The sequence below is a fragment of the Pyrgilauda ruficollis genome, unplaced genomic scaffold, assembly GCF_017590135.1.
Source record: "Pyrgilauda ruficollis isolate IOZ18807 unplaced genomic scaffold, ASM1759013v1 scaffold54, whole genome shotgun sequence".
Taxonomy (NCBI): domain Eukaryota; kingdom Metazoa; phylum Chordata; class Aves; order Passeriformes; family Passeridae; genus Pyrgilauda; species Pyrgilauda ruficollis.
Genome location: NW_024527044.1, coordinates 3,800,281 through 4,088,638, shown reverse-complemented (window position 1 = coordinate 4,088,638; position 288,358 = coordinate 3,800,281). Strand labels below are relative to the sequence as shown.

General features: G+C 42.8%; 3 protein-coding genes and 1 non-coding gene across 6 annotated transcripts; 1 reads left to right on the top strand and 3 right to left on the bottom strand.

Annotated features, from left to right (window-relative positions):
- Positions 1 to 46,623: 46,623 nt before the first annotated feature.
- On the bottom strand, positions 46,624 to 249,997 carry EVA1A (eva-1 homolog A, regulator of programmed cell death). Of its 3 annotated transcripts, none has more exons than XM_041480873.1 (8): positions 249,843 to 249,997; positions 192,499 to 192,713; positions 182,191 to 182,314; positions 164,632 to 164,784; positions 150,312 to 150,455; positions 59,098 to 59,262; positions 55,186 to 55,371; positions 46,624 to 48,021 (listed from the first exon to the last, which is right to left on the bottom strand). In XM_041480873.1, exons 1-8 carry the CDS (start codon positions 249,940 to 249,942, stop codon positions 47,651 to 47,653), a joined length of 1,458 nt encoding a protein of 485 aa, XP_041336807.1. In that variant the 5' UTR covers positions 249,943 to 249,997; the 3' UTR covers positions 46,624 to 47,650. The 3 variants fall into 3 exon arrangements, with proteins under 3 accessions (XP_041336807.1, XP_041336808.1, XP_041336809.1); XM_041480874.1 differs by having other exon boundaries at positions 55,186 to 55,368; XM_041480875.1 differs by lacking the exons at positions 150,312 to 150,455; positions 164,632 to 164,784; positions 182,191 to 182,314; positions 192,499 to 192,713; positions 249,843 to 249,997 and adding an exon at positions 112,075 to 112,306 and having other exon boundaries at positions 55,186 to 55,368.
- On the bottom strand, positions 126,039 to 126,110 carry TRNAC-GCA. The gene has a single exon. It is a non-coding gene; the product is annotated as a tRNA-Cys (tRNA).
- Positions 249,998 to 262,800: 12,803 nt separating the features above from the next.
- On the top strand, positions 262,801 to 267,710 carry MRPL19 (mitochondrial ribosomal protein L19). The gene is made up of 6 exons (XM_041480925.1): positions 262,801 to 262,873; positions 263,074 to 263,185; positions 264,870 to 264,988; positions 265,534 to 265,668; positions 266,422 to 266,603; positions 267,368 to 267,710. Exons 1-6 carry the CDS (start codon positions 262,816 to 262,818, stop codon positions 267,581 to 267,583), a joined length of 822 nt encoding a protein of 273 aa, XP_041336859.1. The 5' UTR covers positions 262,801 to 262,815; the 3' UTR covers positions 267,584 to 267,710.
- A 136-nt stretch (positions 267,711 to 267,846) lies between these two features.
- On the bottom strand, positions 267,847 to 284,733 carry GCFC2 (GC-rich sequence DNA-binding factor 2). Its single transcript, XM_041480839.1, has 19 exons — positions 284,489 to 284,733; positions 283,946 to 283,976; positions 283,549 to 283,656; positions 281,943 to 282,104; positions 281,221 to 281,439; positions 280,185 to 280,264; positions 279,157 to 279,272; positions 277,243 to 277,429; positions 276,651 to 276,774; positions 275,342 to 275,420; positions 274,023 to 274,135; positions 273,071 to 273,270; positions 272,527 to 272,677; positions 272,132 to 272,253; positions 270,951 to 271,027; positions 270,710 to 270,776; positions 269,838 to 269,984; positions 269,379 to 269,503; positions 267,847 to 269,167 (listed from the first exon to the last, which is right to left on the bottom strand). Exons 1-19 carry the CDS (start codon positions 284,705 to 284,707, stop codon positions 269,053 to 269,055), a joined length of 2,442 nt encoding a protein of 813 aa, XP_041336773.1. The 5' UTR covers positions 284,708 to 284,733; the 3' UTR covers positions 267,847 to 269,052.
- Between the last annotated feature and the right edge of the window lie 3,625 nt (positions 284,734 to 288,358).

Here is a 288,358-nt window from a genome sequence, read left to right as displayed (position 1 = left end):
CTTTTGACACAGACTTCTGCCAGAAATGGTGTTTAACATGAGACACGTCACATATATTTCTTCACATTGATTCCACTTGTCTGCTTCTGCTTGATTAATTCCAAGATATATTGTGCATATAAACTATGTGTTTTAAATTAACTCCCTTGTTTGTAATTGCTGTGTACAGATTCATTAAGGACATTAAAAATGTATATTAACCAATGCCTGTGTGGTTCTCTTAGTTGACAATTTTTAAAATGTTAGTGGGCTATAAATTCCCCCATAGCAGAAATTGTATTTTGTGAAAGATATCCTGCGGGGCACTTTTGCCTGATGAAGGTAATAAATAAGATAAGTAATAAAAGGTAAGTAGTATTGAAGAGGAAAATGCATGTGAGTGGAAGTACTGCACTAATGGGCCCCTCACTGAACTGCAAACACCCAGCAGAGGTTACAGGTTCAATTCCTGCTTGCAGGTACAAGTGTGACCTGCTCCCTCCAGCTGCAGGCTGCTCCCCACCTGCTGCTTCAGTGCCTGATCAAAGACACCAAGGTGATGTCTGCAGAGCAGCAAATTAAGTGCTTTGGGAAGAAAAGACATCTGGATTCCTTTGGGAAGCAAGATCAGTACTTACCTGGCCACCACCCTGTAGGCTGGTCAGGAGGACATGACTTCTCTGGATGCCTTGGGATGAAAGGATGTTCTTTGAGAAAGTCAAGCACCTCTTTGAGAAAGTCAAACATTTAAGGTTTTTTCTAATATGAAATAGTTCTATTTTATATTTTCCTGAAATTTCTTTCAGATGTCTCCAAACAAATAAAATCCAAAGTCATGCTAAGGACAAATAAAACTTTTGCCACAAATCAAACAGAGTGTTCTCATCAGACCTCATATAATTTAACTTTTTTTCAATGTATTGGGGTTTTTTCCACATAAAAACTTCCATTCACTCCTTGCATTTTTATTGAGATCTTTTTTTATTGCTATCAAACCCAACTATCACAATGTCAATCCCAGATCTGATTCAGCTTTTCACAGAAAAAAAATGTTCATTTACACAAAATAGTGACAAATCAAACCTATGCTTTTGTCAGAAAATGTATTTTAATCTTTTAAACCATTAGGGTGGCACAATTTTTTTGTTTTCAAAAGGATTAATTGCAGATAACAACAAATATTTAGAAATTTGGCTATGAAATTGCTTCTAAGGCAGTTCAGTATACGACCTGGACATTCACCTTGTGATGTGCAACCAAAAACAGATGCCAGAAGGCAGATTATGATCCCAGTGACCCTGGAGCGAAGCTGAAACCAAAATGAAGGTTGTCCTGAGTGAGGGATTGGAATTTCCCACTGCCATGTCCCATTCCTAAGCAAAAGGCAACACCCAAGATTTGTAGATGCCTGTGGTCAAAATAGAACAGCAAAAGCCAGAGGGATCCAAATGACTTTACAAGTTTTGTTAGCAAGTTACACATTCAGCAAGGAAATTGGTATTGTTTTGTACCTAACTTTGAAAAGTAAGATAAGTAAAAGAATAAAAAAAATGAAAGGACACAGAGAGAGAGAGAGATATCAGATAGGAGAGGAAGTAAAACCCCAGTCCTGGGGTGTTCAGGGTCTAGGGCAGCACCTGTTTTTGTAGACATTTTTCCCTGCTCAGGGGCTGGCTTTTCACTTCTCATGCAAATAAGTTATCATGCACAGTCCATTCTCCTGGATCCTTCTGGAAATGGGTTGGAAAGACCTGAAATTTTCAGGGTCTTGGCTGGTGTTTTGTCTAGTCTGGCCCACTCCTTGGCCCCGTTCCTGCACTTGCACTGCTCTGTGCTGTGCAGTCTCCATGGACCAAAACAGGGAAACTGATTCCAAGAGAAGTGCTGCCTTACCTCTGCATGGCCTTTTCTCCAGCCAGATCCTGTTCTCACTTGCCCTTTTCCACAATAATCTTTGGGTTTTGAGACATTGCAGTGCTTAAACTCCTGGTTACTCAGGCTTCTACACCCACTCACTTCAGTTTAGATTTTTTCACAGTGTGCACAATTTCCATTTGGCATTTGATTGGCATTTGCTGACAGCTTTGCTGTAACAGATCAGCAGAAGCAGGTGAGATTTCTGAGGAAAGGTGAGAGACAAGTTAAATTAAAAATAACACCTGTATGAGCAATGAAAACCTTTCATCTACCCTCACTGAATGCATTTCTAAGATGTTAATATATCTTCTTTAAAGAGTTGTGAGTTTCAGAAAAGTTAGTTATTATATTAGATTTATATTAGATTTCAAATAGTATCATTGTGTTAATATTATCATTGTTCAATTGAAAATTCTACAATAGGCTGACTTGATAAATAAATCAAGCTATGTTTAAACATGAACAAAAATATTCAGGATATACTAATTTTCTCCTTCACTTTCCAAGTCTGTTACACATGTGCCAAGTTAATTGACATCAGTGGAATGTGTCAAGAAATCTGTCCAGGGAAGTGGTGGAATCACTGTCTCTGGAAGTGTTCAAGAAACATGTAGATGTGGTGTTTAGGGATATGGTTTAGGGGTGGGTCTGGCAGTGCTGGCTTAATGGTCAGGCTTGATGATTTTAGAGTTCTTTTCCAATCTCAATTATTCTATGATTCTAAGCATTCTGTCCTTATCCTCAGAATTTGAAAAGTGCTGGAGCAGAGACAGGCTGTGAATGGATGGTGAAGTAAAGAGAGCATGAAACTGCCTGAACTTCAAGGAGTCACAACTCATTGAGAAATAACATAGACAATATAAACTCCATACAGTCATCTGCCTCAGTTAACCTCCAAACTGAGGCAGCTGAAATTCCCTTCTGGATGCTTCAAAAGTATCTTCCTGTGTTTCTAAAAATGCACTCACATGCTTGTGTCTGCGTGAGTGTTTCCTCTGCACATTCCTTTTCTCTAGCTAAGCCCTTAGTGAAACCTTAATACATAGAAATTAATCTTGGGTAGGTGTTATTTGAGATAAGAACTGGACAATATTATTTGAAATAACAGCTGGACAATATGATTCCTTTCTATGACAGCACAAAAGATAGGTTTATTTAGGAGAAAACAATATTCTTGTCATCTTTGTCAGTTGACAGGTATAAGGAGCATCTTCAACAATAAAAGTGCTTCAATGCATGTTTAAGCATGGTGGGCAAAGTATGGTGAAGGAAACTTTGCCATCACAGCATTTAGTGCATAAAACCTTGAGATTAACAATGGATTACTGTCTTTGTATTTCCAATTCAGCCCTGCTCAACAATATTTAACTCACTTCTAACTCAGAACCCAAAATCTGACTTAAATGAAAATAAACAGAGCTATCACCTTACATCATGTTGGAACCTGCCATGGACACAAAATTGCACTGAATTGTTCTTAGATATAATAGAAAGAAAAAAGATCAGAATAGCTCCTTTATTCAGGAGCCATCTTAATGCTCCTTAAAGCCAAACTTATTATCGTAATATCCTAATGAAAGTCTTAGCAGCACACATTTCATACTTCTAGTCTGAACTTGGCACATTTTCTTTCTATTGCAGAAATACAAGGAAAGACATTTGCCTTCCTAGATCAGCAGATAAGGACCTGGAAGGACAGTGCATTGGTCTGTGTATTTACTGGATTAGCAATTCTGCAAAGTCATCTTAAGAAATGCAGAGAAATGCTTCTATCTTGCTTGGCTTGATGCCTTGCTATTCATAAAAACAGAATTCCTGACCCTTTCATTTAAAGGCTTTTGCCTCCTGCCTAAATCTTACATCAATCTTGTTGCCTCTGATCACTGCACGTTTAATTCTTAACATCTCTTCTTGAATTTGCCTCAAATTCCTCAAAGTCAACACTGCCTGCACAAGTAACCTCTTTCTACCTCAGTGTCTGAAAATAATAGAAACCCATGGTCTAAGAGAGGTTTCTCTTGTGTATCTACAGAAATCACTTTGGGGTTTGCCAGCCTGTCCTGTACTGCCAAGTGCCTCAGCTCCCATAAATCCTGAGACTCCAGCATTACCATGCAGGAGGAAGTTGTTTTTAATTATTAATGAATCCAATCAGATTGGGATTGTAGCATATGCCTTTGAACAGTAGCAATGTTAATACACACAGGTGAGGACTGAAGAAAGAAAGTGGAAGGTGTTACTTGTGCTTATAAGTGATGAAGAAAAGCAGGTAACCTATGAGATATGTTTGGACAAGTGTTTTGGCTGTCTAGCTCAACGTGGGATGTCTCACCTCCTGGAGACACCCACCTCTAAGAGATTTTAAAAGCTTATATGCCTTTTATAGACCAGTTGCCTGCTTTTAGCTAAGCAGGCTAAGCTTAGCTGGGGTGATCTTCACTCTTAATATTTTAGTAAGCATGGAAAGAGGAGGGATCAGTCATGGTTTCATCCACGTTTAGTAACAGGCTAAACAGCTCAGGTGCAATAACAGCTGGCACATCTGCAGGTGAAGGAAATGAATCATGGAAAGGATGGGTTGGAAGGGGTCTTAAAGATCATGTCATGGGCAGGTACACCTTCCACTATCCCAGGTTGCTCCAAGCCCTGTCCAACCTGGCCTTGAACACTTCCAGGGGTGGGACAGCCACAGCTTCTCTGGACAACTGTGCCTGGACCTCATAACCCTGAAAATGAAGAATTTCTTCCTACTATCTAATTTGACCCTGCTTTCTGTCCATTTAAAGCCCTTATCCTATCACTTCTTTCCCTCTGCAAAACACCCTCACCAGACTTCTTGTAGCCCCTTTAGGACTTTAGGTCTCCCTAGATCCTTCTCTTCTCCAGGCTGAACAATATTTTACTTTCAAGTAAAGGTTTACTGTTTCAATTCACCAGGCCACCTTTTAGAAAATAACGAAAAATATTTTTTCTTGAAAGCTACATGCATTTTGCAGGTTAAGAAATGTATTTTTGAGTAAATTATATTCTAGTGTAAGTTTATTATAATTTATTGTGTTTTTGTTTGTTAGGCATGTATTTAATACTTTAATCCCTTTGTGTCTTAACATGCTTAAAATATTGACAAGCTCCATGACCTAGTTCCATTTACAGAATGAAATGCCATAGTTCTAAAGGAGGAATTTGCATAGAAAGTTTAGTTTTGCTTCAACTGAGCAACTGAAAATAGGTATTATAAGAAGCAGGACAAAAAAGCATGGTAACAGGTGGGTGATGGGTGCAAGTACCTGAAATTAAGGAATGAAACATTAAACCAATAATCTGAAAAGATCCACAGAGCTCTGTCATGTAACTTCTAATCCCCAGAAAAGATGAGTAGCTGGGAAAACTGCATAACTCCAGGTAGGTGGAGATTTCTAGAGACTTGAAGCAACTCTGCTCCTGAATATCACAGGAGTTCCAAAACAAACCACTGCTTTAGAAATATCCTTGCTTGAAGTCCTAAAAATGGATTAGCTGACATGAGGACTTGAGTACAGGAATGAACAGATTCTTCCTGAGAATTTGTGGAAATAGTGCAATTAAGTGCAAGCACTCCTGCTTTCACTGGAAAGGCAGGTGCTCATTTTGGAGAGCAGATGAAAGAATGAGCATAGAACAGCTCAGGTGGAAATTCTTTATTAGGAGGGTGGAACAGAGAGTTTGTGGATTCAGCACTCCTGGAGACTTTCAAGGCCAGGCTGGATGGGGCTCTGAGTAACCTGGTCTGGTGGACATTCTTGCACATGGCAGGGGAGTTGGAACAAGGTGATCCTTGAGATTATCTCGATGATCTTCCACCCCTAACCATTCTATGATTCTGACATCCAGACTGACACTTCTATGGAAATGTCTATATCCAGGTGACTTCTGGCACTGGAAGTGTCCAAGCAACTTCTCCCATCTGCACAGTTCTCAACTCTGTTGCTTAAGCACAGCTGCCTAGCATGATCCAAAACACCTGTGGGTATCCAAGACATCCCACAGGTCTGCCAGATATGTGACAGGACACACAGGAGAACAAAACCTGACTGGTGACTCTGCTCTCCTGCTTTCCAGTGTTGGTGTGTGGGCAGTTCAGACAAGTCTCGAGGTAAATAAATGTATCATCTGCTTTCTTTTTATATGTTGTGCTGTACAAGAAAATAAAGTTGCAAAGCTATGATGGATTGTGAAGAAGCATGCCAATAGCTGGCTCGCTTTCAGCAAAAGTCACTTCCTTCCTGGCATTCAATTAAAAAAAGAAAATTACTGCATTTCAAATGCAGTCTATTTTAGAATTTCATAAACAGCCTCAGATTCTGTGGCAGTCATGAAATCTGCTTTCCTTATTCAGATATTGCAGTATATTCTGTTCCACAATAAATTCATTAGGCATTTTTTCTATATCCTGTCCCAAGTGTCACTGTGCAGCTGAGCTTTATCATCCCATTAATCTGGAATTGCTCTTTCATCCGAAACACTTAAACATGTATAATTTTAAATATTGAAGGAATTTTCATTGATTTCAGTAGGATTCTTTACGTGTTTTAAATTATGTGCATGCTGAAAATAGGGGAAAAACTAGTTATTAGACTCCAACAAGACTTTGTTCCACTTTGTTCCACTGATCACCATCCTGTGAGCATGACCACTCAGACAGTTTTAAATCCACTGTCTGCTTTCATCCATCTAGTGCATCAACCTCTTTTCTAGGAGGATCTTACTACATTTGGCAAATGAAGTTATGGGACTGATGAAAGTGGGAGAAAAAATGTTTGTGTATAAAGATCTGGTCCCAGCCCTCATCTGGTGAGAATGGTATACCATCTAATTCCCTTAATATCAGTAGAATTACTTCTGAATTTCATGGAGAAGAGAGTCTTCAAAATTGACCAGGTATTTTAGATATTTGAGTGTGGTGGAGGCCCTAATGTAAAAAATTTGGAAACATTTTGCTCATGCATCTTGTTTCTTTTATTCTTTCTAACCAGTTCTTGTTGATCCAGATTTGTAAAAAATCCAGCAGAGTTTTGGACATTCATAAACATAGTGAGAAGTTAGCACGGAAATGTCATTTCTGCAATCACATCCCATTAATATTTTTATAAATAAAAAGAGACATTATTTGTTTATCAGACAAGCAAAATTTTGAGCTAATAATGAGGTGATTTTTTTTTACTTAACTGAGTGGTTTATTTACTTGGAGTCATATAACTGCCTTTGCTCTCCTGGTTGTTTGATGATCCTCTATTTTTTTCTAAAACTTTTGTAGCATAGTCTCCTTTCAATTACCCAGAATTTCTTTTTCAGAAATTTCTGTTTTCAGAAGATCCAGCAGCAGTTTGAAGTAAAATCTTTCCTAATTTCCTATTTTAAGCATTTTCCTCAGCTCTCACATGTCCTTGCCATTCAAGAATCTCAAAGCCTTTAGAAATTGTGTCATCTCAATTTAATGTAAAGGCAAATGAAGACTCAAAGCAATACAGGGACTGGACCCATACTAACCAATAGGCAAATTATCAGTGGCACTGATATCTGCTATATTTCTTTGCACAGATGCTTTCACTAAGCCTTTCACTTCTTTTTTTTTTATTTCCCAGGGAATAGTGGAAGGTCCCTAAGGACTTCACTTCTGTTATTATGACACCCTGCTTAGCTGTGTTGGTCTCAGGAGGGAAACCTGTATGTTTTGTGCACTTTCCTGCAGCTTGTGTGAGGACTCTGGATAATCAAGAGGGAGCATTTTCCAAGGGCAATTTTCAATTCTCAGAGAAATTATGGTACTTATGACAGATACCAAGTAAAAAAGCCTGACACTTGGGTGGAAATACGCACAATTCAATATTAAGACACCTTAGGTGGCCTTTGGAGACACCCAGCATCATGGAAGGACATGGAAGACACCAGCCAGTGCTCAGACCTACAGGAAAGACTTCTCCATCTGGAATTATTGATAGGACATCCTAGGGCATCCTGACTGACACAAGACACAGGTTCATGCCACAGCCCCAGTCACTGGGCACCTAAATGTCTCCAACTCTGATGATTCCAGCTCAGCTAGGATACCTGGAGAGCCTATACACACCCCTATGTCAGTAGCTAAATTCAGACACTAAACTTCAAACTGTTTACATTTAGTTTAAATTTCAAACTCAATCACATCCCTAAATTATTGCACTTGACATGCCAAACGCATTTTGAAATGGTCTGAACATGACTTCTCTGGAGAGAGGTGTTTCTTTGGTAAATTGTTATGGAACTAGTTCAGCTTTGTGCATGTTTCTGGTGGACTGATATATGGCTTTTCTTTATTTAGCATCACAGTTTTTCTTCCACTTTTAATTGTGCTCCAGATGTTCCTGACAGCTGCTAGAAGACTAGGCCATCTGAGCACTCATCAAGCACACACACAAAAACAGCCAGAGGGGAAAGAGTTCCTCTGCCTGCACGAGGACATGTGCAATATGAGCATCCACGTCTGAGCTAATCACTCCCTTTTCTAGGCCAGTAAAAACAGTTCATAGAGAGCCCCTGGCAATCAGATCTAACATTGCAGTTAGTCTTGCTTTGAGCAGAGGGGTGCTCTAAGTGACACCCAGGAATCAGCTCCAGCCTAGTTTTCCTCAGTTAATTTTTCTGGTGTTTTCTCATAAATATGCACTTAATGGCCTGTGAGTCATCTGAGCTGTTTTGGAAATTTAAGTGAGAAGGAAGGAGATTAGAAGTACTTGCTTTTCTCTATTATCTATGAAAGAAGCCTAGAAAATCAGCTCATATGTAGACATTTAAACTGAAAACATTTGGATTCATTAGATTAGCAGACTCCTACAAGCATTCTTTGGAGCAGTGGGTGGACAGACTCTCTAAGCTCTGACTCTCTAAGCTCTGCTTAAAACTCGTACAATCTGAAAGCTTCTTCCCTGTATGTTTCAATAATATTATTTAAGACAAAAACAATAGTTAATTCTTTTTGATGCCATTCTCAGCTATGCCCTAATTTAGAAATATTAAGATTAAAGTCGTGGAGAAGCTGAATCAATAGCTCTGCATCTCCTGGCACAGTCTTGCATTTCAGCCTATCAAGCCCTATGGCATCAGATGAGTGTGTAAGGAAGTCCACTGCTGTGAGAGGCAGCTGACATCTGTGCTTCTGAGCTAATTGGTGACATTGATTAACTGGTCCAGTATGACCACAGACATGCTATTAAATTCTCATTTTATATATAGTAAAAAAATAAAATAAAATAAAAGGGAGTAAATGCAACCAAAATGCTTATTATGGAGGATGTACAGCAAATAACAACTCCTCATCATGCACAGGAATCACATGAGGAAATATCAGGGGTCTCCTCTAAAGGTATTGGACAGTCAAGTACCAATGCCCAGCCCCTGGCACTGTTTAATTTAAAACTCCAAATATAGCTGTAAAATACCCCACGTTTTTATGCATGAATCATCTCTGCAGCTATGGATGATATCCCTTATTTTTTAGAAAAACAAGTTTGGTGCACACTTTGAGATAAATCTTTCAGTAATTTCAAAGAAACATTTAGATGTACAGAGAAGACGTCAGGGACATAGAATATGACTCAGGAAGTACATTTCCCCAGAATCTCCCAAAGAATAATGTTTCTCTATAAAGTCATAAAATGCATTTTGTGCAAAGAGTATAATTTCATTGCAGTATCTGTTATTGAAACAGCCTAAAAATTGGGAGCTTTTGGGTATGCATTCTAGCAGTCTTCATGTTTTAACATTCTGTTTCTCATCTAGCTGTCTTAAAAGGTTTAATTGCAAAGGATAGAACTAAATTAAAGATAAACTTTCAAATGTGTTTTAGCTATGGGAAGTAATTAGACTCACTGAAAGCAAATTCCAAAATGGCACAGTGTCTATACTGTTAATTACTCTTTGCTCACAAATACAAGTTTAATTGTCCATATCAAATGGCATTGTCACGTTTAATTATGTAAAATATTGTAAGATGTACAATAGCATCACTAATTCATTATATGAACTGAGCCCTCCTGAATATGAGAAATGCCATCTCTGGACCAACTACAAAACATGCACATCTGCTAAAGTCAGCAATGGCCTTTTGTAGACGTTCATAATGTTCCTTCTCACTGCAGACCAGAGTATTTGATGGTCACCTAGAAACAAACAGGGAAACTGAAGAACTGCACATTTGTCATAAGAAGATATTAAAAGGAAGGTTAAAACTCAAACAGTTGCAGTGCAAAGAGAGGTATGTGCCTATAACCATCTGTGTTCATGGTTCTCTAAGAGTCAGGAGCTGATTAGAAGAAAGGGTGAGGTAATTAGGGTTTCTTGCATGATTATAGCTTGCACAGCCTGTGTTTTATGGCTCACAACCTGTTTCTTCCTATGGCAGGAAGGGTTCCATGTGTGGATCTGAATGCATGAATGTAGTACAACCTGGAGAAAAGAGCAGCTCAAAGACTGCTTGGTCCCCCCATTCAGTGGCAGCTGAATCAAAGCCTCCCAGCACTCTGGGCCAGGGACTGCCGACTGCTCTCTGTAGGAGCTTTGAGAGCTCCCTCAGTCCCAGAGCCTTGTGGCTCCCCTGACCTTGTCCTTGTGCTTGTCCCTACCTGGCAGCAGCAGACAGACTCAGAGGGGTCCTGTGCCACTGTCCCCCAAAAAATATCCCAATGGAGAAGTCAGAGGCTGCTGCACAAGATGCCACATCTGCTGGCTAATGCCTCTTTTAGCTGTGCTCATCAGCCTCAAGGAGCTCCATGCACTTTTAATTAGAAATCTTTTATAAAAGAGACTGGGAGCGGAGAGCAGAGCCTGCCATTTCCCAATCATACCTCATGACCAAATTTTCACTTCTTGTTCTCTCTCTGTCCTCATAAATTTTGTGGTCTTGTCTTCAGTGTTTCAAGCAGTAGGAACTAGGGAGTTCCTGCAGATGTTTTTAGTTAATAGTTGGCTTGTTCAGGCACTTCTAGCTGAAAAAGGAGTTTCTGAACCCGAAGAACTTCAGGCTCAGGAGATCAGATGTTGGTTATCCTAGCTGAAAACAATAACCAACACAGTTCTTATAAAAAAGCAGGCTCCTTTCTCTATTTCCTCTCTGTTCAAATGGAAAATGAGTCAACTTGTCTGCATCCAAAAGTAGAACTTTTACATGAATCTAACTTTTTTACAGGTACCTACATCAAAGAGAGAAGGCCTTTAAAAAGCACTACTTTAAAAAGCACTAATTTAATAAATATTTCCTGCTTAATATATTTTACTTCAACATACAAGTGTAACATGTGTTGCCTTCCATTTTACTGGGAATTATTTATATACAAGTTGGCAGTAGAGTCAGTGACTCCATTCCCCTTTCTGCATGTGGATTTTACCTGTTTTATTTATTTACCAGTAAATAAATCTCACACATTACTTTTGTTGTCCCCTGTGCCTACTATGTCATTGGGAAGGAAACACCTGGACTTAGAAAAGAATTCAAAGAGAAATCAAGTCTAGTAACAGCAGCAATCATCTGGGGGGAAAAAGGTTTGCAGAAGCCCATTGAGCATTGAATGGTGCAGCTGGATTAGGATTCCTGAACAAGCACAGGGATGTAATCTTGAGAGGTCATGGTGACAGCCTGGACACCAGTACTGCCAAGAACAACACAGGGACCCCATCAGACACGGATCGGGCCAGTGGCTCTAGAAGGCAAAAGTGACACCCAGCCAATAGCTCTCAGTAAACAAGAAAACAATCTTTTAATCATGACAACAAGCTTGTTGTTAAAGACTCAGCATTTAATTTTACTATTAACAGTAGCTACAGGTCTGTTTAGGACTCAAACACAAAGCAGAAACCAAATCCATCTTGCTCCTTATATCACAAAACCACAGATTGCCAGACCCAGAGTGAATTCCAATACTGAGGGTATTTCCTCTCTTTTTATTTTATATTTCTAAGCATTTATTTTTTATTCCTAACAGAGATGTGCAAGTGCAAGGATTAGAACATTAAACCATCCTTGATGTTACAAAGTTTGGACATGGCCACTGCTTTTGAAAAGCAGGGAGTTAGAAGGATTAGCTAAGTGAGTGAAAATGAACAGTCCGCACTTAATTTACTAGCTAAAGCTATGGCTATGAGTATTTGGCTTGGCTTGTTATTCTTACATTTTAAAATCCATAGAATCATGAAAAATTGGATGAAATGGACTCCTGTGTATTGCATACTTTATATTTGTTCCAGAGCAATATCAGCATTACATGAACTTTTCCACTGGTCCTGTTATTATTACACAGCAGTATAATGCAATGACATTTCTGCAATCCATTCATCAGAGGCTTTTCATGCAGGAAGAACTGCACTTGGAAGAAGTTCCATAATGGTGCTGAACTGCTTTTTAATGCTTCTTTCAATGCATTTACCTGTAGTCAGTTTTCTCCAAGTCATCATCTCTGGTGAGCCAACAAATACTTGAATTTTACAGGGAGGTTTTAATGTGATGAAGCTTTGAAAGAGTGCAGGGGGGAATGTGATGATGGCTGGCTGGACCTGGATTCAAGACCAAGGCTAATGTAAAGTAGAAAAGAAGCAGATATTTCCTAACAAAGCTAAGAACAAATCTGCTTAAACATCCGTTGTGGTTACATAGCTGGAAAAACAAGACACTTCCAACTTCCCAGATTTGCTGAGGATGCCAGTGCCTGCAGTAAGAAGTGGTGAGTGGTCACAGTCCTGAAACCTGTGTTTTATTCTGCTGCTGTTGTATTCTGGAAAGTAGAGTTATTTGCTGTCTCAGGCCCTGTAATATGCACCCAATCTTCATCAAACACTTTTCATCACAGTTTCAGTCTCAGAATGAAAACTACCTTGAAAACCACAGTTGTTTTTCCTCCTGCAAAAGAAAAAAGTCCTTTCCCTCCCTTTTTACTTGGGAATCAAACTCAAAAATCGCTCTAATTTTCATTCCAGCCTACCTAGAAAGGCAAATCAGACTATTGTTAAAATTTATAAGTCAATTGTTAAATAAAAGTGATTTAGAAACAAATCATTTGGGAATAGAAAAAATCGCAGGTTTCCATCCCAAGAACATTGCCAGTAATAGTTGGAATTGAGAACATTGGCTTTGGTGTGCTTTTTCTGAGTGTAAAGTAATCTAATCGATATGTTCCTATGGAAAGTTTTTATATTGATGAAACTGCAGTTTCTCATTTGAAAAATGCTAGGTCTCATCCTGAGCACATGGAGTGAAGTTTTTTGCAGCATCACAAAATAAAATTATGGATTGGCGTCCATCTACTGAAGATGATTTAGAGATAATCCTAAGATCAGCACTAGTTCCAGCATTAAAAGTTTTACAACATCCTTCAGCAGCTTGTGCTTTACTGATTCTGTCCCCTCATTTGACACACACCTTGCAGTGGGACCAAACCAGCAAAACCCCTCTGTGCAAAGATGTATTTAACTCAAGTTCAAAAGACTTTTGCCTGCATCAGCAAAATTATGGGGGAAGGAAAGCAAAACAAATGAATGTAGGATTAGAATGAATGTATTCATAATTCTCCTGTTGTTGAACATACCATTGATGAGCAGGTGCAGAAAAGATCTGACTGCACACATACACCAGAACATTTTATGTCAGCTCAGCAATATTTCTGTGGTGTTCATATTTCCTTCAAGCCTGTACACTTCTAAAGTGATGGATAAGTGGAACCGCAGTTCTGATTGGAATTGCAGCTGCCTGTGCCTTTGCAAACTCCATCCTTGCTTTTCGAGAGACAGCCAAAGGCGCTGGGCTGGTGGAGCAGCAGCTCAGGGCCACCAGCAGCTGCCGAAGAGAGCTCATGCCACCGTGTGGTGATGCAGCCCCAGCACTGCAGTCTGCTTTCACCGCCGCACCGCTGTGACAGAGCACAAATACACGGGGAGGGAGAGCCTCCAGAGCCTCCAATTTCCCTGCTCCCTCTAGTACTTTGAAAGGTGTCTGACAGGACGAGGAGTAATGGACTCGATTTGTGCCAGGGGAGGTTCTGATTGGATATTGGGAAACATTTCTTCAACGTAAAAATGGTAAAGCATTGGAACAGGCTCCTCAGGGAAGTGATGGATTCTCCATCCCTGGAAGAGTTCAGAAAATGAGTCGATGTGACACTTCATGATATGGTTTAGAGGACACAGGGGTATTTGCTCAAAGGTTGGACTTGATCTTGGAGGACTTTTCCAATCTTTGTGATCCTTTGATTTTTTTTGTCTGAAGAGTTTTTGCGTGTCTGCGGTATTGTTCCATTTGGTCAGAGCTTTTGGAGGTCAGCACCAGCAAAAAGCACACTGAAAATGTGACAAAAAGTCACAAAAAGTGACTTCCTGTGATGCAGAAGGGACCCCTAGAACTGGTACCACCCTCTCAGAGCCTTGCCAGCCTCCTCACCCTCCTGTGATGAGGGTGGTTTCTCCATTCCACAACTTGGCCAGCAGAAGGGACCCAGGTCTATTCACAGGCAAGGCCTTTGGCTTTCCCACCCCCACTGCACCTGCTGGAGCTGGGCTGAAGCACGCAGATGGATCCAGGCAGGAGCACAGAGCTCTGCCCTCTGCACCAGCCCTTAGTGCTGAATCTCGAATATCACAGGGATGGGGGTTTCAGCTTCACCAACACAGCTCTGCAGAGAAGCTCTGGACAAAGTGAGTCTTGCTGGGTTCAGAGCTTCACTGTTGCTGTGGATGGGGCTGAAGTGTCCTGAGCTTACCCACACTCACCTGCACCCCTCTGATCTGGGCTTCTCCTGGCTAAGTAGGGTCCTTCCCAAAACACAGAGCAGGGGCACTTCCATGGGAACCTACACAGGGATGCACAGCACCCCACAGCAGCTTTAAGTGCACAGAGCTATGAGGATGACTGATGTCACAGTGTAAGATAACTCAGGAACTACATTTATCCTGAGATGCACAAGCTCTGAGAAGCAGCCAAGCACAGATGACATCACTCATTTGTAAACTGGACATAAACACAAGGTATCAGCTCATCCTGACAATGTTACTGGTTTTCACACCATAGAATTTCCAACACCTAATTTTGGCATTTGGCCACAGTTTGATTATAACAGAGCTTCTTAGAAAGGTGAAAAAACGTTTTGCACACTGGAGAATGTACAAGGCAGGAAAAGGCCACAACAAGGTATGGGTGTCACCAAAGAACAGGTGGGAAGGATTGCCGGAGGAAATCACCACTCTTTCAGTAAGTTTTTGGAAGTGAAAGAGCTGGAAAGAAACAGAGAGACTGTTCAGACTTTTCAAGAGGCTGGCACAGCTTTAGAGGATGACTTCCATGGATATTTTTTTGCCTGCGACATTTCCATCATTTCCAGACAGATTGTTTCAAATCTAATCCTTGAGCCACTGCACTATTGATTGCAGGCAGCCACAGAGAAAGTAATTGGATCTGTTTTATTCCTCTCACAGTTCCCTCTCCAGCCTCAAAAACCTGCCCTCCCATTTCCCTCCAGCCTATCTCCATGTCCATCTGATCCTTCAGGTAACAGCACTCCTCACAGAAGGAGATGAAACGCCACAATCCAGACGCTCCAGTGTTTCTTTCTCCCCTCTAGATGGAGCCGTGGGCTTTTTCCTGGATTAATACAGCTACTTTGCTCTGAGGTCGAGGCTTTGGTGGAGAGGGATTCAGCCAGCTGCAGGTAGACCCCAGTGGCTACTCTTGCAGAGGCTGTGCTGCCTTATGGTCAAGAGACAAGATGGGGACAGAAAACATAGCTTTTTTATTATTATTAATTGAGTGCAGTCTGGGCTAGCTGAATGTCCTTCACTGTTGCAAGATCTTTGATCTCTTGCCTCCTTTATTTATTGTATTTTATTTTTTTGCCAGTCTTTATTGTACTGAGTGGCCTTTCTCAGTGGAATATAAACAAACCATATGAGAGCATTAAACTGATCTCTGATACACAGGGAGAAGGATTTGTCTGTAGATAATGTTGTCAGAACTGGCCAAAGATATTTTATAGTCAAATTAAGGGAACAGAGGTGGTTCCTCCTGATCTGAGGTAGGTATCTGAAATAGAACAGTAGTACTGGTGCCACGAGCAAAGCTGCATTTCTTTCCAGGTACTGGAAAAGGACCCTCCACTTTAAATAGTTCATATGTGAGTTAAGTATTTAATATGTGTGTCTTGATGATTGACACCTAAAGTTAGGGGAGATGAAAAACATTTGACGTTTCCAAAGAAACTAAAAGGCATCAATTTGCTCTGAGTACCAGGCACAACACAGTCAAGACACAGACAGAAAAGAATAGCATCATTTTGTTGTGGTAAGCCTTGAAGGATGTTGCATTACCAGCACAGGAGAGTGGCAGATTCTTTTTAGCAATGAAAATATTAATTCTGAACCAAACTAATCCTGGCCTGGCATGGCTCAGGTGTGGCTCAGAGTCCAGTTTCAGTGGCTGAGGATTTCTTTGCTGGCCTGAAGGGGAACTACAGTGAGACCCACAGGATTCACACTTGAATCCCCTCATTTACCCCTGTGTAGAATTGTCCTATTTTGACAAATTATTACATCCAGAGAAAAAGATGACAGAGAACCAGGTTTGAGGTCTGCAGATTTTTGAGTCTGGGCATCCCAGTGTGTAGCAAAGAGCATGAAAAATTTTTTCAGAGCTCACAGGCAGGCCTGGGATGGTGGCTGCAACAATTCCCACTAAGGGGTGCACTTTGCCACCACATTTATTCCTCTCCCCTCCTTCCATAGGTGTTATGGGGAAATAAAAATTAAGGTATCTTTCCAAGAAATAATTTGCAAGCATAGCATTGCACTGGCAATGTGCAGCTGCAGTTTTAATAGGGAGGCACAGTCTTCCCTAATCTTTCTCTTTTTTTCCCCTGGGAAACACATAAATTGCTGTTTTCTATGTCAGTCTACAGCGATGTCATCTGCAATTTTTCTCTTTTACTATACGTGTGGGAGTAGGAGGAAATTGCTTGTCACCCAGTGGCGATATGCAGCTTTTATTTACATGGGAGAGCAATAAAATGGATTGTTTCTGAACTGAACATGTCACTTGGCTGGAGTTCAAGGCAAAAGGGCATTTGGGCAACTCTGCCTTCTAACCCAGAGAGGAGGGACCGCTAGGCACCAGTCTGGCCCCCACCTTGGCCAGGTCACTTGCTCACCCACATTTTTACCACATGAAAACAAGGCTCTACCAAGAATTAGTTTGATAGAAATCTTGTGATATTTAATTAGATGGTCTGGTAAAACTCAAGAGAGTCTGGACAGGACAGTGGAGATATCTTCATCTGATGGGCAAGTATTTAAGCAGAGATATCTCTCTACAGATGGCTGAAAGAAGTCTACACATAGCTGGGGTTAAAATCATGTTGAAAAAGCAATGGCAGCAATGGGCCATTGATTCAAAAACTAAACACTAAAGAACTTGGACTGGAACTAGATGATCCTTAAGGTCCCTTCCAAGCCAAACCACTCTGTGACTATGAAATTATATTGTGTAAAATTTTGGAGAGTGAGAGAACCAACATTTTTATGAGCAAACATCAGAAAACACATCAGCACTGACAAGCTTTCAGAGCTCTTAAGGTCATAGTAATAACTAGTTCATGGAAACAAAGCTCAAACAACCTGCCCTACTGAATCCAGGCTGGGTTAAGAAAATGAAGTTTCAAAGCAAACAGACACCCGGCTCTCCCTCCCTGAGAAATGCATTCTGTGGGGGAACACAGTGGGACAAAGAGAAACACAAGTTATCTAGTAACTGTCCTCAGTGAGGAGTCAATTCTTAGCTCCATGGAGCTGTGCAAGGGAAGGCTGGTAGAGATCACTAAGGCTGCACCATCGGTCACTTCAGTAATCCACTGGAAACTTGGAAAATCAAGTTGAGCCATAGAAAGATTAAAGGATTTTCCTTCCCACTCTGTGACCCAGTAATGAGAGATCAGGGCTGGTTTACTGACAGGAATGTTAAGTGCTGTGATTTTTGAGTGAGACAAGTCTTGCAGGGCCAGTTAAGATCTCTGTCCACAAACTCTGCCCCAGTCATGTACTTAGATCACAACCGCTCAAACAACTCTGTCCTTGGAGACTTCAAAGACCATTTTCACTTCATTCAGCATCTCTTTCTTCCAAGTTAGGTATTTATTTACACAAAAACACCAGAAAGAACAGGATGGGTGGTTTTCTCCGTTGTGATATGAGCCCCTCAGTAATTCCCATGGGTTAACTTTGCTCTGGTAAATGCCATCCCACTCCCTCTGGCTGAATCCACTGCATGCAGTGTGAGGCCAGGCTGGAGCAGGAGCACCCCAGCCCAGCTGCCTGAATAACTGCTTTGCAGGTAAATTCACCTTTCCATGAAGCAGACAAGACCTGATGAGTTTGTGTGACTCGGGGCATGGAAGTGTCTGGGTCTGGTCTCATTTTCTCTGTGGATTTCCAGCCCCTAGGATGACTCTACTCAGGAGCACGGCTTTGTCCCACAGAGAAATGGCATTAAATATTTGTATTCCATGTCAAGCATCCCCTGAATTTAACCTCATGCAAGGCATTCAACTCTTTATAGTGGTCTTCCTCCCCTCTCCAGCTCACCCAAACTCTTTGAAAATGTGACTTATTGCGGTCAAGCTCCTCATAAGGAGAAAGATGCACCAAGTGTGCCCTGTTACAACCACAGCATTCACATTTGTCAGTGGCTGTCAGAAGAATACACAGGCGAGCAAAATACCCACCTGAATGTAGCTACTGTATTTTCTGGGGGACTATTTCTTTCTGCAGAACCCATAAAACATGTGCTGCAGCTGTTGCAGACCTCCTGAGAGGGGAATGGCATTCTAGAGTAAAACTCCATGCAGCAGCACTGCTGGGAAAGAAAGTTCAAAGGCATTCAGCTCTCTCCAGAGGACACAGCTATGTAAGACCCTGCTGGATGGATGACTAGGTACCTGTTTTTTGCACCAAAATATTACAAAGAGCTTGTTCTGCCTCCAGGCAGTAATTTGCTGAAGCACGTAAGACACATTTCCCATTGGCAGGATGAAAAGGAAACTTTCACCCCTTTTTTTATTTTTTTTTAATTTTTTTTTTTTGTAAAACACTACATTATGTAATTTCTGAAAACAGCTCTATTGTACATGTGGGCCAGGGCAAATATTCATGGAAGAGACCTAAAATGACAGCTTCTGGTGCTTATATAAACACACATTAACCCTGCAGGTCCCAGGTTTCAGTTAACTCCAAAGCCTGGCATGTACCAGATGCCTTGAACTGCAATCCCCAGGTACTGTGCAGATTTCTTGTTGTGCTTTCTTAGCCTGAAACTGTTGAAGTGCCTTGTCCATTTTTGTTTGCTTTATAGCAAGTCTGGGAGGTAGAGAAAAAGTCCTGATTTTTCCACTCCTAGACAGATGGTGTGCTGTGCTGGTTTCCCATTTGTATACATTGGTGAATATCTTTAATCTAGCTTGAACTTGGAAAGACAGAGCACAAGAAGCAAATTAGATTTTTCCCAGGCTAATTCTTCTCTCATTTCCTCCAATTTTACACCAGTGGCATTAAAAGGGTTAGCTTTTGATTTACACTGGTACCAGGAGAGAAAAACGGGCTCATGAAGAGCTGGCTTTAATTCAAAGCAGCTGGGCAGAAAAAGGTGGTGTGGGAAAATCCTGTTCTCCAGGAAAATGAGAGCTGACATAGCATTTAGCTGTCCCTACAGATACCTGTTTTAATTTGCATTGCTTTAGAGGCATAGCTAGTCATTCTTGCTGGATCTAAACCCCATCACGAATGAGTGGCTTTCTTAAATCAGTAAGTCAGTGGATAGCCCAAGGCAGGCTAAAAGATGCTCAGTCTAACTAGAATTCACTCATTTTTCATCTTCCCCACTTCTCACTGCCAAGCCTGGATCATCAAACAGGAAAAATTGTTTATTATTAAACCACTGAACTACAAAAAATAATGCAGCAGGTGAAACTTAATAAGTAAAATCATGGATGTTATTCTCTATGAGCTAAGAAACAGTTTCTCATGTTTTCTGTCACAGTCACAGCCTTCTCAATCTGGTAACTTGCTGAAAATTGCTTTTAGCTCTTAATAAGACCTAGGGGAACAGAGTAATTTGCTCTGTTGAATAACATGCATTAAGTATAGGGACACTAATTATTTTGCAATAGAAGCTGTGATTTAGCAGATAGGATCACGATCAAGTAGGTGTTCAGCTCTGTTTGAATCTGCACATCAGTTTTATATCATCCTCTTTCATGGCCACTTTGGATGCTCAATACCTTCAGCTGTGAAATCATTCATTCAGGTGCCTGCATATGGATCTCAGTGCCTTCCTCTAAGCACTGGATTTTGATATTTTCTAATTTTTTCCTAGTCTCTTGGCATCATTTCACTGCAGTGCTGGTTTCCACGCTTTGGATCTCTGGGTGTCCAGGTGGCTTCTGAGGGGTGTTGTCATGACGCACAGCACAGACCAACAGCTTTTTGTTCCCCCTGGACTACAGATAATCCATATTTATGCATCTGGGAGCAGGCTTTTCTCTTGAGTATCAGCTATTCTGTAGGTTGATCAGAGCCATCTATTGCAGAGGGCATTTCCATGAGCAGCAGAGCAGAGGATTTTCTGTTTGGATATCCCTGCCAGGGAACTGCTGGAGAAGGGTGCAAAGACAGCAACAGAGAGGCAGAAAGTGCTGATATGGCAGGCAGGCAAACACAAAATGGGAGAAAGCTCTTGGGGTTTACACAGACCCCGGTAGTGCCACCAACAGGGACCACCTGAGGTCAGCAGTGAACGGAGGAACCCCACTGGTGCATGGTCAAAACCATGCTAACAGATATGCTGCCTCCTGCAGCCAAAAACTTGGACATTTTGGGTGAATTTCCTCTTTTTTCTTTGTTTTTTTGTTTGGTTGGTTGGTTGGTTGGTTGGTTGGTTGGTTTTGAATAAAGGAGACATAACACAGTCACTCATGATTAAAGGCTGCTAGAGTTGGAATTGTTCAGCCTGGAGAAGAGTCTGGGGACACCTTATAGCAGCTTTCCTGTACTTCAAGGGGGTCTACAAGAAAGCTGTTGACAATTATTACCAGGGCCTATTGTGCTAGGACAAGTGGTAATAGTTTTAAACTGAAAGAGGGGCAATTTAGATTAGATATAAGGAAGAAGGTTTTTACATTGAGGACGGCAAAACACTGGCCCAGATTGCCCAGAGACGTTGTAGAAATCCCCCCATCCCTGGAAACATTCAAGGCCAGGTTGATGGAACTTTCAGCAACATGATCTAGCTGAAGATGTCCGTGGTCATGCAGGGGGATTGGACCAGCTGTTCTTTAAAGGTCCCTTCCAACCCAAACTATTCTATGATTCTATCACCAGCCTGGCATTGCAGACTTGGAAACAGAGATATTCCTATCAGATCCCAGCTCTGAGAGTCAAATGTGCAAATGGATTTCCCAGGTGGTTTCTTTGGTCATGAGCAAGCCATATACCATGGGTTCCCTCTTTTGACAGGAATACGCAAGAGGAGCTCTAGCCATGAATGACATTGTTCAAAGGATTTAGTTAATTTGGGCAGGGTCACAGAGGACAAAACTTCTCCAGGGCTTGCAGAGTTTACTGATCCTGTTTGGTGGCCTGTCACACACTGGCAGAGCACTTTACAGTCTTTCTTGCCTGGTATGTGCCCCAGACCACCAAGAGGCCAAAGGAAGCTGGTCAGAAATGGACGTGCTACATGTGGTATATATCAGCAAATAGAGGGGTTCAGACCCCGTTGGAAGCCCTGTGAGTCCTTAATACTGAATTTGCTGTGGCAAGAGCAAAGAACAGATGGTTCTAATCATCGTGCAGTCTGTCTTCTGCAGCAGACCCTTTAACAGCTCAGGCAGAAACACTGGATCTTTCAGGCACCTGAGGGAATTGTCAGAGCCCAGATCCAGACCTTATCACTCACCCTGCTCACTTCCTATGTGCTACAGCCCATTAACACCAGGGCTCCTGGGGCTCAGCACGTTCAGCTCTGCAGTGGGATGAGCTGCACGGCCAGTTCCACTCCTTCCCCCTCTGCACTGTCATCTGCTGAACACCTCACCTGAAGGATTATGCAATTCAAAAGCCAAAAATAACTTTTTTCCACATTCTTTCGGGCTTTACGGTTGGCTGATACAGAGCAAAGCTGGGACCAAGGGACAGAGCGCTGATTAAACTGAATTTAGGCAACAATTATTCTTCTCTTCTGCAGAAGAGATGCACAGGGAGACTGTATTTTCTCACCTTTGTTTGGCATGCGCTGTCATTCCAAGGAGGAGAAAGGATGTATCAATGCCTCAACAGACCTCAGGAAACAATTTGTTATTTTATTAAATTTAAATCACAGTTCATACAACCCTGAAGTGAACGAGCTGCTACCTGAGGGGTCACGGCCTCCATGCAGCTTTGTATTTTTGGCTGCTTGGCCAAATGTCTTCTTGCTCCTAAAATATTTGCAAGGGTTCTTAGAGTGAGAATAGGGAGTTCTAAAAAGCGGTTGTAAAACATGAACCTCCATTTCAACAACACTTGCAGGTCTGTCTTCTTAGCAGCTCTCAAGCTCTAAAGGAGGCATTTGCAGCCTCCAAAGAAATCCTTGACTGGTGACATTCAATAGAAGATGTTATAGAAGATGTTTGCTCCTTCAGAACTGAATGGAATCCTCAGCAGAGGGTGAAGCAGATGACAAGACATTTTTCTCTAGCAAAAATTTCTCACAATTTCTTCTTTTTTTTCCAGTCCCCTCTGGGATGAAAATACAATACTCTAAATTTCATAACGGAATAGAAATTGCCCAAATTGTTTCTCTTTGAACAGCTCTAATCTAATACTCTCTGATACTCTTCACATCAATAACTCCTCACTTCCCTGGCACCCAATCAATGAAAAATGCAGGAAAACAAGGGGGAAAAAACCCACTAGGATTTCAGGATGTTTTTCCAAACGTGACTGTACCATTTCTTAATACTAGTAATACTCGCAATATTTTCAGGAGAATTTAATGGGAAATTGTCTTCCTGAAGAGCATGCATCCACATGGTGTGTAAGCCCCAGGTCCCTTATCAATACCCATCTAAAATACCCATCTAAAAACTCCTGGCACATTTAGCTTCTTTAAGGACATCCAAATTCATTAAACAACAGAATATTTTGAGTTGGAAAGGACCTTGAAAGGTCATTTAGTCTTGCAAAGATCAGGGAGGAGAGATGTGTCTCTGATAGTATTTTACTAGTGATTTACTGTGAGTTTTCTCAGATTGCTTAGATACTTACAAACTGGAAACTCCAGACACCTACAGATGTCCTGAAACCCTGAAGCAAAGTCAGAAAGGGACCTTCAAAATAGCGCAATTTTTTGCATTTCCCAAACTCCCATATGTAGCTCCATGGATATTAGTTATCAGGTAAAAACTGTTAGCTGAAAACTGCAGTAACAGTCCCAAAATGCAGAATGAAAAAGCCCCCAAGGGTTTTGCACGTGACTGAAACAGACGAAGCACAAGAGCCAGGTGGGGGTCAGTCTCTTCTCCCAGGTAACAAGGGACAGGACAACAGGGAATGGTCTCAAGTTGCACGAGGTTTAGATTAGATATGAGGAAAAATTTCTTCACTGAAAGGGTTGACAGTCATTAGAACAGGCTTCCCAGGGAACAGGCTGAGTCACCATCCCCAGAGGTATTTAATAGATGTGGATGAGGCACTGAGGGACGTCATTTAGTGGTGGACTTGGAAGTGCTGGGTTAATTATTGGACCAGATGACCTTGGAGGCCTTTTCCAGCTTTAATGATTATATGATTCTCTGCTCAAATATGCCATAAGCTGACTCTTCACAGAACCATGGATGCTGGAGGAGACTACCCAGAGGCTGAACCCAAATTCCCAGCAGGACAATGACTCACAAAGCCAGGACTAGACTTGTCTAGGTCTGGAGCCTCTGCACTGCCCTTAACCTCTCATTCCCAGCTATGATTCCAGCCTTAGGTCTAAGAATTGCCACCACCCCATTATTTTCCAAAAAGAGAAGAGCAGCAACAACCAGTTCAGGAAACCAAACACTAGCCCAATAACCCAAATGATTCCTCAGCTTGCAGTCAGAATAAAAATCTTGGCCAAAATCCCTTCTTCCTATTCACACAGAGGCCATTTTTAAAGGTCTAAGAAGGTCACGCTACTAGCTGGATGCTGTAGAAACAAAATAAAATGAAATGGGGCACTGAATTACGTCAGTAATGGAGAATATCCAAATTGCAATGGGCCCAGTTTGCCTCTTGTTTGGAACCACTAAAACCCTTCAGTTTGTTTTCATTCCAAGCACTTGCCCTCGAAGGCAGTGGAGACACAGCCTTTTCCCAGGGGTTCTGTCCATGCCAGAGCCTGGCAGATTCCTCCTCTAGACATCAGCCCTCCTACGTGATGTCTTGAGAAAGAGCTGCTGTTCCACAGTACAACTCATACTCATGACCCTTCCCACATACTTTTGTGCTCTTTGCTAAAAATACCACCACAGTCCCTTTCAACCCTTGTGCCCTGCAGAGGGAGGAGCCCTGCACAGGCTCCAAAGGCTCCAGGCTGCAGCTGAGGCTGCTGGCCAAGCTGAGGTGGCAGCACAGTGTGTGCTTTGATGGCCTGCAGCTCAGGGATGGATGAACCAGGAAAGCTGTCCTCCCCTTGGCTCTTCTGCTCTCCTTCCTTTGTACTCTTGCATTGCTTCAATCCACTCCTCCTGGCCCTATTTGTAACCATGGTGCCATGTCCTGGGGCATTTTCTACCTCTGGCATCATGTACCCCTCAAGGAAAACAGTTAATGCAGAAAGCAAGTATCCCCTGGAATTGACTAGAGTAGTCTAATCTGGGTCCTTTTCTGAGCCCAGAGGTGAAGTAAAGTGCTATGGGTATAAGATGTTTGGCAAAGTACCAATGCAAGCACCAAGGGCCATGGATTTGCAGACTTTGGGAGAGCACCTGGGAGTTTCTCAGGCTTCCTTGGTGAGTGCTGGTGTTTGGAGAGCAGATGGTTACAGGAGACTGGACATGGTGCTCACACATCTGCAAAAATGTGGAAACTCAAAGACATGTAGAAAGTAGATGCTTTTCTACCCCTTGGAGAAGGAAGGACAGCTGAGTTATCCTAATCCCCATCCCAAACGAGTTAAAGAACAGATCAGCTCCTTACAGGAGCAGAGGGAATTGGGAAAGCTTCCGGGAGAGAAAAGCAATAAAGCTCAGTGAAGCAGGCTGGGTCCGAGGCCTTGTAAAGAGTGACTCAGCCTCACAGCTCGGGTAAGACTCCTTGCCATAAAGAGCTCCTAAGCAGAGGTGCTGAGTGATTGCTTTATTGTTCCTTACAAACCTTGCTGTGAAATCCCTGTAAATATGTTTATGAGCTTGTTGGGGCGGCTTCCCTGCTGCTGGCAGTACTGTAAATAAACACGCGTGCCTTTGATTCGCGGAAGTTCGTATTCTGGACTCCATTACGGGCCTGGCTCTGCTTCCAGCCCCGACGTGAGGCCCTTCCCGCGCTGGCTCACAAGGAGCACGACATGTCTGCTCTCCAGTGAATAACTGGAAAGATCAGTGCACGTGTTTAGCATTAGACACATCCCCATATGGCAGCCTGACTTGCATCCCCCTCACTGCTCTTCCCCCCGGCAGAGTTCTGTGAACTTCAGCAGCTCCAAAAGAGCAGCCTGTGGAAAGGCCACCATGCCTGGGGGAAGCTTCCATCCACTGACCTCCTTTCTCCCACATTGCAAGGACATTTGGATATGACCCTCTGAGCTTGCGTGGCAAAGCAAGTTTTGAGGCATGCATGTTGCCTGCATCCAAGAATGATGTTTGCAAGCATGGGGTGCATCTACATGTGAGGGCAGCCTCAAAAAACTCTATTTCGGCTTCCACCCTGCAGTGTGCAGGAGCGACTGGTGCCAAAACCTTGTTGATCAAGGTCAGACAATGAGCCCACCTGAAAAATCTGCCACCCTGCGCTGCTTGCCCTGTCCTGCACAGCCGAGCTGCCTCCGTGTCATCACAGCCTGGTGTTCAAAGCAAGCTGAATTTGCTGCTGTTTTACCCTGTAAGCCAGGGTTTTGTGATGCTAGGAATGTTCAGGCACTGCCAGATGAGTGGCCAAGGTGTCTGTGCAAAGGGGATTCAGCACAGAGGGGTGCAAGTCACAGAACCATAGAAAGGTTTGGGTTGGAAGGAACCTCAAAAATCACCTCGTTCCAACCCCTGCCATGGGCAGGGACACCTTCCACCAGACCAGGTTGCTTCAAGCCCCATCCAACCTGGCCTTGGATAATCCCACGGATGGGGCAGCCACACTTCTCTGGGCAACCTGTGCCAGGGCCTCACCACCCTCACAGGGAAGAATCTGTTCCTAATAGCCAAGGAATCCTCTGCAGCCATGCCATTGCAAGCTGCCCAGCTCTGAGAGAAAGGTTCTCCAAATCTCAACCTAAACCAGAAGATGGATAATTTTCACATATAGTAAAAGCTAGCTCCCTGCCATTCCAGTGTGTCCATGTGATCCCTGTGAGCACATGATTCCTGCACACTGGACATACCCATGAACTTCAGTGAAACCTCCTCTTTGCCTTTCAGGCATCCTCCTGTCCCTAACCAAAGTAAAACCCAGTCAGGGCTTCTTCAGTATCAAACAGTGTGGCACTAAATGTGGACTTCCTAACCACAATATAAAAAAAAAACCCAAAACCCAAGCTGAAGAAAAAAATCTCAGAAATTCACCAGCAGCAAAAGGAGATTTTATCAGTTTATTTGCTTCCACACACTCTCCTGTTATGGAGCTAAAATATGGGATTGGTCCAGGAAACAATCTACATCAAAATAAAAGAACCAGGATATTTGCCCATCAATATAAACTGAACGAGAGACACGCCAAACATGACAAAGAATCCCATGCGCAAAGAAACATCTTGTGCACTCAGCAAGCAAAATGCTCCTATTTTGTGTAATGCCTTGCAGCCCAACTGTGATCCGAAATGTTTGAAGCATAACTTAATAAATTGCAGTAGGCATAGAGAAATATTTCTTAGCTGGCTTTTGAACTGAAACAGAACCAGTACTGCAGCTCCAGAGGACCAAACACTGAACAGGAGTTTCTTGCAGGGGATAAAAAGAGAACCTGTTTGTAAGCAGGGGCCATGAGATGTCTTAGTGTTACCAGAGGCTGAAGCCAAGCTGGGGTGAAAGGTTCAGGCTGATGTGCACCTGTGTGTCAGCATGGCCATATCTGAGTGCCTGTGGCATCGGGTCTGTGTACACAGAAATTGGGGCTTAACCAAACAGCAGAGAGTGACCCCGCACTGGGCACTGGGCCAGGGCTCTGCAGGTAAGCTCAGGTCAGGATGTATTTCAGCTTGCTGTTTGTTTTCCATAACACATAGGCACTGAACTTCCACACATACCAGCGGCAATCAGGTGCTGGTTTGTCAGCAGGAACGTGGGTCTCTGGTTTGCTGAGTCCTCCCAGTCGTTTGGATCCAATGTATTCATGGAATCACAGCATGGTTAGGGTTGGAAGACACCTTAAAGATCATTAATTTCAACCTCTCAGGTTACTCAGAGCCCCTTCCAACCCAGCCTTGAACATCTCTCGAGCAGCCACAACTTCTCTGGGTAACTTATTCCAGTGGCTCACCACCCTCACAGGGAATTTCCTAACATCCAGTCTAAACCTGCTCTCTGTCAGTTTGAAGCCATTTCCCCTTGTCCTATCACTCCAGGCCCTTGTAAATAGTCTGTCTCCTTCTTTCTTGTCAGTTCCCTCCAGGTACTGGAAGGCCACAATTAGGTCACCTGAAGCCTTTTCTTTTCCAGGCTGAACAATCCCAGTTCTCTGAGCCTTTCTTCACAGCAGAGGTGTTTTATCTATCCAACCATCCTCCCTCACAGAGCTGTCCTACCTCTGGACTCTCTCCAGTGGGTCCATTGTGCTGGGGACCCCAGAGCTGGTTCAGCACTGCAGCTGGGGTCCCAGCAGAGCAGAGCAGCAGATCCCCCTCTCACCTGCAGCCCCCTGCTTTGGATGCAGCCCAGGAAACAGCTGGCTTTCACCTTGTGGGTCTCCTTTTCCTGTCCATAGGGTAGGAATAAAAGTCCTGGTTCTCCTGCCTGCCTTGGGTATTTAGGTTGCTGCTGCAGCTGGGATGAGATTGTCTCTCACTACAGGGTCCTATTAAATAGCAGGATAAACTGAGAGTCCAGGAGTGCTGTGGCAGACACCCCCACAGCTGGCAGACCCTCCCTTTGCCCAGGCAGGGAAAAAGTTCATCAGGATACCAGCCTGGCACCAGGAGCAGTTGAATCTCGTTTGGACCACCTATGCATTGTGAGGATAAGGAAACTGTCTCCAATTATATTCTGAAAAAGAGTCAGAAGGAACCTCTCAATTTCTGCCTCTGCAAATTTGTTTTTGTTTTTGTTTTTGTTTTATCTTCCTTTTCTATTTGTGGTTTTCAACTAAACTGCAAGCCTAATGAAGCAAGATGAGTGATGAAGAGGTTTGGTGTTTGATAGTTTAATGGTTTGACCATGGGGTTTCCGCCTGGTATCTACAACACAAAAGTTCCCATCAATTCCCAGCTGTCTGTGAGACCTTCCACAGAGGAACAGAGCAGGAGGGGAACTCTCAAGTAGAAGAAAAAGCTAATGGGGCACTTCTGAAATCCTGTGGAACGAGCAGAATTTGTCAGTCTGGCAATTTACAGTGACAATGAACATTTTTCCAAAATAGATATCCAGAATATATTTCCTGATATGTTCATTTCTTGCATCTATGTCTCAGCCTGCCTCCAAACACTCCCATGTTTTGGAGAAACTCACATCCTGCTCTGAATTCTCTGGTGTAGTCCCATCCTTAATTTCAGCTTCCAGTTATCTGGACTATGTGACTCCAGTGAAAGGGAAATGAAGAGGATTTCCTTCTCCCGGCATGCAGTTGTCAATTGATCCCAGAAACAATTCAGATTTATTGCTCCAATGTGATGGCTCATGGGAAAGGAATTGGCTCCCAGCAGTAAGTCAAAGATGGGAAGAGACAGTAGCCTGAGCAGAGTGACTGATGGCCAGAGACAGAAATACTTTCTTCACTGCTTTGCAGGTCAATTGCTGCACCTTAGACCTTAAACCAACAAATGGTGAGTGACCTTCAGATACTGATCTGGAGCTTCACCTTTCATTTCCCTCCACTTCTCAAGTTTTCCTCTCTCAATTCTCATCCAAGCCATTGCAAAAATTAATCTTTTCTTTTTTGCCTCTCTTTGCTTTGGCTCAGCCAGAGCCTGAAGACTCAAGACAGGAATCATTCAGTGTAACTCTACACCCTGTGTTGTGGAGATAGTCAAGTGGATCCAGTGGCCCCTTCTGGCTTGAAAGTCTCTTCAGACTAAATTCATAATAGTAATGTTAATGCAGACATTTTGCAGATGCTTATTTCAGGACATGGAATGTTTATGATTCATTTTGTTTGGTGTCCCAGAATATTTCATCTCCCAAACTAGCACTGACAACCATGTTTGTTAATTTAGCAGCACTTAATTCAGTTCTAAACAAACTTTGAAATTCTTGTCCATTTTATTTTAGTATGCATTTTTCATGCAGGCCTCAGAAATGGGAGTTTTGCACAAGCCCACTGCATTATTTAGCACATCTGGACATTTGCTTTTAAATAAATTGTTTACAGCACATTAGGTAGCGAGGAAATGTTTAGTCCTTCTCCCCTAATCAACAGGACTGGAGTGTCAAAAGAAGCCAGATCAGTACTTCCAACCAATATGAAATTTGCCTCAAAAAACTATAAATCTAATAGCTTCTCTAGCTATGAAAGATATTTGGTCATGATGTTAAGCTTTTGCAAATGATGACTGTTCCAGAAGACGACCATCCAGAATCAGATCTCAAACAGCCTGGGTTTGAGTGCCCGTTCACAGACAACAGGATTATGTGGCTTCCAGGGTTTGTCTTGATTGTAAAAAGAAAGCCTGAAGCAAGTAATGAATTCACATTTTTCACAACTCCTTTAACTTTGGGTGATTCATCCCCCTTCTGCCAAAAACATCTGCCAAAGATCAGGTGCCAGGCCATCCTCATAACTGAATACAAAATCCACCCCAAAAAAGAGAGAGCATGAAAGGAGAGGGTTAATCCAAACACTGCTTTGTCCCTCAATCCAGATGCTTAAAAGATTTAACAAGGGGAGAGCTGCCATGTAGCCTGCACATACATGTTAGAGAACAGTTAATGTGCCTTAAAGTTTGATAATCTGAATAAAAGTGGATTTGAGAAATTTATTTGGATTAACATGATCTGCTTTTTAGTGAAAAGATTTGGAATCCTCAACAAGGAGCTTAGCCACGATTAACTCATTTAAACACTTTCACAGCTAAATGTGGCCCCAATGCCCCAAGCAGTGGGAGCTTTATCCTTTGGGGATTAAGCTAAACCTCATCTGGTGGTTCTCCTACCCTTCTCCTCCACATCTGCTTATTCTGCAGGAATCTCCTCATGGTATCACTTCTATCCTTGCTTTCATTGTAAGGGGCTGAAGAAACCAAGACATGGGAATTTCTCCCCATTCTTTCCCATCCGGCTGTGGTTTCCTCCCCTCATTGTCTGGAGGCAAAAAGATGATCTGAGTCACACTCAAATTGCTGGGTCACTGGAGAATCCCAGCCATGGAGAGTCACCCAAGCAGCTGCTGATGTGCTACCCTGCCAGGGGAACAGGGTCTGGGTTCACCTCTCTCTTTAGAGCTTACCCAGCAATAGGAATTCGTGCTTGAATTATACCTGAGCATCCAGAGCAGTTCTGCTGCCTTTCCCTCGTCTCTGCACCTGTCAGGAACTCGTTCTCTGTCTTAATGGACTACATGAAATGAGGACAAGGGCCTCAAAAGTGCCACTCAGCCATCCACACTCCTGGATTATTGGCACCCCTTGGCACTGGTCAGACCTGGGCCAGTCTCAGGACTCGAGGCACAGAACAGGGACCAGTGGTCTTTGAATGCAGCAATCCTGGACTGGGGATTAGAAGGATTAATACAAGCTTAAATGGCACAAATTGGCCTCAGCCAAAAGCAACTCCTCCCCCAATTTATTTACTGCTGTGGGTGGAGCTGCTAAAGGCAACTAAGGATAGCAGAGTATCCTTGGGAAGTCCAGGCACGGAGATTCCCCTCCCTGTCCCACACCTGAGAGGATCTGCCCGTAAAACTCCTTCTACTCCATCAGTTGCAGTCCATGTCTGTTGTCTAGGGGTGAAGAAGGAGGCTACTTTCTCACAGGTACCTCAGGAAAAGTTAACACTGAGAGCTGAGGAGTTCTCCAAAGGTGAAATATTTTCTGCCCATTAGATAAAATGAGCTATGAAATTCCAGTGCCAGAGCTCATCAGAAATAATCAGTTTTTCCCATAACTTTTTTCTTTTTTAATAAAGTACTATGATTTTTTTTTTTAATCTCCACAGGAATGTTCTAGGGTTTTGTTTTGTCTTGTTTAGTTTCTTTCCCAAAGGAGGGGGAAGATCTGTTTTCAGGACTAAAAGCACCTGGAAATAAAAGGCATGATTTATAAAAGACCTTAAAAAATTTATGCTTAGGCTCTTTGCATTTCTTGAGGCTTACTGGTGAACACTGGCATTTTGTGTCCAGACGCAACCTATTACAAGGCAGATGTCTAACCTTAAACTGCTTCTCAGCAGACATGCAAGCTGTGCTTTCTCATCCAGACAGTTTTGCCTTAATTTTTTTTTTTTTTTTGCTTTACTGCTTTTTTTTCAGCTTTCATTCGTTGTTTTTAAATATAAAAAAAAAAAAATTAGAAAATTAAAAAAATAAAACCACAACAAACCATTTTTAAAAAGAAAGTCATAAAAGATGAACTAAAACAAAGTGATGTGAAGAAAACATAGCCTGAGCCTCTCTGGCAGGATTAAGCTGCTGTTAGCACTAAATGGCAAAGCCTTGCTCCAAAAGCCCAGGCAATACAAGATATGGAGAAACTCAAATCTAATTAGAAATGCAGCTTAATTTAGTCAGAATTAATTATGTCACTTATGTAGAAACTCCATGTTGCTACACCAGCCTGGTGATTCAGTGCAACATCTACAACGTTTTTCTCTCTTTTATTTGCTAAAATATTAATGCAAATGCAACATTTGCCAAAGGCATTGGATTCAGTACCCTCTGGGGTAACATGCTGCAAAATGTGAGGTAATGGGGGCAAGAGCTGCAGGGAGAAGTAGGTTCCTACCCTGACATTTAACTTTACTCATCCTCAGGATATCCTGGGGCTGTCTCTGAACCACCTCCATCCAAAGTTCTCCAGAGCCCCAGGTTTCTCTCACTGACCCTAAGGCAAAGTGCTGAGACACTGCATCGGCCTCTTGGACCAGGAACAAACCAGACATTGAAGTCTCAAGGGCTTGGTGGTGCCCAGAAAACTCCTCAGAGAATAATTAATCTGTTCTACCCTGGATACCCACCTCAGGATGAGCTGAATCACCTTCCAGAGGTTCTGTTACACTTGGACAGAATATCTAAGGACCACATAGTGTCTCTTGTTCTCCCAAAATAGGCACATGTGACCACCCCTGTCCAGTCCATGGAGCAAGATCAGAGGATGCCACAGGGCAAGGACCACAGCAATCAACTTCTGACTCTGAGTCTTTGCAAGATGGTGCCAGGCATCATATGGCAGCAGACATGAGTCAGACAATGAGGCAGTCCCCAAAGTATATATATTTTTTTGAACATGGAGTCCTGGAGCAGGTAAGCAATGAGGAGACAGTGCTGCAGATGGATACCTTGTTAGAGACCTAGATACCTGCTCAGGGCTGGGAATTCACCTAGGTTTTATGTCATCTAAGAGCTGGGCATTGCAATGCCCAAAACACATTATGGCTACATCTTCTAGACCCTTCACAAGAGGAGAGTGGTAAAAACAAGGAAAAACTTTCCAACACACTGCTACAAGCCACAGCTCAATCTGACTGAACAGTTACAGACTGAGAGTAACTCTCTGGTAAAGTATGTTCCCTGCACCAGCTCAATTTCAAGGTTATTTTTCAGAGCACTTCACTTCTTTCAGCCTAAACAAAAGCACTGATCACTTTAAGTAGTGCCCATAACTTCTTAGTTCTCTTTTTACACTTCTGTCTTTAAAATATTTCTTTTTCCCCTTTAAAGCTCAAGATGAGCATTATAAATTGCTTCCTACACACAGGGAAATGCCCCTAAGTTGTGTACATGGCTCTGCCTTTGGAAAAGTTGGAAGAGAGAAAACTCAGGAAAACAGCCTATTTAATGATGGCCATTCCAAGTTTTTTCTGTTTATGATTAACACCGGAGAGCTGACACTGCTTAGCTCAAATCAGCACAGATCTGAGAAGGGTCCAAAGCTTCTTTTTGTTAATTTGTCAGAGTGGATTAATTTTTCAGCAGCCCATTACTTGCATGCAGCCTGCCCAGCTTCAGGCTTCATTGTGAGAAGCCAGTGATGCTGAGCTGAGAGCAGTCGTGGGCAGGCAGACAGAGCCCAGATGTGGCACAGAGCTGCAGGAACCTTTTGAGGACATCTGGAGATCAGCTTGCTGCTCATGAGTAAGATTCAAAGGATGTATCTCAGACAGAGCTTACTTACTTCCACAACCAAGCAACATTTCCCAAACTAATCAGCGCCAGAATCACAACTTTTGGTTCTTGGGAATTATCTGCCCTTGCCTCGCAGCCCAAATGGGACACCCAAAAAGACAATACACAGCACAAATGCCAGCCAAGCACTGGATACCAATCCTGAAATACTTCACTAAATATGCTCCTGTTCAGCACTGACTCTCACTTAACACCAGTAAGAACTTGTCATGAGGATCAGGAACTGCAGACAACTGAGGAGAAGCTTGGTCAAATTCAAACTTTTCATCACTGGGGTAGTGAAGGACAGAGGTATCAAAACAAATGGTTGCAAAGAGCAGGTCTAAGACTTTTTCAGGCAGATACATACTGTCTCACCCCGGCTCTGAATTAACCATCTCTGTCCCACAGTGCAGAACTACAGCATAAAAGCATCAAGCTGCTGTCTCTGTGTGACTTTTTATCTGTAGGACAGCACAGAAGAAACAATCTCAATATAGCACAGAGCCCAGATAAAAGGTATGGGAAAATGTGCTTGTCTGTCCAACACGTTTTTCCCAGCTAGATGAATGTTGCTGTAGCAGAGACACTGTCCCCAGTCCATGCACATCCACAGGGTGAATTCTGTGTCCCTGCTTTCTGCCCCGACTGCAAAGCCACAGGTGAGTCTACACATAATTCTGTATATGAGGTAAATGAGAAGACTAGGTCTGATCCAGACATAAAGGTGGGTTCCTTTTCAGCAAAACCAGAACATTGTACTTGTCACTCCTGCAGATTCAGTAATTGCAGTGGAGGTTTTGCTGATTTCATTGATGCAATTATTGACTATTTTCTCTTGTTCAACCTAAATCAACATAACTCTACTGAAGCCAGTGCTCAGATGTGGCATTTATGGACATGGTTTAGTGGTGGAATTGACAATGCTGGGCTAATGGCCAGACTTAATGATCTTAGACATTTTTTCCAACATTAATGATCTTATTATTTGCTTGCATCCTGTAACAGATCAGTGTAGAAGCTCCTCTATAGTTCATTTGCTTTTAATTAATGGATTAATAGCACAGGACCTTTTTAACCTCTTATGTATACATTCACAAAACAGATGAAACATCAATCACTAAAAATAATGTGATGGGAAAAAGCAGCATGAAGTGGAATTCATGTTCCACTTGAAGCGCAATTCATGTTCCTTTGCCATCTGTTCTCCTCATTGCTCTCTATTCAAAAAGATCTGCAGCACACTCATCTGCTTTACCTGAACAAAGAAATGTTTGCATAAATGAACATGGATGTTGGGTGGATTTAGTCTGAAATTCATGAGCAAACCACAATGACAATTGAATGAAAAATAACAAAGGAATAATTGGCAAGACTGCAATATTAAACATGATGGAACAGCTTAACAGCTTGCAGAGACCAGCAGTGAAGCCCTGATTTGGACTTTTTTTTTTTTTTTTTTTTTTTAAATGCAGGGGTACATTCTCAAATGCTGCAGATTCATGTGGCAAAAAATAGCTCCTTACAAACCTCAGCAGTCTTTGAGAGGAGAGTTGTTGCTGCTGTCCCAAGGAATGCTGAGGTACAGAGTCCTGTTCCATCAGAACTCCCCATCCCAAAGTAACTGATGCTCCTGAGTTTTGGTAACAAACTCTTAACTTGTTAAATTTTGCAGCTTTACAGTGCTGAATGCAAAATCCTTAAGCACAATCATGCAGAAAAGCAAAAAATCTTACAAATTATTGGAGATTAAGCTCCAAAAAGTAAAATTGAGTTGTTATTATTGTGGTTGAATACACAGTGCCCATTTTTTAGAGGAGTGGCTGACCATCAGGCATTGCTCAGTTTTGTGTGTTTCTTTGTACATATGTGTACATGTGCATGCATTTTCATGTGCTTCCAGTTCTCCAGCTGAAATTTTCCTTTCTGTGTGGGATAAGAGTTCTCCCTGCAAGAGAAACCAGGAGTGATCTCAAAAATGTTTCTAAGGTTCTCTGAGTGAAATGTGAGAATGAACAGTTATAGCAATCACTGAGTTGTGCTCTTCAGACTGCTACAACTTCAATATTAATAAATCACCTCATCTCACTCCAAAAAGGAAGAGCAACAGCAAAGGTTGGCTTCTGTCTGAGGTGCAGAGCCTTTCAGTGCTACAGAGATTCATATGCACAAAGGCAGAAGGAGTAACTTCTACAGCAGCAATCAAGGTGAGGACTTTAGATATAAAAGACACCAAAAACGTTGCTAATTCTCAGATCTTTCTAACATGAGTCACAAAATAATTTGTAGGCTGAAAAATCAGAGACACTCGTTATTTTCAGGGCGTGGTGAGCTGCTGCACCATTCACTGTGTCATGTTTATAAAATATCTTTGCTCAATGACTGCTCTAAATACACAACACCATTAAGTAGTTTTGCCTCTGCTGCTATGAGGCAGTGAAGGACAATGTGCCCTTTGAAATGTAATGAATTCACTGATAGAAGGTCAGCAAGGAAATTATGGCCATGTTATGAATAAACCAAAGATAAAATACGACACTAGAACCACATGACATGGAATTAAAGTTGAAAGATTAAAAAATTCACAACCAAGGCAATCTTGTATTTAGAAGTTTGCAATTATAAATCACATTGCAAAGGTCCCTCTCTCAGAGGAGATAGTTGGTTTTGAGATAAATGGCTCTAAAGCAATATTCAGAGTCCTGCACTGAGCTAATCAGTGCAAGTCACTTCACTGGACCTTGAGACCATCAATATTTCATACACTCAAATGGAAGTTCTACCAGCTTTTATAACTGTTTTGCCCTAAGTAGTTTTATTTTACACAAGAATGTACTTGTGCTTCTGTTATTTCCATAGGATCAGCAATAAATTCAGAACCTTGCTTAGAAATAAAAAATATCATTCTTCCACAGCATCAATACATTCAGGAAATATCCCACAATCATCACAAAGAGAACTTGGTTAGAGTTGTCCTGAAATATCTGGAGATTTCTTCAGCTCTGAGCAGTAGATAGTGCTTTTCCACCCAAGCATACTTAGGAAAAACCTCTGCTTGATGAAACATATTAAGGCTGGGTTGCCATGACCTAAACAGGACCTGTCCTAAGCTTTATGGTTGCTCCATAGATATATGCTCCACTCCACAGACTTCAATCTATGTGTCACATTACTCTCTGGTATTTACTCATTCCTGTAGCTTGGTCATCTAAAGGAGTGTTGTGAAACCAGAGAGACCTGAGTCTGGGCCTTTGTTTCCATCAGCGGACCAAACCAAGAGCAGAGCTACAGCAGCCCAGACCCACCTTCTCCCAGGCCAGTGCTCCAACCCCTGTGTCATTTCGAATGAGCACAATGCCTGCACAGTCAACACACTCAGTGCAGCAGATCTCACAGGGCATTTGGATGCAGAGAAGTTCTTCAGTTATTCACAGTGCTGCTGCTGAATCTTAAATATCCAATACTGGCCATTGCTATACACTCAAGAGAGAGGTAAGCACCTCTGAAGTAAGGAATCATAAATAAGAGAATCATAAATAGGAGATTCAAAATGCACTGCTCCTTTCCCACCTACACACTGAAATCACCTGACGTTCGTTATCCCCCTCCACACCTGAATTCCCTTTCTCTGTTCTTTATATTTGTCTTGTCTGCTGAACTTGATGGTCAGTCTCTCTGGGTGGTGGCCAGGCACTAGACACAATACCATTTCATGATGCCATGCCCAAACAAAGCTGCAGAGATGGGGTTTTTTCCCTGCTTTCCCCCCAGCTCTGAGATGGGCTGAACAACACCGTGCTGTCCTTTCAGGCACATTGGAAATCTTCTATTGTAAAGCACCCCAACACTCCCATGACCTGAGAAGAGGAAGAAGGAGTGATTGCAGCCATGATTGGCTTTGATAGGGTGATGGCACTCAAATCCAGAAAATGAAGCCTGAGGGAGCAGTATCTGTACAGAAAAGCCTCATTTTTACCCTCATCCTGGTTTTGTTTTGAATGCCTGATCCAAACAGCCTGGAGGGCTTTCACAGAGGTTGGGGGGCAGGACAGCTCCTCACTAACAATATTCCTCTGCCGCACTATCAGTCTCCATGAGCGAGGATGGTTGGAGAGGCTCCATCTCTGAGGGGTGGCAGAGTGCTCCATGCACACCAGCTTCCCTCATCCTGCCAGTCTCTCACAGCCCCAAAACAAGCTTTGGGCACAAGATGTCATTTCTCCTCTCTGAGCTCAGTGACTGATGGCTACGAACTCCAGCAAGCAGTGATGGACCCTGGTCCCACCAAGGGCCTCCAGTGAGTTTGTCAGCATGATGCCAGGGAAGTGAACTCAGGATTTCTGCTTCTCAACTCTTAAATAAAAGGAAAATCTCCTGTGACAACTTTCATAACAAGCCAGTTTCAATTAATTGGGACAACTACTGCTCAGGGACAGAAGTCTCACCCGATGGGCAGGGCCATCACTTGAAGAGGGTATTGATAGCTCAGAGTGCTGATAGCTCAGGGTCATTGATAGCTCAGGCTATTGATAGCTCAGGATATTGATAGCTCAGGATATCAATAGCTCAGTGTCCTAGGGTGAGGTTATGATGCTTGTATCCCCAGTCGTGTGTTCTGGATGAGCTCAGGGTATTGATAGCTCAGGGTATTGATAGTTCAGGTCATTGATTACTCAGGGTACTGGTAGCCCTATGCTATTTCTGGGTACTGGTAGCCCTATGCTCTATCTCCATCATGTGGGCCAGAGCACACCCTGCATTTAGCCAGTGGAAGACACTCAGTGTCACACATTATACATTTAGCAGGAGCTGTCCAGACCATCTAATACCCCTTTCATATCACTTACATCAAGACCTTCTCTGAATTTCTACCTGATCCAGAAGGAAGAATGTAATTCAGAAACCTCCTACACTAATTAAAAATTTCACATAGAAACCATCACATGTTCATTTCTTCCAATACCCAATTTTTGTTGTTATCAAAAAGGTCTGGTTTTATGTGCAGCCTGACTTTAGCTTCAGCTCTAGCATGTGGGATTAGCTAAGTAGTTTCCAGCAAAACATTTGTTTTCCAAAAAAAAGAAAAAAAAACCCAAACAACTTCATCCCTGTTAGGCAGTTTCTAATTGAAGTATTCCAGATTACAAGTCAAGAATTATGGGGGTTTTTCTGTCACTATAATAGCTTGATATGAACTAGAAATGGCCCAAATCAAAATGGCACATTCAGAAACCATTTAGTCCTTCATCCTTTCACTGGAGGAGATCTGTGTGGGTGTGTTAGACATAAACACTGACTGCTCTCAGTGTTTTGCTGCTTTTGCTTTTCAATGGCAATTTACAGTAAGGAAGTAAATATAATTAGTTCACATTCAAATGGCATCTTTCCATCCTGGAAAACTGAGCGTGTTTCATTGCCAGTGTATAAATAAGCCTGTGGTAAATCACATTCCACTGGTTGGCCATACAGCTCCACCACACCAAGAAGAAATGAGATTTTTCTTTTCTGGAAGGTAGAGACGACTTACTCGTCACCAGAAAAAGTTTTCATTGATGAAAGTGGCTCATGTTATGGAAATAAAGCTTTTGAGGCTTGAGCTTTCATCCAAAAGGAATGAGTAACCTAGTGGAGCCTTTGCCATGGCTGTGTCACCAGGCAAAGAAGCCTCCAGAAGGAGGCTATAGCTGGGAGGGGTTTTGGAATGCCTGGATGTTGGGGAGAGGGACCTGGGAAGCAGGGTGCCTCGATCCAGGAAGTTCTCTGTTTCTCAGATCTCTTGCTCCTGTCCCTCTCCTCTTCTCTCCTGTCCTCTCCTCACCAACGAGCCAGAGTCCATTCCCTGGTGGCCTCCAGCCCTCAGGAAGGGATCTGGGGAGAGGCTCCTCCTCACCAGCCCCATCCCTGCTGGTGCTGCTGGTGTTTGTCCTCCCCTGGTGCACAAGGGACAGCACCCCTGGGACTGCAGCCCTGACCCAGGCACAACAGCCTGCTGAGATGCTGATATCCTACAGGAAACATCAGGGGAGTCTCAGAAGCACTCCAAGATTGTGAGTGGCAGCTTTCAGGGTCTTGTCAGACAGCATTAAACCTTCCCTCGCAGGAAAAGCATCCTTGTGGCATTCACATTTTCTGAAAAATCCCTTCACCCAGGGTTTTTCTCCTGGTGGCTGAGATGCCACGAGGGTCCCTGCAAATACAATACATCCTCTGGAGCTGCTGTTTGGGGAAATGTATTGTCTTCAAGGCACTATCAGTAGCAATTACTTTTTCTGCTTTTTCAGTTAGTTCTCAGAAGAAAACTTGTCATTGCCAAACCACTTCCAGTTCCAGGAGAAAAATCCTGCATTGGTTTGGATGCAAATTCACCCAATTTGACTCATATTGGTTTGCATGATCCCTCTTGAACTTTTTCTCTTAAATTGTCCTTTTTAAAGATGCCAGGAATGCACAGATATATTACTGGTGCTGTAATCACTTTGGGAGCTTGGACACCCAGGAGAGCCGTGGCCTGAAACAGCAACACACAGAGGGCTCCAGTTGGGTCTGTTACTTCAGAGCAGCCAGCAAAGAAAGAAATTAATACAAAGAACAGTTCTGAAAAACCATCAAATGCCTCGAAACTCTGCTGATCATGGGTGGTCTAGAGGCTTCAAAAATGCAGGAGGAAAGAGAACTACTTCTGTCCCTTCTAAACAATCCATTCATTTAAAAAGTCCCCTCACACCAGAAATGAGGAGAGGACCATTCCTCATAAAAGGGAATTTCAAAGACTTTTACAAGAAGTGGAATGCACAAATTACTGCCTTTTCAAAAGCCAAAGGATGTTTTTCCAGCATGGCACCGCAGCCCCAGAAAGTGCCATGGGGAGCTTGGGTTTCACTCATGATACAGAGTAACATCAGACTCCAAACACCACCAGAAAATAAACAAGCCAAGGGAATGCTCTGGCAGAAACTGCAAAGGAAGATACCTTTTCATTTAGATGTCCCATTTCAGGGCTTTTAAATGCCAATTTCCATCACATCCTTATAGCTTATATTTCTTCATGAAGTCATAATGAAAAGGGAAAGGTGTTTTCTTATAGCTCAAAGAAAGAAACTTGACTTTTTTCCCCATCTGCTGTCACTCTTTGTCCTCAGAAAGTTTTTCCTGTAGAAACATAAACCTATTATGCAGGAGAAGTGATTGAAGCTCTCAGGAGGTGCCAAAGGGGCAATGATTGCATTTGGCAAAGGACACAAAGCCTTGGCAGAAACCCCCAAAACTGTGTTTCCCCTGCTCAAGCTCTGAGGATTTCCTCTCCTCCTCAGCCACCCAGCTTTGCTCAATGTCCTTTGACAGAAAAAACTATCCCAATCCAAGTTTTCATTTTTTTCCCTTCCACCACCCCTGCACCCAATCCACATATTTTTCAACAGAAAAGTGGCAGATGAACTATTGAAAGCCGAGGTCCATCCCAGTGGCATAATTCAGTGTTTTCTCAGTAGCTGGCAAAAAACAAGCAGCACAGGACCCCAGCCACCTAGGAAAAGTAAAGAACAAAAAACCAGTCACAGGAATGTGGTCTGCCACAAATTACTGCCCTGGCCATAGCTGGGTAATTAAGAGGTGAAATGGGAGGAGGACTCTAAGAGGTTGCTGAGCAAAGGAGTAACATAGGAGGGACTGGGACGTGTCAAATTAAAAATGCTTCCAAAGAAGGGTGGATTGGGCACTAGCACAGTAGCATACCCCTCCCCACTGATTAGAAGTTCCTCTAGTAGTACAGCTGATAAGAAAATGTCACATACTCTTCAGAGAACTCTCTTTTAAAATTAATGCCTTTAAATCAAAAAGAATAAAAATCCCCACAGGAATATATTTCCAAGCACTTTATTTAGATTTTATTATTGTAGAATGAAATAAAATAAAATAAAATAAAATAAAATAAAATAAAATAAAATAAAATAAAATAAAATAAAATAAAATAAAATACACTTGGATATGCTTAGACCTTGGGAGGGATCCTGAGGCTTTAGTTTTACCAATTCATTTTTTCATTAGGGTGGAAGGTGAAAAGACAAAGCAGGTGTAACAAAATATAAAATCAGGTGGTGAATTTCTGGAATTAAAAATGCATCCATATTGTTAAAGGCACTCAGCCTAGGAGGAGCAGCAGAGGTCACTTGGTCTGTTCAGCCTGGAGGAGACTGAGGGGAGACCTCACTGCAGTTACAACTTCCCAGGGAGGGGAAGAGGAGGGGCAGGCACTGATCTCTGCTCTGTGGTGACAGTGACAGGACCCAAGGGAATGGCCTGAAGTTGTGTCAGGGGAGGTTGAGGGTGGACACTGGGAAAAGGTTCTTCAACCAGAGTGTGGCTGGGCACTGAACAGGCTCCCCAAGGCAGTGGTCACAGCACCAGCCTGACAGAGCTCAGTTTGGACAATGCTCTCAAGCACAGGATGTGACTTGTGGGGTGTCCTGTGCAGAGCCAGGAGAGGGACTTTGATGATCCTTGAGTCCCTTGCAACTCAAGATATTGATATCATTCTATGACTTTGAAATGTTTTCTGGATGATTCTGACAGTCCTGCATGGTTTGGGAAGCAGCCACATATTTGCAAGTGCACAGGTGCAGTGTGAATCCATCACTGACACATACACGTAGGTGGGCAACTTGCCACCAGTCTACTCCCACCCCTCAAATTAGTGTCTTCTTCAGCAGACACTTCTCTTAGCACCAAAAAATCAGACTGTCCCTCATGTCCCTCAGGACCTGGTTCCAGAGGATCAGGCCAGGAAGCCTTGGCATTTTTGGCAGGTTGCAGTAGGAGTGGTGGGTGTCACGTTTGCCTGCCCATGCTCATGGTCCTGACCCCAGTGTCCCAGTACTGTGTCAACAACCTTTGGTCATCAAAGAGTGGCCCCTTTCCCCTGGCTCCTGGTGAAGCCTCAGCACCAGGGAGCTTTGTTTGGGGGTTACAGGTGTGGTAAATCAGCAGCAGGAGTCCCCTGTCCCTCGCTCCCAACCATCCAGGGTTCTGATCAGAGATTCACTGTGGAGCACATTGGTGCAGCACCTCCCTCATTCCAGGGACCTTCCTGAGCTCCCCACCAGTGATCAGGCAGAGGGAAAAGAGAATCAGTGTTGGCATCCATTAAACCTGACTCTGGAGGTATTCTGTCCATATTTCCAGGAACCTGAACAAGGAATATATCTTATCCCTCCCCTCAGCAAACACAGACCTCCCAAGGGAAACAATGGGCCAGTTGCACTCGAGTTTGTTTTGAGGACAAAGCCATCCATCCTTCTGGAGAGATCCACCTGGGAAACTGGCTGGCTCTCATGATATGAGCAAGTGTGCCCCTAGATTACCCATGGCACGCACCCCTCCAAGCAAATTCCATGGTGGTGGTTCAGCCCACACATCATTCATTCCCAATGACATCACCTCAGTGCTCCCTGGTGCAATAATCCAAATGGTGACATTACATCACTGTCACTGGAATAGATCCATTCAGTGCCCAGCAACTGAAAACCTCCAAAGCAACTGAGTTGCCTAAATATTTGTTTAAATACTACTAAACCACCACATCACTCAGAGCAAGAGAGCGCCTTCAGCTCAGGGGTGTAGGAAAGCAAACAATGGTGAGCTGCCCTCACCAGTGTGAGGAGCCAAAACCATTTCTGCCTTTTTGATTGGTTGTGTTTAACTGAGAGTCCTTGAGACAACTGCAAAAAATAAAGGAAATTGTGTGAAGGAGCAAGCTGCACCACTTCTAATGAGTGTACAAGCAAAGGCAAGCAACACTGGGAATTATTTTTTTGGGGTATCTAAGGACAGTAGAAATTCAGATCAGATTATTAAAACTTCACTGTGAAGAAACCTTCACAATGATTCTTAGCAAAAGGATTTCTGAGCCAGTCTTAGATGATTAATTGCTTGTGACACCTCCAGAAACTTGAGATGCTCCATGCAGCACCAGAGGAAATTCAGATTCCCTGCAGCACCACAGGCATATGCTGTACATCCTGGCAGTACCATGGCTCAGGGAGCGCATTTTGTTTGTGTAGCCCCTGGGGTGCTGGCAAGGATGGCAGGCAAGGGGTTAAGTAGTGGCACCATGGTTTCTGGAAAGGAAAGGCATGCCTCATTAACCAGCTGGAATTCATCGAGGGTATGAACACCAGGGTGGACATGGGAAAGGCAGCAAACACCATATTACTGAGATTTTCAGGGTACATTGAACACAGGTCCACAAAGGAGGTCAGTGCCGCTGGCCGGATGGTGGCAGGAGGGGAAAACAGCCCTGAGAAGTCAGGGGCCATGGGAAGAGAGCAGGAGACCAGGGTGGGGTCTGGCTGGAGCAACCTTCACTCTGCCACCTCTCCATGCACAGCCATGGCTTCTGTAACCAGCCCCATCTGCCCCATCAGACAGGAGGATAATGAACGTGCAGTTGTGGCTCTGAAAGCCTGACTCTTCTCTTCCCTGTGCTCATCTTCTCCCAGCAGTGCAACCCTCAGATTTCCAACCCGTCACACTCATTCACTAAGCTAACATGGTACAACTCCGTGGCTCTCTTGTTACTAATCCAAGTATCCTGCAGTTGCAAGAGGTGTCAAAGTGTCCAGCACAGGCACTTCACTGTTCACTGCCCCAAGCCCTGGGTCCAGCAGATGGCACGTGGCAAATGCAATGCTGCTCCTTAAATATAATGTCATGTGCTTCCCTCTATAATCAGCTTCAAGTTCTGGATTACTCTGTTGTCCTTTTATAAAATTCTAAAGTTAAACTGAGGCACAAAAACCAGATCCACATCGAAAATGAATTCAGCATCTCTTCACCCAAAATGTAAATTAGGAATTTCATTCAGAAAACAGGAAAAAAAAATATTTCAACTCCTTTATCTGTCCTGCAGAATTTGAAGAGTGTTATTCTGGAAATAATATGTCATTTCAATGTAAGAAATTAATTAAGCATGGAAATAGGAGAGCAGAGCTATGCATAACCTCCTACAAGAGGGATTCACAGTAGGCTTGTAGAAAAGCAATGAGTGTTTTAATATTCACATGACACATTGGGCACAACACAGAAGGTGGAAAACAGAGAAGTCCAAACCTCTGTATGCTTACGATATTCTTTTTCAGGGTAAGAAATACAGATATGACCCCACCCCCAGTGAATCTGGCCCTTCCATACTCCAGGTGACTGGTTTTGCTCCATTGCTAGAGCTAAAGACGAATCATCAAACTCTTGCCCCATGAATTTTGACTGTGTTTTTTCCCTCAGACAAACTATTGAGCACTTCTGAGACAAATTGAGAAATAGCTACCCAATGACTTAAAGTCTTTTCCATAGCTCAAAGGATTGCAGTTTTTGTTTTTCATTAGTCAAAGTTTTCTTAGAAATGCAAGTCCCTGAGACAAAATAGGAGCTAGAAAGTACATGAAGGTATTGCTCATGGAGTGAAAACAGTAAGACTACTTGTATTACATTTTTTTACCTAGGGCAAGGCTGTGATGGGCTTGTCTGCTCAACCTTGCTCCTTTTTATTTCAAACTTCATCTGGAAGATTTACAGCAGCACTAGCAATGCTAAGGGAGGACTGTTCATCCATTTGCAACTCGAGTTTGGCTGTGATTTACATTTGAAGTAGATATTTTAATCCCACAGTTGCATATCAGGTACACCTAGATTTATCACAGTTGTTCTTTCCTCTGGTCAAACAAAAAGTCATTTGGGAAAATCATACACATAAATGCATTCATTTATAACATTTTTAAAACCAGTTTTGCAAGCTGTGTCCCAGGACAGAGTCTAAATCTGAAAACATGCTGTCCTTGAATCACCAGGGTTGAGGAACTGTATCATTGTAGGGGAAAACACATGGCCAACAGAACTGACCCCACTGACCTCACCCTGTCTTTGCTCCTCAACACCCTCAGAGTGTGTTCAACATTCCAGCTAAAGCACCTGGCAATGAATCAACGCTTGGGACCTGCCTCCTGCTTTATTTCTACATATTAAATGCAAAAATTCCATTCCATTCCAACACTGAGCCTTTCCATTCAAATCTTCAGAGGACCAGACCCAGAATCACTCCACAGTGCTCGAATTGCCTTCCCAGGTGAAGCCACCCTCACCAGGCAGCCTGACCTCAGTGCCACCAGCTGCAGGTACTCAGCTTTGCTCTCACCCTGCAAGAGCCATCAGGAGTATTTGTGGGCACTCTCAACCAGCTTTCCTCATCAAGGGAAAAGCCCCAGTGATCCCAAAGAATGCCAAGAAGCCCCCAAGTGCCAGGGGTCTGCCCCACCATGCAGCTGTTTGGCACAGCACACCATCCCTTATAACATCCTCAGTCATCTTGTGGGCAGGTCCACCCTCTTCCATCTCTCCTTAAAGCTTGGGAAAACGTCAGAGCTTTTGATCTTTATTTTCCTTGAAAACCCTAAAGATTCTAGAACTAATATTTCCCTGCCTAAATGACAGAGGAGCAGATCCCAAAGCAATGCAGGCTACAGCAATGCCCTGCAGATGTGAGAAACACCAAGATCTTCAGCTGAGGTGATGTGAACTGCTGCTTGGGGAGTGAAGAGGGTGGAGATATCCCATTGAAAACTCCAGGGTACTACTGAAGAAGCACTAAAACATTGCACCTTTTCTTCCACACTTTTTTTTTTTTTTGTTTAGTTCATTTAACATTTGCTTCTGGCCCAGATATGACGTGAGTATGGGGGACAGACTCAAAGCATCATGAAATCACGTTATGAAATCACGTTGAGGTGACCCCTTGAGTAACCAACATATTGCTCAGCTCTCCTGCCCATGTGCACCACAGAAGTTGATAGATGGGCTGCAGCCAAAAAAAAAGGGGCTGCCACTTCCCTGCGTGCAGAAAACATCAACCTTGATTGCTTGCAGAGGTGTGCTGCTCTTCCAAAGATCTCCCTCAAGCAACACCTATGCCAAAAGTGAGGATGCAAATTCAATTGTATTGAAGCAAGCCAGAGTTTATTTAGCATTTATTACCCATTTTGTTGTCAGACATGGCTTCTTCTGTGTTGGTTTTCCTCTGGTAAACACAGAATTTTTTTTAAATTTTATTTTTTTAATAAAATATATAAAACATTGTGCATTGCTATCCATAAGAAAACTGTAGTTTAACAACAATAACAACAAAAAAAAAGAATAAGGCACATTCCTGTGCAGCATCTTCAAATATATATATATATATTTAAAACAAAAAGAAAACCTTTTTCAACCTCTTTGAGGTTGTTAACTTCTCACTAGTGACTGACACATCTCTTATATTACCAGAATTTCACTGTTGGAGATGGGTTGGGTTGTGTTTGACAGGGGCCAGCAGGGAGAGCAGACTCAAAAAAATAATAGGATTTTATCCCTGAGGTGTCAGTAAAAAAACTAAATGTTCCCATTGAAAAGGAAGATGAAAAGACAGCCATAAATAACTGAACACACTATGGCAAACATCCAAGCACCGAGATGATTTCACAATGGAAGAATCCCCCTCCCTCCCATCCCCCAGTTCTTAACAAGTCCTATTTGCTGTTGGGTTTTAATTAGGTTAATCTCATGGCTTCCGAAGTCACAAGACAATCGGTCAGGATGCACCTCCCCCAAATCATCTTTCCAGAGTTGTCATTTTGTTCACAATTCTCCTACAGTCCTCGGGAAAGGGAAACCAAAAAATCCTAAATGGAGACGTCCAGCCAAGAAAGGAGCACTCGCACCATGGTGTGCCCAGTGCCACATCCCACATGGGGGAGCTGCCATTGTCTCCTCCCTGCCTGTTACTCGGAAATGAAGTTGGCAATCACTTCTTTGAAACCAGAAAGTGTCTGGGAAGAGGGGTGATACCAATACGTCAGGGAGAGAGAGATGGGGAATCATCACGGCTGTCCATCCGCACCGCTCCAGGTGGCACACCTGACAGGAAAGGGGAGATGCCCGTGTTGTATTGTCCCCTCGCTCTCCTCTCCAAGGTGTGGGCAGCCCCAGGGGAGCAGGGCAGGAGCGCTGGAGCCCCCATGGCTCAGTAGTAGCGATTGAGGCTCCTGGTGCCGGGAATGTCGGGCTGGCCGTTCATCCAGATCTCGCGGATGATGCGCTCCCGCTCCTCCAGGCGCTGCGCTCGCTCCAGCTCCTCCGCCGAGGTGAACACGTTCATGTTCAAAGTCCTCTCGAACCTGCGGTGCCTGCGGGCAGACAGGTCCGACGTGGTGTCCGAGTCGTCGTCGCTGTCGCTGCTGTCGCTGTCGCTCTCCCGCTCCCGGGGAGGTTTTTTGGAGGAGGAGCGCTTGCAGTCCGTCCGGCAGGACACCCTGAGCACCAGGGCCAGCAGGGTCAGCACGAGTCCAATGCACACTCCGGACACAAAATACAGCGCAGCCCGCTCGGGGTTTTCTGCAGGGAGAAAGGAAACGATGGAGGAAAAGAACCCTTTAAAAACAGAACACACACAGCCCCTCCATGCACGCACCACAACAGTTTCTGCAGGGGCCGAGTTTCCAGTCTTACTTCCATGCCCTCCTGCCTCCTCCCCCGTGGGCAATCAGGAATTTAAACCATGGATTTGCTGCCAAGGCATTTGTCTACATGCAGAATGAGGGTTTGCTACAGTTGAGTTTCGGAGTTGGCTGGAAGAGAAGGGAGCAGCACACAGAATTAAATCTGATTCCCACGGGGCTGCTGCACAGCCAGCTGCAGGTAAGTGCATCTTGCTGTCGCATCCACTGCCTTCACACCAGCCGTAAGGATGATTACAAAACTTTATGTGCCCCGTGCTGTGGCCCAGCTGAATGGGAGGCTTGGCAGCATGACAAAAATGCACATTATTTATTCATAGACTTCATTTGCTTATCTAAGGCAAGAGTGCTGGCTCCCTGCCCAGACCACCAAAATATCTACCTGTGCTCCACAGGCAGAGCTGGAGTCAGTGCACCAACAGGATGAGTCCTGCACAGCCACATTTCTGAGGTGATATAACAAGACTCCAAAGGATCCACAATGCCTTTCAAACTAGGTCATCTTGTTTATGTACCACCTCCTTTTTTTTTTTTTTTTTTTTTTTTTGGTTCATGGAACTACTTAGACGTGTAATTATGATAAATGTTGTTACTGCCATTCCCCTGGGCTGAATCATCCTGGTTTACTGGTGCACTAAATGGGTAAAGGTGAACTGAGCAGAAGTGTCAAGGCCAGCTCTACTCTGCAGTGTCTGCTGGGTGTCTTCAGCTCAAGGATGGAGTCAGTTCCTCAGATGAGTTTTATTCCTTGAACCCAGAGATGGATCCATAACCCTGCCAGATGAGACCCTGACATTTGGCCCCAAAAGATCTCTGTAGCTAAAAGGCTTCACTTCCCTGCACAGTGCTTTTAGAAGTGCCCTTTCCAGTCAATCTCCTAAAGCATAGTTTGTCAAAGGTGAACTGGAAACTATTTGGAAATGCTCAAAACTCAACAGGGCAAGACCCTGCTCTAATTTCAAAGCTGGCTCTAAATTAGAAGTTTGCAATGTTCTGACCAGGAGATTGGACCTGGTGACCTGCAGAGGCCTCTTCCAACCTAAATTATTCTTTGACTCCGTGGTCAGAGCCCAAACACTGGCTTGTGCTGTTCTAAGCAGCGTGTAGTTCAGTGCCTGGAGATGTTCATGGAGCAGCTACAGAGATTAAAGCCTTTGTGCTTTTCACTTCTCTCCCAAATGAATCTCAAAGGTGTCTGATGAGCCAAGGTGGAAGAAGATGTCAAGATCGTCTGAAAATTGGCTAATAAATCATTAGACTGATCCAAGAGTGGTTGGTGTGGATGACACAGGGAAAAATCAGGCTGAAGATAGGACAAAAAAAGATGAGGAAAGTGCAGCAGATAAGTCCAAAAAAAAGAAAGAGGTGGACTGGCCTCCTGCAAACTCAGCTGTAATGCAAAGAACAAGCAGGACACAGAACTGAATGTGCCAGTGGGCCCATGAGAGGGGGTTAGAACTGATGGTCTTTAGGTCTTTAGATGGTCTGTAAGGTATCTTCCAACCAAACATCTCTATGAAATGCAGCAGTATTGGAAGGCCAAGTGAGAGCAAAGCCACAGGCTTTAAACTAAGATATTATGACAAAAGCAGGACAGCATAATTCCAAAGGTAAAAGAGAAGATACCAGAGCAGGCAAGGAGAATGTGCCAATGGCCCCTGCAGCAGCCTGGCTGAGTGAAATCCTGCCTCCATGGGAGGCAATGGCTACTCTGAATGCAAGGGTTAGGACTCAGAACTGCAGCCTCCTTTGTGCAGTAGGAGGAAAAAGCAAAAGCTGCTGCTGCCCATCCAGTCCTATGTGAACAGTAAAGAAAAAAAAAAAACAGGAAAAGCAGAGTCTCTACCTGATAACACTTTTACCTGCATGTGCCATTTAACTGAGGTCAGTAATCACCCAGCTCATTTTGCAGGCAGCCTTAAGGGCTCTGGGGACACCTGGATCATGGGAGTGTGAGCAAAAGAGCAGAACTGGGATGTTTGTACTGGAAGGCACTGTGTGCAGTCTGCCTTGGCTCTGCCTGGCTGAGAGGATGCCACGAACACTTCCCTGAGCACCACATCCTGCACACACATGGGTTTGATTTGGTTGCATTAGTTCCACTGCCTGCTCCTTTAGAGCAACTCATAAAAAAAGCATAGATTGGAGCCTGAGACACAGACACATGTGGATTCTCTGCCCCCACTTTTGCCCTTGTCTTGCCTTTCCTTTCTCCTCCACACTCCTTTTTCCATGCTACTGTATCCAGTTCATGAGCAATTTTACCTCCATTGCTACTTAAGCAACCATTTTTCTTCCCCTGCTTGTGCTCGTCTGTGCAGCCCTTCATGCAGTGCAAGAGTTGTAATTGAATTTTTGGGCTCCAGTGGCATTTATGAGCTCCTACAGCTACTCTGTCAACATCTGAGACACTGTCTGGACTTCCTCACAGAGATGTAACCCTGTGTTCAGCTGCAGCCTTGACATTTATCGTACATACAATCCACTTGCACAGCAGCATCTCTTCTTTTTTTTTTTTTCTTTTTTTTTTTTTTTTTTCACAGCAGAAAGAGCAACCTAAGCTAAAAACCACAGGCTCTGCTTTTTCTCACTTAAGTAGCCAAATCAGCAATAGCCTAGATTTGGGGGTTTGATGGCTGATTAGTTATTTTGAGAGCCTAACCCACTGCATGTTCTACTTGTAAAGCCCAAAACAGGCACCTTCTTCAGTAAATGGATGCTCAGCACCTTCCAAAAGCTCGAAGGTGGCCCAGATTCATCACACCAACAGTGAAGTTCCTCAAAACGCTCACTATACTTGGAAAAAAGTTCTTTAAAAGTGTATGGACATGAGTACCAGGAGTTAGCACAATTTTGATATGCATTCTTGTGTGCGTTTGTGTGTATACACTTATTAAAACATAGATTTTGACCACTGAAGTTTTTTCCTCCAATGCTGGAGATGACAGCTCCGAGCTTCCAGCAGAACCCAATTTCTGCCAGTCTCTTTGGCTGGGGCTACCTTTCTCCTTCCTTGTTTTTCTCTCTCTGGATTGGAAGCATTGATAAAAATGTCACTGATTCAAGCCTAAAATTAGTCCAGGCAGACAAAAGATATATGCTCTACATAACCCTCTACACAAAAGCCACCATTTTCTAGGCACTCAAACTGGACAAAAAAATTAAAAACACATTTTATTTTATTTTTCCAACCAAACCAGCAGCAATTACAGTGCTTGTTTCCTGAGGGCTAACAATCTGCTGGGAGCATCAGCCCAGACTGCCATTAATTCCCCAGGAAATGCCCCAGGCCAAGGCTGTTATTGCTATTATAATAAATTGTTTCAATAAATAAAAAACAATCTAGGCATTAACGCTGCTGGCTTCCTGTAATGGCTTCATGCATTCTGAAACCTCAGTGGGGAGGAAAATTTCAGAGGGCCCCCAGTAAAAGGTTCAGCATTAAGCATGGCCAGACAAACAGTAGGAGCAATATCTTCCAGGGAATTTGCAGTCAGCCCCACAGGCTGCCGAAATCCCCTGATAGAACACAGGAAGCTCTCCAGGAGCCCCTTATTAATAAGGCTCAGGCCAAGCAGTCTAAAATTTGGAATGATCTCCCCTGGGCTGTATTTTGGAAGCCCCTTGTTAATAACTTGGCAGCAAAGCTTTGCTTATGAAAGAAGACTAAAACAGGAATTTGTGGAAGTTTCCCTCCAATTGCTTCATCCTAAATGCAGTGACAAAACTGGGATAAGTTTCCTGTCCAAAAGGAGGCACTGGAAGAGCTCTGATACATTTTGAATATTTAATATTTTTATAACCAAGAGGGACGTTTCTGGTCTTGCTGACAGTCTGTGACTGCAAAGACAGTTCCAGCTGTCACTGAGACTGGTGAAGACTTTCCAAACACTCAGGAACAGGTCCATAACAAATAACAGGTCTGAGGTTTGTAGGCAGAAATAGCCTCTAATTAAAAACCTAATTTTATAAAGAAAAGCAGCTTTCAGATAAAGGGTGTCTCAGTCCTTTGCAAGACTGAACTCTAAATAATATTTATTTGTTGGATCAGCTACTAATTTCATTCCTTATTGACATTATTCACACTTTTTCCCTGTTCCTGAAGAAATAGGTTCTAGAATCTGGGATGAGACTGACACCTAACTGGCTCTGATACCTCACAATGATAGCTGCAAATCAGGACCCTTTTGCTTCCTGCTGTGATTTTTACTGTTCAGTTGTCCATAGGAAGATTCCCAGCTCTTATGTCATCATCATCAGTCCAAAATTTGGTGGAAATGAGCACAGAGGCTTTTACCAATACTGGCACTTCTCTGTGCACTGCAAGACTGTACGTGTGTGAGTGATTGAATCTGCAGACTCTTCACCTGCAGCTGCCCACCCAAAACTGCAGCTTTGTGCACGAAATGTGAACACCATTGAGCACAAAAGGGATTCCACTATTTGTGGATGTTCTCCTCAGGCTAAAAAACACCCCACTGCCAACAGAGAGGAAAGACAATAAAGAGGATCATCCTTTCAAGCCTGCACTTTACCCATGAAATAGCAAAAACCCACAGCTTCATTTCCCTGCAGTGGATCTGAGAGTATCCACCACCCTCTGCCCCAAGAGAAAAAACACTTTTTTTATATTGCCCCTGCCTATTTACAATTTTCTTTTGCAAACTCCTATTCTGAGACAACTCATCAGCATGGGGAAGCCCTGAATGCAGCACTTTCAGTCTGCAGAGAGCACCTGAGGGACATTTTCAGTGTCATGGAACAGAGCAGTTCTTGCACTGCTGTTTCTCTTTGGCACCAGAGCTGTGGTCAGGAGCAGTGGGAAGATGTGTGACCCAGAACCAGCCCTCCCTGGCTGCTCAATACCTTGATTTTCCTGAGCCACTATAATGGATCCTCTATGGACATCAGCTGTGGCTTGAGCTGCCTTCAGGGCCCCAAACTCAGGGTCCCAAAACACAAGAAAAAAAAAAAAAAAAAAAAAAAAAAAAAAAAAAAAAAAAAATCCAACTGCTCTGCTGTTCAAAATATGCACTATGAAGAGGGATGGCTTGGCAGTGCTCTAGTTTTATGTAAATTATATTTGCACCCTGTGACACAGTTTGTCTTTGAAGTCATAAGCTAAAACATCTCCATACTCACATATAACAAAATAAATCATGACAAATCCATCATTTCCACTAAAAGCAGAGGCTAAATTACATGCAGCAGATAAAGATGGTTTAGGACATCTGCTGTTTCAATCCAAGGGTCAGTCATCAAATATTTTTATAATAAATAACAAACTGGACATATATGTCACTGAGACTGAAACCCATCTAACAGCCATGGTGAGGAGCCAGCTGATCTTTAAGGGCTCTTCCAACCTAAAACATTCTGTGGCTCCACGATACATTGGAAAACATAAGCAACCAAGTCCTGAACTCAGCACGTGAAACCAAAGTTTTGAGGTCTGAGTTTTCCTCTTTGACATCCAGCGGATGTAAACACAACACAAGGAAACCACAACAAGACAGGGCAGACAAATCCCACAGCAGCAGGACAGTTAAAGTTGTTTGTGCTGCATGCAGTAAAATCTGGAGGCTCCTGCCAAGGCTGACACCTTGTGACAGGGATGAATCAAGACCCTATGCCCTAAAACCAACACAAAGAGCTCTGCTGTGGGCAGTGGAAGCAAAGTCCATGGAGCTTTGTCAGCAGCCCTGAATCACAGTCCCAGATATCCTGGACCATTAATCCTACACCTTTCTCATCCCATTACTGTTCATATGGGGAACACAATATTAACAGCATTTTGTTTTATAGTAGGGATGGGAAGGTAGGTATTCTCATGTTAAAAAAATGGTAGCTGTAGGTAAGGGGGAAGAAGTGGGATAGACAGAAGACTCCTTTTAAGCTTGTTTGTTTAACTTTTCCTTGGAGATACCCGTGCAAGAAAACAAATCTATCCTACTCAGCTATCTTCTGTGAAGAACATTACTAATCCCATTTAATCTGCCTGACTCTGAAGGCTGTCATGAAAAAATGCATCCTGATGACAGGACTGGGTGTGTAGAAGAGCAGAAATTTGTATAACCCTTCATGGTCCTTTTAGAAGAATGCTTCACTAAATAATCTGCAGAAACATTCTCACTAATCTACTCAGGGGTTCCAAGTGCAAAGCCCAAGTTAGCTGCTTCAAATCCAAATACTTGGATTAGCAGCATGGGGGCATCTCAGCAAGACCAAGAGCATGGCACCAAGAATGCACACTGTTTAATGAATTAGAAAGACTGAATTAGCTGTCAGACATGAAAAAGTAGCTCACATACTGAATACTGAAGTTTTAATTAATACAGCCTTGAACACTTCCAGGAATGGGGCAGCCACAACTTCTCTGGGCCACCTGTGCCAGTGTCTCACCATCCTCACAGTAAAGAATTTCTTCCTAATGTCTAATCTAAACCCACTCTCTTGCAGTTTAAAGGCATTCCCCCTGGTTCTGTCACTTTTCTTTCACCTTTTAAAGTGAATTTTTTTAGAAGACTGCTCCCCCGTTACTTGAAAGATGCACGTGGGTGAAAGATAAACTGTGATCCAAGGAAATCTTACTCTAAAGTAGATTTAAATATACAATTAAGTAGACTCTCAAGTTACTTCATCTTCACACTTCTACTGAAGATAAGCCAAATTCTCTTAAGCAGTGTAAAGATTTGAGTGCTGCTTATTTTCCAAATTACAGAACAACAAACTCGCCTCCCTAATGAGCCAGGCTTTGATCTCCAGGAAAATGAAGCATTAGGAATAATACCACATGTAAGATTCCATTGTGTTTAACTGCAGATGAGAGCAGACCCAGTGGAAAGCAGTGCACAATAAACTCTGTTGTACTCTGCCTGCTAGGGCTGCCCCGGTCAGGCCTTTCAAGGGAGAATTCACTGAGAGAAGAATGAAATACACAAACAGCTCAGAGAGGCAGATTTAGCCCCAGGTGACTGTGAAAGGAGGATCTACAAAAAGCTTGCAGGAGCCCGGGGAGGTGTGAGCCAGCAGACACAAGTACCTGTGATGAAGGCATAGGCTGCCAGGATGTTGCTGAGCAGAGCCATCTCCGTGCCGACGCCCACGGGCTCCATGCTGCTGCTGCTGCTGCTGCTGAGCCCCGGCGGTTCTGTCTCATCCACAGGGAGCAGGAGGGGGGTGTTGTCTACAGGGTAGAAAGTGGCTGACCTCCCCTTCTTCTTCTCTGCTTTGACACAGAAAGAGAATGAGGAATGAGGAAAGTAGAACGTGATCCAGCCCTACCGTCTTATCCCCACCAGGTCAACATCTGTGTTCAGAAATCTGGAGCTGCTTGACAGGGAGCCACCCAAATTTGTCCCTTTTTGAGGGGTAGCTAAACCTTTTCAAGCAGCTTCAACTGAGCACATACCCCATCTGCATCCAGGTGTCATCATCTCTCCCCCATCTCCTGCTCTTTCATATCACCACTTAGACACACCCACCTATGCCACAGCAAATACATAATCAGGTTTCTTTTCTCTTATGTTAATCAAAGGAGCCTTTATCAACAGTGGGTTCAGCTAAGCTTGTAAGCAGGACTGGAAAACACTGGCAGAGCCCACAACCCTCTGCTGGTGTGGTGCTGTACTGATCCATCCACAGCTGGCAAACAGACATGCTTTCTCTCCAACCTTTGTGGGGAAGGGCAGACCTGAGTTTATGACTTCCTTCAGAAGCCTGCTTATATTGTGTTTCACCCAGACACCATTTCCCCTCTGGAGAGGTGAGTGAACATGGGTTAATGATTTGATTTTATTTGTTGAAGACTAGAGCTAAGGAGGCAGTTCATTCCAGGAGGCTCAAAGAGACCCTTTCAGACCTTATCAGTTCACTGTTGAGGGCTCCCCACACCTTGATCTGCAGGCAGACACCCCCACTACTCACAGAACAGTAATTGTTTTCAACACATGAAAAAGCCAGTGCACAGGATCCAGCTCCATCATCCATGTGAGTTTTTAACTGTATCTATTATATATTTCCAGGCTCCCTTCTCTGGGTGTCTTGCTCTGGCCAAAAGCAAGCACCACCCTGAAAAATCACAGACTTGCACCTGGCTTCTGCTTATCTGCAGGTATTAAATTCAGGACACTGCCAACTCCATCTCCAGTGATGCCACCAGTGCCATGCAAGCAAAGGCATTCTGTCAGGAGTGGTGATGTGAGATGGTCTCTGTTCCTTGGCTGCCTGATCCATCTCCTTTCCCTGCAAACCCAGCAGCGCAAGCCATCACATTCAGCTTCCTGCTGTGGGTGCCAGGAAGCAGTTCAGCCCAAGGAAGCAGTAACAAAAAGTGAGGGGTGTCAAAGAGAACAGGTAATACTGGATGGAGAGGGACTGAGGGCAGGAATGTTTGTGCAGTGATGCCAACTCCTAATCCGCCTCAAGGAGAACCAGCGGGGATGGATGTCCAGGTGTCACTGTGAGGGATCAGCCCCAAGGAATGTGGGCACAGCTGTACCTCTGCCACTGAATAGCTGCATGGCCTTGGGAAAGCCACATGTTCAAGGTTACCACGGTGTTAATGACTGGACTTCAAGCAAAGTGTTTAAACATGAGTGCTTGGTTGTCATATCCCAAAGTGTAAAATATCCCAGGAGCCTTAGGAGAATAGAGGTTACTGCAGATCCCTTGTGCAAAAGGACACAGAAGGTCCAAGGGCACATTTGGCAGGAAATCAATAGCAACACTTCACAATTTTTTTTAGTTCAGAATTTTTCAAAATTCAGATTAACATGTCCTCTAATATCTCCTTTATCCTCCCTGTCTGGTAAATCTGCCTGTACAAGTGTTCAAATTTTTTCCCTAACGCTGTTCCAAGGAAATCCACAGATGCTGGGTAAATATTTAACTTCTAAAAACTGAACCTAAAACTTGTATATTTCAGAGCATCTCAAGTAGCCCCATGGATCTAAACTAAGGCAAGAGAATCCTGCTATTAGTTGATGGATAGCAGAGAGTCATTCAGCTCTCCCCACAGCAGACACTTGAAGCTCATACACAAACATCTAAGCACCCCGGGGTCAGGAGGACATCCATGCAGAGTTGGCAGGTATGAGAAAGGATGCAGGGGAAATGCCCACCCTTCTAGAAGCCAGGTGAACACCCCAGGTGATCACAAATGACCCATTTATATGGGGGTAACTGAATCCTGCCTGAGATGTCTCCTGACTGAGGTCTGGCTCTGAACTAGTTAATGTAAGATCCCTTCACAATGAAGGAAAATGAAGGGCACCACCTCATAATCTCATATATATTTCCTATGTCAGAGGGACACCATCTCTGTGGGATGTGGAGCAGCCCTTGTAAACCATGTGCCACAACAGTGTCTTCAGGAGACAGAGTTAGGGATAGCTCCTCTTGAGATGTGAGATGTAAGAAGAATCCTGTTTTGTTTGTTTTTTTTTTTTCTTTTCACTTCTAACTTGTCAAATGAACAGATGCAATCAAACATGTTTTTTAAATTAATACTGGCCTGCATACACTAAACTCCAGCAAAGAGCACCACAAAACCACAGAACTGGTTTTATCATTGGCAGGATGGTGCAAGCACAGACACGGAAGACAGAAAATGACTGGACTTATGCAGGAAGGAAAAAACAAACACACACAATTTCACAACGGCCATGTGTTGCTACACTGTGTGGTTCCCTGGTCTGCCATTCCTTTGAGGATCACACTAAAAGATATTCCCTTTCCTCCTTGCTGGCTTTGAAGACTTTTCAATGCCTAATCAGCTCACTGCTACTGGTTTTCTCCTCACCACCCTTCCTTAGTTGTTGCCAGTCACTTGAACGGTTTCTCTGTGAGTTTACAAAAAAGCTGAGCAAAATGCTTTCAGCCAGCAGTAAATTTGCCCAACACCCCAGTACAAACACAGGAGAGGTTATTCATGATACCAGGCTGACATTAGCAGTTTTAACAAAAGAAATAAAACAGGAAGGGAGAATTACAGAAATTTCCAAGTATTTTGGGTTTTTTTGAAACATTCTTCTAGGTTTTAATTTCAAAATGACATCTTTGTTTGAAAAGCGGTGCATATTTTGAAAGTGAATGAATAAAGTATGTGAAAACTAAACAAAAGGTTTCATTCATAGAAGTAAAATGTTTAGATGAGTGGAAATGAGTTCAGGATATTTTTCCTTGCTTAAAAGAATCTCCAAGATCACAATATTTATTTGGAACTAACTTACAACTCTTTTCCTTGACAGTTTTTCAGTATGGCCTCCAAACTGACAAACCTGCTATTGCCAGTTCGTGTTTATTTGTGAATTGACTATCCAAGCTGTGGATTAACTTTGCCAGGAGTGCAGACAGAGACAAGCTCTGCTCATACCCACCCTCAAGCTGAATCTCTGGGAGCACAGACCGGGATTTCCAGTAGTGTCGTAAACCATCTCCTCCATACAGGGAAACAACACAAAACCACTGAGGAACCCAACACGTGCTCACCTGTGCTTTTCCTTTATTCATACACCACCCCTTCCTCCTACTCACCTATCCCTAGAGATGGCTAAGATCTGACTTCATTCATATCTTTCCACTTTGCATTTTATGAAAATAGCATTGTATTTCAAAGCTCAGTTGAAAACTTCTCTGTCCCATGAGGCAGATCTACTGTCTCTGCCCTTTTTTTTTTTTTTTCTTTGCCACTAGACAGGTCTGGAAAGTATTTCTGTGATGAGTTTGGACATGCATGGCCATGACTGCTATCCCAAGAAACCCTGTGTTCCTTGAACAGTTTCATAGTTTCACTTTAGCCAGTCGTTGGTCACATCTTGAAGCTGTCGCAGCCCTTTCTGACTGTGACGTGGATGGGATTTAGGAGCAATACAGAAATCCAGACAAGAGGAGATGAAAAGGAACAGTTACAACACTGTGAAGTTTGGGCCAACACCACAATGGTCACAGGTACCTGGGAGAGCTCGCTCTATGTTGGAAGGAGAGACATCCGAAAGGAACACGCCGTCCCCTATAACATTGGGGTCAAACACTCTTGGCTGCAGTGGGAAATGTGGCTTCTGATACCCTTGTTGATTGGTGGGTCCTGCCTGAGTTTCATGCAGAAGTTTCTTGGGAACTGAAAGAGAGGAGCAAGAAGAGCACAGTTGTTAGAGTGAGTTATTTCAGCTGGTCAGAATGAGAATTGTCACGTCATGCTACGGGCTCAGCTGATAGTTAATTATACCACGTGCAGCCCAAACAGACACTCATTTTCCACTATGATGAATGCTCTCCAAATGCCAGCACAGAGACATTCAATGAGAGAATGCTGGAAACCTTAAAGTAATTAAGGTACTGTTTATTTACAGTTAAGCCTTGAGACTAGGCTAAGGATCAGGTTCAGATGTTCTATTTAGACACTCATCTCAGAAACAGAAACAGAGGTTAGCAAGCCAGGCTTTGGCCTCAGCTCTAGGCTTCAGAGAACTCCAGTTACAGCTCTTTGTTCCTACCACGACAGCAGGCTGGACAGGATGCCCTATAGCAATGGAAGGTATAGCTGTGCCTGAAATCCTGCCTCTCTCAGCCACCAAGCTGCTGGCTCAAGACTGAACATCAGATTCACAAAACCAAACTCTAGAGGATCCTGTCCACGTGAAAACATAAAGCTTAAATAATCCACCACAAAAATAAGTTCTTGCTGTAATAAACCCTCCCCACCCTGTGAGATCCAAAATACACTGTTTCCCATTGAGTTGTAGGCTGTAAGATGGGGAAAGCCCATTCTCCATTCCCACCATCCCGAGGAACACGAAGACTCAGCTAACCCCTACTACTCTCTGTTTTGTCAGCCACAGCATGAGCAATATGCAGGTGAAATGATGGGTTAATACTTGACAGATATTTTGGACATCTCTGGTCTCTTCTTTGGACCAAAGCATGCCCTAATAACAGGAGTGTCTTCTTCTCCTTATAATGCCAGTTCTTCAGCTGCACAACCAGGTAAAGAAATCAAAGCTGGTGTAGCTACCTCAGTGCACACCCACTGAAGGTGAATCCACAAAGTGAATTCGCTAATTTCCCCTGTAGGGACAAAGAATGGAGTCATCTATGGAGCTGAACCAGTTCTCTTCCTCAGCCACAGCCAACACCTGAGGCTATTTCAGAGCAAAGTGCTTCTCCATACAAAGAGAAGAAATATGTATACAGGTCATTCTCTTCAGAAAGTAGAGGAATTGAGTGATGAAAGACAAAAATAAATTAAAACTTCCACAGGAGAAAGATTTGTTTTTTTCCTGTCAGTGACTATACATTAACGTCTAGCAGACAAGCACAACTTCAGTGTGCTTAAGACACAGACTGTTGAGCACTAGGCACAAGTTCAGTAGACCAACATGAAGTTCAAGAGAAGATTTCTGGGATGCCCATGTCCGCTTTCTCCAAGTCTAACATCACTTTCCTCTCTCATTCCAAGCAGGCTGCCCCCTCCCAGTGCCTCAGTTTCCCCAGGGCTCCGCTTGGGATCATGCTATCTCTCATCTCCACCCTCACAGGGGCGTGAAGAAGCACAATTAAAAATGCAAAGCACTTTGAGATGCTTGGCAGAAGCTTGAAGGAGAACTTGGAAAGAGGGCAACTCTGGATCAGAAAGGAAATTCCTGCCTGCCCCCTGCAGCTAATCAGCTGCCAGACTGGAACAGGAGATTTAATCACATCCATTAAATTTGCCTGCATCACCCACCACATTACTGGTGGGTGAAGTGATCCAACCACTTTGTTTACATTATGTTTGACTTACTGTCTGCTGAGGCAAAGAAAATTGTAACTAGATTTACAGACTGACCTCCTGTATTAGGCTGCCAGGACATCAGCACTGAAGTTCTTGCATTATTAGAAGAGTCATGCTAGGTCAGGAAACAGACAGAAAACCCCTCAGCTTCTGAATATCAAAGAGCTGGCACAGAGATTTCTAGTGAATTGCCTGAATTGGCAACAGTTGGAAGGAGCAAAAAAACACATTCCCTGTAGGAACCAGGCAGGAATGAGGGGGATACCTGTGCCAGGGAAATATCAGAAAGTCTGGAGAGGGAGTGGGTAGAACAGAGATTATCCTGCAAACCACAGCCAGGGAGAGCTGCAGTTCTGGGTGCCAAATTTGAGGCATCCAAAAGGACGAAGAGTTCATAGGGCTCAGCACCCTCCAAAAATAAAGAGTCCTATTGCTGTATCTCAGACTGAGGACCTGATAAGTATTTAAAAGACACAGGACATTTTCCTTTATACACTTTCCACCCAAACTGCATCCCAGTAACCTGTTGATAGGCATCCAGTGAAGAAAATGAAGCAAAAGGCTTTAATGTTTCAGACTTATTCTTCCTAAACATCTCCTTTACCTCTCAGCATTCATGACCATCTCCAGGGCACAAGACAGGCTGGATGAACCTGCATCTTTCATAGAAAAAGTGACACTACCCAACACTTAAACATTTGAGTGAAGCAGGGGAAAGAAACACCATCATTTCTGGGTGTTCCTAAGCATGCCCAGCGAACTGAGATGTGGCTTTTCCATCTTGGCATCTGTGCCACCACACCTGAATGCTACCTACAGGACCAGGGGAGGAGTCAGGTAAAGCAAACCATTGCTGAATCAGTCAGCAAGTGGTCAACAGTACCCCAAGGAAGAGTAGAGATGGAGAAGTATTCAAGGAGAAGCATTGATAGAGAGTGTTATTGTCACAGCACCTTATGGAGTAGGGCTGTTACCTCTTTGGGATGGTGAGGACATAAGAACACTATCTGGTAGTCATTTGGTGCCTTGAAACAGAGGTGGCTGTGAGGACAAAGAAAACAGAGGTGGCTGTGAGATTCCCAAAAGCAGGCGCGTGCTTAACACCTGTGACTAGCACACACTTTGGTACTTTCAAAAATTCCAAGAGATGCTTTTTTTCGCATCAGCATCTAGATCCCTTTAAAACTCTGGAAGCAACTTAGAGCAGCACAGGATGTCTACAGCACACAAACTTGGACTTTTCCATTTCAAGGGATCATTTTTCTCTGTGGACTCCATAAACATCTCGAGTACATTTTGCCAGGAAAGGGCCATCTTTATAAAGAGTACACAGAGAGATGGCATGCAGCAAGTCTGCTCTTTTTCTAGTTTATATGATGCTCAGCTGATACACAGCTTTCTTTTGATTTAGAAAGACTGTGAAATGGAAAGCATTTCTCAAGTGTAAAATACCTCACAATTTCCAGTTAGCTCCTGTGTGGCAGCCAACTCCACAAGAAAGATTAAACATCTGGTTCCTTTGAAATGCCCTCCTTAAATTCTCCAGAGAGGAGTGCATCTGACACAAAGCATGGCATGAGTTGAAGCAAAGTGTCAAGGAAAGTTATTTATTATTAAAACCACCAGAAAAAAAGTACCAAGGATTTTAGTCTTATCTCAGTATTAAGCACAGAAATCCTGGTAGGGAAGGGTTGGCACTTGTCCTGCTCCATGCAACTGAGCAGAGAAGTTAAATCAACTCAGTCAGCAGAATGAGTGATGGATCAAGAGGGGAAGAAACAGCTTCAACCAAAGTGTTTACACACCTCATGGTCAGGAACCCTGCACTTAAAAATGCACATGAGAAATGAGCTTGGATCATCCAGAAGAGAGGAGATTAGTTGCTCTGGGGGGCTCTAGGGACTTTCAGTCTCTCAGGGGGTAGCAGTCAGCACTGAAATGTGGGTATTTATCCAAATTATAAAATTCTACAGCAGCTTGGGCTGTGCATCTGAGACGCACAGGCAGAGCTGTAACTTTTTAGATGGCAAGCCCTGCTCAGCCACTCACTCTGGGGTTCAACTTAAATGCCACCACATGGATTCCATGCCAGGCAGGACTTGATCTGGAGACAAAGTGTCACCATCTCTGTGACACTCCATGAAGATGCCTGCAGAAGTTTGTTCTAGGTTATAAATCTGCAATTCTTTTGGATCAGCAGGTTCATTCCTCTTCCATTACAGGCTTTCAAGTCTTTACATAATCCCTCTGTGTCTGCTTTAAAAGCAATCCCAGCTCCCACTGCTCATCTCTCCGAATCAACATCATGCTAGCAATAATTTATACCAGTTCCCAACCCAAGAGCTGCATCACCCATTTGCAATGAATTAATGGCACCAATCTCACAATAAAACCTCTCCTCCACTGCCTGGCAGCCTCCCCCCAGAAGGGAGAAGAAACAGGGGGGGAAGGAAAATCAAAGCCAGAGTGTGCTCTCATGGGCAGAGCAGATCCATCAGAGGCGGTAGGAGCAGCCAGCAGGACAGTGTGAAAAGGCACATGCTGGTGCTGCTGACAGTATCCTTATTTGTACTCGGTGGAGACGCCTTCTGCTGGAATTTTCACACAAGCAGTTTCTTGTGTGGCCAGAAAATCCAGGGCTAATGAAAAGAAAAAGTTACTGTGTCAACAAGCAGCAGCATTCTGAATTGCAGTGCTAAGAGATGGAAAAGGCCAGTCAATACCTCTGCACTGTTAATTATGGGCAGAGAATCTCAGACTGGTTTGGGTTGGGAGGGACCTTAAAGAAGATTTTGTTCCAACTCTCCTGGCCTGGGCAGGTACACCTTCCACAAGACCAGGCTGTTCCAAGCCTCGTCCAACCTGGCCTTGGACCCTCCCAGAGATGGGGCAGCCATGGCATCTCTGGGCAACCTGTGCCAGGGCCTGTACGAGGCACCCTCACAGTCAAGAATTTCTTCCTAATACCCAGCCTAAGCCTACTCTTTTTCAATTTAAAGCCATTCCTCCTTGTCCTGTCATTACATGTCCACGTTCCTCCTCAGGTTTCTTGTAGGCCCTCTTCAGGTATGAAAAGACCATAATGAGATAATTTGCTGTGTTTCCTATGTTGATCTCTCTAGTTTTAAACACTCCAGTCCGGGGGGTTCAACCAATTGCCACAATATATTATTTTCAGAGGAATACTGCTCTTTCTGTGTAATTATTTTCCAGCGTTGCTGAGTGTTTCAATTTAAGCACATATATTATTCCCCTAATACAAACAGTTGATGCTATAGCCCCCATATTTTATGGATGGGGAATTGGCTCAGGGACAGAGTTTTGAAAGTGTTTAAATACCAAAATTATTTGTCCAATTTCACAGAGGGAGTCTGTGCCAAAGAAAGGAAACAAGCTCAGCCTTGCACTCAAACCATTCCCTCTTTTTGCTAATTTGATCATTTGGTGTTTTCTGATGCTTGCTCTGTCCTGAACATGCTTAAAGACTTCCACTCCCAGGAAGCAATTATCCCCTGACCTCCATCTTCACTGGATATACACATCAGTCAACTGGAGGGGATCAATGAAAGCTCAGTGTTTAAAACACACATACAAGGGGCTTGTCATTTTCCAGTCCCCTGCTCTATATTCTCCTGTGCATTTGCTCCCAAAGCTCAGCATGGTTAAAGCAAATCTGCAGGATCTTCAGCAAACTCTCCTGAGCATGCTTGAAGCAATTTGAACAGAAACATTACTCCCTCGCCAAGGAAAATTACAACCAAGCCTTTTATCTGGGCAGGTTGAGGCCAGGAACTGTTGGTGCTCAACATATTTTTAAAACAATAATAATAAAACAATTACTCCTGTGAGTAAACACCCAATATAAACTACTGCATGTTTTTAGAGGTAGCATCTCTGAAGGATTCTTTTTTGAGATGTGAAAATTCACAGCATTCAGCCTGAAATAGGATCATTCATGATTTCATTTTAAGAAAGCAATTCCTTAATACATGTGTATATGGCTCTCTCAAACTGCAGAACTAACAGTGAGTTTTGTGCAGTAAAACCTAAATTCACTAAGCAGTCAGTCAACAATACCTATTAAAATAACAGTTTTTGGCTGTGCCAGACCATAAAATATCACAGAACAGTCAGAGAGCAAGAAAGAAAAATCCCATACAAAAGACTCTGCACCTGGTGACAACAGCAACACCACTGTGTAGCTGGAAACATGGGGGTGGAAGATGATAATTTGATTAACAAAAGTAAATTGAGGCACAGCCTACCCCCTTGGCTTTATCCCAAGGGTCTTAGACATGGCCAAAAAACAAGTTGAAACCTTTTCCAGCTATCCATGCTCCATCTAGCTCAGGGCCTCACACAGAAAGAGGCTTTGCCTCTTCTCATGATCACACGTGTTGTGTCAGACATCCAAAGCTTACCTTCAAGTCCTACCCTGACACCAGACATTCTGGACTTTTGGTCAGATAAGAGTATAATCACCTGATAGGAGATCATCAGATCCCGCAGCTCTCAGATCTCTCCATGAGCCTTGGAAAAGGCTGAGTGCCCTTGACATCTGCTCTGTACCTTGGCTGCAAAGGCATGTCATACCATCCTATATTTTATTTAGAGTGACGGTACAATACCATTTAAACAGGAAGTGTAAATTGTCCCAGGAGACAACAAGAGACACGAAGGGACTTTCTGCAACCGACCATAAGTCTGAAAGTTGGGATTTGATCAACAAACGGCCATGAAAAACCTGCACTCTCATAAGAAAAACCCCAAACACCAGATCAGAGATTTAACAAATGCAAGTGGTCCAGGCCTCCGTTTCCATCTCCTTCAGTTATTTTGAAAAAAACTTTTTTTCACCCAGCATGGAGCTAGGCTGCAATCCTGAAACCGAATGCAAAGCCCAAGAGCAAGAGGGAGTTCCTCAGCCTGCTGCAGCCGTGTTTTCCATGCATGGTGTTCCAAACCACCAATAACAAGGAAGTGAGTCATGCCAGTTACAGTAAGGCCACTTCCAAGCACCATACAGAAAGCAAGTGAGACTGTCTGGGAAACGAGCTCTGTCACAACCAAAGCCACCTACACCTCCCTGAGCCTGCAGCCTGTGCCAGGGCCCTCCCTCCAGACTCTGCCCAAAGCAGGAATCTGTCTGTTCTGCTGGTGATTTGGGGTGGTGGGAAGTGGTACAAGCTGGGATGTCTAACACAACCCATAAAAACTTTCAGATCACTCTGCCAAGACTCCTCCTGAGACAGCCCCGGTGCTTTGCCTTTTACTGTATCTCCTGGCAGCAGCCAGCTAGAGAAGTGTTGTGCAATAAGAATATAAATATAATACACACAACCCTTTCTCTTATTTGCCCTCCACAGAAAAGGACATGCTTATCCTTTCCTCGTGCAGCTGCAATCAGAGAAGTGATTTCCGAAGTGGAAGCAATTGCAGTCCAGAAACAAAGCCATGAAACACAAATCAGCTCAGTCTCACCACTGTTCCCTGGGAAATCTCTTCCAGGTAAAAGGCCCAGTGATGTGAGAGGCTCTGGGAGATGAAGGAGATTTAGGAAACGCTGCACATCCAACTGAGACTTCACGGGGAGGAGACAAAAAGGAGCACCATTCCCTCCCAGGCTCTCCTCCTGCACAGGGCAACAGAACACTTTTCCCTGACTCCTCTGACTTCTGCCTGCCCAGAAATGCAATAATCTTATTAGAAGATCCAATTCACCTAATCTGGGAACTCAACCCATGCCCTGTAGGTACCTAAGGAAGAAGTCCTCCTTAAATAAGCTATGTTCCTAAGCTCCCTGTATCATCAACAGTGAAAGGTGGGTGCCTTTGAAAGCCTCCAGGGAAGATTCTGTCTACTTAAATTTAGGAGCCTAATTAGGGATAGTTAATGAAGCATAATGTTACCTTTGGATTTATTCTCCTGAGTGTATCTGAGTTGAAATCTTACTAACTGCCTCACATCTTTTATTCAGATATTTTTCTGCTATCTTGAACTTTCCAAATCTGAATTTGAAGCTATAAAACACCTTCATTTCTATCCAGTGATGCATGTGCTCTATCTGTCCACAGGCAGTTTTCCTACTGCTTTTATAGCCATGAAAGTCAGTTGTTCTTCTTTCATCATCTGAAATGTAATAACAGAATATGAAGCATCTATTGCCAGCAACTCATAAATCTCCTGCTTGATGTGGCTTTTGCTCTCCAAAGGGCACAGGGGAAAGCATCACATGCGCCGCTCTGCTCCCTACATGTTCTATTTGGAAAGAAAAATGGATCAAAAGGAAGAAAGCCTTGTAAGAGATACCTGTAGATACAAAGAGTTTCATCTCTTTCATCTGGTAAATTTCTGCCTGCTCCCAAAGTCAGGAGAGTTGTGCATTTTCACAAGATAACACATCTTGAGGAGGACGAGACTCAAGCTGATTCTTGTCCAAATTCCAGCATGCTCAGCTAAATCCCACCATGGCACCTTTGCCACCCGTAGCTGTAGGACCTTGTTGGTAGTACAGCTGCATCTCATCTCCCCCAGGCCCAGAAGAATCAGATTAACAAGGAAGTCAGGCTCATTCTGCCAGTCTTCCCTATTTCCCCTCTTTGGGCTGCATTTGTCACATACTTTCATTGGTACTTTGCAAACCAGCCCTGGCTTTCTTAGGTGTTTAGGGAATATTTGTTTGTTGGTTTCTTCAGAGAGACTTATTACAAGCTGGAATTTTATTCAACGCTCTGAATATATCCACTCCACTTTGGATCAAAGTAGAGTTACACTAAGTTTCAGACTTTGACAGAACTCCTATTTCTTTTCATCATCTTCACTCATTTTAGTCAAACATTTAACACTGCAAGACTTTAGCTGAGTTGGTCAGAGCCTGGTGCTAAAAATGCCAAGGTTGTGCCATTCAATTAAGAGCTGGAATTGGTGATCCTTGTGGGTCCCTTCCAACCCAGAGTACCGTGATTACTCTTATAATACAGAGCTGTTTTGAAATTTAGGCTATAGGGCTTGGCAGAAATTCTTTTCTGAGGCTTATCTATTTTTCAGGAAATATGTGGCACAACATGTGGCTCCCAGGAGAACACTGACAGAGCAGTGAGTATTATGTGTTCAAGTGTGGCTGATCCAGAGGCAGGGCATTGCTCATGCGAGGAATTGCTCACCAGCAAGGGAGAGTCTCTGTACTCAGGATGCCAGCCCATACCCAAGTGGTTCCAGCCCTGCAAGTTATCAGGAATCAGCTGAGTCACAGCAACCAATTCTGTAAAACCTGGGCCAAAAGACACTCCCTTAAATTTCAGTGAAAGGTGTACACGAACACTGTCAGAGAAAGTGGCCCTTGGAGATCTTCATGACTGTGTACCTAAAAGCAGTGTTTGGGTGAGCATTATCCATCATTTGAGACAATTAAATGAGAGGCAGGGCAAGATATCCAAGATAAAGTAGGGAGAAAGGGATGGGGTAAAGAGCTAGATGTCCTGAAACCCTCTAGAGCTGATGGGGAGCCATGGCAGCCTCCACCAAGCACAGGAGAGGAACAGCTGGCAAGCAGAACCCAGGCAGGAAAGGAAGGTACCAGGGAAAATAACATCTACATCTACATTGCACTGCCCAAATATTTTAATAAAGAGTAAGTCTAGTGCTTCAGCATCTGAGCCAACAACTAGCCTGGTATGATCCAATCATTATATTCCAAGAGTTAGGAGTATAATTTCCCCTCCAAGACTATTGACCAAGATAGATATTTAGGGTATTTTCTGTGCCTGTCTCTGAAGCAATGTCACCCACCCTATAGCCCACTGACCACTTATGACTTCTGAGACACCAGAAGAGCAATCCAGAAAAGAAACCTAATTCAAAGAGAAACCACAACCAGCACATCTCTGGATGTTCCCCCTTGTTTTGTCTCGGTGTCTGCTGACAGGCACAGCTTGGAGATTCTTCCCATCTGCTCTCCTTGCATAATTGAAGTGTTGGTAATTACGGCAGCAAAACTACGCTGTGTACAAAAATATTTTCTTTCTATCCAAGTGCTACTTATCCAAAAGTGTGTGCTCGTTCTTTATCAGTTCATCAGCTTTTCCTCTCTGCAATCAAACAGCAGAGAACTAGGCAAGGGGCTAGAAGTTTTTCCCAAAAAGAGCAGTGTCTTGATAGCAGGAGATGAGGAATGTCATCAGAAAGCAGCTGGTAACCTCTGCCATTAAAGGCTGTGACTTCTTCTGGTCACATGTTTGACTTAGTGTGGCAATTGCCAGGGTCCCATGAGATGCCCAGACTGGAAACCCTGCACAGGGAAAGGTTATCAATTGCATTGGAACAAAGTTTAGGAGTGAACAAAACTGTGTAAGGCAGCTACAGGGCTAAGTGCCTTTCAATTATACACAGATGAATGCAGATCAGTATTTACTGAACAAAAACACAGCTTAGTTGGAGACCAAAACTCAGTGTGGGGATCACTGGCTCCTCAGTGGTTCAGCACTTGGGTTATAGAAACCAGGCTACACTAACAAACTTGAAATCCAAGGATCTGTGAACAAAGTGGCAAAACTGTTTTCAATATAAATCCTTCCATTCACATGGTTATAACCTGTGATACATCCTCCTTTGGGGCTGAGATTTCCTGAGCACAGTGGAAAGTTTGAGGAAAAACCCTATATATGTTTTTTAATTATGAGTATTAAGCCTCCCCTGTTTTTTCAAAGTACATTTACAGGCAGAACCTCTCTAACACAGCCTCAGTTTCAAATAATCTGGCTTGGAGACTGTGAAAAGTTCTTTGCATGGTTTATGTATTTTATTTTATTTATTTTTCTGGTGGAAAAACACGTAGCATGCATCATCTTGCTTCTATGCATACCCCAAGGGAGCAGTAAGGACTGCAAGCCCAAATCTTACTACAACTGCTACTGTGAGTAACTGCCAGTTTTGTGAAACAGCAAATTACAGTCACTTTCCTGACCCCACATAAAAGCAGATACACACCATGAAACAATGCCAGGGTTTTGTTACAGCCCAGTAAGGATGTTCCTGAGCACCTACCCCACGCTCTTATGCAACTTGCCCTGCAGCTACAGTCTGGGAGCACTGGGAAGAAACTGTGGGAATACTCAGTACTGGATTCTTGTGGCAGCTTTCCAGTACTTAATAGTGGGTTGGGTTTTTTTAAGAGAACACAAGGTTTTTTAAAGCTAAGTGTTTGTTTCTATTAGGCTTCATGAAATGTTCAGCAGGGATATTTCTTGCACACCAGTCTGTTCTTTCCCACTCTCCACACATGTAATTAAGATTATTCATTTATATGAATATCTCAAATGATACCTGGATTCACACCACCTGATTGAAGGTATTTTACTGGGATGGGAGGGGGTTAATTTGTCTCTCTATCGGTTAGCCTATACAGATAGGCTGACTAATCCCTCAGTTTAACCCCTTCAGTTAAATACCTGCATTAGTGCACGTAAAGCTTTGCAAGACTGAGCTGCAAGCTTGCACATTATATATGGACCTACATTCAGGTGTAGGACAGAAAAAAGCTTCTCTCATTTATTCTAAAATTAACAGAGGTAAACAATCCTGAATCAAATCCTACCTACCTATTAATACAGAAATTATTCCAGGACTCCTTGGGGCTCCCTTGAGACCTCTCTAACAGGCTGGCAGGTCTCTGAAGACCCTGCCTACCTGCAATACTTGATTCACCCCGGCCAAGCCCCAGGGGGTCATTCTGGGAAGGTCAGCAATGCTCTTCTTCTGGTGGTCTTTGAAAAGCCCTGCCCAGTTTCTGCCTGTTTGGGTAGCAAGGCCCATCTACTGGCATTGCTCCCCTTTCAGAATTACTGAATTCAATCAGTTAAAATGTGTAAACAGAGACACAGCTTATCCTGCCATGTGTTTGAAAGTGTTTCTTATCACATATTCCAAAGGAAATGCAGGTTGCTAACTCAGCCAAAGAACTCCATACTGTAGGACCTCTATTTTTAGGCTTCCTTTTTGAGGCTCTCAATAAAAACATTACTTTAACACATACCTTTGCTGCTAGCAACTTGAACCCAGGGCAGAGCCTTTATCTGACACGCACTCAGTTTAAGGTGCCACTTCTTTCAAGTGGACTATAATGCTCTGTACTGCAGTATTTGTTCCCTCCACTGCATATCTTGAGCCTACCAAGCCTGATACCTTATCATCAGATAAAAGGATTAATCCAGCACAAAGAGGCTGTGAACACCTTTTGAACACGTAAACCTTTAACAAACAAATTTCCTGGATGGGGGGATAAACAGGGATGGTTTATGAGACCCTGTAAACAGCAGAGAAACTCATAAATACAGTCCCTAAAGTACCTCTGTCCCATGCTGGGATGACCCCACCTCATACCACGGGATCCACTGCCCATCTCTGTAAAGATGGCAGGATTGCCTCATGCTGCAGGATTGGCTCAGCTCACAAATTGGAGCTGCCAAAAGAAAATTAATCCCTATCAATGCAGCTGCACAGGATAAAATCTACCTCACAACCTGCTTGGGTTATAGTGACAAGATGTTACTAATTGCAATTCCAATACCCATCCACATTACCTAAAATCTGAAGTAATCCACCTTAATTACCTTAACTCTAATAACTGCATGGGATCATAACAGCTAGAGGAGAAAAATAGTTGTTAACTTGTTCACTGCCAGATGCAGACTGCTGATATGAGATATATCAAATATTATAGTATTAAAACTGACCTCAGCTTGGCAGGAGAAGGCTGTGATTCATGCCCATAACTCATGGGCACAGGGGCAATACAACAAATAACTGAACAAAGATCAAAGCATTGGCTGTTTCAGTGGAATAAGACAGGAGATTAATCTCATTTACACTCAGGTAAACCTCCTTCCTAACTTTCTCCCACTTCAGTAAGAACTGCAGCAACTCCACTGTACAAGTCTGTTACATCACTGCCTTGTTTAGACCTTTACCATTCCATTAAAATCAATGTTACAGTAGAGGGTGAGAACTGGATCACTATTCTGTCTGGTCTGAGCTTTCCACCTTTGAGCTGACTTTTCTCTGTGAGAAAATAAAGACCCTATCTTAAAAATCTGTATTTAAAAAAAAATCTTGCATCAAAGCTATTTTTTTCCACCTTTGAGCAAATAACTCACTTCCAATTATGTTCTAGGTAATGGAAAGTCTAAGACAAATCAAGTTGGAAGTGAGGTTCATTGTGAAAGAGGCACACTAATCACAAACACTGTATGGAGAAGAAATGGCATCTTTGTGCTTGTACAGCAGCTGGTGCAAGGAACTGCCTGCTCAGTTTCCCAACAGCAACTCAAGCTCCAGAGGCACCCAAGTACCAGATTGCAGCCAAGTTTCACAGAGCTGGAAATCACAATCCATCTTCAGGCTGGTCCCCCTACAGCAGGCTGATAAAAGGAATGAAATGGCTGGGACATTATTCAAATTCAGGCATCTAATGGGACATCAGATGAGCAGTAACTCTGATCTCTCACTTGTTTCCCAGGCTCTTCCAAGGGGAATCACAGCAGTTTGCACGGCAGGGTCTTGCACGAAGCCTCATGCAGCTCATACCACCCTGTAAATCTGCTGTGATGGGACTGAAAGGACAGAGGTGAGATGAATGGTCAGATGACTCTTCAAATAATCATTAAATGGCTTGAGTTGGAAGGGACCTTTAAAGGTCACCTAATGTAACCCCCTGCAATGAGCAGGGACATGCACCTGTCCTTGAAGACCCAGCCTCCCTGATTCCCTGCAGGCCAAGCAGGCAGTGAAGTGTTGGTGCTGCTTGTTATGCATGAAGACAATGTCCACCCTCAGATTTTGTATTTCCCCAGATCATCTTCAGAGGCAGAAAATATTCTTCCTCAGTGGTGTCTTGATGTCATCTGAAGATGTGTTTTGTTAGCTTCTCCTGAAAGGTCAGAGTCTAAATACCTAATACCTACAATTATCTGCAGTTAACAAGCACCTGGGTGAGGAGGAAGAGGGATGCTGTGATCTGAAAAGGACTCCACGCACAGAAGTGATGACCCTACCCCCATCAGCAGACCCTGACCTTCAAGTAAAGGGTGCCTGAAATCATGCCACAATCACAGAACAGTCAAGATTGGAAGGGAGATAAATTAGTCCAACCATCAACCCACCCCCACCATAATCATCCCTAAAATATACCCACATCCAGACACCTCTTGAACATTTCCAGAGAATGATTCCACCACCTCCCTGGGCAACAAATTCCAATGCCCAACTGGTCTTTCAGTGAATTTTTTTTTTTCTAATATCTAATCTGAACCTCCCCTGGTGCAACTGAAGGTCATTTCTTCTCATCCTTTCACTTGAGACATGGTAGAAAAGACTGGCCCTCACCTGGCTACAACCTCCTTTGAGGGAGTTGTAGAGAGCAGTGAGGTCCTCCCTGAGCTTTCACACTAAGCACCCCCAGCTCCCTCAGCCATTCCTCATGTTTTCTAGATGTTTTCTAGACCCTTCACCTTCAGCTTCATCACCATAATCAGGAAACCTGGGAAGGAAAATGTGTGTGGTCCTTCCAGTGTTCTGTTTAGACCTGTGAAGATTTTGTGATAGATAAAATAAAGATCACCTGATCCTTGGAACTGTTTACAATGACACAAAGAGCATTAACGTCCACTTTTGTATGTTCTGGAAGAAGTAAACTGTGGTTGCTGTGATGCAAGAAAATTAAACACACCATTCACCTGGTACAGTGTGACCTTTGTGTCATTAAACTCTCTTCACCCTCAAAACAAGGTGACTCCATCCAAAATGCCTGCTGGACTAGCATGTGGTCCCTGCTGACTTCTGAGGCATGTCCAGATCATGCAACATAAAATGTCATTTCTGTAACTTAGGAGGAGGTCCACAGAGTCCCAGTGTCACAGATCATAGAATTACAGAATCATAAATGGCTTGGGTTGAAACAAACCCTAAAGACCACCTAGTTCCAAGCCCCCTGCCATGGCAGGGATGCCACCCATTAGATTGGGTTGCTAGGGCACTACCAGCCTTGCCAAGGTGTTAAGAGCTGGTCTTTGGCACTATTTTGTTCTTCAGTACAGAAATGCTCAGTGTAGTCCAGAGGTCAAACACAAGGACAAAGCAGCTGTCCAAGCCTGGGAGGTCACTGCTGCTCCTCAGGGCTCAGAGCATGTGGGACATCACATCACAGGTCTGTGGCAGCACAACAGACAGAGGACCCAGTGATGACCTGGAGATGTGTCAGGCCAAGCAAGGAGCTGAATTTGCTGCCTGTTCACAGCAAAGAAAGCTGGAACAGCCCTGTGGGACTGTACCCAGACACAGGGCCATGACACATATTCAGCTCAGGGATGTCATCAGCTGTGTTATCTGAATGGACAGCCCTTTAGGAACACTGAATGCTGAAATGCTCCACAGGCAAAGATGGCTGAAAAAATTTGCCTGTACTCCTCTGAACTGTCCCTGCACACGTTCCAGCCACATCTGTGGCAAAAATACTGATTGTATACAGAGGTACCTGCTCCAACAGCCCATCTCTGCTGCACCATCCACCCTCATGGACCAGGACACATCCCTTCAGCTTGTCAGAGCTCCATGGAGAGCAGCTCTCAGCCTCCTCCAAGGATGAAGGGATTGAACTCAGCCAACCCAAGCTGAACACTCTTATCAAACTACTTTTATCAAACTACTTTGTTAGCACAACATAGAGCTGCCACTGCCCAGAAACAGGAAGGAAATTAATTACCATATCTTTCCCTAATGTCCTCTTGTCCTTTTAAACACAAGGAACACAATAGTTGTGTTGGAGAGTTCAGCAGGCTCATGTGATTGTGAAAGGATTTCATACTGGACATCTCATCCATCAAGGACACCAGAGGGTTTAAGGGAAAGATGGTGGGATAAAATAGTCTCCTGGGTCAAATTCAAGCCATAAATGTTGCTCCTTTTTTATGCCAAAGGGAAGTCTTTGACTTTTAATCTTTCCCTATCTCAGTTAAATGATGCAAATCACAGAGAACTAAAATAGATGATAGATGCACAGCTAAACTTCCCCCATGTTCTTGGGTTCCCAAGATTTCTCTTGTAAATGCCACTACGACCACTTTGTAAAACTACAGTGGAACTTTTTCTTAAGCCATGCTTGTATCAATCATTTGATTTAATGAGCAAAGATTGTTTCCCATTAGTGTTTTTTTTTTCCTGTGATAGAACCAACTGTAGAGATAAAAGATAACTTCCTATTCTCATACTCTCAGCCCACAAACATTTCCATCTAGACAAGGCTTCAGAGCCACACTTGGACACAATGAACCATGACTGCATTTTTCCAAAAATGTAATGTTATAGTCAGATATTAAAAATTCTCTTCCCTCACAGTTTGGCTGAGTGAAAACAAAAGTCCATTTTCTGATGGAGCTCCCTCAAGCCAACATCTCAAGCTCTTGAAAGAAGAATGCCCTACCTAAAGAGGGTAGATTTAGATTGGATACTAGGAAGAAATTCCATACTGCAAGGGTGATGAAGCCCTGGCACATGTTGCCCTGAGAAGTTTTTGATGCCCTATCCCTGGAAGTGTTCAAAGCCAGATTGGACAGGGTTTGGAGCAGCCTGAGACTTGGAAAGTGTCCCTGCCCAGGGCAGGGGGTTGGAATGAGATGATCTTTAAGGTCCCTTTCAATACAAACTGCTTTATGATTCTATGATGCGACTATGTTTTAATCTCTTACAGACATGTTTTGCATTTATATATTTTCTTGTACTTTTATTATTATTTACTAGGTGTTTTTCAGCACAGAAGACCCTGTTTGTATACTCAATAAAAAAATAAAAAAAAAAAAACAAACCAGAGGAAACAGTCCTAGAGAAATAAGTCTCTGTCAGTACTGAGCATGTGAAGCAGACATAGAACGCTAGCAAGGTGATTACCCACAGACACAACAAGCTGTATCCTCTCACTTCCAAAACAGTCAGAGATTACAAGAATTGCAGCTCTCTTGAGACAGAAACCTTCTACCCAAGCTAAATACAGGTACAGCTTACCATGGCTGTGCTCCCAGCCTGGCTCCAATTCTGGAGAGCATAAACTCCTATTAGAATTAATTATTAATGGAAGTCTTGCCAAAGACACCTTGACAAAAAGCTCAATAGGATGTCTTACACTGGCTTCTACTACTGTTGGCACATGAACACAGATGGACACAAGCCACCATGAAAGATGGACTGTCAGGAGAGGGATTAAAAGCTGCTGTGCCATTAGTCCTGACCCAGCCTTCTTCTCCTCTGTTCTGTGCTCCAGCTTTAGCACTAATGGCAGCAAAGCTGCTGATAAATGTGGGCCTTAATCAAACTAAGCACTTTTAATTATATAATTAGGAATAATTTTATTTTTACAATATAGGGAAAATTCAAAACAGTTGAGCCCTTCTACATCCATAAGGTGGAAGTGACCACTGTGGCAACTGAACAGAGTTTGCTGAAGTTTCTGACTGCCAGCAATGCCCAGATGACTTTTTGCTTTTTCTTTTCTATGCCTTTTATACAACTTCTATGTATCCTCAGTATTTTTAGCATGCATACTTGTAATTCCTTAAGTCTGATAACTTAGCATAGCCCTAGTATTTTGTGAGGCCAGGAGACCAAACATCCTAAAGGCCTCATAGTACGAAGCTGGAAAACCCTACTCTATCTTGGGAAACCAAGGTGCTCTCTCGAACATATCCTGTAAACTGGAGATTTGGCCCATCCAGGGGGGAATTCCTCAGATGGGGGAATATCACACCATTCACCCAGGCTTCCCACTGGGGCATCCTTGTTAGATATGCTAATTTGCAGGGTCTATAAATTGTATACACGACCTACCATGTTTGTGCATTGGGGCACATCCCACCTTGACAAAGTGGTGCACCAATAAGGATCCTTGTTAAAACACAGAGGTAAAAACCCCTTATCCCTTACCCGTGCCTGGTTCTCAATTTTCTAAGACCAGGAAAAGGCATTGCCGGCCAGAGTGAACCAGACCACATCCCAGCCTCTTGGGAGGAATGTTTGGATACAGGAATTGCTCTTTTCCCCAGGTGGACACAACCAGTCAGGCATCAACAGATTGGGATTCAAGCACTACACAGATGTCAGTCAAAAAATATGCCAAAAAGGCAAAAGATTATGTCTGAGTGATGAATTAAGTGAAACGAATGTGCTACTCTTGTTTCAGCAGTCAGCAGGAAAAATCACAATTACCAACAACTCTAAAAGGAAGACTTGTTGGCTCTCATGGTTTGAATACCAAAAACTTAATGAATGTCCTCCCTCCCCTGGGATGGCATGGTTCTCATATCTAGACGTGGTCCTTCCAAAGCAAGCTTGTGACAGGGAGGTGATGTGTGAAGCTGACATCTGTGTGATTTCTGCTGACAACCAGTGCATATCCACCCCAGGCAACAGGGCTGTCAGCTCCACAGCCTTCACTAGTCCCCATTTGTAAATCAAATGCTGAACATTATAAACTGTTAGAGACTGGTCCTGTGTGGCTGCCTGCAACAGACTCAGAGAGTGTAGCAAAGAATACAAGCCTGTGACCCAAAAAAAACAAAGTAAATTTGATTTGCATATTAGATTAAAAGATTCATTCCAGTGCCATACATGCACTACCACCAAATCTGATTTAATGTATCCTCTGTCAAGAAGAAAACATTTCATTTTAAAGTCTTCAGACAGCTTTGGTCCACAGCTGACAATTACCAACTGTTTCTCCTCAAAAATGAACCCAACCAAAACATCTCTCAAATACATGGTACATTGAGTCTACAGGCATGTTCCCCCCTGCCACCAGGTCTTAGAGGTGCACTGGCTCACACCACAGGTGCTGTCAGCTCTCAGAGCAACCACAAAAGATGAGGTTAGAGCTGGCACCCCACCTGTCTGGGTGCTCCCAGCTGAGAGTCTGGATACCTGACCAAAGCACCTGGAGCACAGCACGGAGCTTTGTCATGAGTTTAGAAGAAGGTTTAAACACTGGATTTCTGGTGTGAGTCACTAATTGCTGCATCAGCACAGGCTTCAGCTGAGTGACATGCTGTTCTGCAGGATGGAACTCCAGCGCATCCTACAGAGCTCAGATGCAGGGTCCTCCCAGCACTGAGCTCCCTGGTGTGCTGGCACTGCTGCTGTAGGTCCTCCTTGCAAACTGAGGAGGCCCAGGGCATTGGTCCAAGCACAGCAAATGATCATTTGTACTCTTTAAATGTTCAAACAGTGCTCAACAGCAACTTGGCCCATGCCAGCTAGCACTCTCCCCAGTCACAGCTGGCCATAGACTGGATCGTTGCCCTCGGGTAGTTGGGATACGTGTGACTGCCTGTTTTGAAGGAAAAACATCTGGCTAGATGCAAGTCCTGATGTGCCACTCATCCCTAGGACAAGAGAGGCTTTGCCACATTTTATTTTACAGGACAAGTGCAGTCCCTCTGCTCTGAGCAGTGCCCATTCATCACCATTCATTGACACCTAACTCCAGGAGTTTTGGTAAGGAGTAAGACCCCCAGCACAGATGCTCATACCTTCCCATTTGCACAAGAGAGAGCATGCCAGAGCCTGAGCTGATTTAAATTGTCCTGAGAAATCTGGCAGGGACTCCTGTGCTGTAGAGTGAAGCCAGCTGGAACGTAAGGCTTTCCACTCCACACTCTGTACCCAGCCAAAAATCACATGTGGGTAGCGTCACCAAAAACCAAACACCTTCTCCTGTCCTGCCTCAAGTTCTGTGTGAAAACAAACATTCTCCTTCACGGCTGGAAAACTCATATTTCAAGGTAGAGTTTTGTGCTTCAGGAAAAAACATCCCAAAGTGAAAGAGCAGCATTAGCTTTGGCACTGCTGAGGAGAAGTCCATGGAGAGTTCGACTGGCAAACAGTCAGAGGAGAAGCACAGCAAATCCTGGCCCTCAGAACAAGACACTGCGTGGGTTTAGGAAAGTCACTAGTTCAACCTGAGACAATTGCAAATCAGAGCTGAATGTCACAGAGAAGCAGGGCTGGAAATGAGTGTGCTGGCTCATCTAGTCTGCCTTTCTAGACCCATAGTAGGATCCCATCTAGCTTGCTTTTGAAGACCCTCAGTGATGAATACCCAGTGATAACCATTCCAGAACATCTCTCTTTTCACCTCTATAACATTTTATTGAATTCAGGGCTTGAATTCCTTTGCTACACTTTATGCTCTTAGCCTCTCATGCAAGGTGATCAATAGGCCATCTCCACATCTCTGCCACAGCCTTTAATGTGTCTGAAAATTCCTAACTTACTCTCTTCCCAGACTTCTAATTTTAGGATAAATGACTGCAAATTAGGATTCATTTTACAAATATACCCAAAGGCAAAAACAAGACTGATGTTCTCCCTGGAACCACATAAACACAGTTTAAGGGGGTTTCTGCTCCAAAATGTTTGTAATTGACATAGAAAATCAAGGGAGGATGAAAGCAAAAACGTCAAAGAAATCTGTTATTCCTATTTTAAAGGTAGGAACTTGGTACAGAGAGACACGTGTTTAGTCTTTTCAAGAACTCCCATAGCTGCAAAGGAGTTTACAGAGAGCTTAATACCTAACCAAATTATTGCATTTGAAAATGGGGTTATTTCTGTCTCTACTGAGCTGCTAGATAAACTATTTTGAATTACAACCTGAAGATATATGAATGTTCGTGACAGATCTGGGAAACACAAACCAGATTCTCCAAGAGCCCCTCCAAAGCCCTAATCTCAAAACCATTCTTCCTTGTGGGTGAAGCAGAGATGATTAATGGATTTTTCAAAGCTCTCCAAAGATCACATTTTTCCTACAGGAGCTTGAGACAAAATGATCATTACTTGCCTGACACACATTCAAGGCAAACCCTAACAATGAATATAAGTTGAAAATATTCTGCATATCAAATTTACTGTACATGCAAATTTCTTTCAGACAGAACCATTAATAATTGCCTGAATGGTAAAACTTAGGATTTTCTAAAAAGGTCTTCTGAGTATGTATGTGCATTCCTTATTGTCCATCTGCTTCACTGAGCAATCAGCATTTTAATTCTTTTTTTTTTTTTTTTGGACATTAGCACAGACATAAATTCCCTGCTTGTTGCCATTTTATGCTGTAGCAACATTTTACATGCCCTGGACTGCCATGGTTTCAAATTCAAATAACTCACACAGGAGAGGCAAGTATAATTCCAGCATATCCACAGAATACCAGACTGTTTGTGCCTATCTGGAGCAATATTAGAATTAATTAGCCCCTGAATATATTGTAATAAATGTGAAGTTAAGTCTAATGAACAACAACAACAAAAAAGCAAACCAGTAATAAAAACAAAAACAAAAAAAACAGTGAATAGCATGCTTCTAAATAAACATAAACACTTCATAGTTGGTTTTGTGGCATGGTAGGAAGTTGCATGTGAGGATGGAGTTAGACAAACAACTTGAAAAAATCTGGGTCTAAAAGAACCTCAGGGGAAGCAATAAATCTTGAATTGTTCAGATATGAAACATCCAAATAGAAAAACTGTTGCTGGTCATTAGCCACAGGGCGTGCTTAGGTTGATGACCTCAGTCTGCTCGTGCCCACACAACTGTGGCAGCAAACCATCAGGCAGCAGAGCAGCAGAGCCAGGAGTAGAGTCAAATCCCATCAAAAGGATGGAGTTTTGCCCCACTGAAAGGGTGGACAGGCATTAGAACAGGCTAACCATGGAGATGGTAAAATCATTCCTGGAAGCGTTAAAAAAGGTGTGGATGTGGCACTCAGGGATACAGTTCAGTGGTGAACACAGTGGTGCTGGTTTAACAGATCTCAGGGGCCTTTCCCAATTTTAATGATTTTATGATTCTTGCAGTCCTTTTGTTTTAACTTGAAAAAAGATTAATGAAGACACAGAGATGAGTTTGTCGTGTTGATGCCTTAAGATTTTAGCCTTTACATTTTTCAAATCCTGTGCTGCATTAGTGCATAACTCTAAACTTCATATAAAGTGTTAACTACTGTCTTCCCACTTTGGTCAGACAAAACAATTCCTTGGGCCTGGAACCCAAGGACATCCTACAGCCTCAGGCTCCAAAAAGCATAAACAAAAGTGAATTGGGAGGAGCGAACTGAGAGAATAGGCCTTTATAACCTGAAGCTGTAATTGGAGAATTAACTCCTGATATGCTAATACACCAAACTTATATCTATCTGAAAAACTCATGACTATCATCCATATTGGGTGTAGCCCCTCTCAGAGGCTTTTGACTGCCCAAGGTGTATCTATTGAAGGCCTTTAATAAATACCCACTTTATTCTCTTAACTTTGTCTAACCTCTATTCTAGGTAGCCACTCCAAAGCATCAATGTGATTAAAGACCTGAAAAATGTTTTATGCTGGAAAATTGAAAGAGAATGCTGCTTACTATATCAACATGGAGTCTGTGAAAGATGCCTGGATGTATGAAGAGAAGGAAACTGCCAGCTTCCAGTGAACATATCAGTCATAGCACACTCCCCAAATTATAGAAACACCGCAGATTTAAACAGTCAGGATCACTAATCTTTATTATCACTGCTACACGTGCCTTGTCCTTCTTATGGGTTCTCCAGACAAGGTCTAAACCCCAAGATGGGATGTGTTTATTGTACTGAGCTTAGTATAAAGGTACATGGATAAGATGTAATTCGATTTGTATGTATTACATCACGTTGGATGATCCCACGGTCTCTTCTGGCTTTTAAACTCCACAAATGAGCCCATGACCTTTATAAAGCACTGGATGTACTGGAGAAGATATTTAAATGTATGTGTAATGAGTTTCCCATTATGCTAAAGCATGCATCTTCAACTCTGCTTCTAACATCACTTAACCTCATGTCTTTCCAAACATGAACCATACTCCCATACTTTCAGCTCCTGCATTACTATTACTATTTATGTGCACACAAAGATAGCATTTCCTGTGATCTCAGCACCATCAGACTCCTTTCTTTTCTGTTAGAATTGTTCTGGTCCCCTCCCAGCTCTTCCCCTCGTACTCATGCAGCCAACACTCTTCCTTCTCCTGTTCCCCTGAGCTGGTGTCCCCCTTGCTGTTCCACCCTGCTGTCTCAAAGGAATTCCCCAAATTGGACATCACTTCTTAAACTCTCTGTCTTACTTTGGGCCAGTCCTCCAGGAAACCATCTTTCTCCCAGTACACTTAGGGATGACTCCTCCTTAGCTTTTAATACTCTCTCTTTTCCCACCCAGACCTCCCAGACAGACAATTTAGGGCATTTTGCACCAGCTGTCCTGTATCCATGTCCATGTGTATGGTAGTAGCTGAATAGGACTGTAGGGTAAGAGTTGAAAGCTCTTTAATTGTGGTTCAAACAAAAACATCTAATTTAAAACCAAATTGGGCCAAAGCTAAAGGCTGAGATTTTCACTATGCAGAGAGAAAGGCTATAGAACCATCTCAGCATTTGTCCTGTTTCCCAACATCCTATATGCTGCCTGTTGCAAATCCCTGAGCAACCCACTCTGCCCTGCAGCTGATCCAGCTTTGAGCAGGAGGTAGGACCAGAGCCCTTCAGGGCTCCCTCCCAACCTGAATTACCATATGGCAAGTGATCCTATGATCCTATTTCATTGCCTGTTTGTGATGGAATTTTGCCTGCAGCCACTTGCAAGAATCAGGGTTTATTTTACCTGGTTTGGCTCTGGGTATGTTTCTGTTCCAACACTGTGGATCACATGCTTGGGGGACGAAAAATAAATTAGCAAAAAGGCAGGAAGGTCTACCTGACCAGGCATATTAAAGTAGGCAATGGACTCTTATGCATAGTTCTCTCTCCAAGATGAGCTAATAAGACTCTCTAACCTAAATAAATGCATTTTGCATGCGTTTATTTCATGTTGATGCTGATTTCTCACATTCCTGACTCCTGAAGGCTACTTAAAACCCTCCTGAACTTGCATCTGTCCCATGGAGACAACGTGTAAGTCAGTGTGTCTCACCCTGCCACCTCTGAAAGCTGTCCCGTGGTCCCTTGGACTCAGAGCCCTCTTTGTTCACTGCCCTGTTGTTTCCCTTCCCTCTCACAGAGCGAATGGTTAATGGCAATCACATGTGAGAGGGGTGTCACCTCCCCCCAGCTCAGGCCTGCCTGGGATTTATCACCCTCCACTTCCTGGCACTCGAGGCAGCCCAACATCTGGTTGTGACTAGTGCCCCATTTTGGCCTCTTTCCTCTTCTGAGAGCACTGAGAACCAGCAAAGAGAGAAGGGGCAAACCACCCCACACTGTGCTGGGACAGGGTTTGAGTCTTCCCAAAAGCAAGCGGGGAGCAACTTTCAGCAATGTGCATCTACAAAACACAGTCTGTTTAATTCCTGTTTACAGCTTTATATGACCAGAGTCTGCTCAATGTCCTGCTGACACGCAAGATGTGGTTTGCAAAGCACTCAGGAATGGCTTGTTAAGGAAAACTTATTTTTATCCTCTTCACCTTTAAAAATTTGAGAAGCTTCCCAGTCTGCTTGCACAGCACGCAGATGGCTTGGAAAATAACAACTTACATGGTAGAGGGTTAGATCAGAATGCCCATTTTCACTGTCCAACTTAGACATCTTAATTATCATGAAATCTAAATTCAAGATGATGATGAGCAATTCAGAGAATTGCCAGAGGCTCAGAGCTTGTCTCATAACATCGTTAACAGAGAAAAATAATCACTGATTCTATGCTGGAAACCTGTAACAAGCAGACCTCATAATTGCCAATCAATCAGAAGTGTGAAAAAATCAACCCTTAATCAACATCATGGAGCTGGTAAATCTTGATGGTGGACCAGTTCCTCTTGGAGCTGCTAAGGACATTTCAGAAAGTTTTTTAATTGGCATGATCAAAGTGAGGACTTAAGAGAGACCTGTCTGTGAACTTTCAGAAGTATCATCTGGAAGAAAAACAAATATTCCAATACAATTCCACCTTGCTCCATGATGTAATTCCCCTGGTAGTTCATATGCCTCATTAAAGGTGCTGGTGTGACAGAGCAGGTGCTGGTTCATAGGGCCATTTCAGAACCATTATTGCACAAAGCCAGAAGAAAAAGCAGTTTCATCCCTAGTCTGGAGACCTGAAATGGCCTCTCAAGGCAAGAACTGACAGACAGTGCTGACAGCTGCAGTACAAGAAATGACAGCCTGGGAACAGTGGGCCAGTGACTGAGGTTACCTTTAACACACCTGAACTCCAAACAGAAACCACTCTTCTGATGAAATGTTTCCCACTGAGGTATCCTTTGTAGCTCAGGAAGAGTTATTCTCTGTTTCACATTTTGACTTTGAATGCTTTCCCAGACCCCCTTCCTGACCTGACAGGGACACTTCAGAACAACAAGCCTGAAATCCAAGCAAAAGAGCAAGAAGCAATGGGCAGAAACTGATGCCCAGGAAGTTCCACACAGATATGAAGAATTTCTTTCTGTGCAGTGACCAAGCACTGGAACAGATTGCTCCTAGCTTACTGGAGGTGTTCAAGACCATCTGCACACAATCTTGTGCCTTGTGCTCTGGATAATTCTGCTCAAGCACATCATTGACCCACTGAGGTCCCTTCCAACTTGACCCTGTGATTCTATCATATCTATAAAAGAGAGTTGCAAAGAAATCTGGTGTATAAAACAAACTAAAAACCTCTCAAGTTATGTTAACAACAGTCCAAATCACAGAATCACGTAGTGGTTTGGGTTGGAAGGGACCTTAAAGATCACCTAAATCCAACCCCCCTGACATGGGGGCTGAGGTCAGGTTGCTCAAAGCCCCGTCCAGCCTTACCTTGAACACTTCCAATGATGGGGCATCCACATATTTTCACTGGGCAACCAGGTCCAGTTTATCACCACCCTCATAAGATATTTTTTTTTCCTTATACCTAATCCCATCTACCCTCTTTCAGCTTAAAACCATTTTCCCTTGTCCTGTTCATGGATCTTGAAAAAAACTCTCTCTGTTTTCAATGCTGCAAGTCCACCTTGCTGGCTCACATCCAATTTTCATCCCCACAGCCTTCTCCACAGGGCTACTCTCAATCCCTTCACCCTCTAGTCACTAATGATACTGGAGATTACGCAGCAGGACCTGTTGTTGAACTTCATGGAGACTGCCAAGGTCCCTTTGGATGGCACTCCTTCCCTCACGCTCATCAGCTGCATTGCTCATCTTGGTATCATCCACTGGCTGACAAAAACTAGGCACAATATCCAACATGTCTGGTGTGGGACTGTGTGGTGACCAATGGCTTTTAGCAAGAAGAAATGCTTCTGCTAATCAATATTTGCATCATTCAAAGTACAGAATGTTAGCTCCACTGCAGAAGGGATAGAAACCTGGATTGAGACTAAGCATACAGAAATGTGAGGCTTTATCTTTGTCTTGACTTTTTAATGTCAATAATTACATGTGAACTGGTCCAATATCAGGCTTCATCCAATATCAGTCTAAGATTAAAAGATCAGTTTAAACTAGATTATGAATCCCCTATGTCACTAACAGGTGGAGGCAATTCACCTTCCCAAAGCAATTCAGCCCATCCTGCAATAGGTGCTATTGATTCTTGAAGTCACCTACCCTTCTCCATCACCTAGAAAAGTGTTCACCAAAAGAGTTAAGCCAATTAAGAGCCTTATTGTTGCCAGAAAGGGAAGGTTTAAGTTACCCTCATCTCTGTCCTGCTTTTTCTCCTTCTGATTTCCTCCCTTTCCCCTACTTCTAACTATCTCCACACCCACACTTGATCTCTTCCCCTGCCCAGTCAAAAGCAAGCTGGTTTTACTTGCAAATCCAAGCAGTCACTTTTTTACCTTTTCAATTTTCTGCCATTTCAGTGAATCAAATGAGCCAATTTAGCAAACAGTTGGCAGGAGCAATCAGCCAGGTTTGTCCTGCTTTTGTGCTCAAGAGTTTGTAATTAGCTCCAGCCATGAAGCACATGTGTAAGCATCCTTGTACGTTCAGCTGCTTACAGAATAAATTTAATGAGTCAAAAATCCAAACAACAAACTTGTCTTTCTCTTTCTCCGTACCATAAATAAGGTATGAATGAAAAAAAAACTATTTTGAAGACAAACCCATGGCTCGTGAAGTGCAAAGCCTCAATCACAAAAGAACCTTTGTCCAAACAAATTCAGGCACATGTGAATGGTCGTGAAACTCACCTATGTGCAAGTATTAGCATCTGGACTTAAAAACAAACCTGGCAGAAGCACAAGGGGAAGGAGACCTTGCAAATAAATGAAAATGTTATTGAAGTATTCTGAACCTTTTCGTACAATGCAAGGGTTCTGCAGCCTCTATGTCTCTGCTTATAAATAAGACAGGTCAAGGCTCATTCTCTGACCCCCAGGGCAACAGGCACAGCACAGATTGTGTCCATATGGCTAAACTTTCTCCCTTGCACCCTCCCACATGGTATGGCTTCATTCTTTTTGCTCACTGGGAAGAGCCATGCTGGCTCCCAAACCATGTGTGGATGAGGGTTCTGTAACAGGGGGCAAAGCCAGGGCAAAGAGCACAGAAACAATTAAACCATTTGGATGATGCTTGAACCCACACCTTGGACCTGTGCAGTTTGCTGATGTGGATGCAGCCAGTGAGGGCAGTCAGAAACGCAGGGAAAAAGCTTGTGTCTGTATGTTTTTAATGAATAGTTTGATCAGAAGGGAGCTAAAGTCAGAATCTGTGATGCAAACAATGTTGAAAGAAAATTAATTTTTACCCCTCTTCCAGCTAATGCATCTGCACTATAAAAAACAGCAAATTCCTACTGAGCACCTATTTATATGCACTATCATAGAACTGCAGAATCACGGAATGGTTTGGGTTGGAAGGGACCTTAAAGAGCATCTCATTCCAATCCCCTTTCCATGGGCAGAGATGCTATTCACTAGGCCAGGTCACTCAGGGCCCCATCAAACCCAGACTTGAGCAATTCCAGGGATGTGGCATCCACAGCCTCTCTGGGCATCCTGTCCCAGTGTCTCACTGTGTTATGAGTACAGAAATTGTTCCTGACATCTAATCTAAACCTGCCCTCTTTCAGTTTAAAACCATAATCCCTTGTCCTGTCACTGTCTGCATGTATAAAAGGTGCCTCTCCCTCCTTTTCATAACTCCCTTTAGGGCACTGGAAGGATGCAATGAGTTTTCCCCAAAGCTTTCTCATCTCCGGGCTGAACAACCCCTGACAGCTCTCTCAGCCTGTCTTTGCAGGGAAGGTGCTGCTCTGATACCTTTGTGTCCCTTCTCTGGACCCACTCCAACAGGACCACCTCCTTCTTGTGCTGAGCACCCCAGACCTGGATGCAGTACACTAGGGTGGAATTCATAATATATTCTTCCTGCCTGTATCTCATTTATTATTGTTGGTAAGTATCTGATTCTTATGTTTTAATCTTAAAAAAAATGTCTTTGCAAACCAGAACTTGCCAATTCTACAAGTAAAATCTATTTTCCAGGCAGAGGCTGGCTGCTGACTTCCAACTGTGCAGCTCTTCAGAAAGGTGTGGGAACACCAACACTCATCCTAGACAGTATTTCCCTGTCTTGGGAAAGGTGTTTTGGAGAGGAAAAAATTCATGTGCCTCTAGTAGGAAATTCAGTGGAATGTTCTGAAAGATGCACTGTCTGCCTTGTAGCATCAAATGCTGTGTGGTCTTGAGAGCTGTGCTGCTGCTCAGAAAATGAGGGGGGAAAATGAACAGTAGCCTTCAGAGTGGCCACTGTGTGTTCTAGCATTTCATTTATGGTCTGCCTTCACCAGAGGATTAATTTACTGCTAATCTGAACCTTCCCTATTCAGAGGCTCCACATCAGCAGTGTTCTGGAAAGAACAGTGTCTCTCAGGATCTTCTCATAATCAAACTACAGAAGCACAGTGTATTCTTAAGGCAGAAATCAAACTAGCTGGAAAAGTGTTTATGTAGTTATCAAGGATTCATTTTTCACAGTGAAAGAATACATCAAGCAGGGTTTTGCAGAGGTCAGTTCCTAGATCCGGTTCTAATGAAAATATTTTCATTTTCCTGAACACAGAGTACCTGGATGATGACCAGGATGATGGAATATAGATAATGTTTATTACATTTTCAGATGATACCATGCTAGGAAGGGCTCCAATAAAATGAGAGGAAGAGAATTCAAACGTGATCTTGAGAGACTGGAGATACAGGCAAGTCCAAGATACCAAATTCAGCCAGGAACATTCCACAAAAAAAAAAAGATACAGCATGAAAATCAACTTTCTGCATAGCTGTCCTGCAGATCAGAATGATGAACAAGAACCAGTGATGTCACTGGCTGATGGACCTCAGACCAGAAGACCTAAACCCTTTCCTTTTGCTCAGCAGTAGTAAGATTTCAGCTAGAGTCCTCTGCCTGGTCTGGTGCTCTGAAATGCAAGTGAATCATGGAGCTCCATGAGAGATTCCAGAGGGAAGGGAAAGAATGATCACAAATTTTAGGCAGCATTGATACTGTCCCTATAACAGCAGGAGACTGAGGAGGAACCTGGGAGACATGAAAACAGCCTTCAAAAATACAAAGGTTGCTAGACAACAGAAAGAAAAAATCTGTTTTCTGTACTCATTTGGACATGTGACAAGTCATGGGCTAAGAAGTTACATCAGGAAAACCTTGATTAGTCACTAGGAAAACACTTCTAATGGAAAGCAAAGCAAAGCATGGACGTGCATTGCCAGAAGAGTCTCCCCTGACCGAATGTCTGGCAGGAGTGGTCAGTGTCCACCCTGCCTGGTGACTAATAGGCTTCTAAGAGGAGCTCACAGTTGCATGACTCAAGAGTGAGCACTTTCCTCTCCACATGAACCAGAAGATGCTGACAAAGCCCACCTGCATCAGCAGCCTTTAATTGTCTGCTGGTCTTAGACACAGTATTATTAAAATCATTCCTGGCTTCCCAGTCACTTTCCCCAGAGGTCCAGAGACTTCCAGACTTAATCCAGACTAATTCAGTCAAAGTTGCTTGCTTGAACATCAGATCTCTTTACCTGGATGTGACAACTGAGTTTTGGTCACCACAGTTTCAGGTGGCAGTGCCAAAGTCTGTAATAAGTCACTGAGGCATCATGTTCCCAAATGATCAGGAGCCTTTCCCAAAGCGTGATTTGGGAATGGGAGCTTCCACATGCAGCATTTCTAAAATCATCACCCAAGTGTTGCAGAGAGACAAAGCCTGAAATAACTGAGCATTCAGGGAGTGACCAGCAGTGACCTGATTCTGGCAGCCAGTGGTGTCATTCTAGCAGAGGATGTTGCTTGACACCTAACCCAAATAAATACATCATCCTGGCAAGGCAAGGAGAAAAAGAAGAGAAGCAGAGGTGGCTTTTTTCTGCAGACACCACAACAGAGGAGAGCTCCAGAACTGTGACCACTGGCATAAAGGATTTTGTTGGCGTTATATCAGCCCTAGCAAAGACAAAGTCCTAAGGTTGGGCTCTGCCTGCTTTCTCTTTGCCCTCATTTTGTTTCTCACCCTGGGAGTACCACCAGAGGTAGGATTCTTGACACAGCAATCAGGCACAAGAATTTCACTTCAGGGACAAGGTAAGTGGTTAACACTAACAAAATGAGTCACAAAAAAAAATACTGATTTCCTGCCCAGGCACCTCACTAAATTCTTTCACACCTAGACTTACTTTGACATCTAAGGCTGGCATCCTCTGCACATGCCTGGGAATGCCACTGGCTCAGATACTCACTCCTGAAGGACTCATCTTCTCCAGGAGGATCCTGTCACAGTGACAGCCCCAGCTTCAGAGCAAAGCCCAGCAGTCACAGCCACTCTCCATCAAGCAAGTGCACATAAAAGCCACCTCCTGCAACACTGCCAGTGGAGCTCAGGGGACAAGGGCTGCCCTTCCAAACCTCACCTCAGCCTCAGGAGGGCTTGATAATTTCCACATCCTGAAGGGAGCAGAGACCCCTACTGAAGGAGTTGCCTTCTCCTCCTGGGGAAGCTCAGCCCTACACAGCCCTGAGCCCCAAAGGCACAGGGCAGAGCCTTGCTGTGAAGCTTCATCACCACATGGGTGGATTTGATTTTGGCAACCCCAGGCTGTTTCCCTGACAGCAGCCACGATGGTCCACAGTGCTGCTTTTCTCTCAGGAGCATCAGTAACAAGAGCCTGGCCATCCTGGTCATCCCGTCTAAGTAAATATGAGGAACTGTTCCTTGCTTCAGACATCAGCAACACAAGGCAGACAACTACTGGGTGCCTCCAGTGGGACTTGATCAGGGAGGCAGAAAAATTGCTGGCAGCATTGAATTTGGCTCCTGCAGCCTTCAAGATGGGACTGGGAGAATGAGTGTGTGGTCCTGATTCCTGGCTCATGAACACTAGCACCTAAGAGCTCGTGTAGGTCAGGATTTACCCCTCTCCTGGCCTCAGTCCTGCATTCACCACCTCTGTGGGGCACTGAGGGCTGACATCAAGCTTTTCAGGGACAGTGAGTGGGACCTGTACATTGTTCTCACAGACAGGACAGCCTTTCCCACTGAAAGCACTACAAGAGGAAATGAGTTAAACCATGTCCATGTTCTCTCCAACCTCCTTAGTGAAGGTTTCTAGCTTGGAGTTTTCATAGCAAGAATCCAAAATCATCCTGAGGAAAGAGGAACGACAGCTCCTACAGCCCCATCGTGCTCTCAGGACTGTATCATGCTTTCACTGGCCCCCACTACAGTGTTTTTACGGGTTTCTTGCTTTCCTTTCTGCTCTTTTTCATGGTCCCCCAGAGTTTCAATCAAAGTTGCATTCCTCTGCTTCTTGTCCCCCCCAGCCCCTTGCATTCCTGGAAGGAAAACAAGGATAGACAGAGCTGCCTGGCTGTAAAAAGCTGTTCTTACAATGAAAGCAGTGCTTTTCAATAAAAGTTAAACAGTCTGGCTGCATTGCCTGTGCTCTGCTTCCCTGCTTTGGGGCACATCTGCAAAGATAGAACAACCTCAGATGGGTGACATAAATAATACAGAATCATTCTTAATAATCAAGCAACATCAGCCTTGCCAAAAAAGTAGCCAATACACCCAATCCAACTACTGCACACTTATAAATATGTTGATCTCCAGAGCCCCCCTTCCCCCAGAGTTGATGACTGAGCCAATCCCAAGCTTGATTTTTTTTTCAGTTGGGTTGTTTATTACCAAATTCCAAAACAAAACTAAGCAAAACCCATACACACAAAAAAAAAAGTCACTTTTCAAATGTGATTTATGAAGTGTCTCTAAGTAAATGCATGCATCACACATAAAAACACCCAGGGCTCGGGTTCCAGCTGTATGGGAAGAGTGGCAGCAGGAACTCTCACTGCATAATAAACTACTGAGCAAGCCCTTTGCTTTGCCTCTGAAGGCTTGGGGACAGATCTTCAGGGAGAGCAGCACTTCATTACCTTCCTTCAAGCTGTGAAATTATGCCTTTTTTGTTTCATTCTGAAAACCTCCTTTTATAAAAGAAAGGCAACTATCAGCCTTCAGTCAGTTCATACGACACCATTCCTGCATGTCCAAATAGTGTAACATCCCTAACTTTAAGCCTTTACCAGTCTCTTCTGTCATAGAAGAGAAAGGCTGCCTAATTTTATCTTAAAGGAGGAAAAGCACATTAATCTTCAGCCCATCTTTGGTTAACAACAGTGCTGTGTACTCTGTCCCAAAGCACTGTCCAAGATACTCTCTCAGCTATTGGCACAGCAGAGGCTCTTATATCACTCTCTTGTAAACTCAGTATGTAAGCCACTTAGAAAAGTGGCTGCAAAACAGCCTTGGGCTGCAAAACAGGGTTTTCAGCAAGGACAGAGGTCATCTGCTGCAACGTGCATGCTCTGAGTGGCCAAATTGAGCAAAATATTATGAGGCTCATGACACACCCCAGGGTAGTTCCTGGTCCAACAAGGGTGTTGTGGCAAAGTGTTGGAGACCTGCAGCTCTTGCTCCAGAGGTCTGTGCTCTCTCTGTGCTTTACCCTGACTCCTGCTCTCCTCCCCAGGCCTGTGGAAGTTCAGATATTTTTATCCATTTGCCATGAGTGAAGGAATGTCTTTTCCAAAGTTACCTCATTCCTAAGGGCAGCTCTGCCAAGACAAACAGGTCCTAAGTGTGATTGCTCCAACTGCAGCCAGGGGAGAGAGCTCACACACAGTAATGTGCATGCTCGAGTCCTAAGTACTTGGAATTATTAGTATTTATGGTGCGTGAAATTACATTCCTCACTTCCTCACCTGGCCACACAGATAGGAGGGGAGGCAATTTCAGATCCTTCCTCTCCTTACGTGGCTGAGCACTTCTGAAAGCAAAGGGGCAGCCCTGAGAGCCCCAAGACAGATGAACAGTGGGATTTATCATGGGATGCTCTCTGGACTGGGGCCTTTTCAGGAATACATGCCAAAAGGAAAGCCAGAGGCCAACAGCAACTCAGTTTCTCACCTGGGGAACTCTGTTCTACCCCAGGCTAGTTTTGTTAATCACACACTCACCTCCATATGCAGTTATTCTCATCTCATTAGGGCCGTCCCAAAAGAATACAGCAATTAACACCCTCCAGAGCAAAGGGACCAAGAACTCAGTGAAAAACCCCTATGGAAAACTATTGTGCCTCAAACACCAACTAATTAATTCTCAAAAACAACGTAAATGTTTTAAAGCCAGCATAGCATTTACCTCTCACAAGTGAGAAAGCTGAACCATGGAACTTAATTTACTTGCCCGTGGCCATCCGTGTCAGAGTAAAAAGGCAGCAAAGCTGCCTCCTTGCTCTGCCCACACTGCCTGTGTGATCAGAGGGCTAAAAACAGAACTTCTCTGCTTCTGAGGGCTTTCAGCAAACCCCTTCAAGGTGTTCAGACACAGCTTTACCTGCAGATACCACATAATGATGGCAACTGCTTGGAATTCTGGGCTTATGCACTCCAGCTGTGCCAGGTGGGCAGATTTAGATATTAAAAACTCCAGCTATCTACCACTTTATCTGTTTAAAAAAAAAAATTATCTAGCTCCACCCCCAGAAATATAAGAACAGCTAGCTCAGTGCACAGAGTGCTACTTCTCATGTTATCCACCACTAGCAGGAGATACCTGTTCCATTGATATGCAGTCCCTCCCTTTATCCATTTTGGACACTGCCTCAGAATCACCAAGAGCCTTCAGCCACAGCCTTAGAGCTGCTCTGCACTGCCCAAGTTGTTGCACTGTGATCATTTGCTGGCTTTTCATTAACAAAAACTGCAATACAGGTGATGATGGGCAAAGAGACAATAACATCCTCCCCTAGCAGGGACACGAGTTGCTCATGGTGGGTCTCGTGCACAGCATTTATCATCCTCTCAGCAGTGACAAACTCAGGAACAACAATAACAACAACAGCCAAAAGGCTTAATCCCTTCCCAGGGAGTTCTTGTCTGTAAAATCCTCCTTATGAAAGACAGATGTGAACCTGCCAGTCCAGTCAGATGCAGAAAACTCTGGTATATGCAGGAATGAACATTCTCACACACAGAATTGGCAAGGAATAACAGGGAGATTCAAAGAATGAAAGAAGTAAATCATTTCAATATGACAGGCTGGATTTGAGAACAATTTCAGGCCATGGACGTAGAAATCAAAGACCATCATCTTGGGCAATCCCAAAGGAAAACAATCCTTTCCTTTCCCCAGAAAGTTAAGTTAGAAGTGAAGGTGAAGCAAATTGAGACTGAGGAAGGGAATGATCCTGATCCAGCAAGGCACATTGCAATAATCAAAGCACACACGTTACCGGTGATATAATTCAAAGCAGAGATCAAATTTTACAAAGGAAAAGAAAAAAAAATAGTAAAGGAATTCTATGAGCAACAGGAAACCTCAGCACTGACAGGGCTTTGCTGAGCATTACACAAACCATACAGCACAAACTGCACCTGAGAGGACCTTTCCTATTGCACAAACTCCCTGCCAGACTGTGAGTGTGATTTTGTTCTGCTTTTTATTAGCCAGGATCAAGGTCCAGCATCTAATGAAAGCTCTAAGTCTCTCTAACCAGCAGGAATAAGAGAGATGCCAGCTGAATTTCCTGGATTAAGACAAAACAACAGGAAAGCTTGGGAGGTCTGAGTCTTATCTTGGACTCCTGGCAGCAAAGTGGGACAGCACCACATCTGCTTCCCGCATCAAAGATAATGCCAAGCCCACTTTAGGGTGATGTGAACAGCACCTTCCCAAACTAAAAAATCAGCATTGTTCCGAAATCCAAAGCACCCAGGTAAAGCCAGGGACGTGACAAGTGGCAGCTCAGCCAAGCTCAGCTCATTGCTGGACATCACAGCACGGACACACCAACCCCATGGATCACTCACCCGTGGGGGGAAACTCCCCACTCTCAGAATTCCTGTTCAGGTGGTGACCTGAAAAGCCTGAAAAATGCACCAGGATGGAGAACTCCAGTCCCAAAGCAATGGTCTCTTCTTCCACCAAATGTCCCATTCCTGCTTACCAGCACTCCAAAGATAGGAGATACTCGTATTAATTTTCAGCCTCCATGTCTTGTCTTCTTTTTAAACAATTTGAAACCGTGTCCCAATTCTCCCCTCAAACAGATTATTAGTTTAATTATTTTCTTCTTTCTTTCATTAAAGTGTTCCCAAACTTTCTAATCAAAATAATAGCAATTAATTTAGAAATCTTGATTTGTAGGTGACTAAGGTCCATTCACACCTCTCTGACCTGCAAGCCAACCAGCTTTGACTTCACAATACATTTTGTAAATCTGTAGACGTATCTGGAGGGATATTGTGGTTAAGAAAGGAGAAAATATGTATAACGTTGTTTGCTATTCTTTTACCACCTCAAAATCATTTTGGAGTTGTGTGGCATTTCTACACTTGTCTTCTTTGCACCAATTTTCACGTCTGGAGATGCAACACTTCTTCAGTCTTCCAGTTGTTTTTCTCCCCCAGAAAGATGACAAATCTTTTTTGCAAGCTGCAGGGATGTCCTCACAAGTTTCTAATCACAAGGGTTTCTGCTGTGGGTCACTGCAAGTGACAATTTGAACTATGCAAGTCCTGTCCCAAGACAAGACCAGCTGCTGCTGCTTGGGACATGGCAACTGCTCAGCAGAGCACAACCACCCCGTGCCTTCCTGGGAAAAGCAAGAGGGAGTGTAATTTGTGCAGCAAGTGAAACATTAGGTAAAGCTGGGGAATTTACAGGTGAAGAAGAGATGGTGATTCCAGCACCATCAGCTTGGCCATCAGTGCAATACTGACTCCTGCAATGACCCCCACAGCTCTTCCTTAATGCTCTCTTCCTTCTTTAACTCCTATAAATTCCCTGGTGAGACAAAAAATTCAGGAGCTGGCTTGCTGAAACAATACATGCTCTTAGTGAAAATTGCCTTTTTTCAGGTTTGGTTTTTTTTTGGTTTTTTGTTTTGTTTTGTTTTGTTTTTTTGTTTTTTGTTTTTTGTTTTTTTTTAAATAAGGGTAGTAAAACACTGGCACAGGTTGCCCAGAAAGGTGGTAGATGCTCCATCCCCAGAAAATTTCGAGGTCAGGTTGGACAGGACTCTGAGCAACCTGGTCTAGCAGAAGATGTCACTGCTTATTGCAGAAAGCTTGGACATCATGACCTTTAAGTTCCCTTTCAATCCAAACGATCCTATAATTCTATGACTCTGTTCCAAAAAAATGCCTGTTCTCTCCCTTCCACCCAGGGGTGTCCCACACACCTGCAGGCTGCCATAGCTAAGAGGAAAGCACAGGCACCTTCACATAATTTCTCTCTTTTCATAGTTCTTGTTCACCTGCTCCCAGCTTCCCATATTTATCACTGTGAAATCAAGTTACATATTTGAAAATATATATCAACTGTCTGACATTTGAAAAATCTATTTACAGCACTTTTCTTCCCATTACCTTGTTTACTTTACAACTTTGATTTTATTGAAATGCCATTTTGGAATATTGATTTCACTTGAATTGCAAATAAAAATGGGCTTTCTTGAAGAAAATTAAATATATATTTCATATGCAACAGACAGGAAAATCTCTCTGAGTCACTCTTGCATAGAGAAATAATTGGCCTATTTAAGAGGGTTGTGTAATATTGTGTAACTCAGGAGACTGAGGGCTAAATGCTGGTATGCTGGGAAAATTGAGGTTTTAAAACCTGCTCACAGTCCAGCATCATCAGACCCATTTATTCAGTTTGTGTTTCCACTTGTCAATGTCCTGACGAGGAAAATCTCTGCAGCAAAACTTGGCATTTGACTCATTCTGTTCTCTACTGCAGCTATCACCAGCTCTGCAGCTCTCTCTACAGAGCTTTTAGTAAAAGGTGGGTGAGCAGGACTGGGGAAGGTACGTGACATTGGCTCCTTCTGTACATAAACACTTTGTCCATGAGATGTGTGAAAAATGGCACAGCTGACAGGGCTATACAAACAGAGCAGCTCATGCTGGGGCCAGGAACTCTATTTGCTGCTTAATCTCTTCTTCTAAGCAATAGTGTTAAACAAAAAAAAATTTTGTCAGAGACTAGCTTTGTCTTTACTGGGAAAATGTATTAGTAGAGTTTGGTTGATAGAGTTGTAAATCAAGTTAAGTAAAGGAACTCCTGTATTTGAGGAGGAAGAAAAAAGCGTCATTACAAAGGATGTGCTCATTGTAGGGCTGTGAACAGCCACTAGAGATGGATTCACTCTTCTACCAGAGGGAACTCCTAAAATCCTCTGTGACATCATCCAAGTGCTTTCCCACCCCAAATGGAGGCTTATTGGGAGCTAAACCATGCATATCAATCCTTGCCCTACCACAGGAGAAAGTGTCCATGCATTCAAAGGACAGACCTTTGCAAGCACTTCATATGTTGAGCATTCCCATGCAGATTTTTGCTTAAAAGAAAAAAAAAAAAAAAAAAAACCAAAAAAAAAAAACATCCATGAGAAGTGTTACAGAAAGAATCAGACCTTGGAAACCTAAAGAGAAGAATTTCAGTCTCAGGAGAGTCTTCTACATCAAAGAAAATGGGACAATTGGAAATGCAGAAGCAACCCAAACTTGCCACAAAGGGGTCTCTGCAACTTGCTACAAAGCTGACAGACATCTGCATTTCCTTGTGCTCCTCCTGTGCTAAACAACAAAATAAATCAATAGCTGTAGTCATCTGTCAGTCACATCATGTGGCAAGTCCCCCCAAGGTGTCAGGCCTGAAACTGGGCCCCAGAGAGCCCAAAAGGGCACAGCTTCACCCCTTGGGCTGAAGAACCAGCAGTCCCTTTCCATCCCACACATGGGGTGCCAGGCTGTGGTGACAGAATGGCTTCAGGGGAGCCAAGCTGCTCCCAGGCAGCTCAGCAGAGCTCCACTCACAGCTGCAGAGAAGGCTCCCAGGAGTGGGATGGCATGTGCTAGGATAGCATAGCCCTGCAGGACCTCATGGATTTACATCTGGCCCCTACAGCAGGTGGGCTGGAGCTAACGCCTCCAGCCAAATCTCCAGCTCAATGTCTTATTAATGCAAATCCCTACATAACCCTCCTAACTCACTGTGGCAGGTGCCATTTGCTGCTCACAAGAGAGGAGACAGAAGCTTCTGGGTAGGAAGGTCCCCTAAATACAAAACTTGGCGATAACGAGTGATGTCTGACTGTTTCAAAAGAATATATATTACCAATGAGCCAAACACCAAGAGGAGGAAAATTCTGAAATTTTTGAAGCAGCTTTTAATCATAGAATCATTTAGGTTGGAAAAGACCTCTAAGATCATCGAGTACAACCATTAACCCAGCACTGCCAAGCCCACCAATAAATCAGTCCCTAAGTGACACATCAACACATTTTTGAACACTCCCAGGGAGTGATTCCATCTCTTCTCTGTGCAGTCTGTTCCAATGCCTGACCACACTTTCAGTGAAGAGACTTTCCCTCATATTCAACCTAAACCTTATCTGGTGCAACCTGAGGCCATTTTCTGGGAGAAGAGACTGACTCCACCCATCTACAAACTCCTTTCAGTGGGCAGGTGAAGTCACCACTTAACTTACCAAGAGCTACCAGAAAGACATGCAAGACGATTTCCCTTTTAACTTTCCTATAGTAAACAATGTCCAATAGCCAAAGTTGCCTTTGAAGTGACAGACAGGATGTACACATGAATCTCAATGTACACAACAGGAGGATCAGGGAACAGGTAGCCTACACTGTAGGTCCTTGCTTTGACAATGCTGTCATTGCACTGCTTGCATTGCCTTCTAATCCTTCTGCAGGAAACCTTCAAATACAAAAAGTTATTAAATCCAGAAACAATAAATTATCTACAAGGAAAAGGGAGAAGCAGCAGCTCCTTTAATCTCCCAATAAAGAAGTAAAGGAAATTGCATCATCCCCAGATGGGAGACCAGTGTGGCTGGCCAGGCAGACAGGGATCACTGTGTTGGCATCACTGACACTGCTTGCACAGACACAGACAGACAGACAGACAGCTCTAGAGGAGAGGGCTGAAGGGAATGCCTAGACCCAGCTCCCTCCTGGCCATCTAAGAGTCTTGACACAATCTTTGTATCTGGTTACTCTTTCTCATATACAGCACATCAATTCCCCAGCCCTAACACATGGGGCGAGTGAACTTTGCTGCTCAGACACATTTCTGATGCAGTTCTCAAACAATGTGGGAAAGACAAGTTGTAGTTCTCTTTGACCAAGTGTAAAACCCACCAACTACAAAGTGAAACCTAGGTGTAAAACTACAAAAACTACACTTGTCTTAATTTTCAGAGGAATGTAAAAAGAAATGAGAAACAGATTTTGACCGAGGTTTGTTTTTTTTTTAAGCATTACAATTTTTAAATTTTTTTTCTGATCCATTATCTCATCAGTAGCAACACAGTTTATTTTCTGGCCTCCTTCCACAAGCTCTCTGGGTCAGATAGAGGTATTTGTTTTAATGTAATAAATATAAAAAATAAATATTTTGGTTGTTAACCAAAAAGAGGCAGATGTTTATCCCCAGAATGTTCCCTACACGTTCTCAACCCCCTTTCACTGAGATTATTTCTTGTCTAAATTAAGTGCATTTAAAAACCTGTCTGAAGTAACTACTCCAGAGGCCAAAAATTACTGTTCCTTAGTGGAGAACCGTATCTTGTGGACTTCATTCCTTCTGGTCATGCCCCTCACTGTTTACACCTCCCCAGAGGAGAGTAAGTGTTGACAAATTAGAGAAGCACCATTTCAGACTTTGTCTCAGAATCACAGAATCACAGAATCATAGAATGAGTCAGACTATAAGGGATCACAGTGATACATCTGGTCCAACCTCCCTGCTCAAGCAGGGTCATCCCAGAGCACAGGGCACAGGATTGTGTCCAGATGGGTCTGTAATACCTCCAGTGAGGGAGGCTTCACATCCTCTCTGGACAATCTGTTCTAATGTTTGGTTACTGCACAGAAAAGTTCTTCCTCACATACAGGTGAAACTTCCTGGGCATCAGCTTCTGCTTGTTTCCCTATTGCTTGTCACCACCAAGCAGAGCTTGACTCCATCCTTTGACACCCTCCCTTCATATACTTATATGCACTTATAAGTCTTTCCTTCTTAGTGCCAGGTAAGAGGTTTTTCTATGGCTCAGCCCCTCTGAAGACTTAATGCATGGAGGCCCTTACACCATTAGCCTTGATCCAGTGGTAGTGACTGTGCAAAAAAAAAAACAAAAAAGGAAAAAAAGAGCAGAAATCCACAAGAAGCCAGGTTCACAGCTGACTAAGTGAAGGCAGATTAATCTGCTATTGCCTGAGACCAAGCTCACAGCCAGTTACTACAGAGCCACTGAGAAGCAGCAACTATTGCTTGTCTGAGCCCTTCAAAGCCCTGAAATTCCATCTGCTTCTGCTCTATCAATCATACAAACTGAGCTTTGTGCTCACTGGGGACCATCCTACAGCTCTGACAGCTGAGGTGTGGCTGCTCACTCATACAAGATCCAGTTTAAGGCAGCAGTTCCTCACCTTACCTAAACTGGCCTTTCCCAAACATCTGATGGAAAGCTGGATGCAAGATGAAAGCCAAAGGTATATCTAACCCCAGAGAAGCAGAACAGACATCAAAAGCACTGACAGGGAACTCCAGATTTCAGCAGGGACTTCAGCACCTACCTATCCGCCTGAGTGACTCAACCAGGAAGAAGTTGACTCAAAGAACCACAGAAGGGGACAAAAACATTTTAATATAGAGGCAGGCATATTTATCAGCTAAAAGAAAAACCTCCCTCTCTGTTGGGATTTGCCTTGGTAAACACAAGTCAACCAAATCACCCGGCCAACCCTCACCCCACATCCAGCCGACACTCAGAGCCAGTCCCCTCTGCTCGCTCCAGCAGGACGCTCTGCAGCTCCCCTCCTCTGAAGTTTGCTTACATTACTGCCTCCCTTTGCTGACATTGGCAGCTTTATCAAGCTTTTGCATAACTATTTTTTCTTGGATATACTTAATCTATCTTATTTTTATCCCATCTGTGAGAAAAAGCGGCTGCAGCGCAAACCGATCTGCTCTGGCAGCGCCGCCAGCCCTGCAGATCCCATGGCCCCCTCGCCAGGCTGCTGTAATGATTTCTGTTTATCTGGTGCTGCTCTTGGGCACTCACCCATGTCCTGTCCCAAATGCACCCGTAATGTGCAAGTCCTCCTAAAGGCCTCTTTCAAGGTGAATTAACCGAGCCTCATGCATACAATATTGCTGAGCGTGGACTTTCAGACTTTCCTTTTTCCATATAAAGTTTTAAATGGGTTTAGACTGAAAATCTTCCTGAAGGATCTCATGTGTTCTGCACACACAGGTCCTGCAAATGAAGTTGGAGGGAGTCCCTGGGAAAATCTACTACAGCTCAGGGGGTTCCCAGCAAGCCCAGGTCAGCTGCTGGCAGTGGTGGAAATACCACTGCCAAGGATGGTATGACTTGAAAAGTAGGGGTGGGATGCCTGTTGTGATTGCCATGGGATTTAAGCCAAGCTAGGTCTGTGGCTGCTGTTATCCAGGAAGTTGGCCTAAATGATCTCACTAGTCCTTTTTGAGTTTTTACTTAGGTGCTTAAGCAGTTGGGTTTGCCTACTTTGTGAGATGGTGTCCAGAAGGATGTGAGATGATGGCCAGCAATAGAGCTACACCCTGGACCGTGCTGGCTTGCCAAGTGCTGAAAAATTCTCCAGGATGCAAGGAATCATACAACCATTTAAGCTGGGAGAGACCTCCAGGATCATCAAGTCCAGCCATTAACCCAGCACTGCCAAGCCCACCACTAAACCATGTCCCTCAGAGCCACATCTACATGTCTGTTAAATCTCTCCAGGGATGGTGACCCCCCCACTGCCCTGGGCAGCCTGATCCAAAGATTGACAATCCTCTCTTTGAAGAAATTCTTCCTAATATCCAATCTAAACTGCTCTTTGTCAACTTGATGCCTTTTGCCCTTGTCGTCTCACTTGTTTCCTGGGAGAAGATATCAATCCCCCTGTGGCTCCAACCTCCTGTCAGGGAGTTGTAGAGAGCCAGGAAAGTGAGGCCGTTTCTCTCCCTCTGCCACCCAAGGTAGAACTGTATTGGTACTAAGCCTGCATGAACAATATGTCATTGTCACAACGAGATCTGCAAAACCACTTCAAGCAACTGTTCGGAAATCCATTTGGATTTCTAGGTCCAAACATTTGTAAATCCATTCCCACCAGCTGGGAATACGTGGGTCAGTGACTATCTGACAAATCTTCAGTTATACAGGAAGGCATAAAGACACCATCCTTTTTTTAAATCAGTATTTTTAATCAAAAATTCCTGAAGTAAATGAGTAAAACAAAGATTGTTATAAAAGAACCTAACTAAGTACTTAACTCTCCCTTCCACTGTCCCCACTTCTGAATGAAGGAGCAGGACACAAAATGGTCTTTTTATTAACAAGGACTGACAGGTCAAATTATACTGTTATATCACTTCACCATCTTATTTTAAAATATCCATATCCCATCTTGCACAACATTAGAAAATTATTTTTATTTATACATAATTTTGTAAACTTTGAATATTTACCTCTTTATTTTTATTCCCCCCCTTTTCTTCACTAGCTCACTGACCAGCTTAGAAATGTACAGGGATGGGTCTTCTTCATTTGTTTGCAGAATGCTTCAGACTTGGGGATTAATTAATTCAAAAGAATAGAGTACGTGGAGTTCTTGGGGAGAGGGGATGTAATTACTGCATTTGAAGTTCTCCAAGAAGAATGTTAAAGTGGCAATTTTTGGAGTTAATGTCTTTTCCTGCTGCTCATTGTGGCTGGAGGCATCCTCCTGTCTTTCCTGACAAGGATCCATCTATTCCTTACTGAAATGCAGGAGATGCCCTCTGTGAGACTGGGTGGGGAAGCTGTGGTCCACAAGTAGTGAAGGAGGGAAACACAAAAGACCTGGAATGCTAATTTTCCTAAGGATTTCGCTTAATCAAATTATCACCAAACTGCAAGCCATTTCTAACCACTAATTACTCACCGCCTGGAAACTATTTTGAACAAATGTAAATGTACAAAATTTGGTTGATGATAGCCTTGAAATGTAGATCCTGGGAAGCCTGTGAACTTTAACAACTGTGGAGAAACAAAACCAGAGTTTCTTTTCATGACTTTGATCCTGTTCTAGGGGCAATACACGGGCACACATAATGGATCTTGCCTTCCTCTCTGTTTTCTTGCCAAGGATGGTCTTTGGAAACAGCACTGTAGCTGCTCCATACCATTTATCCTCCAGAATGCATCAAATGTTGTTTAAGTAAATGCACACTAGAACTTTTCTACAGTGCCTCCTGGTAAACTGCAGCCATGAAGAGCCTACATTTAGACTGAAGGGGCCAAAAAAAGCTGAAGTCAAACAGAACAATTCCATCTCATCCTGCAGTACCAGACTCTGCATGATGATGTAACAGATTAAACTTAGAAGAACTAATGACCGATCACAGGTGTTTCCCCACAAACACTGCAGCCTGCATTAGCACTGACTTCTTCTTCTCCTCCTTTGAACCTCACAGGAATGACTTGTCACTGTGTATTACACCACAGCAGTGCCACAGCTGGATCAACGAGCCAGGCATGGACCAAGGGGAAACAACCCCTCAGATACCCTTGAGTAGTCCATGGCCCAATGAAAACACAAAGGTAGAACTAACTCCTTTAAAAACTATGTAGATTTTATTTTAAGTTTTCCCATACTGAGTTTTTAATCTGAGTGTCCTTATGGCCCTCTGCAGATTGAAATCATCAGGTTGTTTTCTGTAGACCAAAGTTCAAACCCTTGTGGAGGTTCACATTTTCCATGTAGCCATTTAGTCCCTACAGTCTCCATCACAAAATTTCTGCTCGAAAGCAAGACCCAAAGCTCAGGATTTCAGTGAAAGAGAGGATGAGAGTATAGATGCAACTCCTCAGCTGCCTACCTTGCAACTGGCTCTTGAAATTATAATTGCCCAGAAATAAAGTTTATGCAGATTCAGAAGATAAGCAGGACAAAACCATGACACAGGCAACCTGCATCCAGTAAAGCAAAAGCAAATACAGATGGAACCACAGATTTTTCTTCCTGAGCTTCTGTTTGGAATCTGCTTTTTCTTCCAGGGTCAACAAAACCTCCAGTTTCAAACTTTTGCATATATGCTTTAACAATCAGCATGCTGTGAGGTCTTGCTGCAGACAGCACGTGTTTTCTCAAGCAACATATGAAACAAAAAGTCATGGAGGTTTTTCCACCCTTTCCTCCTTATTAACACTAGCAATGACATAGAGCTTTTCAGTTTTCCAGGGTACCACAACAAAAAGGAATGAAACCTCTGACATATGGCTTTGAGGTAGCACCCCCACTTGCAATTGGATAAGATGACCTTCCTCATGTCATAGGTGTTGGACTGGGGGAGGTCACAGGCTTCATTGCTCTTCCATCTGCACTTGGTCTCCTCCTCAGGTCCACAGTGGTCCTGTGTGGCACATTGGGTCCCAAGAAGCCACTGAGACAGGAATATAATTTAGGGTGCTTGTGTCAAGCTGTGCTTTTTTGAAGTAACTGTAGGCTGTCCAGGAGACATGAAAAGTCAACATAGGAGGTTTTGCATCCACTTCACAAGCTTGCTTCTCTTTAGTGGGGGGTTTTTCTCATATCTTTGCCTGCATTCCTGTATTTCACAAAAAATACCTTCCTCCCTCCCTAGGTCAAGTTTTCTTTCACTGGTTGCTGTAGGCTTTCACTTCATCTCTGAGCTGATTCACACTATGTGATCTCTGCCATGAGGGGAAAGAATCAAAGGTCAAAAAAGCTCTAGTGGTTTTTATGTAGCAGTGAGTTCTGTAGCAATGAACATTTCAGGTTCTAGAACTTCACCATCTCTGCTATTACACACATCTCTCACAAGATTTGTGCTTGAGTATTAGAACAGGCTGCCAAGGGAATTGGTGGGATTCACCAGCCCCTGGAAGTATTCAGAAAGGGTGTAGATGTGGCACTAAGGGACAGGGATAAGTGGTGAACACAGTGGTGTGAGGTTAATGGTTGGACTCAATGAAAGTGGAGGTCTTTTCCAACCCTGTGTTTCCATGATTCTGTGGTTTTAGTCCAAGCCTACTGGCAGCCATCAGATAAAGTTCAATGACCTGCATGTGTCAAGTGCATGAACCACTGGAGCACTCAATGTCTTCAGACACAGGTACTTCAACCTTCCTAACATTTTCCTCCAACATCCATTGTGGCCACCAGACATCAGCACTTTGTCCTAAGCACCTGTCTCAGAGGGTGAGACAATCATTTAGTTATTCATCTCCCCACAAAAGTTTGCAACACATACTCACTTCAGAGCTGGGAACCTATTTGTCTCATTCTGAAGTCAATACCATTTACACTTGCTTTAAGGACATTTTATATAGTCAGGAGGGGGTGAAAGCAGCTTAATGTACCTGAAAATTGGTCACACAAAAATCTCCACCTATCCTGTAACTGCTATTGTCACACAAAACGGGAACAGCAAATGTTTCAGAGAACAAACCATACCGGTTCAGGGCAAATGGGTGCAGAAATTTTATCATTGTTGCAGTGCCAGGAAAATGAACAAATTTGCCCCCTGGGTTGAAGCTAAAGAACAAAATTCTTGAGCCCTGCCTAAAATCACATGGGTCTGTTTGGCTCGTCTGATGTTGTTCCATGGTGATTCACAAGCATTGCTCTGCCTTGCTGTGTGATGCTTGGCAGCCAGCTGCACAGTCAAAGCTGTGCAGAGAGCAAACAAGGGCCCTGGTGCTTTTGGGGTTTTTTTTTGTTTTTTGGTTTTTTTTTCTTGCAAGAAAGCTCCTGCCTCAGAGACAGCTCTAGAAAACTACAGTCAAGGTCCGGACAGAATCAGCAAGTATTTAGTGTTGTTGGAAAATAAAGCCAGATTGCACGGCCTGATAGCTCTATGATCCCTTTCTAACATGCATCATTTCTCTTAGTAACAGCAGGCAGTGCCTCACACACTGCTTTACAAATAATGATTAAGGTCAAGGATACTTCCTCAGATTGTGGTCTGCCTTTTGCACCTGCAAAACCTGAGTTATGGAAAGTTGACTTGAGGCCACATTTAATAAAAGCCTTACCCACATGTCACAATAGTGAACCTGCAGCCATCCCACCCAGCAGTGTGACCTGGAGCACCTATTTTAAGCATTGAGGCACTCAGCAGTCAGAAGGAGTCAGGAGCACTGAATTTCTGAGGAGTGACTCAGAACCTGTACTGTACATGTAGGGTCCAAGGAAACAGGGTGTCTGGGAAGTGCAATTAGGTGTTCCCTCATGTGTCCAGTGAGGAGCTGCTAAGAGCCAGCCAGCTGGAAACACCGGGGATGTATCTGAACAGGGACCTGCCTCCTGGCTTGCTCCTCTCAGAAGCTGGCTGACATGGCACAGAAGCATTTCCTAAATATCAGCTGGAATTTCTCACAAGTGGTGCATGAGATATTCACCACCTGGCACAGCATCCTCCTGAAGGACAGGTGATGCAGACCCATGCAGGGAAGCACAGCCTGAAGGTGGAGGTTGACTTAAATATGGCCAAGGTGTACTTCTGTGTCTCTGGGTAGGGTTTGTGCTGCACTGTTGCTGGCCTTCCGTGAAACTCATGTTTTGAAGGAGTTTGTCAGGAAGCATTAGCATGCCTGGCGGGTTTGCCTAGCTTGGGCTTCTTCAAATAAGGAAACTTATTTGTTTCATTGAAGGGAATGAAGGGAATTCCCAATTTTGCATGTTTAAACGGTAAGACTGAAAGCTATTTAGAATCCTGCTGACCGTATCTCAGATCTTGCAGGCTCAGTGCTGTTCAAGCCTCCTTAGCAGGCTGAAGAGCATCCTTCTGACTTCTGAATTGCAGCAGAGGAAGAAAACACTTACAGAGATCTCCAAGAAAAAAAGGAAGGCCTTCAAGAAAAAAAAAGGACTGGCCACTGACAGTTGATCACTGTCTGCTTCCACCTCCTGCCTGTGAGAGAGAGGTAAGGGATCTTCCCTACATTTTGGGCACACCTTTACCCCTTTGTTCCTGTGCACACCTGGCACCACACACTGCTGTGACATTCATGGCTCCCCGGAGAGCTTTTTGTACTTGCTCTGCAATCCAAATCTACTAAATAAACATTAATCTAATTGTAACCATTGTATCAAGCAGAGGAAAAGAATTAAGAGACTTCAGCTTACAATGTGCCAACTATTCTAAAAATCAGATAATTGTGGATAATAAACAGTGAGAAACAACAAAATAGGAGTCAGAGGAATTGGAGTCTTTAATGGTCACTGGTGTAGTAAATCAGCACTGCAGTTTAACACAGACAAATGTAGTGTAAAGTAATATATCTGAGGGAAAGAACTGGACTTGAAATCACATATTTAAATGTGACATTCATGCAGTACACTAGCCAGGAAAATGAGGCTGATTTCATTAAAGAAAAATAAATCTTTGAAGACTATGCAGTCCATGGATACTTTAATAAAAAGGAAGGGAAAAAAAAGTAGTCCAAGCATTAGGCTATGTCAGAGGGGAATCAAAGTGACTAGTAAAATAAAAGAAGAACAAGATAGATTTTATTAAGTTAGTGAAGTAAGTCTGGATGGGCAACTCCAAAAGACTATCTTACAGGTAGTGTGAGAAGTACCAGTGAGGATTACACGTCAGATTCAGCTGCTGTCTCCATCCTTAGCTCTGGGTCTGATGACCAAGAAGAAAACTCAGATTTAGTTAGTGAGCTCCCAGGATATATTTAAGATAGCACCTGCATATTTAAATTATGGCAATTTCAGATGTTCTCAGCTTTTCACTGCACCAGCCCCTACGGAAACAACCCCAACTTCAAGGACAGGCAAAGAGAAGAGAGCAGGGATTAGTGGTCTTTCCATTGCCAATGGTCAGTGAAGGAGGAGAATGCTGGGAATCGTGATCACAGAGGAAACCAGAGGCCAGATCTGTGTTCATACCATAACCACAGAACACTTCTGAGAACTCTCCCAGGTGCAAGTACACAGACATATTCACTCCAGAGAAAACCAGCCCCTGCTGGTGTGGGAGGGGACAGACTGCCCCGTGTTCCTAAGGTTAAGAGCAAACTAACTCTGGCCAAGGACACTGGAGGGAAACGCCTTGTTTTTAGGAAAGCCGTGGTTCTGCATGGGTGCAAATGGCCTGTGATGCACCCAGAGACCCAGTGAACTGCTGGGAACTTCCATCAGGAAGATGAGGTCCAAACAGCTTGAACTGTGATTTCCACCAGTGGCTCTGTGGAAATCAGGTATCTCAGAGTGAATTCCACAATGCTGACCTTCCTCAGAAGCCAGATTTATTCTCAGCAGAGAAAGAAAACTTCTCACAGTTGCCAGATTAAGCTGATCAAGAACTAACAAGAACTGGAGGAACAACAGGAGTGGCCTCCTCCACTCTGCCTCCAGAGAAAAATCTGGCCTTTATTACAAAATTCCAGCCTGGAGCTTCCTCCCACAGGATAGACCAAGGAGGCCCAGACTTGTATGAATTAACCAAAAATAACACTTCCAGGGAGGGAGAGGATGATTGAGGGAATTGCTGATGGGATACAGAGGCCTCTCACCTCCTTCTCACCAGTTCAAGTGCAGAAGTCAGGAGGAATGACTTTGAGAAGTTTGTTGCCTTTAGCTGAGTTCCTGGGAAGCAAGTGACTGCCACAACCACCATCATGTCAGGTAGCCTCAAGCCAGTGGACAGAAGAACAAAAACTTGGGAACTGTCCTTCCCATCTCCACAATAATCCATTTTAAAGAGCTGTGGGTTGCATGTGGCAAGGCTCAGATTGATAGTAAGCTCCAGGCTCCACCAGCAAATATGTTTAAAAATAGCCAAAGCAAACAGGATTCTGTCTGGGGAGGGAAGGAGCCAGGCACCTTTTTGGCTGTGTTTGGCCAGCAGCAGGGATATGGTCTGGTTAATCCTGACCGTCTCCGCTACACATCCTCATTGCTAAGGCAATGTCCCATAAACAGAGCAGGGATCAGCAGCTCCCTGGAGCAAGGAAGCAGCACTGTCCTCAGGTAGTGGCACTGCATTAGAAGAAGGAAAACAAGAAATTTGTGCAGGCGAGCTGAAGACTCACTAGAGCGTGTAAATGTTACCTAAATTTGTGCATCAGCATTTAAATACCACAAGAACTGGAGCTGGAGCTGAGCAAGAGCAAAGCAGATGAACACAGAGTGTGTGATCCAGTCTGGGGAGATGGGGAAGCACAGGGAGCTGGGAAGCACCCACAAACTGGGCCAAGGCTACCCCAAATGCTGCTGCTGTTCCCCAGGAGAAGCTGTGAGAAACTGAAGCAGATGGCAGCCAACATGCTGGTGGGAAGCAGCACAGAATCCTCAAAGCAGCCTCGGGCAGGACAGGGAGCACCACACCAAGCTCAAGCACTGAAGCAGGAAAAAGCAGCTCACAGAAAAGGACCACCAGCACCACAAGAAGCCACAGCAATGGGAGATCTCTCCTGGGGCTCTCAGTGGCCATTGTGGGTTTGTGGAGCTGCAGAGGGGTCTGGCTCAGGGACGAGAAGTCGCACAGACCCGATGTTAAAAAGCAGGATTTGTTTGCCCTGCCCTTGTGCAAGATGAGAAAGGGGAAGGGAAGCATGTGCCCACCCCACCTTCTTGCAGAGTCTCACGCCCTGTGGCCTCTTAGAACACTGGTTCCCCCACTGCAGTGGAGTGGCTGCTGAGAGAGGCTTTACTCAAGGTAGTACTTTGGTGAGGTAATCTAAGACAACAGGATTAAACTGAAAGAGACAATTTATGTTGTGCAACAGGAAATATTTCCAGACAGTAAAGTCTGTTGGGCTCCAGAACACTTTCCCAAGGTAAGCAGCAGAACAGGAATGGCCATCCCTTGGCTCATCTGTCAAGGCAACACGAGCACTGTGTGGTGTGGAGAGCACGCTCGCACAAGGAGAGAGACAGGACAAGCACCCTGGGTTTACTGCTGTTACAGCAGTTCTGTGTAAAAACAGGGACCCAGCATTTGCTCAAACACAGAACAAATTTCTATTGACAGAAGAAAAAGCTGAAATGTAGGGCAAGTATGAAAGAAGAAAAAAAAAAAAAAAAAGCCAGAAAAGTCTTGGTGGTATTTTAGACCCTTCAGATCCCATCATGATCTCACTCTGAGTGGGTTTCTCTTGTTTTGCTTTCTCCTTTGCAAGTATCAGGAAAAAAGCAGATATTAAGGGATTGATTCTTACCTGCCTTCCACTGCTGTGAATCAAGAATAAAATCACTGGAATCAGCAGGGTGATCTCAGCTTAAAATGAAGTGGGTTCACATATAAGTCAGAAAAATTAAGGATGAAATTATGTTCACCTCCCAGCTGGCACATAGGTAAAGCTTTGGGATAGTTTAGAAACCCATTCCCAAAAACTGCACTGGAGACAGAGGTTCATCTCTCAACAGCTGTATATATGGGTGGATTTCCAAAGGACTGGAGGTTCTATGTCCCTTTCCAGCACCCAAAGCAGCCCCTGAAGCTCAGCTAGCCCCAAAGCCATCTTGCACAGGCAATGATTCCATTCACCTCAGAACTGACTTGCCTGTTGAAGCCTTATGAAAATGCCAGTCTGTCACCCCATTTCCTTTCACATCCAGAATACAGAGCACAGCTCCAGGTAAATGCTGTTTCTTAGGCTCCTAGGAGGTGCTGAGAGCAACTCCTGCTACAGTTTCTCTCCTCCCTCTGTTACACGATTCAATTTTGGCTATGTATGTCTCTGCTAGTAAACTAACCCCTGCCAGAGCCCATTCTTCAGCCCTGAAGCAAATTGGCACGGCCTGATGCCTACATATTATTAAACTCTCTTACATTCTGAAACAAGGTGACTACATCCAAACTGCCTTTGGAGCTTCCTGGCCCTTCCTGAACTCCAGCAACACCCAGAAGTTGTCTCAGATCAAGCCATGTGTGGCAGCACAGACCCTCGAGACCAGCTCACTAGTACATGTATAAGCCTGCTGTGAGAATACTGAAAGTGAATACTTTTTGTCTCAGAAAGAGTCTGGGAGACTGGAAGACCCAAAAAAGGATTTCCTACTCAACTTGATTTAAAAAAAAAAAAAAAAAAAAAGTGCCTTTCATGGAAGAGCTGTGAAAGAAGCTTTGAGCTTTTACCTAGAAACTGGCTCCAGGCAAAGCTGTCAGTAAATGTCTCCTGGGTCCCCCTATTGCTTATGGCAGCATGACAAGGGGTGCCAAGGCTGGACAAGGAGCTTGAACTTTCCCCAGCCATGGCAGATGTGCCTTGGCTGGGGGCAGGGGAGAGGGACTGAAGTGCTCAGGGTGAGCCCAAAGCTCCTTTCCTACATACCCATCTTGTACCTTTTTCCACCACTTTCTCATTAGGGAAGGGGACAGAGAGAACTCTACTGCCAAACCAGCATAAAATGAGAGGGAGCTGAGGGAGCACCATGAATCAAGCAGCGACTGGGAGGTAAACACAGCATACACAACGCCTGGGGATCATTTCTCCTGGGGCCAACTCCAAGGCTTTTATTGCCCCACTTACAATTAGCTGGTAAATATTGTACATATAATTGACCTTTCTAAACGCTGCTGGATAGCTGGAGGTGTTGGGAGCTAATCCTGCCTGTGAAGACCCGAGGTTGTGCAGCACCAACTCTGTCTGCTGGTGTGTAATGCTCTGCAAGCTTTTTTCCCTCGCTTACTGACACATTGAGATTTACTGCCCTGTGTCAGTGAGTTCAAGAAAACCTTTTAACTCTGGAAGCTCCGGGAACCGGCTCCAGCACATGCTTCAGGATTTATCCGTCAGTTTGTTATGCCTTGTTTGTCCAAGAAACAGTCAAGACTGAACGAGTCAGGAATGACAGAAATAGTACATGAAGTCACAGTTGCTCCACTTTAAAGCACAAGCATTTGTGTCGTTTTCCTACCAAATATACGTGTGTTCAGCGAGCAAATAAGGCAATGGCAGAGGAAAGCCAACACAGGCAGGATTTTACAGATGCCAGCTGAGTTGTGCCCGCTCCTCCAAGCGAGGGTAACACAGATTTCTACATGTATCAGCTCTTTCTGCTCAGAAAAGCAATCCCCGGGACTGGACACACTCACAAACCCCGTGAACGCTGCCGCAAGCCAGCCCTGGGAAAAACCTGCGAGCACTAAACTGAAGCTGAAAGACAAACATGTAAGAGAAAAGGCTGAGCAGCCGCTGCTCTTTGCCTCACCTCCGCTCGCTGCCTGCCCGGCTTCTGTGCATCCCCGTGCCGCTCTGCCCCTCTGTTAAACAGCCCTTTTTCCGTCACTCACATCAAGCCACCAGCACAGCAGCACCAATGCCAGCCCTCGCAGCTGACCTGTCCTACGGAGTGAGATGCTCACGGGGCTCCTGTCCCCTCCCCGTCCCCTGCCCGTCCCCCCGCAGCCCCTCGCCCACCCAAACACCCAGCACCGGCATCCCCTGCAGCCTCGCTGCCCACCACCCGCACGGACAGGAGGAGCGGGCGGCGAAGTTTGCGGGAGAAGGATGGGTTTGCTCTCACCGCCTCAGGTTCCCAGCAGCCTGGGACGCACAGCGAGCTGCGTGCAGAGAAGAAAGTTCTTCCAGCGTTCTGTTTCTTGGCGCTCCTGGCAGCGGGCTGGGAGCTGAGCCCGTGGGGACAGCAGGAGCAGGAATGCGGCTTGACAGGCGGGAGCGTGAGGTGTGCCCAGCGCTGTCACATCCTCCCCAAAAGCCGCCGGCCGGGAGGGCGGACGCCCTGCGCGTCTGCGGGAGGGCTGGAGCGCGGAGCGAGTGCCGGGGAGGGCAGCAACAGGAAATGACACAGAAACTTCACCAGGCTCCAATCCAAACTTGGCCCCTGACATGAAAGAGAGGGGAGGCAACTGGGGGCGGTGGGGGGGAAGAGAAATTTTTCCCCCTCATTAACCAGCGTAAAATCTGCTGACTGGAAAAAAAAAAATCACTGTGACAAGTTTTATGAAAGCAAGGAATGAAGGGGGTAGGGGCGGGATTCCCATCAGAGTTTATTTACTTGAGCAGGAGTGGTGCGATGATGTTAGACACTAAGAGCAAAATGCCATTTTCAGCAGTTTCCTGGCTTTTCTAAGCTCTCGGATGCTCCAGCCTGTGCCCGAGTGCAGCAGGCAGCAGCGAGGTCCCCTTTGCATCCTGTGCGGCAGCTGCTGCCCCTGGAGCCCCGGCACGACTGCCCGAGGCTGCAGGAGTCACTCCGAAATGCAGCACTGCCCGCAGCTCCCGGGGCTGCAGGAGTCACTCCGAAATGCAGCACTGCCCGCAGCTCTCGGGGCACAGGGGACGGGCCGGGGCTGTGCCCAGCCCGGAGAGGAGCACACGGCCCCGCACGCCTTGGGGACAGGACAAGTGGCAGCCCAGGCACCCGCGAGACGTGCCAGAAGCAGAAAATCACACTGAGTGCGTGGTCAAACCTTTGCTTGGATGGATGCAAGAAACTGCCTTTATTGAACAAAGCTGGATGGATACTTCAGAATCATACAATCATAAAGTCATTAAGGTTGAAAAAGACCTCAAACATCACCAAGTCCAACTAGCAACAACATGCTCACCACTAAACCATATCCCCAGCTATCACATCTACACATTTTGGGAACACTTCCAAGGATGATGACTCCACCATGTCCCTGAGCAACCTGTTCCAGTGCTTGACCAACCTTCCAGGGAGCAAATTTTTCCTGATATCCAATCTAATGGATTTTCTAATAGCATTATTCCTAATCTATTTGGATTATTTTCCTAATATCCACTCTAACCTTCCAGCAAGGCAAACCCTCTGAACACCTCTCTATGTGCTGGGTGCACTATTGAACTTGGTTGCAGTTTTTAAAGCATCCTTTAAGCCTAAAATGTGTCCTTCTCAGGCAGCCCAGACCTAGCCTGACTCTGGGCGCTCTGCAAATCCCACCTGCCCTTGCAGTAGGCAGTGCCATAAAATCTTTGATAGGAGCCATGGGACTTTCTAAGGGGTCCTCTTCTTCATGATTTGGTTCCCACACCACTGCTGAAAGGTGGATGAGATGCCCACACAATCAGGTCACTGTAGATTGAACAGAAGGTCAAATGCTGTTTGGAAGAAGCTGTATCACTCCTCATCCTGCTGAAAGATGTCCTACCAGATATAGTAAACCACAGGGACAGTTGGAACCCAGGTCTAAGCTCAGATTTAACTCTTTCCTGGAAAGCAAATATAAACATAGCCATTCTGCCTACAAATATGAAAGTGGTAAAATATTTTTTTCCTAAAACTTGACCTTTCTCAGGATAAAGATGGCCTCACTGAGACTTTTCCATTCAACGATCAGTTTTATAAGAATGTAACATTCCCACTAAAACAAGAATTTTTAAATATTCCTATTTAATAGTAATATTTTAAGGCCAGGTGAGATCACTCATTTGATAATTTCCATCACCTGGCCTGATTACCTGCATAGCTGAAGCCACAGAATGGTGTCCAAAAGCAACACCTGAATCATTAAAAATTATGGCACATCATGCAAGGACGCATCCCCCCCTGAATCAGGGACTTTCAGGGAAGGACAGTCCACCCCAGATAAATTATTTCAGTGACTATCATGAAGAAGGGCTCAAGAAGGGCCTCAAGAAGAAGGGCTGCCTTTCTGATCTGCATTTGTCTGGTCTCACTCTCCACCCTCAACCCTGGCCACCACTCATCAGTCTCTCTAGGAAGCTGCAGATCAGGCAAGGACAGAGAAGGCTGCAGCCCATCAAGGTACAGCCCATCCTCAGCTTACCCCCAGAACAGCAGGAATATTTCAAGCCTAGGCATAGCTGGGGACCCTCCAATATTTTGGTTGAAAGCAGCCAAGCCATGCAGCTCTGAGTGGAAACTGGAGCCTGCTGCTCCCTCTCCATGCAAGCTCAGTTTTACAAAACCACAGACAAGTCATCTCATAACCTTGTCCTGAATAAATAAAAATAGCTGAGCATTTTTAGTCTCTCACGGTAAGGCAGATTTATGGACAAACCACAAACCGTGCCTGTCACTCTTTCAAGATCCATTTCCATTGCATTAAAGTTCTTTTTCAAATGTGCCTACCAGACCTGGATGTGGTATTACCTCACCTATACTGTAAATTTTTAACAGACTTGGACTGCTATCCAGTTGCTCCAGCAGATGCATCCCTCTCTTTGCTGTGCCTTTGTGAATGCGGTAGCAACCTAACAAGCTGAATTGGGGATTTATTGTTATAGTATCATTTTACTCCAAACTTCAACCTTAAACACAAAACACTTTCAGATTTGGCATTTATACAGTGTTCAACATATGCTTTGATCCAAACAAGGGCTTTGACCTGCCTAACCTTTGATGTATTTTTTTTTGCTCCTGTGAATGACTTGAGCACAATCGTACGGTATCGCTTGTCACTTCCCTAATGAGAGGTTATTTTCAATTAATCAAAGAAATATAAACAGAGCCTTGTATCAAGTTTAAATAAGCTCAGAATAGTTCTGCCCTTAAAACAGATGTCTAAAGCTGTGTGTCCTTTCAGATCAGAGCTAGTGCACTGTCAAGAAGAGATCTTGCAGATCTGTTTGCTCAACCAGCTCAAAAAACCAAGTATCAGCTCAAAATCCTGACACAGTCCAGTGTGACCCATTGAAGTCAGTGAATTGGGCAGCCCATGATGCAGATTAGGGTAACCAGGCCAAAATCAGATTTGTGAGGTCTTTACAGATTAGAGAGAATGGCAGAAGGGAATTAGATAGCACCACATTATTTCAAAGTAAGGCTAGCCCTGCATCAAGCCCAGCACACCATAGCTGCTTCCCCATGGTTCTGATCGTGAAGAGGTCAAATAATAAAATGACAAGAGGAAGAGATTAACTAAACAGGGTCAGGGCTGCTCTTTGGTCCCAGGGCCATCAGGCACAGCCTCATGCACAGTGAGGGCTAAATTTTCCTCTAAAAAAGAATGGCCCCATGCAGACTTCCTGTTGGGAGCAATCTCTGGGTCTTGCTACTGGTCAAGCTGTTGCAGAGAGCTGGCACTCCACTTTGGGATAAACAGGGACCATGATAACATTTAACACCATATAAGTTTTCCAGTGGCAGGGCCCTGGTGCTGTTTAATTAACTTAACCAATAAACTAAATATAGCTAATTTCAGAATGATAAGTTACCCAAAAGACCCACAAGACTTTTTCTTCATCCTGAAGCCTTGGGTAAATACAGGCTTGCCCTGTGAGTCTCAGACTTTTCCACAAAACTTTAACATCCTTATTTCTTGTACTTCAGACACTGGTTTTTGTTTGGAAGCTCTCCAAGGTAAGGAGCACATCTATTCCTTGAGCTTGGTCCTTGCTTGTCATTCAAAAAACCAGTATTTTAATCCATGGGGTGGGATGTATCTGTACTGTGCTTTGCCAGCTCAAGGGTAGATCTGAGCTAAATATGTGTACTGATTCTCTCTAGTTAATAGAGACTGGCCCTTGTGGAAGATAATTTATTTTATCCAAACACAGTTTAAACAGGTGAGATTAATCCCCTCTGTGTCTACACAAAACACCTAATTTTCTGTGTCTAACAAGGGGGTAAAAAATAAAGTATGTGTTTACCTGTCAGAGCAAAACACAGATAATTTCAAATCTATAAGATAAATATTATAATAGTATTGTCACAACTTTTGATGTCAGAAACAAGTCATCTTGTGTAGTCTCTAAATGAGGTAAACTCTATTAGGCCATTAAGTTTTCGTGCAGTTACCGTTGGAGCCCAAGATGCTGTGTGGCACTAAAGTACATCTTCTCAGCAGGGATCCACTCTGAGTTACAGCATGTCAAGGGAAGGGGAAAGCCACCATGTATTTTATTAACTGACTGTCCTGAGAGTAATAAATGACTTTTCAAAGGGAATTAATCTGGAAGAGCTTCCTGTACTTGTTTTTGTTGTAATATACATATATACAGTTAAATATCTCTGCACTAGGTGCCATTTTCTCTTGCTAAAAATACTCACTATAATCAGTCAGCTTTTCTGAAAGTGTGTTCTGATAACCTGAGCTCATTCACAAATAGCACCTGCAGCAACATTCAGTAGAGGTAGGGGAACACATTTGAGAGTATTCACTCTTGGCAACGTGTTTCCTTGAAAATGAACATCACTTTTCCATTTCTACCTAGAAATAAGAGGAGAGAAGTGAAATGGCTTGTTGCAAATGGACAGGTTTTGATGTTTATTTGTGAGGATGCAACTACTGAGATTCTAGGGTGAAACTTATGCATTTAGCTGCTATATAGAGAAAATTTATAGGGGTTTTCTTTTACTAGTTTGTCTTTGTTTGTCTTGCTTTTATTTACTTTTTATTTTTCAGTCCAAAGGGCACCATGGTCTCTGGTGGAAACCAGTGGGATCTGTGGCTGAAGGACCTGCACAACCCTGGATAAGCATAGAGGAGGGGAACCAATCTTTTTTTATCCTTTTGGCAGATCTATAACTAAAACCACAACATGAACCATGTGCCAAAATACTGGGTTTATTAACTATACTCTCACCTGGGGAAACTATTTCTGTTTGAAAGAGTACCTTAAAATTCTTACAGCAGCAGGATTAAGGTGTGGTGAATTCAAACAGAAGGAATAATCTTATATAACTTTTTTTTTTATTTTTTTGCTTCAGTACCTTAATTTCATTCTAGATTGTCTGAATCCACAAGAAAAATTACAATGCCTCAGAGATGTATTCTTTTCTGGCTTTTTCAGGTTTCATATGTTAACATTAGATGATCTGCTATTTTATAAAAAAAAATGTGAATAATTTCCATGCATATCTGCTCCTCCCCATGCTATTTTTGGCATTTATGAAGCCAGCTACATAAACTTCAGGGGCAAATGACCTTTAAAAACTAATGAAGATCTGTAACATTTATGTAACATAACATCCTATGTATTTTACAAAAGGAGAAAAGCTGATTTCTTCTTCTCCCCTCTCCCTGCTTCCCCTTACCCCCAAACAGGTAAGAATTGTTTCTCTCAAGTCTGTCTCTCTCCAGAAAAATCTGACCTATAAATGGCTTTCTCATAACTCAGCAGACTAGTTCAGTCCTCATATGGATTTATCATTAACCACACAAGCACATGTTGTCCATTTTGCCCAACCTAATGAATGTGCTATAAATAAAATAACTCTAAAAGCAGGTTTCACCATTCTTATCCAAGCTGTTGCTGCAAGTCCTTGTAACTCCCAAACCCACTTACATTAGAAACATTAATCACTTGATTATAATTCAAAGCATCAGCTCTCTACAGCTGAAACTCCCTAGCACTTGACTTTGGCTAGACCTCTAACCTCAACTTATCACTTTCAGGCGTACTCCACATTTTCTGCTCCAATCTGTCACTGATGTAGGAAAGACGTGGGAAGTTGCTTTCCGAAGGTATTTTTAACCTAGGAGTGTCTCATTAAAAAGAGAGCTTAGTATAGAAACTCTGAAACAAAACCTTTCCCACTTCACTAAGCACAGCAACCTGAAAGTACCAGAGGCGTATTTCGCCACAACTCATGTCATTTTAAACCACAGCAACATAAAGAAAAAGGAAAATCTTTTGGAAAAGATGCTGTTGAGTGTAATTCCTATCTACCCCACAAATATTTTTATATGATCATAGGATTATCTGTAGAGCTTTGTATTTTCCATCTAGAATGAAAGAGGCTGAATCAAGCCATCTATTATTCTGACTTGCCTGCTCATTTGTTAAGAGTGTATTTGTACAGTTTGGGTTGTTTCTACTTATTTCAGCTGACAGCATGCAGATCATATTGCATCTTGACCAAAGGTTTTAAAAGGCGAGAGAAACAGAAGATTAATCTTAGGATATTATTTTTAAGCCTCATGTGCTTTAGTCTGGAAATAGAAAGACAAAGATAAAACTCCCAGAAGGACAGCCACAGCTAATGAGAGCCTGAGAGGAAATGATCACACATTCTTAGTTCTTCTGATGGATGTCCTTCTAGCCTTATTAATCAGAACTTCATGATGCCGATAAATCACCAAAGTACGATAACAGATGAAGGTGAGTTTGGATGTAAAATGATCCATGGTGAAGGATTACTATAAAGGAGGAAAAGGAGGGGGAGCACATACAGTTTTATAAACTGCATCCTCAGCTTGTAAGGACTTGTAGATAATAAATATCATTCCTTTTCCACATTATCTAGGAGATTAAGAATGTTTCTTGATGTATAACTGCTGGGAATCCTCTGTAGCACCTTCTCCAGTTACCAGGAGGTTTATATTACATCAATTGCTTTAATTTTCCATCAATTATGATTTCATTTACAAAGAGGAACTTTAAAGTACCTTTCTTCCTTTCACCTCTTTTTGAGGAAGTAGGCTCTGGAGGCTGGAAAGGAGAATGCATGCAGAATATTGAGGGTTTTGATCTTGCAAGGTTTGTCAGATCCTGCTTTGAGATTCCTGCATGTTTTCTGGTATGACCTTATCCTGCTCAAATGATCCTGTGTCACAGAGGTGTCAGCAAGGTCTCCATACCTCCAATGACTCTAGATACAGAGTTGTTGCTTTCTATATTCAGCAAAAACCACAAAAATCAATCCACATGTGTCACAGTTTGTGGTTTTCAAGCAAAGCATTTCCCAGAGCACTTAAGAAATAAATAAATGCATTTGAGATGCTATTACTGATGAATCAGTTCCACTCCCTGCTTTCTACCAGTGGTTTTTATGCTGTGGAATACAGCCCTGGCCATCTGAAGCAAACCCAAGTGATGCTTACGTCATGCAAATTCAAAATAAAAGGTTATTAAAATGAGGTAGCTTGCCAATAAGGCAAAATTTGCCTTAAGCCATGAGAGCCAGAGGTGTAACAGACACCTAAGAAAGAAAGGACAGAAGTGCACTGAACACCTTTGAGGATGTTCCCAAATGAAATACAAATTTGGATGCTGCCCTGTAGCTTCAATTTGGTTTGTGTCACAACACAGAGAGGTCTCCAACCCTACCAAGCTTTGCTAAGTCATACTGCAGGACAGCACTTGGTAGGGAAATGTACCAACTTGGTCCAGATGCAGTGAAATTATGGCAGGGACAACTGATGGACCCCATCCAGAGGCACAGGAGCTTGGAGGTTCCATGGGTGTCAGTCAGACTCCGTGTGGAGCCAGCCCAAACATGCCCATGTCATACTGTACTCTGTATTCTCTAGGAATAGAAACAGAGACATAGGGAATATAAACAGGGATAAAATTGAATTTCATGGCACTTCTCAGAGCTTCCCTGGCTGGGATGACAGCTGAGGTGTCTCTGACACCATCTGCCCAAACACTCCCAATTCCACAGGGAGCTCACAGGGAGACCGAAAAACTGGGCAGTCAAAGGGAGAGCCTTTGAAGTGATTTGATGTCCCTGAAGAAAATAAGGCAAATTTGTCCCTGTAATGCCTGCTTTTTACTCCCTGGAATAGTGAGGACAGCATTTCTCTTATCTCTGTTCTTGCCAACATTTCTCCATGTTGCTGTTTAATGGGAAGTACTGAAAACACACATGAATGGACACTAAATTACAGAATATCCCTTCAGGCTTTCTAAGCCATCATGAGCACAAACAGGAGACAAGTACATGTGAACATAAATTCTAAGCTGTGTCATTTTACCCATATAGAAAGTGGAGTGGAGAAGAGAGAAAATTAAGAACAAAGGACAATGAGGAAAGAAAAGAGAGCGGGGGAAAGCCCTATACATAAGCTTTAGCATCTGAGAAAAACCAAGCAGAATACCTGGTGCCCAATCTGCTGTGTATGGATGCATCAGTCTGTGGCATGGAAATGAGTCAGAATTTCTGTCCCAGGGAACACACTCCACTGGTGCAATCTAAACTCCTCTCAGGGGGGTATGTTGGACTTACAGATCTGATTCTTGCCACATGATTCTTGCCAGATGTCTGGTCATAGACAGCAGATTATTTTAAAATAGACTTCAGCTGAGACACATCACTTCCACCCCAAGAGCACTTAATTCTTAAAATTCAAAAGAATTGAGTGCATGAAATCAGCAAAGGACTATCCTTAAATTACAGTTTCATGCTGCAAAGACTATGTTCTTGAAATATGGAGGCAGGCCAAAGAAATCAAGGTGTGTCCAGGCCCTCTTTCCACTGTTCTTGAATGAAGTATGGTATGGATTTCTAGACCTGGATTTAGGCCTGGAAGCACATCTGGTGGGTGTCTATTACTGCATATGTTAGATTTGCACTACGTTAAAGAAATCATGGCTTCCACAAACATAAATGATGAAAAAAATTCCTGGCCTGAAACTAAATATTGTTGTTTATTATGTCACATTGAAACTGACTCCCGCAGAGATGATGGCACCAAAGCTGTGAAATATCAGCCACAGAGCCTTGGACTGCTGCAGCAGTGCTCCTGATTGAAAATTATTGAATCAGTTGAATCAGTTGAATCAGGCAACTGATTGAAACTCCACCATCCTGAGCTAAGGCATCAACTCTTCCCAACCCACACGGTGAAACCTACCAAACAGGAGTCACCTCACTGCAATATTCACCTTTATCTGCTGGGGAGGAGGAACTGCAGCACAAGAAAATGAGAAGTTTTGGCAACAAAGAACAAGACAAAAGAACAAACAGAGCCCTTCTCAGCAAGCTCACTTGATGCAGGAGTTGGAGATAAAACACTTCTGGCTTCCAGTGCCCATGATATGCCCAGAAAGAAACCTTCTCCTTCCTGGCATCGCATCTGTTAAGTTGAATGGCTCAAAAAACCTTTAAAATTGGATGTGGAGCTACCTTTGGTCACAGGAACAGCCCTGTCTCCAGCAGCAGCACTGCTGCTGGGGAGCATTACATAAACGAGTTCATGTCAGGTCACAATCAGAAGACAGGCAGAGGCAGAAACACTCCAGCAGGCATTATTTTTCCACAGCACAGCCAAAAGCAGGCAAATATTTAAGAACAGTAAAATGCCACTGTGTTTGCAGACACCATTTATTAATAGCAGGATGGATTTTCAGTCAGTTTGTACCACAAATACCAACACCACCTTTGCTGCACTAAGTTGATGGAAGTGACATAAATTTTCAATGAACAATTATTTAAATCAAGGTGCAAAACTGACTGGGCAACCTGCAAAATTCTCCACACTCTTGATTCTGAAGATCTGTTCCCAAATCCAAATCCATCCAGTAAATACTTAGCCATAAGTGTGTCCCATGTGCTATAGAAGAAAACAGGACATCAAGGATCCTGTTTTTGAAAATTGAAAAGGTAGGAACAGACAGAGTGATTAAATCCTTCCTCTCTCTTGCATTGCACTGCTGATGTTTTCTCGTTTTTAATAAAGGTTATAGAAAGACTGTGACCCAAGGGGTTCAGCAAGGAAGGTGTTTATTCCCTACAGGGCAGGAACAGGGGTTTCCAAACCAGGATGGATCCTGAGTCCCAAACTGGAAATTATCATAGACTTGGATTTGCAAAGGGAAACTGTACTGTGGTCCCAAAAAGGCTTTTAAAAATAGGAAACTTTGGGATTTGCTGATCTTAAGGAGTTTAGTTAGATGCCTATAATCATGTCATGCTAAGTTTTAATTGTTTTCAATATCTCAGAGTTGCATTTCATTCCTCAGGAAGGTGATGAATTTGAGCAAGGGGCTTTGCATGTAAGCAAGCTGAGAGAAATGGAAAATAAATTCATTAATTAATTAATTTTACCCCAACCTGTTATCCATCTGTATCAAAACTAGCCATTGCAAAGAAACACAGTCATATTCTGTGAGAAATAACACAAGTCTCTCCATTTATAATGCAGCTCTTCTTAGGTTTTAGCCATTAATCATTGGCCCATCTGCATACCCAGAACTCAGCTTTGCCAACATGTTCCAGACTCTGAGCTAAGATTCCTGAATCAAATATTCCCCCTTCCTAATTTATGCCACAGTAACACTTCAACCTGAAATCCCCAGGGCCTCAGAGAAGGAGGGTTTCTTTCCAACAGTCAGTACCTGAGCTGACAGGGAATGCTGATGCTAAGCTCCCATCCTCTGCTATTTTTGAGTAATTGTCTGTCATGTCAGGCTGGAGAGATGGATATATCCATGGGACAGGTATGGCCACAGAGATCTCTGATACAAGAAACTCATCTGGCTGAGAGCATCATGGCACAGCAAATCTCTCCTCCACTGTCTATTCCAGCTTCCTGAAGAACTCTGGAATTCTGTGCCTGTATCTTTGTGGTCCGCACTTAGGACATCTCCAAGACATAGTCAAAGACCAGAAGAAGACAATGGTTAGCAGCTATGATCCTCTGGATCCATTGGGGGGAAAAAAGGGACTTATCAAAATGGTGGAATTAATTCCTTTAGGAGCTGCAGACTACTTCAAATTCCATTCCCTTTCACTAAAGGTACATGGTTCAATTCTCTTGCATCTGTTATGTGAAATAAAAGTGCAGCGACGGCTGTAAAAAACAATAAAAAATGTTTCTATAAATATATTACCAACCCAAGAAGGGTCAAGAATCTCCATCCTTTACTGGAAACAGAGGAGAACATAATGACAAGGAATGAGGAAAAGGCAGAGCTACTTGCAAGGAAGTTGTAGCAACCTGGGGATGAGTCTCTTCTCCCAGGTAACAAGTGATAGGACAGGAGGAAATGGCTTCAAGTTGCACCAGTGGAGGTTTAGATTGAATATTAGGAAAATTATTAGAAAAATTGTCTTAACTGAAAGGGTTGTCAAGCACTGGAAGAAGCTGTCCAGGGCAGTTAGTGTGGCAGATGGTGGAGTTTCCATCCCTGGAGATATTTAGAAGATGTGATGTGGCTTTGAGGGACATGGTTTAGTGGTGGACTTGGCAGTGCTGGGTTAGTGGTTGGATTTAATGATCTGAAAGGTCTTTTCCAACCTTAATGATGCTGTGATTCTAAAATATGTAAGAGGATACACATTTCACAAAAGTCAAACTGCCTTAAAATCCTAAGAAAATAATATGCTGCACTTCAAAACTCTTCCCCAGAGGAGAGGTTATAAAAACAATAGTTGAAAGACGTATGATCATTTTGACTAATGCACTACCAGAAGATGCTCCCATGCTCATCTGATGGGTGCAGGAAAAGAATGGAAAATAACATAGTTGGGTTCAGACCAGGTCAGGTGGTCTTTCCAAAGATTCCTCCTGTCTCTTTTCTCAAGAAGCACATACCCAAGAGATTCTGTATGCAAACAGCTACTCAGAAGGGAGCATGATACAATAATAAAAACCAACAGACACATTTAGAATAGTATTAAAAATTAAAATCCCACTGTGAAATCCAGTAGTTGCTTGTTATGTATGTTATGTATGTGTCCAACTCACTGCAACACAATGCTTCCCTGAAACTTGAGGAAGATTTTAAGAGGTAAATAAGTGAATGTTCTCCATACACCACACACATTAAAAAGGGGTAATTAGACCTATCATCATGGGCTTCTCTGCAGCACATCAATCATGGGCAAAATCACAGAACATCCATGACAGGGCTCAACAAATAAATAATTACTATACATTAACAAAAATGTGTAATGGAAAAGGAGTCATATTAATTAATCCAGTCCCAGATTTTGATGAGCCTACAAACAATCTTGATAAAAGTAATAGTGTTGAGGCAATGGGCTTTTGAAGAGCACCAAATTTGAATTCTTGAGAAATATACTTGGCTGGTTTAAAATAAACATAGTACAGTGTAGATTAATTGGAGATCAGGTGATAGCTTTCCAAATTAAATAATAAATGGCAAATGTTCACTCAGCAAGTGAACTTTCAGCCCCCTATAGATGTTATCTTACCAGTTGCTATTTAATGTTTTTATTGCTGACAGAGAAGAAAAGGTTAGACTATTATTTAGTAAGTTTGTGGAATTTTGGGAAGCAGCATGGAATACAGAGCACAAAAAGCAAACCAATCCAGAGACAAATTCAGTAAACTGCACACAAGCAAAGAGTACGAATTTCAGTAAAGTCCTGAATGTAAGATTAAAGAGTGGAGAACTTGCTTCTTGAGCGTGAGAAAGGAGGCCAGAAGCAAACTGGAAAAAGCCTAGAAAGTGATAGAACCTAAGTGGTGTAACACAGATGTCTTCAGCAGCATAATGCATGTACTAGAGATGTAATACCAAGTAGAAGAAGCAAAGAAATTATATAACAACCCAACCTGGCATTGGTGCAACTGCTGCTGGTATTCAGAGCCTGTTCTAAAGGCTGCAGGTACTGAGGAACTAAAAATAATTGAGGGGAAAGACACAAGAATTAATAAAGAATTGGGAAACCTCATTCTGAAGAAAGACATGAGAAGATTTACTTATTTAGTTTTACAAAGAAAAGGCTGAGAGGTTTCTTAATCACAGACTGTAAATATTCAAAGAGAGAGCTGGAATTAGCTAATGAAGTTTCTTCAACCTTAAAAGATCTCATAGTGGACAGTAGGTAGAAATTAAATCTAGACATTCAGAACAGATAGAAATCTGGTTTCTTTGACAATTTGGCAAGGGTTGTGGGATACTTACAGTCACTGGGAATCTTCAAACCAACTTTTTAAATTTTCTCCGTGAACTCCAGTTCAAAGACCAATTAATTTAGGGAGGTCTTATGGCCTCTTGGCCTCAGTAATTTATCTGTTAAGTGACAGAGCTTCAAATGCTTCTGTGGGAGGTTATTTTACTACCTAATAAATGTCATCTTTAGGAATAGTTTCATGGGATTCTGCATTTGTCTTTAATGCACCACTAATAGACTACACTGAGTAACTGATTCCCTTGTTTTCTCTTCTCATCAAAGCACAATTAAAATAATGATCTTTCAGCAGATAATAACACCTTTTCTAATACTTGCAAAGAATAATCAGAGAATTAATCAAGCAATTAATTCTTAGTCCTTAGTCATTCCTCCCACTCAAGACCCAAACCAATGTTCACTTAAGCACAGGAATATGTGAAGAATGTTTCCTTCAGCCAAGCACTGGAGAAGAAGAGGAAAATTTGGCATTTGTGACCCTAAGATTGTGGTATCTGTACCCAAACCAGAAGACTATGCAGAGAAAGTGGAGATTCTTGCAGGGGCTGAAATAAATGTGCTCCTGTGGTTAACACTCACTCCTTCTCTCCATCTTTACTTGCTTTTTGGCTGTTGCTCATGCTTTAATTTCCTTCATAATCTCAATCCTGCTACTCAGTGTCTAAACACTGTGTTTCCTTAAAACCACAAAAAAAAAATCATAAAATCGTAGAATACTTTGGGTGGAAAGATACTCTAAAGATCCTCTCATTCCAATCCCCTGCCATGGACATCTTTCACTAGACCAGGTTGCTCCAGACCCATCCAGCCTGGCCTTGAACACTTCCAGAGATGGGGCATCCACAGCTTCTCTGAAGAACCTGTTCCAGTTCCTCACCACCCTCACAATAAAAAATTGTTTTTCTAATATCTGACCTAAAAAGCAGCAGCTAAGGGGGCACCTGGAGTTGAACCGGGGACCTCTTGATCTGCAGTCAAATGCTCTACCACTGAGCTATACCCCCATCTGACCAACCCTGCTCTGTAAATGAAATCCATTAGGACATTCCCTGCCCCAGGGAGTTCACAGCATGGAATATGAACCAGCCTTGCAGAACTGGTCCAGCACAGACAACCTCACTGCTGCATTTTTTCCTGAGCCTTGTAGAAGACACATATAGGGGTGTAGGACTTCTGGGATAGCCCAGCAATGTCTTATGAACAAATAAAAACTGAACATTACAGCTAGTGCTGGACAGTGCCAGCCAATGAATTGCAAAATTATGGGAAAATTGCTCTGCATTCCCTTATCTCCTTCTATGCACTTCTTTCCAGATATAACAGGAACAGGGTTACCTGTCCAGCTTCTTTGACCAGATGTGCACAGCAAGGCCAGCTGCATTGTCCATCCCTTGTCTCAGCCAGCACCATGCCCTTGTCCCCTCAAGCAGGGTAGCTGAACAGCCACAATCAGAGGTAACAGTGGCCTGGTGACTCCAGGGACTGAATCCCCATCTCAGAGCAATGGTGATAATTCCCAAAGGACAGCCCTGAAGTTCAGCTTTCACTGAGTAATTCCCAGGCTTCTGGAAACAGGCTGGAGAACAGTAAATTTAGTAAGGAAAAAGAGATCCTACAGGTCCCTATTACCTCACCAGCCCTCTGTCTGAAATACTTATTAGTATCATGATTCTTGCTGGAATCACAATACGTGTTCAAACACCAGGACAGTGAAACAGCATGTCCATGGGGTCAGCCAGAAAGCTCTGGTTTGGAGAATCCAATGCAGGCAAAGTCGGACAAACATTAGATAAATGAATGGAAGAGGCTGAACCCTAATGGAAACTAAGAGAATTTGTTTGCTCTAAATGGTGGACCACATGGACTCAGATTTCTGTAGAAAGCACCTACAGACAGGTACATTCACTGGGACATTGGGTAAGGTCCGCAGACTGAACTTTTTGGCACCATTTTCTGTGATTTTGATTCATCCAAAGTCCACCACATCAAAAGTTATTAGTATGAGTACTTTGGAAAGCATGATCTCTCCCAAGATGAGCACCATCCCACAATGAGCTACCATAGCCAACCCTCCTTCCAAACCATTAATAAGGATCTTAAACAAAAACAGTCTAACATTGTTCCCTTCTGTTCCCCTGAGGTATCTTCCACCAAGTCTTGGCATTTATTCATTACTATGTGTTTCTGGTGCCTCCAGCCTGTTTTCAGTCTACTTTATAATCTTCATCTCCAGTCAATTTAAATTAAATTTTCAGCTCAGTCTTTATGAAACAATACTTTAATTGCCTCAGTACATGAATAGACATCTTATTTACACAGGTTAAATGACCATATTATTTTCATCTATTTGGCCTGCAGTTGGATCAAGCTAAGTGATTAAGTTTTGTCTGGATTTCCTTCCTACACATCTTTGTGTGTGTCATCCATGTTCCTTTTCAATGGTGAAGTCAACACGTGTAGAGGGGCAGCATATTTCCTACATGCCGCTAAAGGAATCAAACTAAAGTGTGCTCTGAGTCACACAGAAAATTCAATAAACTCTTCTTCACCAGGGATGAGGTTTGCTTAAACTGCTTACAGATTTACTTTGTTTAGTCTTTTTTCCAGTATTCCATGACAACAAAATTCATGCCCTCCTTTTTCCATCATTTACATTCCATTTTGGCAACTCTCTTGAGGGTTAGCTAACATACATAGGGCTCCATGTGAATGCATGGCACAGCAAATTCTTCTTCCTTCCTTATTTAGACTCCTTCACTAGACATGGAAGCCAAATTTATTGGATGGTTACTAACTCTTTTAATGACTGCTGCTCACTTGTAAAGATCAATACAACATATTTTCCTCTGTCCTCTGGTTCTCATTTGATTTTTCTGGTTTTCAGAGACAACTTTGTGAGCCAGTTCCTTGACTAATTGCATGACAAACACAGCAGGCAGATTTGGTTTCCCAAGTTTCAGTTCTACAATTTCCTGTTTCCCATATCCCTAAAAATTTGCTCCATTCCTGATGTATTCAGTTAATGTTAGTGTCAGGAGACAGCACAGAGATTCAGTAAATCCAACAGTACTGACTTCAAGTTCTCATTCTGTGGGGCCTCCTAATGCTGTTAGACAGTTTGCGGTCTAAAATGGGATGAAAGGAGACAAGGCGAGGTAGATATGTCACTTCCACTCACGGCACTCTGTGGATGTTCCCCAACTTGGTGAAAGTCAGCTAACCCACAAGAAGTGCAGTAAGGTATATTGGCATGTGAAAAAGTTTCTGTCTGTAGTGTCTACAGACACCCTTTCACAGATCAGAACTCCTTTTCCACCATGGATACGGGGTCACCCCAGTACAAGAACAGGATTCTGTATCAGCTTCATGTCTGAAATCTTTATTTCTTTGTGTTATTCTACTAAACATAAATACAAATTTTCATCACCAGTCATGAAATAGCTGTTTCAACAGAGTTCTGCAAGTTTGAAGACATACACACCCCAAAAAACAACCAAACATCTGAGCAGCAAAATGATGTAAATTGGAGAAAATGAAGTGTCCTCTACATGGGCCCTACCCTTTCAAAGCACAAACATTTCCAAACTCTAATGCAGAGAGAAGCTTGTTCCAGCTGCTGTGTGACTCAGACTGGCACAAGTAACTGGCCAGGGCAGTTCTGGGACAGCAAAGTAGGGAGAAAATAAAGGTCAAATACTGCCTTGGTTCAGAAGATGTGAAACTTTCAAGTAACTGAACACCAGACTATTGAACATCCTTGGCTCCCTACTATGTCCCACCAGTTCCAGCATTCTGCTGCACACACAGGCCAGTGAAGCACAAGCAGCAGCCTACATCAAATACAACAGCCAGGACTGCGTCTATAATGCTTCCATCTGAAGTGTCTAATACTTCCACCTCATCACTTACTCGGGTTCTGAAGAGAGATGTGAGCAAAGCTGAAGACACGGTGAAGATCTTCAAAATGGCCAGTTCTTTAGGGAGCTTCAGGCCGGGGCTGTGGGTCCTAAGGAAGGATCTCAGGGAGACACAGTTGTGGAGTACAGCAATAATTGTTTGATGAGATGAGAAAAGCAAAACAAAAAAGATCAAAATGGACTAAATAAGTCTCTTGGTATCAGCATTTGTGACTCGCTTGCTATCAGCACTGTGACATTGCATTACTTTCTCCTGTTGTCTTGCCTAAGAACTATTGAAATGAGAAGCAGCACATCTCAGACAATTTGCTGAAATCACTTCAAGTCTCTGAGTGATGTTAATGATTAGTGACCAAGGGTGGAGTGCAGTGAGGTGAATGGCAGATGAATGGCAGATAAGAGCATCCACCTTCATGGAGAACTTTTATCTGAGCACTTCCATGGATTCTGAATATATCTCATCACATCCTGGTCTTTACCTTACTTACCTTCATCACTCTTCTGCAAAGTATCCTCATATTTTATTTTTTAAATGCAGAGATGAAGAAATGAGTTAGTAATTGACCTGTTTAAGGTCACTCAGGCCTGTCCAGGCTTCCAGGACTGGTTCAGACAGAGACCTCAATTGCACTTTTGGAACTGCAGACAAATCTTATGGGTGGTTGGTCCTTAAGGATGTGCTTGGAGCTCTGCTGCTCCCTCCCCTCATGACACCAGCTCTGCAAAACCTGTCATGAGCTGGCAGAACAGTTAAGGGCACAAGTACCAGTGTCAGACCTTGGGAAGGTGCTTCATGTTTGGTGCATGCGCTCTAGGAGCTGCCAGATTTAAAGAGACTCAAGATTTTTGCAGAAGTATCCACAGAGACAGCCTGTCTCCACATGTCTATCAATAATGCTCAGGTGTCAACACTTCCAGGCTTGGATCTGAAGATGCCCTCACCTGCTATAGGTTTGCTAATGGCCATTATGTGGTTCATAAATGGGGAAAGTCAGGCACAAAACAATAAAACAATTCTTCTGCAGTAACTCAGATCAGAGCTGGAATATTAAAAAAAAAAAAAAAAAAAAAAATTGAAATCCTGGCTCAAGTATCCTGTATTATCTACAAAGTGATTGAACTGCTCCTCTCAGAGTTTTCTCTTTCATTCCTTTTCCATCACTCCCACTTCTCTCCCATTGCCAACCGCGTCTCTAATTGCCAGTTTCCCTCCTGTAGTCTTTTCCCCCATTCTTACCCCAGCAATGATCCCTTCCTCCCAGTTCTGCTTTTGTGCTGTGGGTCTTTCCAAACACCATTGCATCAGACCATCTCCCTGGGACCAGAGTCACCTCTCCGGAGGGGAACGTGCAGCTGTTGGTGGCTGGACAGCAGCCAGAGGGCCCCCACTCCCCTCAGCTAGGCTGCAGGAGGATGCTGAGTGATGGTGTCAGCAAAGAGCAGTAAGAGGCCTTGGCTGCCTGTTCAACACCTGAAAGCAGCCCCTACTCACTGGAAAATGGATCTGAAGGAGGAAAGTTCCTCTCCCAGCCTCAACCAAATGATATTTCATCCAGCGTGAAGGAGATGTTGACAGAAGGGTCTGTGAAATCACATATGAGAGACTTTTGGCTGGTAGAGGTATGCCTCCACCAGTCACCTCCACTCCAGCAAGAGGCAGGTCACTGTCAGAGGCTCCTGCTTGCCCACAGCCAGAGGTGAATGCACAGTGTTCCAGTCTGCTCATAAAAAGAGCTGTCAGGGAGGGCACAGGCAGGACAGCCAGCTCCTCTGTGTTATGTGTAAGGAGTCAGGGTTAGAAGCAGCTTTAATTAGGGCATTGCTGATTTGATTTGAGAACACAGGGGTTTGAAAGTGTATGGGTTTCATGTTAAGTTCTTTTTGAACTCAGGAGGAAGGGTTGGACTTGCTGTTTGTGGGCATCTCACTGGATCTACTCCTTGGGTCTGTCAATCCATGGTGTCCTCCTCCAGTGCCTCTCTCCCAGGATATACTTCATTAGTTCAACCCAACTACACACAATTTGCTCTCAGAACACACAATGGCCAAATAAAGGGACTAGTATGGCATGCAGCCACAGAAAAGGGGTTTGAGCAGAGCACAGGTACTCTCCAAGCCTGCCTTCCCAAGCAGTGTGTCTCCAAGTGATGAAATGCAATGCTATCAAATATCATGACAGAAAGCACAAATATATAAAACATGAGGGTGCCTCTTAAAAATAAATGTTGCTCCATGATCTTTTTCCCAGGAGAAGGAAGTTTCCAGAGTGCTGGCTCTCTGCGTGTGGTATCACATTTTGCATGGCCTGTTCCCTATAAGCTCTCGACATATGCTACGAATCTGCCTCTGCACTACAAGTATTCTAAATCAGATGCTTATGCCTTCTTCTGATCTTTTGCAGTCACACGTACATACATTGGATTTTGCCACAGGCTATCCATCATTCCTCCCTTTCCAGCATCTGAAACGCATGACTTGCAATTTGGTTTTATGTGTGTTTTACTGCAGTTTCCATATAATCACACAGGAAACTTTAATTCTCACCTTATGAGCCCAAGTCTGCAGTTCTAATCCTTGTCTCTCACAAGTGTCATGACTGAATGTCTGATTTCCGACAGTCTGTATTTCCCACAAATGAAGGAAAAATCAAATTCAATTGCAATCAAAGCCTTACTTCTCACAATAATTTTTCACCTTCTCTCCCAAAGTAACATCTAAAGCCCTTGGGCATTGTCACCCTCTGCCTCTGAGTTTGCTCATTTCAATTGTGGGCTAAGCACAGTGGTGCTGCACGAGGTGGACGTTTTCCATCACCACAGGACAGACAGCTCTGCTAAGGCACCCGTCACCCTCTAATGACCCAGATTTCCTGCAGGCATCCAGGGGAAGCTGCCTCATTCACTGTAGACCTGTCATGTCTTAAGACTGTGACTTGCCCCTCATTCCTCCCTCTCCTTCCTTTCTACTCATTCACCAGGAATTCACCATGCCCATCCCCTTCCCCATCCCAGACTGGAAGTGGCAGCCACAGCTGTCTGGCATCATCCATCTTCCAGCTGCCTCTTTCAAAGGCCATAAAAAGGAAAAGGGGCTGCAGGTCAACCCAGCCCCCAGCTTACCCCAACCCCTTACCAGCTGTACAAACCCTTCTGCCTCAAGGGCTGACATAATTTGGCACAGCACTCACCAGAGCAGTGCTGTCTGCACAAATGCATGTACAATACCTCACCAAGGGATCCTGATCCCAGAAGGGCTCACCCACCACCCTGTGACATCATGCTGCATGTGCCTCATCCCCTGCAGTGACACATTTCTGTTTACGGTCAGGGAATGTCACTCTTCCAGGAGGACATATCCCAGGCAGAGGGAGATTTCTAGCACAAATATGTCCTTGTTGGTTGGGTGAAAGAAGATGGAGGATTTTTTAGCTCTCTGGAAAGGGGCTAAGTGGGAAGGGTTGACAGAGAAGTGGTCTGGTAAGATGCCTGCCCTGTGCATGAAGCAGATGGCACAGACACATCAGAGAAGCCCTATAAACAACCAGTTAAGCTTCAGTCACAAGCCTTTTCATCTGCTTCAAATATAGGCTCTACCACCTTCCAGCTGGGGCTGGAAAACATCAGGTCTGCTCTGCCTGCAGGGCTTTGTGAGTTTGTATGTTCTGAACTCCTGCCAGGAGTAACTTTGGTGCTGGAGGGATCAATGTTGGGCCCTGTGCAATGCATCCATAATGCAGTGACTTATGCATGGAGGAGGGAAGCTGGGGAAATTCCCTCCCACTATAAACTATTTCTTGGCTCTTTGCATTAGTTGTCAGCCCTTGGGAGTATACTTTCCTCTATTCCCATTTTTCTGTGGTCTGCATTATCATTTGCTAAATATTAGTGTGTGCTATTTATCATGAGGTCCACAGCCCTTGTCCACTCCAGGGAGTTTACAACTAAGTCACAGCAATAAATTTTCTGATATTCTATGGGCTTTACAGCGCTAAGAGGCACACAGCTGAAATCATTATCTCAGAGCCTTCATCCCCTAATCTCACAGTGAAACACTCATCACCAAAGGCAGGGAGGATGCACATGCACACAGGTTGTTTATACTCACAGCAGATTCAGACTCAGGCTCCAAGTCTGCTTACTAATAATGATGATTACTGCAGCTCCTCTGGTTTTATAACATGTTTGAAAGGCTCAGGGAAACCACATTATCTGTAACTCTCTTTCAACAGCATATTTGGTTCACAGGATCTGCTGGGCTAGCAAAGGAAAGGGTGTGTTTGTGGACTGGGAATCTGTTATAATAATATCATGGTGACCAAAATGAGGACCATGGTCTACAATTACTGCTATGTTTATTGCAGAACAGAGTCACCCGAGACCTGACTCAAAACCTGTTGACTCCACTGAAAGTACTTTGCAGCAGGTCCTAGGAGCCACTTGGACAAGACATCCTCTCTTACTGACTTTTTCTGTCCACTGTGTTTAGGGAGTTTGGACTTTCTCCCTGCTGTTATCTAAGAAGGGATTCAAACTTTGACTGGAAATGTTACTTCAATATCTCCATACTTCTGATCCCAAAGCCCCTTTCAGAGTCATTCTTGTTAATGACTAGAAATGTTCCAGCTTCTCTTGGCAATAGGATCTGATCCCAAGAACCTTCAAAGAAAACCAGAGTTCAGACTCAACTGGTAATATTTAATAAAGATTTGGAGGGGTAATTAAAGAAATAAATTAAATGCTACTAGAAGGTACATGTCCAAAAGAAACACTGGTCTGAGGAGTCTGTATTTTTCAAAGTTATCAAATTCGCCCAGTTTGGTTTCCACTGCCAGTCGAAATAATGATGGATGTTGTCCAATTGCTTTTCCTTCCACTTAGGCTGAGAAATCATGGACAAGGTCATTAGTGTGAGAGAAGAGGCATCTCCTGCTCTGAATGTCTCAGACAGAGGTGCATGGAACACCTGCTGCTTTCTCAGAGAGGGAGAACAGCAAAAGGAGAAGAGGAAACTTGAGCAGCCAAGTGGCCGTGTCCTGTGGACAGAAGGAACAACTGGCATTAGCTTGTTTTGCTTTGCCAACCTTATGGCAACAAAAATGAGAGAAAGAACTGGAAAAAAATATTTGAGAACACCCCAAAACCAAAAAATGGGGCAGCATCCCCTGCCGTGGCAGGGCACAGCCCTCACCTCTGTTCCTCTCTTGCTCTCTCACTATGATGGGAGCCAAGTTCAGGGTTCACTGGCCATTCCCTGGCCAATGCCAGACTCACTGTCCAGCTCACAGGGCCCAGACAGTCTCAATATTTCCCCCATATTTTTTTGCAGCCCCATAGCCCTTTCTGACAGTGAAGCTGTGTTGATCAGTAGCAGGGATGCTTTTTAGCATGCCAGGCTCATGAATGCCATAGCCTGTTATCCCAGAAAGACTGAAGAATAAACAAAGAGGGACAGGAAGAAAAAAGATCAATAAAACTCCTTGATCTGAGCTCAAATACAGGAGATAGATATAGATACAGATATAGATATAGATAGATATAGATATAGATATAGATATAGATATAGATTAATAAACTAAAGGGCTCAAGCACTGGCTTGGAATTGCACACAGCTTGTAACTTATAAAATTTCCAGAGATATTTTGGTCCATTCTCTGTCCTGGCATGGCTCAGGAGACAGCACAGCCAGGGAATTTTCACTGCAGTTTGGGTATGGAGATTTCCTCTATTCAGATGTGAGCCATGCCTTGCCACTTGCCCTTTGGGCCAGAGAACATTTTTATTGTACAACTGTAACCCATGGGGACTCTCTCCAAAACACAGTTAAATCTCCAGTCTGGCTGCCCAGGATCAGTATCAGGGATGCCTGGCAGGTCATAGCTGCCTCCTTGATGTATTCAGACTCATTCCCTGCCCACTCTGCTGCTTGGGAGACACCAAGTGCATAGGAGATGCTGGGAGCTGCAAGCTGTGGGACTCACCCTGGCACAAGGATTTCCCACCAGTAGGCACCAAACCAGCACCAGTAACTCCCAGGACACCTCCATGGGACAGGGACAGTGGAGTGGCCAAGCATGGCATGCTGTAAGACTGGCTGATGGTGCCAGTGGGTTTGGAGCCAGCTGGAAAAGGCTCTAATTAGGCTGTGTTGGCTTTTGCCAAGATCAGGGCTGGGTAGTTCCTGGTATAGCCTCACAAACCACTGGACCTAGTTGAAGCTGCATGCACTGAATGCTCTGCTTAGAATGGAGAGTTTTCTTGTGTTCCTGGAGGTGTTCACTTCACTGCAGGGGCTTGGTCCCTTCTTCAAGTGACACAGGTTGTCCAAGCAAGCAGCTCCTTGCAGGCATGGCTGCAGCATGTCCTTCACACCAGGCAGAACATCCCCTGCAGAGCTGGGCAAACAGGATGGCTGGGCAGTCAGGAAGCAGGAGGGTTTGGAGGTGCTCATGGACCTGCTGGTGTCACCCCAGATGATTCCATGAGGACAAACATCACACAGAGCTGGTGAAACTGGATCTGCAGGAGCATTCTGCCTGATACAGTGCATAAACACCACCAGGAGTTTTGACTATGGGACAAATTGTTATTCTTGTGCTGGTTCAAGGCATTTCTGGTGGAGAATTGTCATGTTTTCAATGTTACAAACTCTAGCCCTAACAGCAAACTCCTGCTTCTGCGTTGGATAAGCTTCCACTGAAACAAAAGATTGGGAAAAATTTTCTTTTTTCACAAATTGGGGAAAGGAAATACACTTCAGAAGGACAAGGATTCCTTTGATGTCCCCAAATAAAAAAGAGAATCTTTGCTTTTCTGTGCTGTAAGAAGGACATCATTGCCATATCCATTTTTAGGATCCACTGTTTTCAAAGACGGATAAAAACAAGAAATAAATAGCAACATGCCTCTCTCCTGCATTCTTGTTTCCTTCACAGGAACAGCTGCCAGAGCAAGGAAACTATGTTAAGACCACTGCATCCCTCAGACAAAGATAAACTCTTCTCAAGGTTTCATCTTTGCACAGTGACAAGAGGCTGGGAAGTCAACATGCAACTGTCCACATGGGCATTCTGTGTGTGAGAATCCATTATTGTCAGCAGTGATCCAAGAATAATCCAGCTGGTCAAATACCCATGATCCAGTTAAGTATGACTGTTGAGTGCTTTTGAATGGCCCTAGGCTGAAACATCAAAGACACATTGTGCAAATATTAGGCAGAATCTATAAATAAACCAAATTGTCTAAAATATCACTTTATGTGTATATACGGGGTACTGAGCTCCATGTATCTAGCCAGTACAAAAACAAATTTCCTTGGCTACAGCAAGAGCTGTGAAACCTCTAGACGGTTACAGAATTCAGAATCAGAATCAAAACCTGAATCCCATCCTGCAAAACAGGGTTCAAACCCACTGAAGGCTAAGAGCTCTTCAGAAGAGATGTTATTTACACAAAGCAGATATAATTTAACTGTGCACTAATTTTCTACTTTTCTGGTAATAAGATGTGAAACTGTCAAAGACTAATATTTTTTTAAAAAAGAAATTATTTGAAGCAATTTAGTAAATCAACAATGTTCTTGAAGATAATTTAGACATCGTGAGGTTTGAAGACTTAGGAAAGTAATGACAAATAATTATTGAAAATAGATAATTTTCTATAAAACATATTCAAGATAAGAACTATCTGGCCTAACTTCAGATGTCAACAATGCAGATATTCACATCTGGTCCCATCACCACAGGTTCCTTTAAAAATGAGAGAGAAACAAACACTTGTAAGGGGTACCTGAGATACCTACTTGAAAATGAGATGAACTTCAACCTAGAAAAGCCTTTTTCTTTTCAAATACTGACTACAAAGGGAGGCCAAGGTATCTAGTCCATATGTAGCTGATTATAGCATAGACAGCTGCATCTGGTCAGCATTAGAGCATGTTTAATAACACACCTATTTGCAAATGCATTTCTATTCAGATCAGTATGTCTGTACACTCAGTACTCCAACCTTCTACTTAGACTGCAGGTCACTAGTCCAAACCTTTAGTCTTGTACTTTAAAGTGGGTTGGACCCAGCTACACTGAAACCTACAACTTGCTAAGTAAGGTCCCTCAGAAAAACACAACTCTCCAAGCCAGGATGAGACCCCTGAGACACAGAGAGACAGAAATCCCTTCAGGAAGTCTGCAGAGGAGCACTTACAGAGAAACAAATGGATCATTACAAGTCCCTCTACACAGGAAAATATTTTTGCCATAACCAAAATGTCAATGCTAATGGTTAAATACATTTCCTTGAATTAAATCTCGTAAGACTTCAGGAAAAACATTTATCAAGAGCAGTCATGCCACAAAGTAAAGCAGTTTGTATGATCCTGGGTTCAAGACCCCCATATATGTAAAGAGCTGGTGAACCTTTTCACTGCCTTGGACAGGTAAATCATTTTTTGCACCAGTCTGGCTTGAGAGCCCAAAAGCCTGGCTCAGCCATGAGTGTGTCGGCATCCCGGGTGTGGGGCGCAGTTTTTTGGCCAGCTGTAAAAAGAAGGCAACTCAGCCAGCCAGCCAGGTCCATAAAGCAGCAGCTCACACTGTTATTAGAGGCCTGCCTCCCCATCTGGAAATTAAATGCAAACATATGCACAGGCCTAAGTGTTGCTTAAGAGAAAATCACTACCCTGACAACAATGAACGGGAACAGGAAGGAAAGAAAAACAGAAAGTACAAACCAGTATCTGTGCCTTCCCCATTTAATTTTCTGTACTGTCAGAGGTACCCTCATATCTAATTCAGCACAACTTAAAGGACAAAGAATTATGAGGTGAGGAAGAAAAGAAAATCCATTTGTTTGTTAGTACTGTAACAAGCTAAGAAATATCTGACAGAAAATTTACATTACATGTGCTTCAACTCCAGTTTACTATGTGGTTCAATCCTCCCAAAAGAGAGCCACAGCATTGCACCAACATCCTATACTTCATTCTTCATTGATACCCAAGGCGTCTGCAGAAGGTTTTGATCATCTCTAATAGCACAGAGGAGAAAATTTGCCTTTCCTCCCTGTGGGAATCAGATACATCTTTCACACAGAAGAAGTCAGACCCTTTGATCAATATGCAGTGTGTTAAAAAATGTGTGTTAGTATGTAATCCTGAGGTATATTCCTAGTCATTTGATTTTTTTCGCTGGAGAAAAAGTAGAGAGGAAGAGAATTTAATATTAGCTCTTTTTCATAGTAATGAAAATTATAACAATAAGAAACAATAAAAAAGTAAGATAAATGTGAGACTGTCATTGAATTCATGACTGAGAGAATTATCATGACAGCAATGGACGTGTCAGGCAGGAGCTTAACACCTGATCATTCTGAAGCTGCGTGTCAATAAAGTTCAACAGCAACTGTAGGCACTGAAAGCAGAGACTCCTCACATCTGTGTGATCATGTCTGCACTCGATGCATAAACCAAAATGCCAGGGAGGTGGGGAGGCTGCTGCTCTCCCCCGCCAGATGCTGAGCAAACAGCCCCAGGATCTAACCACACCAGGCAGGAGGAAGCACAGCGACTGCCCAAGGAGCTGATGATTGATCAGGGTTAAGCAGAAAACCTCTTGCCCTTAGGCCAGTGCCCCTCCACTGGGCCATGCTGACTACCATGCCTGGGGAAGAGATGTAGTAGGGTTTGCCCTTTTTTAAATTGTTATTTTCTTTCTCATTTTTCATGGACCCTTTTAAAAAAAGACATATTTTGTCCATTCCAATAAGCATTTTTTTTTCTTCTAAAGAAAATACTTTGAGAATTTCATCAAAGCTTGAAGCAAATATGATCCAGGGACTAAACAGTGCAATCCTCATTTACTCCCTGGGTCCCTGCAATCTATGAGCTTATCAGGCTCGGGCAACTTTTGACCCAAAACAGGTTTGTTGGACTCCAAATGAAGCTGCATACCAGTTTTCTGCTTCTCCCTGAGGCTTTGGCTTGAACCAAAATGGAGTGACACCCATTAAGAAAGAGACCTCCAAGACTCTGCCCTCCCACCCTTGCTCCTTCCCCTCCAGGCACCAACACCAAGGTCCATCTGCTGGGATTAGCCAGCCTTCAGAGTCTTTGCAGGCAGCTGTGAGATGGCTTTCAAAGATAAAAGATGGCCCAGGGTGGGCTCATGGGTAAGGAATTTAGTTAAATATCTTTGGAAGGGATCTAGTAGGATTTGCTTCCTTGTTTATATTATGCAGTATCAGTCATCCTTAAGACCCCAGGCCTGTGTGTCAGTAAAGCTGGAAACACAACCAGCCAGCAGAGGATCCTGATACTGCTCCTCACAATCCTGTCCTCCCCATGCAGAAATGTTTCCCTACTCTGACATTCAGAAACTCCTACATTTTTTGGCTCACTTCACCTAAATGAGGGATAATAAGGGAAACACTGAGCAGCAGGATACTTGGGACTGAAACTGCAGAGAGAGAGTCAGCTTCTCTTTCTGGGTAATGGTGCTGCTGCTGCCCAATGCTGAAACAACAGTCATGGCTAATATATGGCAAAGAGATTGTAAGTCCCTGCTGGCCCCCAGGGAGAAAATAATCATAAGCCTGCTCAGTGTTTGTTAAAAGATACAGGTAATTGTGGAAAAGAGCAACAAAAAGACAATTGAGTGGCTGTGCATGTTGATTTATGAGGGAAGATTAAAGGAGCTGAACATGAATGGCTTAGCTAAACAGTGACTAAAACAGGACATGAAAAGTAGCCACTGTCAACAGTATTTGAAGTGTCTGTCTGAAGGGGCATTAACTGTTTGGGTGTGGATATTTTGAATAAATGGAGGGCTTGAAAAGGAGGTCGGAAATGCGAGTGCTGGATGAATGTTAAGGAAAGTTTCCCAAAGAAGAAAACTTCCATGGCAATCTCCTCCCCACTGTAAGGTGGGGTGCTCCCAAAATGTCATCTGTGCTGAGCAGAAATGACCTAAGGAACTTCTGGGAGGTGGCTACTCTTAAATGGCTCCCTGGCATCCCAATCTCTAAGCACCAGGGCAGAGACAACCAGACAGCATTACAATAAAGGCCCATTCCAAAACTTACCTACAAACAGAAGATAAAATACCGATGCTTTGGGCTTCAGAGATCAAGCAGAAATGGAAAAAAATATCCAAAGTGAGGGGAAAGAGTGATTCCCTGGAGTTCTCTTATAGTACTGAAGGATGATGTAGGGCTGGGTTTGATCACAGGTAGTGACATAAATGTCAGCCTCTACACTCTGCCATTATTTGGCCTTTCCCAAACAAGAACTTGAAGTGGATAAAGGAAATTATTTTTAGTAACACTAAAGAGACCCAGGTTGGCCATCATTCAGCTGTTACAAATCACATAATTCACACAAGGCACAGCACCCTCCTCCCTGCCTAGTCCACACAGGACTAGTGGTTTGACCATGGAGAGCCACACCTCAGTTCAAAACAGCAGTAAATTAGAAATTAACTTGCCAAATCCTGCTGCTTTCTTTTCTTTCATGTAATCAAAGACTGGGCAGCAGACACTGCATGGTGAGAATTCCACATGGAGAACGAAGCATGTATCTACTCATCTAAAAATGAATATACATTGCACAGAATATACATTGATAAGAGAGTTGACAGTTCTTCGGCTCAGCTGCCATGACACAAACCCCTGTGTAAATGTTCTCCACAACCAAAATGAGACTAACACTTTCTCCCAAAATTTGGCTGGCCCTGCCTATGTAACATCACCCATAGCAGGAAATACTTCTTAGGAAGTGAGTGCATTGCACAACAATCCTTGCTGATTCTTGTAGCTGTGGCAACATTCATTAGTGCACTTCCCAGCAGTTAAATTACACATTTGATCATAGAATCATAGAATCATTTCAATTGGAAAAGGCTATAAGATTGAGTTCAACCATTAACCCAGACAAGTTCACCAGTAAACCACATCCCTCAAATGTACCCATGCCCATGTAGCTCTCATCAATGGGCTATAGACACCCCTGAGTGCCTATTACATTGATTTTCTATTACAGCAACAGCTCACAAATCTCAGTTGTACCAAGATGCCACTACAGAGGTCACGTATATTTGCACCTTTGGTGACTTTCAAAAACCTGCTATTTTTTATTCTTGTTTCTGTCCTGGTCCTCTAATTCTCATTTCATGGTGAGGAATAAATTTTCCAAATTTTCATTTCCCAAATCCCAGAGAATTTCCTATTTGTTTCACATTAAAGTGGAAAGAGGGCAGTAGAAACCAGCAGGACAGTTGTAGGTGCACAATAGAGAAATGTGTCAGAAGGGCACCAGCCATGAATCCTTCTATAAAGGGTGGAAAGAAATGTCATTGTCTTGATACATTTTTTAAAAGGGAAGGCAAATATACATTAATACAAATATATCTTAATTGGTCCTGGTGTCAAACACTCCCTTTAAATTTCATCTAATGCATGTTTCACGGAGCTGTCAGCAATCTCCAGTAGCCTCAGGCACTAATGAGTGATCATCAAGGTGTCAGTGCTTCTGGCATTAACCTCAATTAGGAGGAGTTAGGGTGATCTCTGAATCAAGGGTCAGCCTTTCATTGCTGACACATTCCTCTGGCTGCAGCTTGCAGTCTCCTGCTTGAAAAGGGCTGGCAGACTGGCTGCCAATCTCCTCACCAGTAAAGAAGTCTCATACCTGCCAACATTACTGTTAATTACTATATTTGAAATCTGCACAGGTCTTAACAGGCATGGAGACACAAGAGTTACCCTATTTATGAGGCTATTCAATGCGGTTCCCAGGTAAAAAAAATAAATTGTGGTATTAAAATTATAAATATCTACCACTTACTCATGGTCAGAATTTTTAAAGCACCATTAAAGGCATCGATATGACAAAGAATAAAAAGTCTATACAGCAGGGTTAAGCTTACAGGGGAAAAAAATCACCACAGAGATAAGCCATGTAATTTTAATTCTGCTCCACTTCTCTCTCTCCAGAGTTCCTGAAAGATTTTCTTTAGATGTATGACAGTCAGATGTCATCTTGCACAATCATTCTCGGGTAGATCTGCTTCTCTGAGGTGAAAGCATGGATGGATCATGAGTGATTTTGAGCCTGTACCCCTCCTATTCAAGCATGGAGATCTCAGGACAGCCAGACAGAACCCTCCAGATCCACCCCAGGCCTGAAATCCATTCTCTAGATGGCAGATTGCTGTTCAGCCTCAAGGACATGGGTATATTTATGCCAGAGGAAATAATTCCATGAGAAAATCTATTTAGTAACCTCAAAGTTGTGTCAGCCGCCATAAAATCTTGGTTACATTGCAGTTTAGCATTACAGCTATTGCAGAGGAAACTACAAGGCCATTATAAAACATTTCTTAAATTTTTAATTTATAAAACATATGAATAATACCAGAATGAAAAACAAAAGTCCCACCTGCCTCCTTCCTGTCACCACTTCACTACAACAGACTGACCATTCTTCCCTGCAGTCTTCCCCTGTGACTTTTAGGCTGCAGTCCTTACCAAATGAAACAAAACAAAATAAAACCTACAAAACACTGAGATAAAAGAATTAAAGGTCTCAGATGCACACATCTTATGAACAGTGGAGCTCAGGGGTTGCAGAGTACTTTAGCTAACTCTTTATGGGACTCTTTCCATAGCAGAAGCTCCCCGAGAGCTGAAGGACGACAGCAGCAGGCTTGAAAACCTTCCCTAATTGTAAGGTAGCACTTGTCTTACAGCTCATTCTGCTTAGGATCGTCATAAAAAGTGTCCTTTGAACTCCCTCTGTGCTTCCTCCAGACCCATCTTCTTTCCTCCCCATCCCCAAGGCAATGATTTTTATCTCCAAGCATCCATTATTTCTCTGGAGGAATCAAAGGGGTTTCAAGCCTTTCCCTTGAGGTGACAGCATTACCTGTTCATCCTCCACCTGAGATGCAGAGCTCTGCTTCCTCAGAATATTTATTTACCCTAATCTGCATCAGACACAGGCTCATTCTGCCCTGGAAATGAAGAGTTGCTGTGTCTGGGCCAGCCAGGCCCAGCGTGTTTGGACTCTCCTGGGTCGATTCATATCAAGCTACAGTGAATGGTACACTAAGCAAAGACAAACAGGAGCAGCACAATGACAGTTTTCAATTACCTGATTTACCAACCTTCATCTCAAAACTAATGAGGCTGTTTGTGTCAAGTTTCACATCAGTGCAATCACTAGTGTTAAACATAAACAGCTCTTTGTCCCTGTAGCATGTTCCTCCTTGATGCAGGATGGCAGAGCTGCTATGGCCTGTTATAAGCAGGTACCTCCAAGCCCATTAGTAAAGCATGTGCCTCACTCTCTTCAGCACTGGCCAGCAAAAGAGATGGCATCTTGTCTTTACCCTCAGGTAATCCATGAACTCCAACAGATCTGTGCCATGAATCCAAATTATGAGTCTCACTGACTGAGGGGTTTCCTTGCTTCTCTCTGAGATGCAGGAAACTGCATCCACAAAAATTGTTAAGTCACCATCAAAGGTGATAAAATCACAGCCTCAGAAGTCAGAAAATGTCAGCCTTGAGCTAGCTGGACACCCATCATGGTGCAGTTTTTAGTTACACTGTCACAGCTTTTTTAACAGGTTCTGTTGAAGTCTGACTAATTCTGAATCTAAGAATCTAAGATCTAAGGTTCTGAAATCTGAGATCTAAGTTTCTGAAAGGAAAAGAAGCTCTTTGCTTTTCCTTCACCTGGATGGAAGCATGCAGAAGTCTGGACGGAGGTTCAACAAATTTGTTTGCAGAATCTGGTAACAAATGTTACATCACCAGGGAAAATCTACTCTGCCCCCTCTGCCACACCACCAGATGCAGTCCTTACAGTTTAGAACAAATCTGACCTCGAGAACAAAAGTCTAAAAGAACAACCAGCCAGTCAAAGAAGTCAGCAAATATATTGACCCCATCCTAGATCCTGGAAACATTTAGGGACTTAATAAAGCTGAAATGCGGAAAATGGACCTCAATCCCATGCAAAACCAGTTAATAGGAAAACCCCTCTCCAAACCCAAGTGTAGAGATTGATATAACCACGAGCTGAGGTGCCAGACACCAAGCTGCTATTTGAGAACTTTTTCAGCATTAACACTCATGGCTAGAGGTAATTTCTCAAAAACTTAAATAAACACTATGTTCCTCTCTTACTTGAATAAATCTTTAAAAGTTGGAGATCTGTCAAATAGTGGGAGTGGAAACCAATAAATATAAGGACAAAACACTGATATTATCATTACGTAGAAATGATAATTTTTACCAAAATAAACATTTGCATAATAACATGATGGTTGAAAGCATCTAGTTAGATTATGAAACCACGGAATCCCTGAATGGTTTGGGTAGGAAGGGATCTCAAAGTTCATCTAGTTCCAACCCACCCCCACCATGGGCAGGGACATCTTCCACCAGAGCAGGTTGCTCAAAGCCCCATCCAGCCTGGCCTTGAACACTTCCAGGGGTGAGTGGATGTGGATGTAGATATCTGCATTGTAGAGGCTCTACATATAGATAACAATATGCCAGCTAAGCACCAGGAGCCCCATTTACAGTCAGTACAGGAGAACTGTCACTTCAAATATGCAGTTCATCTCTTTCAGGCACTTGCTTTAGGATGAGATGATTTGTGCCTCAAAAGCAGCTGCTTCTCCACATTACCTGTAAAAGGGGTTTTTCTCAGAAGGGGATGTACACACTATAAATCTCTGTGGCTTATATGTCTACACTTGGTCAAATGAATCCCACTTCATGAATATTTCAATATTTGTAGTCATTACATGAAGACTGGATAGTTTTTTTAAAAATACTCTATAGCTTGAAGAGAAGCATAGGCTTGATACAAAAATTACTTGACAAAACTCTATTAACTGAAAAAAATGTGACAGAGGATTTGAATAGATTTCCTAAACTGTGTCTGAACTCAGTGTCTTGACAATAAAAGTAGCCACATGGAATTATATCATATCATTATTCTGTTCTTCATTGATTTGGTAGGTCAAACCTATGTGGACATGCATTTCAAATCTACATGTTCATGAATTCTGTTTCACAGCATTATACAAGAAGCCCAGTTAAACAAACATTATCAGACATTATACATTCAGTGGAACATCCCTAGAGGTAGATTGCCTAAAATGTTTATTTGTTTGCAAACAGAAATTTTATTTCAACTTTTGAAGAAAGTCTGCATTACACATTCTGTATGTGTCTTTCCCTAGCAAGACCCTGACTGTATTGCCCTGTTTCAAAGGGGTGTAAAAGGCTTTTGTTTTTTCTTGGAAGTGTGGAATTGCTCCTTTTCTATTTTATGTGGGTCTTGGAATTGAGTTTTATAGCAACAGAAAGTGCTTTTGCAGTGATAAAAATACATTTTCATGAATTCATAAATTTTAAGAGCAAAAGGAACCATTACATTCATCCAGCCTGAGGCATTGATAGATTTACTGCACAGGAGCTAATGGACCAGAGCACAGTCCCTTTGAGATGACAGGAGAGAATTTGTGCAGCTTTTTTCCCTTCCTCCTCATCATCATCATGAGAGCAACCACCTCAGAGCTGCCTAGTTCAACAAAGATCTTGCCTATAGTCAGACTTGAAAGAACATTTCTTTAAATACATTTTAGAGAAAGCCAGGCTGCTTTCCCAAGCACTCAGAGAAAGCAAAGGTCAGCACACCCCCATCACCCCAGAGCACCTCAACCACCTCTCCTTGACCCCATCTGTCTCCCAGCAGCACCAGACACCCCAAAGCAACAGTAGCTGCTGCCCCTGTGCTCAGGCTTTGTTCTTTACCTGCAACAATTCTCTCGTTGGGATGTGAAGCACTTGGCCCTTGGGACTCAGCTTATTGCCTCATAAAGCAGGATGGCAGGATTATTAATGTGGCAGAACTGCAGGGTTTTCCAAGCAATTTATGAGTTACCATGGCAGTTCATTAGCTCTCAGCCCAATGACCCCTTCCTGGCAAGCATGAATCAAGCAGGAGGCACGCACACATCTAAATGTACGACAGATATTCACATCAAAAAAAACACATCCAAGGCCATATTTCCTCCATTTTGTTCAGCACATGTCCAGCACTAAAAAGTCACCAGTTATTAGGACTGATAACCAACCCACTGAAACACATCTAGACAAAAAGAAATTCACAATCCCTTTTTTTTTTTTTAATTTATTTTCACCAAGCCATTTCTGATTGATACCTGCATTTAAAGAACAGTAGGTCCTTAGAAGAGGGTTTGTATTTGCAGCCTGCATGGAATGCACAGGGAGGCAGGTCTGGCACTGGGGACAGTGGGCACTCTGAATGGCTCACTTGACTTTCAATGCTCAGAATAAGGTTTCACTTTACACACAGACAAGCCCCTCATCCCCACTCAAGGAAGAATTTGAGAAAATATTTAACTTTCATGGTAATTATCCATAGGTCTTAAAATAAAGCACACACTTCAACGCTTCCTTGAGTCCGAGTGGCACTGTGTGTGTGAAAAAATTCCACAGGTTTTAATGCAGTGCTCAGTTAGGACTTCAGCACAGGCCAAAAAAAACTAATCTAGCAAACTAGAGAGAAAAGAGATATAAAGCATTAATGGGAACCTTTGAATTTATTAACTGGATAATTAAGAAAATTAAAAGATTGTGAGCACAGTACATTTTATCAATAAATACAAAACCACTACCAAGCTACTCATAGATATTACAAAAAAATTGCAGTGTTTTATACCAAAGAAAGACAGAGACAAAGGAAGATGTTTGGGGGAAGAGGAAACAAGGAGAGAATAACTTCTAGCAAGTCTTTATTGCATTATTTTTCTTAGTTGCATTAATGCTTTTTTATTTTCTTTTCTTCTCTAAGACTTTCAGGGTATTTTAAAGAAAAGGCAGAGCTAAAATTTTTCTATCTGCCTCTATTACAGCTGCCACACTCAGAACTCAACCTCACCATGCCTTATGTGCTTCCCAGAATGAACTTGCCTTTTTCTTTTGAAAAACTAATTAATATATTTATTAGTACAGTAATGGGACCCACATACTGGAAAATCCCACCTTCCATACCTTTCCATTAGCTAAATGTGGCTTTGGGCCAAATTTTTGTATTTCAGCTCCTGCCAAGGTTCAGGATTGGAATGTTTTTACGTTGGAGGTATTTTCATATGTTTCCTTGGCTGGGCTAATGGGACCCTCATGCACACAAGAGATCTCTATCACCAGGTTGCTGGGTGCTTGTTTGCTTCAATCATCTCATACATACTCACAAACTGGTGGCATTTCCCTCTCAGCTAAATGATGCCAACAGGCCTTGAGCCCACGTTGCAAAGGGGCATAATTTGATATAGAGAACTGCTGACTTGAAACATTCCCACTGGCTGGAGTAATTACAACAAATATTTTAAAAATATACAGCTGGGCAAAAAGTTACATGACACCTTTATTTAAGAACAGATTCATCCATAAAAACTGTGTGTGTCTGGCAGGAATTCTCATGTCCAATAAAACATGGAAGCTAGAGGAATGAACCTTCAAGAAATATGGATATGGCTTAAAGAAAGCAAAGTTGTTGCCTCATCCATTTACCTCTTGGAGATTTGGAATAGGGCCCAGGTCCTGCTGTCAGGCTAGAGAAGAACAGTGAGGACATGATGACCTGAGAGACCTTGCAGACATTCTCCTGCTGGGACTGGGAGATAAAACACCTCACCAGCTATTCACTAGGCCTTGGTCTACATAAATCCTACCAATCTGTCACAGGGTCCATCTCAGCTGTGATTTCTGCTAACAGCTCATGAGCTTTTCGTTAATATTACCTTTTGTTACCTCATAAATTACTTACTCAGCAGACTTTGTTTCGTGAGTTGCTATCAGAAGAAGACATATTGGTCTCCTTCCAGTCCTTCCCATGCTTTAGCAGCAGAAGCAGAGCTCAGCTGCTCTGTCCCTGTAGTTGCTGAAGCTTCTCACAAAGGAAATGTCTGCATGACATTGCATGCACCCACAGCCACGTCCATCACTGCTCTTGCTCTCACCAGCTCTTCTGAAGCAGTGCAGCAGGTCAGTAGCACTGGCCAAGGACACAGGGCAGTTCTTCTCACAGGTAAGAGCAGTGACACATGGCAGGACGTCTCTGCCACAGTCAGGCAGGCAGGGAGTGACAGAAAGGAGCAGAGTGACTGCACTGCCTGATCTCAGAGAGTGATGGGGTCACTTACTTGAAGCAGCAGCAAAAAGGGTTGAAGTGATGCTTGGAGAGACCCCTTTGTACACCCATCACATTTCCCAAGCTATGCCAGGGTCACTGCATCTTTCACTGATCTCCAGAAAACAGCAGCAAGAGACAACATGTTTCCAAGTGCGAGAGGTGGGAAACAGGGATATGTATTGAGATACAGGCAACAGAGAAGTGCAGTCATGCCCATTTGTCCCAGCCTGTCCCCTTTCACTCCCACAGTGAAAGCAGGAGAGCACTCTACCAGGAGCCATAAAGTGTACAGCTTTAAGGAAACCTGAAACAAAGAGATAGACAGCAGAAGGTTTTCTGCACTGATATCATTCTCTAGGTCACGAGAATACCAAAATGTTTGGTTTTATCATTTCTTCTAAAAGAATTCCAGGACTTAGTTCTGTCTGGCGCAAGCACATGGAACTGGAATTTGATTTCTTGTTTATTTCATTTTCACATGTTGAAGGACTTTGCTATTTGAGGCGAGAAATATGTGTCTGTTGATCACAAAATCCAGTTCAGAGACATGTCTGAGATCATGGTTTTGAAAAGGAGCCATGGCCACCTTCAAAGGATGAGGCAAATTTTACCCACAGAAAAGCAAAACATGCCATTTTGTGCTCTCAAGTGTGACTCATTTCCTGATGCAGTTAGACTTGGACTAGAGAGTTAAGGTCAGATTAAGAGATCATTAGTGCCTTTTATAGTGGACTTTGGGACCAGGACCACAATTCTAGAATAAGGCTGTGGAGGCCTTTGAAGGATAAATCCTCTTGGAAATACATCATGGGTCTCTGTTTGTTTTCCCTGGATTTTTGAGGGATGGAGCTCCTATTTTGCCTTCTACATTGCCTTCATTTCTGTCAAATCCCCATGAGGATAAGCTTCTCCCCAGTCTTTTTATGAGAAAAGTGATATTAAAACATCACCTTCCTGACTAGAAAACTCACAGGGCTTTGCAAGGATAGGCTTGCTACTTCTCGCTGCATCACTTCAAACAAAACCCAGCCTTTCTGCCAAATGAAACAACAGCCAGACGAGCTGAGAGCCTGATGCTCCTGCCTCAATGTCTCTGCTCCTCAGGGTGCTGCACATCCACCATGCTGTAACAACTACAGAAAGTGTTACAGTGACTGCATCTCAAATGCTTTCTGTCACACTCAGCATGCTGCAGTTACACACAGAGAGTGGCCCACAGACACATTGCTGTCTGGGGGCACAGACAGCTTCTCCTTCACTACATGTCCCACTGTCTGCTCAGCACATTCAGTACAGCACCAAAATTTGCACTTCCAGATGGATGCAGAAAGGAACACAGAGAGAGACTGAGCGGATCCTAGCGATAACTATGTAAGCAAAACCCTGAAGGAAATATTTTCAAATATGTCAGCTACAAATGACCAAAACATCATCACAGTAAGAAGACAGATGTTGTTTTTATACTACAGAGCTCAGACAAGAACAATTTTTCCTCTGTTGCAAAATAAGATGACTAGTCAGGTAAGACCACAGTGTCTGCTCAATGCTATGACTTAAGCTCCCAAGTGAGAGCAAACTGTTTACTTTTTGTTTAATAACAATATTTTGTTAGAAAAATTGTTGCAATGTTTACCTGAAGATTTTGGGAGTGATTTTCTACTAACGCAGTGAATGAGTATGGTTTGGTAACCACCTGATTCTATGGTACAAAATGAAATAAATACAGAATAAAGTAATAAGGATCCTACTGATAACCACAGCTTTGCTGTAGGATGCCAACATTCAGAGTGTAAATGTCCACTGAGAGGATTGACTTCACTGCCAGATTTTTCTGCCTTGAAGAAGCAAATGAATGGGTTAATAAATAACATTTCCATGTTTTTTGTTATACTATAGAGCCAATGAGTACAAAACTACTCTGGTGATCCAAAGCTTTCCCTTTCGACCAAATCAGAACCACCATGGGCCAACTGGAAGTTCAACAACTTTTTGCATCTTATTCTCCACACACCACTGCTCAACAAACACAGACCCCAGTGAGAGTTGGAGAATTTTGTAACTTACCACAGGTGTAGATGACATTAAGATGCTTTTGGATGCCTGGGTAACAAGGATCTCCAAATTCATAGGTGCTGGCATATATGCTGCAGCTTCTTTTCCCATGACAGCGCTTGATCATGAGCTGGAGAGCAGTAGCTGACTGACACTCTAAAAGGGAAAAACAATACCTATCTGTGAATATTTGTCCATTCACAACTGAAATTTCCTAAAAATAATTTACCAGTGGCAGACTGTGAGAGCACATACAAGATTTCCATATTTAAAAGTCTTTGTGTTTACATGAGAAAGTGTGTCTGACTCTAACACGCCTCTAATAAATTGAAAGAACATTGAAGAATCACACATCCATACAAAGAAGGCTGAGAATAAAAGATGCTTCATCTTTGTAACAACCACAAGAGGTGTCTCAAATCCCCCTCTCTGGCCCCTGTTGAAGACAAAGGTGATCAGTGTCACTGTCTCCTCTTTGTTGTTATACTTCAAAATCTAATGAAAATTACTATGAGATGTAATAATTACAATATTATCATCTACCATATAAGTAGAAATATTGTTTTAATCACATTAATTCCACGCAAGTAGAAACATTTTTAATATTAGAAACTTAGAATATGGGAAGTTCCAAAAGTGTTTTCCCATATATTTTTCTCTACCAGGTGGTTTTGCCTGTTTTCTTACTTAGAATTTGCACACAAGTCTTGAGCTTTTAGGTGCAAGACTGACAGTTTGCTTTCACTGTCCAGTCAGGACCAAGCTCAGGGGGAAACTTGCAAGGAGACATTTCTTCAACATCAAATCGTTGCTAAAAGGAACAGGACAGCTCCAGAGAATGGAATACAAACGCCTTTTGGTCACTAATTAGGAGGAAGGGAAAGGAAAAATGGACCTCAAAAGGTACTGAGTGCTAGAACCAGCATAACAATAAAAGCCATGAGAGACACAGGAAAGCCACAGAAAACCAAGCCTACAGGGTCTTTTTTCTCAAAAATGTCTCAAAACATGTCTTTTTTCTCAAATCAAAGGCAGCATTTTATTTCACATGCTGCAAATGACAAAAGAAGAAGGCTCCATGTGAACATTTTCATACTGAATGACCCACACTTCCTTAGGGGATTTCTGATCCAATGTGTCAGAGGTTTCAGTGGAAACATCTGGCATGCAATAATCCTGATTCATTGTCTTTTTGCAAACGTCCAGCTAGAGAAACTCAGCAAATCTAAATGCTGCAGAGGATTTCATGGAGGGTGCCTATTCTTTTTATTTGTTATTGTTCTCACACATAACAGAGAACATCCCACAGCTGTCTGCTTAGAGGCCTTGCCCTCTGGCACAGGATCATAGTGTATCCATGGGGAATTACACATTGCTGGTCCTGTGAGAGGCACAACAAGGCTTTTGCATCCAGCACCCCCAGAGATGGGCAGCCTTTGGAACCTTCTTCATTTAGGAATATGTATGCACTAACAAACTACAGACTCTACTCTCTACCTTAACAGTTCAAATTGACTCTTCAGGTGCCAAAGCTGTAGATTCATCAGACTGAAAATCCTTCTAGGAGTTTTATTTGTCATATACCCTCACACTGACATTGACAGCTTTTCTAGCCATCACTACTCATGTCCTGGTATTAATGGCCTCCTTCCTCCTTCCTCCCACACAGTTCTGAGCAGGCCATGGTTCCCACCCAAACTGACTTTAGCAGCAGCATCTGTGTCAGGAAACCAAAGAGGGCTAAATTATGGACACAATTTTACTCCCTTTGTTAAAGTGATACCCTGTACCTTGGAATGATTTTGCCAACTAGTGTTACCCCAAACAGGTAATACAGCCTGAGATATAACAGGGCTAGTCCTAACAATCAATTTGCAAAAGGCCCCCCCTGTATCTTTGGGGCTTTACAAAAGCTGGTCTAGTGGCAGGTGTTCCTGCCCATGGTAGGGGGATTGGAACAAGATGATCTTTAAGGACCCTTCCAATTCAAACCATTCCAGAATTCTATGAGCTTCTGGACTGGCTGGGAGAGTTATCTCAGCCAAGACAACAGGCCATGGACCATGCTGCAGTTTCACAGTACAGATCTATTTCCAGTACCTGTGCCACTGATACTACTCAATTACCATTACTCAATTACCAGTACACACGTAACCCCAGACACCCAGCTTCTTTGGGCACAGACCAGGCCACCACAGTCAGAAATACCCATAGTGAAGTCCTTAACTCTTCAACTGCCAGGCTGCTCCAGCTCAACCTGCACCAGCCAAAATGAGCAGAAGAGTAGAAGGAGCTTTCTATGCCTCAATTACATGTGAAGATGAAAGTCCCTCACATAGAAAATAGGGCATCAAGATTGTAAAAGCCTCTTTTACATTAACTTCTTGCAGACCATAGGATGAAAAACTATATCCAGGGCAAAACGTTGCCTGCTGGGACTGCAGCACATAAACCATTCCATAATTTAGCTGAAAGCAATATCTGGAGCCTATCCACTCCAACCTCCTGCCCAAAGAACAGCCAGCTTTGATGTTCCATCAGGTTGCTCAGGAATTTGCCCAGGCAAGTTTTGTAAATCTCCATGGAGAAATATTTCCTAAAGTCCTTGGACACTTGATCCTGGGCTAAGCCCCTCTCCAGGTGAAGAATTTTTTCATTGTGTGTAATCAGGTTTCTATTGCTGCAACTCATGCTCACTGCTTTTGATGTTCATCTGCTGTTTCCTTCTGTGCATTCCCAAAAAGAGTCTTCTGTAGAACCACCTTAGTAAAAAAAGAAATAACATCCCACCCAGAGATTTCTCATCTGAAAATTGAACAACCCTGTGTCCCTCAGTATACCCCATGCTGTATGCTCCAAGCCCCTGACCAGCTTGGTGGAGCTCCACTGGGCTTGCTCCTGTTTTCCAACATCTCTCTCTACCTGGACAACCCCAAACCAGACACTTCAGTGTTCCAGTTAAGCTGTAACAAGTGTCCTGCCCAATTTGGTACCACCTACAAAGCCTGTCCCAGGTTATTACTGAAGATTTCAAGCAACCTCTGACTGCTTTTAAGTGGCTGCCTGTGACTTCAGTATAGCCCAGTGGAGGTTTCTTGTAGTGCTCTATTTCCATGGCTCTTGCTGCAAACAGTCACAATTTTGGCAAGTCTTAAAAGTGTTTCCCTGATCTCCAGACCCAATGAACACCAGAATCTGGTGAATGCAGGAGTGGCAGAAAGTCATCTGAGGTATCCATGTTACAAGATCCAGCTAAACTCTTACTGACAGCAACAGTCTTCCACATGGTAAATTAAAATACTCTTCTCATTTTCCCCATGGAAAGACCTGAGCCATTCTCTTGGAAACAGTAATATTTTTCTAGCCCTGAAAAAAAAGAAATGGGGACTAGGCAAAAATTCTGACCAAGTGTTCACTTCAAAGACTTCCTTTTGCTCACAATAGGGAATTTTCCCTGGTTTTGCCTCCACACAATTTCTAAGCAAAAGTGCCTTGTACATTCCCATAAAGGCCAGGGCAAGCAGCTTGCAGTGTTTTGAGGGACGACTACACCAACACTGAAATTAGGTTTGTCTCCCATCTTGGATTTCTTGGTCTGTCAACATGTTCATCCTCCACATAATACATTGAACTGGAAAATGTGATAGCAGCAACCAAAACCTCCAAATGGGATCATCTTCCATACACACTTCAAAGGGTTTCTGACAAGGAGGTCATTTAGCTGGGTGCCAAAATGTCATATTCAAGCATCTTTATTCCCTCACTAATGAGCACTGAATATGTCAATAGTATATCTGAGAGGTGGCTGAGTGATAGATGAGACTACAGCACCTTCATAAATCACAGTCATCGCCATGGCATTTGGAGATCTAGAAGGGACAACATGGTATTTTCTTTTACCCCTGTGTCTCAGGCTTATAAAAACAGTGAATTCACTCCTGTTAGATGCTATGGAGTGCACGTAGGTATTTTAACTTCCAAATGTAGATAAGTCCTCGGGGAGCTCATTGAAGTGAGAGTTCCAATTATATTAGTACCTCTTCAGAAGGTGATTCCAGGCCAGAAGTCTTCACCTCCAGGTGCCCATCCTCAGAGCTCAGACAAGCAGGAAAACAGAGGGGTTTTATCCATAAATCATGCATTTATCCTGCCAAAAAGATGCAGAGAAGCCAAGCCCAGCAATGTGGTGGAGCAGAGTTGGGCTGTGGTCCCCTTCAGCTGGCCAAATTCATTTTTTCCAGGTCTTCAGAAGTGGAAGGCTAGACATGGCACTTATTGTACCAGATGTCATGCTCATTCAGGGCAGCATTACAGTTGGATTAGATGATCTTAAGGTCTTTTCCAAACTTAATGATTTTATGTTCTACAATCTCCTTTCTTCTGCTGATTGTTTGCTTGCTAAATGCAAATTCCAAATGTTTTATGAGATACCACCCTGGCACCAGTTGCAAACAAGTGACTCCATGTGTCAGAGACGTGGGAAGGACGCTCACAAATGCCAACACCATATCACTAAGTCTGAGGTAAGTACTGCTAAGCAGAGCCAGGCCCCTGCTGAGAACCTCTTAAAGCCCACAAAGCTCAAATCCCATGATACAGCAATAAAAACTGCTTTAAGACCTCATAGATGATAGAGAGCCCTCTTGGAGAGGTTGGGCCAGAGTTACCCTTGGCTTTCATTAGTCTTGGATTGCTTCAGTACACTGCCAGAGAGCGCATACGAATCCTGGCTATGGTGAAACTTTCACATGTGAAAGTGTTTAAAAGTACCATCTGTGCTTTTCAAATATGGCATTTTCAGCTAAAGTTGGGGCTGTGGGGGAGTGGGATCAGCTCACTTTATTCCTTTTACCTCTGGCCCCAATTTCTAGAAGTTGCACGTCCCTCCAGCTTTGCTCCTAGTGCAAGGTGAATTCCCTCTCTCAGGATCACTTCTCAAATGCAGACCACTGGCCAGTTGGATTTCACAACTATTAGCCCAAGTCCTCAGTGGGTAATTCACCTTACCAGTAATTCACCTTACCTACTCCATCAGCCCAGCCTCTGTCAGGGTAAAAACCCAAATCAGGGCAACAGAGGACGATAGAGGATTTTACCAGCTGCAGTTTGCAGACCGTGTTGGCTTTAAAACTGGAATTGGTCTCAGTGATGTAATGTCCATATCATCAAGCTCACCACAATGAATGGATTTTAGTCAGTCTAAGCTGCTTCCCAGCATGACTATTTCTTTATTACCTCTTCCTGGTAAAAAAAAAAAAAAAAAAAAAAAAAAAAAAAAAAAAAAAAAAAAGCACCAACAGATACTGGAGCCAATGCCTATTAATCATATCCTTAATTTTGGTTACTCAGTGTTACTTGTTTTTCTCCAGTAAGGGTGACACATCCAAATCTGAAATCTGAGACAAGCCTTGCTGCTTTTGATTGCAAAACCTATCTGGGTTTGAAAGAATGTTTCCAAACTCTTTAATTTTTGCATTTTGGTAACTCTTAGATGCTCTATTGGAGATTAGAGCCTCTTCCAAAGGAGCAGCCATCACAGATGGATCCACAAACAGATTTAAACACTGAGTTTTGAGAAGGGTGACTAATCCCACTGTGAAGTTGGGCATATTGCAGATGTTCAAGAACATCTGTTCATCTGTTTATCTGCTCATGATCAGACTCACCTGGCACAGCCGTGCTGAGCCTGCAAAGGTGGACTCCTGCACAGATGAGACAGGCTGTCCAGAGCAAGCAGGACCACACACAGCTGGTCAGGTGAATATGTTAGCATGCTGTGAAGCTGCCAGGCAAGAGTTTTCCACAGGCTGTCTATGGATCTGGAGAGGCAGCAGGACATGGAGCTCAACCCAATATTAACATGCATGCACTTTAAAAAGAAAGAAAACTGGAGCCTGAGAAACAACTCCACCCACTCTTAAGAGGATGAGTCAGACTCTGAGTCTGTGAATTTTCAAGAAAAATGGGGCATTCATTCTACTTTTTTCAGCCAAAAACTATAAGACCTTGAGGTGTCAAAAGGACCAAATGGTTGGCCATAACTAAAGACTTCAGAAAGGGGATCACTGTCTTAAAATACTATTTCCAGCAGTACATACAAAGGAAATGTTTAGGAACTGGAGCAGGACTGGTGGTAGCTGACCAAGAGACAAATTTTGTGGGATGCTTTGGCTCAGTGTAAAGGCATCAGGAGCAGACCCAAATCTCGAAATTAAGCCATCAGCAGAACCCTAACTTTCCTTGCTGTCTTTTGAGGAGCAGGTGAAAGGATCAACTTAAGATAAATTTTCCCTTAAAGGAAGTAATTTGCAAACAATTGACAGCTTGAGGAGGACACTCCTCCCAAGCAGAGGACAGGATTTTTCCCTAAAACAGCCAGCCTGATTTCCCGCTTGAGAACAAAAGAGGAAAGGTTACTTGCTGGAAGATATGAATGTGAGAGGACAGAATGGAAGATGGAAGGTGTCAATTAATTAAGAGGAGAGAAATTTTATTCCTGCAAAGAAAGCTGACAGATGTCTGAATCAGTACTGCGGTTATCCACTTGTCTGCCAAAAGAGAAAGCAAATTTCAATGGAATGGCAGAAAGGACACAAGCAGGAAGTAACTCCAGCCTTTCAGGCGAGGAAACTGCCTAAATTCCTTCATGTTTTACCCAGGAGTGACTGCCTCAATCTGAAAAAGAACCTTTATCGTAAGCAGGAGGGAAGGAAGCTCTCCTGGTTTTGGGAAGTTTCTCATCCATTTTAAAGACGTTCCATTAGCTGTGGCTGATACAAACGTCAGCTCCTTCACACAGGGGCAGCTGCTAGAGGTGCCTAAGCCTCAGCTTCAGCCAAAATTAGCCATCCAGCAGCCTGTGAAGGATGTCTTCATGGAATATCAAGGAGTCAGTCTGCACTCTGTGCAGTACATCAAACCCCAGGCATTTTCAACTAAACCTATGCCCATTAAGTTTGATGTTCTCTTTAAAAGCCAGTGCAGAAGACTGTTAATAAAGATGGATTTTGTCCACTTTCTCTCTCATTTAGCAGCCTGGGGAAGTAATTTCTTTATCGGTGTAAAGTTGTCACACAGTTTCAGTTGGGGGCAACTGAAATACACTGGATTTCTCTTCTGCCATGGCACACAAGTCTCAGTATAGGACAAAAGAAGTGAGTTGGGTGTAGATCCACACCAAACTACAAATATTTAAGTATCCTTAAGATCAACTGATATGAAGTTCAGCCAATAGAAATCAAAGACTGCCCTTAAACAAAAAGGTACAGAAGCAGAAGTGCATTTACATACACAGAAGAAGCTCAGGAGCAGGAACCCAAAACAAATAAAAACCCTGCTGGTATTTGTAAAATGATAAATGGTCATCATCATATTACAAATAGCTGCAGAGAATTTCATGTTGATACAGCTGTATATAGAACATGTGTCTTGCACAATGTCACTGAACTGGCTAGGAAGGAAATCTATATCCAAACATTAGAATGATGTGCAGAGAAGGCCAGCTTTACATTAAAAAAAGTATGTTTCACAGAAAGAGAGAGAAAAATTAGTCACTATACAGTCCATAAAACTTTGGAAACTTCAGCAGTAGGTCAGAAACGAGAAAATTATCTCAAAAGAAACCAATCACATTTAGAGACTGCAACTGAAGGATTGATTACAGATTTAATTACAGATCCTATCATTACATTTAGAAACACTTTGTTTATTAATGTGAGCTTGTATCTGGAACCAGAACTCACATAAAATATATTAGCCTCCAGTTTTGCAGGGACTGACTCAGAGTTTGCAAAGCTGATCAAATTAATAACATTTCTCAGCTTTGGGGGCTGAAGTGAGAATCCAAGGACAGCTTCAAACAAGCTCCGAGAAGTGTCAGAGAACAAAGAAGATCTGGTGTAGCAATGACAGTTAAATTTTAATGTTTCATTTGCAGCAGAGTGGGTCATGGGCTGTAAGATATTCAAGAAAAGAAGCAAAGAAGGTAACAGCTTTAGCATCACTCAGTAGAAGATAGGGATAGTGCTTTCAATGTATCTACTTCTCTGTGAAGTCCTTGAGTTCATTTCTCCTTCCTATACATTACAACCCAAAAAAAAAATATATTTACTGAACATGGGGATATTCAACAAGTGCCTAGACCTAGTCTGAAGCAAGGTCTGAACTTCACAAGCTGCAGGACTGGCCCATTTTCTGAAGAGATTACCCAGCTGACACAACCTGCAAGTCACTTCTTGCCCTTGGTCCCTAAAATAAAACATGGCGTGCCTGCAAATTCCCAGGTTTCACATTACTTTTGTTTCTCAGGCTCTCAATCTGGCACTTTTGCAATATTCTTGAGTGACATCTGAATTAGTTTAAGAGGAACTTTATCAGTTTTGAACAAGTTACACTGGTTTTCATTCAAAGGAACTTCATGGAAACAAACAGAGATGCTACACATTTAAATCTCTTAAACTTTGCCCTTTTATTGTTAAGATTGTATTTTGGGGTTGCTTTTAACTAATAGTTGGGCAATAAGCAACTTTTATAAGATCAGCCACTAAAGAAGTTGATATTACTGATACAAATACTTTACTTCTTCAAATATCATACCAATAGCATCACAGAGCCTGCTAGTGCTATTTAAATTACTAGTTTCAGAATTTTTAATTACAATCGTTGTGGGGGGTCAAACTGCACTGTAAACAGCATTTCAAAACCAACTTGAACCTTGGTTTAGAGAAAGATCTTGTCCAGACTCACATTCGAACGTACTTTTTAATTATTTTTTAAATAGCTATTGTGTGCATATAAAAACAATTTCATATAAATCATTTTTATGGCTCTATGGAATCCAACAATAGTTGGAGTTTTCTAGGAACAGCTGTAAAGTGATTTTAATTACCTCCTGCTGTTTTGAGACAAAAAGTGAAACACATAAAATATCTAAAATTGAAGAACAACTTTCTGAAAGCAGGCTTTGTCCCACTTTAACTCAGCATTCTAAATGGGAACTGCATTTCAATTTAAATTTAATAAGGTATGATATGTGAATTAAACAGCAACTGATATTTATTTAGCCTTCAGATTTGGATACTTATGGGTTTTATTACATACAAACAGATTGGCCTCTAAAAACATGTTCTTAATCATGAGCTATACTCATAATAAAGTAGTTTCTGCCCTGAATGTAAATGAAGCACACACAGAGTCACACCTACAGGAGGGCTGCTTTGGAAGCCTTGTGTCTCTTTAGAGAAGAATGACAGGGTCTGAGCCCCCCAGCTGCTGCTCATCCCACAGACCCAGAACTGCAGCTGCTTTAAAGGCCAGACAGGGAAACCAGGATGAAGCACAAGAGTCTTTCAGCCACTTGGATCTGCTGAAGGTCAGTTGTGCTACATGGCATTGTCTGACCAGCACAGATTTCTGTGGATATCCCATCCCTTCCTGCAGTCCCAGCCATCCTCTGCTTCCCCAGCAGTGCCAGGGGTTACTACTCCTCATTGTCCAGCTCCACACTTTTATTTTTAAGCATTTGACTTAAGATTAAGATTAGAGCACAGCCACAGCCTTGTCCTGATGGAAACAGGATGGAAAATGGTCATAGATGGTGTAGCAGGAGACCCAGAAATGCACAGCTGGAGGGGCAGCAGTTTCTTAAAGCCAGCTCTTCTGCTGGCAGGAACATGTACTCTGGAATAAAATTGATTTTTTTTACTGCATGTATTTCATATTCATTCACGTGCTAGATCTGGTCACAGATAAACAAACTAGAAGGGTCCATTATTTATATGGTGTCATAAATATTTATATGAGGATTCTGCTTCAAGTCTTATATACATCTGCATTAAGAAGAGGCAACCAAAACAAACTGGGTTGGATCACCTTCTGTCACTGCATTAGAATGAAAAATTCCAGGGAATGAGCACCTAAAGCACGGGCTCATTTGCTGAACTCCTTCCTGTGCTCTTCCATTATCAGATCCCACAAGTCACAGAGTGCCACTGACCATCTGAGTTTCCTCAGGGCTTTGTAAACACATTCATTTTTCTCCTTTACAGGGGCACAGGAGACAACTTCTATGTTAAGTGACAAGGACATTTCAGTCTCAGCAGAGTCTCAGTTTAATCCACACCCCAGGACCCAGAGCAAGGCTGAGGAGCCAGGGTTCCCACGATCTTGCAGAAACTCCAAAACCAAGCCCAGATTCCTTCTACCCAGGATGAGCGCTTAAATTGCTTAAATTTTTGTATACGTGATGGAGAAAGACAGGGTCCTTGAGAAGGAGTCCTGGATCCTGTGTTAGAAGCCAGCTGAACACATCCATTTCACTCTCTGTGGTTCAGGGGGGGAGATAAAAATGAATAATGTGAACGAGTCAGGTGCCCTGAATATGAACAAAGATATTGCTGCACTAAGCAACAAAAAGGGTAATCATTTTACATCCAAGACCTTCCTCCTTAGACTCCTAATTAGATCACTACCTTGCACTCAGACAATGTAGAAAAGGCCCATTTTTTAAAATTACTTCTCTCAGAATAAACAAGCCACTTGGAGATGCAGGCAGAGGCAGCTGTAAACAGCAGGAAAAGGGGGCAAAGGGCTCACTCGGCTGAGGGATATTAATGGTTCATTGCTTGTAAATAGCCCTTTCCCCAGAGACCTCCCCGTGCTCTGTGTATGCTCACTGCACATGCTGGCAGCAAAGTGGAGGCTTTATTAAGAGAGTTACAAATAAGGTCAAATTCTTTTAGGAGCTTTTCAGAGTTCCCAAGGCATTCAAGGAGGGCTCCAGCTGTTTGCAGGGGTTTCCCATTACGGTCAGAGACACAAGTTTCAGCATGCTTCCAGTTAAAAGAGGATCTTGACAGATTTTCACTTTAACATGACAGCAATAAGATGGAGTTGTCCACCATAACTTTCTCTTCACACATGCTAAGTACATTCATATAAACATTATAAGAGAAAGCCTGTGGCTGGCATGGCATGGCATGGCCATGGGGGGGATCTTTCATCACCCAAAAGTAGCATAGCAATAGCTGCAACACCAGGATACCTCAGAAACCAGCTAAGCACCTAATGTAGAATCCAGGAAATTTACTGTTAGTGGACTTTATCTCCTCAACATTTCTACAGGAGTACAAGGTCCTGTTTTTCAAGGCAGAAACAGCACAAATTGAATTGGTTTACCTTACATATGCAATGCTTTATTAGGCCATCTCTCCTGCCCATCTTAGATCTCAGTTCTTTAAAATCCTGAACTGTAGAAGCTGTATATTTCTAAATTCAATCCAAATGTGTGTTTTGTCCACAGAAAGAAAAATGGAACAAAATTTTCTGAACTGTTTTTCATTAGGAGAGGAAGAACAGATAATCTTCACTGCTTTTGGGGCAAGTATGACTTCTTCACTCTTCAAGTAGCTCAGGCTGCATGGATAAAAATAATCACTGCAAACTTGTGCAGGGCCTACTTCCCAGCAAAATGTCCTTTGCCAAGGCTCAGACTTGACACAAATCATCCTACCCATGAAATTCAAACAGAATAAATCTCCCACGTACAGAACATAGCTGGGTTCTGCCTTACAGGAACTGAATGTTGCTGCAAAGTCTGACTATAAGGTCATGTTTGTAAGATCAGCTTGTTGTGAATGTCTGTGATCAAAGGCTGCCACGGAGCAGCCCTCCCCACACTGCAGGGCTGTGGAAACGTGCAGGGAAATGTTCTCCAGCTAGCAGAAGCTTTGATTTATAAATTGTGATGTTTCCACCTGCTCCTGAAGGAACAGAGCTGCCTGCTGGGCTAGGCAGGCCCATGAGAAGGGCAGTTTCTGAAGCAGGCTGGGGGACCCTGAGTGCTGTTCCCACAATCACTCGTGGCAGCTGGGAGCACAACCAGCTTGTCACTGGAGACAGGAATGGGAGGTTTGCAGGGTGCCATGGGGAAGCACAGTGTGAATGTGCTTTTTACTGATTTGGATTGGAGGAGGATCCTACACCAGTTTCTCCTGTGGAGCCAAGAAAAGTGCAAGCTACAGCCAGAGCTCACCTTCCCATTCCTGCAGCACTGGAGCTCTGCTCCACTGGGCCAGCTCACACAGGCAGACAAAGGGAAGGCTGTGATAATCAGAGACTGCCTCATTCCAAGGGGATCCATGAGCTGTAGCTGAAGAACCACTCCCAAACATGACTGGGATTTAGGGGCTGGAGCATGGTGAATTGGAAGGACCATCTGCTCAACCCCAGTTTTCTTTAAGTTAAGCTCACCCCTGCCCCACAATTCGCTCAGGATTTCAGTACGCAAGGAAACATCAACAGCCAGAGTCTGTCTTTCATCCCACACACACAGTGCCCAAATGGCTGGGAAAGCCTGGGGAAGTCACTGCTCCATGGTGAATTCCTCACATCTCCTCCCCAGCCCTGCAGGGCATGCAGACATTCCAGACACCCTTCCCACCCTCACTTTGCTCTTATGGATAGGACATACCTACTCCCACAGCACCCCAGGAGCACCAGACTGACTTAAGATACTTGAGATCCCAGCAATTCCAAACATGTGGATATTTGCTCCTGTCCAACAACTCTGTCATTTTTAGCATCTGTTCACAGCTTAAAACCTTGAGCTGGTTTTTTAGTGTAAAGTTTCCTCAGCATTCCCACCCCTGACTTGGCATTACACTGAGCCTGCTCATGTAAGTAATTTCATTTAGGAGCTGACATTTGAGGAAGGCCGCACCTCATCCCAGGAGCAGACTGTGTGCTGCACTCTAGGATCTGACACCTCATTTCCTTGGGCAAGCACCCCAATTGGTGGAGCTCACAAGGCCAGTTTGAGAACAGCAGGGCATACAGATGCTGGAGATGCTATGGCACATGCAGCCCTGCTGTCAGACCCCACTGCTTGTCCTCCCTGTTTGTGCTTGCTGTCCCGTTTTCTGGTCCCACATACCTTGCTCTCAGCCAGTACCAGGTTCATGATTTTGCAGCTGGGAAAAGAAGAATAAAACTTTACCCTTTGTGGCTTCACACAGAGTTTTGCTTCATGCTGACATTGAAGAGTGGGTCCCTGTGCTGGTGCCTTGTCACTGGCAAGTGCCTGTTCCTGCCCTCTCAGCAAGGACAACAGAGTGGGGTGCTCAGGGCTGCTCCAGACACCCATCCTGTTTCACTGACTTGGCAAGTTCTCACCCAGGAGCCCAACCACCACAGCAACCAGTGCACAGACTCAGCCCATCCCAAATACCACACCAAAGAGGTCCAGGCTAACCTGCCACACACATCTGTTTTGGCTTCTGATACCTGGCAGCTGGGACTACAGGAGCACATCCAGGAACACTGGTCACCTCAGGAGACCCTGGACAACTCAGCTGTGCTACAAGTGCTCAGATTTGCACAGCTACACAAGCAAGACACTTGCCACACTGTACAAATAACCTGACTGGCCTCATTCCACCTGTGGGTTTCTAATGACACCCACCATCTGAGTATCATATTGCCAAGTACTCCCTTGACATGTTTCCATTTAAATAGCATTTAACTCCTTAAGGGCATTGGACCAGCAGATGTGAAGCCAAAGATGCTCACATACAGATGAACAGATCCCAGCATGAGCAATAGCAGCAGATCAAGGTTGTGCAGTCTCCTCTGAGCCTTTCCCTCTCTGGAGTTAATTCCTTTGGGAAACCCATTAATTCCCTCTCAGCTCTGCAGAGAAGAATTATGACAAATGCTGAGCACAGGATTTTGACTGTTGCTTTCTCTGCCACAGCCTAAAATTCAAAGTCATTTCACATCAGCTCAAGAACAGACAGTTCCAGTGAATGTTTTTCAATTATTTATCTTTAACTCATGACTGTAAGAGACCCTGATAGTTTGAGAATAAAGAAGATACTTGAAGGTACTGTAAGCCAACCATAACATGATCAAATTTAACAACTTGCTTTTTGAATTTGCTTTAACTTCAGTAAAAGTCTAAATGCAATGTCAAGGCTTCAGTGGCTGCAGATGGTACATGACATGCCCAGATAATATGCTCCTCCATATTACAGGCCAGCTCAGTGGATGAACCACCACGAAGACAGAAAATTGAACAAGAAATTCAAGCACCTTCAATCATACAATCAGATGAATCTGTGAAAAGCCTGTGGCCTGGGAACTCAGCTAGGTCATATAGCTGCACCTCAGTTTGGTGCTCATGATGAAGCCCACTGCTGGGTACCACACATCAGGAGCACCACCATGGCAGGTTGCATCTCCCAGTCCTGCTTTTCTGACCAGGGTCTGTGCCAGCTCTGCTGTGATGACAGTAAATTAAATCACCCTGCCCACATCAAGCCATTCCCCTGCTTACCAATCATGGGCATCCCTAGGTTTTGGTATGGGCACTCCAGGCTGCCTCCTTGTGTCCTCCCAAAGATAGCAGAGTAAATGGCTATCACCATGCTCTTCTTACAGCTCAGCCTCAGCTTGTCATCTTCGCAGGCTACTTTACTCTTGTATTCATCTGGAAGCAAACAAACACTTAATTACTCAGCTGATCCAGGGTGGGCCCTGGGGTGCACCTCAGCTTCCAGCACAACCCCAGCCTTAGCACAACCCCAGCCTTAGCACTGCATTTGCTACAGGAGCACTGATCTCTCCCATCACACATTTCCTCTGTGGCATTATCAACATATTTAAAAATGTATTTTAACCCAGTACATGTCTGTTCTGTTAAATAGCCTGTATTTTCATTTTGCAGACAGATAAGTGAAGAGGCATGGCTTTTGAATGTTTTCTACACAGTAATATGGCAAAGGAAGGTAAAAGCCCATCTTTAGGAACCTATCACATCCATGAAGCAGCCCTTTATGTGCCAGGCATTTATTCTATATCACAGCAGCTCAAATGCAAACTTAATCATGCTCCATGGCTTTTTATTTCACAGCAGTTCTTCCATGGCAGATCAAATAGAACCTATACTAAATTTAATAATTATAGAAGCTGCTCCTGCCTGTTGCAAACACAGATACGCAGAAGCTTGTCTCCAAATCCTTCTTGAAATGGGCACTCTTGCTCCTGTAAAGCTGGTACACACAGAACAATCACTCAGTTTACATCTCTCTAGGAGACTGGATGGTCATTTCATTAGAAATCACATGTCATTCCCTTGTCTTTACCATTATTATTTGGACTATGGGAACCTCTAGAGGTCCCAACCTAGAACAGGCCCTTCACATGTGTGCCTGCCAACATACCACAGAAAACAAAAACTGTTTTGAAAAGCTGAGTTTTTACAGCAAGACTTTACATGTATCAAAGAAAGAGGCTAAGACAATGCAAGTGGCATAAAGAGACTAAAACAACTGAAGTGGCTTGTCTATGGACACCCCAGGCAACTCAGGACACAGACAGGAATATAACCTCAACTTTCTCAGCCTCTGTAGAGTGATGTTCCACTTCCTCATGTTATTTACCATTTGAAATGTAACCACAACAGCATCCAGATTGCTAAATGGGAAGGGTTTGTGCCCATGGTAAAATCCCAGGCCAGATCAGTCATTTTCTCTTGAATGCCTCTACTTGTACCAGGTCAAAGTGGTGCCATGGTGCACATGAGCATCATCCAGTGCCTGGGGCTGCCCCTGGCCCTGTGTCACTTACTAGCACAGACATGATTTTTGTCCTTCCCTTACATGGTTCTCTGTGTCTAATATCACACAAACACACACACACATATATCTATATATATCTATGTATATTTAAATATATATATATATGAGAATTTATGCAAAGTCCATATGCATAAAACCACTCAGCAACTGAGAACACTAGCTAATAATTGGTTTATAAGTTAATACTTAAATCTTTAGACCATGGCATTCAGCACTTAACGTTACATTTTTTACTGTATTGTAACTCTAGGTTCAGGAATAATTTTTCCTTATTAGAGACCGAGGGTGATCCTTCCAAGCTGAATCATAGAAGAATTTAGGTTGGAGGACTTTTCAGGAGGTCATCTGGTCTAATCCATGTTCAAAGAAGGGCTAATTTCTACCTTAGATTAGATTTTTTCAGAAGAAACTGTATGGAGAAAACATGTATTATACCAAAACAGGGGCATGCTGATTTAAAAGAAACATCTGAGAACAAAATGACTTTTCATGCTCAACTTGAAAATTCCTCCTTGAAGCCAAAAGATAGCCTCCTCAAAATAGCCAATTACCTGGTGATGAGAGCATCAACTGGAATGTGAAAACTCTGTTCTGAACCTTCAGTCCAGCTGAGAAACTTAACCTCAGACCCTATTCCAGTACAAAATTTTCCTTCAGACTTTGCAGCCTTTTTACATAAGTCTCTGAACATTTCTAGTGTTTATCCTACTGCAGAGAAACTTTCAAACCGCTAAAATATGTAGTGAATGTGAAAACACTTTCTGATCCACCTCTCTAGATGAAGACACAATTAAGGTCTCACTCTTTCATGGGTGAGTCTGTTAAAGAGCAAACATCCCTCAGCAGCAGCCACAGGGATAAACCCACAACCACTGAGTATATCAAGCAGTGGCTGAAATCAGAAAGAGAAGTTTGCACCTTCAGAGTAAGTAAAGAGAGAGAAAACTCATTCACCTGTGAAAAATTAATGCTAAACTTTATAGTGTCAGGTTAATTGTTGGACTTGATGATTTTAGAGGGCTTTTCTGATCCAAATAGTTCTATTATTCTATATCCATTTTATCTATGTAGGTATTCTATCCAAAATCACCATGAAAGCATCTGAAAGATACACTCAACACACCAAGAGGTTTCATCTTCACTTATAATTGTCTCCCACAGGAGACAATTTTGTTTCTTCTGTGAAGGAAATTAATCAAAGCTTTAACCTTCCTATACAGTAGAAAACGTAACAGAGTATAATAAAACTTTATCCACTTAACAGAATTTATTTTTTCCTTAGTGAAAATACTCGGATTCAAGCTAAAAGCACAAAGACACAAACTCTCCAATAAGACAAGTTATACAAAATTTATGTTAAACCACTGTCACAGGAAAGAATACTTGTGTCTGGTTGAAGTGGTTGAAAAATGAAACAGGTGATTAAGTTTAGAAAAATAAAAATTTTGAAGTCTCTAATGAGAGGGTCCACTGTGAATGTCTCATTTCTTACAGGCACTAACTCAATTTCACCTTTCAATTTGGTTATTATTAGTTACATCTCCCAATTAACAAGTATAACTGCTTAACCACACATCCTATGGTCTCATTTAAGGTCATTAGAATATTTATTAAATTCTGCTGACCATTCAAAGTCAGGGCTTGTCATTTGGAAATTTGCCTGGGATTTAAAAACAGAGAATATTTCATTCAGCACAGTAAACACTGGGATGGACAGATATCCACACCTTTGCTGAAGATCTGTCCAGCAGTCCTGAGACAATCAACAACTTGCTCCAGTTCCTAAAGGGGCTACAAGAGATCTGGAGAGGGACTTTTCAAAAGGACATGTAGTGAAAGGACAAGGGGAAATCACCTTAAGCTGGAGGAAAGCAGGTTTACATTGGATGTTAGGAAAAAAAACATTTCGTATGAGGGTAGTAAGGGACTGGAATTGAGAAGCTGTGGCTGCCCCATCCCTGGAAGTGCTCAAGGCCAGGCTGCATAGGGCTGTAGCAATCTGGGATAGTGGAAGGTGTCTCTGATGATAGCGAGTTGGAATGAGATGGTCTTTAAAGTCCTTTCCAACCCAAACTATTCTGTGATTCCATGATCCTATGAACAACAAGACACTGCCTGTCACACTCACAGTTCTTATCCTCATAGCCACCCTTGGAAGTCCTGTTTGGGGCTTTTGGGGAAAGTTGCCTGGTGGAAAGCTCAAGAAATCAGGCTGGGGAGGTGAACCGAGTCCACATTCCTTTGGAACAAGGGGAGCATGTGGGTGATGTGTTCCTGGCACACTGCAGTGTGGAATAAGAGGGTTGTGCCACCTGAAACAGGTGTCACCTCACAGTCACTGAATTTCTGCTCCAGGAAACACCTCCTGGAGCTGCCAGTTCCCAAGGCTGTGGCTGAGACCACACTGACTAGGGTTGCATCACTTGGGCAGGCACAGAGAGAAGACACTCCTTTGTTAAAAGAAAGGAAAAAAAGAAAGCATGAAATGCACAGTAGCACTTCAGTCTCCCGAAAGGTTCCCTTAAGCTTGACCACTGGAAAACAGGGAGCCTCTGTATTTCTGGGCAACCTGATAGAAATCTGCATAAACAAACAGATAGGAAGTAATGCAGTGGAGAACACAAGTCCCTGAAAGTATTTTGTACTTCACAGCATTCTCACCTCCATTTTAGCCAGGATGAACCCAAGTCAGACACTCAAGGCTCCCAGGCACTGGATGACAGTAAGGACTTTGACTGATATTTAAAAAATACAGAGCTAAGCATCATCCATATATTTACTGGTACTTCACCCCATGATAGCCTTACATAAATATTGAAAAGAAGCGAGGCAGCGTAAGTGACATAAGAGAGCTGGGACTGGGAACAAAAATGCATTTTTCTCTCTCACTCTCCCAAGCAGAACTGACCTCCTACAGATCACTCACAATCTGGTCCTAAGCCTGCTCTAACTGTTACAGTCTGGATATAATTCAGGCCAAATGCAAACATTTGTATTAGTGGGTTTCATGTTTCACCCTGAAAAATTAAACACGCTTAAATGGCCTCGGAAAGGTGGCAGTGATATTCAGCAAATGGCTTACTCCACTCTAATCCCCCATGCAGTCATTTGTAGGGCAACAGAGATTTACCATGATTAAGATATTTGCTAAGGATAATATCCCTTTTATTACTGCCTGGTTTCAGAGACACTGGCTTAAATATAACTCAGTAGAGAGAGCCCAAGGAGGGAACAGCTGCAGGCTTTTCTAGACACATTTTTAAAGGTCATTATATGACACAATTGTAACTTAGCTCGGACAATTACAGGAAAACAATTATAAATGTTTCTAATTGAAAAATGGTCTCTCTCAAAGAGTAAAGCCAATAAGAAGACCTTTAGTAATTATTGGATGTGTACAATAAAATTAACCTGCATGACCATTAGCAATTACATTTATACAGTATCTTAAGAATGCTTTCACTTATGGCTCACAAGAGTTTTCTGATTTATCTTGATTTGGAAGCTCAAAACTAAATGTCAGTTGCCTCAATCTCTGTGAGACCTTAGACATAAAAGCTCCTAAAGATATTTTGCTTCTAACAAAATGATGAAATGTATCAATGCCAGAGGTTCACCTTGCCTAAAATTATATTTTTGAACAGAACTTGTGGAAAAAATTACGAAATTTGCTATTCAAAGTATTCATACTTCACTTAATCAGTGCATAATAGCTGACCCTATTTCTCAGATCAAAGAGCTGGAAATACATGTAAAGAGAAATCGGTTTTCTTCACAAAATCCTAAAGGATTAAAATCATAGAATTGAGGATCTGAGAAAAGAAAGGGAATTTGTAGGAAACAGACATGCTTTTCCACAATTCCTTATGAAGTCAGGATCGTTTCCCATAGAAGACCTTCTTATATAGGTTATAACTGTTAAATTAACATGTCTGCACCCAAGATGTCATTTCAGAACCAAACTGGACACCATCTTAGCCACTAATTTCTCTTTAACCCAATTTTTGCCTTGCTCACATTCATCCCAGCTTTGTTATATGTTCCTCTTCATGCCATCCAAAACAAAGAACATTTTTTATGCCTTGAAACTCGTAACTCTTCATTATATCCACCCATTTCATCATCACCTAATTCCCTTCAGCTGACAAATGACTATATTTAGCTGCTGGATGGTGTTTTATGCTAGTCTGTGAAAAAGGGTATAGGGAGAAGCCACAAGTAATGGTGGGCACACCTCCAATGTTTCGTGTCACTCTTTCCTCTTCCAGCTCCTACTGCACCTGTCAGGCATGGATTGATTGTAAATGGAACAGCTGAGATGCACAAGTGGAATACACAACCTTTTAGCACCAGTTGAAATTCAACAAACTTTTATTATGGACACTGGAAACCATCTCCAGATAACAAAGATGGTGATAATGCATGTGGTGAGATTTTGGTGATTTCAGCACATGTCTGGGCAGAACACTTACAATGCAAAAGTCACCACATAGCAATTTTTTGTGTTAGCCTAAAGAGAGAAGTCAAAATGAGGGTTAACCATGGAAATTTGAACTTTTTACTGTGGATGTAGTCACTCCAGACCATAATTCACTGAGTCACTGAGGACAGAAAGCACCTCTGGAGAACATCTGGGCCAACCCCCATGTTCAGATCAGAGTCAACTGGAGCAGCAGGTGGCTGAGGGCCATATCCCTTCAAGCTTTTAACATCTGCAAGGATTGAGACTTCACAACTTCCTTGGGCAAGTTGTTCCAGCAATCCTGTCATGTGAGAGATGAGTAGGGTGAGAACCTGTTTCCATCTCTTCTGTGGGAACTGGAAAAATGAGTTTCCAAGACAGTAAACCTATTTAAAAAAATAGGACAGACACCTCTAAGCAGCATCCTTGAATAAGAGTGCTGTGCACAGGACTGCCCATGAACAACTCATCCTGGAGATATCCATCCAGTACCCTTCCTAGTAATCTGTGACCCCTGTTTTTATATTTTCTTTTTCTCCACAATCAGCTAATTTCCAGGAACTTTTGTAAGATATAGAGAATACTTTTAGGGTTAAGTAGAACGAAGTCCATCTCAAAATTAAAATAAGGGAGTGCATCTCAAAGCAGTGAGAGCAAAAGTGCCTTGGACAGCACTCACTGCTACTACACCCTACAGAGAAGAAGACAATTGTATTAAAGAGTATTTTCCAGTAGATGCACCACTTCAAAGCTTCTCCTCGTGCTTCTGTTCCTGTGTTATATATTTACTTATTTTTCATTTGAAGAAAGCATTTATTATTCCAGTATTTTATCCTCTTTTGCGCTTTGAAAGATATAAGCAGGTTCTGGCCTTCAAGATCCTGAATGTAAATCATAGATTCATAGATTCCTAAAATGGTTTGGCTTGGAAGAGACCTTAAAGATCATCCCATTCCAACCCCCTGTCATGGGCAGGGACATCTTCCACTATCCCAAGTTGCACCAAGCTCCATCCAACCTGGCCTTGAACACTTCCAGCAATGGGGCAGCCACAGCTTCTGTGGACAACCTGTGCCAGTGTCTCGACACACTCAGTGTGAAAGATTTCCCCCTAATATCCAGTCTGAGTCTACCCTCCTTTAAAGGGTAGATTTAGATTAGGTATGTGGTTTAAAGCCATTCCCCCTCATCTTTTCAGGGGACAGTCAACAAAGATCAGAAGTTTCTTCCAATGACAAAAATCCTTCTATTAGACCATTTCACATTGCTATGGCTCCTTTCTTTTCTGTTTTCTTCTAATTTTACTTATGACATGCACTTCATATCCTGATTTCCAGACTTCTTCCTATTCCATGTGACCTTGCTACTAATAAGAGCTTTCTGTTCTTATCAGGATTTCAATAAATCCATATCAATCCAGTCAGCATTCCCTTAGGCAGGGTTAGGTGGAGAAAACTTTCCAGGACAAAAAAGTCTCCAGAGCCCCTGAGTACAGCTTTCGCTATCACTCCCCCACAAGCATTTTACTGTGGGCTACCTGGTGACTCCTTCATTTCAAAGGAATCTAAAAAGGATTTTACCTTTAATTTGGAGCATTAAAAAAAGTCAGTGTCACAAATTCATATATTTGCATGCAAATATCTTTTAACATTATTTCAGTTCAATTTTCCCTTGAGAAAATTTTTGTGAAGATGGTCTCATTTAATTTTTAAGAACTGAAGTTTGCCACCCTCAGCAGCCTGGCATGCACCACTTACTTCTACAGGAGATAATCTGAAACTCTGAAGGATACAATTCAGATGACAGTCCAGAATTACATTAAATAGGCAGCCTGCCAACTCCAAAAGTACCCTGAAAACTCAAGAGTGCCACGTTTTGGAGGTCTGAAACCCTTTCGACTAGTAAGAAGATTGGTCTTTGCAAACGACCTTGTCAGATTCCTTTAAAATTACACTCCTGATGCACCTATCCAATTTGCAGTGTTTAAAAGGCACCTCTCCCCACTGTCACTTTCATTAGTCTGAAGTAGTTGTCCTTTTATATTCTGCTGTGAAAAGGCTGGCAGTGCTGCAAATTAGCTGCTACATTTCATTTCCAAAGTAGAGTTCAGATGCTCCTAGTTGCACTTCCTGTTGGACAAAGAGAGGTATATGGTTATCTAAGGAGAAAAAAAAAAAAGTCAAAAAACCAAAACATATGCACTAGACTATGAGATAAGAGTTTAAAATAACACCTGGGAGCCCAGGACAAATTTAATTCTCTTCCTATTTCTTCCATTACTGAAATTGGGCTGATTTTCTGAAGTAGCTATGGCTTACTGGTGCTCTGCTGCCTCACCATTTTTTAGTCCTGATTCCGAAGACCTGCTGGCTAAGGTTTGGTGAGATTTGACAGAAACATTGAGATGACAAATGTAGTGAAGTCCCTGCACATTTTTTAAGAACTGGTAGCCAATTTCAGAAGAGAGCCAAACCAGTGCCAAAGCTGGTTGTAAGCATTGCACTGTCCCACCAGTCAACCAGCATGGATTTATGACCTGTAAACCAGCCAACTAATAAACTGTAAACTTGGCCAGCTATCATGGACTTAAATCAGGACTAGCAGCACTACAGGAGAAAACATGGGAAGCACAGCCAAGATTATGTACTCCAATGAAAAGATGAGAGAGATGCACTAAGGAAAAGTAGCTTAAAGATATAATAGGAAAAAGACTTCATTAGCACCACTGCTCACAGCAGTTTTGTTTTGCTTTTCCAGTGATTGTAGAAATCTGGAGTAATGCTGCTAAAGTTATTAGTAAAATATTAGTCTAATATCATTAAAACAGTCTTGTCCAGACATTAAAATAATGGTGATAATAATTCTGACACAGGAACATTAAAAGATACCTGATTGATATTTTTACATATAACTCACTGGGTTGCCTAGAGCATACAATATGGCAAAATGCAGTCTACTAGATTAAAAGCCAGTTCACTACTGTTCTAAACAATTAACTACACAGTATTCCCTCAATGGCTTTGCCTAAGAAAAAAAATGTAGCTGAGAAGTATACAATAATCAAATTTCCAAAATTCCTCATGGATGCTTTAGAGGTCCCAGTTCACAGATACATGAATAGGTAACAACCTCCAGTGCCTTTGAAGTAGTCAGAAAAATCAGTGTGCAAGTTAGAAGAGCTTGATACACCATTAGTATGATAAAACACTGAAAATATCAGGAGATACCTGTTTTAAAAATGTGTAGTTAATTTGCAAACCAAGTGTAGAACAGATATTGAAAAATAATAAGGAAATGCACAGTAATGGAAAGAGTTTATTACCATGACAGTATCCCAGAGAAGATTTACTTTTCTCTGCCTTTTTTCTTTTGCCTTTTTTTTTTCCCTAAAAGACATTTATTTAAGGAGAACAATTGGTCTATATTTTCAGTCTTGAATAAGTCCATATATAGGACCTCCTGAAGAAGTGCTGTATAAATTTACTTCTCTATGAGTCCTACAGTCACAGTTTAATCTGTGGAGACAATATAACAGATCCAAACTTCCACAAAAGTTAACTTTTGCAGCATCACAGTTTGCTTTTAAGAATATGGTTTCTGGGGCACACTTCTCATCTCAGCTCTTCACCAGGGCACCAGAAAATCTTGAAATCTGTTGTTCAGAGCTTGCAAACCTCTACCACAGTAGAACTGTGCTGGGATTTAGACTTATGGGCTCTGTTTTTCACAACTTGGTTTCCCTCTGTTCCGGTTAATTACTCCAAGGACACTCCTGGATCTTCTGAGAAGACTCTCTGATCACTTTGCCCCTGCCAGCAGCCAAAGCCATTTCTGACACCTGCAGGACCAGCCACCACACAGTCTCTGCCCTCAGCACAGAACGGCACCACAGGTGCCACTGTGCCCAAGGATGGGCTGGATCTCCTGAGGAACATGGGGAGCTCCTCCTGGCACTGCTGTGAACTCACCTATCCCAGCACTGAAAGTCTAATCCTTCCTTTTCCTTCACTTAAAATTCATGGCTTAAAAAAGGGTACTGTGATCCCTGGTTTGTTGGGGGGGTTTTCCCGACCCACAGAAAACTTAAATTACAATGGACAAAGAGGATCTGTAAAAGTGACAGCTCTGGCATTTATACAATTCAGGCAGATTTCAGAATTTGTCTTTTTTAGTGGTTCACATCTGGATACCAGAGACCTGATCCAGCAAAGGGAATCCTTACATTTACATAGTGGGAAACAACACAATTTTCACTGCCTCCTTATTATGTCAGTCAGGGCTGACTGATTATGTTTGAAAGAAAAATGGGATTTTTTTTAACTCTCCAATGTCCAGCAGCAGTTTAATTCTCTGCAGGAGCAGGAAATTATGATTATAATAAAAATACTGTAATATAATAACATTTGTGATAATATAATATTTTCATTTATTATATTAGTTAATATATTGTATTAATATTGCAATCATATTTATAATTAAACTGACAACAATCTCTGTCAGCATTTGCTGACACTGGAATCACATATTCCTGTTAATCCTCCTCCTGGCAGTCGAGTGATTAATGTGCTACAGAGATAGGGCTATTTGACAGCTCCTGAAAATCTCTGTGCATCAACAGCTTAAAACAATATTAATCATTAGCATTACAATTTCTCTGGCCACAATTGTGGGCTGATAGATCTGTCCTCTGTTATTTACAACATTCCTTTATTTACACCTTTTTATCACCACAGCGGTTGCTGCCTGAGGTTTTATTGCCCTTATAAATTTCCACTCCCTGCATCACCTTAACAGTTTTGAAATAATGCAGACAGGCAAGAAAGAGCTGGTGAATGCAGGAGGCAAAAGGCTCGTTCTGTTGCCTCAGTGGCTGGGCCAGGGGGATGTGCCCATTAAACATCCCCGACTCCCTCATGCTGCTTAGGGAAGCCTGGCCCACCAAAAAGCAATGCAGCAAACAATACAGTGAACTTCTCCTGCCACCAATAAACCTGTCTGATGAAGGAGATTAATGCTTTTCTGGAAGGGTTGATGACCACTGAATTACCAATCTATCCCAGCACTAAAATCAATCACCAGCATTTAAGCGACCAGGAATACATTTAGGTCCTTCTTTGCTCTCATCTTAAACTTCCACAAAACCTCTGTACTTTCTACAGCCCTCTGCTCTTGCTCACAATTTTACAAATCCTGTCTAGGCAATGCAAGCCTTGAGGATGTGTGATAAGATGTGGCTTTTCAGGCTGTGTTCACTGAATTTAACAGAAAAGATGCAATCCCCAGCCAAGCAAAGCCAACGGCAAAGCCCACACAAGATTCAATACCAAAGGAATGGGCTGTAGGAAAATTAAAAGTTGAACAAGAGACACTCACTGCAAGCCTAGGTGGTCCTTTCAAAATGTCTTTTCTACACTTTTCAGCCAATTCAGCTGAAATCTGATGAGCAGACCTGACCATTTCACAAAAGACATGAAATCACAACATGGAGCAGGACTCTTCACTGTTCTTTGATAGCTGAAATAGCTCTGGCAACACTAATGGCATTCTGCTGTTTGCCCTGGCAAAAAAAAATTGCACGTGTTCACCATAAGGCAGACACTCCTGGGACACAGAATAGCAGTGCTGTTACTGTATGATAGCATAGATTTGAAGATGACACTTTTATCAGAAGGTGATCTAAATGGGATTAATTCCTAATTGCTTTTTAGATTAATTTGCTTTCTAGTAAAAGGTGCCTAGGGCTGTTAAGAAAAATAAAGTTTTCTGAGTAAGGTTTTGGTAAGGACTTCAGGATGGTCACTCCCATGTTTGAAAAACAGTCATTGACTTTTTACAATAATTAACTGGACTTCTTATATTTTTATCATACATTTTATCAAATCTATGGTGAAGAGAATTAAAGCCTTTTTTGTTACTATAATATTTTATGAAAAATCTTTTGCTAGGATTTTCCCCTCCTGAAGAGCTGAGGGTCCCAGGAAAGAAATGTAAACAATAACTATCTGCTGCTGTGGAATGCAATAGGTGCATCTGTGATTGGCGCATGTTAGTTGTTTCTAATTAAGAGCCAATCACAGATGCAGCTGCATCAGACTCTGAGAGTCACAAGATTTTGTTATACATTCTATTCTATTCTTGTTCTTTATAGCTTTCTGATAATTTCTTCTCTCTCTGTTCATTTAGTATAGTTTTTATGTAGTATTTTAATATAATATATATCATAAGATAATAAATCAACCTTCTGAGAAAATAGAGTCAAACCTCGTGTCTCCACACGTGGGGAGTTACCAACATATTCTCCTAAAAACATGTGCCCAGTCGATTCTGAGCCCAAAGGTTTTCCAATAAATTAAAGCTACAGGTTCAAAACCAGGACAAAGTGACCTCCCTCACCCCCTTTCCTCCTAACACCTCACAAACTTTTGGTACTTCACCCTTTGCCAGCAAACATTTCCTTCCCAGATACAGTTCTCAGAGCCTTGATGTTCCTTTCCCAAATAAGTTTTGTATTGTTACAGAGGGATTTGAGCCAAAATGGAGCCTAGGTCACAATCCAGGCTTTCTGAAACTTCAAAGGCTTCAGGCTTACATTTGTGAATAGAAGGTAGAGCAGCAAAGTTTGGATTTACACTTTGTCACATCACTGGGATGATCAGTACAGAGGAGCTTCATATTCACCATCCTTCAATTATCACATCCAGCTGCTTCACTCAGCATTTTAAAATGCAGTAAAATGTATAATATTTTTTCAAAAACATTGGATGTAGATTATCCCTCCCAGAGTCCTTGAAATCATAAGCTAAAGTAGTAACTGCCCAAGAGAAAAGTGGGAAAATATCACTGTAGCATTTTATGGGAAGATGCAGCTGGGCTCTTCAGAGCTGAGAAGGAATCAGTCCATCCAGGACAGTGTGGCAATGGCAAAGGAGGACACAGAAGAAAGGCACTGAGTGGGGGTCTCATGGAGTAAGTCAAATAAATAAGGTAGGAGCCATCTCCTTTCTTGACAGCACTGCCTGAAATGGCCACTCACACAACACATCTCATCCTAAGTATTCCCTCTGCAGAGCAGGGCAAACATTTATGTCCCCATTTTGTTCAGGAGCATTGACACTTTTGAAACAGCAAAGCCAAAAAAATAACCAAACAACCAAAAAGCCACAACAGGCAAAGAGCTGCTGTGCAGGGGCAGATGGATCCCTGCTGGTGCAATAGCCCAGAGCAGCAACCAAACCCAATAAAATCAGCTGCAGTGGTATTGCTGGGATGCAGAGAGGTGAAGTTATTTCTTCAGCATGACTTGGGCAGCCCCACAGATCCTGTTCCCAGCCAGGATTAGATCACACAGCCCCTCCAGAAAGTCTGGCACATGGAGCAAATATTTCCTAGCTTACAACAACATACGACCTTACACGGTTCTCTGTCTCTGAAGTGAGGGGGATAAAAAAACACTGAATTGTTTGAATAATATTGGTGAATCCAGATTTCAGTTAGAGGGAATTCATGTTAGTCCAATTAAATAGTATGTCAATTCCCTCTAATTATCTGTTCCTGCAGCCCACCTGGTAATTACACTTAATGGTTCTAAATCAAATCAGCATGTTACCTGGGAAATAATTGGATTTATGTGAAATTTTTAAATGATCCTGAAAGGTACCCTGGAGATTTAAGTCCCCTGTGTGTTCAGGGTTTGATCCTAGGCTTCCATGTGCTTTGGATGTGGATCTCAGGATACATTGGCCCTGATAAGGAATGTGCCCATTCCCTAGCACTGAGGCCCACTGGTGTGGGACCACCATTCTCATCAACTTTTTTAGCTTCTAAAACAAGATGCCCATACCAGACTTCCCAATGAAAACCATCTTTGGCCAATGCTAAATTCCAAACTACATCTCCACTAGGAGAGAACAATTCCAGCTTTCAATGCTGCAGCAGCATATACCCACCCTGAGTTGCAGGGAACCTGCAGGGGCTCTGCTGAGGCTGTGGACAGCAGGAGGATTTGCAGAGGCACCTCCAAGGGAAGAAGCACAAGCTGTACTCTGCTGAGACCTGTAATGTGCCTCTGACCATCCCACCAAAGGGTGGTGCACCTTAGAAACTAAGGTACACATATAGAAATATACGTGTACCTTAGTACAGTATAGAAAAATAAAACAAAACATAAAATCATTGAGGTTGGAAGAGACCACGATCATCAAGTCCAAACTTTGATCGAACACCACCATATCAGCTGAAAATAAAAGTCTAAGTTTCTCTACACTTTGATGGACCTTGGCCCTCAAGACACTTGGTAGTTGTAAGTAAATCTCCCTTTCCCCAAACTGAGACAGAACAGAGTATTTTCATGATCATTTCTGATCTCCTTACACATCCTAAACTTTAAAAGTGTGCAAATATAGTGGATTTATTTATTTACAGGCACAGAGAACTCGCAGGACTGCCAAACTCCTGACACTTAAAAGCATTTCCGTGCACATATCTGAGTCCTGTACATGCAAGATGAGTGTCCATTAGATCCCAGATCCATCTATTGGATAAGAGGAGACCATGAATAGCACAAGGCTTCCCAAAAAATACACAAGCAAATTCATTTCTCACTGCTTCTAGTTAAGCATGCACTTCTCTGAATTATTTATTTTAATTTCTAGAGGAAGTGAGCTGCAACACCTCTGCACAAGTTTTCCCTGCTTCCAACAAGAGTAGTCTCTGAGGGATGAGTACAGGAGACATCCCCTCATTGCCCTGCCCCCCAGAGCCCCACCATCTGAAAAATCTTTGTCTTTCAGTTTCAGCTTGATTTACTGTCCTCCATCTCCTTGAAATTCTGCCCATGAGAAACCAAAATAGCACCTTGCCTTGTGCATGAACCCCACACAGCATCGAGCATCGGAACCACTCGATTTCAAACTCAGGGGAATGTCAGGGAGACAAAACTGCAGTGACAGTGGCTCGAGGGGACAACTGCACCATCTCTTAATTCCTCAGCAAAGGTACAAGCAAATGCCACTAACTTCAGTTTTGCTTTCTTTCAAGGAAGTCTTTCTCTTTGGATAACTACCTCTGTTCAGAGGCCTTCTAAGGCTTCAGCATGATTCTGACAATGGAAGAGCTTGGGTATCCTTTTTTATATTAAAGATGTCCTGTCCAAAGTCTGCAGGCCACTTCCCAAAGTGCCTCTAACACCTATATACAAGAAAAGTCACACTCATTTCACCTAGGTAAGTGCTTAACCAAAACACCTACTTCAGTGACATGATTGTAACAGCCTCCCTCAATAAGTAACAAAAAGAAATAGATATCATCTTCAATTCAAGAAAATTCAGATCTTAAATAGCTTCTTATCAAAGTATTTCTGTTATGTCTGCTGTTAAAAAAGACAAATTCAGAAACAGAACCCAAAAAGTTATATTTGTCTTCTGTTAAAGTTATGATCAAATCCTGTGCAAGGCAGTGAGCTAGCTCTTCACAAGAACTCCTTTGATTACAACTCTGTGTGGTCACACTTTCTGGAACAGCTCAAAACTGCATAGGACCTCAGCCTTGGGGTTCAGCTCTTAAGCATATATTTATTTACACTCATAAACAATACTCAAATAGTCAATAACCCAAAAAGCCCACCAGAATTTCTCATTGTCCTGTATTTTGCATTTTATGAATGCATCGTTTCTCAGTCCCCTCATTAGCCTTCTCCCTATAGAAAGGTGGAAAGGCTTATTGAACTCACAATTAGATGCTGTTTGTGAGACTCAAAATTAACATTTTGAATCACCAGGGAAAGGCTGACTATGACCTGCTATCTCTGGGTTAATTCTCACATATTTCATACATTGTTAGTAATCTAATGGGTTAGTAAATCTAAAAGTTTGCCCATTCACTAAGAAACAATGATTTCTGTCAGATTATCCTGTTTCACTATGAAAAATTTGAGCTGTCTGAAAAATGTCTTGGGGAAATGTTTTCAAGCAGCTTTTCCTGCTCTCTTTCAGGAAAATCACCAACTCTACACACTGACAAACTCCTTCTTTACTACTATATCTGTAATTAGCAAAGAATGCCAAGCCATAAATATTAATGCACAGATGGGTCCTGAAGTACCTTCAGAAGTTCAGCACAGGCCTCGATAGTCAGATTTTTTCAAGTGAGCTTTGATACAAACCCTGCAGGTTCAGGAGGACTTGTCAGAACACCCCTGTCAAAGAGATGCATTTCTCACCCAACAAGGGATGTTACAATCACCCACGAAAATCCCACAACAAAAGCAGGTGCTTCATTACCTACTTCTGATTTTAATTCCACACAGATCTGGCCACATCCCCTCACTTCGTTAGCACAGGTCTCTGCCTGCTGGGGCAAAAAGTCTTCTTCTGTGCTGCTGCTGGCAGTCTGAATGTTTCTGCTTTTGTTTTAAACCTTTCCTGAAGTCAGACCTGCTTTTCTCTCCTGTGAAAACTTTCCAGTTTTTTTGTTTCTTCCTCAAAAATACCGCTGATGTGATGCAGGGGCCATGTTAGAAATGTAATCTAAAAATCTTGAGGCTGCTTTGAAATGCCATGTCCAGATTAATAGCCATAACCAGTTAATTCATAGAATCATTAAGGTTGTAAAAGATCTCTAAGATCACCAAGTCCCATTAACCCAGCACTGCCAAGTCCACTGCTAAACCATGTCCCTAAGCACCACATCTACACACTTTTGAATTCTTCCAACCACAGTGATTCCACTACTTCCCTTGGAAGAGTGGAACAAGGCAGCTTGTTTCAATGCTTGACCATTTTTTCAGTAAAGTGATTTTTCCAGTTTTTAGACGCTACCTAAACCTCCCCTAGTGCATTCTGAGGCCGTTTTCTCTTGCCCTATTAATTTGTTACTTGGAAGAAGAGGCTGACCCCCACCTTGGTGCAACCTCCTTTCAGGTGGTTGTAGAGTGATAAGGTCCTCCCTGAGCCTCCTTTTTCCAGGCTAAACACCCCCAGCTCCCTCAGATGCTCCTCATCAGACTTGTGCTCAAATAGAAGCGGGTCCTGTTCTCCAGCTGACAGCAGTGGGCACGGTTTGTCCACATCAAACGTGATCCATCTCCAAAATAATGTATCTGCTTCCAAAGCCCTGATGGAGAATGGTGTCTACGCTGTGCTAACTCCCCTGCTGGGGCCAGGAATTGGTCAAGAGGGTGTTGGTTGTCCTGAGCCAAAGCTGCTCTGGGCTCACTCCTCCACAGCACGCATGACTGCACCCCCAGTGTCCAGTCCCATTTAATTGAAACACAGCTAATGAGATAATGAAAAACACAGGGTAACATTTCCCAGCCTGATGTGGGAGCAATTAAAAGCTGGCTTCTGGCACGGTGTGGGCAGGTGAGGTTCCTGTCACACCACCAGGGCCTGCCTGAGGCACCCAGCTCTGAGGGCCAGGCAAGGAGCTCCCGCTGCTCCTGGAGGGGCCGGCAGAGAGGGGACAAGTCCCTCTACCCACCAGGACAGGAGGGTGGCTGCAGGTGGGATCAGGAGGAGCCCACCCACCACTAACAGCATGAGCTTAACACTGGCAAGGGCTGGCAGTGGCACCTGCAGAAACTCGGGCTGCTGGCAAGCAGGAAGGAGACAGAGCAGGAGCATCCCAGCAAGGCAGCAGGTGAGGGGGAAAGGGGAAATGCTCCACACTGGGAGTTATCTTACACTGGAAATAGAGGTGAAAGGGAACAAGAAGTCCTAGAAGGCCTCTCTTGTGAGCATTAAGTATGAAAATGCTTTGTTCTCAACAGAGCAAACAGATTTGATAGAGAAATACTTACTTGGCCTGCACTTGTACCACACGAGGAGGTACTTGCCGGTCCCGGGGCAGGGATCCATCCCAAACAGCCGGCTGTTGACGAGGAACTGGCAGCTCCGCCTGTCCTGGCACTCATCCAGCATCTTCTGCAGCCGGGGATACGCACAAGAAACAGAGAAACAAAAGCACTTCAGTGTCCCCTCTAAAGGGAACATCAAACAGAGACAAACTGCAGAAAGGGAAGGCCATCCTTGCCTCCACAACCAGCCCTGGCAGGAGGCAGGTGATGGTGCCCAACACAGCAGGTACCACAGGAGCCATGGACCCAGTGCTCCTTGCACTGTTTTAAAAGCAGGTTTTCATCCCCTTGCATGGGTGCAAAAGGAGGGATTTGCACTGGGATGGTCATAGAGATTTTGAAACACTTGCATGCCATTTATTCATAAGACAGTACAATCCCAGGAAAAGCAGCTTTGAGGACATGGATCCACCTTGACAGTTAAAATTAAAGACTTGAACTCTGCCACCACCAATCTGCTTTAGATTTCTCTGGAGATACACAATTTCAAGACAGCTCTTGTCTCCTTAATATAAAAGCTGGTATAAATATATAGGTATGAATTGCTGGTATTCCAATAATTAGTAGTTGTGGTGGGAACACTGTTATACAGCCAAGTTAGTCAGTTTTTAATAGGCTTCATTCCTCTTCCCCCATGAATATTACATTCCTTTAGCTAAACTCAGGAAGGGGGCTAAACTGTGAGTCAGGGGGCTCTCTCACTACTGGCATTTTGGGTCCTACCCTCTTTTCTGCTTTTCCTCTAGCACTCACTCCCCACTCCCCCATTCATAACACTCACAAAAACTCCATCTCAGAATCCACAGGGGCAAGACATTCTGTCTCCTGCTAGAAAATAGCTTCATTAAGGAAGATTAATGATTTCTTTTAACCCTGTGATCCTCTAAAGCAGTTGGGGGGGGGGGGGGGGGGGGGGGGGGGAATATTATTGAGTGGGGCAGTAATTAAGCTTTAAATTCAGCTGGATGGCTAGGGTGGTATTTATGTACTCCTGTAGAGCCCCTAAAGCACTAAAATTACCATAATGTTTGCCTGACACACATGAACCTGTCAGAGCATTTTGAGACCACAGAGCAAGGTAATCCACCAGCCTCGTTAAGTCCCTGTGATACAGAGATGTGAATTCCAGCCCCAAAACAATTAATTTTCACTTGCAAGGAGGCACTGGAAAATCCTTCCTCAGAAATTCCCCTAGGCTCCCCTGGTCTCTTTTGTCTTCTCTCTGTTCACTTTTCTTACACCCACCTCGATATTTGGGCTTTCCCACAATCTTCTCCCTGTGCCATTAACATAAAGGCTGTTCCTGCTCGACCATGTGCCACCCAAACCAATTTTCTCTCTGCTTCAGTGAGTACTTCCTATTTTTGAGTTGTCCCTGAATGTAATATATAGAATCTTTAGCATTATAACTCTGAATGTCACGCTTTGAACATCTGTTCCAGTTTCAAGTGCAATTTGAAGCTGCCTCATTTGCAGTTGCTCATAACTTCCTACAGCTTCCACCTTTTGGGCTGACACATGCAAGAATTCATGCCTGCCTCAAGTATGACCTTTATTTTAAAGTTCAAACCAAAACAATCCAGGCCTTTTCTAGCAGGCAGAGAACATATGCTGTTGTTTTCCACTTACAAAGGTAATAAAATGCAGGCATTTTGTTTAAAAATACAGGATTTAGGATGGAAAGGCTGAGAGGTGAACACTGAAGGAGGTGCCTGGGAGCATTAGCCCCAGCTTGACCATCACATTAAAATGCATAGAAACAGCATATTCTTTCCTCTAGGCTCATAAGGGTTGGCTGCTCACTCAGCATGTGAAATTTAATTTAATGCAAAATCCAGTGAGTTGCAAAGGAATTTAAGCAAGGATCCAGCACAGATAATTCTTTTCATCTCAAAAAGCAAAGAGCAACTGAAACAATTCTGGAGGGCTACACATATGGAGAGAAATTCTGTCCAAATCATTGTGCACCTGAAAGGATTTTCTGGTACTGGACAGCCATGCTTATATACAAATAGAACAGAGAATATTGGGCAAGGGAAAAGAAGCAGGACCCCAAATGTTTCCTTTCCCTCTAGGGGAGCTTTCTCCCCTCAAAGGCAGCAGACTTGGGTTTTGAACTACAAAGCTGTTCACAGCAGACAGGGTGGGCATTTCAAGAGCCTTCAGCATTGTGTCATGGTGCTATTAAAACCAGTTGGAAAACCTCCCTGAGTTTCAGCACAGACTGAGTCAGGTCAACAAGAAAACAAGTTTGAAAACCTCAGCTCAGATACCTCAGCAGCACTTGTTCATCTGTCCTCAGGCTCAGCATCAGGAACAAAGACAACAATTCACTGACCTCAGAGAACCATGGACATGGGCAGTCTTCAGGTAGTGCCACTTTGTCTTGGCTCTGCTCTAACTTTTGGCAGCTCTTGCTTATTCCTTGTACTCCACATAAGTGAAACCTCCTGAGTTTACTTCCTGTGGTATGCAAAGGGTGGAAGGGGGCAGCAAAAAACAAAGCCTTAGGGAGAAATTTGTAACTAAATTAAGGAGCAAAAGTCATCCCTGCCGTTATGAGAGCACAGAAAACAGTGAAGTGTTCTTGGGTCTCAATATGCCATTTACTAATTTGTTATAGTGTTTAGCTACACTTCCAATTTAATTTGACAATAGCCATGACTCTGAAAAGTTTCATGGGGGGAAAGAAATCAGTATTTCCTTTTCACTCACATAACTCTATTTTACCTCCCACAAAGGGCAACATTTTTCCTGAAAATCTAAAAAAATCATTAAGATTTCTGATTTCCTGTACACTGTTTGAGTAATGTATTATGCATAATGAAACATATCCATAAAGAGTAAAATAAAAAAATATATATATGTTCAATCCTCAGTGAAATACATAGGGAAAAAATGCAAGGAAAATTAGCTAGACTTGATGGTGCATTTTCTTGATTAAAAATAAAAAATGTTGTTACACCAGTCTTAATGTTAACTTAAAAACTTGCACATTTAACTTTTACCTATCCTTGCATGCACAGAAATTTTCTTTCCACTGCTTTCATCAGTATGTGCTATGTACCAGCATCTTCTTAAACACTGTGCTGAACATGTGTGACCAGATGATCCCCCAAAAGTACAGTTCCCTGCAGGTCCAGAGGTTCTGGTGTTTGCCAGAAGCCAAGACCTTGGCTTTCCAGCCTTACTCTCAAAAATCATACATCTAGGCAGTATCAGAGCTCTGGCAAATGTCAGATGTTTTTTCTGAAGTATTTGCAGATGATCAGGTAGACTGACACCAGCAAAGTTGGGAGTTCACTTGGTAGTGAGGGAATGCCAAGCTCACATGGTTTTTTCCCAATGGATGGAAAAATGCAGGCAATTCTGTGTTTTCCTTGTTGTTCTGGTTGTCACTAGCAGCTGAAAAGGTGGGAAAACACAACCACAAAAAAGAGGCCCACAAACAATCTGGACTTGCACAGGAATAGCAACAGGCCCACAGAACTGTCCCTAACTGGGAAGTACAATCAGCTCCTTATGTCTCCAAGTCTGGTGGATCCCTGACTAAAGCCAAATAAAGTCATCTCAGTTTAGATTATATTATAACAATCACTCCAAATGAGGAAGGTGGAGGAGGAATTCAGGAATTCCTGTCTGGCATGAAAGGGGAGGGAAGACACATTAATTGCACTGCACCATTTTATAATTGCGTTACAGTGGTAAATCAGGCCTGAGGGCTGACAGCCAGTGCTCAGGAGGGAAGCTGCGGCTGTTTAAGCCCATTCCATTCCCTGGTTCATGACTGAGCTAAGAAGCTGCAAGATTTAGAGAGATAAGAGAGAAAGAAAAGTGAATTCAAGTAAAACAAACACTAATCTAACCCCTGTGATTTATGCCCTGGATTAATCTCCCGGCGGTGACCTGGGTCTTAAAGCAAGGGCAGCCTCAAGCTCAAAATCATGTCTTTCAAGTAGCCACTGCAGATGAAACAGCATTCTCGTGCTCATTTTGTTGTGCTCATTAGCTAAGTAATTGCTTGTGCTCATTAGATAACAACCTTTTAAATGAGGAGCTGGATGTGAGCTCTGCAAGGAGGCCATCCCCAGCCATCCCCAAGGGTGTGCTCGTTTTTAGCCTGTCTCTTCAAATCACTCTTCAAGAAGTGCTTCCCCTGCACACTTAAAATAAACCACAACTGAGCTTAACACCCAAGGCAATTAAACTTATCTCAGTTCTTGGTCCCTCAGAGCAGTTCAGAGAATGAACACACTTAGGGTGAAACTTTGGACCCATAGAAGCCAACAGTGAAACTCAAAGGGAATGAGGGCTTTGCCACAGGGCTGCTCCCTGTACAGCCTCCATCTTCAAAGGACCATAAGGATGACTGCAGGGCGTGTCAGTCATGCATGAAATTACCCAGAGGAGCCCTACTAAATAATTGCCCAAATTGTGTGTTGCTGGGGAGAGTAACTCACAGAGCAAGCTGCATGGATGTAACAGAGGCATGTGCAGTCAAAGGAAGATGCACATAGCTTTGTATTAAGAAATTTATGTAAGACACCAGTAATTTTAAGTATTTTTTAGGTCAAATTCAGTCCAGGCATGGCCATTATGGTCAAGTTATACCAACACTTATGTTGGTGCACCTTCAGTGTTTTTATAATAGGAAGAAGTAAATACAGCAAAGGTAGCATGAACTCTCCCTACAGCACAGTGCACTGTGCTTCATGTCACATTTCATTTGAATTTTGATATTCTTTTATGTGCCCTTCAACACTGGTAATACTTTAAAACATGCTATAAACTTAGTGCTTTCAAGTTGAAAACTTATTTACAGGTCCTGTTTCTGAACACTGAACATTCATCTCCATTCATGCAAATTACTGAAGTCCATGGAGAAAGAAGCTTTTCCAAGAATCAGCAGCAGGGAAGCACAGACTACATGAGGAAATGAAATCCATGCTGATGAGGTGCAGGTGACCTGCCTATGGCTTCATCGAGCCACCTTCCCAGCCTGCTCCACTAGAAACTAGTTCAGCTTTTCCCAAATTACTGCATTCAAACTGTGCATCACTTGAAGAAGAAAGCAAAGGCCCTGAATCCTCATCTATAGCAGGTTTTAGTGCTCTGCTATCTCTTATCACTCTCCCAGTGACTTTGCTGTGCTCACAGCAGAGTCAGCAGGAGGGAACTATGCCCACATATTTGGTGATTCACAAAAACATACCAGACTGTGAATAAAGAACTGAAAACTGGACATGCATTCCCTGTCACCAGCTCTGTTATGGGGGTAGTAGATGCCAGCAGGACAGTAGAGCAGGCAGCAGTGGGCTGGGATGTTAAAACACCAGCAGGATTCACCAGTGCTCCTCTGGCAGGGCCTTGAAAGAGCCCAGAAACAGCAATTCACAAAGAGCAGCAACATGTTCACCAAACAGAAGGACCTGATAAAAGCTGCATTACAAATATCACCTAATTAACATTACCTACATTTCCTAACAGTAGGAAACTTAATCTGTATGCAGGGTCAACTTCAAAGGGAGAGGAGGTCTAAGCTGAAGAAATACAAAAGGATGCATAACCAAAAGTCATGGGATTAAAGAAAGCGAAAGCTTAAAACACAAAGTGGAAAAAAAAATCCCTGGGAGCAAACCATTATACCGTCAAGCAGGGTCTTAGTGGCAATGATGGAAGCCCCATGACTTGGAAAGTTTAAATTTAGAGTAAACAAAGCATTAGGAGGCTTACACCCTGGGGAGCAGTCCTGCCTCATCAGGGAGACAGGCTGCACTGGCCACCTCTGCCTCCAGTGCCTCTTCTCCTGCAGGACATAATCGCTCTGCTCTGATGAGCTACTTCAGTCAAGCCAAAGATTTCACAGACACAGCAATTTAGAGACTGTCTGTGACCTCTGCATCCAACAGTTCTACTTGCAAATAATTAGCTGGAGGAGCCGCTTGCCAGAGAGTTCTATTTCAGCTTAGGCAAGATTCATGAATGAAACAGCACTGGTTCTATGATTTTTAACAGCAACTTTGGCAGTGCAGAAAACTCTTCTGGATCCTGAGCTCACTGCTTACCATCCTCTGCAAAGGAATTGTAATTAATATGGTCTGAAAAAGAGTTGCCCACACTGCTCTTTAGTTCACTGACATTTTTGAGACTGAAACTTTCCTTGTTCAAAATGCCTGAAACTGTGGAGTTATAATATTCAACATAATAATGGGTTCTCATCCCAGTGGTACTGATGACCATTATTCTTCCTTTCTACCAATTTCTTCCTTCTTTTTCCCTGACCATCATCATCTTCTAGATGTTAAAAGTCATGGGAATGGGCCCTTTTTATTCCTGTTGAGGCCACTTAAGGCTGTCAGTGGGATCATGCAATATCTGGTGACTGGGCATGTCAGGAGCCATTGTCTTTGGCCTTCCAAGAAAACTGGGGCGGTTGGGAATGTTTCCTTTTACTTGGCATTTTACCTTTAATCCAGAATAACTGGGGAGAACAAAATCCACTTTGGAAACACCAACACCAGCCCTCTCTTTTTGTGATCAACAGCTGGCTTGTGCTTTGAGAGCCATTTCTGGAAAGTCTGTCTCATTTTTCCACTACTAGCAAAGAGGTCAGCTCCCTTTTTTTATTTTGTTTTTTGTTCTCTTTTTGGTTTGTTTGTTTGTTTGTTTGTTTTTGGTGGGTTTTTTTGTTTTGTTTTGTTTTGTTTTGTTTTTCATAGAAAACTTCCTGGTGGATGAAAATTTTAAAAAAAGGGGGGGAGGAAAAGTTCAGGGAATCCTGGGGTCAGCAAGGGATCTGCTCCCTTTTTTAGGGCTGCTGATGTGACAGCAGGAGATGGTGGCAGCAAAGTTGTCCTGTCTCTCACCCAAAGGACAAAAGGAAATACCACATCATGAGCACTAGTGATCCTTGTCACTGAGGACTGGTTGTCCTGGAGAGTGTTGAAAGAGACCCAGGGCACAGGCCATGCCCACAGGCCCTCCCCAACTTAGCTACTTTTTTCTAAGGAAAGTCGGGATTCAGCTCCAGAGAACCTTCTAAGCACAGCTCCTCCTGGGAAAACAAGTGACACAGCAAAATATTGCCCTTGGAAGAGCATCTATCTGCTGATTTTAGTACCTGTGCAAATGAAGAGAGAAGTTAGCCCTCAATGTCTTTGATAAATACCAGGGGCAGAAGCACAACAAATTAAGTGGCTCTCCGGGGTTTTCCTTACAAATAAGCTGTGGTTTTATTTTCTGCCAATTTATCAAAATGAGAAAATTGCAGATAATCAGCTGTAAAGTGTAATATAGTTTTCTGGTAATAAGCAATAATTTTAGCCAACCATTATACATTCTTCCATACAGACCTCAAGTGTTTCATTGCTGAAAACAAGTGGCATCAGAAATACTGATCCAGAATTCAGCTTCCAGTACATAAAGGGGGCTTACAAGAGGCTTACAAGAAGGATGTGCAGGCATACAACAAGGGAGAAAGGTCTTGAGGTGAAGAAGGGTAAATTTAGATACTAGGAAGAAATTCTTTACTCAGAGCATGGTGAGGCACTGGAACAGACTGCCCAGCTCTGGCTGTCCCATCCCTGGAAGGGTTCAAGGCCAGATTGGATGGGGCTTTGGGCAACCTGATCTAGTGGAAGGTGTCCCTGCACATGGCAGGGGGTTGGAACGAGGTGATTTTTGAGGTCCCTTCCAACTCAGACCATTCTATGAATCTTTGATGATTCTATGAATGTCCAAATTCTTTGTGCATTTGGAAAGCTCCCACTGAATCTGTCATTACAGTGTTAGAACAACAGAAATGTGTAGTCTGGGGTCACTGGGTCACTGCCCTAATGTCTCATACACACTCTCCCAGGTGGTCTGCAAACAAAACAAGTGACTGAGGCAAGGAATCCTAGCAGCCAATCACAAAGTTGAATTAGTAGTGGCTCTCTCAGTGTAATCAACTCCTTCTTTTCCCTTTTTAACATAGACACAATGTCTGAACTGGACATTTACAGTGGAGAGAGATTGTAAATGGGAGTTTACACACACAGCTAGTGTTTGCAGGGCACAGAGTTAATAAATGCTCCTCACATTCCCTCCAGACCACTCTCCAGAGGAGCAGCAAATTTATACAGTCATGGGTTTGATTAGACGCAGTGATTTTATATACTTAGTTATGAAGGGTTTGGTTTGGCTGACTTTTTCAATTACTGACAACCAGAATATATACACAATTGGTCCTGCCTGTAGCAGCCATATATCTGAGTTGCAAAACCACAAAAATACATGCAATTTCCTTGTCTACAGCTTTCCAATTTTCCTACACACATGCATTTCCTACCAGTGAGCTGCAGGCAGCTTGCCATTCAGCTAGTGGAGTTCCTGGCTTACCCCTCAGAGAGGCCTCACCCCCTCCAGAACTGAGAGAGAAGATGAGATTCACCTCTGGCATTTGCACTCATACTGGGCAACCATAATGCATGAAGGGATCAAAGCCACATCTGGGGGCACCAAAGAGGCTGTGAGTCTCCTCCAAAAAGACTCAGGAACTTGCCAAAGGTGTCCCAAGAAATTTGTGGCAGAAGAGAGAATGTCAGCTGCTCTCCCAGCACATCTGCATCCCTAAAAATGGGTTAATAATAGTGTTTTGGTCTCAGTCATGTAAGAAATGCACTGCACAAGGGATCTGCTGCAGGACTACCTACAGGGAACACAATTCTCGCTCTGATGAACAGTGATTGGGAATTACAAGCCACCTAAGTATTGAAGGCAAAGCTAATGGGGAACAGGTCTGAGGACATAAAAAGCTAAGAGAGGCAGGTAAGGATTTCTTTTCAATCCCTCCTACACATAAAACCATGAAATGGAAACCCTAGGGTAATGTCTTCCCTCTTCTCAAGTTCTTCCAGATGTCTTAAGTGGGCCACTCACCCACAAGGGTTGAGGCAATGCTCATAGCTATCAATCACCTTGGTAAATTAAATGTTGCAAGTAAATTTTTTAGTAAATCAATAAAAGAAGAGAAGGCTAGCCTCTGCCAAAGCTTTCTCTCTGTGTTCTCCCACTCTAAACACAACTGCCTCTTGTCTGTTTCATTATGAACTTTTGTTATCACATCTGGGAAAACCTTCCACTGATAAGAACCATGTCCTCCCATACTACAGCTCAGTCCTTTGCTGTGCAGTGGAAGTGTCATGAGGGCAACTTCAAATCTGTCAGCTTAAGGGTTACACTACAGCCAAACACCAACCTTGTGCAAATTCTTGCGAACTTACCACTGGCATTTGGAAGCCAAGGCACTCACATCAACTTTTTTAAAAATGCTGTAAATGTCTCTTAAAAACCCTGGATGCAAGAGCGAGGAGTGATAAACTCTGGCCTTTAGCCAAATTATAAAAGAAATTACTCACTGACCCTGTAGGTTCATTAATCTAGTCTGCTATAAATTTTTATTATGAGTTATTATTGATTCTAAGCCATAAACACACTGGATGACTGAGAGCTTTGCCCAAAAGTTTTCACAGTCCCAAATCCGGCACTTGGAAAAACTTGTGCTTGCTTCAATACCCAGGAGCAGACCCTATTCATCTCAACAACATCAGCCAACTCATGTTTCTAATTTTAGCTGTTCCTACTGACAGTTGAGTAACACTGGCACCTTCCAAATAATCCTTTGATTTGCTGACGTCACATGTGCTCTTGGGACAATACACTGAGACAACTTTCCCTGCACAGATGGTCAGAGCTGATTAACTACTGGGGGATGTTACGAGTTTAAGTGATGTATGACCACTTACAGTGGCCTAAGAGCCAAGTGAGTCACAAGAAGTAAAGCCAAGGATTCTTTTTGGGTTTCAAGTTACCAAAGTAAAAGCCTCTTGAAACAGGATCTAAAGGAAAAAGAATGCTACAGCAATTTCTGAATGTGTTGAAAAAGCTAGTAATTGGGAACGAAAACTATAAAAATAATGCTCTTCAAACCCAGTCAAACATAATGCAGTCCTGAAGTGTAATTCTCCTTCAATCACATTCCTGAACTGTTACTGACTAGAGTTGCAGGAAAATTAAGAAATTCACTATCAAAGTCTAATTCAGACCTGTCTAAACTACAAGGATGAATTATCCACTAAGTTGTGTGAGATGTCAGAGCTCCCGTGCTGGGTAGCCCTCCTTAAGGCAGGTCTGTGCTGCACCAACACTGAGAGTTGCTGCCTGGCCAAGAAAAGGTGAAGTTCAAAAATAAGAAATGCATTTTAACAATACCTGAAGAGAAGTGCCAACTGAACAGGCAACATCTTCTTTAATTAAAGTTGCATAGGAGTGGGGATAGCGAGAAGGACACAGCTGATGACTTGGTACAATTCGGCCGTAAAAAGAAGACTGGATGCTGATGGTGGTTCTGTGGGGACACCTCAGGGACACATATTCTCCATCACAGGCATGGTCAGTGTAATTCTTTAGTACCTGTGATATGTAACCTGCAAAAACCACAACAAAAACCATCATTAGGGAAAAATAGTTAATATTTAGGTGGCTTACATCAGTGCAGCCAACAAACACAAAATAACAAGCAGTGAGGGATTCAGATTTTATTACTCATCTCACAAAGGTGCAAAGGAGAGACACGATGACAGGGAGATTAGGGACACTTGGTAATTTGACCTTCAGCCACGTTTCATATCCTTAGTGGAAGCAACATTTGGATGTTCTAAACTCTTAGTCGAATCATACAACTTACTTACATCAGCGTATCTGTCAAGTTTACATGAAATGCAGCTGAGCCAGACTCATCATTTAGACTCAATCTAGATGCCACATGCAATTTTTGCCCCCCCCCTCCCCCCCCCAATACAAGACAAATTTCAATAAACTGGAGTGAGTACAGAAAGCCACCAAAAAGGATGGAAGCTGGAGCACTTTCCCTGTAAGAAGTGGCTTCTTCAGCCTGGACAAGAGATGTCTTTGGGGGAAAATAACAGCAGCCTGCCAGTATCTACTCTGAGGTTATCAAAGAGATGAAGCCAGGTTCTTCACAGTAGGAGAATGAGAAATAACAGGCACAATAAGAAACAGGAGAGTTTTAGACCAGATATATGGAGCAACTCCTTCAAAGAGCAGTCAAGCCATGGAGCAGCTTGCCCAGAAAAGCTGTGAAGCCTACATTATTGGAAGTTTCCAAGACATTACTAGATAAAGCCCTGAGCCACCTGGTCTGACATTCTAGAGCAGTAGTTTAGACCAGAGAACAGAAGTCCCTTCCAACCTCACTTTTCTTATAAACTAATGGTCATGGGCAAAAAGGCTCAAATGCAGAGTCACTAAGGGGAAGGTGGGGTACAGCTGGTTGTATGAGGTACTATTCCATCCTGGCACACCAGTCACATCTTTGATCTCCTTTCACATTATACCATTTTAATTCTTCTGGCTGCACCTTCTGTTCTAGGCCTTTGACACTTCCTCAGAGCTTTGCTTTCTCTCTCATTTTGAACAGTCATAATATTTTTAGAAGGAAAACACTGCACAGAACCAAATCTCTCCTTGTTTCTTAGTGGATTACATTATCCACTATAATGAAGTTGTTGACAAGATTAAAGCAGGAGGATAAAGTCTCATTAAAAGTACACTGAGTCAAAGGGCTGATTACAGTCAGGTTGCCATGGGAACTCCCAAACAATCCTGACTTTGCCACACTCAGGGAAGCCTCCCCATTGCTGATACAGAGACATCCATACAGGGAACAGATTAGATACAGACATACTAGAGCATGCCCCACGTCACTGTCAGCCATGGTTCCATTCAACCCCACAGATCTCCTCTCTGCAATGGGTTTGAAAGTCCCACTACTGCCACCAACACAAGCCTACAAGCAGCCACCCCACAATGCCTGTCCCTATATTCCTCTTCCTCTGTGGAGGAAGACAGAGAGAAGACATGATGGGATGGCTGCTGCTATACTCTTAAGAGATAGAGAAAAAAAATAAAGCAATTAAAAGAAACAATCCCTGGACAAATTCCTAAGACTGAAGGTAAAACTTGTTTTTTTTTACAAAAGACTACTTTCTTGGTGACCCATGATCACAGAATGACTTAGGTTGTTAGCTTTGCAAGTCATCTAGTCCAGCCTTCTGGTCCAAGCAAGCCCAATTTAATCCAGCTTCCCCAGTTCTGAACCCAAGGGTGGAGCTTCCACAACCTCTCTGAGCACCCTGTACCAAAGCTTAACAACTGTCACAGTGAAACCTTTCAGAGAAAAGACTGGTTCCTAAAGGTCTATACCTTTAGGTACTTTAAAACAATAATTAAATCCCACTTTCCTAATTTTTTACTTCTAGATTACCCATATCCAGACCTTTTACTGGGAGTAGCTCCTCTTCCATGTCAACACCAAAACCTAGCTCAGGAGTGCTGGGAAAGACCACCAGTCTCAACAAATTTCAAGGTGTCTAAAACAACTACAATTACTGTTCTTAGAGAAAACCAACACACAGTAATTTAGTTTCATCATTCAGCTGCCACTGTGGGGGCTGGATTCTCTGATTTCTCTAAATTTTAGCCTGTAGTTCTTACTTAACAGTTCTGTTGCTGCAGTGCCTCGAGGTGTATGCCAAATAAATATTTACTCAAATCAGCATATTAATTTCCAAGTCCCGAGGCCAGCTTTTGCTCATAAGAAAAAAGCTGAGACACAGCCCCAGTTATCAGCATGAGTGACAGGGCTGCATCAGATCAGAAAAAACATTATTTCATTTAGTGCCTTTATTTCACTTGTTCAAGGAGGCACTCTGGGACAAAATTAACTTCTGGGGTGGACCTGCTTTCCCAGGTGGTAGAATACATGCCCTGGGGGTGCTGCACACCTAGTCCTGGAATTAGTGCAGCTCTCTCCCTCAAAAGGAAGGCAACTATACAGGATGGCTATCAGAGCAAGCAAACCACAAACAGAATCAGAATACAACACAAAATATTGAAATGCATTTCCACACTGTTACTCCAGTGCATTAGAACTTTTCCCCAAGGCCACCCTATTAAGGAGCCAGAGAAATACAACCAAAGTGCATCCAGGACTCTACTGTCTCCTCAGAATATTCAACTACTCTGTCAGAACAGCCTCCTTCAGCATGCCTTTCATATTGCCAGTTCAGGATCAGGGAAGGTTTCAGCCCCTGCAATTAGTGCAGATGACTTGTTGAAACAGCTCCTTCCTCTCATCTTCCATCAGCAATCTCAAAATAACTTGAGTTCGCTCAGGCTCAAGATATTGATGGGATTGAATGCTTTGATGGTGACTGACTCGTAATAAACGAAGCACAATGTCTGAAACATCTGGCACTCACCACTGTCAGAGAGAAGATACTGGGTTAGGCACGGGCATGGTCACGGAGGAGATGATGTTCTTCAAAGTGCAAAAGGAAGTGGCTGGAGAGAATTATTGCTGCTTTATTTTTTCCTCTTTAAGTGTGTCAGATTTGTACTATTTCATTGGTAATTCTTTTGACAGTAGTTGTCATTTAGTAGTTTAATTGGTAGTTCTTTTGGCATTTCATTACCCATTGATTCATTGTTCAGTAACCTAAAATCTGAGTTATTTTCAGGACCCTTGTTGAATTTTCAGTAACAAGTCTCCAAGTAATCTTTTATACCCTTACATGTGGTACCAGGGAGGGAACTTCTGGGACTCTCTTTGCTGAATGAAATATTTAAACATGAAGCCAATGGCAGGTGATTGAGGACTTTAATGGCACTTCTGTACCAGGGTAAGACAGTGTTAGAGCAAGTGGTAATTTGAGCTTTTCTTTAAAAATATGTACTTCATTTGAAAACATGTTAAAAGCAACAAAGAAATCTACCCATTAAACCTTTTCAAAATGCTTCATGTTTTGAAAACCTGGGATAACAAAAATAATCTCAAAATGTTTTGGGGTTAACATTTCTCTTTTCTTAAGGATTGTGTTAGGGATGCAGAATCTTTGATGGTGGACTTTAATACTCCCAAATTAAATCAAGGTATAGAGCTCCAGTATTAAACGTCTCCTCAATTCAAAAAACCAGTGTCACCACCAAAGCAAGTATTTACACTCTGGAGACAGAATAAACAACCAAAAGGAATGCATCATGAAAATGATAGATCAATTTTCCTCAAAAAAGAAGGAAATCTTCCCTTCAAACACTACTTGCAATTTATTTTTCCAAAGTGTGGGGTTTGCCTGCTATCAGTCACCAGCAATTATTTTACACTACTCACCAAACACAATGCTTAATGCTGACTGTAACTTTATCCCCCCCAGCAATGTCAGCTCCCAAGAATCATTTGAACCATTGCCTCTCCAGGAAACTGTTGATCAGTTCCCATCCAACAGTCAGTTCTAAATCCTAACACATATGGAAGAAAGAGGAACATAGCAGCTTCATACAGAATATCACCATTTTACAGGAACTGTAAATCTAAACATCCTCCTTTATTACTCTCATGGAGCTACAGCCCTTCCTTTTTGTAACCAAAGCAGCTGATGGAGCAGTTCACAAAAGCACAGATGGCATAAGAGCTTCCACCCCACCCAGAAGCAGGAAAATATGCCTCCAGTACATGAAGGGGCTTTACAACTAGTCCAGAGAGGGGCATTTCACGGGGGCATGAAATGATAGGACAAGATAGAATGGCTTTAAACTAGAAAATTCTCCTCTTAGAAAGAAATTCTTTACTGTGAGGGTGGTGAGGCCCTGGCACAGATTGCCCAGAGAAGCTGTGGCTGCTCCATCCCTGGAAGCGTTCAAGGCCAGGCTGGACAGAGCTTGGAGCAACCTGGGATAATGGAAGGTGTCCCTGCCTATGGCAGGGGATTGGAATGAGATGGTCTTTAAGGTCCTTTTCCAACCCAAACTGTTCTATGATTCCATGACTCTATGAGTCTGTAACTGTTCTGTGATAACAGCAGAGCACACAAACATTCATTCATATACCTCATTTAACCATGGCTGTCTAAAACAAGCAAGTTCTCTTCTCCTGCTTCCACTAAAACCAGTTCTAGTTTTGCTTGACAAGGCACATGGCAACAGACCAGTTTGTCAATCCTCAGAACAGAGATTTCATCTTTCACCAGGGAACATCTCTGTAGGAATGTGCTGGAAGAATAGAGACAATCACAATAGAACTAACTCTTTTTACAGTTTGGATGTGATCCAAAACTTCTAATAAATTACAAGAAAATTCAAAGGATTCTAATGGTTAATGAACTACTACATATAATTAAAGCCAGAGCTTCATAAACATCTGCATCGAGCTATATCCAAGCTATTGTAATGTCTTCTTAAAATATCCCATTTTGAGCTCTTGTGGTTACAAATACAGGAGTACATACATATCACAGAGACAAATCAACCTCATGAAAAAAGGACTTTATACTTAGAAATAAGTGATTTACCAGTCACTGAAACACATGGAGTCACTGCAATTAACTGCTAGTGAATTAAGTATTCCCTTGTTGCTGGTTGACACAGATTCTTTTATTTATAATCCTCTTATTTTCCAAATCCATATTGTTTTTTCAGTATCTGTTGCCATTTTCTTCTCATTTCCTCAGCTTCCTTGCAGATGTTATAGAGACACTGAATGTGAAACAGAACTTTTTTCCAGGAGATACCTTAATTAGATACTGTTCTGGAGTTCAGACAACCCGTAAACCACACTGGTTTTCAGGCAGGCTGTGGACTGGAGAATTTCAGCTTTTTCTTTATGGGCAGAGCACTGATCTTCGTGACATCTCACAGAAACAGAGCTGAGCCAGGGGAGTCGAGTGACAGCCACGAGGATGGGCCAACAGGGCTGAAATGTGACCCCAGGCCAGGCTTGAAGCCAGAGCAGGGAACTCAATGAATGCATTTCATACCAGGCATTACTGATAATCCTCTGGTTGTGACAGTAAAAGCAGCTCTCTCAAATCACAGAGCAGTCCAGTACAGACAAGTAGGGTTTGTTTTGCTTTGTTACTAATGCTTGAGATTGAAATGTGCTATTACAATCCTTCTACAGAGAGATTTGCTTTCAGTTCAGCTACTCCCCAAGCCTTTCACCTTTCAGATACCATACAGCTTTGAACAAACCTGAACATCTTGTAAGCATATTAAGGAAAATATTTTTATTATAAGTCAACAGTTCCTTGCCCACTATCTGATCTTCTGTACCGCAGCTACAGCTCCAAACAGCATCCAGTGTTAACACAGAAAAATGGTTTTGAAAGAGTGAACTTAGAATTCCAGCTGAGTTCCAGCATTTCAAGGCTAAACAAGGTAAGGTTTTGTAAATGCCGATCAGTATTTCATAGGTCTCCCAGGTTTGTGTAGGGATGAGAAAGTACTGCAAGTTGGATTGGTGAAGGCTAGGGGTGGCAGGAATAAAAACACTGTAATTTTCAATTCTGCAGTCTTGAATATTACACAGATACTATTGAGGATTATTGCTAATTATTCCCTTGAATTCCCTAACTCTACACTTCCACAAAATTTAATAAAAGACTACAGATTTTCCACAGACAATTGGAATTATTCTGGAGAATTAAAAAAGCAACTCCAACTGCAAGTAATTTTGGTCTAGAACTTAAAACAATCAGTCTAAAAATTCAATACAAAAAATCTTTTTTGCTATTTGAATTATCATCTTAGATGATTTTCTTTGACGGTCCCATAAGTCCATATTTTCTTGAGAGTTTACATTTTTTCTGAAACAAGTTTTAAAAACCTTTACAGCTATGGAGATTTATTTCTTCTGAAATTCTGCATTTTGAAAAAAAACCAAATGGACAGAGTTTAAAATATTTTTTTTTAATGTTTGAATATTTACCCTGGAAGGGCCTCCTGCAGGTCACCCAGCCCAAACTACTGCTTGGAGTAGGGTCAATATCAAAGTGAAATCAAGCTGCTCAGGACCTTGTTCAGCCCTGAGCAAGGGCTGCCAACAACAGGGATTCCCCAGCCTCTGAGGCACTTCTGCCAGGGCTTCACCTCCCTTGTCATTCAAATTTTTTCAATTTTTTTTTTTTTTTCAAATAAGTGCTCATAGTTTCCCCTGTCACAACTCATGTTTCTTGCCTTCTGCATTGTTAGTTTGCACCTCTGAGAGGAGCCCAGCTTTGGTTTATGTATAGTCATTTTCAGGAAGCAGAAGGAAGCATCTGGATACTGCTTAGCTTTCTCTTCTCCACCATCCCTGCTATGCCTTGTGCTTCAGGTTCAAACTATCCTCCTGGATACTGCTTAGCTTTCTCTTCTCCACCATCCCTGCTATGCCTTGTGCTTCAGGTTCAAACTATCCTCCTGGCCATCCACTGGACTCCCTCCAATCTGTCAGTGTTTCTCCTAGAATTGTGCACCAGTAGCATGACCAGTGATTCAAGGTGCTGACCATCCCCTTATTTGGATCTCAGGAATTTCTCAAAAATCTCTTTGCCCAGCTGTATGGTTGCAGGCAGCCACGATTTTGCAATAAATTTGGCAATACAAAGAGAATTTGGTTGGAAGGCAGTGCACAACGACTTCACAGCTTGCAAGCTTCTCTCCAGCTACTTATTCCTGCTCCCTTGTTTCAGATCAAAGCCTCTTCCAGTGATTTGGGTGCATGTGATGTATGGAGCTGACAGCAACAATAGCTGGAGCACAGGTCAGAGTGTCCATGGACGTGTCCTGCCAGCCACTGGAGCAAGAGATGGCGTGCTCAGTGTCTAGGTACACCTGGGGCCACTACTGGTAGTCAAGCTGGGCTGGCTGGCAAGCAGAATAAAAGCTTTGGGAGGCACATATGAAAGCAGCCACAAGACAAATAGTGCCAAGACCAGAGAGGCTTGCAGTTGTCTACAGGAGGTCCAGGACAGCTACAGGAAGACCAGGAGTGAATCAAGAAGCCCCTCTGCATGATCTCATCTGTGTGAGGTGACAGGATCACAGACCTGAGTGCCACATGGACTCTCTGGGGCCAGTTTTCAGAGGATCCACATTGAATGTATGTGCACATTTCCTACTAACAGGCTTTCATCCTGCTCAGCTGGAGGGGGGATCAGGATGAGGCCACTGATGCTGTTTGTGTTTGTGTGGAAGCCGAGTGTTCCTGCCTGAATCCAGTGGCCTGACCCAGCCACGCTCCGTCAGGAGTAGCTGCTCAGCACCACAGCTGCCTGCACCTGGGGACACAGGGCTCTTGTTGCTCTGCCTCTATCAGGCTGCCAGATTTGGCAACTCTTAACCCTTCACACTAAAAATTCCACATGTACATATAAAAATATGTATTTATATGTAGACACATGCACACACACGTGTGTGAAAAAAACAAGCAACTTTGCAGAATATTTTACCTAATTTAAGTTGCAGAAGAAACCGAACCCTACTACAACTGAGGAGTTCATTTTCTGCAGCACTAAATTTCTTAGAACACTTTCTTAGAATAGTGTCATAACTTCATAAATATTAATATATTATATAAGTAATATGGTAGAGTTACAGCATTATAAATATTAATGTCTTGCTTTAATTGAAAAAAGGATAACTTGTGGTGGTATGTATTATGTGTCAAATACATAAAGTATATTGCACATAGTGCAATCAAATTTATAAAATACATCTTATAGCATAACCAGGTCATCTTGGGAAGCCTTATGGGGTTTGTTCAGTACTCAGAGAATGAGAGCTGTGATTTTGAGAGAGATTTAGGCTATACTTCCAACAGCCCCCAAATGTCAATTCCATGCACTGTGACAAGCTGGGCACTATTTCATTCCAGAGATACAGCTGCAGTAAGGCTTAAGGTCATCGCTTTACAGCTGAGGGAACTACACGGGTGATGCTTCCTGAGCAGCTCCAGCTGGCTCTTTCTCCTTGGCTCTCAACCAAGTCCTTTCCAAAACACAGTCATCCCACACATAAATCACAGCACTGCTCACTCTGGCCTTGCCATTGCATCCTAAGTAGCAATAAAGAACTTAACACCACCACAGACATGCAGCTCTTCTAAATTAAGTTATAACAGATTTATTTTATTCAAAGGACAGTTTTATCTAGGTGGTTTATATACAGAGATTTTTAACAGCAAAACTACAGTGATATAATTAGTCTGCCATAATTATACCCATATAACACTTCATGATACATGCATAACTACCAATGCACCTTTCCTCATGTATAAAAGTCTCACTGGTGTTCATTTGGACTTACATTTTCACAATAAAGTCCTTTTGAGCCCACCCCTTCAGGTGATAAATTCTTATAAAAAATTCAGCCTTGAAAATCAACATCATTACAAAATTAAAATTCAATTGGAAAGAGCCCAGCTAAGAAAAAAACAATCCCAAAGCTTGGTGTTTTCCTGCAGCCAGGTTTAAGATTTCAAACAGGATCTGTCCCACATTCAGCCTGTCCTTGAAGAATCACTATGTCTTAGGGCAATAAACTCATAACTGTACCTTCTGGTGCAGACACTAAAATTCCTGAAATCAAATTTGTGTCATTTGGCAGTTCTGTCTCCATCAAATCCCTTCTTGGGCCCTCAGCTGTATCAGAAGTCAATACTGGCAAGCACAGAGCCTGCCAGCAGCCCCCTGATGCACCCTTATGCCCAATGAATGCACCCTTTTTTATCTCTAGTATTTAGGAAGCATGGAATTTACCAGTTCACCACATACCAAAGAAAATTTGATCCCAAATCTTCTCTGGAAATATGAAATATTTGGCATTTGTCATGAAAGCAGGTTGTGTTTATCTGCAAGGTCTGTAACAGCTCCTTCGTGTCCCCACACAGCGTGACAGCGAGAGACAGAGCAGCAACTCGGCCATTTTGGGAATGGTGCAGTTTGACCAAAACCCAGGCTTTCACCCTTGCAAACACAGAGCAGAGTTTGTTTTTTTTGTACCAGAACATGCAGCAAGGGAACTATAAATCAGCCATTCTATAACTGTGAGCTCAGCAGAGCTACAGCAGAAGATGTGCCTAAAATCAGCCTGGCCTTTGCTCACTGCTTTACTGGGAGTGACAGGGAAGTATCCTGCTACCACATAAATTAAAAGAAAGCTTTTGCATAGCATATCACACTGGGACAAAGAAAGTGGTTATTTGACCACAAGTGACAGACAAGACTTCATGCACACTGACCAATCCTTTAAACAAAACAAGAATTCAGCCATGACAATCTGAAAAGGGTTAAGAAGCACCAACACTGAATAAACGGGTTTCTGCCCATTCAGAAGAGATTATTCTGACAAGAATATAAGTACAGGGCAATGGCAGATTTATTTAGACTGGGGCAAATGGCAGGAGGGTAGGCAAAAGTGCATAACCCCACTGGAGCTGCTGCTAAAGCCATCACAAGCAGATGTGAGTGCTTTGCACACAGTGCTAGGAGACAGCTCTGGGGCTCTCTGAGTGACCACACATCCCTGAAAAATGTAGATTTCAACTGGCAGGTGAAAATGTTGAACAATTCTTGTGATCCCAGAGGGCAAATCTGAAATCCTGTTACCTTGCATGAAATAATACAGTGCAACTTACATGAGCAAATACCAACTTGGCAGGGAAAAGTTTTCCTACAGAAAAACTTTCCAATCAGATTGTAGTCTTCCCCACTGTTTTTAAAAAGCAGTTCAGCACTACAATGGTCATTTTTATTAGAATCTTTTTTGCCTTGCAAACTAAAATTCAGGGCCTCTCTCATTTGGTGCTGTGCAATGATAGGTAAGATTGGCAATCTCCACACTAAAGGAGGTCAAATCATTGGATTGCTTTCCCACCTGGGAAATTTTCCAGTGAAAAAGCAGAACATTTTGGGGGATAATTGTGGGAACTCAACACATCACTCTGGCTGTCCACAGTCACCGAGAGAACTCTTGGGGGGCTCGGAGGCATTGGAATGTTGCCAAAAGTTTCTGGTGGCTTGACTTTGATCCATCTAGAGATGAGTCATCTATGTGTGAGGAAATGAGAAACCTTAGGGTTTGAATGGTGTATTTACAGGGTGAAATATATATTTTAGGAATTAGGTACAGGGGGGTCATGAAGACAAGATGGAGGATTCAAGGCGTGATCCTGAGTTCTTCTTTCTTCTTCATGTCTTCTATTTTGTGTGATGATGTTGGCACATTTGGATTGGTTCATGGTGAAGATACACTTGTCAATAAGGGTGAAAAGTATTGGGAATTAAAGGTAAATATGATAGACGTAATTTTTACTATAAAAGACACAGCCGCCCTGTCGGTGGGAGAGAGTGCACTTGGCTGTCTTGCTGAACAGACCTCGGCTGGGCAGACAGAAAATATTGTAGATAAGAATTAATAAACAAGACCGAAGACCAAAAAGTCAAGAGTCCAGACTCGTCCTTCGAAGTATGGTGTACCCAGAACCACTTTTCCCGTATTGGGGCAGAGACAAATAACAGCAAATCCCAATAGATAATGACAAATCTCAGCCTGTGTTGGGAAGGGCAGCTACTGCTCACAGACATACTGCATGAGCTCTGCTGAGACACTGCAGAGAACCCACATTTGTGATTTCCCTCCAGAATAGAGACCTTGTGCTTAGTTCTCCCAGAACTCACCTCCCAAGACAATCCAAAAGTTAGGCAAAAGCTTGTTTCTAGCACTGGGATTTTCACATCTCCCTTTTCCTTCTGCTTTACATTCCATATTTTATTTATTTATTCTTATTGAGGGTAGATTTGTCAAATTTAATGAAAGCAACAGCTCCGAGCTTGCATCCTTTTCCCCAGGACCTGCAGTAAGAGCTATGATGCTGCCCTCTGCATGACCTTTGCCTGTGAAATGCATATTTCTCTTTGCTTTGGCCAGGCCTTGGCAGCTTTATGAACCCCAAGAGAGGAAAGAAAATGAGTAGAGACTGAGACAAGATAGAAAAGGCTAAACAATGAAAGGATAAAGCAGAGTAAGGGAAAAAGAAGGAAATGAAAAAGGGAAAATAAAAGAAGACACAGGTTAGAGTAGACATATAAGAAGAAAAATCTCTTTCTCATTTGTCAGTTAGAAGGAGTTTATCCTGACAGCAAGAATCAGCTGGAAGGATTGTGGAGATTGGGTCACTTGAAACTGGAGGAACAGAAAGCAGCCTTAAAATAGTAAAAAGGACAAAAGATAAAGATTTTGAGCAAGACTATCCATTTGTAAGTGAGCTGTCTTTATGTTGTCATGTGATCTATTATTTCCAAACCATACCTGCTGGCAAAAATGTAAAAAAAAAAAAAAAAAAAAAAAAAAAAAAAAAAACCCGGGAAAAAAAGGGGATTTCAGGAGTGTTGTAAAAAAAAAAAAAAAAAAAAAAAAAAAAAAAAAAAAAATCCAGGAAAAAATGGGAGCTCAGAGAGGCTGTAAAATGTAAAAAGAGGGGGGTAAAAAAAAATCAATAAATAAATAAAATAAGATCAAAAAGTAGGTTTGCATAAATCTCTCCTGATTTCTGATGTGCTCTATCTCTGATGACCTGGCTACAAACCTCAAGTACTGCCTTAACAGAACACGCAGTGTGCTGCATCTGCCACAACCTGGCAAAACTGCCAGATCAGCATCTGCTGTTTAAGCCACTGACTTTAGCCAAGAGGGAATTTATTATTCACCAACAACTGGACAACTTTAAGCCATGATAAATGTTTTCAGGATAGCAGGAACGATGATGACACAGGTAAATTGCTCTTTTATTGTTTGATATAAAAATGCTATCAATAGACAGGCATCTTGAGCATCACCAGTCCAAGCTGTAACACTGCCCAGGCAGCCTGAAGTCACCTAACCTCAAGTTACACATGTTCCTCCTGGAAAAGACAGGAAATTAGCACTTGGGAGTAAGGGCAGGACTGTCTCTGTACCTTGGGCTGAAGATCAAGTATTAATGCAGGAGTTTCCTTTCTATCTCCTAAACAAGCTTTACCTTCCTGGTGCTCAAGTGAAAAGCTTTGAGCAACCTGGTCTAGTGGAAGGATTCTGTGCTTATGGCAGGGGGTTAGAATGAGAGGGTCTTTAAGTTTCCTTTCAACCCAAACCATTCTCTGATTCTGTGATCAAAAATGGTCATCTCTGTCTGGAAGCCACAGGGCCAGATGGAGTTCCCAGTACACTTCATCTGGTATCAGTTTCACCTGCACCTCAGTTTTCCAAATGTCATCTGAGGATGATCCTACATCTGTATTCATGGGGAGACCAGGAAAAAAAAATAAGGGTCTGTGAATGTGAAGTAGCAGGGGTCACAGAAAGCCTGGGGATAAAAAGATATAAATGCAGACTGATTTTTATTCAGGACCACTCAGTAGCACTTCAGGATGTGACAAAGGGGATGAAAGGATACACAAAGAGAGGGAACTCCTTAGTCTGGAATATAAGTTAATAACAATTATAAAGACATCTGACTAACAGAGAAAAGACAGAACAGCCCCATTCTACCACATCACCCAAATCAGCTCTATAAAGGCAATAAGAGAGAACACAAAAGGTATTTCTCCCCACCTTTTACTGAAGCCATTCCCCATATTTGCAACTTCTTTCAAGGACAGAAATAATATTTGGCTACCTTGGCAACGAAGAACAAAGGGACAATGGAAAGCCGACAGTGGAATTTATGAAGCCGAGTGCTGCAGTCACCCCTTGGATGGGGACAGCGCTCTGGCAGGGCACACAGGCCCCAGCCAAACAGCAGCTAGAAAAGCTTTTTGGCTAAAAGCTATTTGTGCTGCTTTGACACAGAGCAGTTGTTTTGACTTATAGGTTAGAGGAAGGGATTTCTCTGGCAGAGTAGCACTTTGAAGGGCTCTTTGCCTCACAGCTGTAACAGCAGCTACATCCACAGTGCACGTTTTCCTTGTACCTATTGTATTCCAGAGCAAAACACACCACAGGCCCAAACAGCTTTAGGGGCAGCTGCTGGAAAAGTCAGTGAGGATTGTGCTCATATATGGACAGTGTTACAGCTAAAGGCTGTGATTAAACTGCAAGACCTGGGAGCATTTCCGAGTTACTGCATCTGAGTGCATGTGCCAGCTGTATCCCAACCCCATGCTGGATTCAGACACATCATCCCTCCCCAGAAAAGGTCATTTGTTTTTTGGTTTTTCTTTGTTTGGGTTTTGTTTTTTTATCTTCAGACACTTTAGATTGAAGAACATTCCCTCCTACATTATCCTGGTTTAGATCAGGACAAGGACCTGCACCCAGGTTTTCTGCTGTTGAGGCAAATGTTACGTTTTCTAACACTAAGGAACACCTCTGAACCTGTGCATGGCATCTGCATGCTTGCAGATGACACAGAATAGGAAGGAGCAGTTGAGAGACCAGATGGTTGTTCCATCATTCAGAGAGAATCCTGATAGTCTGCAGAAATGAGCAAACAGGAACCTCATTAATTTTAACTAAAGGAAAATACCAAGACTGCTCACAGGGAGGAGTATCCCTGTGCACCATGTTGGGGAACAGGCTGAAAAGCAGCTTGGTAGAAAAGAACAAGGGTGTCCTGGGAGATGCCAAGGTGACCATGAGCCATTAATGGGCCCTCACAGCAAAGCCAGCCTTTGGGAGGAGCATCAGCAGCAGGTCAGGAGAGGAAAGCTGCCCCTCAGCACTGGTAAGACCCAGCTGGAGTGTTGTGTTCAGTTCTGAATTCCCCTGTGCAAAAAGAAACTGAAACACTGGTATGAGTCCATCAAAGGGCCACAAAGCTCAAGGAATGGGGCATCTGTTACATAACGAGAGTCTGAGAAAGCTGGGACTGCTTAGACTGGACAAGAAAAGGTTCAGGAGGATCTTGTCAATGTGTATAAATAACTGATGGGACAGGGAATAAAGAGCACAGAGCCACACTCTGCTCATTGGTGTTCAGTGAATGAACATGAAGCTATGGGAACAAAATCAAATACAGGATCTTCCATTTAAACCTGTATGTGTAGATCAAACTCTGGAGTGGGTTGTCTCTCTCCAGAGACATTGTGAAGTCTCCAAGGTTCCAGATATTCAAAATCCGACTAGAGAGAGCCCTGAACAACCTGCTGTAGGTGACCCTGCTCTAAGAAGACAGGCTGGACAAGATGATCCAGAGGTCCTTTTTAACTAAATGATTTTATGATTCTGTGATTTTCCAGCCTCAGTCATTCTGTGATATAATCACTTCTCAGGATGCATTGACAAGCCCCAGTCTCCTTTAAAACAGCTTGGGAAAAAACAACTTTATTCAGAGTAGAAATTCTGTTTGTTATGGCCCCAGGTGCATTACAGCATCATCTCAGCTCTGCTCACACAGAGATGCCTATTAGTCATACTTGAATTGTCCTGCAACAGAAGGGAAGCAAGAAAAGGCCCTCCCAGGTACATCTCGTGCACAAGCAGCATCACTGACCTTTATAAACAATGTTATCACTCAAGCAAACTGCTGCTCCAGACAATGGAAATGGCACTTGGCACTCTGACTGCTGAGTAAGCACTGTAACAATATCACCTTTCAGGATTTGTTTAGTCTTCACATCTGTATTTATTAATTAGATTTATTCTGATGCAAACATGGAGAGTGCTACAGGAACAGAGTTTTAGATAATGAAATCTGAAAAATTTGTTATGAGTTTTACATAATGACTTAGTGTCCAGATATTTCACAAACAACAGCATTCCCTTGTAGCCTGCTTGACTACTCCTTCTGAAGTTCTGTCTCCAATCTCAACAAATGCCTTCCTGGATCACCACAAGCAATCTCTCAGCAAAAAGGAGAAAAATCAGGCAGGCATTCCTGTAATGTCTCATGCTAAAGCACACACCTAGCCCAGGTCTGAAGTGTCACACAGTGAAAGTTCTGCCAAGTTTACTGCAGGTACTGAAGTTTGGTCAAAAATCCCAAATAAAAGACAATGTAAGTAAAACAAAGGAACACATGATAGGAGTCTTGGAGTAGTAAAAGTTCTGTGAAAGTGTAAAAACCAATTTTCATTAACAATCAGGGGAAAAAATCGAGGAATTGTTAGGAAGGAATAGAAGGCAATGCAGAAAGAACCATGGTGTCACTGTGCAGCCGTTCCATATTCATACCCAGAAGTGTGTCTGCATTACTAGATCAACCTCCCATCCCTCTCCCCACTCAGAAATCATGCAGAGAATTCAGACACATTTAAGAGAAAGGTGTTAAATTGAAACTAGCCCTCTTCTACCTGGAACACAGGCAAGTGGGAGGTGAGAGAGACCACACAGAAAGTGGAAGTGAGAAAGGGAGAGGAAGGGATTGAAAATGATGTTTCTTTCAATTAAAATAAAAAAGGTTGGTGAAACACAAGGGGGGATTTTCTTACCACCTGCAAAACTGAACTGTGGCACTTGTGACCACTGCACTTCTGCAGGTCTCAAACATTCACAAGAACCAAAACCACTACAACATCCATGAATGGAAGAAAAATCCATCAAGAACCAAAGAGTTACATACAGCTCTTGATTTAAGAAGTCCTTGAGCTGCGAGGCTGCTCAGACACTAGAACAGGCTGTCCAGAGTGGTTATGACAGTCCTTGGATTCAAGCTGGTACAGCTGCTCTTGCATGATGTTTAGACTGCATACATCTCTGTAGTGCCTGTATAGAGAGCCCAGGATCTCAGATATAGAAGTCTGCATAGTAGACTCAGAAGAAGTTAGCACAGAGAAACCCCAAGCCTACTTTGCACTGAGTTTTGCTCTCAAGCTACCCAAAATATCAGAAGGTAAAAGAGTAATAGTAATAATAATAACAATAATAATAATAATAATAACAACAGCAATAGTTGAATTCTCTGGAAATAAGCTGAAGCATATTAGTTAACATGTTAGTACAGCAGAAAAGCCAACAGGCCTCTATTATTAGCAGATAAAGAAATAGTGGAAAGGGACATCATTGTCACAGTCCCATGAGGAATGTACTTTGCAGAGCACTTCAAAATCGGGTAAATAATAGTTAACTCAGTTAATAATAGGTTTATTAACTGAGTCCATCAATCTGATTACAGTATCTGTCCCTGTTTCTGTAGCCTGGAGTTGTGGTACGGAGGTGGATTGTATTAAGCAGAATTAAAGACAAAGAGGGGGAAAAAGTGAAACAGGAGAACGCTGGAGAGCATGGAGATGAAAGACACACAGGAAGGCACTGGAATAATGGACAAGCATTTATGTTGTGATCAGCTAATGCACAGAGATTAGCATGCAAGGCATTTTTTGAAGAAAAAAAATAATGTCCTGTCAGCCACAAAGTGATGTACAAAAGACAAAACAGCCAAATGTCTAGGAACCTGTAACTCCATCTTCCTTCCACTGCCTCTCACCCTTGAGGTGGGAGGGGGGTTAGCCAGGAGAAAGGTCAGGGGATGAAAACAACAGTGGGGAATTGGCAGAATGCCTTGGGTTCTGTGGAGCAGAACTGTCCCTCCCAGAGGATAAACCAAGGGCACAAATCTTGGGTTTCCACAACACACACCATAACAAGGAGAGAAATTTCTTGGATAAAATTTCAGTTTAGACAGTACTTTCTGTGCATTGAGGAACAACAGAACTGTTATATCTTGGCTAAGCTGTGGGGAAAAGCACCCAAAACCTTCTATACATTGTTTTTAAAGTCATAAGGGTCAAGCAGAATTATTCTCCAAAGAAAAACAGAGCATTTAGGTGGGATGGAAATCTTCCTCAGGACTGCAAAGAGTAGGACAGCAAGGAATAATTGCCAAACACAAATTAACAATTCCAAAAAGCAGCTTTTAGAGCTTAGTGACTCTAAGATCTCACAAGACTGAAATAATTGCTCCCAGCAACTCTTGTTCCTTACAGAAAAAGGAAAAAATGGTAGGTTACTGGGATACTTCCCATCTGGGAAAACAGCTAAAAGAGATTGATCTGCTGCTCAGAGCCTCACATACAGATCTGTGATCCAGGGATTTCCAAAACCAACAGTAACATAAAGAGCCTTTCAGCAACCTGTCCAACCCAGGCAGAAGGGCTTGTTGGAAGAGTTATAAAGTCAGATTCTTTCTATTACAACACTAGACCTAACACGAGTGCAATGGAATTATTCTTCATTCAGGCTTGACCCAGCCTGGATATCAAGATGTTTTTCAGATGAGACTGAGGGGGACAGGAACATAAATATTTGGAGCAACTCTCAGCATAGCTCATGTGCAGACAGGACACATAGCTATTATCACGTTCTCATGGTCACTCTAACCCTTCACCTTGTTCTCAATCAAAATATCAAAGGAAGATTGAAGGGCACAGTTTTCCCAAAAAGAGCTGGAGGTAGCTGATCCATGGCAATCCTTCCAAAGGTAGAAGGAAAGCTTGTGTGAGCTGGAAGCTTTTGAAGTGCTTAACTAATATGCATCACTGAGAAAGGTAATATTGACTCAAACCTAGTTTGATGTTTTCAGGTGACTTGGATCTTTAAAAACCACAAAAAAATCCCCATATTTTAGCACCACATCACTCTCCTCAAAATCACATCTGAGAACAATTCAGTCACCAGGTAAAACATCCACTCATCTGAACACTGGAGTAAATACAGGAAATGGGAATTTACCCCGTTCTAATGTGGGTGATACAAAGTTTACCCACTTCTGCCTTCCCTATTTGGAATACTGAACAAATTTACCACCATAGTACCCATAAAACATCCTTATTCAAACCCAAACTCCCACACCACTGAGCAGTGGAGAGCATACCTGCTCTACCCTGCTCACACCTGACTCACCACCCACAGCTACAGGAGCAGATCTAAGCTGAGACAGACTGTGTAAGGACATTATCTTGCAGGCATCAACCTCTTAATAGGGCATTTAAATTTACATCAAAATCTGGACTATCAATGTTTGTATCTCTTTAAAGTCAACAACGAGAAACAGTCACCTCCCAAGGACAATTTGTGAGCTATCCCAGATCCTTTTACCATGAATTTGTGTAATCTCTGTTCTTGGTGTTGCTCAAAACCCAGCTGTACAAGACCCTGAGCAACTTCAAAACCTCTGTGGTTACAGCTTTGTTCCAGCTCCAGGAAAGCACTTAGAGACACTCTAATGTGCTGAAATCCTCCTCACTTCAGCAGCCAAGGCACTGATGATTCCTATCTCTCCAGCACTCATGGAAATCCCAGTCAGACAGAGATGCTGAAAAACTGAAGGGAGTTCACCAAGAGGACCACCAAGATGATTAGAGGGCTGGAGCACATAACACAGAAGGGTAATGAAAGTATGTTTGTTTAGTCTGGGAAAGATTAAGGGCAGGACCTGACTGCAGACTTGCACTTCCTAATGGCGTTGGTTATTGAAGAGACAGCCAGATCCTTCCCAGAAGTGCACAGAGAGAGGACAAGATGCAAAGGTCAGAAGCTGCAACAAGGGAAAACCCAACCAAGCCAAATTTTTCACCACCAGAATGGATAAGTCCTGGAACAGGTTGCCCAGAGAGCCTGTGGAAGCCACATCCCTCAGATATTTTCAGGGTATGTTGAGCAAGATCACATCACCTTAACACAGCTTTGGGGTGCACCTTGCTTTAAGTGAGGGCTTGAACCACAAGACTTCCAATGATTCCTTCCACCCTAAATCCATTCTCTGATTGAATTCCAGTCCCTTAGAAATGTTTAATTCTCTCATACAGGCATAACCACATGGTACAACAGCTCTCCACAGGACAGGTATGATTTCCTGAGTCAGGGAGCTGTTCCTTTACCTCCTCTTTCCCCCATAAATTTTAATCAACGTTTCTCTTGCCAACAGATAGAATGTTTTATTAAATGTGTTTTGAATAATTGGAAGAATTAAAGCTTGTAATAGTAGACTAATTTCTCCATCTCCTGCTCATCTTCAGGCAGCTCCTAAGATTTCCATAATTATCATGTCTTCTCTGTTGGACTGCTGAAAATTAGTTATAATCTACAAGCCTTAAAATTGTATTTCATACTGCACATTGCATTTCTGTGAGGGAGGAAGTATTGAGCATGTTAGGACTCAGCCCAATGCCAACAATAGGAGCTTTTGTACCAGGGAATGGCATTTTGCCTGGGAATGGGCCAGAACAACAAATTGATACAACAGGCTTTGCCTGCTGTGGAAGTATTAAATCTCAGCCGATAGCAGAACTATCACCTTTCTCTGAAAAGCTCTATGATCCGAGCTATGCTGTCCCTTAACATAAAATGTAAATGACCCATGGACACAAGGGGAGGCTAGTGTAAGTCCTATTCAGCCTGGTGGCTGGGAAGGTCATTTCCTAGACAGCTCCTAAAATTAAGCATAACAATATGCAACTCTCCCAGTCCCAGACAAGTGAGTCTCTGGAGCAGTGAAGCACAGAGAATTAGATTCAGGAGCACAGGTCCTCTCACAAAGCCTTTGTTTGGACATCAGTACACTCAGGTCAGCTCCCTCATTAAAGCCAGGAGTCCCTCACCTTAGGGCTATCAACTTTTACCAATGCACACTTTCAGAAGCATAAGGGCTGGTAGATTTAGCTAAAGCAGCAAAAGCCAGTAAAATAGAAAGTCCTCAAGGATAACTGAGCCAGTGTCACTTGGGTGCATCTCTTCTCCCTCATCTGAGCTATTTGGATTAGTTGAGGCTCTGGAAACATCCTAAGGCTCACTCATTGACCATGAGGCAGCTCAGCAACAAGGTTTGTAAGTGGCTATCCCAGCATGAAAATGACTTTTTCTCTGCAAGCAAGGTGGGGGAATGCATTTGACGCTGCACTGGACATGTTGCAATCTAGGACTTCATGCTCACTTTAGGTTAGGGAGAAGCATTCTTTAGGTATTTGTAAAGTATCTCTAAAACCAGCACTGCAGTCCTGGTCAGGCCATAGCAAAGTGTTCAGGGTCACCTATCTAATACTGCCAATCTACTGAGCTATGTAGGAGTACCATCACCCCAGGGTCCCTCTGCCATCTGTGGACATGGAAGGGCACTTCAGCAGGGCATTTCAGCCAGCCTGGGGTTGAAGTTGTCCTCTTGTCCCTCCACAGATCCCAGGGTGTGCCCAGGACACACACATTCCTGACACAGACATTGTCTTTAAATATGGGAGTGAGCAGGTTACTTCTGCCAGTGCTGTTTAAACCTTTGACAGGTGTGAATTCATCTCAAGATAAGAAACATCATCTTTTTCATGTCTGAGTAACAACTCCACAAATCTGAGCCATGACTGTTTTAAATCCCACCCAGACATTCCTAAGCAGCTGGATCTAGGACTGATCTAGGATTTAGCTTGGGACAAGCCACCATGAGCCTGCTCCTCAGAGCTGCATGTGCTGAACTGGGGTGATAGTTAAGCTCATAGAGGAGGAGGAGAAGCAATTACCAAACAACTCTGCCACAAGGCCTGGATGAAGCTTCAGCATTATGTCAGACCCCTGACACTTCATCAGAAGTGCACAATGAAAAGGAGATGGAAGTATCTTGGGATTTAAAAAGAAAAAAAGAAAAAGGGGGGGGCAGGGAAGAATACCAGTAACACTGTAAAAATGCACATTCAATGTTCATTTATCTCCTGACTCCTTGTCTTAGTCCTTTTTCAGGAGGAAAGTTATCCAAGCTAATTAGTCCAAAGGTTTATGAAGGAAATAAGCAAAGCAGACAGCAGAAAGAGACTACTCTTTAAATCTGTGGTGATAACAATCTAAATCTCAGCATTAGACAGTAAATTTCCTACTATCAACCTCTCTCCATTTTATTGCTGAGACCAGGAAGTTTCTTAGAGTTCTTGGTTACAATGCAGAAAAATGTAATTAGCACACAGAGGGCCTTTAATTAGCATGTCTATTGAAAGAAAGGTGCTCACTTATCAGGTTGTCATAATAAATAATTGTCCTTTTCCCCTTAGTCCAGGTGTGCCCCACCTGATCCCTGTGGCAGAGAAAGAAGGTAGAGGAAGCGAGGGCAGCACCTGTACAACTCAGAGTCTTTCATCCAGTCCTTTCCCAGGGCTGAAAACTGGAACAGCAGAGGTGAGAACTAAGAGGAAAAAGAAGGATGTGAGGAGACAGGAAAATCTGACCCAATTGTTTGCAAAACAAAAAGTGTAGGTTTCATCAGCAATGAGCAAACTCACTATTCACTCCAGGCAAAGGACAGGAACATCTAATTTTCTCTCAAATCTCTCTCTCTTTCCCTCCTTGTGAAGATGAAGGAGAATTCCTCGCTGAGATTTCCACCTTTTTTAACTCCCATACATGCCTGAGACACACAGACCACGAATTACAACTCAGTGCCCTAACAGTGGGTCATCAAGAGCACAAAGATCTGATCTGGGCAGTCAGGCTCTGATTGCTTACACAGACAACACAGAGAAGCAGAACCCATCACTCAGATCATCAGAAACAAGTGCCAAATGTATCAGTTATAGGAAATTTTCTTCACAGGCTAAATAAAGCAGCAATGACAAGTTATCCCAGAGTATCCCCTCTAATCCTCCACTGTCAGTCAGCAAAGCAGAAGGGGCAGTAGGAGCTGATTCAGAGGAGGTTGCCTCCTAGAAAATGGCCAGCTTGCAGGAGAGGCAAGCAGTGACTTTATAGCAGTAACAGAGGGGAGAAGATTTGTGCCTGCAACACCAGAGCTCTTCTTCCAGTTTGTTTTGTACATTAATAACCCACAGCAAGGGGTTTGTGGCTTCAGAGATTCACTGTCCTTGTATTACATCACATCAGGTACAACACTTACAGGCTTTAAAAAAAATCAGCCTAAAAGCAGCACTGGTCTTTTTGGAAGCTCTTACCAATAAGGGAGCCTCACAAAGACTCTTAGGAAGGGGGATTTGCAGGGGATTAGGATTAAGCCAGTTTCAGTTACTGAAAAGTGAACTTCTGCCCAGGGAATTAGGGTTGGGATAGCTAACTATTTGGCTTTCTTTTGCTTGTATCTTTCACTACCAAACATTAGAGCATGCTAGGGAGACAAAGAAAGGAAGCCAGACCTTCTGCAGTCAACAGGGCCACACACTGCCTGAACGAACATAATGTGATGGGAAAAAGAAACCCTCAGAGAATGTCCCCATGCAGCCCTCTAGGCAAGAATTCCAAGGAGCAGGGTCACTCTCAGGGCAAGAACACTTTGAAGCTGAAGGAGAAGTGAAGATGAACCTGCATCACTTTCTGTGGAGATGTGTACAGGGTCCCTTGAACAGGGTCCTTACAGGAGAGCACAAGTGATGCTGTCAGAGGGTCACTTGTGACACAGCTCACTCCACAGCACATCACACTTACTGCTGCTATGTTAAGGGAAATGTGAGGATGCAACCTTCATAAAACATGAATGTGCCAAGAATGGGCCACTGTCTAATGGAGAAAGGGATAGACTGGGTTTCTGTGGGTCCAGCCATGTCACTGAACTGCTCTGTGGTGTTCTGGAAGTCTTCCTTTGTTTTGTATAACTTCCTGTTCTGCCCTCTCCCATTATGCCCCAAATATTGTCCCTGAAAGTCTCACAGGTGCTCTTACAGCACCTGTTTTGCCCCAACAGAGTATCAGAGTATACCTCAGCACCAAAATTAATAATTTTCAGATCCACTCTCTGCTGCAGTTGCCTTACAGTGTGCAGCACAAAGAACACACACCACATGAAGACTAACTCTTAGATTCTGATTCTGTTAGGCAGGTTTTAGAGAATACAAGAGCTAGGGAAGTCACACAGAGAAATCCAGTCTCTCACAGTCCATCCAGTCTTTGCAGGAGGGCTGTATCAGGCATTGCCTTCTGTGCAAAGGTGTTATGGAAATGGAAAAAATAAATTTGAAGTTCAATTCCCAAGTTAAAAATAAAAATAAATTTTTTTAAAAATTTAGAAAAAAAAAGCCTCCTGGTTTCAATAAACTTCCCCTGCTTTCTAAGGGGAAGTTTAAAAGATACATACTGTTTGTCTTTGAGTTTCTCATTTGCAAGACTTTATTTCAAAATCCCAAAGATGGTCTCTTCTGCTGTAGCTACAGTGAAAAGGGCCCATTTAGTTGAAATTAACCAAAGAGAAATTAATTTCACTCATGTAAAACAGCTTATCATGACAAAGTGAAAGCTTAAGCCAGAAAGGTTTTAACCTCATAAACCACAAGCCTCTAACAAGGCAAGAATCAAGAGACTTTTATAATCCAGCTCTTTGCAAGAACAGCCACTGGAGTACATCAGGCCCCCTGGGAGAACAAAACCACAGCAGAGCAGTTTAAAGCTAAAATTTAACAGAATTATTCCCTTCCAGAACCTTATACATACTGATTGCTGGGGTAGTCAGAGCTTGATCAAGTGTTACATTCAAGAACTGACATAATTCCTGACACTGGACACTATTTCAGCCAGAACCTAGTGCTATTAGGTAATTTAGGGCTAAATCCAGGCAAATATTTTATGTATTTGACCCTCAACTCAGGCAAGATAAACTGCTTCTGAAAAAGTAAGCATGCACTCACTCATGTCTTGGTAGACCAGGACCTTGCTCTATGCAGACCTGAGGCATTAAATCACCATCTCTGCCATGCTGAGCAAGGTGAATTCTTCTGCTTCTGCCTCCCAAAGAGGGGTCTGTGCAGATGTACCTGTTACCTGCCAGTCTAAGAAAGGTCATGCAGACACCAGCACTTTAATTCCACAAGAGTCAAACTAAATCCCCACACCACACCTATTCATAATTTTACAACAACAACAAAGATTAGGAGCTCAGCTCCAGAAGCTGCTATTTGGCTATTTTCCATTGCCAAATATAACTGCACTGCAGCATCTTCTTCCTTGCAGATTTCACACTAACATCATCTGACTGATGGCACTCAGTCTCACACATGCCAGGATACCTCTGGTGTTCCATCTTCCCTCTCTGCTTTCCACAAAGAGTTCAAGCCTGCCTGGGGAGACTGTGGAACTGTGTCAAGAATGGGGAAGAAGGGAGAAAGTAGGATCTTATCAGACAAATCCACAAATCATCCTAAGCATCTGCTCCCATGATTAAACGTGGAGCAAGCATGAGGCTGTTTCAGTATTCTGCTAATTAGAAGTGTAATCCAAACTGGGATATTAAACAGGGAAAATGCCACACAGCTCATATGCTGATCATTCATTTCTATGTATGAAGAGGAAAGCCAGCACAGCTGTCTTGCTTATCATACCACACAGGTAAATCCTCCTGACTGAATATCCTCCTTCAGCATTTGTTCCCACCTCCAGGCTCTGTGCTTTGTCTAGCAGAGAGCAGATGAGATTGGCTGTGTGGTCTCATAAAGCAAAGTAATCTTTAGCCCAAACTTGCCTGCTTGATCCTTCTGCTTAACAAAAAGAAATAATTCAGCTTTCAGCCTGATTTACATGGGTGCTTAGAGGCATCTTGGTTCAGAAAGCAGCAGCTCAAGTGCCCCTGGCAAGCAGGGCAAGAGATGTGCTGCCCTAAATGCCCCAAAACAGAATCTGGGGGAGGCACTTACATGCAGCCTTCAGCTGTTCTCTTGTTTCACCACAGCCTTCCGTGGGCACCACAGCAGCTGAATGGAGGGCACAGGCAAAGTGTGGGGATATTTTAAATTTAGGTGTGCCTACCTGCATAGCTGCGGGCTGAATGAACTAGAACCCATTAAAAAAATCCCCAAAGCTATTTCTGTGGGTAAGGATTCAAAGGAAAATGCAATACTTCCATGCTTCCAAACTTGTTTTCATTATGGTTCCATTTTGATGGGGATGTTTCCTGACTCCCAAAGCAAGGTGCTAGGGCAGCCAGGACAGCTGACATGGAAATTCCTGGGCTGTCCTGTATGGAATAGGTCCTTGTCCATGAATTCTCTATCTCAAGCAACTGCCATAACTCCTGCAGTCTTGTCACAGAGTCATTTATATTGGAAAAGACCTCCAAGACCATCAAGCCCAACCTCTGACCCATCACCACCTTGTCAAATAGACCATAGCTCTAAGTGCCATGCCCAGGTCATTCCTTGAACATGGTGAAGATCAGGTGATATCTCATACACCAAAGGGATATTTCAGAGGATAGAAGAGTTTCAAATGGGGGATTTAAAAAGAAATTTACTCTATAAATTGGGCCTTCAGGTACTTGTATATGGCTCTTCCAGCTTCAAGACAAGCATCCAAAGACAATGCTTATTCTAGAAAAAAGCATAAAGGGAAAGAGCTAGCATCTCTGATTCTGAAAAAGTTAAAGGATCTTCAAAGCCAAAAGCCTCAAAACATTTCATGACATACAAATTTGTTCTCTGTCCCTCCCTATCCAAATCCCAAACATCCCAAATCCCCATGTTGCCTTTGAAATACCAACCTTAACTTACATGAGCCACTGTTTTCCATACATCAAGTATGGAAAGTCAAGATAAGTCAAGATAATTAACTGAAGAACAGCAAATAAATGCCTGCTTAGATTAATATTGTTCTCTTTCTCATACAGAGAGGCCAAGCTAGCCCAACATGAATGATCCCATCTATCACTAACAAGTTGTTCCACATTTACTGAAGACTTGATCATGGGTGACTAAGTGGCTTGTTTGAAACTGGGACAGCGTTGATTTGTAAGTGGAGGAAAGATCAGAGATCCCCATTAGTATTCCCCCTGCCTGGCTGCAGTGATTCCCAACCATAAAGGAAGGGGGATTTTCTCTGTGTTTTTTCACCCCCCTGTCACAACAAGAGTTTTAACTAGACTTCAAGTAATATTTGGATGCAAAACAGATGTCACTTCCTCCTCACATCCCCCTGAAGGAATTCAGTGCTGTTTTCATGTGTGGTGTCTCCCAGGATCCTGGGGATATCCAATTTCCCATTCAAACACAGGCCATAGAAAAAGCTGAAAGGCAGATTTTTGTGGATTTCTCTTCTGTCCCATGCCTGAACCTGTAACATGAATGAGGCTTTTGGTAGCTTTGTCCTTCCTTTTTAATAACTACTTCATTTATCTTTTACAAAAGCCAGTCTTTCCTCATTGCAACCCCCTAATAAGATTCCTCCCACATCACCGAAGCCCAGTTGTGCCCAGAAACTGGGTTATTCAGGAAACAAAAAGTTTGGATTACAGAACTGCTGGTATTCAATGCCACTGCACCCCACCCCACACAGCTCAGCTCTTCAGCTGGTAGAGATCCTCTTCCACACTTCCAGAGTGACAGGACAGGCTGAGGAGCCACATACTTTCCCTCCCTGCACAGTTTACATCTTTAGGAAAGAGAAATCTCTTAAGTGAGAAACTAAAATTCTGCTGAGCCAATAGGCCATTCCACCTCATGCAATCACTGCATTCCCATGTCACAAGTCCCTCTCCAGCTGTTTTGTAGCTCCTTTAGGTACTGAAAGCTGCTGCAAGGTCTCCTCAAAGCCTTCTCTCCATCAGGCTGAACAGACCCAACTCACTCAGCCTGTCTCCACAGCAGATCTGCTCCCTCTGATCCCCTCAGGGCCTCCTCTGGACTCATTCCAACAGGTCCACATCCCTCCTGTGTTGGGAGCCCCAGAGCTGGATGCAGCACTGCTCGTGGAGTGTCACAAGAGCAAGCAGAGGGGCAGAAACCTCTCCCTTGACCAGCTGCCCACTCTGCTTCTGATGCAGCCAAGGACATGTTTGGCTTTCTGTGAGGGCTGTGAGTGCACTTTGGCAGGTCACATTTGAGCTTTTCATCCACCAGCACTCAAAATCCTTGTCCCAAAGGTTGCTCTCAATCCATTCTCCACCCAGCTTGTATTTGTGCTTGGAATTGCCCTGACCCAGGTGCAGGACCTTGCACTTGGCCTTGCTGAACTTCCTGAGGTTCACATGTGCTCACCTCTCAAGCCTGTCCAGGCCTCTCAGGATGGCATCCCTTCCCTCCAGCGTGTCACCTGCACCACACAGCTCAGTGTCACCAGCAAACCTGCTGAGGGTGCCTCAGTCCCACTGTTCAAGTCATTGACAAAATGTTAAAACCTGGCAATCCCAATACCAGCCCTGAGGAATCACACTCACCACTGGTCTCCACTTGGATATTCAGCTATTTTCCACAACTCTTTGAGCGTCACCATCCAAACGGTTTTTTATCCATTCAGCGGCCCATCTGTCAAATCCATGTCTTTCCAGTTTGGGGACAAGGATATAACACAGGACAGTGTCAAATGCTTTGCACAAGTCCAGGCAGATCACATCAGTTATGCTTCCCTTGTCCACCTCTGCTGTAACCCCATTACAGAGGGTCACCAAATTAGTCATGCATAATTTGCCTGTAGTGAAGCCTTATCTTTTGAAAAATACTGATTACCCCCTTCTGTCCCAGGCTCCCTCTCAAGCCACAGAGGTTGTTATGAGCAGCAGCTGAAAACATTTATTTTTTTTTTATGAGTGTTTCCTCCTTTTATTTTCTTAAGGAAAGTTGCCTCCTTTTCCACATTCAGATGCATTAAATAAAGAAAATGTAGGGATTTATTACCCCTATAAGTGCAGGGTCTAATTCAGTCTTACCATCTGATTCAGAACGGACAATAGAGGCAGAGAGGAAGAGGAGAGACACGGAGAGATGAAACGACTTAGGGAGTTCACATTGCAATTCAGTGAAAGTAACAGAGAACAGAAGCTCAGCCTTGTGCCCTCCTGATACTGCTCTACTCATCTAATCATTAGACCATGAAATCTCCGTTTTTTCATTACTGAGAAGAGTCTGAGGGCTCTAAGCAGCAATAATAGGAATAATCCATTTGAGTATCCTAATTACAAACTTTGATTTGCGCCTCTGACTCCAACAGTATAGCTATGCCAGGTCACAGTGTTTCTGACTCTGTGTCACACACAGACATTAGTACTAACATGCTCACTTCAGCCCACTTTCCTCAGCTTTGATGTGTTCTTACACCAAAAAATGAGTCAAAAGGAGGAGATCAGCATTTGGCTACTCAGCATTTTGGCTGCTTTGAATTTGGCTGCTCTGTGCAACCCTGACAGCTTTGTAATAAACACAGCAAATGTTTTGGAAAGGCAGGCAGGACATAGTGCTTGCTTCCTTGATCTGGGACTGTTTGATTTCCATTTATCACACTCATACAAAGCAAGGTGTGTAGACAATGCAGGGCAGGGAGAAGACTTCAAAGCAAATTCCTCTCCACAAGGGAGTGTGGGGTCCCCTCAGAAAGGAGCTGTTCCACTTGTCAGGCCAATTAGTGGCAGCTCCACTGCTCTGGTGGGAGAAGTGGAGGAGAGGGTCTGGTGGGGAGGGGAATGAAACCCCTTCATGATTCTTTGAATCACCTCTGAAATATCCTGGGAAAATATGCATGCAGCAACATCTATTTCCTCAGACAGTCAGCCCATGTGAGGAGGCTGCCAAGAAACACTGGGTTCATAGAAAGCCCAGTTCATGACTCTGCATTGACAAGCAGTGAGGGACCTCCTCTAGAATTTGCCATGGAAAATCAGGGAGAAAGGCAATGCACTTCAACTGCTTTTCCAGGCCCCCAAGCCTTTGACAGTTCTCCCCAGTAATAAACAATGTGGATCAGTGATTCACAAGGAGCCAAGCACTAGCACCTCAATCAGAAGTTTTATGAAGAGCAGCTGAGGGAGCTGGGGGGCTCAGCCTGGAAATAAAGAAGGCTCAGGAGGGTCCTTATTGCTCTGTACAACTACCTGGAAGGAGCTTGTAGTGTGGTAGGGGTTGATCTCTCCCACCAGGTAACAAGTGACACGATGAGAGGAAATGGATGGCTTCAAGTTGTGCCAGGACAGGTTTAGATTGGATATTAGAAAAATTTCTTTCACAGAAAAGGTTGTAAAGTATTGGAACAGGTTGCCCAGGGAAGTGCTGGAGTCACCATCCATCCCTGAAAGCATTCCAAAAAATGTGTGGATATGGCACCTGAGAACATGTTTAGTGGTGAACATGATGGGTTGATGTTTGGACTTGATGATCTGAATGGTCTTTTCCAACCTCTAGCAATTCTTCTAGAATTTATTATTCTAGAAGGAAAAAAGCGACCAATTTATTGCCAACCATTAAAACAGCTGAAGTTAAGCTGGTACATGCAAACACTCCACAGAACTAAGAATGGCAGCTATGAGGACCACTGACTCTCTGGAAACACTGGCCCAATCTTTTGTGTGGTACCAAGTTATTTCTTAAGCAGTCTGGCTCCATGAATATGTGACACTTGGGATGTTTCCTCACCAAGTTGCTCTTAGATCATGACAGAAGGACCAGAGGAACTGTTCATTCTTCCAGAAAGGACAGGCACATCAGAGCTGAAAGCTACATAGAGTTAGCCTGATCCCTGAGCTCCTGTGAAGAGAACAACATGTTAGTGATTGTTAACATGATATTATCTGTGCGCACACTCTTACCCAAGGGCAGCCTTGGTGTTCTATTTGAGGCTGTCCACAGAACTTTACCCTCTGCAATGGCAGCACCAGTGGAGCTGGTGATGTCAGAGGCAGCCCCAAGAGCATTCCAAATTTTAGGTTGTGTTCAAGGCCTTGCTTATCTCACAACCTTTGACTTCTGCCCATCTATCCTATTTGCCTTTGCTGTAATGCCATAACACTGATACTGCTTGGAGATCTCCCTAAAAGGCAGCTCTCACAGCTCCTGCAGTTACTGAGATTGCAGCACGCCCTCCTCAGAAACACCTCCTCCAGCTGCCACACCATGCAGTCACCTGTGGGTGTACCCAGGCCCCCCAGAGACTCCATAATCCTCACCTAGGTGACTTCCTACCATCTTTGGGCTTCACATATTTGAAATATGACAATAAAAGATGCCCTGATCACCTATTTTTCTTGCACACCCTCAAAAATAATAACTGGTGGACACCATTCTCTTGCCCTGGCATGGCCTGGCCTTAGCTGTGTGGTTAAACTCTTGTAACCCTCAGAGCAGCTTTCTGGGCCTATGTGCCCATCCTTAACTCCAGAAACTGGACTCAAACTGTTTAGGAAAGTGCCAAGGGAGCTGTCTGACAATATGAAATACTACCCAAACACCTCAGCACTGTGGTCATGATCCATGATTTCACCTATAAATCACAAGCCAGAGAGAGGATACAGCCAATACCAAAACTGTGGCTTAGCAGGAACTTCTCAGGAACACTTCAGTTGTTACTGTACTTCATGCAGAGTCTAAAAAAGACTGGAGGATATCAATGCCCAAAATCTACGGCAAATAATAAAATCCAGGAAGAATTATGGCTTATAAAGACAGAACTCAGCACTCCAAAATATCACCTGCACACCGAAGCATTCCCACATTGTCAGAAAATAACATTAAAGAAAGGTGATAGCACTCACAAAAGCAGGTTCCACTGTCTGAAGGTACATCTTAATTTCTGTGTTATTCATTGTCAGAAAAAGGGCTCTGAATATTTCCAACAGTGTGAAGCTGTCTGCTAATTTGATTTGATCCCCTAGATGGAATATTATTGGAGTAGATGTTTGGTCTGAACTCATAAAAACACATTCAGGGCTCCAGCTGAGTATATGCGAACATTTCTGCCTGCACAAGCAACAGCTATTTTTCAGGCTGAACTGCCATCTTTTATAATCTTCAGTATTGATTTTACTATTGGTTAAAAAACTCCTAAAACACTTAAAAATTCACTGTGACCAAAGGCCCCTATCTGTCTTAGATAATTAAAAATAAAAAGAAATTTAAAAACTTGAATGTGCACTTTGTTATTGATTTTTCTTTACTTATCACTTTTTCTTTTTTTTTTTAAGCTTTTTCAGAAAAAGTTTTTTTGTTTGTTTTCTTAATTTAAATTTGTCACCTTATTCAAAATTTTCAAATTCAAAAATAAGGGTGGGAAAAAACTCATAGGAAAAAAAAAAAGGAACTTGTAGAACCCATTTTCCTTTTTTTTTAAAATAAAAACTGTGTCTGTTCTTTGGCGTTATGTTTTGCAATGAGACGTTTTTCCACCACCACAATAATAATTAACACTTTTGAGTAGCCATTCGCTAAACAGCTTTGAAATATTTGGCTGGTCTGTTGAGGCCGAGGTGAAGCCATGGTCCCTCTCAAGAAGCAAAATTTTCCAGTAACCCATTTGCAAAGTCCAGCACTGAACAGGCTGGGCTTCTCTCCATCAAAACTCCTCCCAGGATCTGCTGAGCAGCACTTGTGTCCAGCCAGCGGTCCCTTAGAAAGCAGAGCCCTTTCCAGGCCAAGCCCTGCTTTCCCAAAGGCCAGGGAGGCACATCCAGGCCGGGCAGGGCCGGAGGGAGGAGAAGCAGCTGGAGCAGGGGAACAGCAGGAGCTCTGCTGCCCATGGGCCAGGCTGTTCCCCTCTTTCAGGACTTTCCTTTGAAAGCTGTCAGAGCCAAAAGAGAGTGGCCTATTCAAGTTCCAAACGCAGAGGGTCTCTCTGGCATAAGTATTTTTAATCAGTAAAGAGCAAATCTTAGCACTGTGTGCAACCCAATTATGGAGGTTTCAAAGCCAAGCGGAGCCATTAAGGTGTTTAGCCAGACCTCCACCGTAACACAGGCCTGAGGTGTTCACATGACAAACCTTTCACTGAGGCTCAATAACTTCAAAAAGAAGCATTCACTAAGCAAACCCTTGAGCTTCGGATTGAAAAGCTCCAAACAAGCAAAAAAAATCTGTGGCATATCTTCATAAGCTACACTAACAGTTAATTAACCTCCTTGTTAAATGCTCATGTCTTGTTTCCAGTGAGCATTACTCACAACTGGATACAGGCCCAGGCACTCTGTAGCTGAAGTAAATTAGTGTATTTTTCTCTTCTCAGTTCCTTTCCCTACACTTCTGGAATACAAAATGAGATCCACTCATGGTAATTGAGCTGTTGACAAGTCTTCCCAGCCAGGGACATAGAATTAGTGTTGCTAACCTTCATAATTTAAATTACAAACTCAACAGTAATTGGTGTTTTTCTTGGAGCTCCATCTCCTGGAGACAGGTGATTATGGGAGAACCCTTATTTTACTTACTTTTAAAGTACATTTTAGACACTGTGGAAAAAATCTAAAAGTGCTTTGAGTAACCCCAGCAGATGTACGGGTACAACCACAGACAGATTGAATTGATTCTAACTTTACTTATTTCTCAATAAAGTAATTATTATTGCTATAGCAGATGTCATGATTTGCTGTCATTGAATGTTTGGAGGGAGAGAAACTGCAGTTATCCCCAAGTAAAGGCTGAGAATATCAATAGAACCAAAAAGCCCTTCTTCTGGGGCTGAGAAAACAAGAGGTGACCATGAGTTTTGAGGCTTGGGCAGTCACCACTGGCAGAAATGACACAGGCACCAAGGGAGCTCAATCAGCACTGCTGGTAGATCTGGGAGATCGAGCATCAGCTCTTGACATTTCTCGACATTTCAATCACTGGAAATGTCCAAAGTCTGCTTTGCCAAAGGAAATCTTCTCTAGCCAAGAAAGCCTACAAAAATTCTTCCCTGTGAGGGTGGTGAGGCCCTGGCACAGGCTGCCCAGAGAAGCTGTGTATACCTCATCCCTGACAGTGCTCAAGGCCAGGCTGGAAGGGACTCTGAGCAACCTCATCTAGTGGAAGGTGTCCCTGCCCCTGACAGAGGGCTTGGAAAAATGATCTTTAGGGCTTGGAAAAATGATCCTTCCTACCCAAACTATTCTGTGTTCCTATAGCTCTATGCAATATCAGCTGAGATGCAGAAAAATCAGCATGCTCCTGATCTGAGCATATCAAGGTAAATGCACATCCTGCATATTAAAAAGTCCTGATATTAAAAAGCAAGTGTTGGCACAAGACATGCAAGTCCTACACAGCAACTGAGAAATGATGACTACTATAAACTATTGCTGCTACTACTTAATGATGATTCATTAATTGAAAAGGATTTGTGTTACTCTATTATTTGAATTTATTATTTGATTTGAACTAGTAAGTTTAACTTTTACAACACAAGGTGACCTCGATGGTTTAATAAAAGGCAGCACCAAGTAATCAGCAAGAGCATACGGGATGTTCAGCTTTCACATTCCTCGCGTGTTTTTCTTCTTCTGAATCTGCACTGTCAATGTTTGTCTCCCAGTTCAATTTGCCTCAAGGGTAATATAACAGTCTTCAGGCTCCCATGATGCACAGGGTTAAGTCAGGCCAATTCAATCAGTCTCCCACTGAGCTCAGACAAACAGCCCACCCCAGGCAGGGGGGACTCCACTGCTCTGAGAATGACTCCACACTATTAGGAGCAGTTAACACCCTCTTCTGTCAATAAAATTATATTTTCTAGTGTCTGCTGGAAGCATAGAAGGTGTTTTCTCTGGGAATTCAGCCTCCCCTGCTCAGTAGGAGAAAAATCTTCACCCACATATAGCAAATTTCTGCATTATTTTTGACTATTCAACAAAAAATTCCATTCACTCAAGGCTTGGTAAACAGATTCATTTAGTGCTCTGCAGAAGACCATTTGACAGATTAGCTCTTCCTTAGATGTGATCCCAGGAGACAACATCGGAGGTCTCCTCTGAATAAATGCTGATTTTCAGCACTGTAAATGCCCTTTTTGCTTGTACTTGCTTTCAGTGTGTGGTAGGCAGAAGATAATCCCATAGCTAGGATGTGGTGCATAATCTCACCATGTTTTTATGTGATTTTCCCATTCACCTCTGTGCTGTACAAAGTCCCACCTTACCTGCTCAAGCCTCATCATTCCCAGAAAATTTTCCCGAGTGTTCACTCAGCTGAAATCCCCTTGAAAATCTTTGGAATTCAGGTAGCACATACTTGAATACCAAGGTATATAAAAAAGGTTTAATTGTCCTTAATTTATTAACTCTGGTTTCCCTTTATCTCAAAATAGAGTGCAGGGGGAAAAAAAACTAACTTCCACCTATGCTGCTTCTTGAGCAATGTCATCAAATAAGAGTCTGCCATAAATCTCTAATTTACAAGCACAATGTAAAAGCACCAGTTAATCCCTTTAGAAATTTAAAAATAAGTTAAATATTGACTTTATACGTTCATGTTTTAAAACTTCAAGATCCTTTGGCTTTTTGTTTCAAAAGTGATTTTTGTGAAAAAATAAATGTTTTCAAATAAGAAATTCCAATTTGATTTGGCTGAACCACTGCTCTGTTTTATGTAAAATTACATAAATAATTGATTTAAATATCATATATGTAATTATATTTATATATTGATAGATTTATGTATAATAAATGTATACAATTTTTTTAAAATCTGGATACACACCAAAATTTAAGATTTCCCAAGAATCATTAAATATTATTTGAGTCTCAATCTCCTTTACAACAGCAATGGACAGCATAAATACCTCAAAACAGAGAGGGATAAGTGAGGAATCCAGGATTGCTTTTAAAGGTGGAGTAAAAAGAATGCATCCTCCTCCTAGAACTGTCAGATGGTATCAGCTTCTGGCTACATCTGCAAATGGGAAATGATAGTGCAGAATGACAATCCCTGGCTGCACTTGATCAAGATGGCATTTTCAGCAGTGACAGCTGAAAACACAGCAGGATTGATGGGAAAGGCAACCTTCCCAAAGGCATGTGCAGAGGCATTAGGCACCTGTTTGCTTTATTGACAGGGCGGGCTTTGTTTCACAAGAATAGCAGGCATGTTTCATCTTCATGTCAAAAGACACTGTGGCATTAAAGGGTAGAGAGTTACCTCAGGAACAAAACTACAGTCTTTAATCATCCCCATCTCCCTTGTCTTGGTCACTGGAGCTGGATTCAATAACTTCACCCCTGTGTTCTTCCTCCCCACTTCCACCAAGGTCGGGGACTCCAGCCCTCATTCTGAAGGTGGTAATTACACAGAATTGGCAACACCAACAGGTTCTCAGAGTTCCAGGTCAAGTAACACCAGAGAATAAGAAGGAGATATTAATTATAGAGAGTGGATAATTGCTTCCTTAGCAGCTAATCCTCCCATTTATCCACCCAAAAGGTCAGATACAGAAACCAAACACCCTTTCAAAGTACAGTGAATAATCTGTCCTTGTGGCCCTATGCCAGAACTCTTGGCTATGCGTTAATCTGGACTACTCAGGGGCAAAGAGTCTGTGTCAGCATTTAAAGAAAATGTAAACACTCATCTTTCTTCCTGGCCATCAGAAACAGGCACCTTAAAACAATCAGGAATAGGCATAAATGCAATTCATCACAGCCCGTTTCTGTTGTTTAGCCAAGACAAGCAATATCTCAGTGTCTCACTATGCAAAGACAAGGCAAAACACGAGGGCTGCCAGTCAGTCTCCACAAAAACTGGTGTGAGGCACAATTGTGTTTAAATAAAGATCTGCTGGCTGGGGCATTAATTTCCTATAATGAATCCCATTGATCAACCACCTTGAATGTACAACGTGTGCAGAAAGTCACAGCAAGGTCTTTCAGACAAAATATTCCTGGTCTTTTACCACTCTGAGGAACACACAGCACCCATCACACAAGCAGACTTGCTCCACTGTCTCCAGCTCTTACCTCTAAACCATTTTATTCCATGCACAGATCTCACATGGCAGGCAGAGGGACAGCAAGCCACATAGTGGGGAAAAAACCATGGGGCCAGGAAACAGCTGGAAATCTGCTCTCTACTGTGATGCCTTCCACAACTTCTAGACACATTTCTCTTATCCCAACTGCTGAACAAGACCACACTTCTGAATTAATATAAAATTAAACCCATCAAACTCACTTTTAACAACTTTGAACACACAGAAGAAGTTCTTATATTACAATGCTCAGCATTTTGAATCACAAAAGCCATAAAGTCAGATTTCCTTTTTGGTAAGATTAGATTCCCACAGCAAAGTTTTGTTCCATTCCTTATTCCAAAGCCAAACCATCCCGTGACTTTAAGACCCAGATTTAATACAATATTTGGCTCTCCAATCCTGCTTGGAATCCTCACTTCCCACCAAAACACAACCAAAAAGCCAGGAGTTTAAGCAAAAGCTAAAATGCTACTTAGTTAAGATCCAACTTAAGTCTCATTTCTTCAAAGTCTGTTTGGAGGAAAAGACTTCTGGAGCTGCATCCCTCACTCCTTGTTGTCCATTAAAGCAACAATAACAAAAATGAATGTGGTAGAAGCTAAAGTCCAGCCCCCCAGGTAAGAAGACATCATTGTAGAGCAGTATTTTCACACAAGAAACCACCTCAGACCAGAGGTGGCAGGGCAGAGCAAGGCAATTTTGCTTTATTTCCTGCAATACCTAGACAACTCAAATATGCCTCAATATATTTTTATAAAAATTGGAGAAACAAAGCAGTGGGGCTCACACTAAAGAGCTGAATGAATGCATCAGGCAGACAAAATGTCGTTCTCCATAACATTTTTTTAATGATGTAATATATTTTATTTCATTTGTTGTTGACAGGTCTCATTTTTTTCTTTCTCAATGGCACCTTTTGCTCCCCACACAGATCAGAATATCAATTTGTTACAGGAAAACAGAAACTTTTTGCTTTTGATATTTAATATCAGCAGTTCATTTGGCTCATTTGGACAATATTCCAATTTTTCCCAGTCTCTGCTCTGCTTACTAATCAGAAAGTGACTCTGAAGAGCTGGGGAAAGCCAGAGCCCCAGCAGCAGCTGAGATGCAGGCAGAGATACAGCCTGTACTTCCCTCTTTAGTTACACCACTGCTGCCTTGGAAAGAAAGAGCAGGAGGGAAAACTTCACAGCCTCAGATCTGGGCAGAATTTGATCTTGCCTTCAACACAGGAATCACCATAGAATCAAACCCTGTAAATAATAAATCCAGGTCAGTTTTCAGCTACAATCTTGTGGCAAAAAAAACTCCACTATCTGAAAAGTGCCAACTTTGTGTTTGAACTACATGTTTAAGGAGTTCCCCCTGGTTTTAGACTTTTTAAAACTCCTTTCCCTCACCCTACTTGTGAGTCAGTCTCTGCCTGCAACATTTCAGAGAAATGCCTTTGTTTTCTTTCCTGTGAGGAAAACGCCTGCCATACAGTGGGCACTACCACGCCTGGTTAAGTTGGCACTTTATGATGCTTTCCACTCCAACAGCTCCCTGCAAATCATCAGATGCAAAGCAAGCTACAGGAGCTGCCAATTAATTTACTGGGCCATTAATCAATGTATTCTATACCGGTAACTTTCAAACAGAAAGAAGCCATGCAGGACCAGAGCAGAGGTGCCAGACTGCCCATGCTTGGCTGAGCTGTACTTACTTCAGCTTCTTCTAAGGGTAGAAAGGAACAGGAGAGTTTGGAAAGCAGCTGGGAGGGCTCCAGTAGATGCACAGTGGTACATTAAAATCAGATGGTTGAAGCTATTTTCCTGCTTCCTCTCCTATGATGGAAACATTCAATTCACTCCAGAAACTGACAGTTCTTACTGTGGTTAGTTGAAGAGGTGCCCAGCCTTTGGCTAGGGCAAGTCAAACAGGCTGCTTATTCCAAACAGCTTTATTACAATGTGAGCACAAACCAGATGGAGGACAGGACATGAAAATCATATCTGAATCCCAATATCCACATTTCTGTCCTGTATATACAAGTGACAGAAGCATTTTGTATCAAATGACACTTGGACAAGTGCCTATCAGGTGACATGGGATCAAGAGTCCCTCTGTAAGACTGCCACAGGTCACAATAATAGTTCAGGTGGCCAGAAGCTATTCCCTGTCCACACATTTAGTGGGCTCAGGAAAGATGATGTCTGGGAGCAGAGAAGGTCAATTTTTCTGGCAGAGACCTCCACTGCAGGAAATTCAGGACACATCAAAATGTCTGCATCAAGGGAAATATAGGTTGGATATTAGGAGAAAGCTTTTTACAGAAAGGGTGATAAAGTTCTGGAATGGCCTGCCAGGGGAGGTGGTGGAGTCACCATCCCTGGATGTGTTTAAGAAAAGACTGGATGTGAACTCAGTGCCATGGTTTAGTTGAGGTGTCAGGGCTGGGTTGGACTCAATGATCTTTAAGGTCTCTTCTTTAATTCTTCTGTGAATTCTGTGAACTGTCTGCCCTCCTGACCACAGGTCCCCAGACACACAGCATACTTACATCTTACTTCCAGCCAAACCACTGGGGCTGGCAAAACTTTACTCCAGGTCACTGGGCTGGCAGAGAAGTGTGGGAATCATCCTCTGCCCGAGTGAGCATCACCCTGAGCCATGCTCAGGCTGCAGGGCACAGGGCTGGGCACAGAGGGGACATGCCAGGCACATGCTGGCAACAACCACCACCCCAAACACAACCCATCCCTTCTGCAGGGACCCACAGCTGAACAGCACTGACCACCAATGGAGTGCTCATGGGGACTAACTCCAGTTAATGTTTATGTGGGCTTTAACCCGACCACTTCCTTCCAGGCTTTTACAACCAGCCCAATCTGAATTTCCACTGTTCATTGACACAAGGGTTACCAGAGAGAGGAGCACTGAATGTCTCCAGGCCCATTTACTCTCCACCTCACAAGGTACAGGGGTGGGTCCTGTATAAACAGGTTTTTTGTTTGAGGGTGCCTGATGGAGCAGACCCTGACCTTTCCCCTTTAGGGGAACAGCAGGCTTCAATCAAACCTTGCTGAGGGTTGGGGCTATTTTCCCTTCTTGAGGGTCAGGGTGATGCTTGAACTTTCCTTGCCTCAGCTTCCCCACCCACCCCATCAATCTCCCCTCTGCCCTGTAAGACATCTGGGGCCACTCTGATTTACAACAGCCTCCCCATGGCTGCATCTTGATGGGGACTTTCCCTGACACTGTGAGTGCCTCTGCTCACTGGAGTGCCTGGCAGTCATGTCCCTTACAGCAGCAGAACCCACACCCTTTGCAGAAGGAGGAAATCTCTTGCCAGATTAACATTTTCCACATTAAATTCTACATGGCCTGCTCTTAGGAAGGCATTAGGTTGGAAATGGATAAGCTGCATGTATTGTGTCAAAGCGCTGCTGTGTGCATGGCATTGATAGGTTAAAAAAATGTGTTGATTTTTTACCAACGATGAAGTAAATAGGACTCAAGATGGGGGCTAAGAAACTACAGCCTTATTGCTCTTTGGGAATGGAAAGGATGCAGCTATGTTTAACCTGAGGCACTCTCACGTTGTACACTGATCATTATCACTGCAGCATTGCTGCCATCAGACCCACATGGCTGTCCATTTGCTGAAGATCCAGCCCCTAGAACGTTCATAATACCAAAAACACTAAACCAGTGTGAAAAATTCCTCCTTTTCCTTCTGCCAGGAAATACAGGTGCTGACTGGCTGTGTCCCAGTTACAAGTACATTTTTCAATAAGGCTTCTTATCATAAATATACTTTTCATTATTTCACGGCCAGATGAAGCCTGGTCATTGCTTTAGAGACTAAGAGCTCTTATCAGACTTCCAAGTTTGGGCACTCCTCAGTAGAGCTGTTATAATGGCCCAGAGCCCAGAACAAGCTTTTTTCCTGTGCTGAATGCTCACTAAAAGAAAATAGCACTGTGGTGTTGCCAGGTGAAGTGGCCAGAGTGTGCAATTGGATTTCCTCAGCTTTTGTTTTAGGCAATACAGCCAAGCTTGGCAAAGACTGCTTGTTGTTTTTTTCCTGGAAAAATATTGGTGAGGGTAGGTGACAGAGGTAAGGAATGAGAGTTTGTGTTGAGCGTGGAGCAAAGTGGAAAGGAGAAAGGCTCCATCCAACTTCTTCCCATTTACCTGTGGGTATCTCTTGGGCCACAGCCCTGCAGAGACTCAGGATGGAGAGTGCCTCAGCATGTGCTGATGCTTCAGTGTGTACCAAGAACACAAAAATGAGTAGAAATTAAAGCAGCCACTGGGTCCCTTGTGAAAGCAAAATCTGGTGACAGTATCTCAGGTTGGGGCAAGCAACCAAAGCAGATATGTTCCTGTCTCAGAGCTCACCCTTGAAAACTACAGGTTTTTTTCTTCTCTATTCTTTTATCTCTTGCTTACTTCCATAAGGACAAAAAGACTGATCTCAGAAAATGAAGAGCTGAGCCCAAAACATTGTGCTGAAAGCCTAAAATCTCATCCCCAAAACAAGTATTGGTATTTCTGAATCTAAAATCTTACATATTTGTGGATAAGGGGACACCATAAACACAACTTTCCCCACAGAGATATTTAAATTATCAACCTCTTCTATAAGAATAAGATGTCAGGATTATTTCTTCTTGCTCAGCCACTAATCATCTAAGCACATAGATACAATGCCAGTGCCTCGTTAACTTTTGCTGGAGGACTGTCTTTTACTGCCCAAAACTGGTCTAAAAGGCAAAAAAAAAAAAAAAAATACAGCAGGCCTGGGAGGATTCCACAAGTCCCCACTCAGCTGAGAAGTCAAAGGTTTTTTTGCTTAAAGAAATCACATGCCAACTCTTGCTACAGCTTTTGTTCTTCAAAGCTACTATTGGCTCTCCTTCCTCCCAAATTAGTGGAACCACTACGCCAGGCCATCTGGCACATCAAAATCCATCTTCACGTTTTGTTATCCAACCCACTGACCCCAGTTATCCTCCCACCGAATAATGGGATTAGCCCATCACCTCCTAATTGCAGCAGTTACACCTTATCTGCTTTACAATGCCCAGGAAAACAAATCCCCAGGTTGTTTCAGAGTGAATGAATGTCATTCTGTTCTTTAAACAAGCACAGCATTTCTAAGAATAGGGGATGGCACATACACCAAAGCATGAGTCCTTAGGATGGAAAGTGAAAAACAGAAAACCCAAATACACTTATCTCAACCCACTGAGGCCAGCGTGGCTCTTTGGGCTCGTGTAGCTCCATCAAAGCAGTACAGGGAGTTTTACCTGGTGTTCCTCAGGGTAAAGGAGCAACTGCAAGGCTAATCCAGCACAGACATTCCTTGTAAGGACACTGACAGAGGGTGGTATTCCTGCTTCACACCTCACACCCCTAATAGGAAGTTTCCTGAAAAAAAATGTCCTAAAAAGACAGTCAGAAGGAACCAGCAACCATGGACGGGATGCCAGTGATCTCTAGAAGTAGCTGCAATGAAAATCAGATGATGCTTCCCCTAGAAGTCCAAAGCAACAACTTTGGTGAGATTAAAGTCTCTGGAACAGTCAAGGAAAAGAGAATTCCACTGCCAATGGTACTATCTGTGCCTCAGTTTCTTCATCTGCAAAATAGTGCTATTGGTATTTATTGTCTACATTCATTCTTCATAAATGATCAATGACCTCTGACTTTGAGTTCCTCCTTATAGATTTATTGAATGTGCTTAAACACCTTAGCTGGAGATCTGCTGGAAATTCAGGACTAGAGGAAGAAGCAGAAAGAAAAATTACAACTTTCAAGTAAAGCTAGAACATTTAGTAAAATCACAAATAAAAAGCACCTGGCCTGTCTTGCCTTGGTGTTAAAACACCAAGCCCCTAAGGTGTTTAATTTGCAGCCTTGCCTTATATTATTGCAAAGTTTCCAGGGCAATCCTAAAAGCCTTATTAGACACCAATAATTATTTATCCATTAAGTACTAGTATGATCAGGCCATCAGACTGAGAATAAAACAGCCTTCCTCAGAGTGTTGAAAATACAGCAAGCTTTGCTTGTGTCTGGGCATTGGGAAGGCTGGGTCCTCCCATCACATAGCCAGGCAAGATTAAGATGGAGAATAGTCTGGGAGAATAAAGTTTCACCTCTGTCCACCAATTTTGTGCATGCTCACTCTCTGTTTAAACACACCATCAGACAGATATTTCCCACCACATTTCTGTGATAAGAGTTCCTTCTCCATGACTAATGTCCAAGCATACTTCTTGCCCTCATTGCACATCTCACAGGGGCTGGAGCACAGCTCCAGAAGTCCCTTATCAACTGAGCCAGACACCATCTACATATCTCCACAATGCAAATCAGGCTCATTGTGACCAGTGGAACCCTAAATGAAGTGATTTCCCCTTGATAACCACTCCTTCAGAGCAGAAAAGAGTGCTGACCTCACTCCTGCTCCAGCACCACCAGGCCAAGTGTTGAGGAAAAGGTCTGATCTCTCTCCCCATCCATCACTGTTGCTGTAGTGCTGATGACACACAGCTGGGATGGAGGCAGCTCTGATGTTCTTCAGAAAACTATACCAGGAAATGGGCCAGAAAGGCCCTGAAACAAGGGACCAGGCATCTGGCCAGCCTCCCTCCCCATGCAGCATTCTCTAGCTTGGGCTGCTTTGGCCAGCAGACACAGAAATGCAGCTCTGCAGTAATCCACCAACAAGGCTGAAGAGGAATTTATAAGGCAATTCCACATCCAGCAGGCATGGATACAGGGTAATACCTTCTCACCCAGAGTTCTAACAGCATCCTGCACCCCTCTCTAGCCCTGCAGAAGAAAAGTGGTTTTCAACCAACAGAAAAGTTTTGCAAAAAGGAACAAGTCTGAGTTTAAATAGAATTCTGAAATCTTAGAATCACAGAATAGTTTGGATTCGAAGGGATCTTCAAAGATCACCTAGTCAAACTCCTCCAAACATTTTTCATCAGATCAGGTTCCCTAAAACCCTCTCCATCATAATCTTGAACACAGATGGGGCACCCACAGCTTCTCTGGGCAACCTGCTGCAATGTCTCACTACACTGATCATAAAAAAAATTCTCTCTTATGCCTACTCTAAATTCTTTCTTATGCTAGTCAGTTTAAAGCCATTACCTCTTGTCCTGTCACTGCAGGCCTTGGCAAAAAGTCTCTCTCTAAGTCCCCTTCAAGTTCTGAAAGGCTATGGCAAGGTCTTTCCTGGGGATCAAGGTGGGTCAGGCTGATTTGGTCCTTAATAAGACAAAAATAAAGTTTGGACCAAGATAATTCTGATACTGCACTGGAGAGCAGAAGAGGGTGGACCACAGCTGCCGTGTTGAAAAAAAGTTGTAGAAGAGTTTAATTCTCTACCACCTCCACCAGAAATGCCTGGGGACAATAGAAAAGGTAACACAGCCCATCATCAGGCCAAGCTGAAAAAGAAAATGCTCCCACCAGCCACATTTGCCTGGTATAGGCAGGCAGCCACCATCGGTCTTAGAGGCTTTCTCAGCCCTTAAACAATTTAGAAGTCACCATAATTCAGGTAACTGTGGAACACAGACTCCAAGAAAACCAGCAAGGACTCAAGCTATGGTGAAAGATGTATGGAGACAATCAGGAATCATGTAATGGAAAGGAACAGGCATGAAAACAGAGGTAGAGTCTCACAGATCTCAAGCTCTCACAGTGAACTTCAGGGCTGTGTCGGCAGGGACAGGAGTTTTGTGACAGTCTCTTTAATCACAGGCTCCTCTCACACTTGAATCAGGCTTGGGGCTGCAGCCTCAGACTTCAGGACACCCAAGGATTGTGGCTCCAAGTGACTTGATGATATTTCATTTCATTGCATGTGATTTCTTTCCCACATGCCTCATTCCCCTCTGTGCACATAAAGGATGGAAACTTTGGCAAAAAGACTGAGAGAAATTCAGGGTGGGCATTAGTTACTATTTTTGACAGCACTAAAACAATATATGAAAAGGGGGGTTTGGGTTTTTTTGTTTTGTTTTGGGGTTTTTTTTGGTGGAGTTTTTTGCTGTGATTTGTTTTCCCTGAGTTGCAGCTTAGAGGGGGAAAACTGAAGACAATGTCCCATCTGATGCCTCCTTGATGGAGTGACAGAGGCTGGCTCTGCCAGAGCACTGCAGAAGTCATGCTTTTGGGAGAGTATTGTTTTTATTTCAGGAGGAAAAAAAAAAAAAAAAAAAAGAGGAAATGAGCAATCCCAGAAGGAAAGGGTCTGAATGCTTCCTCAGGCTGCACCATGAAGAAAAGAGATTGCTATTGTCAAAGGGTGTTTCATTGTTCTGATCTTTCTGAGAAACCTTAAAATATATCCAGAAATGTAACAAGAACAGAAAACATATCTGTTTCTTTGGCTGCCCATTTGCAGTCTTGCTGGTGAGACACAGACTACAGCTTAGCAGTGCTAGTTACCCTGGTTAACCCTTGTTCTTGATAATCACATTTAATAAGAATTAAAAAGAAAAACAAAAAACCCACTTTGTACCCATCAGGAGTGGGCATATAGAGAAGCCAACTTTCCCTCATGTTAATAGCCCCACTGATTTTTAGTGAATTACACACCATGTCAGGATTCCTCACCACTTCAGCATCAGCCCCCTGGCTAATCAATAGCAACTAGCTCTACAATAACAGATCAGGCTTATTTTTCCATTGGTGCCACTTTCAAATATCACACTCACAGTCTGCCCTCCCTGCCAGATTGCTTCAAGCACAAATTTCCATCCAGGAGTCAAGCTCCTGGTAATACCTCCAAGATCAGAAAAGTAGGGTGTACGAGAGATGCAAGGGCACGAGAATTTCCTTAAGGATCAGAAAATGGCTTTTAACCCAGGAAGCAGTGGGATTTACCCCTCTTAGCATCCTTAGCAAGGTTCCATCTCATGGAAGCACCTAGAATCAGCCAGGGCTGCACCTCTAATCTCCCAGAGCTAAGGACCCTAAGAGGAAAAATTGCTGATAATACAGATAGATCAGATAAATGATATAGAGAGATAGAGAGATGATAGAGAGATAGATAGAGATATAGAGAGATAGATAGAGAGATAGATAGATAGATAGATAGATAGATAGACAGATAGATAGTGTAAGTGAATCCAAACACAGCACCCCCACAGCTCCACAGCTCAGCACTGCTCCTGGCCACAACATCTGCCCAGGAGGCTGCTGTAGGTACAGCCATGCTGCTCTCTTGCTGGCACTGGTATCCACAGAGCCAGCTCAGGACTCTCAGTCCCACCTGCTTGATAAAGCAGCTTGGACATGTCTGCAAACAACCCTTCAGGAGGCAAAACTGGCATGAAGAAGGACAGACAGAACAAACACAGGTCAGACGTGAAAAGGTTTGCCTTTCTTTGTCCACAAGAAAGTTTCCTCTGTTCAGATGTTGGGGAGGTTGGTGTGAATAGATTCAGATTTTCTGATGGGTAGATGACAGCAGTGCTGAGAGGCAGAAAAGGATCATCTTCCTCACAAGTCAAAGCAGTGACAATTGACCTTTAATCTTCAATACCCTGTAACAGGCAACTTAATCAGTCTTGTACTCCAATGACTTAAATCAAGATAAACACTTTAAAAACACCTTATCATTCCTATTGTGATACCACACTGACCAATCAGCTTGTTTTTCACCCTCAGCAGGCTTTGCTTGAGCAGAAATAATCACCCCCAGCTCCACCACACAGATGTAGGAGCGCTGGGAAAATGCAGAGAAGGCTGAGTGAACAAAAGGCACTTCAGGCCTGCCGGGGTCAGAATGTGTGTCTGTATGGGAGGTTGGACTCATCACTAATCCAGCTCTGTTTCTAATGAGATTGGTTCCCATTACAGCAAAAGGAGATCCATGGCTTAATTTGCCAAGGGGACCATTGTCATGCAGCTTAGGGAAGCAAAATAATCATATCAGTTTGAACTTGAACCTTGCCCTCCAATTATATGGACAATGTTTATGAAAAGAGAGATAAAGAGATTTTCATTTATCCAGCAAGAAAAATGGATTGTCTGACACCAAGCATTCAGTTTCCTGCAGCTGGTGATAGACCTTTACAGTCCAGCCACTCAACTGTACCATTGCCAAATGCACTAACCAGTATCTGAGCACATTAACACTGGACCAAACCCAGGGCAAATGTCACCAAACATTTATAGTCCAACTTATTGGTACAGCAGTCTCTGCTCCTGTAGTAAAGCCAAAGTGAAAGCCTGGGGCCATCAGCTAAAGACAAGAAAATCCAAATCAGAAAAATGTTTCATCCCTTCTTGCTGAACATCTCTCTGCATCCCTCTCCAACCCATCAGCTCCCCTTGGCTGCTGTAGAGGCCATCCTCTTCTGGGAGTTCTGCATCCCCCACATTGCAGCTAAAACAAAGAACATTACGGCAAATAACAGCCAAGCTTCATCTATTCTTTCTTCTATACAATTCATTCCATCCAAGTTGTTTAGCTGAACAAAAACCCAGCGCTCTCCTTTATTGTGAGGCCAACAATGAAGGAACATGTGAGCACAGCGTGGGTCACAGATGTGCGCGCTCCTGCTTCCACTGCGAGCCACTTCCTCGCCCCACTCACTTTTACAAGGCTTTAACCTCTTTCAGCTGGAATTCAGATGAGCACATAAACCAGGAAGCAAAGAGTGTTAACACAACAGAAGAGGCCCCTGCACAAAGGATACATGAAGAGAGGCACATGCTTTGGAAACAGTCAGATCAACAACCTCGGTTTCCAAGGGGTAACCCACACAATAAAAATCCAGAGAGAAATAAACTGAACAAATCCCAGGGGATCTATTTTTAGCAATATCACTTGCACTGCAGGATCCTTATTTGTGCCTTTGAATAGACACACAAACTTTTTTTTTTCTTCTTTTATGGAGGGACAGAAGCAAGCAAAAAAAAAAAAAAACATTTGGAGGGGGAAATGTCTTCAAAATTAATTTTAAAAGATATTTTAGAATGTGTTTCAAGGACTGACCCCAAAGTTGTAACTCAATTTTAAGAACTCTCATCTCATCCTAAATAAAGCAACCCTCAAAGCATAACTGCTCTAGGGATAAAAAAAAAAAAAAAAAAAAAAAAAAAAAAGGAAACCACAACCAAAACTATGCAAAACAAGACCCTTCTCACAACTGCACTTTATGGCTCAGATCATATCTGCCCGCCGATGCTTTCCTATGATATCAGCCTCTAGCTCGTATTACACATAAAATACAGGTGTAATGTTGCCCTGTCCTTAGTGTACTGTGTCTGGCTGTGATGGAGTTAATTTTTTTGTAGCAGCTTGTATAGTGCTGTGCTTTGGATCCACAACCAAAACAGTACTGATAATGTATTAATGTTTAGCTATTGCTAAAGAGTTTTAGCACTGCATCAGCACCTTGTCTGTCCTTCAGTCTGCCCTCCCAGCAAATAGATTGTAGGGTGCACAAGATTTTGGGAGGGATACAGTCAGGCAGGTGACCCCCGCCAAAGAGATATCCCATGCCATGTAGTGTCACGTTCAGCAATAAAACAGAATGGAGTGGAGTAAATCAGCTTGGGAACTGACTGAGCATCAGTGTGACTGTGGGAGGCAGTGGGTGATTGCCTTTGTATAACTTATTTTGCTTTCTTTTTTATTTCTTCCACTTCTCTTTCACTATTTTTATGTCATTCCATGAGTTTTCTTGCTTTTACTTTTCCCTCCCTCTTCCCCTGTCCTACTTGGAGGTAGGAAGTGGAGGCAAACAAGCAGCTGGGTAGTGCTTGGCTGCCTGCAGGTGTTAACCCACAACACTCAGTTATGTGCACTTGACTTTGCAACTGAAATGTCCATTTTAACCCGTACAGTCCATTGGCACATAGATAATACAATATTGGGGAAGGAACTGTGTACTGAGTACCACACATTTCTTCCTGCTTATCACAGCTTAAGAGAATAGATAAGGGGCTGCTCCTGGAGAAAAAGGTGGATACTAAACAATCTCTGAAATACTGGGCAGTTTGAGCTCCTGATGCCAATGTCTCTGCCTTGGATCCTTATCTGTGCAGTGCAGGTAACATTCCAGACTCCTTCCAGAAGGGTAAGTATGTCCCTCACAACAAGCAGAATAGGGTTTAAATAACATAATAAGATTTAAATACCATTAAACATACAGGAAATAAGGTCCCAGGGCCATAAAGAATGGAAGAATAAATAATTTTAAGGCCACTGTTCTGTGCCCTGGACAACACAGGAGTCTCAAGGAATTAGAGAAAAAGAATGTTCTCATTAAAGAGTAACATAAACACCCAAAGGGCTGGACTCAAGCAGTTAAAACTACCTTAATTTTAACATTTCTTCACTTCCAAATGTTTGATTTGAATAATAATACTGTTATTTGAATGTTTCACACAAAAGCTAAACTTTTTCCAAACCAAACTGCAGAATTTTGTCCCAGAGCATCCTATGGGCACCCAGGGCCACAGCAGCACTGCATGTACAGGCCCCACACAGACCACAGAGGGAAGAGATTTCCCAAAGCCTGAGGCCCAAAACAATAATCCATAACCCAGCCACAGGAGCTCAAGTTACCACCTATCACTTTAATTGCACTACGTGTCTGCACTCTTGGCCCAACACAACTTTTAGGAAAAACATGTGAGCCAAAAACCAACATGTGAGCCCAAAAATCTTTATGCATACAGCAAACATGGGAAATTAATGTCAGAAATTGCACCTGCTGTAGAGCACCCTTAATATCAACACCAGCCCACAATATGATACAGAAATCACAAAGGAAACATTAGTAGAAAATCCCCACACTTCTGCGTTTGTTTTCATATTTACTAATGGGAGTAAAAGCCCACTTTAAACCCTTGAGGCTGGTACAACATGTGTTGATAATATCATAGCAGCAAAACCCCAGGCATCTGATAGCAGATGAAAATAAAATAACACAAGCACACAAGGGGCCTCAGAGTAGGTGGTCTGAATGGCCCCTTCTTGACAAGCATCACCATCAGGTACCCATTTTGTCAAGGATTTTGTGTGTCTCACCTGAAGTCAGCTCCTTCTCACACCCTGAGGATTCTGATTATTTTATGGGCTGCTGGGGAGTGAAAAAATCCATCTTCTGGCAAATAGTGTACTGATATCAGGTCACAAGTTGGTGCACAATAGTACACAGTAAAGTTTTTTGATTGTAAATGGCTGATCAATCTCTTCTGGGCCTCTAGATCTTCTTCTCTAAATATAACATTAAAGAAAGGAACTATATTTTTAAAATCTTTCTTCCTCCTTGTTAAGGACATGGGATACTTTGCCAACAGCTGGATGTGAGCTCCCCTGCCTGCCACAACTAAAATTCTTGGACAACATCTCCTGCAAATTCTTCAGCAGCACCTACATCCATCTGTTCATTCAAACAGACTTCTAGCACCTGAGCTCTCGGAGGGTTTGGCCAAACTGCAGCTCACACACACACTGCTCCATCTTCATGCGAGGATCCAGATGGATCCAAGAGGGATTACTGAACAGCAAGCCTCAGCATCCAAAGGAGTCCCATCAACACTGACACCACAGCATCTACCAACACAGTTCAAGAGCACAGGGCATATCTGAAAAGACTCAGCCAAGATTTATTTTCCTGTACAACCCAGAACTACCAACTCCTCATTGTCTCTCTGATGTGAGAAGACACACACAGGGCTCCAGGCAGCCAGGCACTGCACACACTGAAAGAGGAGACATTCACAGTTTTAATTACTACAAATGAGTTCATACCCTCAGTTAGTGAGCTGAGCCAGGCACAGTTGAATTAGCCCAAACCCAGGCTGAGAGAGTCACAACTCACCATCCATCCTCAGGCAAAAGGAGCAGCTAAGTAAATAAATAATAATAATAACAGATAACCCAAGCATGTTAAACATGTTCCCAATTATTACTCCTACACTAGTTTTAATCTGCAAGAAAATGAGTTGGGATTAACTTCTATGCTTCTGTTCATTCTGCACAGCTCTTGGCAAGTCAGCAAATCTGCCTCATAGCTGAGCAGATTTTGGCCTGTGGCTGTCTTTTGGAAAGAGCACAAAAATCCCAGACAGCAGCAATGCTGGATCAACGAGGCTCAGCACTGGCAAGGTCACAAGGAGCCTCGTAGTATTGTACCAAACCAACCTGACCAAAAATCCTCTCAACCACTTTGAGGGGCACATGGGGTCTGTTCCTGCAGGCAGTCACACACCTTTCAAGGGACACAATCTGTGAAGCTCTTGGGTATCTGTATAAAGAAATTACAAGAGCACAAAAAGCCAAAACAAAATGGATAGTTGCTTTAAAAGGTCTGTTGTCCCCGTGTCGTCCCCGTGTCCCGTCCTCCCCCCCAGAGATTGGGACTGCTATTTTGGAACAGAAAACAGAAAGTTCAATCTGTACCTGCACAAACATGCCAAGCATAAGCAGCCAGTCTGAAATAAGACATATAAACAGCCCTGGTGTTGACCAACTAAATTACTGCACACCCATCTAAACACAGCACAGGCCAATCTTCAGCTCTGAGCACCAAGCACTTTGGGAGATCAGGCTGTGTTTAAATTAGCATCAACAAAAGGATCAGCACAAGTGCCAAGTGTAAACACACAGTTTTTCTCCTCCTGCAGAGACTAAGTTTATTCTCCCCACCCCCCAGATTAAATTGTGAGTTTAGCTTCTAAATATCTCAGTTGAAAAAAGATATGTCAAAATTCTCACCTTTTTTATTTTTAATTGACCAAACTATTTGTGACATATAAAATCTGCTTTCACAGTGCCTTAAATCAGGGGAAATTTTTACCTGAGGATAGAAACAGTTGTTTTCTTTAATTCTGCAGCATTTTTATCCCTGATAACACACAGACATAGGAAGAATGCTGCAAGGACAATTTCTTCAAATTGTCTGTGCATCTAAAGGGATACTGGGATACTTTGAAGCTATTAAAATTATCACAGCAGATTTTTTTTTCTTTTTTTGTTAACACTACTAATTAAATAAAGTGTTCCTGGTACTAACAAAAGTCTTCATCATTTTCTGGACCCCTGCAATTAGTAGATAGAATATAAATATTGCCAGTCATCACACAGATGTTGGGATCCCTGGGGTCCCTTGGCTCCTGCTGACAGCTGTGATGGCTAAACCAGTGGATTTCCATGTGACAGGAGCCAGATGCACACATATGGCTCTTGAGCTTGAAGTCACTGCCTACATGAGGTTTCACACAGACCCCTCATGAGACATCCTGGCACCCACAGCAGCCCCATCCATCCCTCCCAGACTGTGTCTCCTTTCCCTGGTTCCACAAACACCAACCACCAGCTGTGTTTTTGCAGCAGCAGCAGCAGTGCCCCTGGTGACTGCCCAGGACCACAAACACAAGGAATTGGAAGCACGTGTCTGTCATCCTGCAGCTCAATTTGGTCGCCTCAGCTGTCACTAAAAGTAAATGCTGAATATTTTTACAGTCAGCAGGCACAGAGTCCTCCCTCACAGCATTTTCATCACAACTGTTGGGAAACCCACAGTATTTTCTGGAGCATGCCTCCATACAGAGGTGGACAGAAACCTCTGTCTTTGCTTTAAATGCTATTTGGTCTTGGCAACATGGTTTTGTTGATACCATAAAGCTGCATCCCCGCTGATAAACCAGAACAACTCTCTCAGGCACCAAAGCAGCCCCAGCCTCTGTGCTGATTCTTTTCCTGCTCTCCCAAGAGCAGCAGATCTGGCACTTGACACCCACCCAAACTCCTACGGATTTCCTCCTCCAACACCTCCCAGCTCTCTGAGGTCTTTAGATTCTTTTCTACTGGCAAACAGACATATGTGACACAAACCCCAGTTGCAGCTTCCCCCTGTGAGAACCCCTCAGCCATGGCTCCAGACACATCCATCCCCTTCATCTCCCATGCTGCCACATCTCCAGAACATTATCAGAAGAGGCCAAGTGGTTTTAAACCACCTTTGATGAGGTTTTGGATTTTGTCAGCTCTGCAAAGGAGAATTTCTCTACCCCATCACAGGCAGTTTGCACTCAGTAAGCCAAACTGCAGCCCAGGCAGCTGGGAGGGATGGAGGAACACATACAGCCTCCAGCTGAGGAGGAAAAGATCACCCGGGGCAGGGACCTCTCTAAGCAGCAACCTGAGGTCCATCCTCCCTCATAACCCAGAGCCCTTCCCCAAGACAAGGTATGGAGGTGGCCTGGATGTGGTTCAGTTTTTAACCAAAGTCTAAAGCATGTCTGTTTGCCCCTGAGGTCAAAAACTCAACCCCCATTACTGAGTTACAATTTCTTTTCCAGTGTGGTGGTGTATCTGCCTTTCTCTTGAAAATGCCCTCTTTTACAGCCTGAAAACTTCAACACATGGAAATCCTGGATCCCCCTTGACACCATGGGCCCATTCAGGGCTATTAGGCATTCAGAAGCTGTTAGCATGTAGATTTTGATGATAATTTGGTGAATGGAGTTGTCAAACAAATTGCCTTTATTATGGACTGATTAAATGCAATCAGGGAGAAGTGCCTTTCCCCTCCCCAACTCCTGCCCTCATCACTCAAACAAACACACTGAGCCAATTAGCAGGGAGGTGGCAAAAGCAGCTTTCACTTGAAACCTGATATTCTTGGGGAAAAGTTAAAAAAAAACAACCAATCACCACCACCAATAATAATAACAACAACAACAACAAAAATCTTTATGCCTTCAAATCCAAGATGGGCCTCCAGGGAGAGGTTTCAAAAGCTACCCAGAGCTCACCTGCAGGGTGTGGATGGGAGTTACCAGTGTTCATCTGGCTCGGTGCCAGATCAGCTCCCTTAAGCTAAGTGCTGCTCACATCCAGCTTGTGCCAAAATCTAATGCAAAGAACATAAACATTAAAGCAGGCCCAAGGGGAGCAGCACTACCAGGGCTGGTTTTTCTTTCAGCTGGGTTTTCCTGTGTCAGAAGAGGCATGAGCTCCCAGCCAAGCTGTTTCCATGCCTAGAAACCTAAGTTTTTGGCTTAGGTCCTTGCAGTGGGTTCTCTGATGTCTGTAAATGCTTGAGTTCACAACCCTTTCTGCAGTAGTGGAGGGACCTGTCTCCATTAACGTGAAACTCATGGCAATCCCGCAGATCTGATGCCACCACCCTTCTGCCCAACGTGCCTGAAATCAGCTAATGAATGGAAAATCCTTGAGGAGAATCAGAGCACGGCATGATAACAACACAAGTTTAATTCCTTGCAGGTATGCAGCTGGAAGTTAAATAGTCACCTTGGCAGCAGTGGGCAGAGCAAAATTAAACATGTGTTTGCATGACTTAGCTTCAGAGACAAGAACACCGTGGCTGAGAAGAGAGAGCAAGAGGATATGAGCAATAGCTGAGAAGAGAGAGCAAGAGGATATGAGCAATAGCTGTTGACTAAGCTTTCAATGCCTGCATTTAAAGTTAGCACCAAAGCCTACTTTTGGCCCCATTTTCATTAACCTTGTCCCTCTGAGGAGCAAGGCCTGTGCACTGCACATGGACCACTACCTCCCAGAGCCCATGCAGAGGAGCTATGGCATAGCTTCCCCTGGCAGGGGCAAGGGCATTGCTCTGTCTTGGACTCTCACTAAAATTATAAAGGACCTAAAACAAAGGTCAAGTTTTATCAAACAGCAAGGATTTTGGAAAATTCATTGCTGCTACAGAGATTATGACCAGAAGTTTATGGTTAATGTACACAGATTTAAAAGATCAGATTCTTACGCCACACCTCATCACAGTCCTCAAGTATCACCTTTAACATTAGGGGTAAATGACACATCAAGACAGCAGGTTCTAAGCCTTCAAACAGTCCTGAGCACAAGAACAGATCACAGAATGAGATGAAACCAAGAGTCCATTCTACAAGCAGCCACAGAGGAAAAAGTCCAGGTCTTCTTAAAAAGTGGCTGCAAAGTGCCTGATAAGTCCACTTTCTCCCTCAGGATCTGCTTCCTACCCCCACACCCTGCTACAAACATCAATGTTTAAAGAACTATTAAAGAAAACAACTTCAAAACTCTTCACATAGTTCAAATACTTCACTTAAAAGGAATTTGAATTCTTACATCTCAGATTGCACCAGTCCCCAGCAGGACACGCACTGCTCATGTTCACGTTGTGGCATTTGAGCTGTTCAAACAGGAGGGATGGAGTGTGCTGTGTGCTCAGGGGTTAGAAATCCCCACCAGCCCTGCTTGTGCTCTCTTGTGAGAGCCGAGACTAAATTAACCACATCTCTGGACACCTTCTCAGGGTGTGCCGTGCCTTGCCATGACCGACATAAAAATCAAATCCTCCTGCAGCTGAGAGACACATCCCTTGAAGACCCAGCCAGTGGAGAGTACTGGGAGCAGTGGGATGTGGTTGGGTTTGAAGTCCTTGGTAAATCTTTTATCCAGCCCTACTGCAGAGCTGCAGATCAGTGCTGCTGATTTATGATCTGCTTAGAGCTCAAGACTGGTTGTCCCTGAGCTTCCTTTCCAGGGCTGGATCCACACACTCTGCCCCCACCGCACAGCCATGACCTATTACAAACAGCAGCACCACCTTGGTAATGCTGAGATGAACCAAGCTGAGAAGGCAGAGAGGTTTTGCTGCTATACAAGGTCTAAGGACTGAGTTTTAAACCCCCATTCTTCCCCAAAGAGCATCAGCTGCTGTCTCTGGACAGTACTGCTATTCATTTGCAAGCTGGAAAAGCATTTACATCCCAAAGAGCTCTGTCATCTCCCTGCAGCACCAACTGCTGCAGAAACCTCTGTGGGATCACAGCAAGCCTTACATTCCTCAGCAGTAATACCCAATACAAATCCACTCATCTCCCTGGGGTGCAGACAATTTATGTTTTGGATGCACCATCTCTGGGTGGGATGCCATACAATAAAGCTATAAGTTGTCCCCAAAAATTTTCACCAGCTCAATTCCAGTCATGCCAGAGAAGAATTCTGAACGTGCTGAAGTATAGAAAAGTGTATAACAGGTCAGAAACAATTACAGTAAAATAATATTAGAAGGATGTCCCCCTTCCATTCCTTAAGCCAGCTGACAATTCACTTATAGGGATAACAGTGACAAACAAGATGCTCCATCAGGTGGGCAGAGTTACCTGGGCTGCTGCTCCTTCATGGCACACGGTGCAAACCCTCATGCATTGGAGGGAGGTGAATGGGGTCAGTGCAAATGTGCTGGGAAAGCATGAGGTGTGATCTGGGAAATGCTGTACCTTTTCCTACCCCCGATCATCTTGTGGGTACTCAGCTCTTGAGCTTACAAAACTATATTTGAGCTGCTACACACTGGGTACAGCCCTTTCCTGCAGCAAATCATGTTTCCTGTCCTGCAAGGTACAGTCAGTCCAACAAGACTGGGGACATTTGCCAAGCCTGCTATCACGAAACATAGGTTGGACCTGGCAGAAGGTTTCAACAGTTATGGAAACTCATGGGAGGTTGTGCTGCCGGGATTACAGACCCTGCTTCAGAGTACAGTCTTGCCACACACATACACAGAGATACAAGTCATCCCCTTCTCCCAAAGCATGACAGTTCAGTCGGATGCTACAGAAAGCATTTTGTTATCAGCAACTTTCTTATCCATTTTTTAAAAGAACAGCATCTGGTCCCCCTGCCAGCACCACTGAAGTCTATCGAATTTCCTTGCACTGTTCCAGCTATGTTGTACAAACACAATGTAAATCACCTTTGCCCTGGGACACCGGTACACATTTTAACGCTTGGCAATTTGGCCTGGCTGGGAAAACTTTATCTATATTTCAGAAAGACAACTCCTTTCCCTGTTGGAGCTTTTGCTCCCATCATGCCTAGTCCATGCACCCCTTCTGCATCAAATTGCTCGCTTCTGCTTAGGAGCACAGAGAAAGTTCAGTGCCAAGAAAAGGATAAAAGCACACCAGAAACAGGGAAATGCCTCAGTCCTTTCCATTCAGAGGCAGATCTGCCTTGAATGGGAGCCCCAGGACTGATGTGGCCCCAAAAGAGACTGAATCACAAGCAAGCCAGCCCCCTTCAATTCACATTAAGACTTCCAGCACCATACATATTCTTTCCCTCACCCTCCATCACAAGCTCCTCCTTTCTAACACAAATTTCTCACAGCACACAGATACATGCGCTCCCAGGCAGTGAGCAGCAGTGCTGGGATGTGTTGAAACCCAAGTCCAGTGAGGTTCAACCCTTGCAAAGGACTCTTTTTCATCAGCAAACTATAATTGGCAGCTCTTATCCACTACAAGAGTTTTGCAAAACACCCCTACTGAATATGTCAGGCTAGTTCTTCACACTAAGACCCAAAATTAGAATCAATATCCTAAAAGAAAAGTGGCCCTCACTGGGCACTCCCAAGCAAACTGATCAGCCCTGCTGAAGTTGCAAAATAAAATCTGTTATGTTTTCTCAGATCCACATGCACATCGAGAAAGAAGAGAAACAGAAACATAATTTTAAAGCAATTAATGCAGCTATAAATTTATAAAACTTACCTGGCACTCCAGACTTCGAAAGTGCTGGCTATTTACCTGCTGTGTACAACTCAAAACAGGTGCTATCAACATTTTTAGATTCAGAAAATATTAATAAATGAGACACTTTTTCTTTCAGTTTAAGAAAACACAGGCTCAGAATATAATTTGTTCTGTGCGTGCACCTCCTTTATCTCAGCTCAGGAGGCTTTTGTAACAATCAGGAGCTGTATGTTAAGAGAGGGAATCTGGCCCTCTACAAAATAATTTAGACTTGCTATGTTAGCTTTAAATTTACATCCTAAATCGTCCCAGTCCCCTAATCCACCTCTTTTCACTCCTATGAGAAGCACAGCACAAAACCCGCTAAAAACTTACACAGGTTAATACCATTCCTACTACAAACATGCACAAGTTAACACTATTGTTTTTCTTGTTTCCAAAGTTAGTCAGACTAACTCTTTTGTAGTAGTTTTGCTAATTATTGCGAAAGGATTTTAAGAAACTCAAAATCCTCTTACAGAAGACACTTTTCATCTTTGGCTTCTTTTTAAAAGATTAAAATTACTTCCCACATTCCCAGATCTGCTCACATCCCCTTTCCCTGAGCTGCCCCTGAGCACTGGAATAAGAGCCCCCATGCACGAGCAGCACTCGGAAGGATCGGCGCTTCTCCCTACCTGAGAAGTCTGCAGACGTATTGGCAAAGTTGCTGAAAGTTGTCAAGCACATGAGTCCTAGGAGGAAGGTGGACGTGGGAAACACATCTGGGCAGCACATCCTTAGGTGTCCTCAAGGCTTGTTTTCTTCCAGAGGAAGGGAAAGCGGTTCCTGCCCCTGCCCAGCACTCCTCATTGCCCGGAGAACAGCGTTAGTCCCATTGCTTGGAAGGCTCGCAGCCAGCGGCGGGGAAGGAAAAGCACTCGGCACACACACACACGCACACACACATCCCTGGGAGTGAATGAATCCCGGCTGACGAATGAGACAGACCTACCTGAGCCTTGGCGGAGTTCCCAGGGTCCTAAAAGCCACCTCTTTGCCCAAATTTGCTGCAGACTGTTGTGCAGCTGTCCAGCTGTGGCACTGCGAGCTGCTGGGGGGCAGTCGGGGAAAGGGGTGCCCCGAGGGGCTGGGCTGGAGGAGCCCAGCTATTGTTGGATTAGGTATGCAGGGCTCTTGTCTCTCTGGCACAGACAGACAGAAGGATGAGCAGAGTTTTTAAAGCAGGGAGCCCAAAGCAAAGCACCTGAATTCACAGGGATTGCTGGTCTGACCAGAATTTGTATTTGTAGATGCTGCTGAAATCAGTGTGAGCAGCAGTGTCCTGCCAGACTGGTGACAGGAAAATTCTGTGTCCCCTGTTGAGAGTGATCCTACAGTGGAGGAGACTTTGCACAGGCCAAGGGATCAAACCCTCCTGGATGTCATTGCAGGACTGGGACTGGTATCAGCCACATATGCAAAACTCTTTCTTTTGACAGCAGAAAGCCATGCCAGGCTCTCCTAACCCACTGGACTCCTCTATCCTCCATCAAACTCAACAGATCCAGACTTGTGGTTTTCATAGGATTGTGGAATGGTTTGGGTGGAAGGGAGTTTATAGATCACCTAACTCCAGCCTCCCTACCACGGGCAGGGACACCTGCCACTAGACCAGGTTGCTCCAAGCCCCATCCAACCTGGCCTTGAGACCCATGAGTCCTGGCTCCTCCCATTGCAATTATTTTAACTTCCTAGCATGGCCCTAGATGCTCACTGACCACTGCTCACCCTGCAGGGTTAAAGGAAGGGTCCAGCTCACCTGGAAGCACATCCAGTATTTGATCCTGCCTGATTTTCATCCATATCCTGGCAGCATCAAGCCAGTCATGTTAATTTGAATGAGCTGACAACTGGGGACACAGATAGATGCGTGGACCCTGTTATCCCTGGGTACAGGAAGGAGGTCCTGGGCTTTGGTCACCAGCCTTAGCTGCAGCTCAGGCATATGTTTGCATGTAAATAATGGCCATATCCCACATATCCAGGCTAGGGCAGAAGCTGAGTGTTGGTGCAGAGAGAGGAGGATGTATTTCACAGGCAAAGCCAGCACCAGCCATTTAGCAACCTGTGTATCCATATATTCAAACTGAGGAGCTGCACTGTATGCAGCTGCCAAGGGTGGCAGCCATGGGACCAGGCTCAAACACAACTGCTGAACAAAGATGCAGCACCTATCCAGCAAAATAACCTCAGTGGAAACGTCCAAGGAAAACCACAAGTGGTTTTTACTCCTCTGTCCTGTTCATCCACAAGAAATTAAGTGGAGCTCTCCAAAACCATTGATTTTAGAGCCGAAAACAAGTGTAAGAAACTTCAGTGCAAAGGACTCCAGGGTTTTTTTCGGAGTTGAGTGAACTTGTAAAGTGTTTCTTATTCTAAAATTTCTAACAATGTTTCAGCTGTTCTCAGATGAATATCAGACTGCCTGCCTGATTACATGTGAAAGACATTTTCAGGAGTGTTGCCATGGATACCAGAGTAATTTTTTCCACCAGAAGCCTGTCCTGGGATGGTCTGTGTACTAGAAGCAGAACCCTAAGGGGAGCTGTAAGTCCTGTGGCCCTGTTTGCCTTCTGCCCATACGGCCACTTACTCAAGTTCCAAACAGCCACACAGAGGATGAGAGCAGTGTGACAAATCTGGAGTTCCAGCTCAAATCCTGTCCATGACCACAGGAACAAGAGTTTGTTCTGGCCTGATCTGCATCTGCTTCCCACAACACCTCTTCACACCCTGAGGGTCTCCCGTGAAGCTGCAGATGAGTCTCCTCAAGGACAGTGGTGACTCTGAGCTGCCCCAACAGCACAGACACAGCCTGAGGTCCTCCAGGCTCTGTAAAATCCAGCTCCAGTCCCTTCTCTCTGCAGAAAATTCTGCCCCCTTACTTTCTTTGCAGAGGGCTGCTTAAGCAAGATAAAAAACCAGGAACTTCTACAGGCTGCCTTGCTCTTTATTTCAACTGATACTTTAATCCCACCTGCCAAACCTCTCTGACCCATATTTTTCCAGGGCTGACCTAAGTTTTAAAGAGAAAATACCAGGAGATTTGACTCCTGGCATCTATGTATAATTCTTGTCTCACCTAGTTCTGCTGCCCTTGCCAAGAGGAAGATTCACCACTGCTGTCTTACAGGCATGAGATAACCATACCCATTACCAGATTATCAGTCAAAGCTCCTTATGAGCAAGACAAAGAAACAATAGGACCCCTGGAAATTTATCAGCCTCTGGAAAAGAGAATCACTATTTGCTGAAAAGAGCCCACCCTGTTAGCAGGTGTTGATTTTACTGATTAAAGGGTAATTAGGTTTGGCTGACTCAGTATATGGGGAAGAAAAAAAAAAAACTGATGACAAAGGGTTTAAGGCTAAACATGGGCAGTGTGCTTGAGCAGCCCTTAAGGTTAATGTGAATAAAGTCAAACCAAAGGGGAGGGTGTTGTCCTCTGAGGGCGTTTTTTGTTTTAAGTCTGTACAGATGCCTTCCAAAAGAAAAGAAGAAAGCAACTATTGCCAAAAAGAACAAGAAAAAAAAAGAAAAGAAAACTTGGCCTTTGAGAAACAGACAATTCAGTCAAAGCCCATCTCCATAATGCCCTTATTCCCTGGGGCATGTGGGAATGTCAGCTGTGTTTGCAAGGCAAAGAGGCCACCTGTCCCAGCACAGCACAGATAAAGGATGTCTGTCACGGACAGTCTCATGGGGTAAACATGAATCAAGGCAACACCAAAATGGAACTTTACTTTTAGGAGTAACAGCCCTTGAAATCCATCCATGCCTTCAAATACGTCTCTGGGGATAGGTAATAACACATATAATGATATACATTCTCTTGGAGCCCTTGTCCCCAAAGCCACCCAGAAGCGGGAATAGGCCTGCACTGATGCTGTCCAGCATTACATCTTAGCTTGGAGGAATGATATTTGCCCTCTTTCCCTCCACAGATTAACTGTGGAGAAGTCTCACTAAGTCTAAGATGCTTGAAAACTGTACCTCAGTCCTCTTTTTAGACTATGTTACTTAAGTGCATTTTTCTCTCCTCCTATGCTCCTCTCTTGCAGATCCTCTCCTTCTCCTGCTGCACAAAAAAACTGTAACATCTGAAACATGCATATAAATTCCCAAAGTACAGTTAAATACGACTGCAACTGGGGAAACTGAGGCAGTGAGAAAGGAAGTAATTTGTCATTCAGTTTTGTTAACCCAACATTACCCAGTTCATAAATGGTAATCAGGAATGGACCCAGTTAGGATGATTCCCACTTTAATGCTGTTTGTGCTGATCTTGCTTCCTTCCAGGGATGAGTTTTGGTAATGCTTTCCTACTTTTTACTGACCCCGCACCATTAACCTCGTCCTTGCTGATTAAACCATCAACAGGCAAAGGCTGGTCAGTAGAAGAGCTGGACCAGGAACAGATCTCAGCTAGAGAACCAGATGTAGGATTGAAGTCCTGTTTGTTTACACAGTTACATGAAGATTTATTAGTACAAGTTTTCTAAAACTTCTCTTTCTTTCTAACCCTGGTAACATTACTCACTTCTTACTGTTTTTTCCATAAGGTCTCAAATCACTCTCCAAAAGGCCCTGTTGCATTCTGCCATTTCACACATGGACAAAGAACAGTCATATGTTTAAGGTCAATACTTTTTCAATGTCAGCCAGGGGAAATTGACAGAGATAAGAAAATATTAAATACTTTTTAAGTCCAGCCAGAGCTCTTTCCACTTGGCCACATTCCTTGTAAATGAATGTAAATTAATAACAAAGTATATGTGCATTTATACCTACAGAAAGAAATGTAAACTGGGTGGTCAGAGCTTCAATATAAAATAGCAAAGTTTCCCAGCAGAGTACAGCCCTTTGTTTCCTTTTTTTCTTAATCTTTCCCCTAAGAGTGTATTATTGAAACAGATGGGGTTACTCATGGAAGTAAGCACTGTTTGCTTTCATCAATTTGAAGGCAGAGGACTTCACATAATGCAGTTTTGCAATACAACACCAAGTATCTCACAAGTAAAATCCATATTCAATGCTAAACAACAGCTGTGCAGAATATTCAAACTGAAAAGCCTTTGAAGTTTTCACATTTTGTGTCGCTCAATCACTTCAGTTTACAAAACGAACATAAAACCTGGAGGACTTTGCTCCATACTGGGAAAGGCTTCAAGTGGGGGTAGTTCTTCAACCAAATTCTGTGCAGAGTAAAAGCCCCAAGTGATGCACTTATCCCACTGAAACATTGGGAAGCACTGAACAAAGTGGTGCAAAGTCCTCCAGTGCATGAAAATGTCAAAAGTAAAATATTTAAAGACTATAAAGTGATCCTCAGCAAAGCTGAACACTTTTTCCTCGTGTCTTACCAAGTAACTGCTCTTGAAACCTCTCAGAGTTGGCATTCTGTTTATTTTAATGATTCCATGTTCTGTGTCAGAGGGTACTGTGTAATCTGGTGACTTTTCTGGGATCAGCATATTCAGCTGGGTTTAGTTGGTACCTTGTGCACAGGATGTTAATCCCTGTATTAGATCCACAGGAATTTGGAGTCATCTTGATCTTTGTACTACACTGCAAGTCACATAAAGGTTTAAAGAGACAAGTTTCACTGAGACCTTCAGGACCTTCACTGTCTTCTGATATCTGTAAAGTGAAACTGTTATCCACTTGACCTGACTCATAAATCCTCTTCTAATTGTTTTTCTGGGTAGATTTCTCCATTAATTGGATGATGGTAGGTACTGGCTTTACTATTTTCCACCACCATCTTTCCATTAGTATATTCAATAGCTCTCTGGGAGTGCTTCTTAGATAGGAGGCTGAATTTGACACCTGAGGATATTTATCTCTGACCTCGTTGGTCTTGACTTTGAAGAGCATCCCAGCTGGTTCAGTGTGAGCAGCAGTATGTTTTCCTATTATTTCACCTATGATAATGCAGGGAGAATTGTCTCAATCCTACTGCTATGTAGGCATGAGTCACTTCAGGTTACAGACCCCTTCTAATCTAGATCTCCACTAGGTTCTTCCCTTTTGTTTTTCCTGTTTTACTATCAACTCTCACAAATAATTTACATTGTCTTTAATTTCCACAGGAACCAGAATGGTTTCTCAGATTAATTTGTCTAGAAGTTCTTTGCCTGTCCTGTGGGAGTAACATGCTATAATGTTATTTGATTTAAAAAAAAAAAAAAAGGAATAATCTCAACATTCATCCTTAAAATGATACCATGGGCATTTATCACAAACCTCTGTACTCTACTCTGAGGGCATGCAAAGGCAGTAGATTGTAGGGCAAGAGAGTCCTTCAGCATTCCTCGGGTTCTTCTGTCCCTCATGGGCACACATCCTCTACACACAGCCCATCCTCACAGAAACTACTGTTATAACTTACACTGGAAAAGCCATTTTTGTTGCCAGAGGCCTTTCCCACAAAAAGGATTGTTTCCAAATATTGTCATGAAGCCTTTTCAAAAAACCCACCTCTATACTAATAGTCTGAACCACATAAGGGTCTGAACATAGTGACTGCCACTCACATTTTGGACTAGTCCTTGGTTCACTTTTGATCCAGGCCACCTGGCATCCAGAACATTCTGAGCATGGCTCGGGAGCTGGCAGGAACTTCGGCCATTCCCAAAAGGCAGGAAAGAATCATGGTTTGGAGTTTGATAGTGTGACCACAAACAGACAATATGTTCTAAGAGACCCAACAGTGTTTCAGGAGTGTGTAATATCCTTGGTGAAGATACAGTGGCATGTACTGAGAACTGAAAAAATAACCCCAGAGCAGACTGTCTGCCAGTGTTACAGCATCTTCTCCTTCTGCTACTCTGGCAAGCCTGATTAGAGCTGCCCAGGAATGACAGGGCATCCTGAAGTCTCCAGACTCCAGCACAGCTACAGCTCAGGTTGCTCTGTGTTTGTGCTCCCACCTATTCACAGTGATCAGCATGACAGACCATTCCTTCAGGAGCATTCAGCATGGACTGTGCTTAAGTTTGATCTGGAGAAGTCAGTGAAAAATCCTTATTGTATTCCTTGGTTCCCACATAACTTGGACAGATCAGCTTTTGCCTCAGATTTATCATTGCCATGGAGCAGAAGGTATTTCTCTTGGTTTTGGACAGACAGCAAATTACAAAAAAAACCTCTGGCTTACAGATCACAAACTGGTAAAAATTCAAAGGGAATCAGAGGAAATGTTTTTCTGCTGAATGGGAAAATTAATCCCAAGTGTAATTTCACTGGCATCAATGCAAATTCAACAATGGACTACATCTACCATTTGCAAGAAGAACAGGTTTGTGTTCTCCTTTCACATGTACTTAAACATACATTTTCCTTTCCTCTTTTAAATATTTTCCATTTGAGAAGGCTGTTTCAAGAGTAACCATATGCTTTCACATGCATTTTAGTACTCAGGCCAATAATATCACCAGGTATTTTTTTCACAGTGGTCCAGTGACAAAGTCCAGGTGTGCTGGGCAGTGCAGACAGCACTGGACTATGTCATCTAAAACAACCCAAGGAATTTACAAGGGCATTGAAGTCCAAGACAGTCAAATCTCCACACTCTGTAGCCACAACACTATCATTAGTGAACTTGCTTCTAGGGCAAGAGATGCTTCGCGCTGCAGAAAGCTCATACTGAAATTTGGCTGCAGTCATTGTCTCTGGGCACCTGGTTCACACATCACTGGTACCTAATGTAGTAATGCTCCTCACCAGAGCAGCTAGAAAGGATGCAGAGGAAGGAAGGAAACTTTACAGGTTTTTACAGCTTTTTTACAAGAGATTTGAAAATGTCAGAGTTCACCAGGCTGGGCATTGCCTGGACTAACAGCAGTGTTATGTGCAGAGCTGTGTGTGTACGGGCATAGCTTAGTGGTTGTGTGCATCCAGAGACTACATAAAATAAGTATAAAATAAGTATAAAAAAATAGCTTTTCTAACACAAGTAACTTGCCTCAGAAACACCTCAGCAGAGGCAAAAAGAGACTAGAGCCCACTTAGATTCCAAAACATTTTCAGTTTTTGCTGGACTATCCCTTTGTGAAGACCAACAAGCCAGCATCCCCCTCTCAGCCTCACCCTGCCCAGCACTGGTGCTGTGCTCTGCCCTGTCCTGCAATTATCCCCTGGGTGCTGATTCATGCATAGCCCTTCCCTGGTCATTCTCAATCTCAGGTATTGTTGTTCATGGAGAATCTCTTGTATTTATTACTACAGGTAATTTCTTGCTTCACTTGCTAACGCCATCATGGACATGCAAAACTAATCAAATTCCCCTTTCCTTTCCCACAGTAAAAGGTAAAACAAATTTTTTTTCAGTTCACTGAATCTATCCTGACACAGCACACCACCTCATCTCCACCTAATGCTCCTTCTGTAAAATGAACCTTCTCTGACAGTAGAGGAAAAGCAGCTTTGTCCATTAAAAGGAGTCTGATTTGAGGCAGTTTGGTTTTCAGCCAAAGAAGATTGCCACAAATGGTGCTGTGAATAACCAGGAGAGCTGAGAGCTGCTTCAGCTGGTTTAGGAAGCCAGTGTCCAGAGCTGCTGCTGCTTCTGTAGTGGAAGAGGCAGAGACTCAAAGCTTCTAAAGCCCAGTTCTCAGGTGAAAGCCCTGCTGTGAGTCCAGAGGGAAGCAAAGTGAGACATAAGGCAGCAGTTTCTCTCTCCCACCTATTTCCACACAACAGTACTGCACATGTCTGAGCCAGTGCAGTAGAAAATAACATTATGATTTTGAAAGGGCTTTTGCAAAACAAAGGATATAAGAGACATTTTCCCTTCAGGTTAGTCACTAGTCACTCAATAATGAAGAGCAGAAGTTGATTTGTTATGTTAAAAATAATGAGAAGCCACGACTTTGAGCAATTTGATCATAAATTTTTTACTTGCTTTTCCTCCTGCATACGGAGGTTGAGATAGTAGATATAATTTACTATGACAAACCACCAGCATTAATGCATTAATCAAGAAAAACAAATGGTCCCCCTTGAAATCTCCTGCCCACCTAGAGAGAGTAATGGGGTTATAAATGGAGAAAGAACAAATATTGACTCTATGAAATGTAAAGGTACTTGGGAGTTCACCCATCAGTCTTTCAATTACACTTGCCTTTCAAGATAAATGGGATTTCTTTTATAATTCATTTCAATTGTTTCAATTGCATTTTTTAGCATCTCAGGAAACAGGAGGGGGACATCAGTAGTCTCTTTAGGTTCCCAAGGTGTTACAGACTGTTTCTGAAGGACAGAACCTCCAATTTCTGGAATGAGATAGATGCTCCCAACTCAAGACATGTCTTCCAGTTTGAGATAAGTACTGAAGGAGCTGCCTGGACTAGGCAATGAGTTATTTATTTAATGGTGTTTCTGGGGCAGCTTTCTGTAAAATGGCTCTGGAACTCAGCTTCCATCATTCAGACTATAGAAGCTCGGAGGCAAGGACACCTCTTGGCATCTGGACCCATACAGGAGGAGACCCAAGAATTTACTGCCTAAGGGAAAGACCTCTGGCATCATTTACTGAGCTTAACCTTACTTTGTCTCACACTTCCATAACTCTCCAGACTCATAACATCTCACTCTTTTAACCTCTAAGCAATTATACCCGTCTTCTACACAGTTTATTGGATTATTGGAGTAATTTCAACATTGTCTTCCATATTAGACAGAATTCCTCTTTAAAATTTATTACTAAATCAGAAAATCAGGACAATCAAGTGTTTTATAAATGCTGATATCAGCCAGTGTTGTTGTCCCTTCCGTAACCTGTAAGGGTGCCATGCATCCCAGAGGAAACTGAATTCTCAGTGGGGACACATTCAAGAGGAGTGGGGACATCATCAAGAGCAAAAGACAAGAATAAAGACAAAGCCACCCAACTCAAATTATCAATGATCTGAAAACACCACAGATTCCAAGAGGAATTTAAAGACACTTCTGACTCTAAACACAGAGTCAGTATCTACTGAGGCACTGGCAAAGCTACCAACAAACCAGATCACATTTCATATATCCCCTGCACCCTGACAGAAATCATTGGCACACGGTGTTTTACTTCTCCCATATAGGTTATACAATAACAATTTACCCTCCAGGGCTGGAATACAGCAAAGGGAAAAGGCAATGGAAGAGCATGGGTGTGCATGAACATGGCAGTGATGTGCCATGGAAGCCATGCCCGCTGCCAGATGCCCTCTGGAAGCCTCATGCTCAGAGGAGCAGATGCGAGCACTTTCCCAGCACTGCACAGAGGGGAGAGCATGCACTGGCCTGGCAGGGTTAACTGCGTGTGGCTCCAGCAGGATGCACGCTCCAAAACAACCGAGGCCCAAAACAACCGAGGCCCAAAACAACCGAGGCCCGGGGCTGTTTTGACAGAACGAGCAGAGGATTTTCCAGTCCATCGCTTTCCTGAGCTCAGTGCTGGGACGCTGTGTCTGAAGAACAGCTCTCCCTCCTCTCTTTGCTTGCTCTACAGTAAGGAAAAAATGTAATTGTGGATGCTTGATGGCCGCCTTAAGGAGCAGCTGCTCTATCCAGAAGGGTCTGGCACCTGAGGTCATTTTAAGCAACATTTTGGGATTTCTCTGATTATTTTCAGCTAAGTCAACTCACCTTAAGTTAATCAATAACTCATGTCTCATTAAAGGGAAGCTTCCAGAAAGACTAGAACTTACATCAGATTGTTTCAAGGTTCTAATAAAATCCACTATACTTAAACCTTTCCAGAGTAGTTTATAGGACTGCTTTGGTAACTGGGATAAACAGGACACACAGGAATCCAGGCATAGCTTTGTGTCTCTGCTGACACAGGTTTGCAAGAGAGCCTGAAGGATTCAGATACCTCTGGACAGTCTGAAAGGAGTATGTCTGCTCCACCAGCCACTGCTAGGGCTACAGCAGCTATGAATAGCTTGACAGGTTGAAAAGGGCACAATTTAGGTAGAAGATGAAGTGGAGACACCCTCCATGAGCCAGTCCCATTTCTTTTGTAATCTGGGGATATCCAGCTGCCTCTTCACAGCTCCTAAGGGACGACAAACCAGATCTCCAGAGCAGCTTAGTGCCTCACAGATATCTCTTTTTGTTTAGAGACACAGTAATAATAACAGCAGGTGTTACCACTTTTGGCTGTGTTTCCTATAAAAAGATGTCCATGTTCCCTTGGGCAACATGAAAATTCATTCCCTTCTTCACACCCTCTGTCAGGCCACAGACAGCTGTGCTGGGGCTGCTGCAACATGGCTTCAGGTGTTCAGAAGAAATCTCTGGGATTTCAGACTGCAATGCAGACTGTTTTGGAAGGTGATACCTGCACCTGGTGATGCTGGGACTGAAGCAAGGATCATCAAGTCCACCCTGTGCCTGAGAGCATTGTCCAAACACTTCTTGAACTCTGGCAGGCTGGTGTTGTGACCACTTCCCTGGGGAAGATCCTGTTCCAGTGCCCAACCACCCTCTGGGTGAAAAACCTTTTCCTAACATCCAACCAAAACCTTCCTTGGCACAGCTTCAGGCCATTCCCTTGGCTCTTGTCACTGGTCACCATAGACAACAGATCATCCGCTGCCTCTCCCCTCTCATCACCAGAAGCTGTAGCTGCAGTGAGGTCTCCCCTCAGTCTCTTCTCCAGACTGCACAAGCCAAGTGCCCTCAGCCACTCCTCATGTGGCTTTCCCCCAAGGCCCTTCACCATCTTCATTGCCCTCCTTTGTTATATCACCTGGGAACAGTGATGCCCTTCATTTATGAACCTCACCCTATCCCAGTGATTGTAGTCATCCATATTTTCATAGATTTTGTTATATAGGCAAGAAGAGTAGGGAGGCAGCCCTTCTACTCTGTCTGATGTGACAGAATGAAGAAACTCAAGGGGAGTGTCTTGCCCCTGCATTTCAAACTCAAGAAAGCTATTCCTGAAAAAAGAGACCCAACAACACATGGTCCAGTGTCTTGATGCCAGGGTGCCTCAACAACCCACACAGGAATTGGGAAATACACAGGGGAAAGTCTCTGGGCCCTGCAGGGCACCTCAAGGAAAGCCCTGAGGTTCTCTTGGGAAGCCCTGAGCTCAGGGTACTTCCAGCCCATCAAAATGTTTTTGTTAGCCTGCAATCCGCAGCGGTCAGTCAGGGAGTTAAAAGTGGCTCCCTGACACTGAAACATCCAATTCTCTTCTTTGTGAGCTACAAATCTGCAGTCTCCCAAGTCATAACCCACACATCTCCTTACAGCTATTTTTTTATCTCCTCGATCACCATTAAGTTATTGGAATTACCCCTACATGATATTCCTCACCCCCTGAAAATTATTATTCTGCCTTTTTAAAGTGCTCACATAAGGGATAAGAACATAAAAGATTAAACTTGAGAAGGACTGGTGTGCTCAGTACTGGTGGAGATTGTTTTGTATTTTAAGGGTCAGAGTGCCCTCTTCTGTCCCATCCATGTCCTGCTGATTAACTCGCTGTTAACCAGCAGATGACAGAAACCTGTGACTTGTCTTCTGCACACCTTATGGTCTACTGAAGCACAGTTAAGGAACCAAGCACCAGATCACAAAGCAGAAAATTACTCCTGTTAATATGGGGGGTTGTGCAGTCACCTGCAACCAATAAAAGGGGCTGGGGGAGCATCACAGGCAACGTGATGGATCTAATTAGTCAGGGAGGTCAGGGATATTTAGAAGTGAATCTCTGCAAAGTTTAAACAGTGGCATGTTATTTATAGACCTGCATTTAGAATTCACCTTCCTCCTGCCTCTGTAGGCACTAATTGAATCCAGACTGATGGCCAAGGAAACCTGACTGATACAAATATATTAAATGTACCTCAACAGTACTTACATATAATAATTTCTAAACTAATCTTGGTGAAAAGCACTGGTACTGCGGGATATCTGAATTATGGACAGTGGCTTCGAAAAAAATTTTTAGTTGAGTGTTTTTATCACGAAGACACACAGAAGTGTGTTTCTGGAAAACACAGCACCATTTTCACGTGGCAAAGCCAGAATTCATAACCTCTGGTGGATCCCTGTGATGTCCAAGGAGCTCCTACCAGTGTGCCAGCGCTGTGCCGTGATGATCCCGGGGATGCACTGGGAGCTCCGGCTCCGCATCCCGGGGACAGCACCGGCCCCTCTCCCCCGCTCTGGGGCCGCGGTCCTCCTGCCACACCCGAAATGGCCCTGGGGATGGAGGTGAAAGGGGCCCCTTTGTTTCTCTTCATCCTTAAATTACAAAACGGGTTGGCTTGGGAGGGTCTTTAACATCCCTTCCAGCCCCTGCCCTGGGGCAGGGACACCTCCCACTAAACCAGCCCCATCCAACCCGGCCTGGAACACTTCCAGGGATGGGAACCCCACAGCTTCTCCGGGCACTCCGTTCCAGCGCCTCGCCCCCCTCACAGCGAGGAATTCCTTCCCAGTATCCGACCCAAACCCGTCCCACCCTCACAGCGAGGAATTCCTTCTCAGTATCGACCCAAACCTGTTCCAGTTCAGCACCGCCCCGTGAGGCGGCACCGCCTCCGCGCTCCGTCCCCTCGCGCTTTGTCCCCCCGCGCTCGCCGTAGCGGCCGCGCTGCAGCCGCCATGGCGGCCGCCTGTGGGAGGCTGGTGCCGCGGGGCGCTGCCATCGCCCTGCCCGGCCGTGAGCACCGCCCTGGCCCTCACCCTCACCCCCGAGCCTCCCCCCTGCCCCGCGCCCTCCTCCTGCCCTCCCTGGCCCACAGAGCGGAGGGGAGGAGGCTCCTGGCCTGGCGGGCGGGTTGTGGTGCCATGCCCTGCCTTGGTGGGGAGAGGCTAGACTTGAAATCACGGGTGTTTCAAACGTTGTTTTGTATTTTACAGGGTGTTTTTCTTTGTCGGGGTGTCGAGTGAGCAGCGATGGAAAGCCACCGAAATTCCAGCCGCCTCCGAAGCCTGTCATTATCGACAGGAAGACGCAGAAGGAGAAGAGCAGGTGAGGGTGCCCCACGGCCCGCCTGGGCTGGTGGAGCCTCGCCTGCCCGGGCTCGGGCTGCTCGCTGTGGGAGCGCCACTGAAAGAGTCGGGGCATTGCTAGACAACAAAAGAAACCCCAACACAGTTTGTAAAAGTGTAGCAAAGACTGCTTGTGTTGGAATACGTTCAAAACACTTTAAAATACTGTTTCTGGAGTTTCTGAAAGGAATGAAACGTGGGGGGGGGGGAAGTAAAGCAGTAAATACTGTTGCAAATTTGGGGATAATGTGGGAGATTATGCCTGTTAAAGGCATCTCTTTGTGACAGGGACACAGGTCCTGTGTCTGCCTTTGCCCTCAAGGCTGGTTGTGCATCACTGCTTGTGATATGGACCTGATGTCTCTGGTAGCCTTCATGAGATGTCTCATTCTGGGTGTTTTTGGTGTCACCTCAACCCATTTCATGGAATCACAGAATGGTTTGGGTTGGAAGGGAGCTAATGTCACCTCAACCCGTTTCATGGAATTCCATTTCATGGGATCACAGAATGGTTTGGGTTGCAAGGGAGCTAAAGATCATCTCATTCCATCTCCCACTAGAGCAGCTTGCTCCAAGTCCCACCCAGCCTGTTCATGAACATTTCCAGAACTGGGCCATCCACAACCTCCCTGGGTTTTAAACCAAATTTGCACTGCTTTTAATGACCCAGTGGTTCAAACTGCAGTGCTGTGTCTGAAAGAAGAGTGGTGGCACTGTACTGTTCATCTGCCCCTCCAAAAACCTCGCTTTGGAGATCACGAGTAGGTTTGGTGTTGTTTGCTGCCTGTGGGGCTGTGTGTGAGCAGCAGCACCAGCCAGAATTCTGCTGCCCCCACAGCCCCATAAAGTTTGTAGGGCAGATTTGCATTTGTCCTCCTCTCTGTTGGGCACTTCACTCCTGGCCAGATCCAGGACTTTTAAGATGCATGTGTACAATTGAATTGAGTTCACCTTCATCCATCTGCTCTGAGGGCAGGTGGTCTTGCCATCCAAACCTGAGTGAGCACATCCAAATATCTGTTGGAAATGGTTCTCAGCTCAAGCCAGTCCATGTCAGGAAGTATGCACTCAGCTCAGCAGTCAATAACTGAGGTCCAGGCCATGGGGAAATTCTTTGGCATGGTTTAATTTTTTTGTAGCAAAAATCATTGTTTTACCAGTCTATTTAAGCTTCCATAACACAAAAGGACATTTATGTGGTGTGTCCTGTAGAATCAATTTGTGAAAAATGTAATAGATTATTCCATATCTGTTATTAAGGTTAACAAATAGTAATGGGGATTACAATTAAACCATGAAATAACCTGTTTTTAAGCTGTGACAGCACTAATTGAACTGGCTTCTTTCAGTCAGCTCCTCTGAGACCAACATGTATTACTGGTTTGGGAAAAAAATCTGTTTAAAAGAACAACAAGGAAAAAAAAAAAAAACAAAACAACAAAAAAGCCACATAAAAGCCCAAAACCAATATCAAAATCCCACAAAAATTCCTTTTAGATAACATAAACCAATAATTAAATAAAATTGGTGACCTCACAGACTGCAGTTCATACCTCTGAAAAGGCAACAGCTGGTAATTCTTAGGCTAAATACTTGGAATTGTCTCATACTTTTTATGCAAATGCTTTTGTTTCATACTTCTAAAAGTTTGGCTTTTCTTGCAGGTTCCTGAGCCCTGAGTTCATACCTCCCAGAGGGAGAAAAGATCCTCTTAAATACTACATAGAAAGGAAGGATATGATACAGAGAAGAAAAGTGTTCAACATCCCAGAATTCTATGTTGGTCAGTGTCAGCACTAAAACTTCCATAATTCTGGCAGTATTTTACATTGTGTGGGGTGTTAGAAAGTGTGATCATATGTAGAATAGCATAAAACATAAAGTCTCAGGTGTGTTTGACCAACTAGGATTGTTTCTATATGTAATACTTTGTATTTTAATGTCACATTTACATCCTGATTCATTAAAAGAGTAATCCTCATGTGTTCCTTATGTGGGTATTTTTCAATCCTGGCACTTGAGCATATGGTTTACCAGTAGAGCTAAAGAAAAAAAATACATTAGATTAATTGTATTCAATTTGGACAGGGAAGAGCAGAAAAATAAAGGTGAAGAAAGTTTGCAGTTAACCTGCAGTATCACTTTGACCTATATTAATTCATGTCATGGTAGCAGTTTTTTCTGTTTCTGGCAGTTTTGATGGGAAGGAAAAGTATTTTCAAAAAGCACCTGAATATATGCACTTTGCCTGATTCTTCCCACATTTTGGCACACATTAACTGGGACAGCTTGAATTTGATTTGGGATTTGAATCCATTTTTCTGGCAGGCAGCATTCTCGCCGTGACGACTGCGAATCCCCTCGCCAGTGACAAATCCAGCCGGTTTGTTGGGATCTGCATTCAGAGGGGAGGCAAAGGACTCGGCGCTACCTTTGTCCTTCGGAATGTCATAGAAGACCAAGGTGGGGCTTCAGCTGTGGTAATTATGCTGCAAATGTTCAGCAAAATATGTGTTATGTTGTAGAAATTTAGTCTGTGGGGAGAAAACAGCAGATTGAAATGAAAGTGTGAGTCTGCCTGTTAGAGTACTGTGCAAGTTTAAAACTGTGTACCCAGAAATGCTGATGTGCTCTGTACTTGAAGGCATGGTACTGCACAGTAATTTTTAGACATTGTGATGGTTGTGCTTGTGTCTGAGCCTGGGCTGTCTACTGCCATGTAAACACCTGCCCAGTTTGAACACTGTTTCCATGAACTGGGGTTGTAGGTGTGAACTGTTTTAATAAGCAGCAGGTTAGAAGAGTTTTATCACAGGTTCATATTCTGGGTTATGACAAAATCAGGGCAGTGCAAGTAGTGGAGTTCTGAGGGCAAATATGAAAGGGGTGAGTGTTTCTTCACACACACTACACCTACACTGAGATGCATAATTAACAGCCATTGTAACCAAAAGGAAATAAAAGTTTAAAATCCAAGCTCATCTTCCTTAAATGCGAGCCATTGAAGTCTCTTATACAGAATGACTTCCAAGATTTGATTTACAAAGAAATGTGCACAGTGCATGAATACAATCACAAGTGCACACAGCACTGTAGTGCTCGGAGGACTAAAAAGCACTTTGCAATGATACAGGAATGTGTAACTGAAGTAATGCTGCTTGGGTGTTGGTATTTCTCCTGAATTTGGTTCATTAAACCAGGCTTTCTGTCTCTAAGGGGTTGAAATCTGTTATGAACTGTACAGTCCTCGAATCCAGGCGATCGAGGTGCTGAAGCTGGAGAAGAGGCTGGATGAGAACCTGATGTACCTGCGGGATGCCCTCCCCGAGTACAGCACTTTCGATGTCAATATGAAACCTGTGCCTCGTATGGAGCACGAGGAAATTCCTGTGAACAAGGTAGGAGACACTCCCCCTGTTTCAGAGGGAAAGCACAGGACTATTTACAGCTTCCATTTATGACTGTTATCCTGGCAGGCTGGAGCAGCTCTTTGCTGTATCAGTTACCAGGGTGACAAAAGTAGATAAAATGAGGCGAGTCTTTGTGCCATTTCTATAGTGAAAGAATGGTGAGAATGTAAACACCTACCATCCTCTGGAGTTCATTTTGAAGACATGCAAAGAGGAACAGTCTTCACATTCCTCTGCAGAGCTGTGCAGAAGGGAAAGCTTTTCTTACAGGAATGTTATTGTTAATGTAGTTACTGATTCAGGAGTGGTTGGAGTCAGGAAACAAGGTAAGAAAGATGGAAGAGTCACCTGAAATCTGCATCTCAGGGAAGATCCAGAAACCATCCGACCCTGCCAGAGTGTTGTGTAGAAATTCAGTATCATTCCTCCCTTTTCTTCTCGTGCTTTTATTTTTTTCTTAATAAGGAGCAAAACTACAAAAGATGAGTTAGCTTCAATTTATGTTTCAATTAAGAACTCTGTGATAAATCAACACAGAGTTAATTAAAAAGTTTTACAAGATACTACAATAACAATTATAGTATCATAGTAGTTACTAAACAACACACTGACAGATTGGTCAGTTTTCTCTTACTTTCCTCTTGTTACAGCAGCCATTGTCACTTTTTGCTAAGATCAGAATCAAAAATCTAATTCCTTAATACCTTTTTATTGTTTTGGGTTTTTAAAAATTTTTTAATCTTTCACTCTAGGTGCAGGTACGAATGAAACCTAAACCATGGTCAAAACGGTGGGAAAGACCCAAATACAATATAAAAGGAATCAAGTTTGAGCTACCAGAACATAAAATGCAAGCAGCACAGAAGTGGAGCCAGCCATGGCTGGAGTTTGACATGCTGAGAGAATATGATACTTCAAAAATAGAGGAAAAGATTCGGAAAGAACTGAGTGAAGAACTTGAAAAATAATAATGTTTTTTGCAGTCTAGAATTCCTGAGAAAATTAATATTTTTAGTTTACTGTATGGATGATCAGTTGTCAAGTTTTGTATATACAAGGGCAAAGTAACAATAAAGTTAATCTTTCCAAATTTCAGCATGAACAGATTTCTGTGGCTCAAGTGTCCACTGTCCTCTCAATGCCTACAAGTCATTACAAGGAATCTTTCTTCCAGAAACAAACATCTACAGAGCTAAATTGTGACAGAACATCAATTACATTTTTGTCATAGCACAAGGCTGGTGCTAGAGACAAGCTGGGATGAGGCAAAGCAGAACAAGAGAAAAGCAATGAGATCATGAGCTTGTGGTGATTGCTGATCAGCAGTTGGCATTTTTGTTGGCATTCTAAGAGGAAAAACAGCAGAGCTAAACTGATTATTAGAAATCCTGATGCTGCTGTAAGTTAGTGGAGCTGGAGGGGCTATTTTTTCATATATATTAATAACATTCTGTCACACATTAAAGAATTGAGCTGTAAGAGTCATTACCACAGTAAAATATTTTATTTTTTAAAAAAATTATTTTTAATCTTTTGTCTGTAATACTGATTGAACCTATTTACAATTAAAATATTTTACAAAAATATATTTTTAATTTACAAAAAATATAAAAAGAAAGCATAAGGATTAAGTCTACAAGAGTTAAATTCTATTCCCAGAAGATTTTGGAGAAATAGTCACAAACATATAGATTCTGTGATGCATTACAGTTTTTACAATGAAACATCCCTGTTATTCTGTAACAATATTTATTGCAAATATACAAAATTACAAAACATTAGAAATAATATCTTAATAAGAATATGAAGAAGTAAAGTTTTGTAGAACTTACTGGGAAGCAAAGGGAGATTTCTAGAACTCCAGTTACTAGAAAGTAACTGAAGTTGTTCTGTTCTTCTCATCATCACAATGTCTGTGATGAAAATCCTGATTCCTTACCTGCACACTGACCCCCCTTGTTTCTGTATCAGGGGCATCATGAATCCTTTTCACTAGGAATGGCTTAACAATAACACTGCCAAAAATCACTGTGGACCACAAGTCAGAAGAGCTCAGTGACTGCTGAGTCTGAATGGTATTTGGCAATTAATACTGAAAATAACCTGTCAAGTTGTCTACTGGCTAGCAGTGATGAAGTTCACAGGCACTTTCTGTTTGCAGGATTCCTTCCAAGAAGGATACAGCAGTAAAACACTGCCACACATTTCAGAATGCCTGAACCATTGCTTTGACAACTGCAACTTCTAAATATTCCCTAATCTAGGAGTAGATGTCAAAAAAGGACATTTTGAAAAAACACCTCATGTATTTAACACCAAGATAGTGATTACCACTTCCTCTGAGTAGGCAGGATTCACTAATTAAATTGCATATTAGAACTGGTTTAATGTGAATACCAGGCTTGTTTCAGTAATGTAAGCATTCCTTCAAAGGTTTCTATTTCCCAATCATTGCTTTAAGGTGTTCAAGCTTATGCTCTTCAATGAAGTCTTCTACAATGTGCAAAGCTCCAATTTTCACCAGCAGGAGAAGAACTTCTTTTGTTTCATCACTATTTAAGAATAAAAAAAATTACAAAAATCTAGCAGCACTTTTATTGACATGTCTAAACTATAATTTTTGTTCGTTTTGATATATATACATATACATAACATGAGCATACTTTAAAGTATCACATTTATGGTATTTAAGGAATTTTTAAAAATTTCAACATAAAGTATTTGGGGAAGCACTTGAATCTCAAGGACAGCCTCATCCATTACCTGTGGTTGTCCTTGTGTAGCACACGGGCACACTGCAGCAAGTGCTGGCTGAAGTTCAGTAATTCAGGGAGAGTTGATCCACCCTTGAGATCCTGGAACCATCTTTCTGGGAGGCATGCAACCACCTGTTTACACAATATTTGGAAAAAGTTTAACAAGCATTCCAATATAACCAAGTCACATCATTTCTGACAGGAACCTTCTGCAGGTTCAGTCATTTTTACTCTGCTTTTTCCTTCAAACCAACATTCATTATCTCTCCAAGTAGTTATGCTTAAGAACCTACAGACCAGTATTTTCTCTAAAATCCTCTTATGCAGCAAGGCTGTTAAAAGAAAAAATTAAAATCAAATTTTAAATGTTTACATTTTCTTTTTTTTTAAATATTCCATCATCAGTTTTGACCCCTCTTCATGAAAAACTAAAGGCTTTGAGCATACCCCCTCTTCCATCTTTTACCTTATTACACTTTTCGATATTGTCCGGCCCTAGTGGCGTGTTTAGGATGTTCAGGAGAAGGTAACGATTCAGCAACTTGCTCAGTCCCAGATCACGGACCTTGTCTTCCTGGACAATCCCATCCCAAAGAACAACATTGGAGAGCAGCTGCAGTAATGAAGAAACAAAGAAACTGTAGAGCTGCTAGCTGTAAGTGTGCTAAAACTGTTACAAGTTTCATAAAAGAAAAACCTAGGAAGGTAATATGTGCATCCAATGCAAGTCCTCAAACTCCAGGATTTACACTCTTCAAACTTCTGGTCAGTTAGCCCTAATAACTGCATAGAGTAAATAACCTAATTAATTTTACAAGTGCATCTATACTTATGTATATGTGTATACATGACCTCCCAAGGGTGGGAAGAACATTTTTCCCTTCCAGAGGGTTTAACAATTTGCTAAGTACAGAAGGCAACTAAGCGAACTCAGAGAAGAAAAGACAGAAGTGAAGAAGTTACATCAACTGCTCAGGACAAGACTACACACAGTCCCTCAAAGATTTTTTTGTAGTTCATATGAGTATTATTAGGCACTGAGGGTTTTTTCTGTTGCCTCTATAAATCCTTACAACTGTCGTTTTTGAATGTGGTGTCAGGCTGTGTTTGTGAAGGTAAAATACCTTGAGGTTAAGTTTCCTGAAAATTAGCCTGCTCTGAGTCAAGGAGGAGGATAGCCAACATGCAAAGCAGGAAAACTGAAATATGGTCTGTGATGTTAATGTTTCCAGTGAAATGAATTTCAGAGAGGACAAACAGAAATATGGTCTGTGATGTTAATGTTTCCAGTGAAATGAATTTCAGAGAGGACAAACAGAACAAATCCATCTTCTCTACCTTAACAGCTGACCAAAACCGTCTTTCTTGAAATTTTGAACGTAGTGATGACTTGTCTTCCACAGTGCTGGTCATGGGAAGAAAAAGTTAAAATAAAGATTTTGTTTTGTTGGTTTTAAAAGAAGATAAACAGACATCTGATCTCTCATGGATGTCTACAGTATTTCATCTACATCTGTAGGGAAGAAAGGTAGAGGAACTAAAAAAATACAAACTGAAGAGAGTCAGAGGGTTAGCTTACCTTTTAGGATACAGAGGAATAAAGACATCTTCCTCTACAGACTTCTTCATTCTTAGGACAACCGTGTTCATCAAATCCTATTAAAAAAAAATTATTAATGTGTCCTCAGAAGAAAGACTTCATGTTTGTAACAACCTCAAAGTATTTAGTTCATCCAGAGGTCTGATATCTTAGACATAAGTGCAGCTGCCATTTGTATAAAACACACATTGAGACCCTGAATAAAAAATAGAAACAGCAGACAAATCACAGCTGTAATTATCTACAGGCTTAGCCTAAAGAGTTGTGCTATATCCCTAAGCTATATCCTTAGGTGAGGCCTTTTTTTGCACACTAATCTGCAAGGCAGCAAGAAAACTGAACAGATTAAAATAAAAGCAAGTTATACATAGGGGATCTCCACTAAAAGATGTTAAATTCTATGTAAAAAACAATCACCATAGCTAGGATAATATGTATTTTTGAGCAACATGTTTTCAGGTGCCACAGATTGCCACCTACCTTTTTTTAAGCCTATTTACTTATTATAAGTTCTTGCTAAGATCAGTTGTATCACTTGACTTTAAGAAATAGTTTCAAAACAGCAAACTTTGGAGGGCATAAACATTTTCTTTAAAATATTTATTTTCATATTCAGGGCCCAAACATCCATCCCATTTCACCATTTAATCCATCCCATTTTCACTAGATAAACTTCCTGATTTACATCAGAATAAACCCAGAATCAGGCTAAGAAGGGCTTCCTAGATTGACTGTGTATATAAAAGTAATTATTAAAGGATTGCTAGGATTCATAGTAGTTTTCCTCCTCAACAATTAACCAACCTTTGGGGATTCTCAAGTTTTAAAATTCTAGGCCTATTTTATAAATAAAAGCTTAAGGGATACACCATGGAAGCATTACTAGGACATAAAGCTCAAATTTGGAAATATAATTAAATGCAAATCATTGTTATTGCAGTGAAGGAAGATTAGATCTACAAATAGATTTTGGATAGATACAGGCAGAATTTTTCTACTAACAGTAGCTAATTTCTGCCTCATCATCTTCAATAAGGAGAGAATCAGAGAAGTAATCAGAACCAAACAGGTTCAGGAGAATTGTGTGTGCTCCTATGGGCACTGAGAACAAAGAACACACAGTGGGTGAAGTTCTCTTTTCTTGGTACCACAGCTTTTACCTCTCTTGCTCGGCTGGACTCATTTTTGGAAAAGATTTGTTTTCCAAAGATGTTATTGCAAAGCTGTACAAGGTTCTTTGTCTGTGAAGTAGATAAAGGATCCCACACACTCTTCACAAATGCTGAAAAAAAATAGGAATTTATTTCATTCATAATATGCAAGTTACTTATCTGCCCTACTTCCAAGCCATTACAATCTAACAGAAGTAAACATATAAAAAGCTCAGCCTCTCACAATAATTTTGAAGAGGCCACCTCAGCCCCACTCTGTGGAACTATACAATCATTACATCTTGGAGCACTGTGGTATCACCAACATTATTTGATATTATCATTTTTATTTAAGGTTTGATTGCATAGCTGCAGTGAACATTTTCAATACATTCTTATCATACCTGTAATTTTGGGAAGAACAGTTTTTTCAATCACTCGAGGCAAAACTTCTTTATCATGATCATCATCTCTTTTTGATTCAGATACATTTTCTGCATCACTGAATTCTTCTATAGCTCTGAACCAGGGCATCTCTTCCAACTCTGTAAAATTCTGCTGAAAGATGACTCCTGTTAGTTGTTCAGCTGGTCAGCATTAAGAGAAAAGCTCTGTCCAAGTTCCTACTTAATTTCAGCTCCACCCTCATCACTGAATGGGCCAAAACAGCAAAACTAGATTTAAAGCCACAATTTAATGGGTGGGATTCTTCAAGTGTCTTCAAAGAACCCAGGAGAACTGTTTTTACAGGAGGTGTGGCAAAAGGGACTGGAGATAAAAGGAGAAGGGAAAATTAAGAATATTCCACAACATGCTTCAGTTTTTGAGACAACACAGTAGCTTTTTTAATTTCTAATGCACTGTGCTATGTATAGAAAAAAAAATTCATATTAATTCATCATGCACAAATGCACAATTTTTAACAAAAATGTCAGCTGATGCACCCACCTCAAGAGGATTCCAACTTATTAACTGAACTCTGATCAACGGGTTTAATAGCTTAGGCAGGCAGAAACTGATGTAAGCATCACAGTAAGAGTCGGGAAACTTCTCTTTCCATTCCTGGAATTTCAACAGGATTTTTCTGATGTCACAAAAATCTGCATGTACATCTTCAAAGATTTTCCTACTATCCTCTAAAACGTTATCTATGGATAATATTCATTGGGAATAAAAAGAAACAATCACAGAACTTATTGAGGCATAAGCTGAAGGGTTTATGCATCTATAGCACATAAAGAGATATTCTTATGAGAATTGCATTTGTTATTTATCTTTGACACACCTGACATTGAAATGGTTTAAAAACAGCTCCCACAAAAACCCAGCTTTAGAGAAAAATAGTGTCAGAACACCAAGAAAAGGCAAGTTTGTTCAGGATCTTTTTCACAGATTCATAGAACCACTGTATTTCAAACTTTGTTCCAGAACGATAACATTTCAGGCATGGAAACCCTTCTGCTGTTATCTTAAGAAAAGTTATTATACCTTTCCCTCCTCCTCTTCATCCATTCACTCAAGATAATTAAACCAGTGTAAACAACCTTTAATTCACACTACAGCTTCAGGAAATAAATTGACTGTACAAAAAATGTTGCAGCACTGCACTGAGTACTGCCAGATCAGCTTTGGCATAATTTGATAGAGCTAACCTCTAGTTTAAAAAGCCATGTATAGTGCTGCCACCACATAACTGACACCACAAGAAATCTACAACCATTCATTCATTCCTCCCAAGTCATTAGTCAGAACTGCCTGGGTGCATTTTTTTTTTCTACAGTGTGCAAAAAAAAGCATGGAACTCAAAGGAAGTATTCCTCTACTTTTCCTTAAGAAAATCATTGAAGAAATATCAACAAGAGATCTTGTTTTAGGACATCACATTAGGACTGTCACCAACCTTTGCTCTTCTGGAACTCTTCCACCTCTGTGGGAGTCAGCTCCTCATCACTCGACAGGCCCTCGTGGTGATCTCCTTCTCCTGACTGCTCCCTCGCCTGCCGCCTGCAAGCCCTGCATTTTGGAATGAACTCAGATGAGTTATCCTCTCCTGTGTGTGCAGGAGAAAGCTTAAAGAAAATAATCCAACTTCAGAAAATGTACTTAAAACAAGTCATGAGAACAACAGCCTAAGGAGAGGCAATGGGGGAGTGACAGTGACTACAGAACCAAAAGAACTCCTGAACTGTGGAAAAAGGACGGGATTTGGGAACGGACATCCAAGATCTTACAGCAACATCTCTGACCTCCTCCATGAGCCATCCAATAACCTTCCCTTCACCTCATCACCACTGATGAGGCTAACAACTCATCCCACCTGAGCATCTGGTGTTGAACTGGATCCTGTCTGACAGTTCAGTGTGTATTTACTGAGCTCTCAGACTGTCCTGCCAGTCCTGGATCTTGCTCAACAACCTACAGGGAAAAGGTGATAGTACCCATGTGCCAGTGGGGTTCTAAAAACTATTGCTGTGGCATCAAGAGAAACAGGCTGCAAAATCAATGGCTTGAATTTCTACTACAGGAAAATGATAAATGATATGCAAGTGATATTGCATAAATACTTTTAAACAGTTATTCATATCAACTAGCATTAAAAGTTAACTGTTTTGAGAGAAAGCTGTTATTATTATAATACCACTTTCCATCCAGTAAAATTTACTGCTTCAAAGTGTAGTTATGACTTGAGGTACCACTGCAACTATAAAACTTTCAAAGCTCCCAATAATATGAAAAAAAAAGTTGGTACCAATCTCTGAACACTGTAACATCCAAAATGTAGCATCTGTCTCACCTACACTGATAGCAGACCTGGGGCTAGAGGTTGATTTGCTTCACACACCACCACCTCTCCAGCAAAAACAATTCTGCCTAATTTGGCTATTTATACATAATACAAAAATGTATTTCTGTAAAAGTTAATAATGTTATTAATTAAAATAGGAAGAAAAAAGCTCCCCTCATAGTTTTGCCTCACTTAAGACTTTTTAGTTTATATCCAGCTCTATTAGCATTCAAGTTCAAATCAAAATGAAGAGAATTACATTAATGCATAGATGGCTTCCATGTCCTTCCAGTTTTGGAAAGCAAATACTGAAATATTTTTAGTGTAGTCTCATTTAGTAATCCTACAGGTTTACATTCATGACTGCAGGAATGACAGGAAGTCAGTGCACAGCACATTTATCAGAGTTAAGTGCACCTCTATATAAGAGTTACCTTCGATGCTCACACATTTCCAGAACCTGTGTCTTCTCATCACTTTCCAATTTGCTTTTCACTGGCTTGTCATTCCCACCTATAAGACAGAAACAGCCAAAAATAAAGTGGTATGTTTTTAAAGTTCCTGTTTTATTTTCAAACAGGAAACAAAGAATCTCCTTCTATTGTTTTGTTAGGTTTTTTTAAAATTTGGGAAATAGCCAACAAAAGAACAAACCTAATCAAAACTCTATCCAGAGTAAGTCAGAGTGAATTCCTTGTAGCCCTAATAACTGGCAGATGTGCAAAATATGCCAAAGAGAAAGGGTGTATGACTACTGAAGTACTATCATGTAAGAAAAAACAGCCTTTGCACTATATTAAATACAACTAGGAACATAAAAAACAATGCTATGTGCTGCTAAACATGCAAGTGCAGTCTCATTTGTAATGAGCTGGAGGTAAAATCATTTTAATAGCAACTCTTACTATGGCATTCCCCTTTTCTCCTTACACCTGCTGTCAGTTTACCACCCCATATTACAAAACCATCCAGGCTGCTACTTTCTCTCATCTGCAATTTATCCCATCAAGTGAGAAGACTGAACCCATATGATTTAGTATTTACCAGGATCCAGTGCATCTGCCCTCCATCTGTTCCCAGCAGCTCCAAGCAGATTGCTCTCAGCTTTGCCTGAACAGTTTTAAAGGGTTTGGTTTTGGAGGTCTGGTTTGTTTGGGTTTTTTAAATAGCAGCAGCTAGAGATTCACACAGCATATAAACAATACCTTGGTGAGGAAAGAAAATACGAGCTGAGAAAACTGTACTAATTTTTCCCACAGTGACTGAAACAGTTTTCTTTTAGATAAAACCCTTACACACAGTAGCTTCTCTCTTCGTGCTCTGCCAGATGGGTGTCACCTCCTGGTTTGAAATCTCCAATCTGGGCACACACAGCCTTACAGACACCCTCAGGTAAAAGTGATGTGGCCAATTACACACTCAGCTTTTTCAGATATTCACAGAATTCAATAATAAGCAAGCTTTCTCCAACTTGAGACCTACTGGAAAACTGACTCCCATTTTTCTTTTTAAATACTGATGGGAAATTGAACAATTAAAAATTGACAAGGTCATGTCATATTCAGAGAAATTAAGCCAGAGAAAAAGAGAATCATGAGCATTACTGAGGTAAGAGTTTCAAATGAGGTACAGTAGAACATGCCTACTGGCAACGGGAAGGGAAAAGGAGATCAAAAGTGAAAATTAAAATCTTAACGCAAAAATGAACTGTATTTCTGCTCAAAATCTGGACTTTGTACTAACTTGTCAGATGCTGAATATAAGCAGATTCATTTTTCAGCTCCTCTTGCCTTCGCTTCGATACTCTCACGGCTCGTTGCTGAAGAAGGGCATGCACAGCCCATTCCAGTTCATTAATGTCCTTCAGCTGCAATACAGCAAACACCAATCAGGCTTTCAATTGATTTAAAGCTCACAAGAATGAACAAAAACAAATTTCCATGGGTTTCTTGTATAGTTGTGAAAATGGAACAGAAGTATCATAGATTGACGAGTAAGTTCCTGGTCATGGGAGTTTTTAAGGCTGAAAACACAAACTACATGCCAGTTACAAGGACTAAGACTTCATACAAAAGGGCTCACCAGGACACCACTGGTGTCCCTTGTTTTATTGCAGTTTGCTTTTGAGGCACTAGCCATTGAAGAAAAAGTATTCACTAACATTTCTTCTCTTTAGAGTTACCTGAAGAAATTCACAACTGCAAAGTGACACAAAATTAAATTTAAATTAGATTTTATTCTGATAGAACTGATTTTTAACTGGGTGGTATCTCTCATCTTTCACTGACAGAACACACCTTTATAATCTTAAAAAAATAAAGGAAAATATACATACTTTTTCATTCAAACAGTTTATCAAGTTTTCTACGTATGTTTTCATGGTCCTGTAGAATTTGTAATTCAGAGCTGCATCTGAAGACTTCTCCAGCTCCTGGACAGACATCTTTGAGCTCTCAATATCCTCCATATATTTTTCATACTCTCTCTGGTGGGCACGGTGCACATCCTGTAAGGATGTTATCCTGAAAGAGAGAAACCCAGACAATCAGAACTATTGCCAACTTAACAGCTGATGCACTCTGAAACATTTCTCCCGTTATAATCACATACAAAATCCTTGCTTGTGCTAACAATAGCACTTGCATTTGACCTGAGCAGCACTGAAAGATTTACTCATGCCAACATTTACAGGGCAGGGACAAACATGATGCTTTGGCAACCCAAACATCATTTATATGGTGCTGGTATTGAAAGCACCCCAGGTATTTTACCTGGACTCCTCAATACACCACACTTCCCAAAAACATAAAAACTAAAATTACATGGTATCACATTATTAAATAGATTCTACCCAATGTAATCTGGTAAAAACTACAGCTCACATCAGCATGTCCATACCAGTTAATAAAAGTTGCATGGATAGAAATACCTGTAGCATTCACAATGTGCTCACTATTAAATACAAAACTCACAACTCTTACTGTTGAATGATAAACACCAAAAACTTCTGTCTACAGCTGTCTCTAGTAGACAGATAGCACACAAAAATTCACATTTACTACAACTCTACTTCCTCTCTTTTTTACCCCTTCCCTCCTTACATATCCCAAGTGTTTGCTCAGTTTGAGCAGGTCTGTAACAGAATCAAGGCACAGACCAGAATTTATTTCACCTCCCTGAACTGAACAGTTCCCAAAGAAAATAGATTAACTAAGCTATTGTGCTCTACTGTGCTACAAATTAAAAAGAAAAAAAATATTAATTTATTTCAGCACTTAACATATTAAAAACATCTACAAACAAATCAGGTTTGTACCTACACCAAACAGGTTCCCCCTCCCCTTCCTGCTGTTTCCCAGACAAATTTCCCACTCTTGACATTTGTATTCTTATGTTTTCTTATTTGATTCTGTACATAAATTCCTGCTTCATCCCTTCAGGTGATTAAAGCTAAGAAAGCATACAATTCCACTAAAATATTTAGTCCAATTTAGTTTCACTTCTCTAAACAAATGCAGCAGTGATGGTCTGTGCAAACAGAGAGAGCTTGGTGCAAGTTCACAGCACAATTTATGTCTCGCTTGTATTAAGTTACTTGTCTAAACTTATCTGAACAGCTGCTTCCCAGTGCTGGGAGGGATGACAGGGGATGGCTTACCTTGGGTGCCTGACCCCAGCTGTCCTTCCCACACACCCTCTAGGAGGTTCCCATGTCCACTTCAGCTGCCCACTCAGCAGCTGAGCTGCTCAAGAGAAGTCACAGCCTGGCAGACAACTAGAGAAAAAGATCCAGGCATGTTCTGAACAGGCTCTAGAGAAGTTGGGCTGCTTTAGGAAATACTGAGCTATTTTTTCAGCTGGTATAAGAACTACCAGAAGAAGTAGTATAAGAAGAAGGATTGGGAGCGCCAGCTCCACCTGCCCACAATGAAGTTCTGCTTGCTGGACAAACGTAACATCAAGCCAAGGCTTCTGCCTAGAACTTCCAATAACCATAAAAAGCTGCTGCCAAATAAATTAATTTATTTTCTAAAGTTCCAGTTGACAGAAACTCTTGGAAAGTCCAAACACTCCCCTGAAACAAAGCATTGCCACATAAAGTAAAAAATCTGTAGTACTCCATTAGACACCATTACTCTTGGTAACAACCCAAATAAAGCTCAACACTCTGGAAAAAAAGAGTAAGGCTTCAAAGCTATTGCCTAATTCTGTGACAAAAACTCAGACAACTAGTAAGTTTAGGAGTTACCTTTCAGTCAGTCTCTTCTTCACAATTTCCAAATTCACAGGTGGTAGAGAAACAGAGATATCAAATTTGGGTTTGGTTGGCTGATATTTACGCACAGAAGCATCATCACAGATTTCCTACAAAAATTGAGTGTCAATTTTTAATACACCATTTACACAATTTCTCCCTTTGCAACTCTACAGATCAACAAGACATATCATTTGAATACTAGACATCAGATACAAAGATACATATTTCAATCACAAAAAAATCTATACCAATCAATTCAACCCAATCAATTCAAGCATTAAATCTATAACTAACAAGGTCTATGGCTATAAATTGCTGCTGTTTCCTGACGAGCAGAATTAACTTTTCCATAAGCAAGTGGAGTATGAGGACCTAAGATCATACTGGATTTGAACACCAGACTCAGAAAGATGTAACTTTCTCTCATTCCTCTACTCCCCAAATTGGAAAAATTTCTACAATTGTCAATTCTGACTTCAATGAATACTGGTTATTCAGATACTCCTAAGTCTGATCCAGAGCAAGTGATCCAAGCCAGTACCAAAACTTCCAGCACATCAGAATATAGTTTGTTTTTGCCAAATACTTACTGAGAAAAAGACAGCATTCTGCTGAACTGTGAAGAGAGCTCTCAGATTGCCACTCAACAGAAATTTAGCAGAATAAAATAATAGTTTTTGCTTTGCAACATTTGTATTATTTGCATAGTCTTGCTCTCAACATCCCTTGCACAGCAGCAAAAAAATCAGAGCTCAGAATTTTCTTCTCTGCTTCTTGTGATCTCTTATCACAACAGGTATCTGCCTTTGGGGCTGAAATCACCACCCTGCTTCTCAACAGCCAGACAGATTTTCATTATCTTCCCATATTTCTAATCATCTTTCCCTGAAGAATTAGGGAATAACTTCCTAAAATCTTCCCTAATGAGAGGGAAGGACAGAGATACAACAATAGTCCAGGCAAGCTCTCTTGCCTATAAGCAAAAAGCAACTTCCAATGGTTAGGAAAGCATGTGTCACCTGAGAGAGTTTAACAGCTTTCTTTATTTGCTGTTCTTCCCACTTGGCTTCATCGTCACTTGATGCATCACCCAGAGACACTGGAAGGTAAAACAACTGTTATTAGATGTTTATTTACACCCTTTATTTTTTACCCTCCATCTAAAGCAACAATAGGTCTCCCAGCCAATACTGAGAAGTGATACACACAAAAAAGCAGATGAAAAACCTGCAGATGGAGGACTGCAAAACTGAAAGGCAAGGAAGGCTTGGAAAAGGCTACTGGGATTTGTAGGAGTCACACTAGCATTGATTTCCCCAACTGTTTCTCAGACAACTACTGATGCAGTAGGAGGCACACAAACACCTTGGTTTTATTTCTCAAAACAAAGTTTACATGCATAATACATGTAAACCAGAGTATAAGTATAGACCAAGACATGACACCCAACAAACCCTTGAGCATTCCAGAACATACAATCAACTACAGATACAAAAACATCTCGTCAGCATTAATTTGAATGGCAGATTCTGCTCATAGATATGCATTCCTTATAGCCCTTATTTATATATTTAAGTAAACCTGTGCTTCATAAACACTATAAGCAGCTCCAAGGGAATAAAAACAATGGAAAAGCCAGTTATGTTTTGCATGCAGTATGTTTGTTTACTTCTGAAGGGCTGGAATGATGGTTTGTTTGTTTTTCATTTTTTGAATTTGTAATGTCAGTGTAGGAAGAGCACTTAGAAGACCAGACTAGAAGCAGGAGGCAGGACTTACAGTAACTTTATTCACAGTAAATGTGCCTCTTACAAGACTCTTTTTTGTAGTCAACAAGGCCAAAAATAATTTTGTAAACATTTCTCAAAGTATCCTGCACCACCACAAGTGAGACCTAAACCAGGTTTATGACCCAAATAAATAAACCTCAAGTACCAAAAGTGCACAGCCTTTTTCCAAGAGCCCTGAGGAGCAAAGCCTCACTCCTTACTGGACAAGTCCCCCATGGCTTCAGAGACTAAAACAAAGCCTCTGGGAGAAACACCACAAACTCACCCATGTCTTCAGTCATCCTCTGCCTAAGAGTTCTCATTTTAGGAGCAAACTCAAGATTCTTTGTTTCAGACTCATCTTCACTGTCCAAATCACTGCTTCCTCTTCTCTGAGGGACCTGAGGACTGTTTGAAACATCCAGGGCAAGATAATCAGCCTCTGTCCTGGCTAAGTGACGCTTCCTCCGAGCAGCCTCAACGTGAGCTGCACTGGGGATATTGCCTGCATCAAAGAGAGAGAAAATCTAAGGAAAAGACTAAAAGCAACACTCTGTATCTAATGCCAACCACCACAACTGTTCAGCACCACTGTACAACTCTGGATACAGAACACAAGATGGTTTTCTACAATGGTTGCCATGTAGACTATAAGGAGATTAAAAAGTGGCTCTCAGCCTCAAAGTGAGATTTTATTTTCACCTCATTTTATTTTAGTGTGCATCACTAAAGAGCAATTTTCTGCTGTCTTTCTTCTATAACCAGTGCTTACAATTTCTGCTCCATTCCCAAAATTAGCACAGAAAGACAACAAATGTTTTCAACTGAAAATGTGGGGGAACTACTATTCTTACAAGAGGGTAGCCCTCACTCAGGATAAACAGATGCCCATACCTTAGGTGGTTTAAGCTGGGTGGAACTCATCTCACCTAACTTGTCATGTACTTCAAACACAAAATGTTCTAAAATAGCTTTCTTGAAAAAAAAAAAAAAAGCCAGGGAACTAACCTGGTGATAAATCCTTCCTCCTCTGTGGAGAGCTGGATTCATTTTCAGAGTCTGAGCTGTTGTAATCTTCATTCAGTGAAGAATAAGTTTCATCCTCATTGTCCTCATCCTCTTTACAAGTATCTTTGGTGTTGCCAACTCCAGGCTCCAACTGACAGATTTCTTCATTATAAGGGAAAAAAGTACAATCCATTATTTCAGTTTCAGCTGCTGGAATATGATGTGCCTTAACTGGTTACCAGAAATTATTTACACCTTGCTGTAGCAAAGACTGATCACTTGTCTATCTCCACCTGTGCTCACCAAAACATGCCAAACTGTAACATTCCAAGACAGTCACTTCCAAGCCAATTCTTGTACTGAATAAAAGCATCTTTGATGATGCTTCCCATAGAAAGACTACGAGTCCTTCTGAGACACAGAGTGTATTTACATGCACAAAAGCAATGAGATCAGCTGTCAGATAACAACTAATTAATATTCTGATTGCTCACAGCATATTTGGATTCTTGACTTGAAACACTGCATTTAGAAAGCACTTTTTTTAAAGCATTATCAATGAGGGAGCTCTTAGTTAAACTCTAAACATTTATATCGATCTCCAGTTATTATTAAATTCTTTAAAAACATTGATTTCTCTTCATCTGCCACTACACTTTCAGTAAATCATAAGATTACTGAACACCAAAATGTACCACCTTTTACATGAATATGATATGCTTTTATAAGAAGCTACTAAGAAAATTCACTATCTCAGCTGAATCACAGCCTCAAAGGGAATTATTGCCCAATCTCAATGTAATTTACTTTTATCTAACATTAGCAAATATGGTATATCTGTGAATTGACAGAGGTGTCAAAAGGGGAATACATAAAGAGAACTTTTAGATGCATTTGTTTCTAAAACACACAAACTCCAAATATTCCAATAGTAAACTTACCACAGAATGGTTTGGGTTGGAAGGCACCTTAAAGATCATCTAGTTCCAATTCCCCTGCCATGGGCAGGGACATCTTCCACTAGACCAGGTGCTCACAGCCCCATCCACCTTGGCCTTGAACACTTCCAGGGATGGGGAGCCCAGCCTCTCTGGGCAACTGACTGTATTTCAATGGAACTAGGGATACTACCAGAATACTCAAGGCTATTGACTGAATTCAGTTAAAACATTTAAATGCTGTAAGAGCATGTAATTTAAAAATCCTTACATTAAGTTTCATCAGACAAAATGCTAGCTCACATTTTCCCTCAATGCCAATACCCAGATCAAATTGCAATCTGACAGCAGTAAGCAGTGGATACCTGGCCCATAGTTTGAAAGATATGATGCTTAGGTATAAACTTAGCAAAACTTTGTTAACTTTGATGTAGTACATGGTTCTGCATAATCAGGTTTTCTCAAGAACAACCTCCAAGTTCTCATAATCTTTCACCAAGGTCAAACTGAAAATCATTTCAGCACAAATACATTACAATTATAAACCTGTAAACTAGCATTGCAAGTATAATTCTGGGTTCAATTAGCAAGCAAAAAACATGTAACAGCAGTATTTTTACATCACTCTTCACTTTTTTCATAAAATATTTAACTAAAAAAGTACTTACTTTTGCTTTCTTCAGCTTCTGTCTGTGAAGGCAGTAAGCTTTCCTTCTTTTTAATTCTAAAGGTTACTTCGTTGAAGGATGGCTTTTTAACTTTAAAAAACTCTTCACCTACCAGATAAAACAAAGTGACTCTGAGTAACATTCATAAAGCCAACAATGTACACACATATATATGAATGTACTGCATACAAAAGTGCAGGTAAACTCTACGTGTGCACAGCACAACTTCTGAATCACAGAATCAATTAGGTTGGAAAGGACCTCTGAGATCAAGTCCAACCTATGACCAAACACCAACATGTCAACAAGGCCATGGCACAAAGGGCTACGTCCAGTCTTTCAGTTCTGGCTCAATTAATTATAAACATTACAATGTTTATCACTCATGATTGATCACCTCTTAGGTAAAAACTGCATCTCAGCCTTCTCTACACAGCAACACTGCACTGCTGAAATGCAGGGTCTCTCTGTAGTTTGTCCCCACCAAGGCAGCTATGTCTTCTCATCCGCCACAAGAGTAACAGCCCAGAAGGGTCAGTTAAACATTCAACTTTCATTCATTTAAGCTTGTTCATCATAAGCTTCTTCAGTCACAGAACCACACAGTACTTGTTCTCTCTGGTTTTCTCCAGTTCTAAGATTTCAGATGCTTTCCAGCTGAAAGAACGTGGACGTAAATAATTGCCAAAGTACTTTTCACAGAATCACAGAATTGTCAGGGTTGAAAGGGACCTCTGGATATCACCTTGGCCAACCCCCCTGCCAGGGCAGGACCACCTGGAACAGGTGAGACAGGAATGTGTCCAGGTGGGTTTGGAATGTCTCCAGAGAGGGAGACTCCATGCCCACCCTCGGCAGCTGTTCCAGTGCTCTGCCACCCTTGATGTAAAAAAGTTCTTCCTCATGCTGAGGTGGAACTTACTGTGTTTTAGTTTCGCGCCGGCTCCTCCGAGGGCAGCGGCCCCTCCGCGCCGGGATCGCCCTCGGCCTCCGGGGGCTCCGCTTCCCGCTCCGAGGGCGAGCTGGCGCCGGAGTCCGGGGACGGGGCTGCGGCCGGCTCCGGCTGCGGCTCCGGCTGCGGCTCCGGCTCGCCCTCACTGCTGCCGCTGGAGGCTGCGCGCCGCCGGCCGCGGAAGTTGCGCGGAGGACGGCGGAACATCGCTGCCGGGAATCGCTCCCGGAATCGCTGTCGGGGCCCGCCGCGGGCCCAAGGTGCGGCCCGGTGCGCACGCGCGGCGACCCCGGCGCGCCCCGCCCGCGGGTGGGCGGGAGCTTGGGAGGGATGGAGGGGCAAAAGGGAAAGGTGTAAAAAACCTAAAAGGCGTTTTGTGGTGATTCACTGATGCCTAAAAATGTAACTTCTTTGACAAAGTGAGCCCCTCAGTGCAGGGCTGCCGTGCTGGGTGGGTGCTCCCCCTCCTCCGCAGTACCATCGAAAGCTTATGGAGTTCTGACATTATAAAATATCATTTATAAATAATATATGATAATATATTATTTCAATCTGCAAAAGTTGTATTTCAGTTATGTGGCAATAACTACTAATGAATATTTATAAACTTTTGTGATTACTGTGTATTAGTAAATGAATAATTTGAAATTCAATTGCTAATGCCTAACTACACATAAATAAAATAGCTGATTTAGAATTAGTAGTACCACACACTAAAAACAAATAAATACACTTTTAAGGCCAGGTTGGAGGGAGCTCTGAGCAACCTGTCTAGTGGAAGGTGTCCTGCCTATGGAAGGGGTGTTGGAATTAGATGATCTTTAAGGTCCCTCCAACACAAGCATTATATGATATATGATATCATATATCATTATTATAAATGTAAAACTGACTCTGTAGCTTGTTGTCAAAAAGTAATCACACATTTTTTTTTCCCTTTCCTCAGGCTGAGCTCACAGAAGGAGCCAGGCAGGTGCCAGTGCTGGTGGAAGGGGAGGGGAACATATGGCTGGGAACAGAAGGAAGGTGGGAATGTGACAAGTGGTGACAAATTGGTTTGCTTGGAGAGGAGTTGCACTGTAGCTTGTACCAGCCTTTGATTTCTGCTGTGCTGACTTGAGCTGTGTGTGATTTGCTCTGTGGAAAGAAAGTGCATCCCACTCCAAATGAAACCATGAAACCAGGCAGAGCAAGTCCTTCAAGTAAGCCTTTGTGTCCCAAGAAAAGCATCCAAGAATAGCAAATGTTTGAAATGTTCGTGCTCAAATTGCTCCACCTTTCTGTTCTTCATCTGTAAGATGAGGATACTAATATTAACTTGCCTCAGGAATCTTGTGAAGAAAAAGCTGCATTTGTGAAGCACCAGTTACAGTAAGAATAACATAAAAACCCAAGAGAAAATCAACTAAAATATATTTCTATTCAGCACTGCTTTTAAATGATTATTAAATAAAACCCAAGGCTACTTAGTGAATAAGGAAGATTATAAAAACTTTAACAATTCAGGAAGCACAATTCACCTTGCAGCATTATTCATTTTCTGCACTGAAAAAGGATGAGGGTCTGGTGGAAAAATAAGTACTTATGGAAATGCTGAAATTAAACCTGTCCATGGCTTTGTGTTTAAATTGACTTATTGCAGGCTCTGATTCAAAACTGCCTTATTGCTGTGGAATTAATATGGACTTTCCCTGGGTAGTTTCTCTGACTGAAGGGTGAAGTCAAGAATAGTCTGGGGATGCACAGGTGTATTGAGTTGTTCCATTGCCAACCTGGGCAAAGCAAGTTTGCAGATATAGATTTACCTGGAATAATGCCCATAAGTTTCCTGTTTCTCATTTACCACTCCAGGACTGATCATCATGCCAAGCAAAGATGGGAGTTTTATCAGGAACCTTTAACATCTTTATAATAATGACAGACCTTCTTTGCCTGGCTGTGTCTCTGTATTTAAGTGGTTTTTTTGAATCTGACTTTAAATCCTATCAGTCTAGTGAGCACCACTCAGGCAGGACCGAGCTGGCTCCTTGTAAGAAAAAATGGGCCAGGACTTCAGCATGGCAGAAGGAGGGGACACAACCCTTGTACTCTTTGTCTTTCCAGCAGGTTGAAACTGCCATGTTTGCAGCTGTCACTCCAGTTAATATGTTCACTAAGTGCCAAGATACTGATCTAGGCAGTGGCATCCAATCCGTGATGACCCCAGCTCAGAAGAGGAAAAGCAAATTCAGCCTCAGCAACAGCACAGTATTTCTTGGAAGGACTGCCAATGCCAAGTGCAAATGGATTTATCTTGTTAGGCAGTAAAAGCCCTTTTCCTGACACTGCTGACACAGAACAAAAGGATAATTTTGCCTTAAACTGTTTAGCCATGAAGGTTAAACTTAACAGACAGGTGAGGATTTATTGGTGACAAATATTAGAATCTTTTGTTCTTAAGTGTTTTAGCAACTCTGCAGCCAAAACTCCTCTGGGAAATGAATTTTCAGAAAGACTTGGAGTAGATCAGTGAAGTAGATCTGCAAATTGTTATAGATTTCCCTTTCCAAAGCAAGAAGCAGGATAAAAGCAAGACAAACCTTGCATGAAAATTCAAGTGAAGCATTAATGGCCGATAGTGTGATCTCTTTTCACACTCCATTGATTTCAGCTCTGGCTTGAACTCTGTTAAACTTTAATGTCAATTTGAGTTACAAAGTGACTTGCTCTGACAGACTTACCTCTGGTCAAAAACAACTTTCAACTGCAAAAAACTCATAAACCTAAGAGGTCAATTCTGTTTTGGGGAAAGACTACAAATTACATCTAACCCCCTGAATGCAACAACTCTGCCACTGATTTGAAGTACAGCACAACCTTATTACTTGCATCTGGTGGAAGAATTTGCCTTTGCTTCCATTTTTAATGGGAAAGTCCAGCAGGATGTCAGGCAGATGGGGGCAGCAGCACCTCAAACTCAGCGTTACACCAGGCAAGCAAGAGCCACAGTCAGGGGAAATTTCTGTGTCCCATCAACACAGAGCTTTTGTCTAGACTTCCATAAGCCACCTTAAAACCACAGTGATCTCCTTGCCCTTTCAATGAATCCCTGCTTTTATTAATGATGTTGTTAATCATAAACTCACTTTACTGTTTACACTGTTTTGCCTATCTTTATCATAGTATGTACTTGTTTGATAGCATGCCTGCGTCTTTCCAGAAATCCGTGAATCTGAAAAAATTTCGTTTTCACAGCAACTCACAAAACATTCTGAAATCTAAGAAGATTTATTTCTAATTTTCCACAATATTTATGTTATTCATCCCTTAAAAGCAACGCGTAATCCAGAGAACCTCACAAAATTCGGTACACAAGAGGTACACTACTCAAAAGTAGTACTGGTCCTCAGAACCCAACAGTATGTATGAAATAACAGGTTTTTAGCACATAAAAGTGAAATATTTGGGGAAAAAACCTCACATTTGTAGCAGATGCAGTAGGGATCCCAGCATATTGGGATCAGAGTGGCTTCTTGGCTTCATCAAAACTTGAGTGCAGAGAAACAAATGTGTCTGAAATGAACCTGCAACTCTGTCTTACCGAAGTGTTATTTACTAGTTGTGGCATAAGGATTGTAAAATTGCAACAAATAACCTGGCTTAACCCCATTACTCTGCTATTGTCAGCACTTGGCACTTGTGAAATTCCTGTGTGCTTGAGCGTTTCTGCCCGCCTGCACTGCAGCTAGGCATAGCAAGTAAAACCCTTGTGTCTGCTCAGCACTTGGCAAAGTTTTATTTGCAATAATTCAGTCTTCATGAGCCAGCACTGCCTCCCTTCACAACACGGGCTGGCCTGTCTGGAAAGCTGCTTTCTCT

What these genes read in the sequence shown, in the direction of transcription:
- EVA1A (XM_041480873.1), bottom strand. Translation starts at nt 249,942, where the DNA reads ATGTGCTGCCCAGATGTGTTTCCCACGTCCACCTTCCTCCTAGGACTC. An exon ending in CAGTTGGCACTTCTCTTCAG is followed by an intron (nt 182,315 to 192,498) that starts GTATTGTTAAAA and finishes CCCCGGCTGCAG; the next exon opens with AAGATGCTGGATGAGTGCCA. An exon ending in CCTAGGGATGCCCATGATTG is followed by an intron (nt 150,456 to 164,631) that starts GTAAGCAGGGGA and finishes TTTCCCTTTTAG; the next exon opens with AGTGTCAGTCAGCTACTGCT.
- MRPL19 (XM_041480925.1), top strand. Translation starts at nt 262,816, where the DNA reads ATGGCGGCCGCCTGTGGGAGGCTGGTGCCGCGGGGCGCTGCCATCGCC. An exon ending in ACGCAGAAGGAGAAGAGCAG is followed by an intron (nt 263,186 to 264,869) that starts GTGAGGGTGCCC and finishes CTTTTCTTGCAG; the next exon opens with GTTCCTGAGCCCTGAGTTCA. An exon ending in GAATGTCATAGAAGACCAAG is followed by an intron (nt 265,669 to 266,421) that starts GTGGGGCTTCAG and finishes TCTGTCTCTAAG; the next exon opens with GGGTTGAAATCTGTTATGAA.
- GCFC2 (XM_041480839.1), bottom strand. Translation starts at nt 284,707, where the DNA reads ATGTTCCGCCGTCCTCCGCGCAACTTCCGCGGCCGGCGGCGCGCAGCC. An exon ending in GAGGAAGGATTTATCACCAG is followed by an intron (nt 281,440 to 281,942) that starts GTTAGTTCCCTG and finishes TCTTTGATGCAG; the next exon opens with GCAATATCCCCAGTGCAGCT. An exon ending in AAGAAGAGACTGACTGAAAG is followed by an intron (nt 277,430 to 279,156) that starts GTAACTCCTAAA and finishes TCTCTCTTTCAG; the next exon opens with GATAACATCCTTACAGGATG.